At 34.0% G+C, this 288,358-nt stretch overlaps 18 protein-coding genes and 1 long non-coding RNA gene across 30 annotated transcripts; 9 read left to right on the forward strand and 10 right to left on the reverse strand.

The window, feature by feature from the left end:
* Positions 1-3,304: 3,304 nt before the first annotated feature.
* Positions 3,305-5,391, reverse strand: LOC138857338 (uncharacterized). Its single transcript, XM_070109741.1, has 2 exons — positions 5,037-5,391; positions 3,305-3,309 (listed from the first exon to the last, which is right to left on the reverse strand). Exons 1-2 carry the CDS (start codon positions 5,389-5,391, stop codon positions 3,305-3,307), a joined length of 360 nt encoding a protein of 119 aa, XP_069965842.1.
* A 3,349-nt stretch (positions 5,392-8,740) lies between these two features.
* Positions 8,741-14,420, reverse strand: Mlc1 (Myosin light chain alkali). Of its 2 annotated transcripts, XM_014236661.3 has the most exons (6): positions 14,289-14,420; positions 14,081-14,108; positions 11,466-11,771; positions 11,249-11,335; positions 10,557-10,603; positions 8,741-9,248 (listed from the first exon to the last, which is right to left on the reverse strand). In XM_014236661.3, exons 1-5 carry the CDS (start codon positions 14,289-14,291, stop codon positions 10,560-10,562), a joined length of 468 nt encoding a protein of 155 aa, XP_014092136.1. In that variant the 5' UTR covers positions 14,292-14,420; the 3' UTR covers positions 8,741-9,248; positions 10,557-10,559. The 2 variants fall into 2 exon arrangements, with proteins under 2 accessions (XP_014092136.1, XP_036213110.1); XM_036357217.2 differs by lacking the exon at positions 10,557-10,603.
* An 8,242-nt stretch (positions 14,421-22,662) lies between these two features.
* Positions 22,663-47,202, forward strand: unc80 (unc80, NALCN channel complex subunit). Of its 6 annotated transcripts, none has more exons than XM_036357218.2 (37): positions 22,663-22,696; positions 23,828-24,101; positions 25,524-25,550; positions 28,692-28,712; positions 29,479-29,805; positions 29,867-30,077; positions 30,141-30,232; positions 30,310-30,447; positions 30,506-30,816; positions 30,878-31,071; positions 31,144-31,316; positions 31,694-31,806; positions 33,158-33,271; positions 33,879-33,896; positions 35,383-35,524; positions 35,657-36,092; positions 36,147-36,344; positions 37,597-37,939; positions 37,999-38,104; positions 38,157-38,774; positions 38,830-39,054; positions 39,119-39,530; positions 39,592-39,690; positions 39,753-39,890; positions 40,145-40,452; positions 40,519-40,703; positions 40,762-41,124; positions 41,186-41,396; positions 41,452-41,784; positions 41,852-42,371; positions 42,721-43,025; positions 43,089-43,514; positions 43,856-44,074; positions 44,132-45,589; positions 45,686-45,854; positions 45,920-46,581; positions 46,638-47,202. In XM_036357218.2, the coding sequence occupies exons 2-37, from the start codon at positions 23,919-23,921 to the stop codon at positions 46,860-46,862; spliced, it is 10,023 nt and encodes a 3,340-aa protein (XP_036213111.2). In that variant the 5' UTR covers positions 22,663-22,696; positions 23,828-23,918; the 3' UTR covers positions 46,863-47,202. The 6 variants fall into 6 exon arrangements, with proteins under 6 accessions (XP_036213111.2, XP_069962184.1, XP_069962187.1 ...); XM_070106083.1 differs by having other exon boundaries at positions 37,651-37,939; positions 37,999-38,101; XM_070106086.1 differs by having other exon boundaries at positions 31,144-31,265.
* YL-1 (Vacuolar protein sorting-associated protein YL-1) lies at positions 47,133-48,651 on the reverse strand. The gene is made up of 5 exons (XM_036357245.2): positions 48,403-48,651; positions 48,211-48,343; positions 47,870-48,155; positions 47,473-47,746; positions 47,133-47,407 (listed from the first exon to the last, which is right to left on the reverse strand). The coding sequence occupies exons 1-5, from the start codon at positions 48,534-48,536 to the stop codon at positions 47,200-47,202; spliced, it is 1,035 nt and encodes a 344-aa protein (XP_036213138.1). The 5' UTR covers positions 48,537-48,651; the 3' UTR covers positions 47,133-47,199.
* Positions 48,652-49,123: 472 nt separating this feature from the next.
* LOC106618791 (uncharacterized) lies at positions 49,124-50,445 on the forward strand. Its single transcript, XM_014236679.3, has 2 exons — positions 49,124-49,479; positions 49,631-50,445. The coding sequence occupies exons 1-2, from the start codon at positions 49,459-49,461 to the stop codon at positions 50,084-50,086; spliced, it is 477 nt and encodes a 158-aa protein (XP_014092154.2). The 5' UTR covers positions 49,124-49,458; the 3' UTR covers positions 50,087-50,445.
* Positions 50,276-52,153, reverse strand: Sce (E3 ubiquitin-protein ligase Sce). 2 transcript variants are annotated; one of them, XM_014236677.3, is made up of 3 exons: positions 51,008-52,153; positions 50,775-50,947; positions 50,276-50,702 (listed from the first exon to the last, which is right to left on the reverse strand). In XM_014236677.3, exons 1-3 carry the CDS (start codon positions 52,029-52,031, stop codon positions 50,658-50,660), a joined length of 1,242 nt encoding a protein of 413 aa, XP_014092152.2. In that variant the 5' UTR covers positions 52,032-52,153; the 3' UTR covers positions 50,276-50,657. The 2 variants fall into 2 exon arrangements, with proteins under 2 accessions (XP_014092152.2, XP_014092151.2); XM_014236676.3 differs by having other exon boundaries at positions 50,766-50,947.
* Positions 52,154-52,621: 468 nt separating this feature from the next.
* On the forward strand, positions 52,622-83,939 carry LOC106618771 (Suppressor of ER stress-induced death). Of its 2 annotated transcripts, none has more exons than XM_036357239.2 (9): positions 52,622-53,235; positions 78,318-79,273; positions 80,096-80,251; positions 80,313-80,606; positions 80,666-81,088; positions 81,149-81,827; positions 82,529-82,743; positions 82,817-83,125; positions 83,192-83,939. In XM_036357239.2, exons 2-9 carry the CDS (start codon positions 78,504-78,506, stop codon positions 83,451-83,453), a joined length of 3,108 nt encoding a protein of 1,035 aa, XP_036213132.2. In that variant the 5' UTR covers positions 52,622-53,235; positions 78,318-78,503; the 3' UTR covers positions 83,454-83,939. The 2 variants fall into 2 exon arrangements, with proteins under 2 accessions (XP_036213132.2, XP_036213133.2); XM_036357240.2 differs by having other exon boundaries at positions 52,622-53,222.
* Positions 83,940-85,180: 1,241 nt separating this feature from the next.
* On the forward strand, positions 85,181-87,133 carry eIF2D (eukaryotic translation initiation factor 2D). Its single transcript, XM_014236667.3, has one exon. It carries the CDS (start codon positions 85,266-85,268, stop codon positions 87,039-87,041), a length of 1,776 nt encoding a protein of 591 aa, XP_014092142.3. The 5' UTR covers positions 85,181-85,265; the 3' UTR covers positions 87,042-87,133.
* Positions 87,134-87,193: 60 nt separating this feature from the next.
* Pglym78 (phosphoglyceromutase 78) lies at positions 87,194-88,325 on the reverse strand. Its single transcript, XM_014236668.3, has 2 exons — positions 87,619-88,325; positions 87,194-87,559 (listed from the first exon to the last, which is right to left on the reverse strand). Exons 1-2 carry the CDS (start codon positions 88,217-88,219, stop codon positions 87,393-87,395), a joined length of 768 nt encoding a protein of 255 aa, XP_014092143.1. The 5' UTR covers positions 88,220-88,325; the 3' UTR covers positions 87,194-87,392.
* Positions 88,326-88,519: 194 nt separating this feature from the next.
* On the reverse strand, positions 88,520-89,778 carry LOC106618786 (phosphoglycerate mutase 2). The gene is made up of 2 exons (XM_014236672.3): positions 88,920-89,778; positions 88,520-88,865 (listed from the first exon to the last, which is right to left on the reverse strand). The coding sequence occupies exons 1-2, from the start codon at positions 89,677-89,679 to the stop codon at positions 88,699-88,701; spliced, it is 927 nt and encodes a 308-aa protein (XP_014092147.3). The 5' UTR covers positions 89,680-89,778; the 3' UTR covers positions 88,520-88,698.
* On the forward strand, positions 89,767-91,034 carry LOC106618787 (uncharacterized). The gene is made up of 4 exons (XM_014236673.3): positions 89,767-89,902; positions 89,965-90,139; positions 90,193-90,490; positions 90,552-91,034. Exons 2-4 carry the CDS (start codon positions 90,030-90,032, stop codon positions 90,969-90,971), a joined length of 828 nt encoding a protein of 275 aa, XP_014092148.3. The 5' UTR covers positions 89,767-89,902; positions 89,965-90,029; the 3' UTR covers positions 90,972-91,034.
* Positions 91,035-116,972: 25,938 nt separating this feature from the next.
* Positions 116,973-130,505, forward strand: LOC106614791 (acyl-CoA Delta-9 desaturase). Of its 2 annotated transcripts, none has more exons than XM_014230695.3 (5): positions 116,973-117,460; positions 127,632-127,968; positions 128,114-128,450; positions 129,144-129,490; positions 129,573-130,505. In XM_014230695.3, exons 2-5 carry the CDS (start codon positions 127,632-127,634, stop codon positions 129,803-129,805), a joined length of 1,254 nt encoding a protein of 417 aa, XP_014086170.1. In that variant the 5' UTR covers positions 116,973-117,460; the 3' UTR covers positions 129,806-130,505. The 2 variants fall into 2 exon arrangements, with proteins under 2 accessions (XP_014086170.1, XP_036213140.1); XM_036357247.2 differs by having other exon boundaries at positions 116,973-117,198.
* A 10,100-nt stretch (positions 130,506-140,605) lies between these two features.
* LOC106614809 (uncharacterized) lies at positions 140,606-142,161 on the reverse strand. Its single transcript, XM_014230722.3, has 2 exons — positions 141,182-142,161; positions 140,606-141,125 (listed from the first exon to the last, which is right to left on the reverse strand). The coding sequence occupies exons 1-2, from the start codon at positions 141,729-141,731 to the stop codon at positions 140,689-140,691; spliced, it is 987 nt and encodes a 328-aa protein (XP_014086197.3). The 5' UTR covers positions 141,732-142,161; the 3' UTR covers positions 140,606-140,688.
* Positions 142,162-143,750: 1,589 nt separating this feature from the next.
* Positions 143,751-147,329, reverse strand: apn (apnoia). Its single transcript, XM_014230723.3, has 3 exons — positions 145,388-147,329; positions 144,256-144,389; positions 143,751-144,168 (listed from the first exon to the last, which is right to left on the reverse strand). Exons 1-3 carry the CDS (start codon positions 145,491-145,493, stop codon positions 144,019-144,021), a joined length of 390 nt encoding a protein of 129 aa, XP_014086198.1. The 5' UTR covers positions 145,494-147,329; the 3' UTR covers positions 143,751-144,018.
* A 2,821-nt stretch (positions 147,330-150,150) lies between these two features.
* On the forward strand, positions 150,151-151,767 carry Osi22 (Osiris 22). The gene is made up of 2 exons (XM_014230735.3): positions 150,151-151,250; positions 151,369-151,767. The coding sequence occupies exons 1-2, from the start codon at positions 150,293-150,295 to the stop codon at positions 151,689-151,691; spliced, it is 1,281 nt and encodes a 426-aa protein (XP_014086210.3). The 5' UTR covers positions 150,151-150,292; the 3' UTR covers positions 151,692-151,767.
* A 2,035-nt stretch (positions 151,768-153,802) lies between these two features.
* Positions 153,803-188,892, forward strand: LOC106614834 (uncharacterized). Its single transcript, XM_070109985.1, has 37 exons — positions 153,803-153,986; positions 154,060-154,430; positions 155,327-155,474; positions 155,541-155,805; positions 155,903-156,073; positions 156,571-156,668; positions 156,761-157,197; positions 157,989-158,071; positions 158,155-158,282; positions 158,766-159,043; positions 159,115-159,393; positions 159,462-159,827; positions 161,287-161,593; positions 161,670-162,040; positions 162,115-162,262; positions 162,331-162,595; positions 162,680-162,850; positions 162,986-163,083; positions 164,494-164,930; positions 165,020-165,105; positions 165,176-165,303; positions 165,848-166,125; positions 166,195-166,470; positions 166,533-166,937; positions 167,758-167,813; positions 169,092-169,181; positions 169,281-169,717; positions 172,946-173,316; positions 185,537-185,684; positions 185,749-186,187; positions 186,500-186,597; positions 186,670-186,959; positions 187,016-187,159; positions 187,241-187,326; positions 187,396-187,801; positions 187,872-188,150; positions 188,221-188,892. Exons 1-37 carry the CDS (start codon positions 153,888-153,890, stop codon positions 188,609-188,611), a joined length of 8,928 nt encoding a protein of 2,975 aa, XP_069966086.1. The 5' UTR covers positions 153,803-153,887; the 3' UTR covers positions 188,612-188,892.
* LOC118679874 (uncharacterized) lies at positions 174,306-184,487 on the forward strand. Of its 2 annotated transcripts, none has more exons than XR_011394993.1 (2): positions 174,306-174,545; positions 184,404-184,487. It is a non-coding gene; the product is annotated as an uncharacterized lncRNA (long non-coding RNA). The 2 variants fall into 2 exon arrangements; XR_011394992.1 differs by having other exon boundaries at positions 174,306-174,521.
* A 10,142-nt stretch (positions 188,893-199,034) lies between the features above and the next one.
* Positions 199,035-235,076, reverse strand: LOC106614783 (uncharacterized). 2 transcript variants are annotated; one of them, XM_070106088.1, is made up of 9 exons: positions 233,832-235,076; positions 219,941-220,049; positions 206,579-207,158; positions 205,142-205,307; positions 204,508-204,640; positions 204,179-204,377; positions 202,869-203,083; positions 202,319-202,423; positions 199,035-202,231 (listed from the first exon to the last, which is right to left on the reverse strand). In XM_070106088.1, exons 3-9 carry the CDS (start codon positions 207,060-207,062, stop codon positions 201,149-201,151), a joined length of 2,385 nt encoding a protein of 794 aa, XP_069962189.1. In that variant the 5' UTR covers positions 207,063-207,158; positions 219,941-220,049; positions 233,832-235,076; the 3' UTR covers positions 199,035-201,148. The 2 variants fall into 2 exon arrangements, with proteins under 2 accessions (XP_069962189.1, XP_069962188.1); XM_070106087.1 differs by having other exon boundaries at positions 199,035-202,423.
* Positions 235,077-247,974: 12,898 nt separating this feature from the next.
* On the reverse strand, positions 247,975-276,463 carry LOC118679718 (growth hormone secretagogue receptor type 1-like). The gene is made up of 10 exons (XM_070106089.1): positions 276,087-276,463; positions 265,652-265,760; positions 255,318-255,891; positions 253,876-254,041; positions 253,251-253,383; positions 252,922-253,120; positions 251,561-251,781; positions 251,001-251,105; positions 249,733-250,913; positions 247,975-248,341 (listed from the first exon to the last, which is right to left on the reverse strand). Exons 3-9 carry the CDS (start codon positions 255,793-255,795, stop codon positions 250,218-250,220), a joined length of 1,998 nt encoding a protein of 665 aa, XP_069962190.1. The 5' UTR covers positions 255,796-255,891; positions 265,652-265,760; positions 276,087-276,463; the 3' UTR covers positions 247,975-248,341; positions 249,733-250,217.
* Positions 276,464-288,358: the final 11,895 nt, after the last annotated feature.

Raw genomic sequence — 288,358 nt, forward strand, 5'->3', positions numbered from 1 at the left:
ACCTCCAAAATGTCGATAATTTTCAAAAAAGTGTAACAAAAAATAAAACAATAAAAATAATTTTATCACATAAACAAAATTTTTTCGGATTATATAATATATAATTATTAACGGTTTATTTCAGCCAGTTGATGTCAAAATATATGTAACATAAATCGTTTTTTCGATCCGAAAGAAATACGCCCCATAGCTTTATTATAGTACCCCCATTGCAATTGGAAAAGAGACTAACTAAAATAACAACGTCGCCTTATCCCCTCCTAACTAATTTTTTTAGTTAATCACTTCATATGACTTTTCTGCACTCTTAAAAATTCATATTTTTTTGTTTTTAATATGCACGGGGTGGTTCAGAGAGGTGAGGGGACTTAAGTCCCGGTAGTATCACAATTGACCTACTAAAGACCCAGGGGCGTCGTAAGGCAACCACTCTACCTACTTATCGACCTACCTATGTTCTTCATAATCTTTATTGTCGGTCTCGAGAAGCGTTTAAATATGTAAATGATTATTGCAATTTTCCTCAAAATTTGTAAAGGTCTCGGCCGATATTGTTTTAAAGTCTTTCAAACAAATTTTTTTCAGAAAAAGTCGTACGAAGTTCTATCAGATCAAATCCCGAATCTTCAATAAAATTTCATTAAATATTTTTTTAGTTCGTTTCCAAACTCCCTTGCAACCCCTACTTGACTTTTTTGGTAAAGTCTTCTAATACGAATGTATAATATTAACTCTCTAATGGACTACGAGGATTTTTGAAAGCAATCGGTTTCCCTCATTCGAAGGTATCATTCGCTCATACAAGCAAGGGGAATTTTGAAACAATATTTCTACGACCTTAAAGGAATAATACATGGAAATAAACTACTAAACTGTTGAGTTGATTTCGCTGATTTCTTAACTATAGCTTTTACTAAACCAGAAATGTGGTCTTTAAAAGGTTTGCTATTTTTGAAATAGTTGCCATCCTGTTCAAAAAATAATATAATATTAATAATAATACCCTTCACAAATATAAAAGATTCCATACAATAATTGATTTTGATTGTTCAGTTTGTATGGCAGCAGTATGCTATAAAGATCCGATATCGGCGGTTCCAGCAAATGAGCAACTTGGTAAGAAAATTACTTGTGCAAAATTTCAGATCGATATATCAAAAACTGAGAGACTAGTTCGCGTGTATATAGGGCGAACAGACGGTCATGGCTAAATCTACTTAACTCGTAATGCAGATCATTTATATATACATTTGATAGGGTCTCCGACGTTTTCTGCTATGTATTACAAAATACGTGGGAAACTTAATAAACCCTGCTCTGCTTTTTCATTATTTCGATATAAACCAAATTTCGTAAAATATTTTTTGTTTGCATAGAAATGTGTTCGTTTCACTGTAATCGTGCACTTTTCATAACATTTGCTCAACATGCATCCGCATAAATGTACAATTACACCATAAAACATGCAATAAAATAAAATACATTGCTGAAATTACAGCAAACTATGCATAATATATATATATATATTCATCAACAGATCGACTTATAGGCGAATAAACATATTTATATTCATGAGCGCACGCTCATATGTAATTAAAGAACACACACGCATTTTAGTATTCTCAGGTTATCATACATACATACTATATAAAAGGTTTGAAACGCTAAATTATAACTATAGTCATAAGTACACATACTATATATATATTTGCATGTATATATGTACCATATATATTTTGTCGCGATTCGCAGATGCTAGATACGATAATCGTCACATTTTGAGGTCTTTCAACTCGCACTTGTATGCGCGCCGATTTGTAATTGTTCTAACATTGTATGTAATAACTTCATCGCACTGACAAACATACATGCATATAAGTAAGTGTTGAAAAAATCTGAAAAATAATGCTGAATATTGCACCCCACGCCGCATGCGAATTGCACATTTAAGCCGAAGAGGCAGAGGCATGCAGCAAATATGACGACAATGGAGTTGTGAAAGAGAGTCAGAAAACTCTAAGACAAAATGTCAACATACATATTCGCATGTAGACACGCAGCGACTACGGCAGTTAACATGATGCCATTGTTTTCTGCAACTTCTCTTATAGTCTTATTATACAAGTATGTTATGTATGTATGCAAGTAAGTATGTATATTTTTAGTGTGGGTGGTTTATGCCACAAAGTCTTAGATACATGCATACACTTATACCAACATATGTGGCACTTATGAAAATTATGCTTCCATATATGTATTTCTGTACATATGTATATGTGTGTATCCGTTCTGATAAACCTCTACTCCCTCTCTCTTTACAGTTATCACAATGCAATTCTCATGTTACAACCATTGACAACAAAGACTTGTTCGGCTGTTAAGCACTTGTCAGTGGCGTTTCCATTTTAGAAGGACACTTGCACGGTCACAAAGTCTGACTTATCGGTAACCACCGGCAAACGGCTGCGGTGTGACTTTTCTTGGCCGCGGTAGACATTCAGTCTAAAAGACTGCCATTTTTCAAAGGCGTTATGTACTTCAACAAACAGGCATATAAATATATATGTACATACACGTATGTATATGTGATTTAATATATACGAGTAGTTAGAGACACTCTTGTCCGCACTCACTTCACCGTTCTTTAACAACCAAGTGTCATACGTGGTTAATACCTAATTTTCTGGTTGTGTGCATGCGCTTCATTCATAAATATTCTTTATTATATTTTTATTACTTTATATATATATGTGTGTGTGTGTTCTGCGCGGTATACTGTCTGGCATTTGTGGCATTCACTCCATTGCATTTGGCACTGAAAATAGGGAGTTGGCCAAAGTGCTGTCTACAAACCAGCACAAATGTACATGCCATTTCAATTATTAATTCTACGGATTCAAATACCGTTAAAATGTATGTAGGTATGTGGAAGCATTCCACAAATGTTTGGGAGGTGATATACAGTGCGTTCAAAAAATAACGTTTTCCTTTGCGTTCACCAACGCGTACAATTCGGTTAGTTTATTGTCGTGAAACAAGAAAAATTAGTGTTCAGTATAAGAAACGTTTTGAGGCAGCCTTTCCAATGAAACATCCTAAAGGTCCCAATTGGACTATTAAATATTGCAAAGTATTTAAATAGAAGTTGCACATTTGTGCAGAGTTGGTCGGATCATTATTGAGAAACTGGAAACGTAAATGACAAGCCAAGAAGCGCGAAGAATCTCATGACCTCATCTAAGAGTGTCTAAGTGACAAAGAGGAGACAAGCCTATTGTTCTCCTTTTTGAGAAGAAATCACTGCTTAGTCTAAGAGAAGCCAAAAAAATTGTTTTTTTTTTAAAGGAATTAGATATATCTCTAAATACAATACGGGACAGTCTTCAGAAATCTGGCATCAAATATAGCAGTACTGTGAACAAACCCCTACTTTTAGAAACCACACATTAAAACAAATTAAGGGCTATGTATGGGTGTAAGCGAACATTTTATATTCTCCCAATTTGAAAAGGATAAAGGTGGGGAAATAATTTTAGGTGTTGCAAACTTTAAATAAAAAAAATTGCGCAACAATTTAACATGCATTATTCGAAGAAACCAAATGGATTAATATCAAATTTGGTATCTTACCAGTTTATGTAATATAATTCGTAGACTCACCTAGTTTCATTTTTACATTTTGGATGTTCGAAATTTTAATATTAAAATCAACCTTATTAAATCAAATGAAATATATATGTATATGTGATATAACCTCAATAAAAGCTAAATTTCATATATGAGGTATATAAGTAAAATATCAACCAAAGGTTGGGAAATCCTACTTTCATTCGGGACCAATAAAAATCGTTATATGTGGTGGTGTTAATTTTGCTAAGATATCGGTATATCGGTCTATATTAGGTATATGGGGGCTAGGGAAAATTTTGAGGCCGATTATATCCATTCTTGCCACAAAGGCATGCTGTAATCACAAAAATATTCTCGGCAAATTTCAATACTAGACCACACAGATTGACCGATATGTGCGATGAATTATCAACCTCTGAGTTCTAGAAAAATTATAGTCCGATTTCGATTTCGGTGTAAGATGAAATATATTGAGAGCACGGTTGATGGTGTTTGATTTGTGTACTGTAAAGTAAAGGAATCAGATGGAATTTAAAAATTGTTGTCATCCGATTTAGCACATTTTCACAGCGTATAAATGCTAAAAATACTTATATTTTCAGCAAGTTTGGTTGATTTAGAATCAGCGTTTTGGAAGATATGTACAACTAACCATTTACCGGCCGATACCACACCCACACTTAATAAAAATTTTAGCCCACAGTTGTACCTTGCTACTGTGATCTACTGCACCAAATTACGGTTGTATGTATTCATTTGGTGCTTAGTTATGGCATTTAATATGTTTTCGATTATGGGCGTGGCAATGGACCGATTCCGCCCTCTGCAATACCAACTCTCCTTGGGTGCCAGGGAACACGTAAACGAAGTAGGTTCATTAAGATAAGACTAAACAAATGCCACACATGATTTTTAATAGTATATTAATGTACATATGTACAAACATATGTATATATACAGGTACACTTAGCGTCGCTATCAATTATTGCAAGCAATTTGAAAATTCTAACAGCTTTCAATATCAATAATTGCCATACAGCTGTACCTGATAGGAGCAGAACATATTTGCACGGTCAGAAAATTAGCAAATGTAGTCATAAAAATAGAAAGTTTGCAAATTCGAACGTAAAAAATAACATTATCTATAAACCAATTGTTAAATCGAAATAATTGCAATCAATTGGCTGATAAAAAGTGTGTGTTTGTGCTGTTTGCGTTTGTTATTTGCGAAAGATTAAGCAAAAATCGATTTTAAGCGAGCTTATTCAATAACCACTGCTTGCCTCTAGTACACAAATACTTTTTTATACATGTGTGTATGTGCATTGCAATTTTTGCAATTCCTTTTAACACAAATTCCGTTTGGACTTTCATTCTTGTGTGCAAGTATTCATTTGTTTGCTTACCTTTCTGCTCGGGTTGCGCCTGCTTAACATCCAATGCCGCCACTGATGATGGTGCTGCTGCTGCGACGGCGGCGGCGGCTGCTACAGTCACAGTGGCCGACTGCTGTTGCTGTTTTTCCTTCTGTTGTTGGTAGATTTGCTCCTGTTGATGCTGTTGCTCCTTCAACAACAGCGGCAAGTGTGAGTCATTCACTGTTGTTGCTGCAATCGGCTGTGCCGGTATTCCTGTGGTTGACTCTATTCTTGTTGTAGTTGTGCCTGCTACTGCTGTTGCGACCTCTGTCGCTGCTGTGCCGTTACTAACAGCAGCCGCAGCTTCCAGTGGCACGGAGCTTTTCTCCAAAATATCCGCCATATTGACTTGCTGCTCGGCACTCAGCGTTTATTATGTGCGAGCGTTTTTGTGTTAGTGCACTCTTTTACGGTTGCGTATATGTGTGTGTGTGTGTGTTCTACTTCCGTAACGTGCGCTTTAAAGGATGCGGTGGGGTGGATTGCGATACGCAGCGACGATATGGGGCACCCCTTACAGGAGACGAGTTCTGTAATGCGAAGGAATGCGTTGCACTCAGGACAACGAAGCTTCGTCTATGTGTGTTTGTTAAGGTGTGTGTGTTTTAATGATTTTATTTTTACAGTAACAGTACGCTGAGTTGTTGTTGCTTTTGGCTTTGTGCTCACCCTCTGCTGCCGCCTAAGTCGCACTGGCTCTCACTTCGCCTTCGTGGATTGTGTGTGTATCTTTTGTTTGTTGAAAATTTTTCAATTCATAATTTCTTCTTTAAATTTTAAAGCACTTTTCAACGCTACTTATTCACGATTCTGCTTTTTAAATGCACTTTTCTTATGTAACTCTTTCTTTTCTAACAAAACAATATGTTTGTATGTATGTGTGTATGTAAAATTTCGAACCTGTAAAGAAATCATTATTAATCACCCGTTTTTATTACGCGCTTCATGCACCGCTTTCACACCGGAAATTAAATTAACGGTGAGGGCCACACGCGGTTTGCCTGCGTTCTGGTATACCAACTACCGTTACCGTTCTGGAATAGTCTCTTTTCAATTCAAAATTTGCTACCAATGGACTATTTTTCCTCGTAGAAACTTTTCTGTATACACATCTACATATGTATGTATGTATGTAAGTATGTACGTATGTGTGCATCTATTTTCCTAAATTTTATTCACACTTTGCTCTGCTTCGCACTGCGCAGTGCGCTTTCAATAGTAACTATCTCGAAACGTAATTCAAATTTCACAATTCACACAAAGCCATTTATTTGCATATGAAAAAGAAACAATTTATTTAATATGCACAAAAACGCTCAACAAAAAAACCAGCAGCAAACTGAAATGAAATGAAATGAGCAAAAAACACACTGTCACACACCTTAGCGCTGTGTCGCACCGTAAATAGTTGTTACACCGTGGATGAATCTATTTGGTCTGTTATCTCGTCTCGAACTGATTGCGCGCTGCAAAGAAGAATTTATAATTATCGTTCAAATGCGTACAGCTCGCATCGAAAGCCCAAAAGCCGCAGAGAGCCAGTGCAGAGACATTGCATTCAAGTGAGAGCGCGCACACAGTCGCTTTTGTGGTGAGCTTTTAGTACATGAAAGCCGGTTATGTTATTGGCCCAGCGCTGTTGCCATTGTGGGTGTAAACAGTGGTTGGCGTAGAAAGCTCCAGCAGCGCAATCTGAAGGAAAATGCAAGGGTCTAACAAAAACTACTATTTAGAACCGTTTCACCAATAACACTTTTTTGCTTTCCAAATTAACTTAAAGAACAAATCGGCTTAAATAAAAACGTACATTGCATACACAATGAAAAAGTTAAAAAATATTGAACTTCGGAGAGTTCTATAGTATATGGTATGTGGTTATATATTTTCTTCAAAAAACGTTATTCGAAAAATTCTGTTGTTTTTCAAAAATGCTTCAACTGATAATGGCGGAAAACAATCATGATTTTAGTCTGGGCGGCAGCGGCAGCATCATTTGTGATTAATACGTTAGAGCAAGAATCCTCTGACGAAATTTCGTAGCATTGTAAGGCCAACCAACACATTTTGAATTTTGAGATTAGAACATACTATTGTTTTTTCCAAAAGTTTTGTAATTTCGGTCTACTTGAGCTAGTCGAATTCTGATCGATAGTTGGATACAAGTTCATCCGGAGAAATAATATTGTATATCGGGATTGATAAATCTTTACAAAGGAAAGCATAGAATGCAAATTAATATCTGGTAAGAATATTATTTATATATGAATGTGAAAATACGCAACTAAGCACACTCTATATTTAGGTTGTCGTACTAAAACATTCATAAATGCTGAAATAAAAAGTGACATCTCGAGGACCTAAACTTTTCCGATATTCCATTAGAGTTTCAATATAAAAGCTTCGTTTTAAAAATAAATATAGATAACATTTTGGTGTTGAAAAGAGTAACACCTATTATATCTATCTCCCTATACATATTGATATCTATCTATATCGATTCCGGTTGCATCAAGATATGTAAATGAACAAAAACTATGATATTTGTCTCTGATCACAAAATCGCCAAACTCTGACAAAAAATGTCATTACAAGATATACTAAGGTACCAAGTCACTACTTATCTTCAACTTTAAATTTTATTTAAAGAAAATGGCACAAAAGGAAAAAGTAAGCTCAGTGTATCTGGTGAAAACGTCCATCTCATACAAATTCCTGATTTCCATGTACATAATTCTTAACAATTTGAAGTTTCAGGCAAATAAAGTTAAAAAAATAAAAAAAGTTATATTTGAGTTCCATTCCAGAGTCAGTCTTACCAATAAGTTTTGGATTGAGTAAATTAGAAATAAAGATTTACCTTGTCAAATGAAAAATAATACTTCTTCCCTATCCCCACGCTAATGTATGATACGTACGATAACAAAAATGTAAATGCGATTGAAAAAAAAAATTCTGTAGAGGGTATTGTCAAACCCTGAATCCAAGCTAGCTAGTTCACAAGCTCCAATATAAGTGATTAGCTCTGAAAATTCATCGAAGCTCACATAGCCGATTATTTGTTTGCTCAACTTGAGAAACAAGTAAAAAATTGACAAGTTATGATTTCAAGAAAGCTAACTTAAGGATTAGTAGTAAACATAATCGGCTGGTAAGGAATTGTAAGGGATTATGTATGCAACAATTTCAAAAGGCTTAAGGGAACTCTCATAAAATGTTGTTGCAGTGTTTCTCCGCCATCCAAATGATACTTATTCTTGGCGACAGGAAAGTCAAATCGAAATCGTGTTTTTTTACCAAATGTTATTCCAAAATGACCGTCTTTGCCACATTAAATGTTGTTATCGTTCGCAAACTCGCTGTCACACAAAACCAAAAAAAAAAACAATTTTTTGCATATTTATTTACATGTATAATAAAAGAGGTGAATTTCCATACATATCCACATAAATAGCTATATATGCGCATATGCAAGACAGAGACAGAGAGAGAGAGATATTTTTTGAAGTCGACTTTGATTGTTTCGTTGCTGTTGTTGTTAAGTTTTCTTAGCTCATTCCGTTTTCAAGGATCTTTGGCACAGAGTATGACACTGGTTAGAGTTTTCACGTAAAAAAAAGGAAGTGTTTACTTGTATATATTATTAATTTTTTTTTGTTGTTTCCCATTCCTTATTAAATATTATATAATAGGAGTTTATGCTATCCGTTTCCAAGTGATTTTATTATAGGTAACAAGTACATTGCTTTAAGTCCTTTTCGTAACGTTGGCTACTCGTGCTTTGTCGTTTAGGCTACTGCTTCACGACATTCTATATTAATATATTGGTTTACTATATATTAAATTCGTTTTTCATGTAATTAAAATTAAATAAATGAACAACAAAATTATTTTCTAATTTTAGTTTTTTTTTTTTTGGTTTAACTTTTTTTATATACATATTTAAAAATTGTTTTAAGTTCTTCATCATTTGTTTTGAGTTTTGTTTGCTTTGTTTTAATATATGCCTTCTTCAAAAGTAATTGCACCACGTTCGCAATACAATTAAGTGTATTTATAAGCAGAGAAAATTAAAATTTAATTTAAAATAAATATACGAGAGAGAGAGATGAATAAAACATCTATGGAGAATGGTTGTTGCTATAACTGGTTGTTGTTGTTTTTATAGCTGATCTGGTCTTTCACACATTCTGGCAAGAAATGCTGCGTGGGAGGAAAGAAAGAGATATATATAGTTATTTTTATGCATTGAAAATATTTTAATTAAAAAATGTGTAGATTTTATATCTAAAACTTTGACCAAAACACCCACATAAACATTGTGTATACATACAAACAAAAAGTGCAAATTTTGACGTACAAATAACACGGTGCTATATAGTGAAGGACTTATAGTTGATCTGAAAACTATTATGGATGCTTTGAATTAAAAATCGATCAAACTTTTAGAGTCAAAATAAGTATATGCCTTGATTTTGACAGCGAACCTTTTATGTTTTCGAAATTACTTAACTAAGTTTTACAAAGAATAAGAATATGTGTAAAATCAAAATGGAATACAAAACTATATATTTACTTTTTAAACATTAAATTTATTATTAAAAGGTTAAAAATACTAATATATGAACGTATATCAAAAAAAAATAATACCTATTTGATATTTCAAATCATACAGTACTTAAATTTGTAGTATATTGTGTTTTCTAAATAAGTTTGAGTACTCGTGTACTTTACCGAAGCAAAATCCGAATTGAATTCGCGGGTTCTAAGCCCTACTAGAAATCCCAAAAATATGGCAAGACTTTACTTACAAAATCGTCATAGAAAAACTCACATTATATATGTTGAAGGGGTTTTTTTAACGCATAAATAGTAGCGATGGGTAATTCCGAGCTTAAAATTGTTTTTAATTAAAAATTATTTATCTACTGCTTAATATAATAAAATTTGTAAAATTGGAAAATGATTGATTTTTTTTATTTTCTTTTATTCTACATTTTTTATTTAAATTATATTTTATTTTTTTTAATTTTATTTATTTTTTTTTCATTTTATTTTACTGTATTTTATATTAATTTGTTTTATTAAATTTTTTTAATAATCTTACATTTTACTTGGTATTATTATTATACCTTATGTAAATTTCAATTTTCTTTGATTTTAAATTTTTCATGTTTTTTTTTAATTCGCGGAAAGAGTTCAATTGACCCAAAGGTCATAGACTCTTCTATTATTGCATCATTCTGTTACTTCTGCTACTTTTTAATTTAATATATTTAAAATCTTCTCATCGCATCGCATTTTATTTATAATATTTTCAACAATTGTAGTTGTATGCAGTGTGTATATAAAATATTTTTTTTTACCCTAAATTCCCAATTCAAATTCCACAATATCCACGCCTATGCAAATTCCTTTCAAATTTGACCTAATTCTCCCCAAACTTAACCCTTTCATTTAATCACACATACTAGTGTATGTATGTGTGCGTATCATTATTCGGGTACTTACCGTTTAGTCGAAGACAATTGGATTGCTCATCATTCTCTGGATGAACTCTGCGTGGCGCACACGTTGTGTAATCATAATAATGTGTTGTTGTTGTTGCAGGCATTTACATACATCATATGAATATGTGTATATATGTATTTCACGTTAGAATTGTGCAATTGTGTGCGCAAACAATCATTCACATTCGTAGGTGGACGAGCGCATGTGTGTGTGTTTATGTGTATGCGATTGGAAAACAAAGTGAAAGTGCGTCATACACATACATACATATATGGGGAGGTGAGGTGGTGCATTTTTTTTTTGTTTTGTTTTATTTTCCACAGTGCGTTGGGGTTTATTTTTGGATTTTTTGACATTCGACGGGCACATAAAAACGTAGTTACATATACATAAGTCGGCATAGAATAAAAATATATATAGAAAATAAAAACAATTTTAATACAAGTTTATGCACAGACATACATATAAATACATAAATAAATGTAGACATTATGTATTTTGCTGATGAAGATGAGAACTCAATATACATATACATACATATATGGGTATATATGTATATGTTTATATGATATTTTGGTGAGAAACAACAAAAATGAGTTTTTGTATTTTAAAAATATACACTGTACATATATGGTACATGTGCATGTGTATATATGACGGATTTAATTTGAATACTATTTTCTTCTACTTACGGGAGTATGGAATCATGCCTTCATCATCCTCGGGATCCATGCAATCACCGAACAGAGTCTCAACTTGTTCATCATCCAATGCCTCACCTATAAGATGAAGAGAAAATTAGGATTATTAATATATGAGGAAGGTAAATAAAGTTTTAAGCCACTTTCCAAGAAACTCAACTAAATTATTTCATTACTTCTAAGATTGTTTCTCTACAACTTCACTTACCAAGCGACAGGAGGGCGTGTTGCAATTCAGCCAAAAGCATGGTGCCGTCCTCGGCTTTGTCGTACAATTTCAAACATTCAATGAAATCTTCGTAGCAACCTTGGTCCTTTTCCTTCTTAACTTGTGAGTAGATGGGGAGGAATTCGTCGAAGGTGATTTTCTTCTCATTGCGCTTCTTGGTGCCGCCCATTTTCTCGATTAACGCCAAGGTTGGGTTCAAGTTGAGAGCACGGAGGGCATCACCTAGATCGACGGCGTCAATGCCCACACCGGGAGAGCCCATGATTTCGAAAACGAATTCGATATCTAAGATAAAGGATCGAAAAAGATATTAATATTGATTTTATTGAGGCGAAATAAAACTACTTATACAAGTGGCAGTAGAATTATTGGAAAATTTATATTGTTTTGTCAAACCACGACCTCATATATTTTTCTGTAAGCTCTCCTTTTGATTAGAGTGCAATTTCATATCAAGCTTTCGTGGAGCTTACAATTTCGTTGCTTTATTCAGCTAGTGCTATCTTAAGTTGAATAGATACTGCAAGCCAATAGGCTTGAGAAGTCTAGCATGGAGTTCCAGTTTAATGTTTCTTTTATTTTTATAACTTTTTATTATTTCTTATAATTATTTATTTATATTTGTTTTTGTATACATTAGCTCGATTTTCTCAAGCATTGTTAGTCATTCTATCATGAATTAAAATTGTGTAAAAATTAAGCGAACTCTTCAGATTTTTTATTTTTTTTTTAAATTATTTACAGTACCATTACTATAATGATTACATTATTTTAACTTTAAATTGGGAAACAAACTGCTTTATAATATTTTCTTTAACAAACATATACCTCAATAATTTGCCTGGCATATTCCTAACCTGAAAATATTTCAACCAAAAATAAGTAAAAAGTTTTAGATTGAATTCGATAATGGAATTATGCGACTTTTTCTGTGAGTTGAAGGCGAATTTCAACTCAATAGTATAGTAAATAAAAAATAACAATAAAACTAGCTTTATTTGAGAACCAAAAATGACGGAATAACCTCGCTTTTGTACATAATAGATACAGATAGTTTTATTGAATAGCGCTGTATTTCATGAAATAACAGTGTTGAAAAAAATATTATATGTTGCATACCCCAATTTTTGCCAATAAAAAATATAAATAAAATCATTCCCTTTGCCTTGCCAATTCATCCATAATGCATGCATATTTCATATTCACTTCCTCCTTCACGCTAATCAACGAACTTGGTTCTTAGATTCAAGAACAAGTACAAGATATTTATGACACATGCCATATATGCATTGCACCCACAACTAACGTCGCTTCATAGTATAGATTTTGATAGCATATAGCTAGAGGAATTTCGCTCAGTGTATATGTATATGCGTTTCGTGAGAAAGAAATCTGACACCCGAGCGTACAACTAGGTGAGCACACGATCGGTTGAATAGACGAGTGTGCGTACCGTACACGCATGAGATTTTTGCCGAGCATATGTCTTGATTAGTTTTTGTTTGTATGCATACATTATCATACATATAAGCACCTTTGACTATGTGGGGTATGCTGAGGAAAAACTAAAAGCAAAATTTTTTCCCAAAATTAGAAATGCGTTCGGTGTATCGTCGTTCGGCCAGCGCCTATTCGTGATCACGCATTTACCGCTAGCGTGTGCGCTCACATATAGTATTAACTTTTTTAAATTCTTTTATAATACATTTACACTCACTTATACTTGAATTGGTCACTACGATGCCGAGACTTTTTTGATCATATACTATAGCATATATATTTTTACGCTCAGTCCTTCATTACTAATTTTTTAATTTTTTTTTGTGTTTTTGTTTTTTCGTTCACATATTTGCTTTTATTTTTATAACGGCGCCTGCAGTTGCGCAGTTAATTTAAGCACATTCTTTTACAATATGTATTTTTAAATTTTTTATTTCTTTCTCAACGTTTTCTCTTCGAAAACTTTGTTTTTGCATAAATTAGTTTTTTTATGAACACACTAGCGGCATTCAGCCGTCCGTTAAAAATAGCACGCAATCGATTGTAAAATCTTTCATTTCAATTCCATTTCTATTCCGTTTCGCTATCGTTTCGTTTATACTGTTATATAGACTTTTTATGGGCACCTTAGGCAGTCAAATACGTAGGCGTTGCGTTGATATGGCAGTTTTTGCGGGATATCATAGTAGCGGTTCCCGTATGTACAGCTGTATATGCGTATGTGGATTGCGGTCTATCCTAAACGCAACCAAAATTGCTGAGAAGTACACTGGTATTCCAAAACTCAGCGGGTGCGTTGCTTTTTTAGCGAAATTTACGCGAAGTTTATGCAGCCTTTCGATAATAACGTTATCACTTTGTGCCGTTATGTAAGTATAGGGTTCGTGGATATTTGGTTATGGTATGTTTATAGTCTTTTGATGAGTTAACAACAACAATTTTGTGAACAAAATCATTTGGAAAAATTATTTTAATTTTGATTTAATATTAGCTTTTATTATATATTTAATAGTCCTTGGAGACGTTTGTGTAATAATTTTCCAGTAATTTTTAGACCACTTTTTTATAAAATAACAACTTGTATTCGAACTTACTTTCAATATCACGTTTTGGTATATCGGCCTAGAATTAGAAGAAATGAAAATAAGTGGTACATTTTAGTTATTGTATAAAACATTTTTTGATTAAAAACGCTAATTTTACATTTGCTTCAACTTTTAGGGTTATGTATGAACAAACGATTTATTTTTTATTTTTTTCTAATTGTAACAATCCTCAAGCGCTATGGCAGCAGTCACTCACCATTTTGTTTGTTGGATGAGAAAAAATCAACTAACCCGTGGATGAGCTCTGTCTCGACTGAACGTTTCACGTCTACAGCACGCGTGTTAGGTACTTTCCTGTCGCTTGGCCAGCCAAAAAGTTTTTCACAATTTTCCCGTTACACATACGAACGTGTAGAAGCCGAAGCCGAGTGGCCGCACGATCACTTAGTTTTCGATGTGTGCGTGAAATGGCAGGGTAAATCGGGTAACTCGGTTGATGGGCGGGTAATTGGACTGTTAGAGTAGAACACACACACACATATAGGAATACACACTAGTGCAATACACTTATACAAATAGGAGATACAATATATGTATTTGTGTATGCTTAGCATGGCTGAAATGTTTCGAAAGTTTGTTGTTGTTCCGCGTTTAATCATAAAATTACTTTCCTCTGAAAAAAATATATATTTTTTCTGCAAAATATTTTACGTTGCCACGAATCCGTATATACATATTTGCATATACATATAAGCGTATGTATGTGTGTGATTGCCTATATATGTTTTTAAATTAATTTTAAGCAAGACTACACACACACGCAAACTCATTCAGATGCTCACTTTGTGTTTTTGTTGTTGTTGTTATTTGGCAAGGGCGGCATAGCATACAGGTGATTTACTTGCTGAACTAGCCGCCACAAAATACGCCAAACAATAGCACTAGCATCAACGAAAGCTACAAAATAGTCGCCATCAAAACCACCGCCAACACCTCGCTTCGCTGCCGACCATATTTTACGGTATTCTCAGTGGTCGTTGCTATTTTTACTCGGATGCGCATAGGAAACTACAATACATACAATACATACATACATACTATGTATGTATATGTACAACAGTAATAATCGCCAGCCGTTGCGGGCCTTAGTGTTGAATATCATTAGATATTTGTCTTTTCAAATTGGTGCGTGTTGTTTATATGTATGTATATATGAGCAGCTCCTGGTATTTTATTAAAAAAACGCACATAATCCTCACTACTGTTCCAATATTCATTTAAGTATATATTGGTACAATATATAATATAACACGACTCTACAAAAAATTGTTTGTTCTTCATCCTAAAGTTTAATTTATGATTCTCTGTTTAATTACGAACTGAAATGAAATGAAAAGAATATACATTTTTGCGGTATAAAGTTTGTTTTTGTAATAGTTGTAGTAAAATACTCATTTTTTAGTTTTTTCTAAATTTTAAACATATTATATACAACACATTCAAAAATATTATACATCTATTATATAATAATTATATAAAAATTATGTTGAGACAGTGCTCCTAGATGACACTCGAGTCATAAACAACAATTAGGTGTTTTATACAAGTCCAGAATAACTTACAATGTCGTCGCGAAAGTGTAAATATGATGCCGCTGCATTTTGGTATATATGCCAAAATATATATTTTTTCGTCTAATTATGACCAATAAATCGAAATTTAATACTTTAAAGTTAAGGTCAAATTTTGTGTTAAGCCATGTAATCAATAAGCGTATTTCTCCGACCGCATTAACATATATTGTTTGCCTATTGACCCTGATCACTTCGTTGGTTTTAACACTTTTCATTATGCCTATGTATGTGTGTGTGCTGATCTTTCCTAATATTTTCTTGAAGAACGTTGCATAGCGTCATCTTTCGTCATATACATACAGACAGTATTTCGGCAAGCTTTAGATATACATAAATACATACACACATGTTTTAATATACAAGTATGTATCTAGACACATACATACATATGTATATGAAAATGGTCAAATTCACCACCCCTCATGCATACTTATTAAGCATATATTTCGCAATGTGTCGAGTGAAAAATTCCGTTGCTCTCCGTACATACTAACGTCTAACTGTATATGCTACTTGCATTGCGCTTTTGTTTGTTTGTATGTATTTGTGCGCAAGAAAATGTATTGGTTTATGCCGCCACGCAACAAGTTTTTGGCTTCACTATTTTTACCAGCGATGACACAGAAATTCTTTTCATTTATTATCTTACTTTGGGGCTTCGGCGTATTATTTGCAAATAAAATACACGGATATATACAGCATTATGTACAGGCAAGACAGAGTGTGGTTTCTACATAGATTTTTCATATCGATCTGCCGTAATAAATTATATTTTATTGGAAAGGCTCACTTACTGTGTGTGTAAACAGAAAACTTTGAGATAAGGTAGTAAGATGGAACAAATATAGCTAGCACTTTTAATTGTCGAAAATTATAATTAATTTTTTTGTAAATAAACAATGTTTTTTAGACGAATTATATTTGATGAAAATATATTAAAATCCTTTTACTTACTTGAATAGCTTTAAAGCCTATTTAGCACCAAATTAATTAAAAATATACTTCTTCCTCCATATTTATAGTTTTAAATATTTTCATATTTCATACAACTTTAGGGTTCTATCCGCTTATGAATTTCAAAAAGTCGAGTTTTGTTTTTGCAAATATGGTATGGCGAATGTACATACGTATATACCTATGAGAATATTCTCGAAAAATTTAAGTATATATTTTTCTTGAGGGCAGCCGCCATGTTATCAAAAAACAAATTTTTGACTAGTTCTTCGATCATTACCTCTATTCATATATAGTAATAATAATAACTGTTTTTTGTTTTTTGGATTTGAGATAATTTTAGGCAGAAAAATCGCCAGACATCTTTTTTCGGAGGTCCTCTTAAATTTCGGCCACGGGACCAAACCATTTAAAAAATAATTGCCGATTTTTAAATTACTTTGAGTTCGGTAAATGTACATAACTTATATTTATTAAATTAAATGCCTATTCAAAAAATATTGACAAAAATATGTTTTTTACTTGCAAGTGGATATAAGGCTTTAGGTTTTTTGTTAATGTAAATTTGTAAAATAGATATTATATAAGTTATAATAATAATATTAAATCACGTCATTTCAAACAACAATGCATTCGATGAAATATTTAAAGCTTGAGAATGTCAAAGTCCTGAGACAAAAATTTACATACATATTATACAATAATATTGTTGGGCGTATGAGCAACATAATGTAGTCTATTAATATTTTATAATCTTCCATAAACTAAAGTCTTTTTTGAATTAAATCATAACTTCTTTAAAACAATCTAATTTATTCACATATTTTAAATAGTTTTTGTTAGATCAAAACAACTTTTAACTTTGCGTTGCGCCGACGGAGCGTATGAGTAATTTTATAGCGCTCATGTTACTCATACGCCCTCCACATTTGTATTTGCATGAATTTGAAGTTTTCAGTGACCAAACTAATGTCAAGAAATCAATAAAAAAAATTCTTGTAAAATGTGAAAATTAAAATTTTAATAATATTTAATAATCTGTAGTTAATTTGAAAATGTCTGTCATTAATCAAAATATATTACGAATTAAAAATAAATTAACTACTATTATTATATATTTAATCTCAACAAAATTTTGTAAATATTATTTGAGCTATTAAGAAATATTATGGGAAGCAGTGTCGAGGCTGTTTATGGCAGAAAGGAAGGTCACAAAAACTGTTTATATGCTCAGTATCTGTTAATCAGAAATAATACCAAAGGCAATTGTATTTCAGAAATTTAGTTTTATATGAACCACCAAGTAGGTTGTCATTGTCATTGCTTATTATACATTTTAATTTAAATAATACAGAAATATTGATAATAGAAACAATGTAAAAAAGCAGAAAAATTCAATGTTTAATACTCAAATACAATATTATTTTCATAAACTTTCTCCTCCTTAGTAGCGTTACTTAGCCTGCTTAACATGTACATATATATATTATTTTACCATACCAGACAATCCGCCGCTACTCCCACCCCATTATATTTCTCTTCGGCAAAAGTAGCTCATCCACTTGTTGCCTTCTACCAGCATCCCAATTCATCAATGGGCTTGATGGCTTAAAGTACGCAAACTCAGTAATTTCACTTATCTCTCTAGTGCTCTTTTGTTTTGATTTCACTTTTATTATCACTTCTGTTGTTTAAGGCTTTCTAAATAATCAAAACGGCCTCTTTCAAGTGCCGAAGCATCTACTTCCATGTCCTTTTAGAAGTTATTCAACCCAAAGCTGCACAACAACTACGACTTGGTAGTGAGAATCAGCTGTTGTTTGTTTACAATAAGCATCTGAACTGGACTAGAACTGCGCAGGCCTCCCGATGTGCTGAGTGTGTAAACAAAGAGTATTTTTTTTCTTGTTAGATTCACCCCTGAGCTATCTAACTTAAGCCTACTGCCTACTAAAGTTATACAGCTAAATATTTACTGTAATCTGTCGTTACTAATCCAACTAATGTTATTACTTAATCGCTTCTGTGCGCCATTTAACTGATTTTATGCTTTCATATAAAATCACAATAATAACGGTCGTATATTATTTATAAAACCTTTATCTCCCACGCCGCTTACACAAATTTTATCGAAGACAATAAGCCGATAAGGACACAACAACTTTATGCAGTGAGGCTTCATTTTGTATACATACCTACAAACATGTCACTTATACGCAGTGTTTGCCATAATCGCTTAATGAGTGAATTGTTTTCCAGTAGCTTCATTAGGTTATCGGTGAAATGGCGAACAAAGGCAAACAATTAAGAGGGGACGATTCACCCCCTACTCGCCTTGCACTCACCATTGACCCACTTTTCCCAACTGTCCTGCTTGTGGCCTAACGGCAATCAACCCTATCGACCCGCGTTGGTGGAGCCGGTGGGCCTCGGCAGTGAAACGATTTGTATGTTTGTGCACACTTAACAAGCTGACGACGGCGACAATGCGCCGAATGTGTGTGTATATGCTCGTCGAGTTAGAGTATGCGCGTATGTAATGAGTGGTGGTATGCTGCTTGTTATCTCCGATAAAATATGTGTGTCGTTCAAAATACAGCGTGTGAAGTATGTAAAAGATAAAAAAAATTATACAGAAATGTATTCTAGACATTTTCCCAAAATTTCGGAGACATTTAAATAAACTAGTATTTTTATCAAGTTTTTAATTACTTTATTATGAAAATATTTTAACTAAATCATACTCTTAAATAATATTCAATATATAATATAAATATATATAAGGAACAAAAAATAATTTTTGCCATTTTTTAAACATTTAGAAATGAAAAAACAAAATTTAATTTTTGGTAAATTTTATTTATTATTTATTTTCAAAAAAAATTGCTAACATAAACAAATCCAGAATTGTTTTTTTTTTGTTGTGTTTATACAATATAAATCTACATAATTTACTAAAAACGATCTATATATTTTCCGAAATTTTCGGAAACATTTAAGAAAAAAAGTCTTTAAGAAGCTTGTAATTAAACTACATAATTATGTATATGTATATGCAAAGGACAAAATATATCTCTTTTTTGCATTTTAAAAAAAGAAGAAAGAAGTTAAAGAAGTTTTCTAGATCGGACAACTATAGCATAAAGCTGCTATACATTCTGAACGATCACAACCAAATTCTTTATAGAACACTTCTTTATTCGACGTGAAGAATTTTTTCAGATCGGAACGCTATATCATATGTCTATCATATAAACTGAACGATTAAAATCAAGTTCTTGAATGGAAACTTCTTTATTTGTGAAGGGTATAATGACTTTGGTACAAAGTTAAGGTTTTCTTGCTGTATTTCCTGTGGTTGGAAGTGGAGGTCGTAAGGATGAATTGGTGATAAATTTACTTATGACCTGCAATAGTTAGTTTAATACAATATTTATTATTTTTCCGTCGGATTTTATTATTCAAAAATATTAAATTTGCATTATTATAAGATTGGTCTTCAGAAACATGCATCTTTGATACATGTTAACAACAAACGTGGCAATAATTAATAATCATCTCTCTCCATTGCTATTAGTAATAACGCTTGGAAGCAAAAGTAATAACGCTCTAGTTTTCCGAAAAGAGTTTTAATAATGTTTCAAAGCCCTAGCACTAAATCTAATCTAAATCTAAAAAAACATCATATTTCAATATAATGGTTTTAATAATTAAGCGAATTAAAAATCCTTAAATTTAGTATTCAGTAGCCAGCAATCGAAGTGATAATAAATAATTGCAATTCAAATTAGAATTTTTTGTAGAAATCATAATGAAAAAAATCTTATTGCCAAAATTCTCAATCAAATTGCGCAAACGTTTAAACATTTGCATTTTTCAATTGGAATTTATAGTCATTAATTTTCTTCCTCAAAATTAACGCAGAGATTATGAGTTTCCTAAATACATACATATACTACAGATAAAATTATTGTATTATGTTTACAAAAGCGAAAAAATCGAGCAATTGGAAGAAAGCCAAATTCAAGTTCAAAATAAAATTTGAAAAAAAAGAACAGTTTCTTAAGTATTTCATAACACTACTTATATGATTGTTATTATAGGAACTTAGATGTATGTATATTTTGATACTAGTAAATATGTTGATAGCTGACATACAAAAATAAGCAAGTCTTATGAAAATATACATTTTTGAAATATAATATAAGCATATGGTACCTTGTTTTCGATCGGACCAAAAACATTATTTTAACGCCTAATTTAGTCATATTTAGTATAATTAATTTATTTTATTTTAATTTATCTTTTTCAAAATTAATAACAGCATATTTTTGGTGTTCTTGTTATTGTAAGGCAAAAAAAAGTTTTGTTTTAAATCCTTAATAAAAACGTAGCAAATTACTGCCAAGAAATAATTAAGAACTGACTGCTTCGTATTCTCTGCATAAATTAGAGTATTGTATTTCGGTTTTGTAATTTTAATTCAGTGTTCTATATATTTTGAAATGCTCCGAAGGGCTTCGCAAAATTTTGTTAGAACGCTTTTTTAATGTCTAAAAAACTCGAAAATTTTTCATAAACCTTTATAATTCCATCTTGTCTTGAGAAAACAAAATATACTTTTGACCATAAATTACAACGCTATTTTTCAAAGACCGTAAGCGCATCAAACTCATTGTAAATTTCAAAACTAGATTTAACCCATAGTGAAGCAGTTTAGGTTTGAATTACATATTTTTTATGGGAAAACAAAGCCAACAAGATCGGATGAAACCAAATAAAGAAAATTCACATTAAAGTCGACCGGAATACCGGACGGACGAAAATCATTTAATCACTGTTTAGGAGCTACAGCTACAGATATGATTGGATGCCATCTGATTTCAAGACCATAACTCGAATCGTATAATGCACGTTTTGTATTGAAACATATGAAACTCAAGGACATAGAGTCTCGTGCTGTATTTATGCAGGTTAGGGAGATGTGGTATATACCATAAAACAATTATACACATTTTGGAAGCTAATTATCCTTTACAAAATTAATAAAGCTAATAATATTGAAAATTACATTAAAAGCATTTTTGAGGAGTGATCATATTGTCTTGCTAATTTGATTAGAAAATGTCAATTGGCGTGTGAAATATCAAATTAATTAAATAATTATTAGATAATTATTAATTAATTAAATTTTAAACTAATCCATACCTAATATCAATAGAGTTGTAACATTTTTTGGTAGTGTATATAATACCAATACATATGTAGGTTAAGATAATGTAATTTGCACATTACAGCGTAGAAGTTGAAGGACAATGCTTCCACCTACCATAATTTTGCAGAGTTAGATGGTGTAATTGGTTTGTGAAATACGTATACTAAGCCTATTTGGGTATGGGCCACTCATAATTTTCCGCTTTCTGACTCTCTGTACTGAGTTAAAGTTTTTAAGTCTTATTAGTTAATAGGAAATATAGGAAAGTAACAGTAGGTCCAACTTTCATCAAAATAATTCACGCATCATCCTAGTTAACGTTAAAGAGCCGAATAGCTAGTTTTTGTGAAAGCTATTCTTTCATCATTCTGAATATTTTAAAACAAATAGTATAGATTTAGACATTTACTTCGTTAGTCCATCATTATTCGATAAACAATTGAAAGTTAACTTGAAATATAAAGTCGAATATTAATCTAATAATTTTAAAAATTAGGAACAATTTTCAATAGCATTTCTTGATAGGTAATTACTTTTACTATTAGTTCATTAAAATCATAAAAATTAACATAAACTTATTTATTATAGCCCTTTTTATTTTAATTAAAATTGTATTCGCTTTCATCATTTATACTTCGAAAACAAATAAATAAATAAATATCATAAACAGCCACCAAACCCCGCATTATTTAATACAAAAATTTTCAGCCGCGCTCACTTCACTTTTCACATGCGCATCCTGTATTTACCACACAGATGTCCTAAATTCGCGTAAACGCACTCGTCACTTGTCGTGCTCTTCCTGATAGAAATAACAGTTAGTCGCATCCGAACCACCAAACTGTCAACATTTAAATCACGGTAAATACAACGGCAACTCTCTTTCTGCTGTGCAAAAACCAAAAAAACAAAAGTGCAAGTGAAAATGTTTGCCTGCAATTGAGGCATTTAGCGCTGCAATCAACCAGCTTTTCGCTAGAAAATTTACACAATTGAAAGCAGCAATTAAGTTAACGCATTTAACGGAGTGCAAATTGCAGAAGGCGTACAAATTAAGTAGCAAAATTTCAAGTGAGCAAATTGTAGTGAAGCCAAACCCATTTTTCCACGGTGGCGTCTGCCAGCAAGTGCAGGCGTTTTACGGGCTTTGTGGGTGCGCCATGCCACAACACAAGTTCAAATAAATCGACGATAAGCGATAACAGTTTTGTGCGCTTCGCAGCTAGATAAACGCGATAAAGTGCGATTTAATTGGAATTTAGTGAAAATTACTAATGATTATGTAATAAGTGAAAATTTTCACCGAAAATATATGAGAAAAAATTTTCATCTCACCACAGCGACATCTAGGCAGGGATACTGAATTTTGTCTGTATACGCGGAGCAACCGCCGACGAGATGCGGAGTCTGCGTCCAACTTAAAAGTGGAGCAAACGCTGTGCAACAACAAAGCGTACAGCTGATTAACATTAGCACACAGCTGTTCGAGTGGTTTTATCAATGAAAGGCAGGCATACATACCGAAACACATTTAAAACATACATACAATTGCTTGCATTGGGGGTTGCAATTATAGCTGTCTAGCTGTAAACATAAACAAACACAAAGCATTTATTTCAAAGGGGGCGGGGGTGGTAAGCACACCGCCAGACGCTTGCAATTATGAGCGCTTTATTATGAATATTTCTGAGTTGAGTTTGCGCACGCGAACACCTGTTGCCAGCCGGTGATTTACGAGCGCCATTCAAACGAAACCCCTCAACCCCAAAACGGTTACACACTACACAAACACTCGTAACCGCTTTAAAGCATTTTTATGTGTATGTATGTGGCACAGCCGACAATCCAGCAGCAACAGTTGCCACAGGCTTTTGGCCTCTATTTCTAAAGCTCTATGGTGATGGTGGTAGCAAGTGGGGTTTGGATTTTGCTTCATTTGGCAGCAATTATTTCTACTCAAGTGCTTTCAATGCATTTTTTGCTCATTCACAGCTGCCTGTAATATGCCGCTGAGCGCCCCTAACGCTAAACAACCATAAAAGCCATTGCCGCCGGGAAACAGAGCGTAAAGTAATACGACAACATGGTCACCAAAACTACAACAAACAATAATTTGCATATGAATAATAATGAGGAGAATGATATCGATCAGGATGATGGCATGCAGGATCTAGGTTTACCTGTGTCCGTGCAGACCTTCCTCTGGCGTCAGATTGCGCCTTTCATAAGACCGAAATTGGGCAAGCTGCATGAAGCTAGTTGCATGGTAAGTTCAGCTTTAAAAAAGTTCTTATTGACTAAATTACAGAAATAAAAACCACAACAAAAATTGAAAATTAAATTTGTGTTATGTGTAAAAGAAGTGCCAGATATACACGCATATGTAAATGTGACAACGCCAATAAAAAATTTTACTAATTGTTTAAGTAACGGCGCTAACGGTTTTTAAGGAAAAGCTACTAAAAGCACCTGTACATAGAACAGAATAAACAAAAAAAAAATTATAAAAATATATAAATATAAAAAATTGCAAAAAAATAAATAAAACAAAAAAAACTTTAACTTCGGCTGCACCGAAACTATAATACCCTTCACAGGTGCAGTTTTATAGCATAAAAGTGTATAAAAAGATCTTGATTCTGATTGGATCGGTCATTTTAGATGACAGATATAAGCTACAATGGTCCGATATGAACAATTTCTTCGGAGATTGTAGCAATGCCTTGAATAATAATATCTAAAAAAAATTTGTTGAAGATACCTCGTCAAATGAGAAAGTTTTCTACGCAAGCACTTGATTCCGATCATTCAATTTGTATAGTAGCTATATGCTATAGTTGTCCGATATCGGAGGTTCCGACAAATAAATAGAATTTTTTTAAAAAAAGAACGTGCGCAAATGGAAAAAATATTCCAAAAACTCAGAGGCAAGTTCGCGTAAATACAGACGGACATGGCTAAGTCGACTCAGCTCGCCAAGCTCATCTTTTATATATAATATGTATATACTTTATATTTATATGTAAATATTCCGACGTTTATCGTGGCAAACTTAATATACCTTGTTCAGGGTATAAAAGATATAATAAAATATTAAAAATCAAAAATAAAAAATACTAATAAAACATGCAACATAAAATATCGAAAAAAATGTAAAACACTTAAGTATTCAGCTGTAAATAAACGCTATTTATGTTCAACACAACAACAAAATTTACAGCATTTGACAAGAGTATTTATGCAAAATTCTACGTGTCTTTCAATTATTCACGCAATTTGGGCTTCAAACATACATACATACGGTCATTCTTAGACACATATATAAATTTATGTATGTGTTACATATAAATATACATATATGGTTTTTTGCAAATTTTTTCGTATTTTATATAACTTTCTATCTTTCTACCACTTTGCTGTATACTTCACATCTCTATTAATATAATATCAAATTGCCTACACATTATTAATACATACATACATACAAACATATTGTCATTTCTTTAAATTGTGTAAAATAATTGGTCTACACGTTTTTGATTTCTTTTTATTTTTGTTGTTTTTGCTCTTCATTCCATTCACAAATGGTAAAAAAAAATACATTTAATCAACGCCAAATGCAATGCTCTCATAATTGATTGTGATTACTTACTTGTGGTGTACGTACATATACTCGTGTTTGATGTAGTTTTGTCAACATGCACCAGGACATCATGTAAGTCAACATACATACATACAATGTTACAAGAGATATATTAATTGTTTGACGTGTGAACTGACCGAAAATATTTCGATACCTTTTCTCCCTTAAAAGCTATTTTGAATGAAAACTTTATGAAGCATGACTTATTCTAAGTAGATAGCGACAACAGTGTGGCATGCAAGTACATGTGTTGTTATGTATATAATTTAAAAAATGTTATTGTTTCCACTCCTTGAGAATACTAAATTTGTATTCATTTTGAAGAACCTTTCATCAGAGGATATATTTGATCTTCTTTTTTCTTGAACCGAAAATCTTAACCCATGATATACATATTACAAGTATATGTCAACTTGCTTTGAATGACGATATGAATCTCTAGGATTGAAAATCAGGGCACAATCGGTTCACAAATACAATGTTTATAATTTATTTTTAATACTCTTGGTATCTTTCTTTGTTATTATTGCTTTGGTACTAATTACTTATACTATATCCAAATAGACTTTTGATTGAACAATGTAAAACATCTAGGCAATCTCACCCCTAGTTGTTCTAAATTTGGGTTATTATATATAATAAACATATTTTAACTGTCAATAAATTTATTTAAAAGTTTCCACATAACAATACAACATGCATACTAGAAAAAGAAATGATATTGAAAAAAATGACAGAAAACAAATTTTTGTGTTCGCAGTGCAAATTCTGCTATTTTCCTAAACAATATATTTTTCTATGCAACTAAATCAAAAAACGTTTATTAAATTAGTTAAAATACCTTTTAAAAGTTTGTCGAATATTAATTATTTCAGCTAAATTAAGCAGAGTAAGTTCGGGAATTGTGAACTTTTCGTGTTCGGATATTGTGGGCATCATGGTAAAAAGTCTGCACTAGTATGCCTATTGTGTGTTTTTATACTCACATAACCGAAGCTAAACGCTATTCTTATATTGATTTTTACTCTGCGCTTATGAGCAATTGACGAAAATATTTTATTTTCAGTCGTCTAAAGTATCAATATTATTTTTCCTCAAATACCCAACTAGACATAGCTCAGCATGCCAAAAAAAAGGAGAAATAGGTAAATGCGACTCGAAAATGATGAAAAAGCCATTAAGGTTGTTAGAAATGAGGAAATGGGCATACTTTTTGCGTCAAAGACATTTCAAGTGCCGCATTTCACACAGCAAAGAATAGCAAGGGGTAATTCCTTTTTTAACATATTAATATATACGCCACTTGGACATAAGCCAGTGAAAGATGAAATTGGGAAGAGTTAGTAAAATACAGGTATGCATTAGAAATGACATCAAGTCTTTGGGGCCTCATAAGACGCTATGTTAGGTCTTTCTGTTTGTTGAAAAAAACCAGTTGCCAAATAAGTTTTCTATCAAGCAATGTATGGGAAGGATTGGCTCTATAGATTCTTGTTCGGGCACAAAAGTGAGCTTAGTATTCGAGCTGTAACAGAATATGTGAACTCATATTTTGATAAACTTGAGCAAAAGTACAAGAAACAAAAGTTTCCGCATCATCAATTTGGAACGTGGATGAAACATAGCTTTCAGTTGTACAGACTATGCTATCAAAGGTTTTGTCATGCAGAAGAAAACATCAGGTTGGTGTAATAACATCTGCTGAGCGAGGATCATTGGCGGCTGCTTTGTTATACCTTTTTTTATATTCCCACGGAAAAATCAGATTTCACAACTTATGAAGAATATATCCGGATGAGTACAAATTGACATACCTACACCTTGCCAGACAGAATGGAATTTCAATAATTTCTCTTCCACCACTTTTCAATCTTTGGTTAAAACGGTCAGGGAACCACTAAAGTCGAGCTTCAGGGAAACAAACAATAGTTTTAATATATTTATTTATTAATTTTTAACTGAATTTCTTTTTATTCTTTTAGCCACGAAAACCACTTTTTTTATTTACCGTCCATAAAATTAATATATGGACTAACAAATTAGTCTATTATTAGTAGAGTGGTCTACTTTACCTGAATATCGTGATACACCTCACCTGTCCGTTTTTTATTCATCAACATGTAAAGACATCTCATATTATAATATTTTGACATAAATTAAGTTAGAAGTAAAATGACGCCCACAATACCCGAACCTACTCTACATTTTAACACCAAATAACATGACTCAATTTGCAACTAATTGCTCCAGTAATTAGACCTGCTTAAATATGGTATAAGTTGTATAATTTTTTACGGCTGATTCAAGTTTTATATTTACGATTTAAAATCTAGTAATGTAGCCATAAAACTAAATAGTTCATTGCGTGATTTCTACATATATTTTTCGTGTAATATTTACCCTAGAGCTGTTTAGAAAAATTCAGTACGAAGAAGATATTAGACAGCTGCTTCATAATTTCACACAAATGAAAGCGATGAAGTATTTTTGTTCAAGAAAATATCATAAAGGGCCAAGGCATATTTTAGGTTACGAAAAAATGTTTTTAATATCAATTTGTATATGTCGCTCGACAATCCTCCTGAACATCGCCTCCTTTATTAAAATATTGTCGTATGCTAAGCCCCGTCAAGTGTAAATTTCAACATAACCGTTTATATGAGGCACAATATGAAAACTATAATTTAAGATTTATTTATTTTATAGATTAAATTCCGTAAGGTTTTTAACTAATTATAATTTGAGAAAAATTCAAAACCATTCTCGTTGATTCACATCACAATTACATATGTATATATGATTTTCGAAATACAAATCTATAAACTTAATGGACAGCAGTGCGTGTGTGCAATAACAGTTAAATCCTTAAAATGACAAAATATTATTCTTCCTAAAAAATATTGTTTAAAATTATTTGTTACTAAATGCGTAGTTGTTTGAAATTACTAATAATATATTTATAAATTGTTTTGCTTGTATATGTACAACATAGTTTGTGAATATTCTATATACATATTTAATGTTTTACTTTTTGTTTTTGTTGTGCATGCACCAATGAACTACTTAGTATTTTGTGATTGTTTCAAATATCGACGCGTACTTCTTTGATTTGAATTAACCCGTTCCATTTTAGCCTTACTCTACTTATCGCAAATAAAACATGTTTAATAATAATAAATTATATTTTACTTTTAACTGCTACTCGTCCATCAGGAATCAAAAGAAGCTTGCAAGGTAATAATTTGATATTTTTAATAATTAGAAGCGTCATTGCTTCTAAAAAATTTTCGGTGGCAAAAACTAACGAATAGTAATTTATAATCGCAAATCGGTAGAATTTGAATTAAATTTTTTTTTAAAAACTCCTATAAGAAGGCAATTTGAAAGCTTAGTAACAATTTTTAATCTACAACCTCTAAGGCTAACTTCTTTGAATAATATGTGTCCATAAGAAAGCATCACTTAACCAATAAAATTAATCATAATGCTCAATAGTTATAGTCGTAGTCGACAAGTGTTGGCAAAGCTCTTTCCAAAATCATGAAAATATCAATAATATATAATTTATATGTATATATTGCGAAACATAATAATGTGCGAACCCCCTATACTTCAGGTTTGCAAAATTAAAACTGATGCAAATGTTATGATTAGAGAACACTCAGCAATTAAGTCTTAAATTTTATTATATATAAAAAAATATAATCAAAATCAAAAAACGAGAGATTTCAATTTATTGCTCCTTTATGCATTCCTCAGTTAACATACAACTAAGGTACTTTAGAAAACTTAACCTCAACTTCCAACCCATTAAATTTTATATAAGGAACTCTCAATAAATTTGTATACTCTCGTATTTCAAAAAACTTCTCCTAGTTATTAATAAAGTTATTAATGCATATAAGGGCTCTTCTAACTTCGCCACAACATCATTAACCATTTTCCCAATTATTTATACTATAAAAACACTCTTCTCCCCATTCACTGTATCAACCAACAGTCCTTTGAAAAAGTACTCGTACAAAATATACAATTCGGCTTATCACCGCCACTCACTAAAGCGCTAGGCGACATACCACGTTGGCGTCTACTGCAAGCAGCATTGCCACACGTTATGCATTGTGTTGCCGCTTTACTGCACAATCGTGTCAAGGATATGCAGGCGATTGGTCCCGTAGAAACCAAGTTACTCTACACAATGCAATGGATATTGCTCTATGCCGCCGAGGAATGTGCCGACGATGAGGGTGGTCATGAGGTTTTAGGCGATGAGACACCGAAACAAAAGTCGATAGAGCAGTATTTGTTTTCGGTGCCCACAATAACGGTAAAACAATTTAAACTCACTATCAAAGCAAACTTTTTTGAGTATAATTTACACCATTTAGCTCTTTGTCTACTTGTTTGCGCCCATCATACATCACTTGAAAGAGTCCGATTTCCAAAACTTTCGTTTGGAGAACGGTATTAAGTTGTGGCAGGGTATGTGGGACAATCGTGCACCAGGTGCACCGTGTTTTACAGCACCTGTAAAGCCGAAGGCACGTAATTTGCTATGCGCGCCCTCACCAAAAGGTTCCACGGATGTCTTTCCGGGACGTAAGTGTAAAATTGAAATGTGAAGTTATTTAAAGACGTTAACTTATCTCATAAACAAACTAGGGAAGCAATCATCTAATGTTGACGAAGCCACATCGCCGAAACCTGACTCGCCGCAAAGTCAGCAGTCCGAGCACACAAGGCAAGAAGAAGATGTAAGTTCTCAAACCGCTTTCCTATAATAAATAAGTACATGCACTATTATAAGCTTAACTAATCTGACGCTTCGCAGAACTCTTGGGTTTCATCGCCAAAGGAATTCGCCTTTCCAGAGACCATACCTGAGGAGGCGTCGAGCGTGGAGGATGAACGTGTTGTAATTTTTCGTCTACCCTCAGCCCCACATCTTATGGACAACTCATTCTTCACGGTAAGATTTGCTCCACAACTGATTATAGAATTGTAAAGATATTTTATGTCTCTCACAGGCCGACGCGAGTTTATTGCAGCAACAGCAATCGCAAAGTCGTCGCGGCAGTCGTCAGTCGATACACTCACGTGATAAAGATAAGCCTGCAACGAAATTTGAATTCGACCAGCAAGAGTTAATGCGTGGAGCTTCGGTTAAGGAGAAACGCAGTCCTTCGATGGAGAAGGAAACCGAGTCGGACAAATCAGACAGCGTGCACGTCGACGTATCAGCAGCCACCTTTCTAGATGTGGCCGTGCTGCGTTGTCTCTTCATTTCACACTGGCAGGAGGAGGGTATTTTCTGGAGTCTGCAGTACATGTACAATCGGTACGGTATTGAGGCTAACGGTTTAGTGTCAAAGTAACTAAACTTTTTATTTACGATTTAGTCTAAGCGAAATTGGCGAGGAGGCTTCTATTACACTAAACCAACCACGTAAACGCTCTAATTCGCTACCTATACCACAAATCGAGATTTCGTTATACCAAGGACCGGGTAGCAACAGTCGCGATAGCCCTAGCAGTTCGGTAGCCAAAGACTATATTGAGATACCGGAACCATCCATAACAGCGTGCTTAGTTGGTAAGTAAAAAAACAAGAAGTAACTGGCCCATTCGCTGGTCTATTGTTTGGTGATACAATCTCTTTTGGCAGAAGAGTCGAGCCCAACAGTGGAACGTCGCGGTAGTGAGAAGAAGAAACGTGTCAAAATGGCGGACTTGCGCGCATTCGTCGAAACGAAAATGTTCTCGAAATCCGAGAAGAATCTTGAAAAAGTAGGCCTAGATACAAGCTCTGCTAATGGCAAGAGACCACTGCAACATGCAGTAAGATTGAACTTTACTACAGTTTTGGTTTTGTTGTTTTACGTTTTGGTTTAAATGTTTCAATGTTAATTACCCTAGATATCTTTTTTTGTATTCATCAATATTATGGCACAATAATCTATATTAAATAACCCGCTTAAAAAATATGCACAACACTTTTTTTGTAATTAAAAATTCTCCCACTGCCTCTTATCTTAAGCTCTATCTACACTTGTTAAAAATTAATAATAAAATATCTATTTTACTTATAATATTGTTATATAACATCTTCATATACTCTTATATTGAAAGTTCAATTACTTTTGCTAAATACTCATGTAACTGTTTCAATTAAGTTGATGTTTACCTAACTGATTGAACTTTACGCTTCCCGCTAGGAATATCATCGCAGTCTAGATACCGGTGAGAAAAAGCTCTCACGCTCAGCTTCTATGATCACTAGAGAACCGGCGAGTAATCTCATCAAAGGCAAATCGATGCCAAGTTTAAGGTATGTTTGAAGTCACACATAAACCTATCATATCTTGAAATTATGTTTATGCTTAAAAGCGTACATTTAAATAAATTAGTAGCTATAAAACATTATTATCACCGAAAATACAGTAGGAAACTCAAGACATCACAACATAGTATATACTTATACATCTCTTTATTACAAAGCATTATGAATTATATAATTTACGCTTCGATAAAGAAAAGTAGCATTGTAATTCTCGACTTATACTATAGGCTTTAGCTAAGCTTTCACTGGAAATTCCGACATTTCAACAAACACGGAATTTATACTAAAATTTAATCCTTAGAAACATAGAAAGTACATTTTCAAAGCAGTTACTATCTTTGGAGTAAATCTGAAAACTAAAATATCTACTATTAAGAATTGTTTAAGCTTTGCACAAACGTGTTTCAGAAAAATCGTACAATTTTCTTCTATATTTCACCTACATCTGCAAATTTTTAGAAAAATAGTTAATTCTCGTTTAGATATCGAAATTTGTCGAAATAATATCACCACCATAGTTATTAGTTTTTTCAGCAAGGCTTAGTAATCTACATATATGTATATAATGTATTCTACCGATTTTTTAAACATTTCTCAAAGTATGCCTACATAGTTTAATATCGTTTTCGAAATACTTATAATGTTCACTCGCTCGATCTTTACAATAGAAAATATGGTTCTTATTTTATGGTTTTACTACCAGCCGAGCACCACTTGAAACAATATATCGACAAATTATAAATTGTGATAAAAGTAGATCCAACATTAACATTAAATGATTAAATTTCCAGACTTTATACAAATATATTGAATTTTATATTGGGTATTTAATATTTTTTAAATAGAAATGCTTTCAGAAAAATTCTCACACTTTGTTTTAACAATAAATGTCGATAACATTCTTTAGTTTTCTAAGTCAGGTTTACACTTCACTGAAGAAAAGTGTATAGAAATTTGAAACATAATACGGTTCTTTTAGAATGCTTTCATTTCATTGATTTCAATCGTGACTTTCGAAATTTAGAGATGATTTTAAAAAACGTTTATTAAGGGTAAAGAACACAAACTCCAAAGCAAGATAGTAGTTTGTCACACCTAGTTATATAGAATAAGATAATTTTTTAGAAGGTTTATCAATCTAGAAAAAAAATCATCAAGGTTAAATGAATAGATTAAAATAGAAATAACGAAATTTTTCATTGTTCGTTAAATTTGCATTGCATCTCAAAAGCATTTGGCATATTTACCATTCATCTACTAAAATATTTGCTTTTATTATTAAATTGAATTGTTTTCGAACCTAATCGCTGATTACTTTCCTCTAATTGATTAATTGTAGCTATCAAGCGTCTGAAAAACACGTTCATATCTTATGTGAACGCCGTAAGTCAGAAGGCTCCGCGCTTCTAACACGGATGAAAAATACTTGCAATACCACAACTCTACAAAAACTGTTAGTGCTGATAGTTTAAAGTTTTTTTCGATTCAAATTTAAATTTTTTTTAAATAATAAACATTAGCACATTTTTTTTAAACAAATACCTCATAGAATTTTACCCTGTTTTGTCCCTCAATCCTCTTCAAAAAAACAGAATAACGATTAAACAAATATACCCACTTATAAACACCCGTAGATGAGCTTAATCAAACTTATTATGCCTAAAAACTATTTTTATAGAATTTTTACAATTTAAACCTTTTTATATGCAAATATTTTTTAATAAATTTATAACATTATATGAAGAGAGTATTAAAAAACATTTTTGTATTCACATGTAAATATTTACAAACATAAATCAATATAGGTTATGTTCCTTTATATACCGTTATATATGAAACTTTTTGAACACCTTTTACACTGCTCGGACACGAAAATACAATAATTTAAAAAAAATCTAAAATATGTCCGCAATCGACCACCCACTTAACGGCACTTTCTTAACACAAAACTCACCAAACAACAACAAATAAACACGTAGTTCTATATAAATCCAAAACCGTTGTATTACTATTTCTTACTAAAACTTTGCACTCTTCTCTCAACCTTAAAATATACAAAGCTGTCTTCTTGATAGCGGGTGAGTCCTCTCTAAATAGTGAACTTATTTTTCATTAAGTTTGGGTTTGCTTTTTAGAATTTCAAATAATATTACTATTTTCTGAAAATCACCTTAGATTCTTACCGTAAAACAGCATTTCATAAAGTACAAAACGTTCGGAAGATTTCGAATATGTTGTACCCAACACTTGAACTCATTCCGAAGATATTCGACACAGATACTTTTTGGAAAGTATTAGGCTAGGGTCGCATAGACAAATAAGAATTTCATTTGGCTTAGAACTTTTTATATTGATGTAATAGCATTATATACATACATAAAAAGAGCAAAAATTTGTTTTGAGAATTTCAACTTTCACAACCTCTCTACATTGCTACAGATTAAGCTAGGAAAAGGCATCGAAGAAAACTCCAGTTCAATTTGTACTATACCTACATACGACATTGTACCATACTGTAGTTTACCGCTACCTTTAACATTTAAACGATCACCTTATGGCACCCAAAACGAAAATATTTTTAAGTATGTAAATATTGGGGTTTGTGAATGAAATTCTTTTCTGATAGCTGTCGTTCCTTAGCAGGCAATGGCAAATTTTCGAGCGTATATTTTCCATGGAAAGGCGCTCATAAAATTTATTAGCGCTTTGGAGTGCAGTTGAGCCTTTAAATCCCACCATTTGTTGGATAACAGCAATGACCTCATAAATAATAGAAACCCGAGCAGGCATCTTGATACCAAATCTATCATAGGTATTTCAATCAGTTATGCCTTTAACATCGCCAATTGTTTCACTTAATTTTAGATCAGTTATAAAATCTTTACCAAATATAAGAACCTTAATTAGCCTAAAAGTCCCCTATGTGTTATTAAGTTACTTTTAAAGTATAAATTTTGTTCCTCGTGAGAAATCCTTACTTCTCAATTGCTTACTCAGTACAAAATCTAGTTAGTAAGAGTCATCTAAAGTTATGACACGTCGTTTTCGGCGTTAATGTTGGATAAACCTTTCTAAAAGTTTTGCATGGAGCCATATATACATAGTAGGTGCTGATCATTCTTAGCATTTTTCTCTAAGATCTGGAAATAATATTCCGATTAGTGTTGGGTATAAGAACATGATGCTGTCATCTTTCTAAAACTCAATTAACTATCTCATTAAAAAAGTTGCTGAGCACGTCATGTATTACTGCATTTCATATAAATACATATATTCACCGTTATTTTGTCAATATTCTAAAATAGCTTATATTCTCTTAGTTAGCACTTTTGCAAGCGTTTACCCTAATTTGCGCTTTACATCACAGCTTTCTTAGCCCGCTAAAAACTTTTAGTCCATACTTTACTCGTTAACCACTTGTTTTCTCACGCTCACGCCTACATACCCATAGCCATATTTAGTTTCAATTGAATGGGCTTTTAAGCAGCTATCGCCGCCGCACTGCCGCACATCACGTCATCACAACTAATTTCGCCCATTTTTGCATTTGTTCAAAATTACTAGATTTTACAGGTACGTAGAGCCACCGAAAGCTATGCGTCCCTCCCAGTCAACCGGACCACGTACGGCCTTCTATCCGCGCAATCCCATAATCACAGTCACGGAACACACGCCTACACCGTCGCCAGATTATCTTAAACGCCAGGTGAGTTATCGCCGGAAATTTGTGTAGAAGTATGTTTGTCGCAGACCTAATTGCTTAACACACGAGTATATCATTTCCACAATTGCCCACGCAATCAATCACTTTTCATTTTCAACTCTTCCCCTCAAGCAGGGCTCCATCGATTCACAGTTGGATGCACTGAGCAATGGTGGCAGCATTAGTGGTGTGGCGTGCGGTACAAGTGGCAGCGTTGGCGGTGTTGGTGGCGCTGGTATCACAAACGGTCGTTTCCGCGGTCAAATGTTACGTTCGCACACCGACTCGCACATCGATTATACGGGCGTAGAATCAGAAGCACCTGGCAGCTCGTTCTACATAACACGCGATGGCGGCATCGATTATGAAGTTGTTTTGTTGGCCGTTTATAATATCTTCAAACGTGATATGACCATTTGTTCGCAGCGTGTACTGGAAGCGGGTTTGAATATTTGCGAATTATTACTAGAAATGGGCGTGCTGAAGTTGGGCGAGCATGCGCACGAGATATCGATGGGCATTGTAAAGCGTGCGCTACTAATTTTGGGTTGCCATAATGGCTGCAATGATGGTTGGTATGCTCTTTTTTATATTAATCAAATATATATGCTTTTTTTCGTCACAGGGGCACGCGGTCCGCCGGCAGATTTCCTGCGCAGCCAGTGCCAGAAAATACTCTCACGCATACTACGCCAGGCCAGCCAACGCACCAAGCGTTACTTGCAGCAGATGGTAAAAACGTCCGACTTGCATGAATTGGTCGACTTCTTCCATGCCTTTGTGGCATTTTGCGTGGACCCAAGCTCATTGTTGTCGCCGCTTAGTGAGTTTTTCTTGATCTTACTAGCTCCTAAAAATAGCTTTAGACGCACGTTTAAATTACTCTATATTTATTTGCCATATGTAGTGGTCAGAAAAGAGCTGTCTTAGAGAATCATTCACATTTTTCGGATGAAATCAAAGCACTGAAATAGTTCTATGTTTTACCATAAATTATTTTTGAATGAACAAAAAACGCTTTTTATATCAGAAATGTACTCCGGCATATTCTCAACCGTCTTCCATTAATTGATTAATTTTCAAGGAAAGCTTCTCTTTTCAGATATGTAATCGAAAGAAGCTTCTTCGCATCCGACTAGCTCAGTAGTTTTTAAGGAAAAATTTTGATCTCTGAAATGTACTCAGAGGCTTTTCTATTTATTGGCTGAGAAGTAATTAAAGAAACTCTTTTGATGTCAGAAAAGTACTCGTAGGTTTTTGATTCGCCTCTGCTTGTCTGAGAAGCTTTTTAAGGTAAATTTCTGATGTGCGATGTTGTATCGGAAGGTTATTTCATTCGTCTCTGCTGGACTGAGGAGTTTTTTAATCAACTTTATTAATCAACTATGTAGTCAACGGCTTTTTTCGACCTCAATTATTTGAGAAGTTTTTGAGAAAAAATAGTTTTTTATGTAGGAGCTGAGGGTTTTACATTTTATCTACTTGAATGAGTTTTATTATAAATGTACTTAGAAGGTTAATTCAGTACCTTCTGGCAAGCTGATGAGCTTTAAAGAAAACTTTTGATAAAAGAAATTTACTCGAAGATTTGCTTTATAAGAAGACACTGAAAGAGAATACATAAAAGGACGGCTCTTTCTTAAAACCACATTAATGTATCTCGATATTTGAATTTTTCCCCAAATTTACCTTCTGCTTTTGGATGAACTAAAATTTAAATTATTTGAATATTTTATTAACACAAAAATATTTTTTAGAAAAAGAAAATACAAAAAGCTTGCATCGGCAATACATATACTCTTACTACCATAATATTTACTTATACCCTTCGTGCAAACATGCTCGATAGCTCTCACAATAAATTTGCATGGCCAGTAGAATGTTTTTGGTGTTTTTGCTTTTTTCCTTAACATTTTCTTTGACTTTCTTTTTGTTGTGACTTTTTTGGAAAATGCCATCCATTCCCTTGTTGTTGTTGCTGTTTTTTGTTCGTCACGCTCCCTCTGTGAGAAATATGTACACACACCAAATCTCTTCGTTGTATACTCGTATGTATGTATAAATGAATATAATAGCACATAAGCGCACGGGTGGATTTAAAAATGTTAACACCGATACGTCCCCATCAGGCGGCCAAGGTGGCTATTCGACCAATTTCAGTGGCGGATTGAGCGGCGGACCGGAGTCACAGGTGATTGCAGCAGTCTTCAAACCACTCGTAACACGTTTCGTAGAAGCAACTAAGGATCTCAAGTCACCAGAAAGTTCCACACTGTACAGCGATATACGACAGTTGGTAACCTATGTGAAGGGGGCACATGGTGGACCATTCCGGTTGGTGGCACTAAGTGGCATATTAGCTGTGACACCGCGACCACATAAGAAGGGCCCGGTGGCACAAACAACCCGTGTCATAAGGTTGTAGTGTTGTGGCGTTGAGATAGAGGACTAGCTAAACTTATTTTTTATTCTTACAGACACATACCGCAGGCGGAAGTAGCTCAAAGCATACCAAACGATGATAATCGCTCACAGCGTCGTCTCTTACTTAAAAAGCGCAGTACATCATCAGCTTGTGCTGTGGTAAGCTTTATATGGTCTTAAGAATATACATGAATATTGTGTTCACTTACAGAGCCTATTGGAAACGGAGCCCTGTGAAGAACACTACAAGAGCAGTCAATCGCCATTGAGTAATTTTCGTCGTCGCACCACAGGTGTGCGACCGACGCTCACACCGCGTCACAGTGAACGTGCTTTACTCTCTGACTCAACATCGAGCTCGGAACGAAATTCGCTTGGGCGCTTGAGCGGTCTCGTCCGTTGGTTTCGCAGCACTCCAAAGGAGGCTTCATCTATCGATTTGGAAATTGGTTCACTAAATCCGGAAATCACATCAACTTTCATACGCCACGCCTCATTGAAGATACAACGTGGACGCACCAGTGACGGTATTGGACGCTCAATACAGCGCGCTAAACGGCGTGTAGAACGGCGCTTAAATCGGTTTGGTGGTATTGTTAAGGGTAAGAAGAAGGCGGGGGGTATTGAGGAAACCGCCGACTACAGTCGACGTAGCTCTTCGGATATGTGTGATGGGCCGCGTGAGTCGGAAGTGGTAGTATTGAAGGAGAGAAAATTAATACCATTAGAACCAGTACGTATGGGTATGCTGCGTTTATCATTTTTGCTTGAGACCTGTGCGCCTGGTTCGTTTCCCGATCCACAGCTTATTGCAGCCGTTTTGGATTTGGTAAGTATCAACTCAGCAAAATGTATAATCTCATTACACTCATTTATCTTTTTAGCCTCAAGCACCACTTGTTGCACGCGCCACCTTTCTGCTAGAATGCGCGCACTTCGTACATCAATGCAACAAAGGACAATGGCCGCCGTGGATGAAGCACAATCTCAGCGGCTTTCGACCATCTGGCACCAATCTCAATCTGAACCAGGCCAAACATCAGACAACAGCGACTAGCACGCGACGAACGCACATTTTACAGCGCGCAGCAGGCAAAATGTTTCATCAGGTAAGGCGAAATAAGTGGCAGAACCCAGAATTATAACAGAATCAAACAAGCTCCTTTATAAAAGTGGGCCGAGATGCTTGGCGCTCGTCTTGAGGAGATCATCTTCACCGAACGTTTACAATTCGAAGCGGTAAATGCAACGCTGGCCGATCCAGAACGTCAGCGTGAACTACTGCAACAAGACGAAGAAGAGGACTTCCTTGACGAGTCCTCCGTAAATCCACATGGCAATGATTGTCCACATGCATTGAAATTAATAGCTTGTGTTTTACTCTTTGAAATCACTTCTTTCCTACGCGACACTTATGTAACGTTACCGAAAGCTTCAAAGTTGCTACATCGTGAGAAACATGCACCCTGGGAAAAGGTATATCGCGAGGCTAACCGTCGTTGGTCGATGGCATTGAGCTCCATGGGTCACTCGCAAACGTCAGCGCAGAGCTTGCAATCCATTGCCGCCGGTAACGATGCAGCTGGTAAGTGTCAAAGATTTCAAATACAAGTTGATTCTATTTTGTAATTTGCTTTATTTCTCAGGCGGCCAAACGGAGCGCAAGATATCTTTTGTACTGCACGAGCCGGACAATGAGTCCGAAAATAGTAGCAACACCACATTGACAAAAGAAGGTGAAGAAGGTACCAACGTTATGTAGTTCAAGATTTGATATTATATTCACCTTTCAATCTGTTATTTTTAGCTCGACGCCCCGCAGCTTCGGCAGTGCGACCTTTTCTTTTACGTCGTGGCACAGCGACTACAACAGGGGGCTCATTTAAGCGCCGTTCATTGAAGTTGCGGCGTAACACAAAGGATGGCAAGGATTTGGAAACTGATTGTGAGTATTTGCCCTAAAGTATAATAAATTTTACATCTAAGATTCTTCAAATGGTTGATTTAGTTTTGAAATTTGTCGTTTGAGGCATGATTTATGGACAAGGTTTCAGTCGTCGTTATAAAACGGCAGAGCCTTAGGAATATCAAACTTTTTTTTTGTATCAGTCGGACTTAGACCACATAATAAGAAGCTGATTTTATTAATTTATATTGCCCTAGAATTACCTATAATCTCCCATTCCAAAATTTGTTTAGTCAAACGCGTGGACTCCATACAATCTCGTCGCAAAGTTTCATCGCTCTCCGATCGCAGTGACACCTCCGAGCAGGGTATGGTCAGTGGGGAAGAATCACCTGGAATACTGAGCGATGATCAACAACCCGAATCACCAACAGACTCAAACGAGACTGATGATACGGCCAAAAATATGCCTTGGCTGAAGGCAGTCATAGACCTAATCACCAGCTATAACTACTATTGTTCACATAAGGGCTATTGTCATCCATATTGTTATAAGAGGCATATGCGCTCTTGCACGCGGTTGATGAAGGCAACACGCAAGGTAAATCAAAAAGTGAATATCCGTTAATAATACACAAATTCTTTTAACAAACTGTTTTCAATCAAGATCTATGGCGAGGAGTTCGGTTTCATTTTCGACTTCGAACATCCAACTGTGGAACCGACTGCGCCCGTAAGTGCTACTACCAAGTCACATCAAACACGACCGCGCTCAACACGCAAAGTATCGGAGCAGAGTTCAACACACACTTCGCCTTCGAAGCGTAAGGACAGTATCTCCCGACGTGATCGGTAAACAGCAAAAGAAAAATTTGACTGGAAACTTTGTAAGTAATACATTTCCTTGCAGCATAAGCGACGATCCCGATATAGAGATCGCTGAGAAGCTAGCTGACGCCTTTCATCAGGAGAAGGAGAAGAAGGAGCAAGACGAACCGCCCATACTGAAATATCAACGCTTCTATATACGCACATTATTCCATTATCCTTTTGCAACCATGCTCAAAGGTGCTGTCATACTCACCGAAGAAATGGTTATCGAGACAATGCCTGCCGCTTGGGAGCTATTGCTCGATTCAAATCAAGACACCGCTTCAGCGAGCTCTGCAGTCTTTCTAATGGGTTCAGTGAAAGCGCAAAATTTCGCCTTCGACATAATGCAACGTGCTTTGAAGAGCAAGGATCCCGATGTACGCATCGGCGCTGTACAAAGGTAAATACATATTACTCATATACAAATAAAGTTATGTTTATCATCTATTTTTGATTTGTAGATATCTGGTGCTATGGAAGAGTCGCTTTCATGTTTGGCCGCGCATGGAGGAAAATGCCCATGATCTTACCTTCAAAGTACCACCCGGTGGCATTGAGTTCACGCTACCTTCACCAAAAATAGGCATCGAAAGCTTACCAGTTGTCGACCCACCTTGGATGCCGGTCCAGCAAACCAAAGATATGGATGTCACACTCAACCAAGACCGACACGTGAGTAAATAAATTCCTTTTCAGTCACATTACAACATATCAATCTATTCGTTAGCGTTCGCTGGTCACGGCAACGAAGAGTCGCAAAATGCAACAGACGGAAGCTATACGCAACGCTTTGCGCCAACAACGCGACAAGCAGCGCGCCGAGCGTCATAGCTTCCTCATTACCACCATACCGATCAGCCAACAGGCTTCACACGAACCAGGCATGGAGCATGAGGATCACGAGGGTGAAGAGGATTTGGATGGCACGCGCATACATTTGCATCATGCGCATTCGCTATTTCCATCGGTGCTCTGCTCATCGGTTATGCAGATTGTGGGTTGTTTGGATGATGCCGCCATTGGTACAGATGGCAACGCTGTCTATGAAATTGCCTATCAGGTTTGAGTGAAAATCTTATTAATTAGATGAATAATTCAAACATTTGCATTCTCTTATGTCACATTAGGCCATCTGGGTTTGTCTCGTCGAAGAGTCCGCGCTCTTTCTGCGCTATGTATTTGAGCGCCTAACACGCGATCGTCAAGATCAAATGTTTAAATTGCTGCGACATTTAATACGTTTTGTGCCACGCTTGCCGCAACAGGCCGCCTTCGCTTTGTATAACTCAATCATTGGTTATATAATGTTTTATGTACGTTCATCAAATGAACACAAACAGGAGCTGGTCGGTTCAGCCCTCTCCGTACTTTGGATGGTAGTTCACAGTGTGCATGGCATTATGTTTAAGGATCTCAAACAAATTCTACGCAAAGAGCAGTGTGATGCATCCATTTTACTCACCGCAAATGTTCCGGCAGCTAAGAAAATTGTCGTGCATGGACCGACTGATGATGATTGCAACATACCATCCCAATTCCCGGTGCAAGAGGACACATTGTTCTGTCAATTGCTGAAGGAGGCTTTGGACTACTATCCCGTGGATGAAAAGAATCTGAATCATTACTGTCTGGTGGATTACAAAAGTAGTAAGTTCATGATTTATATTTACTTCTGCTGGCTCTATTGTTTCTTACGTTGTCAATCAGGTCAATGGAAAACTCGTATTATATTGTAGAAAATATTTTTACATTTCACATTCGATCGCCTCTTTTCGGACTATTTAGAGCCTCCGTATAGATTTATATATATCTGGTTCAGCCAAATCCTTCTATAGTCCAGAATCGACTATAGCTCAGTCTTGTTGTCTTAATTCCAAGGAAATTGAGAACTCGTACTGAGCTTATGATCTCCGAAGCAAACATGTAGAGCCCAGAAGTATTTCTCTTACGATCACCACATTACCTTTACACAGGTTAAACACTTTTAATTTTTCAGACAAAATCCTCAACCCCAACTGGTACATACGCGATTTGTATTTTTTCAAGCGTTCACAATATCCTGAAGTACGTTTGATACTCATGAAACCGGAGGATTCCTTCTTGGCATTGCAAAGGCAAGAGCTCACTAAGAAATTCGTCGAAATCGGTAAAGTGCATTTGACATGGGCCATTTTAAAGAACGTCGATATGGTGGTACAACGTGTCGTTTTTCTACACGAGGAACTTATGAAACTACCATCATTTCCACGCAAAGCGCTCGAAGTGGATCTGGACTTACATCAGGGTGGTGAATATGGCGAGGTATGTGCAATATATGATACAATAACAATGGGAGTTATTGCTAATGTTTTTTTCGTTTTCAAGGTGCTCCTGGGTCTGGACGTGCTGCACAAATTCATGTGGGTACGATTGATTGCGCGCATGTTCGAAGCGATGGCCGGCAATTTCGCCTACTCCGCCGACATACAACTATTCTTGAATGTACTTTCCGGGGCAGCTATCTTGCATGCGGAAGATTCCTGCATTATGCGTTATGTCATGGCCACCTATATAAATGCCGCTTTCAATTTTAAGAATATATTTTCTACGAATGGTTATTTTATGATTATGCCGACCTTGTTGCAAGTATATTCGTTGCATCAGACCAATAAGTTGATCACCACCACCATCGAGTACGCAGTAAAACAGTTCTATTTGCTTAACCGGAAACCATTCATTTTGCAAATGTTCGGTTCGGTATCAGCTATACTCGACACAGACGAAGATGGTACCTACGGCGAGGCGCACAAGGTAAGTTTATGTTTGAACTCCAAGATATTTGAAGCTTCCTTCCAATTAAGTAGCAAAAAAAGGCTTTCTAAAGCCCGGAAGTGTTTCTGAGTCAAGTTAGTATCCAGATATCAGTGATCATGTCCTAATTCTTTTTTATATTATTTTTTTCAATAACGGTAGGATTAGTAATTTTCCATAGATTTACCAAATGCAGATATTTACATATATAATATATACATATATTACATAAAGATGAGCTTCCAAAACCAGCAAAGGAAAAAACATAATATCTACCTTTTCCCTTCTAAAGATTTGATTTCGCCAAACATACACTTACTTCGTCTTTCTCTCTTTCTCAGGTACAATCGAGTTGCTTGTTTAATTTACTGCTGAGTTTAGAGGATCCTTCACCTGATCCACTAAATATCGCTGAGCTGGTTAAGGAGCCTAAACCATTGAAAGCCATTGACTTTTGCTATCACGATGAGGATGGTGACGTCACCGTACTGGATTGCATCACATTATGCGTCATGGTGGTTTCCTACTCCGCTGAGAGCACACGTGGCTATCAAATGCTGGTTTGAGACCTCTGTTTTACTCTACCACTACAAATTACTTACAAACCATTTTTCCAGATCATTTTGGAGGCTATACTACCATGCTATTTACAACAAATACAATCTCCCAGCTACATTCCACTACAGGGTAAATCGGAACGAGACATTATATTACAACTGGCCGTCGCCATACGAACTATGGTGCATAATTGTGAGGGTTTAGCAAAGAGCTATAATGGTCCGTATCGCAATAGTCCAGAGCACAAAGGCTCATCACAACGCAATTGCAGTCGCGGTCCGCCCTGCTCACCCGGTCTAGATTTTGAGGAAGAATCACATTCGAAATATGTAAATGATCCACGCACAAAGAACGTCGCTGACTCGGGTGAAGACTCTGAAATGATACGCACGGAGTATCGACGTCCACGTGATGTGCTGCTTTCAGTGGTTGGCGATTTCCTTAGCAAGTCCAGCACACGGTTGTTGGAATTGTCCAAAAAGTTGCCAAACGACAACAAAGCGACCGAGGTGCTGGACGCCAAGTGTCATATGCGTTTGGCGGACATTGCGCATTCGCTGTTGAAAGTCTCACCCTACGACCCTGAATCGATGGCGTGCCGTGGTCTACAACGATATATGCAAGCTATACTGCCACGCGCCGAGTGGTCGAATGATGCACTGCGCAACTCATTGATCACGATACTGCGCCGCGTGGATAAGGTATTTTTGAAAATCTCCAAGAAACCTTCGATACGACGTAATACGGATTGGGAGGCGGCAGCCGGTTTGCTTAAGGGTATACACGAGACCATCGTGCGGCATCCGTATGTGCTGCATTGGCAACAAATGAAGACGCTCATTAGCACGGTGCAAAATCTGATCGTAAACGAGGGTACGAGCGCTGGTGAGGGTGTATCAAGCGCAGGTGCTGCTCTTATGTCTCAGAATCCTCCAGCCTTCTTTTGTTCGACAGTGGTGCGCTTGGTAGCACTACAAGTGGTCAGCCCCGTGGATTGTTTCTCATTAGTGCAGATATGTGGTGGCAGTGAATTCGCCACGCAAGAGAAGGCCGAAGGTTTTCTAATGCATTTGATTATGCCACTGTGCTTGAAGGTGTGCTCGGGACGAGGCGTTTCCGATATTGGCGAACTAAAGATGACCGATGTCTCATTTCTGTTAACTGTCGTACTAAATGCTATGAGCCCGCCGGCCGGTCGCACAGGACAAGCAGTTATACAGACCAATCGGGTGGGTGGCGACTTGCGCGCTGGTTCGTTGACATTTACAGGCAGTCGCGATGCCAAGCGACCGGCGCGCATCTCGGGATCGCTATATCAGGCTGCCTTTTTGGCGTTGCGAATTGTATGTATTTGCTTCGAGAATCGCTTATCGAATGAGTGGCCGCGGATAGTGCGTGTAATGCGCGATCTAGGACGGCGAAATGAAGCGGCGCCAGATTTGTGGAGTTTCCTCGAATTCGTGGTCACGCACCGGACACCCTTGTACATCGCGCTGATGTCGTTTATATTGCATAAAGTAAGTAGCGTTAGCATTATGGATCAGTTCTACTAATTAATTCTCGTTACTCTCTTCCCATTACTGCTACTAATCCCACACTTTCCAAAAATATAGATTTCGCAACCACCGATCGGCGACCATGAACGTCATATGCAATTTATAATACGAGAACGCCTACGCGGCACACCACCTTCGGGCGGTATCAAGTCAAAGGGTGCTCTTTTGCTGGAACTTGCCAGAGAGCTGAAGGATCTGAGAGATGAACTCGAGGAAAAACGTTACGGTAAGCATATACAGAAGTACATATATTGGAGCGACCATAACTTGTAATGCCGCTATTTTTTGCAGATCGCGAGTGCTCGGATCAAAAGAAAACGGACACACCCGCCGCAACTAGCGCTGGCGAGACGCACAGAGCTCAACAACGTCCTTCGCTTATATCCATATTCACCGGCACCACCACCGGTCAGGCTACACATTCGCACATTTCAGCCGTGCCCATTGATTCACGCAGTGGCTCCGGTGGCATTTGTACACCGAGTGACACGCTCTCTCAACAAACACTACATCCGCCCAGAGAGTCATTGTCCAGCAGCTCAACAGGACGCGAACATCACACCAGCGAGAGTCAGAGCGGTGAGAATGCCGCCGGTTCTGCGCCAACACTTGTGGGTGCCACGGGCACCGTCACTACTGGCTCGAATCATGGCGCCAGCTCTGCAACCATTGCTTCCGCTCTGCCACCAGCGGTCGTGTCGCAACTCTCACATTCCCAGTCACTGCAACAGGCGCCATTTAAAGCACAACCACCCAAATTGCGTTTCGTATCTTCGGTAGAGTTCAGACATTCCTCTGGTGAAACGTCCACCACACCGCTATCCCCAGAGAGCCCGGCCGAAGATAGTTCCGGTGATCATACGCGTTCACGTTTACAGCGCTCAAAAGCGTCTAGTCGTAAAACGTTTAGGTTGCGGCGTAGTCGTCTAACGCCCATGGAACCGCCAAGTATTGTAAGTAAAGTTCTTTGGAGACAAGTTTTTGCGAGTTTAACTCTTTTAAACGTTAGGTAACGCAAATTTCACAGGAAGAGCACCCAAAAACAATTGGCGAGATATCGTGGGACTCGGTATCGCAAACTTCATCCACATCCGGTTATCGCGATAACAATAGCTTACAGACCGGCTTGTTGTCACCCGATGGTTCGCTTGGTGGCATGACACTGGGACGCTCACCGTCACAGCACTCTTTGCTAATGGTATTTGAAGGTCATGATGAGGACACGCTTATTTAACAATCACAGTCCAGCCCGACGCAGACTGAGGAGTGATGCGTTCGTTTGAGCAGTTACACTGCTAAACTATAAAGTGTATTGTCTTCGCTAGTAAATACGAAATTGTTGCAGTTCTTCGTCGGATGCGTTGATAACGTACTCACAATTACACATAATTTGTTAACAATACTCACAAGTACAATGAAAGCAAACATAATTAATACAAATTGAACTTTTTTAATAGATTTTAGACAGTAAAAATTGTATTATTGTTATTGTAGGGTTGACATAATAACCAATGTAAAATTATTGCCATTAAAATGTGCCAACTGCATGAAGTAAAAATATCATTTTTCAATTACGTGCTCGGATTTAATTTGTTAGCAGCAGCTTTGGCGCGATTTTCTTTCACAATTTTGCGCCATTCCAACCATTTGGCCACATCAGGATTATCTGCATTGCCACGTTCTTCCAGTTGCAAGTAATAGGCTTCACGTAAAATTTTAAAGACTTGCATGCTGTAATACGGCTGTTGAGTGACGGGGTCAAAGTAGCGCGCAGGTAATCTATGTAACATAATAATTATTTGTTTAGTAGAACGAAATATTTTGTAATTATGTATGCTACGCACTTGGTGATTGGGCACAAATAGCCGGAATTATTATTCAAACGCTTCGGTTTGAAAACGGATTGAAACACCTTGTCATTAAGATCGTTTTCGAGTGTTATGAATGTGCGTTCACACTTTGCAGCTGTATCTGGGGCATCGCCAACGCCTGTTGCACCCCTAGAAGGCTTACGTACTACGGGCATGGTCATTGAGTGATAGCGTATCATCGGACCAGTATATACACGTTTTGTGGGGCGTGTCTTTTTCTTTTCCAATTCCATTTTCTGGAACTTCTCTGTAATAATAAGTATGTTGTTTAATAAAGTGCCACTTATACAAATGAAAAATGATCAAAGATATGATATAATTTTTGGCAAAAGTTATGATTTGTATTTAGCTGTTGGCTGGTTATTTTTACCCAGTGATTTTTTATTTTCCTCTTCAGTAATTTTGGCTTCTTCCAGCAATTCTTCTTGCGTTGGCATGTATTCTTCTACCCTTCTCACACGCCGCTTTTTCTTGCGTGCATCATCCATTTCCTTCAAACGTATTTTGGTTGCTTGTGTTTTAATAGCAGTTGAAGCGCGTATAGATTTCCGACCCGAGTCTATAACAGTGAACTTCGGTCGCGGTCTTTTTACTATTTTTCCTGCTTTTCTTTTCGGTGTTGGAGCTACATCTTTTTTAACCATTGGTTTGGGTTCCTACAAATCGAAAACGCTAAAAATTTGCACAAACAAAATCTTTTAATGTATTTACTTTGTAAGCTTTTGTGTTGACACCGCCACGTTTGCGCTTCTTCTCCGGCGCATCTTCCGTATCAGATACAGGTTCATCATTTTCGTCAATACTAAAATCGGAATCCACTACATCTTCTTCCTCGTCTTTTTGACTACAAAGCATATGTTTAATAAATATTTGCTAAAATAATTGAAAGTATATCAACCATACACGTATTCTTTATCTTCCTCTTCCTCCTGAAAGCCACCATAGGATGTCTTATAAAATTCATCTTCCTCCTCCTCATTCAAAAGTTTCGCTATTTTGTTGCCGGCATTGACTCGCCGTGAACGAGTTGCAGCCATGGCAATCAATAAATTGTTTAATTATCTAAAATTTCGCACTAATTTTTAAATTTATTAAAAGAATTTACGATTTGCGAAATTAAGCCAGAAATTTTTGTTTACAAACAGCTGTTTGTGAGTAACGTTGCCACAAGTTGATTTAACGGATTCATTAAAAATTTATCGATGTCGAAGTTTGAACACATACGAGTACTTATCGATATATATCTAGTAAGGTTGAAGTTAACAGAATTAGTTTATATATAAATTATTTTCCTCTGTTTAGTCGATTTCTTATATATTTTTATATTTTATGAAGAAAATAGCAAAGCGGACGAGAAAACATCAGTATAAACATTTAATACACATTAGATAAGCCATAGCAAACAGCATCTGGTTGGGTGGCATCACCATTGTGTAAATAAACAAATATCAAAGCCGGTAGGAAAATATTAATTGTTTGCTTAATTTTAATAAAACTTACATTTTCCGAATTATTAGACTTGAAATTATGTTATATATTTATTAGATATAAAAACAAAATTCATATTAGGACATACTCAGTTTACAAACCTCACTGTTTGTTATGTTTTGTTGTTGTTATATAAACATATAAGGATGTCAAATGTTGTTTACATTTGCAAATAAAAGTAAATGAGTTGTCAAAATATGCAACTATGGTAATTGATGTTCATCAATTGTAATTTAAGGCAAAACACGTTGGAATTGTTTGTTTCTATAAATTGTGATTAGTGAAATTGCGACCGCTTACAAACTGTTTTAATGAAAATACAAATTATAAAATTTATATGGTTCACGATCTAAGGTGCACAAACGCTTGAAGTAGTCGCTAATTTTATATTTGGATCGGTCAGCGCAGCGTGACACAAATTTGATACTGATAAGATCTCTGCGGAAGTAATAATATATATTCCATCTTAACATGGCAACTGGTTCACAGAAGGTTAGTGCACAAATGCATTTTTATAGGCACATACGTGCGCAGAAAGTACTACATCAGCCCTTTAGGCTCACGTCATCGCACTAAAAATATTGCAAAACAAAAATCAAAACAAATAGTTTAATCTATTGTTTATTAAAATATTTTCCCATAGGCTGTACGTCTGTTGAAATGTTTTTGTGGTTGCTCAGAAATGACGGAGGATGAAGTCCGACGTATTTATCGCTTAAGTACACAAGAGACTCTAAATGACCTCCGGGCCGCAAAGATGTTTCGCAAGTTCTTAGAACAGGATCGTTGTGGAGATAAAGGGGAAATCGAATGTTACTTAGATATTTATGAATTGTGCAATAACTATTTAAAAGAGAGTAGTCTAACATATGATCAAATAAATACACTAGTCGAAATGGAATTAAAGTACTATTTAGAGAAAAAATTAAATTTGTACATAATGATGCTGGAAGAAAAACAAAAGCCCGATATACACATACATGAAATAGAGCGTGATATAAAGCGCATTCAAGCGGATTATCGTAGTGAAATCGAAGCCAGTGATCAATTCAAAAATTACAAACAAGCGATATTAAATAAACTGAAGCGAGGGACTTGAAACGCGAGGACGAGGCAAAAGCGAAAACAACGAAAATTTTAGCAAAGCTCAACTGCCTCAAATATTTGCTTTCTTACATATGTATTTATATATATTTATTTGCCTCAAGTAGTGTACCAAAAAAGCATCAAGTTGTATAGTTACGAATCCTATTGAATGTTGTTGATTGAAGAAACATCAAAAAAAAAATTTTGTTTTTTAAAAACGTCCGTTATATAGTGTACTATATAGGTAATATGTGTATTATATTTTTGCACCATTCTGCTTTATTTGTGTGTTATTAGGCAGAATAATATGGTGTTCAATGTGCTTAATTATACACTTAGATATATAAAATAAATTACTTTTTTTGCACACAACTCACGCCGTTTAATTAATTAATTTAGTTTTACAATCATACATATACTATTATATTAGTAAACAAGGCTCATGCTTTAGGCACGCCCTTGTTATAATATTCCTTTTCAAATGTAAACTCAAAATGCTGAAATTAATAAAATCGGATATAATGCCGCTTTTCTTCAGAAGTCGTTGTCCTAGCATAAGTGTAAGCTTTTAAATATACACCAACTTAGGATTTCTTCCACGAGTAATACATCTCCATTGGTTTATTAACCTGAAACAATGTGCAAGAAATAAGTCATTTTGTTAAGATTTAGCGTTGGAATTTAATAACTACTTTTGATACCTTCCAGAACTTGTCATTTACTTGATGTAACGTCTGATTACCATTTAACATGACCAGTTGCTGGGGTTGCGGAGCTATGTAAATACAAAAATTCAGCATACGATAAGCTTCTGGTAGTTCTGCGCCCAAGTCCAGTGTCAGACGCATGGCTAAATACTGACTCAAATGGTCCACTGCAAAATTGAGATAGACCATTTAAAGTAAATAGAAAAACAATAATTTATACTTTTTACCTGTAGCGTTGGCTGTGGTTTTTATATAGCGTATGCAGTTTTCTTTTAAAGCTTTCATTAGCTGATTATCACCAGCCATTTCAGTCGGATGTGGTTTAAATACCAATTCTATTTCATCATTTATGCCCAGTTCGCCGGTACCTTCACCCTCTGTATCAATATTAGAGTCGCCTTCGGTGCGACAATCCATCTGTGAGTCAGATTCTGACTCCTCAGATCTTTCCGATGTCAATACCGACATTGCACGCTTCGGTTTCGAACTGCTCGAGTTCGATGGTACCGGTGATGGTGTACTGCGCATGGACGGTGGATTAGAGCCACCGTCATCATGTTGCATTCGACTAGTACTGGCACTGCTACCCGACGCTGATGCGGCTGCCGCCGAAGTGCTAGAATGTGTTGAAGGTGCAGCAGCTGTAGGTTGTGGTGCATTACCACTTTCCCTGTTATCACTATCATTACCATTTGTAGCACTTTCATTATTAGAGTTGTTCGCATTGGCAGAATTGTGATTTCCGTTACCATTTCCGCCGCCATTACGACCACCACAGCCTTTAGCACGAAAACGTTGTGGTCGATTTTGAGATTGTAACTTAATGCCTTCATTTATCGAGTTAACTAATGCCTGTTGAGATTGAGTTTGGTTAAATTTTGCCATGACCTTCTCTTGTATGGCTTCATACTCTTCACGACTGGGATATATTTTCGATATTAAAAGATCAAAATTTGGGTCAGGCCGTAGTGAACGCTTCGAGACAAGTTTTTTGCGGCAAGTTGGGCATTCTTTGTTGCCCGACCGCAAAGCGGTGATAATACAATCAGAGCAGAAGCGATGTAAACACTCCTTGGTTGTCATCGTCTTTTTTAGCATATCCAAACAAATAGGACACATCAATTCGCTGTGCAGACTTCTAGGTGAGACTGCAATCTCAGTATTGTCAGTGATGATTTCCTGCGGATTACGTTGCAGCTCATACAAAGATAAATCCCATGTTTTATTCTGTGCAGGTTCCATCGATGTCATAACAAAATCTATTTGAGCACTTTCTTAGCATTTATTTCAACGTGAAAATTGTAAAAAATACTCCAAATGCTTTTCGATATTTTCACCAAACACAACAATTCAGGAATAATTAAAATTCGAAGTACAGTGAATAAGGTTGCCATGTGCGACTTCGAATTTTCGAACTTATAAGATTATTTTGCCAAAGTGCTGATTTACCATAAATTAAAAATTTAATAAAAGTACTATTCACATTACACTTTCAAATTGTGTTTCAGCAATTTTTTGGTAATTTTAGTATGAAAAAGTGTTTAAAAGAAAAGTAATTTCAATTTAATTGAGTTGTTGTATTTTTTCATTATGTATTTAATAGTCAAACATTAATATAGTGTTAAAGTTTATTTATTAATGAGTTGAATGAATTGACAAATTGTTTATTTACACAAGCACTTGCATATTTTCCACTCGAATGGCAACCACGAAAACACTGTTCATTGCCGTTGCACTGCCAGGTCCACAGCAGCAACAGTAGCTACCAAAACAACAATACCAGCGCTCCGTCGATAACGTTGTTCACATTCGTTCCGGCCAAGCGAGATCAAAACTGACGGTTATCGCAGGCACTCCGACTCAGTACACATTCTGTTGTTTACGTTTGCATACGATGGTCGGACGCATAGCAGCGTACTAGTATTCTCGCGCGTAATCGCCTATTTGCCGGTGGCTAGTCACAAAGTGTTGTGTTTTGCTTATTGTGTATGGGCACTTGCACCCGCATGCAATTGCAATATAAAATAAAATAAAATCGCTCGTAGTGTAAATGTGCTAAAAATACGCACACAACATTTTACATTTCATGTTTTTCAACGCATTTCCAGTGTGTAAATTTGGAAGCAAATAAAAAAAAAATCTGCTACACATTAATTGCACAAAAATACACAAGTTGCAACAATATAAAAGAAACGAAAAGTAAAATAAAACAAAAAATATAACGTTTTTCTATTACAACTTAATGTTGTTGGTGTAAATGCATAGCCTGATTGCACATGAAATAATATTTTTCATTTTATTTATTGAGCAACGGGTTTTAAGTATCACATGCAATTTGAGTTTGCATTTTGAACTAACGGGTTGCGTGCACATACACATATATTCATCTATGTAAATATATAATCCTTATATACAAACATTTACAAAAAGTGCCGACGACAGGTTTGTATAAATTGTAAGTGGAAAAGTGTTTTGGTAGATAGATTAACTGGCGTGTAATATCGATAAATAAATATTGTGTTACCGGTTATTTTTAATAAAATGTATTTCAAGCTTATTAGCGTCAGTTGTGTTTAACTATACATTTTTATGGCGATTGTGATTTAATGTTCAGGCGTAAAATTATTTATAACACAAATTGTTGTTAATATTTATTGAACCTGTGCGTAGGATTGTGTATAATCTTTATAACATAAATAATTTTTTTTTGTATAGGAGTAGAGTAAGTAGAAAAGGCTATAATTCTTAAAAATATGCAAGCAATTAATTAATTTTTACGTGCAGCTATTAAAAAATACTTTGAGTTACAAATTATGAAACAATAAATTAATTCAATTGTGTTTAAATCAAAAATGGTTTGAAGCTCTGTCTTTATATTTTATAGCTGCTATATTTTTTAAATTAGCTCAATTATTAACAAAAAAAAAAGTTTTTAGAAGATTGATCAGAAAAATTTGGTGTTTGCTATTTACAATTTTTATTGTTTTTTTTTTTTTGTTAATAATTGTAGTTTTATGGAATATTGTTATTACAATATTTTCTAAAAAAATACTGGTCAGAATTAATTCGTGTTTAATGTTTTTTAAATGTTTAAGTTAATATGGCAATATTTTTATACTCTACATTATCAACCGAAAAAACAAAATTGATTGATTCATTGTATTTAATTTTTGGCAATTTTGTGTTATATTCGTATATATTTTAACGGTTACTTTAACTTTATAAAAGTTAGATGCTACCCTAATTTGTTTGTGATAAAATACATCAATTTCATGCTGTTCAAACGCAAATAAATATTTAGTGCCATACATTTGCCTTTTGATTATCTCTGGAAGAACATATTAATAAAAAATATGGTTTTCGAATTTATATTTATTGTAAATGTTTCAAATTTCTATGTTTTTTTTCTTTTCGAATTGTGGTAACTATTAAAATGTCTTAACAATTTTTCACAAAGCTCGAATTACAATTATGTATCGCAGTATCGCAGATTTCAAAATCAAAGTTTAATTTATGTGACGATTATTTAGAATAAATCACGCTCTCCTGACAACAACATCCGTTTATAAATTAAGTTTAACTTTAGGGTTCTTTGAAAAAAATTAATTTAAATATTTTTTATATGTCAAGAAATGTAAATTATGGCTACGGAATGAACTCAAGCAAATTGTAGAGATAAGAATACTTAATTTAGAAAAGTAGGTGTGTGTATTTTTTTTTAAATACGTTTTCAAGTACAATTGTAATTTGATAAACAGAAGCCAAGCATGCTTTCGATTTGAAACGCAGTACGGGTGCTGTTGTTGTTGTAGCAGCAAAAAACTTCCTTAAGTAATTTCTAGGAATGCTGCCGAGTTGACAGTCCTCGGCCGGATAGAAATCCGGGTCCGTTCTGGTTACGTAGACCCGACTGTCACGGGAAATGGCATAGCATATCCATATTATATATGGGGCGTCATTCATAACATTTCTAGTTTTTACATCTACTTTCGTCGAAGCTTAAACTTTTACTTGAAATTTTTATGGACTTCTGGGCCATAGAGATTTCCAACAAGCTATACCTTATTCTCCTAAAAAAGCTCTTATGTACAACCCAAACTTTAATTTTTATTTGAGTATTTCAAAACAGCTTTATTTTAATGAAAATAATCAATTTAAATAAAATACTCCATAGATAATGTCATAATTTCGATTCATAATTTCATGAAAGTTTCAAATCTTCAAAATCGGAATATAGTCTTGTATATATAATATAAACACATAGAAGTGTAAAAATGAACACATTTAAATACATAATGGAATTTTAAATTTAAGTCAATTAGTTTACAGTTTGATGTTGCATTTTCTTAACAGTTTCAAATAAAATATTCCTGCCCATCAATCTTTATGACAAACTAAAATTATCAAATGCGTCATTACGTTTAAGAATGCAAAGAGGAGCGTTAATTTCGTTTTTTTGTTTTTTGTTTGAAACGAACTTGTTTCTGCTGGCTAATTTTAAATAATTTAAAATTAAAGACGTCATATTCAAATTACATGCGAACTTGTAAGGCCACATAACGGTTTCTTAATGAAAAGTGGAGGTAGCGCCTTGAACGGCTCTTCCCAGTATTACGAAAGTCACAACTGGTCCATTATTTTTAGAATGCCATAACTTTCCACAAAGTAAATTTTAACTTTACAACAAAGAGCTATCAAGCTTGTATTAATACATATGTAACATATATAAAGTCCAAAGGTTGTAGCACATGCTTTATTTAAATTAATTGGGGTTTAAGGACAGGAAAAAATCGTTGAGATCCGTATCCGAAGGAAACGATGGGTGCGAAAAGAATTTTAAACAATTTTTACAGTTTTTATTAATGAAAAATGCCTAGTGTCGATTGTGAGCGACGCCCAAGGCTCATTAAAATTAATAATGATTCTAGAACATTCAAAATAGCAACACAAACCCGAATTTATTGTATTAAGTTTGAGCCTAAGTGTCAAGTGTTCTCATACGCTATTTAAGGATTATGAGTTTAATTTAACAACCTTTAGCTTATTGGATAATAACATCAGCATCCAACAGCATAATTTAGGACGAATAAACTAAGATTTTATCAAACAAGAAAAAACATTAACTTCAGCTGCACCGAAGCTATAATACCCTTCACTAATAAACAATTTTCTATACAGGAGCTTAATTTTGATTGTTAAGTTTGTATGGCAGCTATATGCTATAGTGATCCGATATCGGCACATGAACAGCAGAAAAGGACGTGTGCAAAATTTCATGACGGCATCTCCAAAGCCGAGCGACTAGTTCGCGTATATACAAACAGACGAAAAGGCTAAGATCGTCACGCCGATCATGTATATATTTTTATACTTTATAGGGTCTTCGACATTTCTTCTGGAAATTACAAGCGTCATGGCAAATTTAGTATACCCTGTTCAAGGTTATAAAAGTGCATAGGGTGAAAAACAATTTTTGGGTGTGAAAACTGACATACACACATAGCCCAAAGAGTTATTCTGTGTGAGGTCTGAAACTCTCATGCTTTTATTTTATAAACTTGCTACTATATTTATTACTTGCTAATAAGTATAAGGTGTTGGTTTTAGAGTTATAAAACTCAGAGTGGTATAACTGTCAAGCCACCTTTCAAAAAAAACACATTTTTTTTATATTCCTCCTCACAAAGACTTACACCGAAACAAACGTTAAATCTCTTGGAAATGTTTCCAAAAAATTTTGCTGACCGATTATTATTCAGTTGTGAACCTGCCAATTGGCCATTTGTGTCACATATTTGATACCATTAAGCTCCTTTTTTGGAAGTAAAATCTAATATAATAAATTAAATTCTACTGAACAGTCGAATATTACTATTATTGGTAAGAAAAGGCCAGCTAGGGTGAAAGAGGTGTTAAATTCCACTAACATGATCAAAATTCTACATTATATATTTTGCATTTCAATGTGTGTTTCATATTTCTAAAAAAAAACACACCCTTTATATACTATACATGTATTTATAAGAGTGTTAACATCCATGTGGTGTCATTTATTGATGCCAGATGTCCGGAAAGCCTTAAAAAATGTGCTTAGAAATTTAGCAGAAATCCACAATTAATTATTCTTTTTATTGTTGTTTAGCTGAGTTTGAATATTTCGAACTTAATTGCTCGGATGGTAATTATTTATTAGCACAATTAATTATTTGCCACATTTTAAAAAATTTTCAAGTGCTGATAATCAATAAAAAAATAGCGTTTTTTATAATGTGTAAGTATATATGTATGTTATATTAGAAATAGTTAAAAATATAATATATTTACCGTTTGGAAAAGGCTTAAGATCACTACACTAGATGGCAGAAAAGCGTTAATTACATATTGGTTGTTGGCGAAGTTGGGCGAATAATCGAAGTATTCTAATATAAAAGATGATTTAGAAGCCAATGCGCTCCAATGATAGACGCATCACTTATTTTTTTAATTCATATACCCATATATATATATTTTGGTTTATATACGTATGTGTACGAGTATATGTATGTGAGTATTGACTAAGTGCTAGACATAGAATTATTCTTACTTGCCGAAATGCGCGAATCGACTTTTTAGCGCTTTCAACTAGCAATAAATAACGAATTTTACGATTTCTCAGTTGCTGGCTGACATTCGATTTGTTTACAGGGTCGGCCCACCTATAAAGACTTATTAGGCAATTGACTAGGATGCACGAATTTTAGGGAGGATTTTTTGCTAATTTTCTTTACACATTTTATTTATTTATTTAATTTTATTTATATTGTATTAAAATAATGTCATTAACTCACGATTGATTGACGAATATAGATACAGCAGATTTATGCAACAAAGGTTGGTAGACAAATTGATCATAAGAGTACCCTACCGAACGTTTTAATTTTTAAATCCTACTTGTGCTCTACAATGCGTCCAGAAAGACTGGCCGGCTTGGCACCATTATCGATTGAAAATGAAGTAACACAAACTCTTAACTTAACACTTAGCATTAAAACATTTGCATCTAATTTTTCAAAATTAAAGGCACGAAAATATTTAATTCAATAACTCGTTTTTATTGTACTAGACTTAGATTATAATTATCTTCTTAATTATTTATGTTTAACCTTTGGAATATGAGTGCTTTATTTTAACAAAATGTTCTGAATAATTTTCAAAACTTATAAGTTCGGCAGGAGCGGAGAATTTGGCATTTGCCTAGGGCGGTAAATTGTCTCGGGCCGGCAGTATTTGTTAAATATATATTAGTTGTAAATACTATTACTAATTATATTCAAGGCTCGTCGGGAAATTGTTTGGAGAACACACAATGTATTTGACCAGTAAACAATAGCGAGAAAAAAAGCTTTAACAAAATCTCAATATACACATATGTATGGTATATATACATACCTATCGATATATACATATGCATTCGGTTATAAAAAACGTTAATTGCATGCACTATGTGAGCGTCAAATAAGCAGTTAGCGTTAAAACTGTTAATTTACAACACCTTTGCTGTCGCTTGTTTACAGTTTTGTGAATAAATTACAAAAACAAATTTCAATTTGATCATTATATCCTAACAATGGAGCTCCCTAATTGAAGCGACGGTGTTCATTACCTAAACTATTTTCTAGCTAAAAGCTTTTTATTCTCCCATATTGTAATTTAAAAGGTTGTCAAGTAAAGAAAAGTTCTATGACTGAAATGTTGGTCACTTTTAAGCAAGATGATAAGGTTTTCGAGAAAGGGTTCGAGGGTTTTAAATTAGCAAATAAAATAATGACAACCATAAATTGTTGACGATCTTCATATAAGATTTAATAAAAAGAAGTCCAATATATGGTTTTAGTAATTTATATCTGACTTGAGTCGCTTACAACAACGTCAAGCGGAAACGGTGGTCATTGTCGAATCGCGTTAAGCCGGCGCAAACGGTGGTCAAGCTAGTATTGACTGCCATTGCTGGGTGCTTGCTGAGATCAGCTACTATGTGCTGCTCCCTTACAACCAAACTCTTAATTCGGACTTATACTGTCCACAATTGAACTGTCTGAATAAAGCAGTTACTCAAAAGCGACCAGCTTTGGTCAATAGGAGAGGAAATGTGTTCCCTCAGAACAACAGAGAACACACAGCAATAATGACCGGAGCTTGATTGGGAAGTTATTATGTTCGTGTCCGTGCCTGACATCGATTAATTACTACCTGTTCCTGTCTATGGCGACTGACTTTGCTGACGAGAAATTCGCCCCGAGAGAAGCTTTTAAAAATTGACTGTGTAAGGTTTTTGTCAATAGAATCGAGAGTATCAATGAGAGTAGCATTATGGCAACAATTTATCGAACAAAACGGTGCATATTTGACCTAAATTATATTATTATAACTGAGCTAGAAAACATATTTAATTTAATGCAAACATGATGGATTTCTTTTTACTAAACATTATATATTATTACTTTGGTCGAAATTTAAAAAATGTTTGTTTGCTGGGTAATTAAACTATATAATTTATGTCAATCTTAATATTTTACAATTCCAGAAAACCCTTTTTAGCACCAATTGCGCTTTGATAAACAAATCGATGAAGAAAAGATAAAGTAGACTCCTCGAAAATATACAAATAAAACAACAAGAAGTTAAGAAAAACATCGCTTTGATAAATTACTGACCGATTTGGCAATTTATATTCTAACATAGCTTAATAGTCGTACATATGTACATACACATATAGATTTATATTTAGTACGAGTTATGCTCTCAGTCAACACACCAATGTGTCCAAATAACCACCTTCAATTTTATCTAGGCAAGTTTGTATGTATGGTTAGTCGTACCCATTTGCAAGCATGGCTTCTCTGCGGGTCCACCAAAGTAAATGAAACAAAACGCCCCAAACTACAACGAAAACTCAATTAGAGCATATGTGTGAATTAAAATGACAAATTTATGAACAGCAGTGCTCTGTATCTAACCGTCGGCCGCCAACGCGGTGCATTGCGCCAAGGCAAGAAACTCGTCGGAGAAGAAGAAAGAAAAAAAATAATTTAAATACAAAAAAAAAACAAAATTAAATAAAATAAAATCAAAACATTACAGGCGTGGCGGTGTCAACGAATTCGTGGAAGAAAATATCCGCATACATGTGGCGCACATACATCTCTACACAGCTCTCTAGCTACTATGACTGGATATATGTACTGTGCAATATTTTGACTTGCCAGTGTTGTGCCAAATAACATTTTGACAATGCAAATTCGAATAATTTAGACAGAGTTAATATATCTTGCCAGTGTTATTGTTATTGCTGCCGTTAGTTATCATAATTTTAACTGGTTGTACCCCAAAGTATATGCAATGAATTGTTTATGGGATCTAACGTATATAACTTCCTAAATTATAGCAATGGTTTCCTCAATAGCCTTTTCCCTTTTATTTGACAGTTCTGTCTTAAAAAAAAGCGTGCTGTTAGCAGCTGTGTTTTTCATATTCTGACAAGGGCATATTAAGTTTGCGAAGTTTGTACCACCCAGAAGCAAACGTCGGAGACGTTTAAAGCACATTTTCCATCTTTAGATATGAATAAAAAAAAAATTAAGAATATGAATATTTACCTATAAATTTTCTTAATAAACCCAGTTAGGATATCGCCACTTTTGTCTGTGGAGAAGAACAATATGACAGAATTTCGACTATAAAAATTGCATTTAAATCATTTCTTCCTAGTTCAAAGTTAAAAAAGTTAACATAAAAATGCAAAGTCGACTTGGGTTCTTTCTAAAAAATTTCACTTGAACTTCGTGCAAGCAAATCACGAAATCCAAAAAAATTGGCGTTACTCATAACACAAAGATTTCATTATTCCTCTTTTGTCGTCTGCTTATAAATATTGTGTACATATGTGTGTATGTTTATGTGTATACGCACAAATAATTCACACTCTGGTCGTAATAAAACTGATAATTTAATCTTGCAAATCAATGTGTTGACTGCGGGGCGGGGGCAGCTGGGGGTAGCTGTGAATGAAATCGGCAGACAGACAATGCGATAGATAAAAGAAAACACTCTTAATGACACAATTACTTGACCATTTACTTTTACACATGCGGTCCATTCCTCGACCGCACATTTACGGTTAGTGTGGCTTTGCAAAATTAAAGCATTACATACATATATTGTATGTAGTTTGAATTCCAGAAATATTTCGTGCAGCCGTAAAATTGTGTAAACAAGTTTTTTTCATAGTACTGAGATTGGCGCGTAATTTCATAGTGTATTCCTTTAGAGCATATTAAGTAAGTAAGGAAAAATTTAGCAAAAATGTGACATAATAAATTTTAAGTCATGAAGCGTTTTTGGGAACCTTTGGCGATTTACTTGCAATGCACAAGAATTCATTCTCCGGAGCTTTGTTTATAACAACACAAGTTCAGCCTTACCGAATGATCGACCCAGTGAGGAGGGACATATAAAATTGCTGCATGCCAAAGAAAGACTAAACTTCTCACGCACTAACATTCAATATCAGTTATGTGTATGGCGAGACTCGACTCTCAAAGAAGAGGCGAAATATATGTATGGAAAACTGAATTAATGGTAGAATTATAGTCAAGACCTCGATCACATATTTCTGAGCAAATTTCTACCAAGAAAAAACTTCTCGTGAAATTCAATATCTATTTGGAGTAGACTTGAAAATAGAACGATAGATAAATCCAATTGTTTGATAATATCAGGTTAACACCACCTACGAATATATGTAAATATGTACATATGTATACCATATACTTTTCAAGCGGATGCTAAGTTCAGACATGTTGGTATGAAGATAAAACATTTTCTTTGAAAATTAATTTAAACTCTGGTTTTTACCAACATTTGGCATAAAGTGGATCTCTAGTCAATTGCTTTGCTTTTTGTTGATCGGTTTTAATTGTTTACAGAACACGTTCCATAGAATATATTATGTAATACCAGTTTAGACTTGCCGGGTAGTCCAGTGGCTGCAATTAAGGGATTATCAGATGGATATACACCATGATCGTGAGACCGATTGCTACGTATGGAGCGGTTGCTTGGGCTTCGAAAGCATTGAAGTCTTCGTACGTGCCCGACGGCAGCACTGGAGGTCATGCTGGAACTCACACCACTTCACCGAGTAATAATTCAAACAGCTCAATACACAATGCTTTACATGAAAGCCGAAAGGTTTGACAGAGGGGAGGTAATCTCTTCTCAACATGTGAAGGACCTAAGTGATGAAATACCATTGGCTCTTCTTTCAAGGGACAGCAGGACATATTGGTATAGCCGGGAACGAACTGGCTGAAGAGCTTGCTCGTTTTTCAGCTGCCACTTAAATGGTAGGATCGTAACCCTGTATTGCGGTTGGCCGTCATACCATAAAGGAGCTCCGCAAGGAGGAAAGAGTAGAAGTAGACGCAGGTTTAAGGCTCTTAGATCCATGTATTTGAATAGAGATCACACCGCTTCAATAGCACCTATCAGTATATTGCAGTTTATCAATGTGCTGGGTCTATGTGAGTCGTTGTGACAGAGGGAAGGACACAATAGACCTTAGCTCAATGTGCAAACTTCAATTTATATCTATCTATCTAAGTACATATCTAACCACAAATATCGTTAAATAATTGGCAGTTGGGGTCATGTGTGCTATATGAAGTAATTCAAAAAGCTTCTTGTATAATGAAAATCTACTAACAAGCCGACAAAGCATGTGTCCAAAAGTGACAGTACACGAGCACAAACATACAAGTATGTATGTATGGATGTAAATTCCAAAAAGTGTTTTAATTGAAATCATTTCACTATGCCAACTTTAATTGCTTGTTTGCAAACACAGAAGCACATGTTCGTTACAATAAACATATTTACATATACATATGTATTTACGCTGGCATGTACATTTGTATGTATGTACTTTGACTTCTGTTCAATGCACGCTTTTTGAACATTTGTTTCCCCCTCCGTTTTAAGTAGCCTAAGTATGTTAGCTGTCTGCTCGCCGAGTAATCACCGCTCAACCACCGGGAAGCCGGCGCTCGTCAGCTCGTGCTCGTGACGCAAATCGCTACACCAAATACAGCCGCAAAAAACAATAAATTGTCCATATAAATGGATTCAAAAGTATATTATTAATTACGGTACATACAAACATATGATTTCCCATATTTTTTGTGAAGCCGAATGTGCCGGTTGTGATTGCTTATTGAAAAAACACATTTCGATCTTTAATCAACAAAAAAAAAAAAAAAGATTTAAAAAATAAATAAATAAACTCAAAAGCGATTACTTGTATTTGTATATACAAATCTCTGGCGCTGCTTAATAGAAGGATTTAATGTCTATGAATTTGGTTTTTTGCATGTAGTTTAAATACTTGCACAGCTATTAATCGTAAACAAAAAGTGAAATGTATTTGAAGTGGATCGTTTTCACTAATTGATCTCAGAATTAGCTTTCTTAGTGTCAATATTAATTTATTTTGTACAAGTGCACCTACAGATGTACATACTTAGTTTATAAGTATATATGTATGTGTGTATGTAATTTGGAGCCTACCCTACAAAAACAGTGACAGTCATCTGACCAATAATATGACAGTCATAGCTGAAAAAATTTTGTCAGCGCACAGAACAAAGATTCTAACATTTTTTTAAGAGCCTTCTGCAAAAACCGATGTAAACAAAAGTATGTGTGTGAGTTGGCATCTCTCTTTAACACATGGGTATTCGGAATTGATTCATTATATATCTATACTCTCATGTCTTTTTCTGAGTCATTGCTGACCATAAATCCATCATAGCTGCAATTTGTCAGTCATGACTGTAAATCTATCAAGAGTGAAAAATTCTTTTGCTCAGTAGATAATATAATTTTTATTTCTTTAATAAATTTTAATTTTTTATTCAAAATTATTTATAATAATATACATAAATATAAAAACGAATGCAACAAAAAATATAATTAAATGATATAATATAAAAAGAAATTTTTACTTTATGGCATCTCCTCTTCTCAATAGCTCTGCGTACGTCTTTTCCCCAATTATTGGATATTTCTAAATTAAAAAATTCAAATAAAAATTACCTAAAAATATAGTTTTATTTGATACTTATTTAACTTGCATATGTACATATGTATATCATATTTGAAAACTCCTCTCTTTCAAAAAATTGTGTATTTTTAACACCAAACCCAAAAGAATTTTGCAACACTTTTCGTTTGTGGCAAGAAGAACAGGAAATTTGTTTTGCGCAGTTGTTGAGAAACTTATGTTAGTGAAATTTTATGCGTTTCTTTTTGACAGGGTTGCTTTAGCGCAAAGAGATAAGCGTTGAGAAAAAGTATTTTTTGTGAAGAAAATTACACTTAAGTGGCGCTTAAGAAATATTAAAAATTTTAATCAATAATTATATTCCTTCGAGCATAACTGACAAATACATATGTATGTATATTTAAATTCAAGATGGTGGTGTGAAAATTTCAAGCCGATCGAACCAGTCGTTTCGGAGAAATTTGCTCACCGGCGCTGAAAACAGTGTCTCGAAAGAAACGTGTTTATAGTTTTGGGTGCCGATAACACTAAGTTAAAATTTGTTTCACAAATACGATCATATCTATTTTATATTGGAAAAATCATATCCCTAACCCAGTATAATGAATCTTATAATGATTTCAGTTCTCATATAATCTTTCAGAACCTTACTTTAACTAGTGCAAATTTTTGGAAAAAATTCGGTTAATAAATATTTTTGTAAGCTAATTAATCTGAGATTTGTATGTAATCCTATGTTGCATAATATATGTATGAACACGATATTCAATCCGAACTAAGTGAACTATCCTTAGTATTTCAATAATTTTCTATTTATACTCCGAATTCTTCTTTTACTCTTCTTAATTCCACTAATTGACATATGTACATACATACATATGTATGTCACAGTGGTCGAGTGAAAAAGACTTTCGATTTGCAGTGCTTACTCAGGTCCTTCGATAGAGCCCTGTTTACACGATGTTAAGTTATAAGAATTCTTCAATTCACTTATAAAGCTCCAAAGAATGCTCTTAAACACTTCTGCTGGGCACCTTTAGCACCTAGGTTTGTCTACTGATCGCTTCATTTGATCTTAAGCAACTGTGCCAGTCTATAGGCCTCAAAAGCGAACTGGGCGTTCGAAAAAGGAAATTGAATATCTCCCTTAACAGAAGTTATTAAACATGCATTTATAAAAATATAAAAAAATAGTTTTTAATGGCAACTTCCGGGCCTATCTTGTTAATCACTTTATTATTGTTGACTTGTAGAAAAAAGCTTAAATTTTTGATCGAAAAAATTGTCAATAAATTGTTCATAAAAAAGATGAAATATGAAGCTACAATTAAAATTTCAAGCGGATACGTGAGATAACATGAGATATGTGAGGACCCCAAAGTATAGTAATGTAACAGTCTAAAAAAGGCGGTTTTGAGAAACTATTGTATCAATTGCTTTAAAATTTTAAGGGTATGTTTACGCATATTTTAACAATATACACTAAGATTTAGGAAGAAAATAATTTAATATTTTTCGAGTTAGACGCGATTTCTAACGCCGCTTTGAAAAAGGCCCCCGACTGCTGCAGTGATTCCGGCTTTCTTCATGGATGAAACTTAGACACGAGAAATTGTTCCAAAAAATATTGTCCTATGGTAGGGTCGGAAAAAATCACAAACGAAGGGGCGGCGTTTAAAAAAAGTTGAAGTTTACCCCAAATTCATTGTATGGAGAACACAACATGCAGACAAAATTTGATAACGATCGCATTGCAGCCTGTAACTCAAAAGCTATTTGAGATATTGACTTATAGTGTTAGTATATTATTATTAAAGGTATAAAATAAATATCGATTTCAAGACAACAACAAAATACTCGAACTTTTTAAACCTGGAGAATATTTACCAAGTTAGCACACGAATAATTACTTTGTGTTAAAGCCAGAGTGAATCTGTTCAGAATCTGTCTCTGAGGGGCCTTCCCTTCCTCTGATTGAATTTACGGAGGCTTCTATGTTTGAGCACCACAGAAATGTGGACATAAGTAAGTATGCATATAACCGTGCATATATTATATGCACATAAGTATACGAGTATATGCATGGATATATTCATAATTCGAAACGTGCGCCATCCACTTTAACGAGCGTCTCTACTAAATGCGTTGGAATAAATATTTGCAGCGTCAAGCAACCGAACATTCATACATACACACATGCATACATACGGGTGCATACGTTTTAATACAAACTGTCAACGTTGCGAACAAATTGAAGTGATGCGTTGCGTTCATCACAGTGTTTTGATGTGATGCGTGTGCCAATGTCATGAAATTGGTGGGAAACTTCACAATTCAATCGAGGGTGTTGAGGAATTTAGCTGCCCATTAGTCGGATTATACATTGATGTTTTATAACAATAAACGCTAATGGCCACTATGTGATATGAACTAATAATCAGGGACACACACACATACATATACATATATATACTGACATTTTGTGATTTTGAACGTTGATATTGTGTCCATGCGTGTATGTATGCATGTGTGTGATATGAATGGGAGGGGGGAAAGTGTCTTTTGCAAACAGTGTCGTGCAAGTTCAGCATCCAAATGTCGCTAGTATGTATGTGTGGGTGTGTATGTGCGCAGATTTCGTGCCGGAGGTGCTGACCTACGGCTAAAAGTTGTCTAGTGTCCGCTGCAGCAATCGCTATCAAAACAATAACAATTGTCAATATGTTTGTATGCACTCTTTACTATGCAAGCAGCGTTAATCGAGCAAACACACATACACGCACAAGTACTTACATTGGCATTCATGTATTTTGCATTATGTATCAAAGTTCTCAATGAGGCATCAATGAATGAAAATGGAGCAATTCGCTGTTGTTTTCGATCGTTTTTTAAATTGCTTACACACATTCATGTCCCATTTGCTGTTAGGAGGTTAGGTTTCTGCAGTGCGAGATGCATTACAATTAAATATAATATCTTGAGACTTGTACAAATATGGTTTAATTGTATTAATAAGGTTCCGAAATATTACTTTATCTAGGAATGTCACGAATGTACTGACTAGGTAAGAAGGGGTCCAGTACTCTTACATACATATTGATTCTAATTCTTTTAGAGGTTACTTAACCTGCTTAGTTCAATACCCATGGCGTATACGCAGCCTAAAAAACAATAACGTTAAATCGGAGTTTTCTGTATATATAACTGTTTTTATACCCAAACCAAGGTATAGTAAGTTTGCCACGAAGTTTGTAAGACCCAGAAAGATACGTCGGAGACCCTCTAATGTATATACAGAGTCGATTTAGTCATGTTCGTCTGACTCTATATATTCGAACTAGTCCTTCAGTTTTTGGGATATTGATCTCAACGCCACGCTATCCGAACAAGTTGTTCAAATCGGATCACTATATTTACAGTTATCATACAAAATGAGCAGTCAAAATCAATACCCTTTTATGCTATAATAACTACACCTGTGAAGGGTACTATAGTCAAAGTTAACAATTTTTCGTGTTTTATTCTAATAATATGATTACACACGAATTTAATAAACGAATTCCAGGTACCAGTCAGTGACGTATTTTTAACGAATATAAATATTTTTCCCAAAAATATGGGAATTACATCCGCTGAGTCATTGGAGCTGCATTATGTTTCTCTACCAGACACATAGCAAAGGCCTTGATGATAAACACTTAAACTTTAAAGCATTGGAACAAAAAGTTTCTTAAATAGTGATTTTACGGAAAAAAAACAATAAACATAAATAATCTGTCAGACAGATTGACATTCGTGCGTTGTAATGTTCAGTCCACGGAGAACTTACATTACTTCCTATCACTACGGTTCCTGAATTACTATTCTATTGATATAATTATATTAAAGCCATTATTCCATACATACTACATACCTTTATCCCTGCCAGCCAACCATCGGTTAAATCACTAGTTAATTATCTAAGACAGCTGTCAGAGTTTTCCGCGCAAGTTTCTAAGAGTTTCATATATTGTTATTATTTGTACCCTTAGGCTTAAGCTATTTTTTGTATGAGACGAAAGTGGACATATCAATTTTGATCTTATTGTAGAAGACATGAAGAAATTTTGGTGGACGAATTATTAGCTTTTTTATATAATACAGATAAGTTACGCTACAGAGTTTATTGTGTACACATGTAGTTAGTAGAACCAATAGACATTTCTTTGCATCTAAGCTATAATTCGAATGAAGTGACTATCGACAGTTTAACAAGCCTGATTGGAGCTTACTGATCTCTTTTTGGGTAGCCTTAACTGGTGCATTTTCCAACGCCACCTATATTCGCGATATGTCATTATCTTGAAAGGCAAGTTACTTTATATGGTTCTTTCATAAAGAAATTGTGATGAGGGCGGGAGGATTTCCTAGAAATATATATGTACATACAAATATTCCAAAAAAATATCTGTATAAAATATTCTATATTTTGTATACTTTTTTCTATACTTCTACTTCTGCCTTTTGTAATTCACTACAAAACACAAAGCGCTGTCAAGTTTGAAAAAAAAGCTCTGTGAGTGTAGAATGCATAAGTCTCATTGTATGACCATGAGAATTTTTGACAGTTCTCTGACGTACGATGCTTCAATTCAGGGTTAATTATTAGATTAAAATTGTTTGTATATACGAGCAATGAGTGAAACCAGAACACCAGTAGCTGCCGAGGACTTTTCGTATTTATCATGATAGACAGGAAACTTATGGCTGCAAATATCTTAATTCAAAAGCTCTCCACTTGATATATAATTAGTAAGAAGTAAGGAGGATTATACTCGAGCAGAATAGAACATCAAATAGTCTAGTGTATTATAAGCTTCTAAGGAATGTGAAGCAGAATGGTTCGAGTACTCTACAATTTATAGTAGAAAATGTTATTCGGAAATTGCGACCAGTTTCCATTCCTGTCGTGTCTAGATAATCGGAGCGGATCCGAAATTATATTCGGCTAGGATGTGTCAACTCGACAGCATTCCTCAAAATTATTTTATTGTCGTGATTTTAATTACTTTCAGGTGTATACACTTTAAAATATAGCTTGGCAACTTATAAATTAGTTTTTTTTTTCATTTCAGTACCTAGTCTCTGAATAAATGCTGACCCGTATATAATTGGTAAAATAGATTAAATTTGTAACACACACTACTTTGCAAGCATATGATGACCTATTTACATAAAAATTTTAACAAACCCGACCTTGAACACTCGGACTTTTTTGAATGGCAATAAAATTATGCTAATGGAGTGAAATGAAATAACCCCGCCCACTCCCCATATAACGATTTAATTAAAAACTACTAAAAGTGCGATAAGTCTATAACTAAATGTGCCAGAGACATACAATTTTACACTTGAGATGGTACGAAAGGGCTTTATCGGATGATCCGGTGTCAAATTTAGACAATGGGCTTGGCACCACCCCTATATATCTGGACCTAATCAACCGATTTCAAACAAATTCGGTAGATAATACTATCCTGACATTCCTACATTGCTCTGCGGAAATGGTCGAAATCAGTCCAAAACCACACCTACAACAAATCAATCAACGTATCCGGTTAAAACTTTTTACGAATAGTATCTTTGAAGTGTACCACCTTAAGACCAAAAATTGTCCAAGTCGGACCAATAAAATATCAATCAACCTGTCAGATATATGTATATTCTATTGAAATTCGAAATGAATTTTCCCCGGCTTTGATCTTTGCAAATTGCGAGAGTATAAAATGTTCGGTTACACCTGAATTTAATCATTCCTTACTGGTTTTATTGTACTTTTAATTTTTCATCAGAAACTTAAATTTGCTTGTTTTTTACACCAAAATATATTTGGACAATGAATAAATTCAGTTTGCTTGTACATACATACATATGTACATATGATATATTCGTATGTAATATATAGATATGTAACGATGTATGATTATACTTCTGTCGCATAAAACGCTTTTACTTCTCAACTACAAGCAATTTCGCCGTAAGCTCATATGTTACCGAATACTTCCGCTTGCATTGAAAATCTCAAGGATATGTTTATCAATGCAATCAGTGTTTATATGTGCACATAGATGTGTGTGTGTTTGAGTATAGTTTACATTTAACATTGGTGACATTCGATTCATTGCTGCGGGCAGTCTGGTGAATTGTCAAAAGGGTTATGTGAACGATTTACACAAACAAATGTATGTCTGTACATATGTGTACACTATGTATGTTGACAGAGAGGATTTGTTGACACTGTTGACTAAATATTCAAACTATTTTGTAATTTTTTTGGATCATTTCAAAATTTAAATTCAAACTGAGGGTGAAAGTATGAATTTAAAGTTACTAATTACATACATATAATTATAAAATATTGTATACGGTATAAAAACCAATCAATGCCCATTAAAAATATAAAAAATATTATTTTATTTACATATATACTCGATAGTAAACGTATCCGTTTCCACTAATACAATATCAACAGTGCAAAAAAATCCAGTTTGCCACAAATGAAATCGATATTCACTTACAAATACCCTTAGTCCTTCAAAACATTTAGATTTATCCATATGCAACCTCATACGTGAAGAAGAACACTCATGTGATCTACATATATTTACTTGTCGCGCAAGTTCAAGGAAAGTTCCTGCAGGAAGAGCATGATGAAATTCAATACGCCTAAGTAGGTTTGTAAGCAAAGTAATTTAAAATTGAATTTCACATCCTTTCGTTTTGTCACGAACTGCGGTTGAAGCGGTGTGCCAATAAAAATATTTTTCTGCACTTAATTAAAAGAACAAATATGTATGCTTTAGGGTTGCATGAGCGTAATTATTTTTAATATAACAGCACTATACGATGCCAGTATGATGATTCAGCGAGTATTTTTGATTTTATGTTACACTCACTCTTGGCAGTAATCGTCGCTTAAATCAAGGCATAATTTAAAAGTAAACACTACCCTACATACAAATAAAACAGTAAGTAAAATAAATTTAAATTTTTTCTATATCTAAAAAGTACTCTTGACCATTTTCTATAAACACTAAGTAATTATTCTCCCATTTTGATTGATTAATTGATAGAAAAACCTCCTTTCACCTAAACTCGATGAGTATATACGAGTATGTAAATCACTTGCGAAGATGTTCGCGAAACGTCCACCTAGGTTTCAACCGCAAACACCTGCTCAGCGATTACTCGCTAACTGTTAGCGTGAGAGAGTGCACGCACGATCGAATGTTAAGTGAAATTAGTGACTTTAAGTGTGAGCTGTCGTGCGTCAATTTCACATCGTCGAACAAATATTTTATCGATTACATCTATTTATATAGTTAAATTAAATAACAAATATTAACTGTAGCTAATTATACTTTCTCATGAATATTCCTTATTTACTGAAAACAAATTAGAATATCATTTAAAATGCTAAGTGTGACAGAGTGATAACTAGACAAGTAATTTAATGTTTGAACTAAGAGTCAGGCCCGTTAATTGGATCAATTAACCTAGTATAAGGAACATGTTACACATATATAAGTACATATGTACTTGTGCAAGTATATATGTATCTATATGTGTATGCATATATGTACTTATTTGTTTAATTATGACGTCTAAGTTGACATTCAATGGGATATGTCCAATTAAACGTTGGGTCAGAGTCATGCCATTGATGTTCATTAATAAAGCCATAAAATACTAAAATACACATCCGAGTACATACTATGTATGTATATATATTGTACATATGTACATATGTTTATACAATCCATTCTACATGTGACAACGCAGATCGGTCGTTCATTCATAATTTTCGGTAGCAATAAAAATAGACATATGTACTCATATATGTATATATCGGTATTTATATTATATAATGACATGCTGATTAAACTGCATAAACAAGTATTAGTTTATACCTATGTTCACATACAAACATTTAATGTGTTGAAGTACGTGCGTGCGAATAATTTACTTGCAGTATTTACAATTTACACATGTAAATATTTTTGTTTATGGCATAACACAGAGTCAAGTGCAGTGATAAGAAAGTAGGAGCTCTAGGCGTCTTTGAAATTTTATAACATCTGTCATATAAGCTTAACCGAAAACATGTATATACCATTAAAATATAGAGAAAACGTAGATGATATCCATATTATTTATTTTTTAGCAAATATTTTGATCTGGGAAGCTAACTTCAAAGACTGGAAAAATTATTTTTTCCTTATGACTCACTCAAAAAATTGGTTGGGACTAACACCTGATCGTGTGTTGTATAGTGTTATGTATTCAGTAAAGTTTGAAAATCCTATATTACAAAGAAAACTCCAACTCTTGTTAAAAATTAGAGCACTGCTAAAAGCTGCGTCTTCTGTTAATGTAAGCTTGATAGATTGTTGAACAAATGGCTCAAAATTTATCAAAAGAGAGAGAGAGTGATGTCAAAAAAATTTCGTGGTGGAGTTTGACTTTGCAAGTTTGAAGAAATCGTTCTAGAACTTACAACCCCTTATAGAAACTTTTAAACCCAAAACAAATTTATATACAATAAATAAATAAAATTATTCAGAGCTTACTTAATTTATGGGCTACCTAGAAAAATAGAGATAACATTGCGGCACGCTATGTCATAAACGTATTAAACTTTTAAATTTCCATACCTTCCTTTCGTTCATGACGTCACGAACTAATGCATTCTTCTGTCATACGCAGTTCGTAAAAGTAACGAAACGAGATTGTCGTATTCTCTATGTTTACGATTGTTGCTGCTCTAACTTATCTGATAAATGAATCAGACGTAGTGCTAAGGGAGTGCGCAACATTTTCTCTCTCTCTTTACAGATTTTAACATATATGGTATATAGAACGGAGGTTCATAGAGCTTTAAAATTTGATTTTAAGGTTATATAACTATTTTTTTGATTTTTGTTAATTTCTTGAGATCTGTTTAACAAACCACGTTATTTTTAAAATTTCTCGGATAAAAACCACCAAATTTTAAAATATGGTCATAAATTCATAGCTTGCATGGTATTTTTCGTGCTGTTGTACGTGATAAAAAGGATTGGAGGTGAAAAAAATGGATCAATAAAGTGCAGATGAAATTAAGTGACTCGATCTTAACTAAAAAAACTGTTAATAAATGCCATAAGCGTTTCCAAGAAGATCGTGAATATGCAACGGTCAAATTAGATATAACAGGGTCAAACCAACGCTTCTCAACTGGGAAATCGTTGAAGAAGTGAAGTTTGTACTTGTCAAGCAAATTTAGCAGATGTGTTTAGAAAAGGTTGTTCGCAAAGTGCTCAGTTACGATCGGAAGAGCCGTCTCACTCACCGTTATTTATGCATTTTTTTCTTAGCCAAAAATCCTTTATCAGCCGATTCATCGGAATCTCACCTTTTATGTGTTTCAGCAAACTTAAGATATCCATGAAAGAAGGTAAATTTACAACATTGAAGAAACTCTGAACCAGTTAACGAAATGATAGCATACGTATTAGGTGGTTTTATATCTGAAGGGTACAACATTTTCCAATTAACGGTAGACTTAGTCAAAACCGAGGCCAAAACTATTATTATTATTTGTTATTGTGTATATTTCCGAAAATTATATATACATATATACTTAGACGCATATTTACTTGTAAGTAAAACTTTCTTAATTGTAGTGAATAAATTTGAATATTTGACAGCTGTCAAACGACTTGTTTTGACTTTCAATATGCTATTCAACGGGCGTAGCCGCCTAATATTTCACATATTTACGCGAAAATGAGAGGGTACGCACATGAGTCACGATCAAGGTCGCTCAAATGATCAAACACATTTTAAAATACAGCATTCAGAGTTAGAGTTTGAACGCAAATTACACCAGTAGGGGTTTGAAAGCGCTTAACCTAGGTATGTAAATATATTATATTTGAAATTTCGAATACCTTTACACACACGTTAATGTAAATTTGTTGACTGCATGCCATGTGACAAAGACATTATGCACTGTATTAAATAGAAATAAATAGTGTTTGTGACTAACTTTTTTTTAAGTACAATGCTTATTTTATTTTTTTAAATTTCATTGCAAATAATTTACTGCACATTAATGAGTGTAATTACTTGTATACAAGTATGTACATACTCAGATGTAATTAAAATAAAATCCCATATTTCTAATTTTACTATTTTGTTAATATTTTACAACAGAAATGAAGCAAATTGTAATTAAACAATTATTATTTATAGTGATTTTATCACAGCGCCATAACCTGGCGTGGTGATTATATATCTTCAGCATTTTTAATTATTCGAGCTATAAAATTGTGAAATACGAGTAATTTGTTCGAAATTTGAAACACATACGTTGGTGCTATTTTTTGAAATCACCGTTAGATCTTTTGTACTGTCCCTCTTCCTTTATATAGCATTTTTCTCGTTAAACCTCAATTAACTTTCAAAAATCATATCGACAATGATAACAGTTTATTAAGTTGATGAGATCTAGTGAAAACCAGAGAGAGAAAAAAAGTGAAGTATACTTTGCACAAAATGTATAACGTAAATTCCCAAGTCGGGGCTTCACTATCTCTCGAAGACCTCATGAACTCCGCCTTTGGTGTCAGATGTCATTATGTCAATGTAAACTCAGATATAACACGGGTCAACAAAAAAAAATTGTTGTTTGTCTTAAACTTTATACTATGATTTTTCGATTATTTAGACACAAAAACGAAAAGAAAATACTTTTTTTTTGGTATAAAGTTTGCTTTTGCGATAGTTATAGTAATAATAATAATTTATTCAATTTTTTAAAAATTTCAATTAGTTTTAATGCATTCAAAAATACCGCGAGATTGGAGTGGAGTTTTTATATTCAGAGAGTGCCTCCAGATGGCACTCGAGTGATAAATAAGGATCAGGTGTTTCGTACATATCCAGGAAACGTTAAAATGTCATCAGTGTAAATACGTTGCTGATATATTTTGTTATATATGTGGTGAATTTATGAAAGTTAGAGACACTAAATATGAGTTAAAATCATGTCATATTTTGACTGTACTGTTCGAAATCAAGATACATCATGGACTCCACATGTTGCTTGTGGTTATTGTAAAAGATGTTTGGATGGTGAGCGATTTTTAATTGAGCGGCGAATTTACTGTAATAGAAATTGATTTAAATTATATATTTTAGGCTGGTATCGAGGTGAAAAAAGGTCTATGAAGTTTGCGACACCAAGAATTTGGCGTGAACCAAAGACCATGTCCATGATTGCTACTTTTGTATTGTTAACTCGAGTAAACGACGTAGAGGTAAAAATGCAAAACCTGTCGAATATCCTGACTCGACCAGTGCCTGAGCCACCAAAGAATCTATCTCAAAAAAGTAACTCATCTCTGAGTTCATATAAAAGTAATTCCGATAAAGAGTTTTTACCTACCCCAGAACAACCAAATTACCATCTTATTACTACAGAAGATTATGATGACCCAATAAGAGATTTAAATTTACCAAAAAATAAAACAGAGCTTTTAGGCTCTCTGTTAAAATAGTGTAATTTGCTTGATGATGTTAATATAACAGATCAGCGAACTAGGCATGAGACATTTTCAACGTTTTTCACAAAAGAAAATGTTGTTTTTGCAATGACATCAAAGGTATGTTTGAAGAAATTGGCATATCTTGCATTCCTAGCGAATGGCGTTTATTCATCGACAGCTCTACCAAAAGCTTGAAAGCCGTTTTATTACACATCGGAAATAAATTTCCATCCCCACTAATTGCTCACTCGGTACGTATGAAAGAAAATTATAATAGTGTTAAAATCTTGCTTGACACAGTAAAGTATGACGAGTAAAATTGGCAGTTGATTGGTGATTTTAAAATGGTCGGATTTTTAATGGGATTACAGAGCGGCTATACCAAGTTTCCGTGCTATCTGTGCTTATGGGACAGCAGAGCGGATGCTAAGCACTACATTCAACGGTCTTGGCCTGAAAGAACCGAATTTTGTACCGGGAAACAAAACGTAAAATTCTGTTCTATTGTGGAAGCAGAAAAAGTGTTAATGCCACCTTTCCATATTAAGTTGGGATTGATGAAACAATTCGTGAAAAAACTCGACCAAACTTCAGAAGCTTTTGAATACTTAAGAAATTTTTTTCCGAAAATATTTAGAAGCAAAGGTAAAAGCTGGGATTTTTGTTCGTCCACAAATCAGAAAAATTTTAAATTAATAAAAATGATAAATACATTTATCCATGTAGTTCTACCTTAAATTAAACATTAAAACCACACATTTTGAGAAAATTCGTTTAATTAGTTTCCTGACCACAAAAGAAAACTTTTGAAGGTCATATATTTCTTTTTAATGTATTTGTGACCTAAACTAAAGAAATTGTACACTTTCAAGTCGAGGTCAAATTTCGTGTTGACCCCTGTAATATAAACAAACAACAACTGCGAAAAGTTGGCATTGTTTATTAAAGAAATTGTGGGTTCATTCCAAGTTCCAGTGAAGCAACATTTTTCAATTATTTTCAATATTTTAGTGCGAACAAGAAAAAACGTTAACTTCGGCTGCACCGATGCTATATATGGCACATACGTAATAATCTTCACTGGTGCATTTCTTATAGCATAATAGGTTATAAAAAGATTTTTATATTGATTTTGATCGGTAAGTTATATCGCAGCTACATGCTATAGTGGTTCGATATGAATAACTTGTTCGAAGATTATACCGTTGACTAAGACAATAATCTGTGTCGAATTTCATGAAGATATCTTGCCAATTAAAAACGTTTTTCAGGCAAGGATTTGCTTTTGATCGGGCGGACAGTGAGCCGGACACATGAATATCGCTAAATCGACTGAGCTCGTCACGATAATCATTTACCAGTTGTACTGGTATGAAGTGAGCGTTAAGATACAAATGTATTGTTTGGGAACATTTGTTGTGAACGAGCCCTAATTTTGTTTCTGTTTGGTTGGCATGACATCTGTCAAACATATTCAATAACCTTACAGTCATTCAACAAACAACATCATATTTTTTCATGGTGTTGAAAATGTCAAATTTTGTGCCGAAAAGTGACTATTTGCGGAGAGCATTAATTTTTTGTTTCCAACTGAATGCTTGTCGAGGCATATGGTGATCATGCCCTTTCAGAAGCAACATGCAAAAGATGGTTTCAACGGTTCAAAGATAACGATTTTGATGTGAGAAATGTAGAAGGTGGAAAACCACCAAAAGAGTTTGAAGACGCCGAACCGTAAGAAATATTGAATGAAGATGATACTTTGAGTCAAAAGAAAATGGCAGCCATGTTAAATATTAGAAAACAAACAATTTCAGACCGTTTTAAAACTATGGAAAAAATTCAAAAGTGTGGAAAGTGGGTGCCAAGACAAATGAAAAACCGAAAAAATACACAAGTTTTACTTCAAAGACACGAAAGAAAATCAGTTTTGCATTGAATTGTCATTGGCGATAACAAGTGGATATAATTTCAAATCATCGGTTAATCCGGGACAACCATCAACATCGACGGCAAAATCAGATCGCACAGAAGGGTGTGGTATATCATGAGCTTCTAAAACCTGGTGAAGCTGTTAATACTAATCGCTACAGACATCAAATGATCAATTTCAACCATGCATTGATCGAAAAGCGACCAGAATGGGCCAGAAGACACGACAAAGTAATTTTGTTACATGACAATGCACACAAAGCAAATCCGGTTCAGGATATTGAACTTGGCTGGGAGCTGCTACCCCAACCGCTGTATTCACCAGACTTGGCACCTTCCGATTACCATTTTTTTCATCGATGGGGCACGCATCGGCTGAGCAGCACTTCGATTCCTACGAAAAAGTCGAAAATTAGGTTGCTTCAAGACGAAAATTTCTATTGGCATGTTATCCACAAATTGCCAGAAAGGTGGTCAAAATGTGTAAAAAGCAATGGTCAACACTTTACACATTGCCATTCAAAATTAGTATTTCATTTTCAGCAAATTGAATTGAATAAAAGACAAATGGATATATATGTTATATTTGATAGGGTTTCCGACGTTTGCTTCTGTCTTCTTTCAATTAGTCGCAGATGAGTGTCTCGAAAGTACGATTAAAAAATGTTAGTGAGCTCACGTTTCTCTAACAAAAACACAGTGATCAATAATTACAGTAAATTTTAAGGAAAATGCCGAATAAAGTATTATAATAAAGTTATTCAACGAAATTGAGTTTCATATTATTATTAATAATAATTATACTAGATTTAAATTATATAAAATGTCCTCATCCCTTTTCAAACTATGGCAATTTCATAACAAATTTTAAGAAACCTAAATTTACACAGCTTTCAAAGCTTCTTTTCATTCATTATAATTTTTACAACTTTGCAGGTTGACGATTTATCCTCATGGCCAGCACTTTATGATAATATTTAGCTAATTATGGCGAATAGATGAGCAACAAACTAAGTACCGAACATTCGCAACTTTTTACAAACAATACATATAATACATAAATAAATTGTTTGAGAAAAGATCAATCTAAACAATAAATCTCCTCGAAGAGTAGTACAAAGCATGGTACTTAAGGACATACACGTCCGTGAAAATATCAATATGGATAATCATCGTACGAACACAACACTTACCAATACCACGCCGACAACAACATTCACGACGCGTCGTGGTTACACCTTTTCGGGTACAACACTCTTTCTGATCGCCGCCTGTTTTGTATGCACGCTACTTGCGGTCAGTTTCATCATATTCAATGTGGCAACGTGTGAACAACAGCTTACACCATTGCCGGATGAGGAAGTCATTTGTACGACGGTAAAGAAGCATATACTGAAGTCTAGCAGCACAACTGATGAAGCTAAAGAGCAAACACACTACGAACGTGACGTACGCCTGCCGCGTTCGCTGAAGCCGCAGAAATATAATATATCCCTTGTGCCATACCTACTCAATAATAATTTCACATTCGAAGGGGAGGTACACATTCAAGTGATTGTACTGGAGGACTGTCATAACATTACCATGCATGCCATCGATTTGAATATCACCAAAAACGATGTATCCGTGCGACATATTGGCAGGTCAACGGCAACGTCGGCATTGCAGCCGGCTTTGGCAGAGCATGCTCGGTATGTACCGGAAATTGATGGCGTAGAACTGAGGATACGAAAACAATACATGCTCGAGAGCAAGCAGTTCTTCATCATCGAACTGTATGACAAACTAATAAAGGGTGGCGTGTACGAGATAAGTATCCGGTTCAGTGGTCTAATACAGGATTATCTGCAGGGCTTCTATCGCAGTTCGTATCAAGTGGGCAACGGAAAGCGGTAAGTCTACTGTTTTTGCTAATTATGCGCATGGTACAAGTGCGTATGTCAATTAGTGTGACTCAGCTGAGTGACAGGTGAAGCGCAGTTAAAAGTTAGGCATACATACGCTTTTGTAGGTTAAGATGACCGAAATCAAACGAAATTTTCCGAATTTGGGGCATATGGCGTATTAAAAAAGTTTAAAAAGGGTTTTGTCGGCAAAAAAAAAGAGCGCGTTATTAGTCAAGATTTACAAGTAGATATTTTAGGTTATATTGAAATGGTCGATAAATTCGTAATGTTATCAGACCACAAAAATATGGAAGCTAACCGTTCCCAGAAACGGAATCTGCCCTTACCGATAAATGCTGGATTTATATTCTTTAAACTCGTCAGTATTTCACAAAAATGTTTCGAATATTTTTGATGCCGCTACAACAACAAACACGACATCGAATCCAATATGTCAATTGACGCGACCTTTTATTCAATCTGGGAAATATGATCCTAATATGCAATGGTATAGGCTGATATTGCCGATAGGATCACATTATTTCAGCTTTTCCAGACATTTCCATTGTTATAAAAAAAGCTGAAAACTTAAGGTTACATTCCATCTCCCACCCTAACGGAGATCCAAATTCAAAAGAGTCAAACAGTGCTTTCAGATTCTATTCTAAAATTGTTAATTGGCGGTCATACGACACTAGAAAGTATATTCTTCAAACCCTATATTTAACCCTCACTTACTCTCTCTGTCTCTTTGCGTTTCGCGCCCAATTTGGCTATAAATATGTAAAATCATATTTCAACAAAAAATCCAACTTTCCTTTTTTACAGTTGGCTGGTGTCTACGCAGTTTCAAGCCACTGATGCCAGGCGAGCGTTTCCCTGCTTCGATGAGCCGTCGTTGAAAGCAAACTTCTCACTGAAAATAGCTCGACCACGTAACATGACCACGGTGTCTAATATGCCTATCGTTTTTACAAAACCACAGTAAGTATCGTATACCTTGAAGTAACTGAATATTAAAAAAAAGGTTCCATTAAACTTTTAGCGAGTCTCTCTCGAACTATGTATGGGATCAATTCGCTGAAAGTCTACCTATGTCTACATATTTAGTAGCCTACGCCATTTCGGATTTCGATCACATTTCCGACGGCAACTTTTCCGCGTGGGCGCGAAAAGACGCAATTCAATCGGCGAGTTATGCGCTAAGCGTTGGTCCGAAAATTTTAAAATTCCTGGAAGAATATTTCGATTTGCCATTCCCACTGCCAAAGCTCGATATGATAGCGCTACCCGATTTCCAAGCTGGTGGGATGGAGAATTGGGGTTTGATCACCTACAGGTATATTATGGAATATAATAATATTTAAGTTTAAGTCACTCACTGTTACACTATTAAAGGGAGACTACAATGCTTTTCGAAGAAGGCGTCTCCGCTACAACTAACAAACAACGCATTGCCAGTGTTGTTGGACACGAATTGGCTCATCAATGGTTTGGCAATCTGGTAACACCCAGCTGGTGGTCGGATATTTGGCTAAATGAGGGATTCGCTAGTTATATGGAGTACATAACAGTTGATGCCATTCATCCGGATTGGAAAGTTCAGGATCAATTTGTGGTTAGCGAACTGCAAAATGTTTTCCATTTGGATGCGCTGTCATCATCGCACAAAATTTCGGTGGAGGTCTTTAATCCGGATGAAATTTCAGAAATTTTCGATCGTATCTCTTATGGCAAAGGTTCGACCATTATACGCATGATGAGCCACTTTCTAACTTCTAAAGTCTTTCGACGGGGTCTGAGCAAGTACCTAAAGGAAATGTAGGTTGCTGGTAATATATATATACAAATTATAAATTTAACAACTCTCATCTCTCACAGGTCCTATAATGCCGCCGAGCAGGACGACTTATGGCGCTTCCTAACAAATGAAGCAATTTCCGCAGGTTTACTTGATCGCAATACCACCGTTAAAGAAATCATGGATACGTGGACTTTACAAGTGGGTTATCCTGTACTCACCGTTACACGCTCTTCAAATGCACACGCCATACATATGGAACAACAACGTTTCGTATTTTCAAATCAGTCGGATGATGGCGATTCCAACAATGATGATAATCCACTTTGGTGGATACCTATCACATACACCACATCAAGGGAATTGAATTTCGAAAACACACGTCCGATTACGTGGGTGCCGCGCAGTGAAACCTACGAAATTGATGATCGTAATCTTTCGACAGCCGAATGGTTCATTTTCAATATCCAACAAACCGGTTACTATCGCGTCAACTATGATGCCGATAATTGGAAAGCAATTACAACACATCTTATGCAGCCGCAAAAATATAGAAGTATTAGTCCTGCTAATCGCGCACAATTAATAGATGACACTATGAATTTGGCGCGCGGCGCATATCTGAGTTACGAAACGGCATTGAATCTAACGCGTTATCTCAAACATGAAATGGATCATGTGCCCTGGAAGGCGGCCATGACGGCATTTAACTTTATCGACTCGATGTTGGTGAATCAGGGAGACTACGATATATTGAAGGTAAGTTGATCTGATAGATGATTAGAGTCTTCTACTATTTGCAGATTGTATTCGAAAGTTATACAGACAATGGAGGACCTCTTCCGCTATAAATAACCTTCGAGAAATACACTCAAAGGCCTGACATTCAATGTCGACTGCTTTCGTTGCGGTTCGAAATCACTTAATACTTACTTGTTGACACCAAGATCTAATTTTCAAAAAGTCATTCTACTAAGCTTAATAAAACCAAGTCGCATTTATATTAGTTTAACGGCGTAGAAAATTCTCGGAATAGTTAAGAAAATTGTTGTCAAGATAAAAGTTTGTTACCGAATATAGATCTAGATCCATTCTGGCTAAGATATTAGAATATAGATCCAGATCCATTCTCGTAACCCGGACTAGACTTGCGAATTATCCGTTCTCAACTAGTTAGCTCTATGTGACTGGAGAGAACTTGCGTTTAGATCGGATCAAGACTGGGATCAGGGCTAGACCCATTAAAATTTTAAAATAATAATTTTCTACTGGATATTTTTCTAATATTATTATATTGTGCAGAAAACTTAAAACATATCTAGATGTGTTAATATTATTAGATTCAAAAATTAAAAGATTTCGTGTTGTCTCTTTATCGCTATATTTACAATAGTTACGGAATCGCACACATAACCTAACTTCCTCAATTTGTATTAAAATTGCATAAATTTTTATTTCAGAACTATCTTTTGGATCTGCTGGAAAATGTCTACAAAGACGTTTCGCCGAATAATTTCACCGATGATGCCGATAAGGGCGAAGATATGCTCAAACTATTCAAACGTGTGGAAATTTTAAATATGGCCTGCCATTTGGGACATCGTGACTGCATTTTAGAAAGCGCGCGCCACTTCCAAAATTGGATAGAGGTACCCAACCCGGATACCAATAATCCGTAAGTAGCGAGCGATGTGTTTGAAGCAATAGTTTTTATTAATTCACAATTGTTTTTTGTGGAAACTCGTTAGTATACCGCCAAACCTACGCGGCATCGTTTATTGCACGGCAATACAATATGGCAACGAATTTGAGTGGGACTTTGCATTCCAGCGCTATCGCAGCACGTCGGTTTCAACGGAAAAGGAATTGCTGCTCAGCGCATTGGGCTGCTCGCTCGAGCCATGGATCTTGTCGCGCTACCTGCGGCGCTCAATTAGTGGCGAGGACATACGCAAACAGGACGTTTACAGGGTGTTCGCGGCGGTGTCGAGCAATGTGGTGGGCCAGCAGATCGCCTTCGACTTCATGCGCAACAATTGGAATGAAATCAAAACTTAGTAATATTTAATTTTTAAATTAAATTTCTTTTTTTTGTAATTTTCATAACGGTTTCTATTATGCAGCTTGGGTTCAACAATGTCCAATATAAATGCGATACTGAAATACGCCACAAAACGCATGAATTCGAAATTTTTCCTCGCCGAGTTGGAATCGTTCATCAAAACCGATGTCAAGGATAACGGCCGTTCCATACAACAAATTCTCGAACAGGTGCGTGTAAATGTGGACTGGATGGCACGGAACTACCATGACATCATACAGTGGCTGCAACGCGAGGCAACCACAAGACAACAACAAAACGGTGCTACAGCAGCGATTCATTAAGTCTCCAGCGGTGTTTTTTTTTATCGAGATTTTGTGTATTATTTTATTGTTGTAAAATACATGCAAAATGTCATTTCGTGTGCACTTTGTTGTTGCAGGCTGATGATGTCGTACATTTTCAAGTATTCTATGGTATGTATGTTTGTAAAATTTTACAGCGTGTGTGCCCGCCAATTAAACAGAAACAATTTTCTTACACACATATTTATAAGTAAATTGTGCATATATATACCCACATACACACACAAATGTGTGTGTTACGCTAAAATATTTACAAAACAAATATGAAATTTTGTCATAATTACACAAGTCAGTCTGCTAACATGCGTACATACATACACACAGTTGCATATATATTATATGGTTAGTCTTTAAAAATGTTTTAAGCAACAAATTATGAATATTATATTTTAGCTGTATTTTTATTTAACTTATGTTTAATGTGAATGTGTAAAGTGTGTACTTAATATAAATGAGAAACATTTACTTTGTTTGCATTTTGCTTTCAATGGACCAAATGAAAAAAAACATTATTAGAGCGATCCTGATAGGTAACGAAAATATTAAAGATTTAAATTGTTTACACGCAAAGCGATAAATAACAGATAAAAATCGAAAAAAAATTTCACTATTTGAAGGGTTCATACGATTGGATAAGATTCTGTTTCCACAGCAAACGGTACTACATCATGATCTATTTATCTATCTAAAGGACGAAGATCTGTAAAACAAGAAAAAACTTTAACTTTCCATACAAAAATTTAATTTTTATTGGTCAGTCAGCTACATGCTAAAGTGATCCGATCTTAAAAATGTTTCCGTTACTGTTACCGTAATCCATGTTCCAATTCTATGAAAATATATTGTATTGTTTAATAAAAAAGTTTTCCATACAAACGCTTGATTAAGTTCAGTTTGTATGGCAGCTAGCTGAGTGTTACAAACTTCGTGGCAAACTCGATAAATTCTGTTCAGGGTACAGAAATCTGTAAAATCTCCAAATATGAATGATCTATACGATAAGAGTACAGTCGTTACTACGTGAGCGAAAACAGTATCTGAATACTCCGTTAAAAAAGACACATTAGTTAGTGAAAACAGTTACACCAGAGAAATATTATTCCCCTCATTGTTTATATTTTCTTGTCAGAAGTCAATTACTTTCGTTTTTATTATTACAATTTTTGTTCATGCGCATACAAAAGGACATATGTGCATATGTGCATATGTATGTATTTACATTTTGCTTATAGAGTGGTGTAATTGGTTGCGTAAATTGATAGGGTGATGAAATTTTATTTTCGACCTTGCGCGTTTTCGATATTCCCTCATTGCAATTAACATTTTAGCACAGGTAACATTTGCTCCTTCTCTATTCATTAACATTCTCTGATTTAACATTTGCTCCTTCTCTATTCATTGACATATTAGACTTTTAATACTTTCAAAATTTTAACAAAACTGAAAAATATTTAGAAGATTCAAAATTTTTTGCAACGCTGTAAATCGCTCATGAAATAGGGTCTTCGTGATGTCACATAACCAAACTCAAATGTACTTATGTACAGTGAGCTACTTTTGTTATTTCACAATATAAGCCTAAATAGATTTATACAATGTTAAAAACAGTCATAAGTTGAAGTATGAATGTATATGTTGATTTTTATTTGGAATCAAAAAGTATTTAACAAAATTTATTTTTAATAATAAAAACTAGGACCGGATCTATATCGATATTGGTTTTTATTCTACGATATCGATAAATATTTATTGTTATCGCGACTCATCAGGTATTTGTTGACTGTGTAGAAGATGTTTCTTAAACCATATAAATTACGGAGTAATGCTCCATTAAAAGGTTCTGAATCAAAACGTTTGCGTCAACGAGTGGAAAAGGCATTTCCGGATTCAACGACCGAACAACTCAGTTTAGTGATACCAGCAAAGAGCGCCGTAACGCAGCTGAAATTGACAACGCATGGCGGCACGCAAACGAACGTTTTCTGTGTGGATAAGTTGCCCATGTTCTTCGAACTTGAGTCAGGCGAATTGGCACCGACCTTGTACGCTTTATGGCTCGTGCCGTCCTTGCTTCCTTACTTTACAACACACCGTGAAGTTTTGCCGAAACTTTCAAATGGCGCAGAACTAATGTTGCCTGGTGTAGTGCCCAAAGGTACTGGTATGAATATGTATGGGCGATATCGACAGGGACAATTAATGGCAGTCAATTTGGTTTCCAATGAGTCTGCTGTAGCAGTAGGTTATTTACCCAGATCTTCAGATGATTTGTATATGTGCGGTCGTCAAGGTGTAGCAGTGAAGATGCTGCATATATTTGGTGATAAATTGTTCGGACATGAACCCACATTAATACAACAAGTACCATTAAAAAAGGCGGCGACACTAACAAAAGACGATTTTCCAGAACTAGGTGCTAAGCAGGACAAAAAGAAAAAGGAAGGAAATGATAAGTTGTCGTTGGCGGATATTGTAGCGGCCGCTCAAATGCCTGACACACCTAATCGAGATGCAACACTTCCCGAAGTAGAAAAATTGGAAATTTCCAGTAGTGTAATAGACACGGAGACTAATCAGAATATATCCACAGAAAAAAATGGAATCGATGGAGTTGTGGATTCTGAAGCAGAAACAACGCCAGAAATTTTGCTGAAAAATGCTTTCTTGGCCGCACTGAAAAATAATGGCAAAAATCTTCAATTGCCACTCTTGACCAGTAATTTCTACCGTTTATATGTTGTGCCGGAGGCTTCTCAACCTATTGACTTGAAGAAAACCAAATACAAAAAACTTTCGAATTTTCTTAACGAAATGATCGATCAAGGTTTTATTGTTGTACGCGAAGAATCTAAAGGTGTGGATAAAATTACATCCATAGACCTTGAACATCCGGAAGTGGTTAATTTTATAACCGATTTCAAACCTCCGAAACAAGCAGCAGATGGTGAACTACAAGATCAGCCACTATTTCATTCAGAATTGACAGAAACGTGTACTGTTTCGGATGAAACAGCGCCTTTCTTTGCTAAAATGAATTTTAAGCGCGGGGAAGGTATACCACCCGCACAAATCAAAAAGGTTATACGTGAATATATAAGCAAACATAATCTGCCAAAAGCTGATGCAACAGGCGATACTATACAGTTAGACGCAACGCTTGAAAAAATATGTAACAGCAAATCTGCAACGGTCATTCAAATTTGCAGTGCCATCACTAGCAAAATGGATTACGGCTACCAAATGTGTGAGCTCAAGAATGTAGCATCCAAAAAGCCCCTCATAACAATGTCACTTGCAACTCGTTCTAGAAATAAGAAGGTTACGCTGATCAGCAACGTCGAGTGCTACGGCATTATCGTGCCAGAGTTTATTAAACTGTGTAAGCAAGGCGCGGCGGCCAGTACTACAGTTGTCAAATTCCCACATCAAAAGTGCGAACAACTGCAGATTCAAGGTAATCAGGTGCGCTTTGTTTACAACTTGTTGACCGAAACATACAAAGTCTCACCAAAATGTATATTAGGATTAGAACTGGCTAAATATGATAAGAAACACAAGAAAAAATAAATCAAAAGCACAAATTTGATTAAACGCTTAACTATAAATAACGTTGTTCAACCAGTTGAATTGTAACTAAATAAACAAAAATCTAAACCGAACATTTATTAGTTTAAATTTTAATAGTAAAAATATTTTTGATCATTATGAAACACAATAGCTAATGATTAACAATAATTTATTAAAGTTTCATAAATTTAAATATCAATTTTCCACAACAACAATAATATTTGCATTCTTACGGAACTTCTATTTTTAATAGCCGTTGTATTGCCTTGTGCAATAATCGATGCTCGTATTTTTTGTAATCCCAACGGATTAATGTCTTACATATGTTTATATTAATTGGTTTAATATGCTTTACTTGGCTTTGCCTTGAGCTGCAACAGCCTCAATTGCTTTTCGTACGGTTTCTTCGTCACCAAGGAATTTCATGGAAACAACGGGTTTAAAGTTTTCATCCAATTCGTAAACGAATGGAATGCCAGTTGGCAAATTTAATGCCATAATCTCATCCTCAGAAAGATCTACAAGAAAATGTCTAAATAAGTTTAAACCCTTCAACTTTTCATGTTAAATAACTTACTATCCAAATGCTTAACAATACCGCGCAGACTGTTACCATGAGCAGCGATTATAATTTGCTTGCCTTCTTTCAATTGTGGGATGATAACGTCATTCCAGTAAGGCAGTGTACGTTGAATAGTTAATTTAAGTGACTCGAATTTGGGGAATTCTTCTTGAGATGGGCCATTAGCATAACGAGGATCCTTAACAATGACATCATAGTATGGGTGATCGGGTTCCATTGGTGGTGGTGGAGTATCAAAGCTGCGGCGCCAGATTTTGACCTGCTCCTCACCGTACTTTGCGGCAGTTTCAGCCTTGTTCAAGCCAGTTAGTCCACCGTAGTGACGTTCATTTAAACGCCATGACTTGTTAACCGGAATGCCCGCTTGACCGCTTTCTTTCAGAATAGTTTCCAAAGTGATAATTGCACGATTTAAAACCGATGTGTGTGCAACATCAAATTTCAAGCCAGCATCTTTTACAGCTTTTCCGGCAGCTTGCGCTTCAGCTTTTCCCTTATCACTTAAAGCTGAATCAAACCAGCCGCAGAATTGATTCTTTTGGTTCCACTCAGATTCACCATGTCGAACCATAACAATTCTGTATTTTCCAGACATTTTTATTTAAAATATACTACGTTCAAATCTGTCTAACGAGCTTGATGAGTACGGCTTTAGATAACACCAATGGATAAGAATACCCGAAAGGAAAATTTTATTTGACCTATAAATGACAGCCACAAGGTCATTCGTAGAAACTGACAGTAAAAAGCCGATATTCAGCTATTCAGCATGTGGGAATTTGAAGGGTTGCTATTTGACTAAATGAAAATTTAATAAAACACATTTACCAGTAACATGTGTTAATAATGGAAAAGATCATTGTTAATACGAATCTAGAATGGAATAAGGTTTCAATTTCACTTTTCATGTATAATATTTTATTTTATTTAAATTTGGACATGCTTTACAATTTTTTTAAGTTAGAAAATTAGATGAGGTTTGCACCGCGACTTAAAGTATATTTTGCCATTTTTTCCAGTTAATCCGTTTTACTTTTTTTCATATGTACAAATGTAAGTTTCAATGCGTTGAATCTATTTGGCCTTTCCTTGCGCAGCAACAGCCTCCATTGCTTTTCGGACTGTTTCTTCGTCGCCTAAAAATTTCATGGACACAACTGGCTGCAGGCATTCATTCAATTCGTAAATAAACGGTATACCAGTGGGTAAATTTAGAGCCATTATCTGATCTTCAGATAGATCTATTTACATGTATTATTATTAATTGTTCAATTTACGATATAGCAAATACTTACTGTCTAAATGCTTTACAATGCCTCTCAGACTATTTCCATGTGCCGAAATAATTATCAATTTCCCTGCTTTTATTTGCGGTACTATTGTTTCATTCCAATAGGGTAGAGTGCGCTCTATTGTAAGTTTCAGTGATTCAAACATGGGAAATTCCTCTTTTTTAGGGCCATCTTTATAACGTTCATCGTTAACAATATTATCGTAATACGGATGGTCCTTTTCCATTGGTGGAGGTGGCGTAGCAAAACTTCTGCGCCATATTTGTACTTGCTTTTCTCCATATTTTGCAGCTGTTTCGGCTTTATTTAATCCAATCAGGTTACCATAATGTCGTTCATTTAAACGCCATGTTTTACAAATGGGAATATCCGTTTGGCCAATTTCTTTTAATATTATGTCTAGTGTGATTATAGCCCTACAAAGCAGGGATGTGTGAGCAATATCAAATTTATAGCCTGCCTCCTTTAAAGCTCTCGCTGCTGCCTTTGCCTCGGTTAATCCCTTTTCACTAAGCGCACTGTCATACCAACCACAGAACTGATTGCTTTTATTCCATTCTGATTCGCCATGACGAACCATCACAATTTTATACTTTCCACACTTTTTACTAGGTTCATGTGATTGACGCACATTTGTTGGCATCTGTGTGGGATAAGCACGATTCCATGGCTTATAGGCATAGGAAAATCCAACGGCAGTGCTAAATTGCCTGGTCAAAATTATTCCTAATTTACTAAAAACGTTAGGGTGCCGCGATGCCATATTGCAAAACTAATGCCAAATTAATTCAGCAGATCAGCTGATTTGTAGTAAGCAATTTTGTGGTTGCAAGATCTAGTTTATTTATAAGTCAAAATAAATCCGAAGCCAAAAATTATAATGTTGAAATTTCATATTATCTAAATTTTTGTAATTTTCAAAATAATTTAAACAGTATAGACTACTTCTGACAATGTTTATTAACTAGAAATTGACAAATTCGACAGTTCGTATATACATACATATGTAGGGCTTGACAACACTTCGTTGACATTCTTCTGTTTTTAGTTTTGTAAACAAAGAGGAAAACTGAAACCAGTTTGGTGAACCATTGGTGAACAAAGGACTATGCAATGGAATCTTCAATAAGTGCGCTAGCGGAAAGTAATTGGAAAAGGGTTGGAGGCTGTGAACTATCACAAACCCTACAAACTAGAATAACCCATGAGGACATTTTCATAAGGTAAACAATTGTATTACTGTTTTTGAATACTTTTACGTGATGATATTTTATAGACCTTCTTTGGATCAAATTATAAAAAATGAGAATGCAGTTCTCCTTAAAAAAGGAGAATACAAGGATGCATGTGATCTCCTAGTTCGTTTGAAACGACTTTTTTACAAAATTGACTCCTTATCCTTAGTATGTACAGCTCCAAAACTCGAACTCTTTTTGGGACCACTTAAGGAATATGCAGAGACTTTGTACGGTGAAATTGCAGACGATGAGGATGATAATGATGGCGGTGAAGTGTTCTCATATCGCTATGATATTGAGGTGCAGAAATCAGGCATTACTGAGTTACTACTTAAGGTAAAAAGTGATTCCTAATGATAAACCATTATTTTATTATGATTTTATTATACCCACCTAGTTGCTGACACCGACTGATGATATCTGCATATTTGGTATTTTAATACAAATGGCACCCAACCCCAATGGCATAACGACGGGAATAGAAATCAATATGGAAAATGTTCAAAAGATGCTAAACACGGGGCAGAAAATATCACCAAATGCTGAGAAATGCATGTTATTTATGCAAAAAGCCAAACAAATGCAGGGCATGGGAAATGTCCAATCTTCCACAACACTTTTAGAACAAATGAAGCAGGCGCTGGCTAACCGCGAAGCACCTTCATTGGAGCTCGAAGCTACATTAAAGACTCACATAGACAATAAGTTTGAACAATTAGAACGTAAGATTACTACACATTTAAATATGGTGCTGTCAGAACAAAACAAAAAACTTGATAAAATTTTGCAAATTATGGAAAGCGGAAAACTTAATTAACCTTATACAAAATATAATAATTTTAATAAAGTGACAAATGTATGTGTTTTGTGAGCATCGTAATTTAAATCATTCACATATCCATATAATTTATAGAAGAATTTTAAAACCATTGCGACTTTTTCTTACAAAGTATCAGTATCGCTGTCAATTGGGTAGAGTTCTCCCAAGTTATTTTGGAATTATCTTTCGTACTATAAAATAATCTTTCACCAATCTACCAATGACGCTTACATACTTATGTCCCCCATGTCTGAGGCGTTTAGGCGAACATTACCTTCGAAACTTATCGCTATATTTTGTTTCTATGGAAAATTCATTAGCATTCTCCTGTTTTGGGTTTCTCCCGGCAGAGAATGTATTTAATGAGATATTCATTAATATTCTCTGCAATATGCAATTAACAGCTGATTGTCCGAGCCTGGCACCATGTGAAGAGTTTCTGGATGACAGTCAGGGGCAAAAAATTGTAGTGCTTTTGTAAACTCAAACGTATTTTACTCGTAGAAGCTTTAATAATAATTTTTTATTTCTTTCACATATTAAAGTCTATTTTATTTATACAAAGCAAAAAAAATTTTTTTTTTCTTTGTTTAGCTTGTTTTGCTTTAAATATAAGCGTTTGGTACTCGACTCCAAATAGAATCGAACAAGTAATTTCCCTACTGGGTTGTTGCCGAATTCACAATACTACTGTCGTTTGTTATGCAATGAAATATTCAAGTTCTTTGCATCTCATTAGTAACAAAAAGAGTATATTGATCAAAGCTGTTATATACTTGCATTTATATAATTGCCTGACGAAAACGAGTGAAACAATAAATGCTTGTACAGGTCGCGAATTTTGGTTAGCCGTACCCTTAAAATAAAAAAAAGTAACTGTGGATGCGACAGTTTTAATCTTAGGAATATATCCATGTTTCGAAGAATATGTCCACGAGGAGGCTGCTGTAGATATGGATCCTGGCGAAAGCAAATTTGAGTTGTCAAATTCGGCTATTGAGGGTAAACGTGGGGAAAAATATTGTGGTCAGCGAATTAAAGATCAAACTGTATGATGGTTACTGCCAAGCCAAACTGAAAAACGGCGTTCAGAACTGGCATTGGAAATTCATAGAGAATCAACATCAATATGCACGGAAAGTTTTTGATCAAAAAGCGATGACATTTGAATCGCGTTTTCCCAGTGTCTTGTGTTGAAGGTATTGCTCTTGAGACGGAGATGAAAGCTTAAAGAGTAATACAGGCAAATATACATACATCAAAGAGTTCTAAAAAAATTAAGATATTGGCACGACACAAATGCTGACGAACTATATGCTTCTATTGCAATTATTTTATACCCCATTATTCATGGCGAATTTGACGATGACAGTCGTCCAGGTAAATAGTTGACAGTTGATGAGCAGTTACTTTTAAACCGAAACCGTTGCAGTTTAAGTGCCCTTAAAGCCTGGAAAATATGGCATACAAATATTTTGGCTTTTCGCAAAAACTAACTATCCACTTGCAGACGAAGTTTATTTGGGAGCACAGCCTAATAAACAGCGGTCGACTTGAATTGCGCGCAATCTCGTTATGCGACTCCGCAAACGATATTTGTACAGGGGTGTGGATATCACAATGGACAACTTTCTCAAAAGCTATGACTTGGCGGAGAATTCGCTTGTGCAGAATACTACATTGGTGGGCACAATACGAGGCAATAAGCCGCAACTGTCAAAACTCTTTACATCCTCTGAAGAAGCAAAAAAACGAAAGTATGTTTGAATCAGTATTTTGTTTCTCAAAATCAATGCAATAAGTAAGCTTTACAACACATGTGAAGAAAAACGTGCTACTGCTTTCAACTGCCCATGCCAGCGAGGAAGCCGAAATTCTATAACAAAAAACCACAAGTAATACTTTTGAAACGTAAACATAGGCTTTCATAATTCCTTTTATTTCAAAATTAGATAATTTTCAAGTATTATTCAAAATGCGGTGGCGCGTTTTCATTGGGCGACGTTATTTCTCCTTTGCGCGTCACACTTAACACAGTCGTATACGGAAGTACATTTCGTCGCTGTTAGCATGCCTACAAAAAAAAGAGCATAACGGTACTAAAACAACAAAATGTGAATACCGTCAGATAACCGATGAAACTTTGATTATCTGCAGTCTTATCTTCATCGTTTTTGCGGTAATTTTTTGTGAACTTTTGTTAGCCTTTACGCCTTTACGTATTTTCTAGTTTTTTTTTTATTAATAAAGAAGTATTGGAAATATTCTATATTCAGTTACTTTTGATAATAACTCTTATGTTAAACCACAAAAAAGCATTTGCGGCTAACCAAATTTCGCGCACTGTATGTATATGCAAATGCCGAATTTGAAGAAATACAATATTTAGATTATGATTAAGTAAAGTAGTTGCTCACCTTTGATTATAAAAGACGTAGATCGCAAAAAAAAAGCAGAAGAAATGAAAACGAGTCGGTATGCGTAAAACGAAGATCTAAAACGGGATGCTGCATGTAAAATAAGAAATATTTCTTAATTATGAAGAAATTTGTATAAAGAAATTAGTAAATTTAATAACCAGAATCATAATATATAAATAAATTATAATGCAATTAGCTACATGAAACAAATAAAATATATTATATGTGGAAAAAATTAAAAAAAATTGTTGTCTATGACTCCGAGGGTCTCAAGGTTCCTATTAAGACTATTGAATCGAACCATAAACTGGTGTAATGAGATAACAACAGAAGTTCTGCCAATTCAATGAAATATCTATAAGTACATACACACTGTATTCCATTTATTTTAGGTGATTTTTTTGGGCGAGAAATTCCCAATTTCTTTAAGAGAAATAAATCGAACAATCAACTAGTATGAATCGAATAAAGTGTCATAATCAGTCATTGACCATTTCGAGATTAAAGCAAAGATGATATATTATCATATGCAGAACATGGTACTGGACAAATGTTGGTTGCTTATACCGTTGTAAATGCGGTCTATAGCAAAGCTACCAATTTTATTGTTGAATCCTTTGACGTCACAGCCAATGGACGTTAGACGTTAGACAACAAAAGTTATGCAAAAATTGACAAGCAAACGCAGCGAAATAGTTAATTTGTTTATCAATTCGGAACTAAACAACGAGGAAGTGAAGATCAACAAAAAGAAGCATTTGAAACTAAAAATAAACAACTGGTTGAAGAATACATACCTCGCCTGGTGATATCATCGCTTTTACAACAACAACATGTCGGTATATTTATACAAGTACTCTCGCAAAATGTTGCTACAGAGTATAATAGTTTTGTTCCATTAACGGTTGTTTGTATCACCTAAAACTAATCCACATATATTATATATACAGTAATATATATGTATATAAATATATTATATTATATTTTTTATAATAGGTGATATCTAAACCATTTTCAACCATTGTGGTTACCCAATCATTTCTATCATACTGTGAAAATGGGTGCAATCGGTTGATAACCACGCCTACTTCGATTATAAAAAACTTTTCAATTCTATCTGATTCTTTCTCTTTACAGTATACAAATCAAAGATCAATGCCGTTATTAAGGTAAAACATTACACAAATAGTGTCCTCAAAGTATTTAATTTAACGTCCAAAAATTGTCAAAATCGGACTATAACTTTTCAAGGACCCAGACAGCAAATATGTGGACACCAGTGCATATGGCTGGTTTTTTACCGAACATATGGGTTAGTCTATGACTTCTAGTATTAAAATTCGCCCTTTACCAAAAATGGGTAAAATCGATCCCTTAACCCAAATACCTAATACAAATGAACTTTACAGCGCATCAATCGGTTTATATGTGAGAAATCTTAATGAAATTCCGAAAGAATCTCTTTCTCATAATAGTGTATCTTCTTGGCTGAGATTGTAAATAAGGGATGCAATACTTTCTACTTCCAATTAAAATATATACGGAAATCCAGTATATCACTTTACCTTGCGAGAGTATAAAACGGTTCGGTTACACCCGAACTGAGACCCTCCTTACAAGGTTTTAATTTTCTTTTACAAAGAAATAGTGTCTCCGGCGGTGTATGTTATTAAGATTAATCGAAATTATACAGTCTATAATTTTGCATTTCTGAAGGTATTTTTTGAAGACGGTCAATGCCGTTCTTTGATCTAAATCTTTAATCTTGCTCAACGTTTTCGTATGACATTTACTCTTTTACTATTGTTTAAATTATACAATATGTTTTTATCTTTGCAACATTGTCTTTTTATTATTTTGCCAGTAGTTGTCTACCGCTATTCAACCGTTGTGTTTTTGACCCAGTGATGCTTTAAATTGTTATAGTTTTTGGCAAATGTTTTTAGTTTTCATTCGTTGGGGATATTTTCTTTATAAATGTTGAACTTTTCATTGAATATTTTATTTTGGTACGCTTAATGATCTTGATCGAAAATAACACTATGCATCATTGAAAAATGCCATGAACTTTTTAGCCTTATTGTACAGTGCAAGTTATGAGAAAAACAAGTAAACAAAGAGAAATTAAAGCTCATTTTATTTACACCGTGAAAATAGGTGAAATTGATGTAACGGTAAATGTTTAATGAGTCACACGAGGAAAGCGCTGGTAATTGTTTACCAAGAAAACCGTCAAAATTTCGTATTTATTATAAACAAAAGTTTTCCTCCTCTCATTCATGACGTTACTTATCCATGTATTTTTCTGTAAAACACTACCCAAAATATGTAACGTGACAAAATTGTCGCATTGATGATAAAGTTGGACCTCTATTAGCGTTTCGTGCCTTTTCCCTCATTTATCTACCACATAGACGCTTCTGACAAATGATCAGCTTCTTGGGGAAAAAGAACGTGTGTAAAATTTCAGATCGATATCTCAAAAACTGAAGGACTAGTTTGTATACTTGTACATACAGACAGACAAACATCGATAAATAGACTCAGCTCATCACACTGATTATTTATATATACATACATATAATACTTTATAGTTTCTCCGACGTTTCCTTGTTTCTTGTTGATATAAACTTCGTTGAAAATTTAATATACTCTATTGAGGCTATAAATATATAGCACAGTGTTATTAGTCTAGAAAGATTAGCCAAGGTGAAAGTGCTCGTCTTAGGTTCAGCAAATACTTAGTTATATATATTTTTGCAAATTTTGAATAATATTTTGAAACGGGTTTTAATTTTCGGCAATGAAGCAAAATTTGTATAACCATTTGCAATACCGTGCAAAGTTACGCAATAATACTATAAATTGAGAAGCGCTCTAAAGCGGTTGGTTCGGTCCAAGTTTTTTTTTTCATAATTTATTAAATGTATACAATTTATTATAAATAGTTAACAAGCTTTGTTCGGAAATTTTTGGAAATGAGAACCTATGTGTGAATATATATGGTATAATATAAATAATAGAAATAATATATTCGAGCTGTTGGACTGAACTCTGACGTAATTAGTTGCTAACGAATTGTAGCTAATACGAAAATATTTTTTTCAAATCCCATTAGCAGAATTCTGTAGAAAGGAGAACAATATAGATAACCGAGGAGTGCGGCGGGATAGACCAAAATCAATGTACAATAAGATATAGAGCCTGCAAAGCTAAATGTATTATCTTGAAAAATTTAAAGTTTCACATTTTTCAGTTGAAGCAAGAAATGGAAAGGCTCGAAGAAACTTCGCTAGAGATAAGGGTATATACATATTATATACATATATAAATGTGTTGAAGAATTAAAGCATGTATGGTTTTGGCAACTCTAAGCAATGCAAGCCACATTGAAATAGTGGAATGCGCTCAAGGCTATGTAATGTGGTTTGTCTGACCGTGAAGTCATGGCGACAGATTCTTGTCTCAATAAAGTGGTAGCTTCCACGCGCTGTATGGCTTGCATCTTTCTAATGGAACCATTTACCACTTTGATGGCTGCTATTGATGTGAGAAATTAATGTCGTGGATCATTTTCTCAATAGAATTAGATAGAATATAGAATAGATTGAATGGCATTTTCAGCAGTTTTGAAAAAGTCTGAATCAGTGCTGCATGAGGACTTGGAGAGAGTTTGAGATATCGATCACACATCCTTGTCTCACCAAGAAGCTGGCCGTTTGTCGGAACCGCTGAAATCGGACAACTTTTGAATATATAATAGTATGCCAGACTGATCGATCATACTTATATCATTGTATTAAAAACGTTTTTATTTTGAAAGATATCTCAACGAAACTCAGCATGAAATACTTGTATTGTGCAATGCAACAATGTCGGAACAAATTGTGTCCTGTACAGGGAATTCAAGGCCAGATGTGGTCAGATGTCTAGCGAATTTATTATTAAATAAAACTTTATTTTTACTGTTAATATTTTTAATTTCTTTCGTTGTTTGAAATACATTTTGAAAAATTAATTTTTATCGGCAATTTTTTTTATTATTTTCTTCACTTTAAATGCTCACACCTGTTCGCTAATGCGGCTTCCCTAATGTGACAACCGGCCTCTCATCGGCATTTATGTACATAAATTTGTAAGTTATGTAAATTTATGGTTTTACAAGAAATTGCATTTTGTTTTGCTTTCGGCATTCGTTGCCATTGCTAACAGTAGTTGTTGTTGTTGCCTGTGCTTTAGTGTTTTTTATTTACATATTTTTTGTTTTTGTTTTGTATAAATTAATTTCGGCAAGAAGCGCGTTGAAAGGGAGCTGGTAGCTAAACTGCAGGCGGACAGACGAACACTAGCTTGTCAAGTGGTCAGCAATGGAGCGAGTTCAAATATGTTACAGCAACAATGAAGCAAAAACAAAAATTGCACAGTACAGTGCGCACGTTTTGCCGGTTTCATCCATGAATGCAAACAAATTAACATACATTTTCTACACTCATACATATTAATGCCACCAAATATATGTACAGATATTCATTTATATACTATAAATGTGTATGTGTGTATGTAAGTAAATAATTTATTAAATATTGTCGCCTGCATAAGTTGGTTGGCTAAAAGCTGCCACGGCTCAATGGTTGCAAATCCATTTTTTGTTGTTGTTATTATTTCTGCTTTTGTTGTTGTGTTAGAGTTTTCATGATTTTTCGGTTATTGAATTTTCGGTCAAAGTCAATGTCAATGCAACCACAATGAAGGTTCTTCTCCATACCTTCACATTCGGCAAAGCGCTTGCGGACCTAGCTGGTAGATAAGGTTGAAATTTAATAATGCGTAAAATGATAATGATGTATTTGGTGGCAATCGGTTTCCGAAATGGCTAAAGAGTAGCGGCGATAATCACTGAGGGCCAGTGTTTATATTTACATTTAATAAAGAGCCGGCATATTAATTTGTACCAAACGTTTTATTGGTGTCAGTTAGAAACGATGTGCGTAATGGCCCGAAACTAACCGATTTAACTGTTTCTATGTATGCATGTATGTACGAATACAAATTTTGCATAACTGAATATTTCCTGAACTTTAATCAATGAACACCGTAGGAAAGAGCGGAAAACAAGATAACTCCGAAGCCCTCAAAGTGGCCCATGTGTGTGTGTGTGTGTATTTGTGCAGCTGCCTTGCTCGCGTTTTCGCAAGCCAAATTTACATATACTTAAACTTCCGATACACCATACATACATATGTACATACGTACGTATCGACTGTATTGTCTGTTTTTACACGCAAAAAAAAGGTGAGGCCGAACCAGCAATAATCGAAGATCACAATCCAGTTGGTCTAGACTTAGCTGTATTTTGATTTCCGACTTCGCTCTGAACAAGGTCAACGAAACACATGAAAACCATAACAAAACGACATAGTAACATATACATATACGTGTATGTAGACCGTGCTACGTTATTTATTTTATAAAAAGGGTCAAGAAACCTTGTTCGAGTTAGTGAGTCACGTGCCAAGTGATGATTGAATGATGTGAGGCATAAGATATGATATTAAAACCAAATGATGGAAACCGGTTATGGTTCTTGATTTTTACATTTGACCGAATAAACGAAGTTAAGCGTGCCTTGACAAAAAATCATTTTCGGTTAATTGTTCAAGTAATTAAGTAATGTTTAAAGAACATTTAATTATTTATACTTTTTCTTTTGGAATCTGGTCAAACTGGTTGTGATTGTAAGTATTTAGTAATATCTATGTTATAGCTATTCATTAAATAGATTCGAATTAATAACATTTTTTAAGAATTTTTTTGGTTACAACGAAACTCAGTTACTTTACACTAACTTCTATGGCTGAGGTTACCCTATTGGCAAGTTGAATGTATTAAAAACATATATACTGAGCTCTAACACAAAACACTATAGTCAGGCATTTAGTAGCATTCATCGAAACTTACCACGTACCCGAACCAATTGATCATACGATACTTTTTCCTCGGTCATTAAAATGAAGATAATTGAATTAGCATAGCTTGTAAGATCCGAATAAGGTCAAATATGCAAAGTTTTGTGTTCGATAACTTTGTTGTTATTACACGCATAATGCCACTCTCACTGAAACCTTTGTTCCTATTGGCAAATAACTGAGACCGTCGACGGTTGTCACGAACTTCTTTTGAGGCAATTTTCCCTCAGCAAAATCAGTCGCCATAGACGGGAAGAGGTAGTAATCATTTGATGCTAGCTCGCGACTATAAGGTAGATGCATAAGAACTTCTCAACCAAGCACTCTGAGCTGCTGGCAAGTCACTATCGATGTTTGTAGTCTGTCCTGTTCCTGATTGAACCCAATTTCTCTCGTATTGATCAAAGTTGGCCGGTTCTGGGCAGTTGCTTTCTTCAGATGGTCCAATTGTTGACAGTACTGTTCGAATTAAGAGTTTACCCGTAGTGTAGAAAGTCATAGTAGATGATCTGCCAATCCCACCAAACACATAGTAGAATTTTCCTAAACGTTAACCCTGGCTTGGCCACCGTTTGCGCCGGCTCACCATAATTCACCCACTGCTGTTTTTGCTTGCACCGCAACCCGAGCTTCTTTTCGTTTCAAATGTTTAACTCCTACGCAAGCACAACATTGCTTATCTGACGGTCGGACTCGACGATTTCCATTGTTTTATTGATATTTTTGACAATTCTCACTCAAAAGAGTAAAATATATATTGCTTTAACTAGATCCAGTTATTGGAGATACTTGAAGAACACATTGTCAAAAGGAATGAACAAAGTAATTTAGAATAGTGATTGATATAATGCCTTCTACCAAATATTGTAGAATATATAAGAACATATTTACGAAATATTTTCAACTTCATTATTTTTCTGTACTATACTGTGCCTTATAATGAGTTAATGTGTCTAATTATGAATATATTATGTAAAGAATAGAATAAACTGAAAACCAGTTGTTGATCATAAAAATTACTTCCGCAGGGTGGCAGGCTAAAACCCTGCCCCTATGTATGTATATACCATAAGTTAATAATCTATTATTTTATATTTGCTATGTATTTAATTCCAGGTTACTAAGATTTTATATAATTATCTTGATTTTTGCATATTTTACATAACTATAAAATAAATTCATGGTTGAAAATATCGAAATACAAATTTTAATTTAGAAATAAATATCTAAAAAAAAAACATTAGAAGCTGTTTTTAATGATAATGTGGCCTAGTGCCAACATTAATACTACTCTAAGCTCCGTAAAAGAATTCTCCTACTTCCAGTTGACACTACACCGTATATATGGGTCAATACCTTAACAAAATTACGGGAACATGTACTTGTAATTTTAAGTACTACAGTTTGGTCCACGAATTAGCCCAGCTCTTCTCTACTACATATAATGATTTTCTAGTGGACTTAGTGCCGAATATATCGGTCAAATTGTAAGATAAGATAAATTGCGAGAGTATAAAATAAGCGGTTGAACCTAAACTTGGCCCTTCCTTACTTGTTTCATACCAGAATTAATACTTAACTCTTATTATGAGCGCGTATGCTTAGTTCAATTCTGACTTAATTCTACGAGTATTTGAAACCAGTTCTTGATCAGAAAAATACTTCCGAAGGGTTATTGGCTATAACCCATGTACTTTTTACAATAAGTTAATGATCTCTTATTGTAAACGTTTTATGTATTTAATTCCTGATTACCAAGCTAATTTTAATTATTTAACTTCAGCTGACACTACTAGCCCACATACTGAAGCTAATACATCAAATCTCAAGTGTAAAAGATAAACCAGAACAACAACTCTTGCTATGTATTGGTGTTGAGAACTCTGAAACGACTTTACTCTATTGATATAACTTCCGCAATTTAAAATACTTTGGCTAGATTTTAAAAATTAAAGGCAAAAAAAATATGAAAAGTGGCAGAAAATATAATTCTTGTTTATACATACTTGTATATGCATAAGAGTTCTGCTTACAAGTTTTTGTTCTAGAAAAAACTGTAGCAGTGATTTCCAGCTAGTTGTAAAGACGGCCCAATACAAAGATTAGTTTTTTTAAGCTAAAATTAGTGGTTTTAGGAATTTTTTAGCCATAAGAATGTTTCCGCATTTAAACTGGTTGTAAAACAGAACTAGAAATTAAGTTTGATTATAATGGATAGGATTATAAATTTTCAGTAATTAAAATTTAGGAAGTTAATATGTTTATTGCTTTTGCTTTTTGAAATGTTGACCATCAATAACTTTGAGAGATACTAAGCTTATGTGCGCAGAAATATTTGTTGGATTATTTACTAGTTTTTAGCATGGATCTAGCAAAAACTCATTCTAATCCTAAAAAACTAAATTGGTTTAAGGATTTTAAGGGACACTGCTGGTGTAAAGGCCTAAAAAAGATGATTTTTGGGAATTCAAAAAAAATTATTGTGTCAATTGTTTTAATTTTAAGAGTCTATTTATATATAATTTAAGAATATACAGTAATATTTTTGAAAAGAATATTGAATATTGAATATATTTAAGTCTAATATAGTACATTTTTTGTTGTTGACATCAATTTATGAAAAATATTACAAATTAATCTACATTAAAAAGTTAGCCTTACATAAATCCTGAAATAAAATAATCTGTACTACTCTTTGGTGTAAAAAATTTCTGCGAACTAATTTTTAAGGAATATAAATTAGTGCTCGTAAAAATTAAGCATACGCACTGTAGCACTTTTACATTAATGAGTTTCGGTTAGAAAAAGTTTTCACAAAAGTTTGCCCTAAATAATATAAATTGATTTTCACAAAAAACTCCTAAAGTTTCAAAAAAGTTAGTAAAGTCAGCATCTTACCCAAAAACATTTGGTTATTTGCTAGTCTTTCTATATACGTTAATCTATAAACATACTTGCATGTACGCGAAATATGTTGTCTGAGCACATTTTAGAATAAAAAAAGAACACAAGTTTTCTTAAAACAAAATTAAAATATATATATTTTTTTCAAAATCGATAATCGAAGAATACAATTTTCCATTAGCTAAATAAAATAAACGCTTTAAGCCAACTTTTTACACTAACTTCTTTTGTATCCAATATACAACCTATGTTGGAAGCATTCATATGCACATGCAATACATATAATATTTAGAGACACAAATAGCCTACAATTAACCAAGTCAAAACTACATCAAAAGTAAAGCTCCGCTGAGAGCCATTGGGTTTAGTTAAAAAAACACACACGAAATTCGCCTCACTCGAACATGGTCATAAATCTTAAAATGTACGTGTTGTAAACAGCTTAATTGCGAATTGGTGTTAAATGGGCATTCTATTTATTTATTTACTTTTCAGAATTTCAGCATAACCTCTGAGGCGGTTCAAATTATGAGCGTGTAATTGAAGACTCCATTAAATGGGAGATGTTACGAACAGACATTAAAGAGAACATGAGTTAACTTATCTGTCAATAGAATATATATATGTATGTACCTAGAAATGTATATACTCGTATATGTTGTGGCGTGCTTACGTATTATGTGCTGAAAAGATATACTCCAAATAAATATTATTGTAACAGAAGTTGTAAACTTTTTAGGTTAGGAAACATGTACCTCTATGTATTGATGAATATGAAGGGTCTCACAAATCATCATCTATGAAATATATTAAATCCTATAATAGCCAGGTCCACCTGACATATATAGATATTGCACCAAACTTGTTAAAGTACAATAACTCTCTAACTAATACGTATATACGAGTAAATATACAAATATAGGTAATAGACTTTTATACCCTGAACAGAGTATATTAAGTTTGCCACGAAGTTTGTAACACCCAGAAGGAAACGTCGAATACCCTATAAAAAATATATATAAATGATCAGCATGATGAGCTGAGTTGATTTAACCATGTCCGTCTGTCCGTCCGTCCATCTGTATATACTTGTATGCAAACTATTCCCTCAGTTTTTAAGCTATCGATCTGAAATTTTGTACATTTCCTTTTCTCACTAAGAAGCTGCTCATTTGTCGGTACGCCCACTATAGCATATAGCTGCCATACAAACTGAACGGAATCAAGTGCTTGTATGGAAAACTCTTTCATTTGACGAGGTATCTTCATGGAATTTGGCATGAGTTATTTTCTAAGGCAATAATATAATATCCGAGAAAATTTATTAGATCGGATAACTATGTCATATAGCTATCATATAAACTGATCGATCGGAGTAAAGTGCCTGCATGGAAAAAAATTTTATTTTTATTGCCGATTCACAAAATTAGATCTGAATCAAGTTATTGTAAGGAACATTTGTATCTGTGAAGGGTATTATAGCTTCAGTGCAACCGAAGTTCACGTTTTTTCTTGTTTAATATTACAAAATGGGTTATAGTTGGCGCTCATTTCCTGCGAAAAGGAATTTTCAGCTGATTTGATATATTGGTGGATATGTAGCTGATTAAGAGATGCATATGACAAAATTCATCCGAAAGCAGTCTTGAGCTCTATAGAACTACGTACCGAAAATATGTTAATGATATCCGACCCTTCGTTCGATTTGATTCATAAGTCTGGATTTCTAAGGAGTTCAATCAAATGACACTTTGCAATTAACTATAACTTTAAGAAGTAGACACACACTACAAAACAAATCATTGACGCTCCCTATAATGTAGTTCTCAGTAGAAAATTTGGAATGGTTGATATTCATGACAATTCGAACTGTTTGTGAGTAAACAAAAATATTTATAGAATATTCGTATGCGCTTAAAAGCATATATATTTAAATGTGTATTATATGTGTGAATAAGCGTACATAGACAAACAATATATTTTCGGAAGTACTGCCACATTATAAAGAAAAACATTATCGCAAATAATGTCTAAAATATTTTGCTCGTAATTTTTCCAAAAATAGTTGGTTAAACACATTAGGAAAACTAAACATAAATACGAATGGATCGTCATGTGACCTATCGTAAGATTGTGACATCTATAGGCATTAGTGGAACCAGCATAAATACATTCAATGTTGCAAAAAAATTATAATATATTTATGATTGTAAAATAAATTGTCAATCGCTCCAACAATAAGATAGCGGTGCTTACAAATACGTCTATGACATCGTGACAGGTGATAGATCGTGGTTTTATGCGTATTAGCCCAAAAGTAAATAGCAATCGATTGTATGGGTGTATCCAGATGAGACGAATCCAACAAAAGTTGTTCGCGCAAGAAGCACTTCCAAGCAAACGGGTGCCAGTTCTTTTGAAGAACTAGACATCAAAAAAACCAACCGCCGAAGACGGATCTATTTCCAGCACGACAATGTGAGCTCCCACACATCGACGGAAACAACTGCATTTGTAAGCACTCGAAACATCGATTTGATGATTCATCCGCCGTATAGCCCTGACTTGGCACTGAACGACTTTTTTTTTGTTTCCATACTTCTTTTTGTTTCCATACGTAAAAAATAAAGTAAGAGGTCAAAGTTTGTCGACACCTGAAGAGGCGTTTAATGCGTTAAGAAGGCATGCTTTGAACATACCTCAATCAGAGTGGCAAAGGTGCTTGCAAAATTTGTTTAAAAGCATGCAAAAGTGTATAGATCTTAATGGAGAATATTTTAAAAAAAAATAAAGCGATTTTCGATGATTAATATTTGTTGTTGTTCTCTAATCCCGAAATATAAAAGGCGACTTTCGTAATTTCATTACTATGAGTAATTTCGAGGCAGAAGAGTGCTTTTCATAAAGTAATCCAAATGGTCTCCGTTTTTAAAACCTTTTGTTATTCCAAGCAATAAGAGTTTTTTTCTTTGACTAATTGAATGAAAAATCTTAATCGCCGCTTAAACTCGTCTTAATATTTTATATTATAAATATATCGATATACATAAGTACATATCTACATATATACAAGTATAATTACATTAATCAATGTGGAAGTAATTAAGAATGCATTGACATACTTCAATCTATGCTCAAAAATGGTTTGCAATGAATAAAGAAGAAAACAAAGCGTCTGATTTAATAAATAATAAATAAATATAATAAATAATGAAATAAATAGAAAATCATTATATGATAGTATGTGTGCACTTACATTCATACATAATAATTAAAAATATTATATGTTTGTATGTGTGTAAGCCTTTTATGTGTATTACCTTCGGATTGTTCTTAACAATGAACTGTCTCTTTTAGTGTGAATATACGAGTATCTAACTAGCAGGGATGTTTTCATTTCCAAATACGGAAGCTATACTCGTATAAGTCGTTTGAAGGCGTCGCTGTTTCTTTTTACTTAAAATGAAATGCATTTTTTATATAAGCATATTTTTAAGTAAGTAAATAGTAAATATGTATATATGTATACATATATATTTTTAAAACTTTCTAATTCCGGTTTTTTTTCCAAAAACTATTAATCATATAAGTCTCACAAATGAGCGAATTGACATAACTCATGTAAAGGTAATCTGTATTGTTGTGAAATATTTTAGCAAGCAAATTAAAATTAAGCAAAAATGAAAAAATTCAATTATTTTAAGTAGTGATTTAAAAGTTAAACCGATTTAAAAATACTTTTTAATATGGTTTGTTGATTAGTAAAATAATGAAAATTACAAAACCTACGTATTTAAATAGGCTGCTGTGAATACAAATCACCTTTAGAATATTAGTTAAAAGTTGAATAATAGCTTGATGTAGCTCGCTGAAAAAACCTATAAAAAATGTAGAAAACTATTTATTTAGTTTTTGTAAAATAATCTTTGTATTTCTTTGAAGCGTCTGCTTTATTGCCTGAACCTTGGAGCTTCATAGAAATGGAAAAGGGCTTTGGAGCTTACTTAAGCTCACTGTTGGTTATTTTCACTATTAGGAGACTCCATCATAGTTTTACAGAAAATTAAACGTTTTGCTCAGGAAAAATATAGTTGCAACGATATAAAAATGAATTGATATTCGGAAGCTTTGTGAGGAATGAAAACGCTTAACGAACCCTATTTCTGCAACAAATTGGTAAGTTTCAAGTATAGCTCCATATCTAAAACGCTTTATAATAAAAAATACGGCAAAAGTTCGTAAGTTCCATGAGAAGTTTGTATTTTAGAAGTTTGAATTGCCTTTTAAGTATTTGAAACACTTTTTAAGCTTTATTTGAGCTTTTTATATGGTGAAAGTTCTTTCAATGGTTCAATTTTCACACGAAGTTTATATTTGGCTTTTTTTTTATCGATATATACTATATGCACATATAATCGGAAACCCGAATATCCTCTTATTGGGGCTTAGGGGCAGGTAATTTTCGAATGAAAATGATTCTTTTTAAGATTTGTGAAACAACTACTTGTAACTGATTCGATTTGAAATTAATTCGAATTTTCGCTGTTCATGTTTACCTTGTAAAACTTATCCGTGTGGCAGAAAAAAGCAAAATATTTGATTTTAAAATAAGTATCAGACATTTTCAATTCAATTCAGTCATTTTGTTGCAAAACCTGAGAACTTTGTTGTCTTACGCATTTTAATTAAATGCAAGCTTAATAAATTAACTTGATGAACTTGAGAAGAATTAAAGCAATGTTGATAACTTTTAAAATTTTAGCAAATCTGAAGAAATATATATATGAAAAAGAAACTCGCTAACGGTTTGACAACAATGGTCCTTTTTACATTTCACCTTTGCGAAATAAACACAAGATGGCATGTAGCGGTGCAAAGGTCACGGATTTTGCAAAAGCTGCGGTTCATTGTTGTTGTCGCCTGCTCTAGTTTTGTTTTTAAGAAATAATTGCAATTCAAATTTGTAATTTCAGTTGACTTTAGACTTTAATAAGCCTCATAACTACACACTTACACTATATATCTATAAGTAAACAGCTATGTAAGTAAATATGTATATTTTTATGAACGTTTATATATAATATTTATTTATATATGTATGTCGTTACATGTGACATCCGCGATTTGTAAACAATCAAATTAGACCAAAGATAAGTCGGCCCACAAACTTGAACTGTGCAGTCAACGACCTATGAAAGCGAATTTTAACACAAATGCCAACTATTTGTTGTTGTTGTTGGTTTCTTCGCATGCGCTTGCGCTTTGTTGTTATTTGCTTTTTCGGTGTTAGCTAAGTGTGCAAACGAATTTACAGGTCTATTAAGTAATTAATGAGTTAGAGCACATTTTCACAACGACGAGTAATTACAACTAAGGTTAAGAGGGTATCGTGGCAAACGGAGTGTAAAAAATCAACTGAAAATTCAACAACAACAAAGTAAGCCGACTTTAAGCCCGGCCTGGCTGCTTCAGCTCACTCACAATGAGCACACTCAGGATGACATAAAATCTTCATATAATATATATGTATATACATATATACATGGCTTCTAAGTACATGCATATATACCTATGTATATATGTATATACATGAATATTTATGTGCACTGTGTTATTATTCAAATCGTGCTGGAAGTTGGTGTCAAAGCGCTTACTATATTTGACGGTCTGTTAGTCTGTCAAAGTGCCAATCTGTCAGTCAGTTGAATTGATAATTTTGTAAGTGTAAACGGCTCAGCTTCTAAGCTCATACGCACATATATGCGCTTACATACAGGCACACGTACTCGTATACGTATCTTATCCCTGTCGTTTCTTAACGCTTTTCTATGACTAAGTGCCTCCTTTAGACTCGTACTAAGTTATTCGCTTTGCTCATTTTAAATTATTATTTATGTGACTTTTTTTCATTTCGTTTCAGCTTGATCGACATTGTCGTTTTCCTGTAGAGCTGTATCATCTACATTACTTGTACGAATGTTTGTATGTGGTGGTGTGTGGTGTTTATTGGCGTGTCGCCGTCAAAGTCCTCATTTGCATAAATATTTGGCTAAAGCAGTGAAGTCGTAAATAGTGTCGGGCATCCGCGCTAATTTGCATGTAGTTATGTGACTATAGTGGAAGCATTACTTCGCTCCGCTCGAATTTCAAATATAGTTATGCTTAAAGTACGTTCACGAAAGCACGGCGCTGAAATATCGGGGTATTGATTGCACCAGCACTTCATGTAGGAATCGGTAATATTCTTTTCACATTTTATATTTCTCAATGAATTTATTTAACATAATAACATTTTTATATTTGGAAACGACGTTTCTTCGTTTTGTAGGCTCTCTTACTTATCAATTGCTCACTTCTCCTACTTTGCACTTTTGGTACATACGAAAGCGCGAGATTCGCTTTGTACTCGTAACGGTAGTTATACCTAAACTGTACGAGTATTTATTCCAAAATTAATAATAATTCTGCAAAGTTTGAAGTTAGTAACGTTGACAATGAGTCTGCAATTGAGACAAATGTTTGGAAACAGTAGATTTAAATACAGGAGAGTTATTATCTTGTCCGTCTTCACTCCATCACTCCAAAACACATTAATATCATTTTTATACCCAAATTAAGTTTGCCACGAAGTTTGTAACACCCAAAAGGAAATGTTGGAGACCCTATAAAATATATACATAAATGCATGATGAGCTGAGTTGATTTAGCCATGTCTGTCCGTCCGTCTGTATACATATATACGAACTAGTCGTTTCCTCACTAAGAAGCTGCTCATTTGTCGGAATGGCCGATATCGCACCACTATAGCATATAGCTGTTATACAAACTGAACAATCGGAATCAAGTTCTTGTATGGAAAACTCTTTTATTTGACGAGGTATCTTCACAAAATTAGGCACGAGTTATTGTCTAAGACAACAATGTAATATACGAAGAAATTGTGCAGATCAGATCACTATATCATATAGCTGCTATACTAATTGAACGATTGGAGTCAATCTCTTGTAAGGAACCTCTGTATTTGTGAAGGTTATCAAAGCCGAAGCCAACATTTTTTCTTGTTTCCTATGCTGTCGTCGTAATCTCTAAGGTCCCTGAAAGTTGTCTTGTTTGCTTGCTGTAAAAACTTCCATAACAACAAAAACATTGCGGTGAAATTGTTATTGTTTTCTTGTTTGACGCTCTCTTCAATAAATCTATAAAATTTAAAAAATTTAAAATTTCCTACTATGAGACCTATTTAATTTGATTGAATCCATTGTCCTACAAAATTTCATTATTCTAATTAGAGTGTTGTTCGATTCCATGATAACTCTGGAGTACTAAGTATATTATTATATTAGGTTTGAAATAGATAAATAGTTACCTTAGGGTCAAAAATGTATTATTTGGTTTTGTATTCAGTGGATCTGCATTCAATGGAATCAGAAGTCAAATTATATTGTTTTTAGGTTGTGAATTAGTATTTTGACACGCAAACTTGGTAGAAACACTCTAATTAGAAGCATCATCTTATGCCTATGGATGTATCAATTTTTCCAGAGTAATATTTGAAAAATGCTATTTCAACTGAATTGCTATTATATCGGTCAATGTTTTTCAAGGAGACTACAACTCAAATTCAGATTAAGTTTCACCAGACTAGGGTATAAGTTTCCACATATTTTTCTCCAGAAAATCATAATGAGATATAATACCATTTCTATTTTCTTCAAATATAGGTATAATATATGAGGCATTTGAATTCCAACTATTTACACGATGATCGTGGAGATTATGGACACCAGTGGAGAACGATGTTACTGGGTAGAATCACGCACCCGCCGAACTTTAGTTGTTAAAGTAAAGCATTAAGTATATGCAGCAATAAATTTACTTTATCTTGTTCTTATATACTTATATGTACGTACATATTTATGAGCCCAGCAATTGTAATAAATACTTGTAAAAATAAAATATTGCAAACAGAAATGTAATATAATTTAAATGTACCCTCGTGCAGCAACGCTATTGAAGAACTCAAACAATTTGTGTTTAATTAAGCTTACTCAACAACAAATGAAATTTAATTATGAATAAACACAATAACCATTATGTATAAGTATGTATCTACATACATATGTATGTTCACTCAATGCTGTTGATAGAATCTTCAATGTTGGCAGCGGCGGAGATCAGCCAAGCTTAAAATTCTGTCAACGCTTAACAATGGGAAGCGAGTAGGCATGAGCTATTTTCCGTCACATGTAAACATATTATACATACGTATAATATATGTATATATGTAATTACAGCCATATTAATATTAAATACATAGTTATGTTTACAAAATGGCCTTTTATTTAGAAGGACTTCAAAATGTCATAATTTAAGATACTATTAAAAGGTTATCCGAAACACACGCGGGTTTGTTTTAATACACAAAAATTGAAGCATATACATATGTATATATATATATATATATATATATATAGCATGTATATATGTGTGTATTATAAATTTTGGCGTTCACATACTGCAGTAAATGGGCTGGTTGGTTCACCTCAGTAGCTAGTTGACATGTAATTTAAATATAACATTATACTTAAAACAAATATAAACATACATACATATATGAGGTATGTATCTTATGGTATGTAAATATATGATGTTAAGTATTTTTTCACTTTTAAAAGAAAATTGTTATGTTGTTATATTCAATTAAGATTTTTATGACACAATCGCATAGTCGTGGCTGTGGCAACAATTGTCACTCCGGTGTTACTAGTGGTGGTAGTGGTGAAGGTACCATATGGGAATTTAATGACTTTTTGGATACGGTGTCGAACTGCAGTTCTCTGCCACTGTAAGTAATTATTTTATGTATTTATGACCGCTTGCTTGGACCTTGAAGAAAATTGTGGCTCGAATGCATCATTGCAACAGCAACAGCATCAGCGGTGGCAGCATAAGCGTCAATTAAATGTTGTAAAAACAAGAAAAAACGCTAGCTCCGCTTCCACCGAAGCTATAATACCCTTCACTAATACCAAAGGTTTCATACAAAAACTTAATACCGATCGTTCAGTTTGCATGGCAGCTATATGCTATAGTGATTCGATCTGAACAATTTCTTCGGATATTGCATTATTGCCTTGGAAAATAACCCATGCTAAATTTCGTGAAATTATCTCGTAAAATGAAAAAAGGTTCCCATACAAGCACTTGATTCCGATCGTTCAGTTTATATGACAGCTATATGCTACATATTTAAGCAGTTTCTTGCAGAGAAAAGTACGTGTGCAATATTTCGAAACGATATCTCAAAAACTGAGGGACTAGTTCGCGTATATACAGACAGCTGACGGGCATGGCTAAATCGACTCAGCTCTTGGGGTGTTACAAACTTCGTAGTAAACTTATTATACTCTGTTCTGGGTATAATGAAGCGAAACAGCCACAATAACCACAGCGGCAGAGGTGACGCCAACAGTGCGCAAATTTGAAAATGCATTCATAACATTGCAATAAAAATAAAAACAAAAGAGTCTCTGGCCTTCACAGTGCTGCCATCGTGTTTAGTTTCCATGGGAACTTTAACCGAAAGTTAAAAAGATTATTTCTTACTCAAACGATCCGGTCGTTATGCTCCGTTCTTTATTAACTCTCCCTTGTATACTTCTATATATATATGTATATATTATATAATATATAATATATTATATAATATATATATAGGTATAATGGATTATTCGACACAATAATAGGCGGTTACACCTCTTGCAGATGAATATAGCTGCTAATGGTTTGTTTATTGTTTGATATAACGAAAGATGATAAATGTTCGATAGAAAAATATTCGAAAGTGTTGAAAGTCACCAACACTTGAGATTAACATAATCTCAAAACCTACGACTTGTATGAGCACGATGGTCCATCATTGAAATAGTATTGCAGCAGAAGCCTTTTGTCGATGTTGTTTAATTTCTGTCAACAGAAATCGGTTTTGGCGAGTGCTGTTGTTAACGATTCTAAATAGTATCTGCTCTGGTCTAGTTGAATTTAAAGTACTATTTTTGATGTCTCCTCAAACTCAAAATCTATAGCTTAGTGAGAGATTTTCAAATACCATAATATTTTAGCAAAGTTAAACTGAAAAACAAAGACGAACTGTTGTATCTGAAGCACACGAGTTTTTTTATGAGAGTCGAATCTTCGTAATCGAAACAAAATCGTATATACAACCAAGTAAAGACTGGCAGCTCGTCGAAATTTTTTTGAATTTTGTAATATTAACAAAATTTTTTCCATGTTTTTAATTACTGAGGAATTATTGTATTACGTTGAATTTATTAAAGTATTACTACAGAAAAGCTCGCCTATGAGGAAAGGTAAGTTAGGTTAGGCTGATTTTTCTTCAGGTCGGAGAATTTATCAAACGAAGAGCAAATAATTTTTGTGTATTCGTTCAAACCTACAAGTATGATTAACTTTTGAGAGTCTGGCAACTCTTTCTGCGCTTTTTGCGTAATTTATGGCAGAAGTGCAATATGAAGTACAAAATTACTTACATACAAATATGTATGTAATCATGATCGTGCAAGGAGTTCCCAAGGTCCTTTTGATTGTTTTTTACGAGTGTTCGGCACCACACATACGTACGTATGTTTTCCCTACTAAAAATTTTCGCGAAGCTTACGACCTAGTATTTATCAAAATTTGTGACTTGGGAGCTTTTTCCATGCCATTCAAATGTGTAAAAATGTCTGCAATTTTGACAAATTTTCTTTGTCATAAAGTTAATTTTTGTTCATATCACTCTTAGCACTGCAACATAGAGCGTGTTGGCCAGAGACACATACGCGCATACACACATCCGCACATACAAACTGTAAAGCTATTAAACAATTGACCATAGTTAGGGGCCTCACTAGGCAAGTACAACAGCTTAACGACAAGTACTTGATCCATGGAAACAACACTTCGGCAATATTGACATTTTACATACAGGTGTTTGTGCATACATATATTATTTGTGTGTGTGTGTCTGTATGTATGTTGCATGTGACACTTGTGCTCTTGTGGCGTCTTATCAATTGCAACAACTTAGTGTACATAAATATGTATGCATAAAAAGCACACCATTCATCGTCAAACATACACATATATATCTATCTATCTATATACATACATATGTACACTGCAAATAGACAAACAGCCTGTTTAACGCAGCAATTAAATGAGCCGCGAAAGCAATTAAGTGTTAACTTTTAGAACTGTAACAGTTTGAAAATATTTACCAACATATTGGCTATTCCCAGCACCAAGCCAGCGATGCTTTTTCGCAGTGCAAACACAACATAAATGCGCATAAACATACAAACATACAAACATATCTACATATGTACACTCATAGTATTTGGTTTGTTGATACTCGCCGCTTTGGCTTGTGTGCTCACATTTTATCCCTGACATTCTTTCGCACATTTAGACACACACACATACACACATCCAAACACGCATCTCTGCACTTAATTTTTCACCTTCTTGGTTAAATTTGTTTTTTATTTCTCCTTTTTCTAAGTTTTCTGTATTTTTTGTCTCTTTTACGTTTTTTCACCCTCGGTTATAGCAAAAAGATTTGAAAAAAAACAACAAAAAATAACAAATACATTTTATTGTTTCCGAAATGCAAATTAATTAAAGTTTTAGCTGAGAACTTGTTGCGCTTTTTTATGCCAAATATTAGCAGACGTTTTGGTTTGACCAGTTAACCTAAAGCCACAATTAACGAAATATATGTAAATATTTGTTACTTCTTTTATTATTATTCCTTTAACATTTGAACTTCATATTCACAAACAAACACACAACCTTCCATATTATCGTACAACATATAATACGTATACGTAATTATACACTTGCAACATGTTGCTACAGAGTATACTAGTTTTGTTCACCTAATGGTTGTTTGTGTCACCTAAAAATTTACGATCTCGCACTATAACTTGTGCCAAAAATAAGTAAAAGCAGATCAACACTTCTCTTAGCCCCCTTATATATTTTTAACATAAATATTTTCGAACCTCCGATCCATTTTATACCCTATCTATCGGTCAATATGTAAGAAATCTTAATGAAATTCCGAAGGAATCTCTTTCTAATAACAGTGTATCCTCTTTTGCCAAAATGAATGAAATCACGACCATGCCTTCCTTTCAAAACCAGAAGGTCCCGCCTTTGTTTCTTGCAAGTTGCAAGAGTATGAAATGTTTGGTTACACCTGAACTTAGCACTTCCTTGCTTGTTTTTTACGTAACTTTGTATCTCATATACAAATATAGGGGTTTACGGAATGCTAAATGTTACATAACGGTTAAATCCCACTAAGCGATACAAAATCCATCTTTAGACGGCAGACGCTGTTTCATTTCGGGGTAATTGAAATGACTAGAAAGGATTTCATAATTACTATGTTTTCTATACCCCACTAACACCTAATTTTCAATACCGTCAGTTTTTTGAAATACCAAAGTTCAAACCCATCTTTTATTTGGATCAACACAGAAAAAGCTAGATAAATTCTAAGATCTGAACAATTTCTTCGGAGCTTAAATCGTTGATGAATCAGTTTAAGTGCCAATTATATCCTATCCAATATTGGGCTTCCTCAGACTGACAGACGAATTTGGGTATATTATTGAGAGAGGTTTTAATACTATAATATTGTAGCAGATTCGGACTGACCAACCGTTGTATTTGAAGCAGCGGATTTTTTCCATGTGAGTCGAATCTTCGTAATCGGAACGGATACGAAGTTACATCCAAGCAAAGAGTTCGTCGAAATATATTAAAATTCTGTAATATAAACCAGATTTCTTTCATGTCTTTAATTACTAAGGATTTATTACGTTGATTTGGATCAGCTACTGATGCTAAAAGACAATTGATGAATTTTAAACCGCATAATGATTGCAAGGTATATAGCGTAGAGATTTATAGGTTCTTCGTAAAATTAATATGAGTAAAAGTCAAAGGAAGGATATGGAAATAATTGTACTCGAGAGGCCCTTTCAGATTTCAGGTGAGGTTAGTCTAATTGGTCTATTTCAGTAAATGAGGTTGGAAAATTTGGCAAAATAAGAGCTATGAAATATTTTTGTTTTGATTTGTTCAAATCTGCCTTAAATCGATTTAGGTTGTCCCGCTGATTTATCATTATATTTTATAGGGCCTGCGACGCTTCCTTCTGGGTGTTGCCAACTTCGTAGCAAACTTATTAAACCTTGTTCAGGGTATAAATATTCAAATTGAATCCCGTAATTATATACTAACATTCAAACAAATTTTCTAATGATATGAAAAGAATAAATTATTTAGTAAGAGGAGATAATCAATTGTCAAAATTTTCTACAACATAGTTTGACAGTTTAAGTCTAGCGACCAACCATTTATTTTTCAAACCGGTTACAGTTCTATACCAACTTCATCGTCAAAACAATGATGCCACTATTTTCATTAGCATAAGCTATAATATTGTCTTATATCATTTCACTTATATTATAAGAACCAAAAATTTTAAGTTTATAGTTTCTTTTCACAAATTCGCTAGAACTTGGGAAAAACTTCCATCTGGACATAAGAATATATCAACTGTCAGTGTACTTGGAATGTAGAGAGTATTAGTAATAGTCGGCTCTTCATCCTCGGCCGACGCGTAGTCATTAATTGTCTAAGCAAATTTGTAATGGCCTGCGACGTCACCACGGAACACTTTTATTGAATAATATTTCCTTAGTGCAGTTTCTCGATCACAATAACCGAAGACCCTATAGACTAACGATTTGAAAATTGGATTGGATTGGAGGAAGTTTGTATCCTTTTAAAAGATCTGTTTGGAAAGTTCCCTCCGAAAAATTCACTAATGTAGTCTATATTTATGTACATATACGTTTATAAATTTCTTAGAAGTTCCAAACAACATAATTTTCTAAGTAAAGAATATAATTGCTAATTACTGATTGCACCAATTTGTTTTCAGCGCACTATCGCTACTCAAACCACAGAACGTAAATGTTCTAAGTTCTCTGCACAAACTCGGTTTTGGCATAAAATAAGCACTCAAAATATTATCATAATAATTGAAAAAAGAATTAGTAAGCAATCACATAGAATTTTTCGCATCTTAGATTATAACGAGATACATAGAACTGAACGTGATCAACTTGACCGTACAAAGTCTCCCCTTAAGAAGTTGAGCGCACCATTATTCAACGCGATCTTCATCGAACCAATAAAGTCATGCAATTGCTGCACTAATAGCAAAAATAATGCAAGCTGACATAACGAGGCGGCTAACCCTCTAACCTAAGCGATCGGCTGCCGACAGACTAAGCAGCAGCGGCAGCGCCACGAACACTACCGTGAGCACCTGACGAAATGCTAGAGGCGGCGATGACATACATATAGTATAACTACAAGCATAACTCATACACACACACACACACACACATACAAACAAAAGCGTTTGACGAGCAACAATAGCAGAGCGTTTCAAACTAACAATTAGCTATTTTGGAACGCATAGCGGCAAGCAGAAGTACAAATTCTACGCTCCCACACACACATCCGAGCACATACGAGTGTACGTATACGAGAATGCCAATACATTGGCGTTTGGCTGAGGCATGCGAAACATTAAAAGACAGCACATTTGAATTGTCTTTAAAATTCGGTGTAATTATTTCTAGGCAAACTGTTTGTCTACCGACTTCATACAGTCAACAACGAACGCATTGATCATCGGCGGTAACGACAACGACCACGACCATCAATAGTGCGCCCGGGCATATTAGCGGCGTTTAACTTGAGCTTTTTTTTAGTGACGTGTACGTCGCGTTTGATCGCATTATCCTTGCGCGTGCAGCAAGACTTCAGAACAACCAAAAAAAAAAGGTGCGGTGTGTTTAACGAAATACAAGAATACAGAAAAAAATGCAAAATTAAACTTATTGTTTAAAACAAAGCCATTTGAAAATTAGTAAAGAAATAAGGAGATAACAAAATAATAAGAACTTTGTGTGGGCAGAATTGAAGATTTAATTGAATACCTTTTGTAGAATTCTTAAATGAGAATTTTACAAAACAAAAGGACTACGAGAAAATAAAACAAATATTATTTCTAATCAAAAAACTGTAAGGAGCATAAGAAATTAAGGTGAGCGAAAGCGAAAAATAAAGGACTTCTTTCCAAAACATATATATTGATAAACTTTAAGCCTTGTTCATGAACTGTGCAAAATAGTAAAGTTGAAACTGTTAAGTGCCTAAAAAATAAATAATTTCAATTTCAGCAATTGAAAATAATAATTTAGAAAATGTGATATGAAACATGAAAAGTAAAAAGACTTGGAAGACTCTTTAATATAGATTAAATGGAGTTGGAGTGCTCTAAAAATGTACCTTAATGGTTAGGCCACTGCATTATTCGTGAGCTTAAGCATTTCTTAAAAAGTGAAAATGACACAAGTAAAATATATACTGAACTATTACCACCAGTTTTAGTTTTGAATATCCTTCGGGCAGTTTTCCCATGACAGATATTTACTAGAAGTTTCACATTTTTCCATCGAGGGCATTGTCTTTTTGTGAATTTGTGTGGATTATCTTATTATGCGTATTTTTTTTTTTATAAAAAATCCACTCATTCATGAATGGAAAAATCTACTAAATTTTGAATTAATTTTGCTTCTACCTTTTTTTTCTTATGTAAGAAGAATATATATACTTCAAATATCTATTTTCTTATAATACATATTTAACTCAAGTTTGTTTCGAAACGGACATGAGCTCATATAAGTAGTATCATATTTGTTATTATTGTGTAGTTTTTCTTTTAAATATTTTTAAATTGAAATTTTGTAGTTGCACAGACACGATAATTGTAGCTTTTCGATTGTTTTTTTTAAACGAATGAAACATATTGGTTTTCTTAAGTTCCTGCAGAAAATTGGCTCGGTATCATATATATGTTATCATTTCGTCACAAAAGCGCAGATGATACCAAAAATCACTGGTAGAATGGCTTTCCAGAAGCAAGTGTCTTCCAAACTTTTATTCACATAGGGCAATAGGGTGCCAAATAAACATCTACTTAAACTGATGAAAATGTAAAATAAGTATAAATGTGTGTTTCAAAAAACTTTTTTTTAATTTTTAGAATTTTCTTATTATAATAATTAGACAAAAATAAGTGGGTTTGTCGCAAAAAACGTATTAATAGAGAGCTTATAACTTAGCTTTTAATCTGAAACAGTTGTATATGGTATACCTATAATTTACAAATGTTTGGTTTTTAATGATAAAATTCATAATATTAATAATAAGGCTTCGATAATTTATTTATTAAATGACTTACTATACATTTGATAAGTTTTTTCATGCACATTAAAAATAAAAAAAAAAAACTGTTTTGAAATTTCTTTTAATATAAATAACAACAAAAAATTAAAAAGTGCTCGATATTTTTCTGAACTCACAGATTACACTAAAGTTTTCTTTTATATTTATATCCTTAGTCAAAAAAAAAAAAAAAACTATGTTTCAAAGTCAGAGGAAATTCTGCGCGAACTGAGAAATGGCCTATCGAACACAGCAATCATAATTTCCCCTAATTTGTATATATAAAATCTTAAACTCGACTTCGAATTATGAGTTCAGCTTTTATAACTCGTCTTTGCAAAATCAAGATCTTACGTTAGTTTATATGCCTATATTATAAATTTGTATTTTTTATAGTTTCTGTTTTACATACTTAAGTGGTTTAGTAGAATTCGCATGAATTTGAATAAATGGGGCTAAAAACTAAAATATAAATTGAAAAAAAAATCATTAAAATTGTTACTATAATTTGTTATAAAATAAATAGTAATATCAGTGCAATTCACAAATATTTTTCTCTTCTTCTAAATTTTGTCTAGAAATATGTGTTGGTATAAAAATAGAGCATACAAAGCTAGCTAAAAATCACACTAAACTAACAAGAATTATTGTTTTTTTTTTCAATAAAAATGGCAACATGAGATAAGCATTTTATTTAAATTTTTTCAATTATCAAGCAAATGCCAATCAATATTGCCAGCCACCGAACTATTGATTTCGTTCATAACCTGTTTGAAGTATATCATAGCAAGATAGCAGACAAAGAGTTGTTTTCGGAAGTATACACACATATAAATAATAAAAAAACGAGAGCCCAAAAAACATTTTCACTTCCTAGTTGACCACAACTACGCAGTGAGGAAGCAACGTTGCCAGCACGGATGGTGGATACACTCAGTTGAGTGGCTTGTTGTCTCTAGGCTAGACACGGTAGTCAACGACTAATAAGCTATGTAACATACTTCAAGCATTGGCTCCATACATAAGGCCCGCATCTTATAAAATAAGATTTTACTTTATAAGTTTGATTAATATATAAACATGTTTTATTAAAATCTTTTAATTTTTAGTTCACTGTGGTGTACCATAAAAATTTCGGCTCTTATGTTTGATGCCTCTCATCAAACTCTGTACACATGGTTCATTACATATTTTAGCAGCTTCAATCCATTGTTTTGTAAAATAAATCATATCTTTTGCGTGTTCTCCTTTTTTCTTAAGTTATCGCTAAACTATTGCTCAACATCGATCAATTGGTCTTAGCATCGGTGCGTTTGGAGGGTTGGGGATAAACGGAAGTAATCTTTACTCCAAACATTCTTTACCATAAATCTAACTGTTGCTGGTGCCTTTAGTTACAAATGATTCTGTTTTTAACCACATGAGCAAATCGTTTGCCAAACCATACATTTCGATGCATATTTTTGCTGGTAAAAGTACAAAATAAGTGTTAGATTTGATTTTTCTTTAATCGAAATCTTTATTAATAACAACTTTCTTTAAATAAAGTTGCCTCGGTACGAAGAACAATAAAAAAAAGAATGTGTAACGGAAGAATAACGGAAAACTAGTCACAAAAAATAGTGCTGCCATCTTCTAAACATTTCCGAATTTTTTCGCACGCAATCCTTACTTACTTATGGCACGTAGGAGCCACACCGTGACTATTTTTGTTTTTATAATATACTGCCTGTTGTTGCTGTTGTTGTTTTTAGAATTGAGATCACGTATAATTCACAAAAGCAGAAGAATTATAAATTATTCCAAGTTTTGCAGACCATAAGTGGAATAATAATTATATAAATAATAGTCGAAGTGTGGAGGGGGGGGAAGTAGAAAAAATAAAGCGAAAAACATACGCGCGTCAACTGTATGAATCGATCAAATTGATTATTCACAATATGCCAATTGATTTGCCATTTTGAATATTGATATTTTTATATTTTTTTTTCGCGATTTGTATCGTTTTGGGATAAACCGCGCAACCGCACAAGCATATAGACACACATGTCAATAGATGTACCATTCACATGTAAATCTGTGTGTGGAACGCACACACACAAACATATACACATATATATGCAAATTCGCGCTGAAAAGCTGCGTGTCTCTAAGCGAACTTCACACAATTAATATGTGGTGCACGCGCATGCGCAAATGCGTGCGACTCTTCAGCGCCTTGTCGGCGGTTGCTGTGCCCACAAACACGCACACGCACACATATATATGTATGTAACGCATTGGAGTGCCGGCGGCGCATTGACGTTCACAGCATATTAGTAACATGAATAGTCGTTACAAAAATACACGTTGGTCAGCAGTGCATGTTTGTATGTATGTACATATGTGTGTACACAGTGTAATGTCGCTAGTTGGGTTGGTTGGTTGGCTGGTTGGTGGGTGTGCGGGCGTCAATTGTTGGCGATTAGAGTGATTTTTATGACGCTTGCCAATTTAAAAGAATGTTTATGTGCACATACGTATATATATATATGTTAGTATTTATGTGTGTTTGTACGCGTTGAGAAGTGTCTATTATTCTACAATTATTGTAGTCGTACAAATTGATTAAATTTGAAAATGCGTGCGATGAATATTGAAAAAGCAAAGAATTATGCGTGTACGTGCGTTTAAAAATCTTGCATACATAGAACTTAGCTACGAAATGTAACTAAAGAGGTATATATTGTAGAAATCAAAGTTATTATGAGACCTAAACGGAATTTTCCAAAAACCAGTTAAGTAGCTAAATTTTTTATAGCATAAAGGTATATAAAAATATCTGTATCTTGATTTAGAACGATCCCCTTATATGACCTGCATTGTCCAATCTTGACAATTTCCTTGATACCGTTGCCTTGGATATTAATACATGCCAAATTTTGTGAACATGACAAAATCGACTTAGCTTGTCACGCTGATCAGTTTTATATAAATTTACTTTTAAAACCCCTTATCTAATGTGTGACGAGATATTTGATAAGATTAAAAATGGATTGATTTTTGAATAAATCATCAATATGCTCGAAGTTCATGTCAGAAGCATCACTCTTCACTTAGCTGTTCCATGTCATGAATAACATATTTGTGCTCATTACTGTTCCGTTAAATAATTGACATAAATGAATTATCAGTCGATGTTTTGACGTCACTTTAGAAGGATTTACTGACGTGACGAAACAGGAGGCTTAACTACAGTTTGCTTATAAAAACTGATTTTGTTTGTAAAAAAGTATTCCTCAGATCCACTCACGGTAATCATTAAAATACTTTTTTGTCAAAATTTGCATTAATTACTTTTTCCACTACTGAAGCAAAGATAGTTTTCCTGTTAACATTTCAACACTGAGAACATTTAAACACTTCAAATAGTAAATTTATGGAATATTATGTGCAGAGTTACCACATTTTTGAATAAATCAACAAAAAAATTACTTCAAAAATTCACTGCACGGATTTAATGGCTTACATTTGATTTAAAAAATAGTAATTAGTTTTGCAAAGGCAGCCATAAAAATTATTTACAGTTAACTTTGGCATGGCTATTGCATATTATTTCCACTTTACATTTCCCTTTCAATTTTCCATTTTATGCACATGACGATTGGAAAATTGCAAAATATTATGACTATAGTTACAAGAAGTTAAACTTTAAGAATATAAATATATGCTCATATCTACGGATTCTTAAAGTTTGTTGTTGTTATTGGGAAGCTGATCCAATCGAAAATTGAAAGGGAAATTTAAAGTGGAAACTGTAAATAGTTTTTATGGCTGCTTTTATAATTCTTATTGCTATATAAATATATGTATGTTCGTATATAAGTATGTAATGTCGCAATACATATGTGTATGTGGTATACAAAGAGCCAGCATATGAGGCCAACCAGTTGCGCTTCGCCTTTAAAACTAAAGTCGTTATGCAACATTTAGTACCGTATCGAATTAGTTTAAAATTACTTCACTTTGGAAAAAGATTGCGAACATAAAGACCACAAAAAATCCATAGAGAAGTTTTGCAGGTGAAACAAGAATCAGGCTTTAGCCGAAAGCATGTTTCTTCGCCGCATAGAGTGGATTAACCTGCGCTGCATTCGCTGGCTTTAGGGACTACAGGTCGACGGAGGGGTTATAGCGTATGGTTTTTGTGAAACTCGCAAACAGTTTTAATGGTTTTCAAAGCTTACCAAGTCGATTCATTTGTGTGAATGCAGAGAGCGCGTTTTGAGCCTCGTCAAAAATACTTTCAATATAAATATTCTATGCGAGTAAACTTGGCCTACAAAATAGTGCCAATATATTTTTTGTTGTCCGTAAACACACATAAATGGCTGATTAAGACAATTAATAAATATAAGCGATTATATAAAGGGTGTTTTGTCAAAAAAAATTTTAATTTTTAAAAGTATATTAATTAAAATTTTAAATATACGGGAAACTTAAGTGAAGAAACTTAACTATCACTAAATAACACTAGAAATATATATAAATTTTATTAAAAAAAAAAATAATTTATGCTTTTGAAATTTAAAAAAAAAAATTTTTTTTTCAAATTTCCAAAAAGTTAAAAATATCTTCAATAACACTAAAAAATATACACATTTTATCAACAAAACAAGAAATTACAATTAAAAAAAAAGTTTTAATTACAATTTTTTTAATTACATAATTTATAAAACTGTTTTTCAATACTCAATAAATAAAATCACCATTTGTCTTAATTTTATTTTTGAAAATAAATGTTTTAGTTTCGAATTATTTTTATTAAAAATTTTTAAAGTATTTTTCAATATGAAATTAATAAAATTACCAAAGGTCTTCAATAACTTAATAAAATATATATTTTATGAACAAAGAAAAACATTTAATTTTTTCAAAAGTTTTAAAATTATTTTTTATAAATTTCAAAAATTAAATTACGAGAGGTCTTCAATAACATTAAAAAATATGTATCAAGCTCGAAAATGAAATCGTAAATATAAGAGTTCAAATTATATATAAATTATATATCCCAACTCACCCTGTATACAAGTATTTTCGTTTAAATGCTGAAGCATTGTTGCACATTGCCAACAACCAGATTGCTGCCACAGCTCTAAGCGACTATGACCTGCCATATAGCAAGCCAAATAAAGCCTTGCTACTCGGCAAAGGCAAGGCTGGGCGGAGACAGGTGCACAAAATATCAATTGCCGCATTCAATGTCAAGTCCATCAATTCCACAAGTTGCTTGCGGCTGCCAACCGCACAAACTGCAAGTTTTCAAGTTTCACACTGCCAAAGCACGTCTCTGAGCCAGCATCTCTTTAATTTATGCAAATGCCACGAAATTGGCATTCAGTTGGATTGTTGCTAATTTTTCAATAGTTAAGTGTGTGCTTAAAGATTTGCGCTTAATATTTAGTGTTTTATTGTATATTTATGTTTTGAAATTGTTTTTAGAATACAAGCTGTCAAGCTTCTTCGGATTTTTTTAAGAACGGCACAATTTTTTCGTTATTTTTGCTTATGAAAGGTATAAAAATATTTGTAAAAAATATTTCTAAAAGCATTCAGATCTTCTGTGACAAAACATAAACACGGCTTTTTCCAATAGATTTTATAAGTTATATGTCATTATATGAGTATATAAATCTTTAAACCATTTTATAATGAAGAATGTTAAAATAAAGTTGAGTGCCTTTTGTTGTTAATGTTAGCGAAAACCGGCAGTTTTCGATGGGCCTTAAAAAATAGAAACAAATTTTGGTTAACCTCAGCTTTTTTATAAACTCTGAATCTTGGTCAACATAACTAATAAACCTTCAGAAATAAAGCGTTTGACAACGACAAATTTATATAATAAGTTAAGCGGGCTTTATTATATGACTAGTAGAAAGAAAAATAGCTGAAAGATAATTTATAAAAGATCAAAATAACTCCGAAAATACTAATATATACTTGATTAACATTCGCTATTGTGACGTCAGCATAATTGTAGCTGATACTGTCAAACATATGTTACTGACAGCTAATAACTGCTACTTTGCTCAACGCTATATTCGCTAAATAAGATGAGAATACAACTATTTCATAACATTGTAAGAATTTAATGAAATTTATGTTAACGCCAGAATGCAGAGTTCTTACAAAACTTGACTTCATTAGTTAGTAACTATTTAATTGCAGTTTTAATGACCACAGATTGTAAGAATATGTAAAAGAGTTGCAACATTTTTTTTAACTATGCTGTAACAAAACACTTATGGTCAATTAACAAAAAAAAAAAAAACAACAAAAATATTTTCCAAAGTAATAAAATGGTAATCCATCAAAGCACGTTTATTGCTGTGGCATATAAACATTACGTACATTTTGGGTTTAGAATTGTGGCCGGAAATGACTAACTGCCAAAAGTTTATCAAAAAATTCTGACATACGAACATATATACAATGTTTATATATACATATATGTTATATGTATGGATATACATTTTTGAAAATGTAGCTGAATAGTATTTAAATTACTTCTAGTATAAACCTACATACATACATATGTACCAATATTTATTTATATCTATGTGCATATATACACTACATAAATTCAAATCACTGCCGGTCTACGTCTATCACATTTTATTGCTTCCAAATGCGGTGTGGTAATATGCAAACATTGCAATACCCAAATACTTCGAATCGAATCTTAAAATTACTCAATTGAATTGCTAGTTTGAAGTTCTTTTGACATGAATTGCCACAAAGTGTTGTCGGAAGGTGTTGCCAAATTAATTTAAAGATTTCATAAATATCTAATTTGAAGTTATGCGGTTTATGGTGAATAACCAAAGCAACATGCAATGAACCATGCAATTGAAACTAACCGCTAAATACCGTTAATCGATTTTAACAGCACCAATGCCGAATTAGTAGACAACAATTTTATAATTAAAAGAAAATAATTTAAAAAAAAATTTCTAAAAACAATTTTTATTGCATTTTAGAGTTTAACTACTTGCTTGCAATTATTTTATTGTCAGCAAAATTACTCAAACGTTTCAAATTTGTTTTATGCATAATCAATTTGAGATTTCCTAAGACTAAACATATTATAGATACTTTTATTTTCGGAGTTTATTATATACATATGTTTGTGTTACACAATTTAATCATTTAAGGTTAACAACCTAAGGCTAAATGCATAGTAGAGTGAGTGGTGTGAGCAAAACTTAATTCTCGAGCTATAAAAGAGTGTGTCACACTAATTAATTGTTTATTTTATCATAATACTTCTTTATGCCTTTCAAATTTTTTGTAATTTTTTATTTGTACTACGCTTTACTATATTCTTAGCCTTAACTTTAATAAATAGTGTTTTCTATTAAACTCGGCTATATGGCATTTGTTCTATAGCTCTGAAAAGGTAAATACTTATATAGTACGTAGTCTTCTTGAAAGAATTAGAGCTAGATTATTTGGAAACTTCTTTTTTGCCAATTTAAGTCTTTAGATATTTTTACGTAAAATTAATCCCAGAACTTTTAGTCAGTTGTACTACATATCCTTGCTAGAAATTGAATGTACCGCTTCTCATTTGACGATATTTTCAGCAGAGTTTTCGCTTTTATTAAGCATGTCTACATTAGAATGATTGACACTTTATTTATATTGCATTAAGTCACCTTAACCTCAACTAATTTGTTTGAGACATATATATATATATATATATTTATATACATATGAACATTAGCTATGCGGAAATTCGCTTCAATACACATATTTACTTAAATTCTTAAATTATCTGACATCTCTGTTCTTATACAAAGCACGTTTTTGGGAAGACCGTTAAAACTTCGTACTACGAGTACACACTCGTAAGTATTATAAAAGAACATTGACATTAATTGATGCTACAATTAGTTTACTAGATTCCTATCAGCTAGTTAATATTATGTCGGTGTTTATTTTAAAGAATTTAAAATTGAGTCCTACCTTCGTACGAAAGATATTTTATTCAGTTTTAGACAACTTTTATGACCGACCATTAAGGGGCCAAGCCCCTTTTGTGTGACCGTTTGATTGACATGCATTTTACTAAAGTTTTATGATTTTGCAAATAGAAATAGAATTACTATATGAATTTTATTTCAAATCTCTCAGCGAATACGAAATCAGCTAAAAACTCGCCAAAAAAAGTTGCTTTACCAGCAATATTTGATTCAATGTGTTTCACATTTCGCATTATTTAGCTTTGGAATTCGAAACCACAAGTTTCTAAAGCTTAACACGTGTCTTCATCGCCTCTTTAATTAAAAAGCTGATGTCCCTGTTCTCGCGACTTTGAACTCTCGAGCAACTATACACTTTTATCGCACTTTTTTCACAAATCGGTTCTTTGCATTCGTAATTTTTTTAGTCAAACCTGATGGGAATTTTTGATGAGCCATATTTTTTGAGAATTTCATTAACACATTCTATAACTACATTAAGCTTAGTTTAGAACTTATTTGGTAGTCAGTATAAGGAAATCGCAGACACGTAAATCGAATTGGTAACGACTATCTGGCGAAGCGTCTGCTTGACAACGAAATAAGGTATTGTGGGTGGAATATGGAGAATACAAATATTTGTGTATGAAAGCGTTATGAGTACGTGAGAGTCATGACGGGCGAATCGCATAGAGAACAATGAGCATGAAGCTCATTTTACTGAAAACTTATTTAAATCAATCAATCACATGTGCTTATCAATGACGTTGTCAGCGTGTATTATGCAATCATGCATGATTTAAGACTTACCTATATAATAAAAGATGGTTATGAAACAATAATTTATGTAATGAAAAAACATCAAAAATCTGAAATTCTTATTACTTAAAGCACTGCTCTACGCTTTTTGTCAGTGCTAAGAGTTATAATTTTAACATCTCAAATAATTAATTTATACTCTTTTTCTTTTTATGCTTCCTACAGATGGCTCCAAATCTGATCGGCAGCACTTTTCTCATTGCCGAAACGGGAATTACTAATAATGATGCCAACAACAATAAACAGACTACATTGGCTAAGCCCAGTTGTAAGAATAGTAATGATCGTGTACCCAATCAGGGTGAATCGGCTGCGGCAATGCAACAGAATTCGTCCAAAGCGTCGGCACAAACTCAAAGTAAAGCGGACGCTGTCACGAAGAATCCTTATAAAATGGAAATTGTGTGGTTCAATGTGATGTTATTCGTGGTGTTGCATTCGACGGCACTCTATGGTGTGTATCTTATTTGGGCTGAGAACGCATACTTGGAGTTCTTTATTGGTGAGTACTGCACTGATACTATCATGTACTCGCATATAGTATATACATGTACTTGTACATATTATATATATAAAAAGTCGCTTACTTGTTTCTTCATTTATTAAATATCTTTGTTTTCTCTCTCCCTTTCTTCCTACTTCCATAGGCTATTTATACGCCATTCTCGGTGGTTTGGGCATTACAGCCGGTGTACATCGTCTCTGGTCGCATCGTGCCTACAAAGCTAAACTGCCATTGCGTATCTTCCTTATGTTGTGCCAATCGCTCGCCTTCCAGAACAGCATTTACGAGTGGTGTCGTGATCATCGTGTTCATCACAAATTTACCGATACTAATGCAGATCCCCATAATTCGGGTCGTGGTTTCTTCTTTGCCCATATGGGTTGGTTGATGTGCAAGAAACATCCCGATGTGAGAGAGCGTGGAAAGACCATTGATATGAGTGACATTTTGGCCGATCCCGTTGTTAAGTTTCAGAAGAAGTGAGTAGTTTTAAATGAAATTGCAGATTAAGTCTTATCGAGTGGATAATGGAGTTAGGTTTGATTAAAAGGTCGATCTCACATGAACAGTTTAGAGCGCCGGTCCGTTGTGGTACCCAAAAGTTCTAGAAAATTGATCATAAAAACCCTCATAAATTGTTGTGTCATACCATATACCATATACGAAGATATCATAGTGTATAAGATGTTTCAACCTCAGTCTTGCAAAAATTGGACAATGGAGGAGAAAGCGTCTGGATGTTTTCACCTCGCACTTTTCCATAAAACTGTGACAATTTCCGACAAGATTTTTAGCCTTACCGCATGAATACCTATTGGACAACCATACCTATTGGACAACGGAGATCCAATTTGTAATGGAAGTTCTTGAAGACGAATTAAATCGGAGTAAAGTGAAAAATAGAGGGAGAGCTCTGTAAATTGATGTCACGATAGTCGATTTTTTTAGAAACTGTCAAACTGACAATTGCTTGTTTAAAAGCTTTTTTAATTTTACTCTCTTATAAGAGAGTAACTGAGCGAAATATCACTGCTGGAACTACAGCTAAATTTGATTCGTATATGAAAATCGTCACCTTAAACTTGACAATAATCTAGTTTTTTATGGTGTAATACACCATTGACCTTTTAGGAATAAAAATAAAACCATTACTAATTAATTTGAACCCACAGATTATACTTCCTCGTCATGCCGATTTGCTGTTTCGTCATTCCTGCACTCTTCCCCTACTTCGTATTGGGCTCGTCGCTGCAAGTTTGCTTTTTCGTCTGCTCTATGCTGCGTTATACGCTCTCACTGCATGGCACTTGGCTAGTGAACAGCGCGGCTCACTTCTACGGCATGCGACCATACGAAAATAACATCAGCTCGGTAGATAGCAAAATGGTGTCGATAATTGCTTTCGGCGAAGGATGGCACAACTATCATCATGTCTTCCCATGGGATTACAAAGCGGGAGAATTAGGCACCTACCAATACAACTGGACGACCGCTTTCTTGGACTTCATGGCGCGTATAGGTGAGTTTAAGTGACCTAAAGCTTACACATATTTTTAATACTTTTAACGTACCAATGTATTTTTCCTTTTTTATATGCTCAGGCCAAGCATACGATTTGAAATCTGTGTCGAACGAGATGATCTTGAAGCGCGTACAACGTACTGGCGATGGCTCTCACCCATCGGTGCAAGATGTGAACAACAACAACGTGAACGTAAGCGAACTGGTGTCGAAACTCGATCATGAAAATGAAGAGACACTCGTTTGGGGGTGGGACGATCAGGATATCTGCGATGAGGATCGCAAGGGTGCTTTGCATAAGAAAGAGGAATAGAGGCGCTTGCAGTCTATAGCGCTCGTACACAGTTTCATGCGTTTTTATTCTTCTGGTTTGCATATAATGGAAAGAGTACACTATTTAATGAGTAAACTTATACTTGGTGCCTGTTGCAAGCTAACAATTTCCCAGCAACCGCTAGCACTAAAAAACTCATAGAATAATAAAAAAGGAAAAAAGCAACAAAAATAAAACAAACCACCAACCTAAAGTACGAACAAACACACACAAGCACACCCATAAACATAGAATGCGTCTACTTAATGTACTTGCAAATTATCTTATTATCGAGAGGGGGAGGGTAAAGCTGCGTGCTTCACGGCTTTTGGATGATGTGAAGAAAATACTGATTGATAAGTTAATTATGAGGGTGCGTACTTTTTAAAACACACAATGGAGGTTATATGCGGCATACACACTTATTACGTTAAGGGAGGTAGTTCACATACTTACAGCGTTAAGGCTAGTTCTAAGGAGATTGCTTGTATAGAGTTTTAATGTTTTTTTATTTTTAATTTTTTTTAATGATTTTCAACTGAGCGGTTGACTAAATATATATTTTATATACATATTATACAAACATACATGTATGAAATGGAATGCTAGTTTTAGTTTGCTTTAAATTTATTTTGTATATTACAATATGAACAATAACCAAAAATGTTAAGGTAAAGAAATAAAACAGTTTTGAAAAATATGCGGGTATTTTATTTGCACATACATATATAAAAAATATATATATGAACCAACACATAAAAGTTTCTGCGTCATATGTTTAATTAGCGACCAGTTAGCAGCGGATTACCGCACAATGCTTAAATTATTTATAAATTTATTAATTATTTTGCATAAGAATCGACAGACAACAAGAAAAGTCACTCGCTTATATAACAAACAGCAGTGAACGACGATACACAATACATACCAAAAAAAAAAAAAACATAACTACAAATAATAAATTAACAAAAATCACAAAAAAGTTGAGAAGAGTCGCTAAAGTTAGCGCAACGCGCAGGAGATGCGAATATGCGAAAAAGCAAATTGAAATTTGTTTCTAAGCAAACAACGTTCGCTTTGTGCAGCACATTCTGAATCACGCACACTTGAGTATATGTGTTTGTGAGCTTGTCGTAAGCTTGCAGTGTTAGCCTTAACCTCAGCCTTAAAGCTCGGCTTTGGCTCAATCTTTCAGCCTTTGCAGCATTGCGGATGAGCAATTTCGTTGTTTCACTTTCCGATCTTGAATTTCGCATAATTATGCGAGTAACACTTTTGTTTCATTTGCATTTTCATATTTATACCTGTAGTTTGTTGCTTTCAAGCACCAAGGAAGCGTTTATTTCATGGAATATTAATAAGCGGAAGTTTTTTTCGGCTAATGAAAACGAAAATCGATAGCAGCTTGGCAGATGCTCAACCATTGATAATTGTTGCAAAACATGAATTTGGAGGTTAGCAACATAGTATGTGCACTCATGTACACACAAACACACCTTTAACGAATGCGTTGGCTTAATGAACGATGTGGCTTTAGAATTTGTCGACTGATAGTGGTTTAGTGGTTAGTGGATAAAGGCATTAAGCCTTTCGGTGGTGTTGGAAAAGCTACTACAATAAAGTTTTGCTTGCAAAGCCACTTTGTCTCAAAAAATTTAGAAGTTATCGTTAAGGCCTTGGATTTTGCGTTTTGTGAATCAGCAGTATGATTAAATATTGTACGGTTTATTTAGAACAAGAGTGTAATATACTGGCATACTGAAAACAAAGTTTTTATATCATGTTGCCTTGAAAATCAATATGATTTAAGAGGTATTTAGATACCGATTTTTAGTACCCACTTATCTTATTTTATGATCAACATACATAGGTACTTAGTTAAATAACTTTTTCTAACACATCTAAGAAACGTTGAAATGAATTTATTGAAGTTAAGGGAGCTTAGATTGAATAATAAAATATATTTCGCACCAAAAACAGTATTTTTTCATTTCGAGCGCAGAAACATTTCAACCAACCTGTACTAAGCGGAACATTCTTGTTAAATTTTTTGAGGATATATGAAATACATGAGCTACATATATACTATGTATGTATATGAAAAAATTCCACAGGAAGTACCATATTTGGTGTACGGGATCTGCAGGGAGATTTGATCTGATTTCAGTTCTGTTTGGTATCAACTCGCAGTACGGCAGGTTTTAAAAAATATAAACATTATAAAATAAATTTAAGTAATCAAAATTATTTCATTCCGCATATGTAGGCTATGCGAAGATATAGACTCATTTAGTTCATACTCTTGTATAATACTATTCAGCATATATTTTTAGATTAAATTATCTATTGCAAAATCAAAGAAGCTTGTATGAAATTCAGTGTTTTATGGAAAGAAGTATTTTATGGAAGGTTATAATCCGACCTTTTCTAATTTTAAACTGTTTCAAGAAGGTAGTATGAGGACAATCAGAATTTTTTTAAAATTGGTCAAGTATTATATTAGTTGGTATAAAACACTATTCTAAGTTCCATTGGAAATCAGGCAATCGTCAATTCGTTAGCAAAACGATCGCTATGGCATTGAGAAATTTTTTCTGACATAATTGTAGATTTAAAGACGTTTTGCTTAGTTCGGTTTTTTCCTCTTAATAAAAAAAAAAGAAAGTGCAGAAACAAAGGGATCAGAAAAATAAATGGAGTGTCGGTGAATATAATTGATAAGTAAAATCAAAAAAGACGTTAAACGTATTTCCTACCTTTAATGCTACAACCTCGATAAAAATGATGATGGTGATAAACATTTTTTGCTGCTCCAAGTCAGTGACAATGAGTATCAAAATTATGACCTGTTTAAGCGCTATAAATCTATAATATATGTTATACGTATATTTGCTCGTCGCTTGGTAGTCAAAGAAAAATATCCAAACGGATTTTTTGGCATACAAAACGACCAGCTTCCTTATTAATATTATATAAAAAAATCTTAACAAACACAATAATTAATGGAAACAATGCACACTTTATTTTAATGAGTTTAAAAACTTCACAAGTTGTATTGAATATGCATATTTAATACAGATTTTATAAACGCTTGTGACACTATATTATTAAGTGGTTAGAAATGTTGTCTGAGTTTTATTTGTTTTACTCTGCTAACAAGTTGCACAGAATTAAATAGTTTTGATCATATAACGGGGTATAGATTTATATATACATATATATTATCAGGATTCGATTGTTTGTATGTGTGTTCATAAATTTGTTCGAAACATACAATGCACCCTGAGGAAGTTGATATTGTATGATGAAGAAATTGGACCACTGGAAAGTGTACAAATAAGGCGGAGTACGTGTGTCAACTCGGATCCAAAACTGATCGAAATCAGACTATACATTCTCCTTATCTTCGCTTACTTACATTTATAGAATGATATACGTCTTTCATGTAATGTTTATACCCTATTTACATATCACTCAATATATATATATTATGTACATATATCTAGCGAGAGTATCTGGTGTTCTGCTGTGCCCACACTTTACTCTTCCTTACTTGTTTTATTCAGTTATTTTTCTAATATGCATGTGTTTGGTCTGCATTAGATAACTAGACTTTCTGGAAAACTCATATGATTAACATAATCAAATATCAGTAGTTGTGAACAGTGACAAAACTAGTCATTAAAGATGCCACTCTAGAAATGGTAGAGTCTTTTTAAGATTTAAAAACTATTTTAAAATTTTATTATTAATAAATTATTACTTGCATAATACGAATAAAACAAATAATTATTTCGTATTGTCTCATTCGAGATCGAGTTAGAATTTTCCTTAATACAAAAATAAAAATGTACTTCCGGTTAGGAAAGACTAGACTTAGAGACTCGTGTTGAAACCGGTAATAAAGTAGTAAAATTAAAATAAATACTAATTTCTAATATTTCGTAAACGTATAATTGTTAATATAATATATTGAGTCTAGCTATAAGTTCTGTTACAAATTCAAACCGTTCTCAAAACCACAAAACATTTTTTTAAAGGTTAATTTTATTTAATAATGCATATGTTAAATGAGCGATGAACAAAATTTTATTTGAAATGGTCACCTTGTTCTTTCACACAAGCCCTCTAATGACTCGGCCATTGATCAATAACAGCACGCACGGTTTGTACTCGTATTGGTATTACCGACGCTGCTTGAACTTTTGAAAAATTTTTGAGACTCTACAAATTTCTTCTTGTATGCAACAGGAGACTCCTCACCAAACCATTACATCAGCTGAATGGTGACCACGTTGAATCCTTGGTATAACATTTACTGCGTCTTTGGAAGATTTTCTTGTTTTGATTATTAAAAACTGCTTTAAAAGTGAACATTTTTCCATCTGAACACAGTGAAGATGCCGCTTGCATCTGCGGAGCCTGATTTTTTGTTAGAAGAAGATCACATGACCAACGGTAGGCTTTCACATGGAAGTCATCTTGAATAAGTCTTGACATTGACCTGACCTCGATATATTCATTTCTCATGACATATTTTGTTTTTTATTTCCACGAATGCGCTTCGCCAACAGTTTTTTTGACTGAATTGGTTCGAACCACGCGAGAACCACCACTTTTCTTTCTGTCATCAACTGTAGACGTTTGGGGAAAACGATTAATACTGCGGTAAACATATATTCTCGAAATAGTCAGGTCGTGTTAGATGTGGTAAAGTGTCGACAGTCGATAACAGCGATTGTTTATGATAGTTTTTTGTCGATTTTTCAGTATATGGTTTTTGAGTTTATCTGCCAATAATCTGAATCATTTTAAATCTTTTTAGTTTGGCTGTGTTACAAACAACCTTATGTGGGTGTTTAAATGACTATAAACTCCCTTTCCAACTACACCGCTTCTTCAGGGTAAATAATGTCACACCCTAATACAACACACCACACCTTGGAACACAACACGCACTCACAACATAAACGACCACACTGCACACGATGTCAGCACAGAAGTTACCACCATACACGATGACACCCCACACAATCAACAAAAAGAGGGATTGGATCTTCAATTCACCACATTCGAAATAATTCCGATCTCTTTTGCGCAACGTCACCGTATAATCGCTATCTGCGCTATCGCCCTTTTTAAAATCGTGGTATTAACGTTTAGTTCAAAGGTTGTGAAAATAACATTTAATAAAAAAAATAAACATCTTTAATTTAAACATATAAAGAGCGTTTTATTAAAAAAGGGAAATAATATGTCTTTCGTGAGTGCTAACATTGTAGCATAATTATTCATGGTCCTTCGAGCCATAGTGAGCGGCACTATGGAGTAACAAAAAAAAAAAAAAAAAAAAAAAAAAAAGTGAAGTGGCTAAACGTTAATATATACATGCAAACGAACAAAAACTATGTATATATATATATAACAAGTGACTAAAAAGTGCTGTGGAGTGAACTGACATACATATACACATAGTAGAAGAAAAACAGATTGTTAAAAAGTTAATTTAAAAAAAAAAAAAGAAGAAGAAAGTGTGGAGTGACACAAACATATGTACAAGAGGTAAAAACCAACAATTATAAAAAAAAAAACGGGCGCGAAATAACACAAAATTTCATACGAGCGCGAATAGCAACAAAACCACAACAAAAATACATACATAATTAAAAAAAAAAAAAAAAAGAACGGGCGCGAGTCAAAACTAACAAAAAAAACATAATCACCTCAAAATTGACACAACAACAACCACACCAGCCTAAATCAGCACTGCGAAGCAGAAATTGGGAGCCGCAAGCGGAAAAAGCAACACACAAGTATACCATACACACATATGGTATACAATATTGTCCCCAAAACCCCTTGGTGGACCCCAAAGTGAGTCGTATCGTTTCCTATTCCTTTATTTTATCATGCATATATGTATGTAAAGATTACAGTTTTATATATATAGAACCTGTAATAACAAATACGTTCACCAAACTACAACAGTTCGGTAAAATATATATACCAACCTAAAGATGTATTATTAAGAACAACAATAATTCAATGCCTATTTATGCTTAGCTTCGTGTATTCAAATACACCATCAAGAAACAAAAATCAAAAACGAATTCAAGTATATACTTGCAAATTTCTCCAGCAATACCCCTTGTGTTTAATAAAGCAATAAGCAGGATTGCACATAATAAGTAAGCATAGGCAAAATAGAAAATCTAAAACAAGACAGAGAAACAAATAAAAACACAACAAACAAACATACATATATGCATATCGAAATAACGCTTATATATCACATCTCTATATATCGTTAAATATATATTTTTAATAAACATATATACATACAAAAATATATTTACAAAGTGCATACGGTCGAATACCTGCACATTATTTACTTTGCTTTGGCGCTCTCTTCGCTGTGCGAGCCTACATGCATACGTATATATACACATTTATATCCACAAACGGCGATTAATATATAATATCTGTAACTTTATACCCTACTTTTGGACCTAATAAAGTTATTTAATATCCATTTCAAAAAAGAAAAAATTATCATAAATTTCGAATATTATCAAACGGCGATAAAACAAATATATGATAAACGAATTTATAAAAAATTAAAATTATTAAAAACAAAAAAAACATTTTTTCCAACAACATACTTACATTCATATGTTACATATATATTTACAATTTTACATATATTCAAAGTCCTCATAGGCAATTATCCGGCAATGCCCCTTGTAACAAACAAGCAGGATTGCGTACACAAAAGTAAAAGCAAATTGATCTCTACAACGAGCTCTCAATTGCCCTAGAAAATAAAAATATTACATACGCACAAACAATTCGTATTGATCTCTTCAACGAGCTCTCAATTTCACGAGCACATAAATATATATGTACACACAAGTCCGTGTATTAGGGTGTACCTAAATACACCAACATAAGAACATAAGTATTATTAAATTAAAAGTGCCATTCTTAATAACTAAATTAAGAAAATTTGAATTACGCTGACAAATATATATTTAAAATAAAATACAAATTAAAAAATTATTTCGCAAGTAAAAATATATCTAGTCCGCAAAAAAAAAAAAAAAATCGTATATACGTAAAATAGTATTCGGTATTAATTATCATTTATTGCTGCGTTTAAATCAGTTTACACTGAGAAAATTTTAATTAACTTTGACACATATAGTAATAAATAACAAAACAAAATTGGTTAATGACGATAAAAATCAAATTACACCTGCAGAAGCTACACGCGCAAGACAGGTTACCACAAAGCAAATAAAGGGCAAAAATATTTGTGTTGCCAAATTCATTTCCGAGAGTGACAGATTAACACGATACTGCACTCGATTTTCATTTTCACCGATTCAAGACATTTCTGAATCGTTATTGGAAATAAAAAAACAAAATATTGACAATTTTTGGACTCGTCTCCAAACGGCTCATGACGCCATAGTAGATTATGACAATTCAGATCTACCACACGATTTTAAACCATCGGCTTACGCACTATACGAAAACTGCTTAGACCAGTACGAAGCTACAAAAGCTATGATCTCCGATCAATTAAAGCTAATAAAAGCTATTGCACCTACTCCACATCCGAGAGTAGAGCTGCCACAAGTACAAAATCAAGAGGCAAGTTCAGGCATCCATCTCGAGGTGCCCGCATGTGACACAGAAATATTTTATGGAGGTTATGAAGAATGGCCGTCCTTCCGGGACATGTTCACTGCCGTTTACATCAACCATCCAAAATTATCAAAAGCGCAAAAATTGTATCACCTCCGATACAAAACGCAAGGTCAAGCAGGCGTAATAGTCAAACAGTTCGCACTTAATGACGACAATTTCAATTTGGCTTGGGAAGCTCTAAAAGCAAGATATGAAAATGAAAGAATATTGGTCGATAACCAAGTAACGACACTAATAAACTTGCCAAAAATTCAAAAAGAAACCAGTGAAGAGTTTATAAGACTACAATCCACTGTTTCAAACTGTTTGTCGGTTTTATCGACACAAAATATTCCCACAGATAGCTGGGACCCTATACTGGTAAACATATGCACCGCCGCATTACCAAAAAAATCTTTACTTTTATGGGAGCAATCGCTCTCATCACGAAAGAAATGCCCCACGTGGCAACAAATGAAAGACTTTCTTACTACCCAGTACGAAATCGCTGAAAGGGTAGACAAAAAGATAATTAAAACAAAAAATGTACAACACGACCAAAAAAGAAGCTTCAATAGACCCCAAGCTAGTAGCAAAAATAAATTAAACAGAAGCTTTTACAAATCTCAATCGTTCACATCCGAACAAAATAATCATACGTCATGCGAACTATGCACGAGAGGGCATAAACTACAATCTTGCGAGATATTTAAAAAATTAAAAATTCAAGAAAGAAACAATTATATAAGAACAAAAAGATTATGTACAAATTGCTTGTCACATACGCATACTCATAAAAATTGTAAAAGCAAATTCAATTGCATCTACTGTCGAAAAAGACATCACACAATGCTTCACTACAGCACATTGCCCAGCTCACCCCAAAAGAGTGCATATATTAGTATAAAAAGAACCACGGGTTTAGTTTCAACTACAAATCCCGAAAACCACAATACCGAAAATTGCCTAATGACACCATGTTGCTCAAAGGCACAACACACTCAAACGCTACACAGCGAAATACAAAATAGGGTATTACTACCCACAGCAGTCATCTCCATCGAACACCGAGGAGAACTGTTTAAACTTAGGGCCTTAATAGACCAAGGATCACAACGATCTTTCATAGCGTCTAGGGCTCAAAATAGGCTACAACTGCCAACAAAACAAGCTAACTTTGAAATTACAGAAATGGGCGGAAGAGTAGTTCAAAACTCTAATAAAATCTGCCCCATTACCTTAATTTCCCCCCAAGCGGATAAGCACATACAAGCAGAAGCTATAGTCTTACCGCAACTTACAAATATGCTTCCAAGCTATCACATAAATAGCAAGCATTGGCAAAATGTTTCACACTTAAAGCTAGCAGATCCCAACTGCAACACCCCCGCTAACATAGATATTCTAATAGGCAGCGACCTTATACCGCAAATAATGCTTGAAGGTGTTGAAAAAATTTCAACGACCCTTCTAGCCCAAAATACAATATTCGGTTGGATTCTAAGTGGACTAGTTACTGAACCAGTTTCCACATCAACAACTCAAGTTGACGAAAATTCAAAAGAATACCTTAATTCACAATCAAGGAAATTTCGGGAGTTAGAAAAATGCCCCCTCATATCAATTAAAACCCCGGAGATCAGTATTGTAAAGACTTCTACAAAGCCACAACTACTCGATCAAATAATGGTCGGTACGTCATACGACTACCACTAAATTCACAATGTTCCAACACTCCAAGAATTGGCCGAAAAAACAAACTCATAGTCCCTTCTGACAAGATCAGTTTGAAAAAACACAAATATGTAACTTTTCGACCCCGCAGGATGGCTCTTGCCAATAATGATACAAAAATCCTGATTCAAAAAGCTTGAGATATGTTGTGCCCTCCTACTTGCCAAATTAGTGCATACGCACTTTAACATACATATATCCAAATTATCCCAAAAAAGTCGAAAAAATCGACACATAACAAATTATGCTCTAGTAGCTTACTTTTTCAAAATTATAAAACAATTTAAAAATAAAGTTAAGCGATCAGCATGCTCCCAATGCGATACAATGACGCACCAAGCCTTACAACAAGCAAAGGTCGCTCTAATCGCATATATCTAAGCCCCCTTCGTATTGGTGGTTTATGGGAAATACTTGTAATACGTGTACAAATCCACTTAAAAAGTAGCCGTAAATCACAAATCTTACGCTCGCAAGATCCCTCTTCAAAGGTTTCAAAGGAGCACCCATTCTGGCCATATCTGAGCTAGGCGTGGAGTCGCCATCCTATAAGCCGATAATAAAATAATAGTAGATAACCGGCAATAAAATGAATAAACAAAATTATACCATCTAATAATACGTCGTCACAACAACAAATCGAATAAATGCAAAACAACGTTGCTTGCTTAACGCACTAACTTCCAAATCAAAAAACATAATACCAATTTCAAAATCAAGATTCCATCCTACACGTACAGGTAAATATGGATCTACCACTACTGCATTATCATGCATACCGCGCCCTCGGCTACTCCAATTGCAGTACGCCGTGATACCTGGGACATTTACAGCATATCTGTACTACTAGGCAAAATATTCGCCTAGGGGGCCCAGGATGTTTAAATGACTATAAACTCCCTTTCCAACTACACCGCTTCTTCAGGGTAAATAATGTCACACCCTAATACAACACACCACACCTTGGAACACAACACGCACTCACAACATAAACGACCACACTGCACACGATGTCAGCACAGAAGTTACCACCATACACGATGACACCCCACACAATCAACAAAAAGAGGGATTGGATCTTCAATTCACCACATTCGAAATAATTCCGATCTCTTTTGCGCAACGTCACCGTATAATCGCTATCTGCGCTATCGCCCTTTTTAAAATCGTGGTATTAACGTTTAGTTCAAAGGTTGTGAAAATAACATTTAATAAAAAAAATAAACATCTTTAATTTAAACATATAAAGAGCGTTTTATTAAAAAAGGGAAATAATATGTCTTTCGTGAGTGCTAACATTGTAGCATAATTATTCAGTGGGTATGGAAATTTTCCGATAACTTTGATTCTACCCCAAAATACCAACGCAAAAAATGATGGACGTTAGTAACCCAACTACGTACTTCGAATTTTATTAATACAAAAATTTTCAAAACTCATTAATAATACAAATTTCACTAAAAATAACCTTGTGGAGGATAGCTGATTTGCTGCTCGTCCTGCGCGTTCGCGTGTGTGCGCGCGGCATAAATGAGCGCCGCAATAAAAGCACTATTATTCAACATCATCGACATTATCGTGGCCAACTTCAGCATGGGCAATAGGAATGGCAATACCGACCCCAGTAGAATGGCGGGCATGACCATAACAGGCACGGCCATTTGAAGAATTGTGTTCTTGTAAGTAGCAAAGGGGGACCCCTTCTTATTTTTGCGCCGTATTCCACCAACACCACCAAGGCCAGCGCCGCCTAAACCTAAAACGCTTTGCTTTGTTAGCGCCGATTCAACGGAATGTGTTTCTTTTGTTGGTTCGGTTAGGCCCAGCGTTTCATCGATTTCCTCGACAAGTTTGGTGGCGCGTCCACTCGCGTGCACGGCTTGTTTTTTAGTTTCTATAAATTAGAGGGGAATTAAGTTTGTGTACCACTGTTACCATTAGCGCACTCACTTTTGCTCTTTCTCAGTGTGAAGCTCAGCTTGTTGTCGCGACTGGGCACGATCTTCACCATTACTCCCGGCAGGAAATGCAATTTGATGTCGCGATGCTTGAAGAAGCGCTGAAAACGCAGAACCAAATAATGATTCAGCTTCTCATCCGTCATATTCGCATACTTGTTATCAATCAGGCTGCCCACCTCGTCTTCCGTGTCAATAAATTGATCGAGAAAGTCGCGTGTTAAGTTGCCACTGTGATTTATCGTATTGCGCTCCTCCATTTTTTGCAAAATAAACAATTTCGTGCAGCGCAAAATGCTAAAGACGCGCAAGCACTCGTACACGCGCATCGGCAGTGACGCCTGAAAGTATGGTACACTTTTTATCAGCTCGTCAGTGTGGCGTGCGCTTGAAACGGAGTCACTTCTGCTACCACACTTTTCAACACCTTCCGCGTTAATTTGCGTAGGCGCGCTGCTGTCGCTCAAACGCTCTTGATTGGTGCGCGCGACTAGCACAACAACAATAATTGCCCAAATGAATTGAGAGTTGATGAGCGCCATTTTTGAAAGAACCTTTCATGTAAATTTTTTCCTAGTAAAACAAAGATCTCTGAATTTGTGTCGTCGCGTTGCACTTCTGTGCGGTTTTGTGCGCGATCGCCGACTGATGCGGTAAGTTGTGCAGCGCCCCAGCAAAGCTCAACTTTTTGCTTTGGTCATTTGCGATTTCTAGCTGGAAATTCTAGACTTTCTTGTTGATGGCGAAAGAAATAAGAAAATGCTGCCGCGTACCGTTTTAATGGGGTTCTTGGAAAGAATCTAGTTCAGCTCCGCGCTGGTCAGCCTGCCATACGCGCGGCTATCCACCACAGCTTGTTTAGAAATTCAACTTTCAGTTCTTTGATTTCTGCGCTTGCCGTTTTCACTTGATTGCTAATTGATGTAGACATATGTATTTAGTCGTGTAAAGGCTTGTGTATCATCATGTATACATGCAACTTGCCACAAATGTTAACAGCGCAATTGTCTGGCCAATCCATATTTCGATAAAAAGAACGTTCCGTTTATTGTTTCGCATAAAAGTAGTCTTAACTAGCACAAATTTGCTCGAACAGACTATGGCAGACAATGAGTTTTCGATGAATGATTGATAAGTGGAACAGTACATGTGTGTAGAAACAGTAAGAATTTATTGTCACGAAATATATTTCGTGAGAATGGGGATTGTTTTAGAGCGTGAATAAAGTTGTTAAGAAAAATCTTAATTGGCAGGGAATCATATGTGCTGCGCCCCTACGACCAAGCTCTTAATTCGGATATGTACTGTTATTAGTTAGACCGTATGAAAGCAGAAATCGGCCAAAAGCGGGCCAGCTTTGGCCAGTAGAAAAGAATATTTGTTCCATCAGGACAACGCCAGGTCACACACATCCATAATGACTCGTCAGAAGCTCCGGGAGCCTAGTTGCGAATTTTTTATACATCCACCTTATAGTCCAGATTTGGCTTCAGTTAATTACTACCTGTTCCAGTCTATGACGAATGATTTTATTGGTGAAAATTCGGCGCAAGAGATGGTTGTAAGAATCGACTGTCTTTTTTTCAGTTATATTATTCTAAATTGAAAAAGACATAAGAAAACAATGTACGAGGAGTTTAGAATGGAATGATCTGCATAAGGTCTTCATGAATCGATCAAAAGAAGTTTTATAGTATTAATGAAAACTCTCTGACAAATAGAAAAATATCTTGGTCAGTTCCGACTTCTGATTTATGGCTGGGTATATATGGTCGTATATGGGAATTTGGACGACATAAAATTCACCACCTTACCAGAAGCAATATTGAGACTTAGACGTTTTTGAATAATATGAAAAGCAAGGGCCAAGCTCGACTATATTCGCTATCAAAATATTTAGCAAGCTGTTCTTGAGATGATTATCAGTAAAACTGAAAAATAATGATGAAATATGATATATTCCTGCTAAACTTTCGTGAAACAGTTTGACAGCATACTCACTCGTATACTTCGAAATAGTGTTAAAATTTAATAGAAATATTGTTACCATATCAGACGAAACACAAAACAAGAAGCCAATTTTGGCTGACATACCTGACATATGACGTTCAAAGTATAATATATTATATTGTTATACTAACTTTTTACTTGTTGTTTTCGGCATTCTAAGCTTGTAAAAATGCGACTACGCAAGTCTAAACTCAGCAAAAGACATGTCAAGAAATTATAAATACTTATGTTTGTCTCTATGTTCCGCCAATTTTATCGAAATCGAGAAAACGTTTCCCAAACGCAGTGTTTGACCTAATTTCCCCCGAACCGAAAATGTTATCGACACATTTTATGTCGTTCGTGTACACTTTCTTCTTTCTACATGGTTCGTTTCGGCTGATCGCTGGCCATTCATCGCTGAATACGTGCAACATTTAACGGTCACGTTCGTGGCTGGCCATGTTTGTAACGCATTCAAAGTCGAGGAAGTACTAAGAGTAGTTCTGAATACTAAATAACGGTTACATATAATGGAATAAGGGAAATGATTTCACTTTTCTTTGAGCGCATTTTTTCACATAATTTATTTTCGCAAATGTTGTTGCTTTTGTTTTGTTTGTTTTACAAATTTCATTTGCAAATATGCAAATTGGAATATATAAAATTTTTTAAATAAATATATAAATATTACAACTAACTATATTAATTAAAATACTAGTAATTAAGAGTTAATAATATTTTTGGTGTAATTTCAGCATTCGTTGTTCTTTGTGTTTTGGACAAATCTTCATATTCACTGAGGTAACAAGAGTCCTTTAATTTTATGCGCGACGCCTTTTACCATTCCTTTTCGAGCCAGACGGGTTGTTGGGTGTGCGAGTGCGAGTAGACTACCGGCACGGGGGCGGGAGCGGTGTAAGCGGCAGCATGCACTTGAGGAATGGCGCGTGACAGCATTTGACCGATAGCCAGAATCAAGAGGATCACCTGAAAGTGGTTGAAATTGTGGGGGAAAATTATTATTGTTTTTTTTTTGTGTTGATCAATTGAGAGAAAGAAGTTTGGAATACTTACACCAACACCCAGTCCCTTCATGGAGACAACGGTGAGTGCGGCCAACAGTGTGGTGATCACACCAACAATAAATGCACCGGGAATGACAGCAAAGCTTAAACGCTTCAGGAAGTGATGGCTGAATGTGCGACCTTCTGTGTACGGAGAAGGCAAAAACAAAATTTCGATGATAAGAATTCATATCAAATTCGAAAGGATAAAGGAGGAGGGAAAATAAAAATAAAAATAAATTTGGTAAAAATTAAACAAAACGTATATAAAAATTAAAAAATTTAAAAAAACAGAGCAAATTTGAAAAAATGTTTAAAGTGTAAGGAGAAAAATTTAAATTTTAAATAAGTAATCAAAGAAATAAAAATTAAACAAAAAAAATATTAAAAGGGATGAAATTAAAAAAAAAAAAATTTGTTGAAAAATTTATAATAAATCGCAAATAATAAAAATTCGAGATAACCAAATTAAAAAAATATATAAAATATTGAGTTAAAGGTATAAAAAAAAGTAATTTAGTTTTAGTATTCGGAAAAATTTTAATTTTTATATAAATACTTGTATAAATTTTGAAAAAATTAGCTGATAGAATATGTGCTGAAAAATAAGCTTTTGTGGCAAATTATTTGGAAATATTGGTTATAAAAGGATTTAATTGAGAATGTATTGACTTTAAATATTTTAAATTTGCACCACTAAAATAAAAAGTTAAACAAGAGTTTAATAATTAACAAAGGGAAAAACATAGATTAAGAAAATTTTAAGAATTCAAATAAAATAAAAAATCAATAAAAATTAAAAAAAATAGTTGAGGATAAATTATAAAAATAAAAACCAATTAAAGAAAAACATATTTTTGGTAAAAATGTAAAGAGAACTAATGCATATATCCATTTAAGGTTTACACTTTCTATCGATAAATGTCAATTTGATTAATTTGTTAAATTAATTTTTATATATTAACATCCTTATTATTTTTATGTGAAAAGGCAAAATTTCGAATAATTTTAATTTGTTTTTTTAAAAAAAAAATTCTTCCAGATTAAACTCTGCATACTTTTAATAATTTCATATTTCAATTGTTGCAATATTTTCACCACTTTTATTTTTCACCATAAAAAACAAAAACAAAACCACTAACCAGCAACATCAGAAGCATTATCCTCAGCGACTTGCTGGCACAAAACCTCGCTCATCACAGCGGCGACCAGCAGAACGGCGAAAGCGATTTTTTTGTTAGCGACCATATTGCTCCTTTAATTAATTTATTATTATCCTTTAAGTAGAAAATTTCGAGATTACAGGACACACACACACACTAGCAATGCAACGGCGGCAGCGTTGAAAATGTCAGCAGTTGATGTACTGTTGAAGGTTCGTAAAATATTGAGTACCGGCTTGACGTTGACTAGCGCTTTAATAGTCGCTGCTGCAACGCACACAAGAATTTTGACAAATCATGAAAAAAGCGAAATTGAAAACGAAACCTCAAAAGCATTGCGGCAGAGGTAAGAATTAGAAAAATGTGCATAAAAGAAATCAAAATGTCACGACAAACCATTTACAAGCTAACAGCGCACACACACACACTCATGCTCCCGCTCACCTATATTTGTACAACACAACTATTTCACTCCGAAGTATGTGCCTGCGTGTGCCGAAAAAACGTTGGACGCAATGGCACGGCGCATTTCGCTTACCACCTTTTACTGATTTTTGGTCGAGCAGACAACAACAAGCAAGCAGGAAAAAATGTAATATAAATGGTGTGCACCAAGTTCGAGCGGCAAAAAAGAAATTTTCGTTCGCATTGCCATGGCCAAAGTCAGACCAAAGTCAGTCAATACATGTATGTATGTGTGTTTATGTTTGTAAGTCATAAATATGGCTAATTGACGCGATTGAACGCAATTTAAGTGTCTCACAGTGATTGAGTCATCATTGCACTTTTTATGCAAACTGCGCACCCTGCATTCCCCGCTGTATTTTCAAGCATTATACTCTGAAACAGTAGTTTTGTATTATGAAGTTTTTTACCCGACAGATTTTGCTACGCAGATTCTAAATCTGTAGTCAGTTTCTCTCTAGCAGCGCTAGTGCTCGAAATATGAACGTATTAAATTTTTAGCCAAAAATGCTACAAATTTAGAATTAAAAAATATATTTCTAAAAATGAGTTTCGGAAATATTTTACTGATATATTTAATACATTCCCCATACTCCTTTCGAGCTTTTACAAATTGTTTTATCAGATCTAATTTTATATGACGAGGGCGTATACGGGGGGTCTCTAGCTACTAGAGGGGCATTCATCACATTTATACCATCCGGTACTAAATTCACTCTCAAAGGCCAAACATTTTTAGTTCAGTGTTCTATGTTGGCTCGGCTATCCCATTAGCACAAGAAACAGGGATTTTTGGTATATCCTCTTTGTTGACCCAAAAAAAAATTTACAATTTTTAAATCGACGCATATCAGCCAGTTATTGTCTTCCCAAAGTAGTCCAAATATACATGTTTATTGAATCAGATGACGGCATTCTCTAAATATATAGTCCCCACAAACAACAAACTATTTGGATCATATAAACAAGTCCTGCTTAATGTAGATATAGCGGTTTCTTTATGAAGTTTAGTAATTTTTTGCCCTGGAAATTAATTCAAGTAAATCGATTAACGATATTTTAAGAAGTACTTGTATCACTAAAACTAGAGCTGCTAGAAAAAACCGAGAGTGGATTTGAAATCAGTGACGTCAAACACAATTGACACAATTTTATAAACTTCTTTAAACAAAAAAAGGTTAAATTTGTTTACCAGTGTTATGATCGTAAAATACATTATAAGTGGGCGTTTGATAAGTCCTCTTAATTTAGCCAAGTAGCCAAGTTCTTTACAAATTTATATAAAGGAAGAAAGTTATTTGACACATTTAAGTGACCGTATGAAATTGCTATAATGCTATTTCGTTTCCACCTCAGACGAAGCTAAATCCCTACAGTGTTTTTGGAATTCGCAAACTAAGACAATATGATAATCAAATGTGGCAGATATACCTCCTGATCAAATATAACCCGGTGCGCACAGTTTATATTATATGAACTATTAATAAATAAATAGGTATGGATGAGAAAGAGTGAGGAAGGGTAAAGTTTGGGTGTAATTGATCATTATTTTAAAATTAAGTAATTAATTTAGAAAAAAAAGCAAAAATCCGTGATGGGAAAAACAACGCCGCTTTATTATTTTTTAAATATCATTTTTACTTTCATTGTTTTAATTCAGACCACTGAAGCCAAACAAATTAACTCACACGAAAAGTATGAATTAATCGATTTACGTATATATACTCGTACATGTAGAAATATATGGTATATGTATGTATGTATGCTAGTACATATGTTAAACTATGTAGCAGCGAATCGGCGCATGCCATAAATTCATATTTGAATTCACAATTGCATTCAAAATTAGACTTGCACACACACACACATAACACACAAAAATACAGCCGCATGCACACACACACACATGTTGGCATTTGCATACTTTATGTGCACGGACAGACATTTGAGCGTCCATAAACGGCAAACGGATATGTGCTCATCATGTAATGTATTATACATATATACATAAACATTCATGTGGCACGTCAAAATGTATGCAAGCCAATTACTTTATTTATATAGTAAAAACCGCAATTTTTGCAGCGCAATTGAAAGCTTTTACTCTGCATTTTCCGGCAACACTTGTTACTTATCAATGAATTATAGTTGTCCACTATCAATTATTGGCCAACCACTAGCCACTTTGGAGCTTGGTGTTTGCTTATGCAAATTAAATGAAGAAGTTTAAGTCGCAGATAAAATTGGAATTTAATTGCTTTCTAAAAGCTTACTCAAGACTAATAGACATTATGTGAAAAATTGGTAAAAAATTAAAAATGACTGTAAACAATTTTTTTTTAAATACTGATGATATTTGCGCGAAAAGTTTCTTTGGTTAGAATAAGAATGAAACTCTTTAACCTCATTATGTTTATCACACAAAATCATTTGGTAAAAATAATATAATGTAGGATAGATGAAACTTTTGAAGGTTATAGTATAATCCAATTCATTCGATCCTACAACTTGGACCCAGTTCCACTGTAGCACTTTGAAGTAATTAGACAGCTATGATAGAGAGTGACTAAATATCTCCCTGACCCTCAATGACAGCGCCAACTATACCTTTTATATTTTTTGTTCATTCATATACATTCACATACTTTTCTTCAAAGCGAATGAGTTTTGATGTACATATGTATTTATCGATAGCCGAACAAGGGATTTGTGTAATAAATTGTTTATTAGATGCGAAAGCTGTCTAAGAAAAAGTTATTATTTTCATACTCCTTCTTGATCTTGTATTTTCCCATACAAATAAATAATACTACAATTATGAAGATAATAACCGACTTTGGTGATGAAAACAGAAAGCATTAGAGTGGAGTACCTGCAATTATACTTAAAAAATATTTGTTGTTATTATAATTTTTAAAATATATAAAAACGATTGCTCTAATTACTACTTCAAAAAGGACACTTATGGATTAGAAAATATTATCCTTAGTTTTTTTAATTTCAAGTACAGTAATCACACTCTTCCTTTTTAAAATTTTCTTTACATTAGTTCGAATAAAAATATTACAATGGCGAGAATTGGCACTACGAAATTTTAAGTTCTTAGGTAATTATGAAATAATGATTGTGAGTAATTGGAAAAGTTAAATTTTTTAGGATTTAAATGACAAAAATGTATTGAAGAAGTATGCTAAAGTTACAAAAGAATATTATAGGAGATCTTGCGGTGGGATTTTGGTTTTGCGGGATTACAAAATTTAATATAATGACAAACCCTTATCTTTATAATAAAGTTAAATTTCCGGATATTAATTATATGCGTTTTATTGCATTTTTATGACAATTAAATAAATTATATGCGTTTTATTTCTTCTTGAAAACCACATGTCTTAAAATAACACCATCTAGCAAGGCAAGAGCATGCATTCTGTAAACAACACGAGGTAATTCGACGACAATTAATAGCTAATTACTTCAACTTTCTGTGCAGCTTAAGTGGTCACTTATTTCACATTAACGGATGAGCTCAATAGGAATCGATTTTCGATTGTTCATAATAATGAGTAGTATAACAATTCTGTATTATATGTATATAGAAATAATTAATACATACAAGTATTAGATTAAAGACCTACTTTTAAAAAATACTTATATATACATATATGTATATCGCTATATTTATATTGATCGATTGCAGTTATCAGCAAATGTCTAAAGCAGTTCTAAGTCGGCACTTTTTCAACACAAACAATTGACTGCTAGCAACTGGAAAGCGATTCATATTAAATAGAAAATGAAAAAGCAGAAAAGTATGCAGCGTGCAATGCTCACTGCACAATTGCAGTAGCCTGAGAACCTAATTAGAATGAAAGTATGTAAAAATATATATTTACAATATACAATTATATAGAGATTGCAGCTAAAACTAAGTAGATGTGCACGGCTCTGTGGTCAGTGGAATGTTCCGTAAGCGGTTTGGCATCAAGTGACACTCTGCCACAATTTCTCGTCTCGCTATAAATAATTGCTAAGCCAACTTCGCTTCTATTGTAAATATATAATATATGTGGTTACTTTGTTGCTCCTATTGTTGAACTCTTCATTGGCTGAACTAATTGAATTCTCGGTTAGCGTCGACTGGAAATTCTAGAATCAACACAGGCGTGCAGTTTTATTTGGGTGAACATGTTGCCATACCTGCTTTCCCATAACAATTCGCTAGCTCCACGAGCTTACGCCGATGCAGTTGGAGATGCAAGTTAATAAAATGCTTGCCATTATTGCGGCCAGCACATTTCTGCCTTGAAAGCTGTTGCGTGAAGACGTTGAGATAGTTAGTGGGAGCACCTCTTGAGATACAATTCTGCTGTGGAAGCGCGAAACGGCTAAGCGCTGGATATTATTTTCAAATTTAAGAAAATGTATGCGAAATTTCGTATATTGCTGACATTGTTGGTGTTTGTGAATTTGAATCTGAAAGTGTTAAATGCAAACGCCACCGAAGAAGTTAAGGAAACAAACAGTAAACCGAATGCGGCAGTGCCCGCTGCGATGGAAAGTGAAGCCGCGGAAGTTAGAATTGTTGCACAAACGGCGAACTTAACGAATAATGTGGTTGCAACAACAGTGAAATCACCGCAACCCAAAGCAAGAGCACGTAGCATAGTGGACAATAACGACGATAATGACTTTGTTGAGCACAATTTAAACGCAGCGCATAAGATGCATCTAAAAAAAACTTCGCGTCCAGTGAAGAATGTGTTTCGTGGCATTTATAAGAGCTACAAAAGCACTTACATGGGCAATGTCACATCGGCGGAATATAAGAAGCGTTTAATTGAGCGTTTAAATGCAGCCGCGCATGCGCATGTGACCAGCGCAAAGCCGACAATGATGACGAAGCGCGCAAAAGTGAGTGAATTACACGAAAGATTCAAGAACGAAACTTCATTTGTGCCCGACACCGAAGTAGCACCACTCATGCCCCCCGCACTCGACGCCGAAGCACTCAAAGCGAAATTGAAGGAAAAGCTACGTAAACGCAAACGTAAATATCATCGTGCACATATGAGTGCGAAGCGTACAAAAACAAATAATCGGCACGCGAACACAACAACCACAGACGCTGATAACGTGCGCACAAGTCGCAACAATAACAACAATACAGCTAATAACATTGATGCGAGCGATCCGCCACTTGATAGCGCACAGCACACACTTAACGGCACTTTCAGCAATAAGCACTATCGCTACACAATCGGACCCGGCGTCAATATGAGCTTCGATATGGTAAACGACATTGTTAATGTGAATGTGGATAGCGATAATTTGGCGGAAATAATGCGTGGGCGTTGGTTGAACGACAACACCGAGGAGGGTGAGTAGCATAATTGATTAATAGATTTGCAATTAGTGACAGCGCTGCTGATAATGTGTTGATTATGTGCTCTTTACACAAGTGCATTTCTACATTCTAAATATCCTTTCCTCTTCAGGTCGCGGCAAAAAGTACGATATGATCACCAAAGTGTTGCCACTCTTTGTTCTACCATTCCTCATACAATCTGCCATTGTACCATTTTTGGTTACTAAGTTGAAATTGTTGCTGGTGAAGTCTATATTGATTGGCAAATTGGCGATATTCCTGCTTATTTTGTCGGCGATCAAGAATGGCAATAAAACGGTACAATCATATGAGGTGGCACCATCTTATTGGGCTGGGGAGCCGAGTCGGCGTTCTGAGTTGGCAGCGGCTGCTTCATCGTCCGCTTATAATGGCTATCGAGTAGAGGGTAAGCCAGCCGCCTGGATCAATTAACGAAATGATTTGCCTAAGAATAATGTTTATGTTTTTTGTTGTTAATGAAATGGAAATTAAAAGATATTTGTATGTGTTTGGTGTTTTTGATTTGTCAATTAGATATTTCGAAAAGTGCGACATGATCTTCGTAAAATTTCAGTTGAGATATCTCAGTATTATCTACAGTTATACAAGTATGTTAGTTATTTTGTTAGGATAGAGACCACTAATGCAGTCATTACTGGAAACACTCTTCAGGGAGTTTCTGCTATAATTTTTTTTGGTAGGAATCCTCTCTTCAGACTGTTCCTTAACGTGAAACCCTATTTTAAAAATTTTAAGAGTAACAAGAGTATGGAGTGTCCAACCGTAAAATGGCTTATGAATTTCTGAGAACCTTTCTAATTGCCGCAAGTCTGTTTTATGGTAGTTGGAAAATAATAATTCTGAATAGTGGTAGTGCATACCCCTTAAGTTACCTTTCAGCAAAGTGGAAGCTCTTAAGCAAACTATAAATTTACATGATTTTGTACATACATGGTTCACATTTTGATAAAATGGCAATTTATTTCTCAACATAGTCTTTTTTAGCTTGATACGTTTGACGCAGCGATGTTGCAACTTTGTTTCTGTTCGACGAGTGATGTCCATGGGACCAAATCTAAAAAATACAGTGGACAGAGCAGCGGAGGTATTACCGTGATAAGATGTAGCAACCATTTGACTTTTGAAATGTTTATTATCCCAGCTATCTAGCTCACATTCAGTTGGTAGTCTGCCAATACCAGATCGTAGAGTTTTGTCATGTTATCGTCGGTAAAAGCCCTATTACTCGGTACTCGGGCGCAGCTCAGCGTAAACCATGGAGAGACAACGTCGAAACTCGGTAAACTAGTTTTTGACACTCGCCCTTGAAAAGAAGAAAAAAATACAGCATTCAAGCATTATTTTCATTCGAAAACGAATATCGAATCAGTGATCGGTATTGCATTGGCCGTTTTATATTTTTCTAAAATCTGCAAACAATAAATATAGTTTGAAAAACTAAAAAAAAGAATAGAAATATTGACCGAAAAATACTTGTATTATTGTGAAAAAAGTGTAGTATGCTCAATATGCGAAAAATATGGCACAACCCCCCCACACGCTAGTTTCTCAGGTATAGGATGTCACCTAAAAGTTGGTGGTGCCAAGCCCATTTTTTACACCTCCTCCTATAAAGCTCTTTCCTAACATCTTGTTTGTGTAATTTAATGCTTATGTCACATTTACTTGTATTTAGTAAGTTATCGCACTTTTAGTAGTTTTCAACATAATGGGGAGTGGGCGTGGTTACTATCTGATTTTACCCATTTTCACAGGGTATGAAAAAGTGCTAAAAAGACTTCCTCCGTAATCCCCTGTACCAAATTACAGTTCGGTATATTAATTAAGTGCTTAGTTATGGCATTTTATAGGTTCTCTCTTAATGGGGTTTTGTGGAGTGCTAGCAAATTTTATCGAGATACATCAAATTATACCCAAGTTAACGCTTCTTCAAAAAAAGTCACAAACATACAGGTAAAAGCTATTAAAAGCGTTATAAAAATACGAGTCCGATACGGCTGAAACAGTAGACGTCTGCGAGAATGTATGCTCATGAATTGCTCTCAAGATAATGCCGCCATCAGGCAGCGTCGCTAAGTACGCGTACTTAGCGGACTTGAAAATTATTCGCATTATTATAGTTTCATTGAAATTCCAAAACATAATATCACCCCAAACTTCTTTTTTTAAGATAGGATTCACTATATTCTCGCGGGTAACCAAAAAAAATTTATTGAATCTTATCATTATTTATGGTTCATAAAAAATTACATTTAGTTTTACGATTAGTTTTAGTCGAAGTAATTTTGCAAGTTGAAAATGCCATTTACCGTTGAGTGCACCCTATAACACCATATATCTAGATAACGGCCTTCAGCACAATAAACTACTTAGCTGTATATATTTTGTAGAAATAAATGGTTTAATATTTCTATTGTCACAATCGATTTACTATGCATATAAATGAGAGATTAGATTGTTTAATCTGCAGTTTGACCAACGTAAAAATATCTAATGCTCGTTCAAACGATGAGTGCACAGATCTTACACGAACAGTTTGAACTTGAACGTAGGCGACAGCAGATTATGACACGCCGCTAGAACATCTACTAAATGTAAAAACGCAAAATGCTAATAAAAGTTAGCATGAAATATTTCACTTTAGTTCTGTTGGGCTTAACCTTGTCCACGCAGTTTAGCGTGCAGGGAGAGGACGAAAATGAAACCGTGAGCTAACAAGAACAAAACACAATTTTTTTTAGTGTCTAAACTTTTTTCTTGTATGTGTGTGTTTCTATAGATTAACTACAGATTGCCCGACAGCATAAATCCGATCCACTATGATCTTTATCTGCATCCAGATATCGAGACGGGTTACTTCTCGGGTCAAGTGCTCATTCAAGTAAACACGGTGACAACCATCACGGAAATTGTGCTGCATTCAAACAACCTGGTGATCGACAATGTTTATTTGACGAATACGAACAATCCCACTGTATATGTAAAGAGTTATTCATTGGATTCGGTGCGTGAATTTTTGGTGATCGAATTGAGTGAGGAGTTGGCGGCTGGGCTCACCTTTCAGGTTGGCATATTGTTTGGGGGCAGTATGGCTGGTAAAATTGTTGGACTCTATAGTTCATCGTATGTTAAGGCGGATAATACGAGGAAGTAAGTACTTTAAATATGTTTAGGTCAGGTAAAAATATGAACAAGGTGCGACGGTTATTGTCTCGAAAAGACAATTTAATTATCACTTTTGTGGTTTCGAAGAATATTTAAGTGAAACTGAAAAATTAAAAAAGAACTGAGAATAGTGATTTTAAAAGTAATATTTAATATTTTTTCGATAATAAATCAATGAACCTTTTCGAACATTAGTAACAGGACCAAATGCTGTTGTCATGTTATCATATCATGTACAGGGTATCTAAAGTTTGACACGGAATTTTTAACACCTAGAAGCAAACGTCGCTTAGCCTATAAAATATATATATTTATATATAAATGATCGGCATAATGAGCAGAGTCGATTTAACAATGTCCTTCTGTGTGCATATACGGAATACATCCCTCTGTTTTTGAGATATCGTTCTGAAAGTTTGCACATGTCCATTTCTCCTGACCACTATAGCATATAGCTGCCATATAAACTGAAATACTAATATTCAGAAATAAGTTGCATTTCCAGTTTTTCAGTTCCAGTTTTTCAGTTTATAAGACCTTGGAATTCAGCATTCGAAGTTTTCAATAATTCTGAAGAAATAATAAAATCCTTTTTATTAGATAGAGTCGACTCGTCTAAGCACAACTCAGTAGGAAGATAAAATGCTCGATTTATTTATTATTATTAAAATAAACTTTTGTTCGAAAATTAAGTGCGCTAAAAGTCATTATCGTTGAACAATGAAATTTCTAAGTAAGAGATAAGTTTGTGACAACCGAAAGTTGATACTCCGGCAAAGTATTAATATATAAAGGGTGTTAAACTTTGTTCGTAAAAATTTAGAATATACTTAGATTCGCTCTGCAGTATTTATCGATTTTCTTTCCCCTCCTACACGCAGAGTCATAGCCACTTCAAAGTTTGAACCAACATATGCACGTCAAGCTTTCCCTTGTTTTGATGAACCCGCGAAGAAGGCAACTTTTACCGTGACATTGGTCACTCCCTCAGAGGGAGGCTACCATGCGCTCTCAAATATGGATATTTTGGTAAGTATAATTTTTTCTTTTTTTAAGATTACATACGAAATTTGATTCACTTTTCTTACTTGTTAGAATGAGTCTTACCAGGGCAAATATACAGAGGTTTACTTTAATAGGAGCGTACCGATGAGCACATACCTGGCCTGTTTCATTATTTCGGATTTTACATATAAATCGGCGGTTATCGATACTAACAATATTGGCCTGCCTTTTACCTTGCGCGTTTTTACGACACCTGAACAAATTGATAAAGTCGATTTCGCGCTAGAAGTTGGCAAAGGAGTTATGGAATTCTATATACAATATTTCAAAATTGAGTATCCATTGCCAAAAATGGGTAAGCAGCTTAGTTTATGTTGCAGTCACACTATAGCTATAGCTGTTTTATATTTATTTTTTAAATTAATTTCTTATTGTTTTGTCGCTTAATGTAGATATGATCGCTATACCGGACTTTGTATCCGGCGCTATGGAACATTGGGGCCTAGTGACTTATCGGCAGACCGCCTTGTTATACAATGAAAATCACAGCTCGTCGGCGAATAGACAAAGTGTGGCACAAGTTATTGCACACGAGTTCTCTCATATGTGGTTCGGTAATTTGGGTATGTGCGATTGCTTTAACTGATATCGATTTCTAAACCAGTTCACTAGTTACGAATAGAACAGCAAATCGTTAAGCTTTTTACTGTTAATGCACAGCTCGGTCAACTCGACACCTCAGATTTAACTTCGTCTTGATTTAAGAAGTAATTTTTCCTTTATACAAAACTCGAGTTTATTAACTTTTTCTTAAACACTCCACACAAACACGGAGTTTACCACACGAACATTTTTAACTCGCTTTGAACATTATTATTTTTGGTGACTGATCAAAATCAAGCTCTTGTATGGAAAACTTTTGTGACGAATTATTTTCACGATTTTGCATGATTATAATCCAAGTACAAGCTCCGAACAAATTGTTCAGATGGGACTACTTGCATATAGCTGCAATTTCTTTTTTAAAATCTTCTAGTAATCTTACCTAATTATTGAAATTATATTAACTCTAGTAAATCTGTTATTCATTGCGTATTTTCCACATTCTTTCTTTTTACAGTTACAATGCAGTGGTGGAACGATTTATGGCTAAACGAGGGTTTCGCTAGATATATGGAAAACAAAGGCATAAATGCCGTTTATCCCGAGTGGCAAATGGTACAAATGTGTTTTTATGCTTGCATACTCGCCATTTATTATATAATATAATTATTGTAAAATAATAACACTTATCCTTTCTTTCTTCACAGCTTGATCAATTTATTGTGGCACGTCTACATGATGTTCTTATACTGGATGCGACTTTAGGTTCGCATCCAATTGTACAAACTGTTGAGAGTCCCGCTCAGATAACGGAAATATTTGATTTGATCACATATGGCAAAGGTGCTTCGATAATACGCATGTTAGAAGATTTTATTGGCCCTGATAATTTCCAGAAAGCTGTCACAAATTATTTGGACGAATTTAAATTTAAGAATGCTGAGACCGAAGATTTCTTAGATGAAGTTCAAAAATTGATTACCGACCTTGATGTGAAATCAATTTTGAAAACTTGGACGGTGCAAATGGGTTTCCCTGTTGTTGATGTTGAGCAGGTGTCAACAACGCAATATCGCCTGACTCAAAAACGTTTCTTTTCAAATCCCAACGATTACAATTCGCAATACAATGATTCGCCATACAAGTAAGTAATAATATAGTTGAATTTGAACAGACTTATTTTATGTTGAATGGAGATGAAGTCGATATAACTGCTGTAGAGACCAAGTTGAGTTAGTTCACCAAGATGAAAGTATATGGTGTATCACTCTTTGTGATTTAAATAACTGAAATTATTTTTTGTATTTAGCCCTTAGCCAAATATCTATGCATATACATATGTATTTCTGTGACAGGCCGCATCTTCCAAATTGAGCGTCATTTCAGTTCCTAAGAGTTGAACTAAGTTAAAATTTAAAATAATATATTTTTAATGTTAGAAAAATTTTAAGCAAATTCAAGGTGCCGGTTGTAATTAGCGGCAACTGCAGAATGAGGTACGAGTATTAGAAAGAGCTGCCATCTAAGACAGGAACACCAGAAGACTTGCTGCCAAGAAAATAGTATAACAACGCGAAATCAATTCACTACTCTTGAGCACTCGTTTAGAGGCCCTCAATTTCTTTGGTCTCGCTTTAAGTCGATATTAAAATATGTGCTATCTTTCGTAATATTAAATTTTATGCTGTTAAGAACATTGGGTGTAATGTTATATAAATCCATACTACCATAAATTCCAGTGAAGTATAGCAGGTAGTTTTCCAGATTTATGAAAGCTTTAGTTTGTAAGGGAAGTGTCACGCTCCTTTATAAATAAATCGATAAAAATTTGCGCTTGAAACCACGTTTAAATCATAACTGTATGTCAAAGTAAATATATAATAATTATTTTATCCATTTAAATAAAACTTATTTTATTTTTTTTATTCTTCTTAGTTATACTTGGTCAATACCGATCACTATATTAGTAAATGATCTCCCAGTTCGGCGTGAATGGTTTTTACACAATTCCGCATATCGTAAGTTTTTATAACTTTGATTAAATATATACATATATACCTAAAAACATTTATAAATGACTGATTCTAACTTATTTCTTTAGTTGATATAAACCTTAATACGCCGGCGCAATGGATCAAGTTCAATTACGATCAGATGGGCTTGTATCGTGTTAATTATCCAGATGATATGTGGAAAAATTTAGCTAATGAATTGGTATCCGATCCATTGGTAAGTTGAAATATATATATTTTATTGAGATTTTATAGAGGAGGGACGACCAATCTTTGTTTTTTTTTTGATGTTTCTGTTTCTTGAATTGTCTTGAGCTGAAGGATAACCCACAATCGATTCGAAGTGTGCTATAAGGCTGGTAGGGTTATTATTTAACACGAAGAAAGCCACTTTCGAAAAAAATATTTTTAATTTCGGTTTTTGGTGTAAATTTGAAATGAATATACAAAAACCGAGAATCTTGTGTCCCGAAATTGTTACTAAGGTATTCTGTATTTTTTCGGCCATTAACTTTTGATAGTACCCTACACACATCATATAGACACATTTTTTGCCCAGTATCCGAAAATTGTTTTTGGGAGAAATAAATTGCAAACTACCTCCAAAATTTCCAACCTCACCACCCGAAATAATGAAACTTTGAAATAACATTTGCAGTACGAAATGAGAAATTTTTGGTTAACGTTTGCATTTCAATAGACTTTTAGCAGAGGCGATCGTGCTAATCTACTAAATGATGCCTTCTCATTAGCCGATGCCACACAGCTATCTTACGATATAGCGCTTGATTTGACCAAATATTTGGTTAATGAGAAGGATTATGTACCGTGGAGTGTGGTGACGACAAAACTCCAAGTACTCAAGCGTGCGCTTTTGTACACGGAAACCTATATAACTTTCAAAGAGTATGCGCGTCAATTAATAACGCCGATCTATGCAGAACTGGGCTGGGAGATGGGCGACGACCATCTGGAAAAGTAAGCATTCTTTTGTGTAATAATTTTACAAAATATTTATGTTGTTGCCGTTACTTTTTAAACTCTGACAGTCGTTTTCGCTTAATGGTGATCAATACAGCCTGTTCTCTTGGGATCGAAACGTGCTTACAAGAGGCGGGAGTACACTTTAAAGAATGGCTTGCGAGTCCAACCGTACGACCACATCCAGATTTACGTGAAACCATCTACTACTATGGCATGATGACGGTTGGAGATGAGAGTTTATGGGATGCTATGTGTGAGCTTTTCCTCGCCGAAGAGGATGCTACTGAAAAGTTGAAACTAATGAATGGTCTATCGGCGGTGCAGGTGCCTTGGATCTTAAGCGCGTAAGCGATTTGGAAATTTACTTGGTATATTCAGCTATGTATTTATTTCATTCTTTACTTAAATTTAGTTATATTCGTCTCGGTTGGTCCGAAGAAAATGTGCGCGGTCAAGATTATTTTAATTTCTTGACCAATATAGCAGGCAATCCAGTGGGTGAGCCGCTTGTCTGGAGCTTTGTGCGTGAGGAATGGCCCACATTGGTGGAGCGTTTCGGTATCAATGAGCGCACTTTGGGTAATCTAATACCATCAATTACCGCCGGGTTCGATACGCAAACCAAATTGGAAGATATGGCATATTTCTTTGCTAAATACCCAGAGGCGGGTGCAGGCGCTGCGGCGCGTGTGCGTGCCCAGGAGACTGTTAAGAACAATATTGAATGGCTGAAGAATAACGAGAAAGTTATTGCCAATTGGCTGGAGAAGAACTTATCGTAAATGTGCTAACGACGAACGAACGAAATTGTGGTAACGAACGACGAAATGTATTTTAAAACTTTGCGATTGTTAAAGTTGTTTGTTATTAATAGACATTTTCGTATAAAAGTTGTAAAGTTTTTTATTTTAATTTTAAACGTTTTTTATTCGAATGAAAACTTTGTTGTGGCACATTTCATTCAAATCAATAGCCATCAGTTCTCTAACACAACATTAAGGTACGCTTCAGATTAGGATTTCCAATCATAAGATTTGAAAAAGATTTAATGGTCTTCTAATATCTAGGGACTGAATTGATTGAATAAGAGGCTGATAAGATTGACCGCAAGTATCTGCACTTTAGCAAAAGGGTTTATTGTGCTCATATATTTAATGATAAGGCTAATGTGAGTGTGTTAGTGAATCATATTTATACTCTGTAGGTTATAGTCACTACAAATATTTGGGTTGAAATTTATGATTTAAGATTTTATTCTTCTACTACCACGTTAAGTTATCGAAGGTATAAGGCAATAATCGAATTACAAAGCGACATGGTTCTTACTGATTCTCTAAAAATCCGCGGGTATGCTCGCTTCCAGATGCAGTCGGAACAAAAGTACGAGTCCGATACTGCTAAAACCATCTATGGGAAATTATTAGGCGATAGTTTATTTCTCTTGCCATAGTCGCCATTGCGCGAGGAGGCTAACTACTTATCGCAGCGCTCTCGTACTACGTCTTGAAAGGAAGATCGAACTGAATGCCATTGTAAGCGAGAGCTTGAACTGTGCATTTTTTTCGAGTTTATGTGTTTAAAAAGTGGTCACTTTCTCACACAACTGTGTACTAAATGTATGGGAAATCAGCACAAATTTCCACAAGTGGTGTTAGTTTATGTATTACTACTATCTTTAATTGAATATTACACGATAATAGTAACTAAATTATACAGCTTTCTCGATGTTCATAATAACCAGTTATATGCTAATATGTACGCCTACCTACCATTATTCCACAAAAAAACCAAAAAAAAAAAATAGCCGTTATACAACTGGATTATCACATCGACTACTATATAGTACTCATTAATAACTCCATAGAGGGATTACAAATAACGAAAATTAATTGTTATCAGCTATTTAATAATATTTATGACAGATACGCGATATTATGCAGGGTTAAGTTATAAAATACGTTCGATGTATTCATCTTATTTTCGCACATTTTTGTATAGCAGTATATTGCTACTACACATGCAAAAACGTGTAAATATATACGACCCTACTCGTATAAAATTAATGATTAGATTAAGTATGCTGCCTTGATAAAATGCAATTGTTGGTAGATAACGACAGACGTACTTACGGACATGTGTCTAGGCATAAACGCAATTGCTCTCAGAACAAGATACAGTTACGGCTAAGCAGCCGTAAGTGAAGGTTGTGCGAAGTGTAGTTAACAAGTACTTTAACTAGTCGAACCAATAAGGATAGTTCATACCGAGGCCAACATGATTATAACGGCCAAATTGGTGGCGATATGCTTGGGCTTAGCCCTTGTCGCTTTTACGACGTCCACGATCGTTTTGGCTGTGCAAAAGGCGAATTTACAAGATGAATTGGATGCGCTGAAAAGCTCTACCACCACTACAACAACTACAGCGGTTACCCCCACCACAGCGAGTACCAGCACTCGGCCAACAACAACACCGACTACAACTACCGCCGTTGTAACTACAACAACCGCATTACCAGAGACTACAACAACAGCGCCGGAAATTGTAAGTCCAAAATTGTAATGATTACTTTGAGATTGTAATTACTTTATGTGTGTGTGAATGATATATGTTTCTATAGATCGACTATAGACTGCCCGATAGCGTTTTTCCCATCAATTATAATCTTTATCTGCATCCGGATATCGAGACGGGTAACTTTACCGGCCAAATGCTCATTCGGGTGAACACCACAAGAAGTATCGACAAAATTGTATTGCATTCAAGCCAAATAGTGATCAACAATGTGTATTTATCGAGTACAAATAATCCAACTATATATGTAAAGAACTATTACCTGGACTTGGTGCGTGAATTCTTAGTGATCGAATTGAGCGAGGAGTTGCCGGCTGGACGCGCCTTCTTGGTTGGCATATTGTTTGAAGGCAATATGGCTGGTAAAATTGTTGGACTCTATAGTTCATCGTATGTTAAGGCGGATAGTACGAGAAAGTAAGTATGCGCGTGCCGAAATATTGGTGCGTTATTGTAACTAATTTCGTCTAATTTCAAAAATGCTCTCGTAGATATATTGCCACATCGAAATTTGAGCCCACATATGCGCGACTCGCTTTCCCCTGTTTCGATGAACCAGCCATGAAGGCGACTTTCGATGTGACTTTGGTGTATCCCTCAGAAGGTGATTACCATGCGCTCTCGAATATGGATATTGCGGTAAGAGGCTAACATATTTAAGACACAAAATACTTACATACGAATTTGTTACGCTGCGCCCCGTTTAGGGTGAATCTTACCAAGGTAAATATACGGAGGTTTACTTCAACCGCAGCGTACCGATGAGCACCTACCTGACATGCTTCATCGTTTCCGACTTTAAAAATAAATCGGCGGAAATCGATACTAAAGGTATTGGCAACCCATTCACATTGCGTGCCTTCGCAACCCCCGAACAGCTGGATAAAGTTGATTTCGCCTTGGAGGTTGGCAAAGCCGTGATCGAGTATTACATACAGTATTTCCAAGTGGAATATCCACTACCAAAGCTGGGTGAGTATTTCAGCTATTTAGCTAAAAAAAATTTATATGTATTTTTAATATTACTACCACTATTATTTACTTCTTTTCACATAGACATGGCCGCCATACCGGATTTCGTCTCCGGCGCTATGGAACATTGGGGTCTGGTGACATATCGTGAAACCTCATTGCTCTACGATAAAGATGTGAGTTCGACGGTGAATAAACAACGCATTGCGAGCGTTATCGCCCATGAATTCGCTCATATGTGGTTTGGAAATTTAGGTAACTTGCGTTTTTATTGATTACCGTCTTCAGTTAATATTGCATTGATATTGTACTGTTGTTTGGAATTATGACCCAAGAATTTGTTGGCTCGTTAAAATCTTATCAACTTTGAACACAATAATCTATTTACAGTTACTATGGATTGGTGGAACGATTTATGGCTTAATGAGGGTTTTGCGAGCTACATTGAATATATAGGTGTTGAGGCGAAGTTCCCGGAATGGAAAATGGTAAGTGTTAGAAAAATTTAACTAACTGAAATTTTTAATTAGAAATTAAACTAAATTAAGTAACTAATATCAGATTTATTTAGAATGAAATACTAAGATAATGAAAACATGAAGTGAGATTTTATTAATACACACAATTTACTGCCAGGATAACGATAAACAATAATTAATTAATACTGGTATCATAAAAATAATCTAAAATTCTTTAAAAAAAATAGTAACCCAAATATTTAATATCACCCCAACAAATTGTTTCCGTTTAATCAGCTTAACTGAAACGAAATTTCTACGGTACTAATTTACTTTAAAGAAAACATTTTCTAACTATTTTAAAATTGTTATTTATAATGATGGCGTATAAAAAACGATTAAACTTCGCTCTAATGTATTGAGAATATTACATTAGAAGAGCATTTTACATTATTGATTTTTAGAAAATATGTATTAAATAGCGTAAAAACAACTACCGAAAGAACGATTTCAAAGTTTACGGCATTAAAATATATTTACAGGGTGGTAAATATATGTGGTGAGGTCATTTCAAAACCTGTTAAAACAAGTACGGAAGGTCAAGTTCGGGTGTAACCGAAAATTGTATACACTCGCAAGTTGCAAAGCTCAAAGTCGGTGTTATACCATCAGGTGCTGCAAAACTTTGTATTAAACAAATAATGTTGTCGTCACAAAAATATTCTCCCAGAATTTCAATACTAGAACTCACAGATTATCGGTCAACCTATTTGGTAAAAAATTAGCCATAAGATTTGGAGTACACATATTTGGTGACTGTTTCCCTGAAAAGTTATAGTCTGATTTTAATAATTTTTGGGCGTGAGATAAAATACCTTAAGGGCACAATAGGTGCAAAGGTTTACTCTGATAAATTCACTGATGTTTGATTTGTATACTATAAAGTAAAAGAGACAGATAAAATTCAGAAATTTGTTATATCGGAAGCAGGCGTGGTTGTCTTCCGATTTTTTCCATTTTCACAATGTGTGATACAAATGTTTATCAGAGTAAACCACCCTTGCACAAATTGTGCCCTCAAGGTAGTTTACTTAGGCCTTAATATGGTCGAAATAGGGGTATACATTTTCAAGAGCCCAGACCACAAATATGTAAAAAAAACTGTTTTTTTACCGAACATTTCGGTCAATCTGTGAGTTCTAGAATACTCTAGAATACTTCCCCATGGTCCCCAATACCTAATATAAATATTTCGAACCACATACTTAATATATGTAAATATTTCGAACTTCCGGTTTACTTTATACCGCAACTATCGGTCAATATGTAAGAAATCTCAATGAAGAGTATAAAATGTTGATTACACCCGAACTTAACGCTTCCTTTCTTGTTTATAAATATATTTCTTTTTGTCTCAGTAATATATTTTTTAATTTCCAGCGCGATCAATTCATTACTGGCACTCTGCATGGCGTACTCACATTGGATGCCACACTCGGTTCACATCCTATCATACAGACTGTAGCTAATCCCGATCAAATCACAGAAATTTTCGATACCATCACCTACTCGAAGGGTGCATCGATTATACGTATGTTGGAGGACTTCATTGGACCTGATAATTTCCAAAGGGCTGTTACGAATTACTTGAACGAGTACAAATATAAGAATGCAGTGACCGATAACTTTTTAACAGAAATCGCAAAATTGAATTTGGGCATCGATGTAAAATCAATTATGAACACCTGGACAGAGCAAATGGGTTTGCCGGTGATGGAGGTAGTACGAATAAGCGCTACCCAATACAAATTGACCCAGAAACGCTTCTTCTCCAATCCCGACGACTACGAAGGCGTCTATAATGATTCGCCTTTCAAGTATGTACACACCATGCAAATTTTGTTGTGAATCTAAAGTAATTATTATGTAATGCTTTAATTACATTATTGCATTTTTTTTATCACAGTTACACCTGGTCTATTCCAATTACTTATAAAACGAATACTCTTACTAACGTTACCAGAGTATGGTTCTACTACAATCAAACGGAATGTAAGTCGGTTATTGCAAGCAAAATAAAATTTATACTTTATTAATATTCTTGTTAAATGTTCTCTTGCAGTAACCATTGAGTTGAGCACGGCGCCGCAATGGATAAAATTCAATTACGACCAGATTGGTTACTATCGTGTTAACTATCCATCGGATTTGTGGGAAAACTTGGCTAATCAACTATTGGAAGATCCAACTGTATGTTTACTTTTTGGTATAAATATTTTTTTTATTTAAGCTAGGAGCCGTGTTTTATCACTTCTTAGAAGAAAAAACTGGCGAAAAATCCCTTCGAAAGTTATTCGACTGTGAGAGTGAATGAAAACTTTAGGCTATTATATACCATAAAAAATGAAAAAAAAATTTCTATTCGGGAGCTCTATATCGGCTCTGGATTATCTAAAGAAAAGTGATCCCGTAATCGCCAGCTAGATCCCCTAATATACTCAAAACAATATAGTCAGCGGAACGATCCGTCCAAACTGACCGACATTCGGTCGAAAAGCTTAAAACCTCAGAACTCAGAGTATCGCTATACAGATCAAACCAAAAATAATTTTTTATGCACTTTTGTCATAAGAAGGGAATTAAGAAAAAAAAAAATATTTCCACGAATAAACACATTGAATGCAATTAACTGTGACAAATAATGCCATGATAACGCACTCTTTGTCTCTTCTAGCCTATCCTATATGTTTAGATAAGCTTTGGTTAATATGACTATCTCTAATTTTTTTTTTAGAAATTCTCAGTTGGCGATCGTGCTGGTTTGCTCAACGATGCCTTCTCACTGTCCGACGCCACTCAACTCTCCTACGATACAGCTCTTGATATGACAGCATACTTAGCTAAGGAGGGGGATTATGTACCCTGGAGTGTGGCTGCATCGAAGCTTACCTCACTGAAACGCTTGCTGATGTTCACTGAGGTGTATAGAAATTACAAGAAATACGCATACGAATTGATCAAGCCAATTTATCAGAATGTTACGTGGACGGTGGGCGAAGATCACTTGCAGAAGTATGCTTTACAAACCATAACAAAAGTCGATAAAAGAAAAACATTTTTTTTCTGATAATTCTTTACTAGCCGCTTGCGTGTCACAATTCTCTCAGCCGCCTGTTCGCTCGGTCTTGAGGAATGTCTAAATGAAGCTAGTACACGCTTTAATGCATGGCTGGGAAATCCTAACACTCGCCCACATCCGGATATACGTGAAACTATCTACTATTATGGCGCCTTTGGAGCTGACGAAACTTCTTGGCAAACCATGTGGGAACTTTTTGTAAGTGAAACGGATGCCAGTGAGAAATCGAAATTAATGTCCGGTCTGGCAGCTGTACAAGTGCCATGGATACTGGGCAAGTAGGTCAACACACGATCTAAAATTCTTTAAAATATTTGACTAATAAATAATGTACTTACAGCTTCATTAATCTCGCTTGGGATGAAAACAATGTGCGTGGTCAAGATTACTTCACATGTATACAATATATTGCCGCTAATCCAGTAGGTGAACCTATTGTCTGGGATTATGTGCGCGAACATTGGCCCGATCTGGTGAATCGCTTCGGTTTGAATGAACGCTATTTGGGTAGCATGATACCATCGATAACCGCGCGTTTCGATACACAAACGAAGTTGGAGGAAATGCAACAATTCTTCGCTAAATACCCCGAAGCCGGTGCTGGTGCTGCGGCGCGTGTGCGTGCGCTGGAGACTGTTAAGAACAATATTGCATGGCTGGCGAACAACAAAGCCAACATTGCGACGTGGTTGCAGAAAAATTCTGTGGAAAATAGCAGCCAAGAGGCAAAAATTATTTCAATATAGTTTTTATTAAGAAGGCGAAATGTATCAATAAGTAAATAAAGGTTTCATAATTTCCCTTCTTATGGAGAATATTTATTAACTGTAAGAGGCGGAATATTTATAATCATAGAAAACAAGTAAGTAATTATTTTACAAGAATTGTAAATGGTGTAAAAATTATTTATCATGTTGTTTGATTAACTTTTGCTTAAAATTTTGCTAATTAATCGATTAATCGAGCTTATTCATTGATGTATTAAGTTTGACCTTGAAAGTATATATATAGGGGAAATATTATGAGAAGCTAAGTACATATGCTAGGTTTTCTGTTTTTAAGATAAATTTTGCACAAACCCTTTTATACCAAAGAAACTGCTCTACAGCATATAGCTACCATATAAACTGCCTTCATAAAAGATATTTTTGCTTTACTAAATAACTTAAGCTAGAAAACGTATCTTTAAGTAATAAATGTAGTAAACGTGGTGAAAGTCTAAACATAGTTCTTAATAAATCAAAATAGTAATTTTCGAATGGAGGACGAAAACGTATAAAAATATCATAAGAAATTAAACAAAATGGAAAGTCCCTGTAAGCCACCTACCTAAAATAAGTGTCCAAATTATTACAAAATACTTTTCCCAAAGGTGTTTAAGAATATTTTCTATAAAATAATTAATCTGCACATATTCCTAAATAGAGTTGCCATGTCAAAAATAAGAAAAGAGAATTGAGAAATAGTTTATAAAATGTATGACAGACGTAATAAAGGTAATATTCAAAGTTTAATGAATTGGTTATCAACCCGTACTTCTACCAACATAATTCTGCCTTTGCCAGTAGACATTTCAAAGCATCGGTTGATGCAGTAACAGGGGGTGTTGAACATTTAATATGTAAAGTACTGACTACCCATATATGTCAATATATGTTTATCTTAAATCTAAGCATGATCGAGCCCTGGATAAGATTTTTGCTTAAAATTCAGCAAGATGGCACTTTTGGTATTAATGTATATTTGTATATACAATAATAATTAGAAGATATATTGCTTTATGCTGGTTTTTAACTGTCTACCCAAATTACGACCCCCTGTGTTCACTGTGGTCATAGTGTTACGCCTAAAAGTATGTTATGTACTTTGTTATATTCTCAAAACCAGAGATCATCAACTCATCAACATTCTCTGTCAAAACCATGGCCAGAGAATGTTAACAGAGAATGTTAATGCAGACAGAGAATGTTAATGAATATTCATCAACATTCTCTGATAATAATTAATATTCTCTGCTTAAACTATATAAATAGTTTTCATTCAATATGTATAAAAATACAAAAGTAAGAACGTATTGAATTACGGTTTATTTTTACGATTTTTATTTTTTCGTCTGATTTCATTGAGATTATTAGCTATTTAATCGAGTTTTTGCTCGGATAGAGGAACAGAAAAAAAAACTGAAAACCAAACGTTATAACCGTTGCGATTTTTTGAAGCATGTTCTGACAGCACTAAACAGTTATTTTCGAAGCTCTAAGTAAATGAACCGAATGAGCTCGCTGTAACACCTATTCTGAAGAGGCTTTATAAATATAAGACGCTCCTTTGGAGAATCAGATCAAAACTAAAAGCAAGAGGAGGTAAAATATTAACGCTTAAAATATTAAAAGCTTGATGAATTTTTCGGACATAATGGAGCCTTCAATGGAATATTTCCTTTTTCTGTCGTAAAATTATATAAGGTCAAATAGGAAACTCTATCTTGTATAATGGTGCGTGATTCACTAATAAAATAATTTAAAAAAAAAATACATTTTAATTAAAAGCAGAAAGCAGAAATAATTAAGTGGAAGCTCAACCAGAAGTCCAAGCTTCTTGGGTTCTACATACTGTAATATACAATAAAGTGCATACAAAAGTGTTTAAAAGTCAAACGTCCACGTTCTTAGACTATTCAGACGATGAAGACCGATAATATCAGTTATTGGAGTAATAAAAAATTAATGTTAATTTTGTATTGATTGTGAGTAGCAATTAAAATTTTCGTATATTCATATCGCTTAAAATATGTAAAAATATATATGTATGCATGTATGACATTCTAGAAGCGATAAAATTGGATAGTAGATATACAAAATGACCCAACCTCAGAGCCTAAACGAAATTCATTAATTAGTTCGGAAGGACCACTCCGACGAACAAGTTCAAAGTTGCTTAAACCAATCTTTTTTCAATAAAACACAACAACAGCAGCAAAACATGGCGCGTAAGTATTAAAAAGGATAACGAATTCGCCTATACAATCATATAATTAAATTTAAAAAAAGTTGCATACAATAAACTTTATGTAATTGTAATTTTTTAGTGCTCACGGCTAAAGTTATTGCAATAGCCCTTGCCCTTGCCACAACTGCTTTCATGGTCTCCACTATTGTCCTGGCCATACAGAAGGCGGATTTGGAAGATGAATTGCAAGATGCTTTAAATAAATTAGATGCAACTACGCTACCAACCACACTCTCCACATCGTCTACGACCCCTACAACGCCTACAACGCTTACAACGCCCACAACACCAACGACTGCAGCACCAAACAATCCGCCACAAACCACTGATCCGCCTGGTAATCCGACGGATCCCACCAATCCAACGACTGTTACTGTACCAACAATAACGCAATCCACGCGTACTACACAAGGTGTTGTGATTCCGACCATTACATTCCCGAATACGGTGGTGACTCCCGTAACCTCGAATCCCAATTATCCAACATTACCACCTGGACTACCAGATCCGGAAAAGGTACGTAGACATTTTTTTATTATTTCAGTATATCCTTTATAGTGGTGAAATATGTGGTTTTAAGACAATGTGAATGAAGTTTTTCGGATTGCTATTTCAAAAGTTAAATGTTGATTATTTGTTGCGACAATCTAAAAACTGTCTTGATATTAAATTGGAGGTTAACTAAGCATAGTTTTATTGAGCACAAACAGTTGTGGACGGGATTCTAACTATTTCGACTGAATAATTGCTAAAAATTTACTATAGTTTTATTCATTCAACTATCATGATGGACAAACCCATGAACTTAACACTAACTTATCATTTAATAAAACCGTAACTAAAGTCCATACATAAAGTATATTCCAAAAAAAAAAAACAAATAACCATATACGTCAGTGGATATCGACTTGATATTGCATAAAAAAGCTCATATCCTGATTAGTCAAATTGGAAAAAACATCATCGATTTGTTGATAATAGCCGTCATAAAGTAATTTTGATAAGCATTTTTGGTCAAGATCAAAATTATAATAACAATGCTTTAAAGCAAGGTAAGACAATGTGGATATAAAACAAATAAACGGCGGTCGATCGGTGGTATTTATCAAAGTTACCAGTTATTGACGAATGCTATAAAGATAAGCAGTACATATATGTATTGTATATAAAAAGCCTTAGTTATCTATTTGTATGTATATAGTGTGATAGGCATATATTTATCAAATATTTTGATATGAAACTCATAAAATGTCAAAAACTGGTTCGATTTCAAATAATTGATAGACAAGCGGTTCGATAATTAGCGATTTATTTTACTTAGAAATGCTAATCAGTTTAGACAAATCGCTTAAACCGATCGTTTCGCAATCACATTATTTATTTAGAAAGTTGAGATGTTTTCAAAAGTTCTGGGTATGAGATCTTGTAGTTAATTCGATCAGATTGAACTTAATAGAAAACATTTTACAGATAAATTGACTGCTCGCACACTTGCCATTGCATTCGGCCTAACAACAACTGTTCTGATTGTTGTTTTAGTCATGGTAGCGGTTGATGATAGCAATACAACCGTGCAGCTGAAGGAGTGCGAGCAAAAGTTGGAAGTTTTACAATGGTTTATACAATCCTTAAGCAAGGCTACAACTACCATGACACCAACAGTAACAACGACTTCAACTACACTTAGTTAATGATACGAAATTCGACAGACAGATTAATGTGTAATAATTGTCCAAAAGTGTTTAATGAACCTGAAATTACTTAGCCACTTCGAATAAAATACAATATCAATATATCTTGTGATAACTTAATTCTGATACTAATTAAGTAAATATAATTTCACGTATATTTTATTATATTAGATCATAATCATGTTTACTGCCCATATAATGAAATTTGCATTTATTTCTAATATTTAACAAAGTTTTATAAACGGGTAAAACTATAAAAATGTCTGAGGTGGTTCGCAAAATCGGACTGGCTCTTGTCATGTCCACTGGACCGTAATATTATATTTAACAAATGATAATTTCGTGACAGAAGCGAATGTACGAAAAGCAATATGATATTGGTTATGCTGACCATATTGCGTTGGTAGATCTAGATAAATATTTAGATTCACTAGCAGAGAAGTGTATCGACTTACTAGTCGGGATTTAAAAGTTACTTACCAGTATGAAAATGGAACTAGTAGTATAGAAAACTGAGACAATCCTAAATTATAGATTAATGGATTTAAACAGTGGCTCGGGATCGGTTTCTAATAAAATAACTTGAGGTCCTGATTCAGAGCTTTGTGCCATAGGTAACGGTGTACTACCAGCCTATTCCTAATGTTGAATGATAAATGAAGTCGTATCGGGATGGACATTTACTAAAAAAAATTCAACTCTTTCAACTGGCGGAAAATGCATACTGTCCTAACTGCTCTAGCAGAAAAATTTGCTTGAAGTGAACCAAATTGGATATCGACAAACTTCAACTTTTTAGTTTAACGCCAAGAACGACCTCTCGATAAAGTGATTTGATATTTTAATACCTTACACTTAGTGGAAAAGAGGTACGATCGATAAATTAGATTGTAAGCATAATCAAAATGTATCGGCATGATACGCAATAAGTCCGTACAATAGATACAAAGGTCAGCCATTGAGGAAGATTGTAAATTGAAATTAATTATTGATCCTCTCTTTATATTAGGTAAAGAGTAAATAAAGGTAAGGATCACTTGATATCATCGTCGGACCCAGGTGTGTCGTCTTCTTCTTTTTTATTATACCACCAGTGCCATATCTACAGCAGACATATTTATTGTACACCAAATTTATACATTACCCTATCATACATTTCCCCTTTCACCTTTTAAAGGAATTCCCCTTTCACCTTTTAAAGTAATTACTTTTTTTAAGCTCTTATCTTTTTTAGTGGTGAATTTTAAATGTTTTATGACTACTGCGGGTAACTAAACAAATTACCCATAAAATAATTTCCGTCGCTACTTAAGTAGATAAGTTTTAAACGCTTATATCCGAGTACAGCACCAAGATATAGATAAGTATTGGACTTAGACTTCTCAAAAAGAAATAAAGAAATTTTAAAAAATTTCATTGAGTTTTAGAATTTTTTTTTCAAAGCTTCGGCTAGCCAATGTCAGGGTATGCAGTATTTTTTCTTCACCTGCCCTGAATGCTCAACCCAGATATCGATTGAAATTGAAACTGATTGCAATATAAACGAATTTTTGATGTAGATTCTCTTTTTACGAACTAGAAGACCATTAGTTCCAAAGTGAGCATTTACTTTTAAAGTGACATTATAGAAAGAGAAATATATAGAGACTAATGAAAGATTGCGAGAACTGAACCAAAAATACATTACTCAGAAGGTAGTTTACCATGGAATCTATCGTAATGAATTATGATATTTTGTAGAAGTTCTTTCAACTGATACCTGAGTCATTATTAATTGAGAATTCAAATGAGAAAAGAGATTAAGAGATGCTGTTACTATACCATCATAGTAATTGGTCTAAAAGATAGAAGTTTTATTAACCAATTTGGATACAAGCTTTTACCCAAAGGATAAATTTACTATATTTAAAGGTAATTTTTTGATTCTTCTAAGAGATTTCTACCGTCACATATGTTTTCTATGATCCTAACCCATAATTCTGAAACTATCCCTCTATTATTGCTATTAACAAAATACAACAGTGCTGATTGAATACTTATTGCCTTCCTTTAGATTATTTATCGTCTGCCAACCCATATTCGCCCAGTCAAATATCGCCTTTATTGGCATCCGAAATACGAAACGAACACCTGCGAAGGCTCCGTGACCGTACAAATCGAGGTTGATATACCAACAAATTTGATTGTGTTGCACGCGAAGGATATGGAGATCGGCGGTATCTCAATTCTCAATGTGATGGCATATATGCGCATTCGTGTGAAGTCATATAACTTGAGTGCGGAACGTGAATTATTGATAATCGAATTGCAGGAGATGTTACGCATGAGTACACCGTATGTGGTCAATATTGATTTTACCTGTCAATTGAGTGGTTTAAATGGCATGTACTCAAGTACTTACAAGGATATAACAAATGCAGAAAGGTGAGTCATAAATACATAAATACATATATGCAATTTATAACGATTATAATGATAATTTACGTTCACGAGATCAGTGAGAAAAATACTACTTTACTTAGTTGGGTCTTCTCCTCCTATCTTTGTCAAAGTTTTTGAGTTTAAGCGTTTCTCAACCTATAATAAAGCTCGTTCACAAAAGGAAGACTCACTCTGAGTAGAAATAATATATATTAAAACTCACGAAATGCAAATATGGAGTAAACAGTTTTTCACACAGAGATTAATAGGGAGTGAATAATATCTGCGATTTAGAAGAATGAAAGGCCACAACACAACTTGCATACATCCATAGGTCCTCCATAGAATAACTCGAAACACCCCAAAGGACAATTCATGTATATTCTGGTTCGTCGGGCGAATATTAGTTAGACTGATTAAATATACAAACATTTGAACTCTTTGAACGCCTTGGAATGTAACGTAAGTTCTGAAGATAAGTATCAGATAAAAACATCATGCAGAAGACATGGCTACATTTAATACCATACATGAAGGTATTTCAATCTTGAAAATATGTTGGAAATATTAGCGTAGCTTAGATGAAATTCGAATCTCCTAAAAGTGTTTGAAATACTTTTCAAAACAAGGATTTGAAAGAAGAAAATATACTGAAGATAACACTGAGAAGATCTGGAATCGAAGATTACTACTCAGTAATTACAATTCCGACGCTACATACGCACTAAAGTCACTTCGTTATCTGCCTATAACACCAATCCTCTTTCAACTGCAACGCTGAGCGGTAAAAATTGACGCATAACCGCAGCTTTGCTCTGAGCCTGCCAACTGAACCGCTCTCTGCAAATAAATGCAAGTCTATCTTGTTTACCTTCTTTCTTTTTCCAATCTTCCAATCTCCAATAACAATCGACGAACGTAATAGCCAAGCAGCCACCATTCAAGCTTAAAATGTCAAAGACCAGCTTTTTTCCTGCTTTTTGCAATAGCAACTGGCATCGGTAAGTTCAGCTCGACGGCATTGTTTGAGCGCGCACTGCTTTGGAGGGCCGCATAGAATCCGCATCATCAACGGCGGCTTCAACAGTTGAGTATGTGAATTTGAGCGCGCCGGTTGTGTGAGCTGCGCACACGTTGAATGAGAAAACGGAGGATTAACTAGTAAACTAACGGCTCGTATTGGAACCACGACGGCGCATAGTGACTATGTAAATACAAAAACAAAAGAAATTGTAAGCGTGCCCATATGAGGCTCTTATGTGAGGTGTCACTGATCGCAGCTAACAAATTGACAGACTAGATAACACTCAGCGCAGATATTTACGCCTTTTAAAGCATGATTTTTCACGCCGATATTTCAAAAAAAAAGTAGAAATCGTTAATTCATATGCGCGTACTATTATCGGCTTTAAAAAAATATATATTTAAAGGAAACAAAGAACTCGGAGAAAACAATTTAAAAATAATTTAAAAAAAAGAGATTTTAACACCAAATTTGTGCAATTCTTCGAGACAGTCCGAGAAAGTACCAACAAAAACAGTTGGCAAATGTTTTGTTATGATATTTTATTTTTATGACTTTTTTGTGTTGTTGTTGGAGAAAGGTTTTTAGCGCTGCTTGTGTGCCATTAACTTGGAAAACCTGAATTACGAGCTTAAAAGAATACGAGAAAGAAAGCAAAACGGCAATAATAATAATATAATATATAAAAAAAGTTGCCATAGATCATATCACTATTTTGCAACAACAATTGTGCAAAGCAATATATTTCAGCTGATGCTGCAAGAAAACGACAGCATAACAATAACAAAGTGTTAAAAAAACTATTAAACTATAACAAATCAAGCTTAGCAAGCGAAGAATGCGGCGGCGACGCAGCGTGCAACCGCATAAGCGCGAAATTAGTTCATGATTTCAACAATAGTAACAACAACAACATTACTGCCAACAAAAAAACTCGTACCAGCAGCAGTCAAGTTCTATTCATCACTCGTTATTATGTGATTGAATAAATTCTAGTTGCTGCCATTATCTTTTTTTTGTACATTTACATACATATATACATATTTACATACTAACTATACACTATATACATAGTTTTTACGCGAGTTGAATGATATGTGTGCAAATGTCGTGATTGGTGTGCCTGATGAGCTTGTGTGCCAAAAACGCCCACAACTAAACCAAATTACAATTACAATTACAATTTTTTGAGTCATCAGCAGTTGAGGTTACGTACAGAAAAGTACCAGTACAAAGAGTTATGAATAAATTTGTATGTACTATATGTACATATGTGTAATGCACCGTTATGTCGATTATAGTGGAGAGACTCAACAGAAATTGAAAAATACCCAAAGTATAGTCAAAAAGTAAGGCGAAAATTGATAGATATCAACAGACGCATCGACTACCTATTTTTCTCGACTTTACTGGTTTTTCTGACATTTGTTAGAAAGTTATAGAATTGGTTTTCTTACTTTTACTTTTTAGTAACCAGCTCTTTTTTCTGGAATTTTGGATTGATGCTGTTGAGATTTCAATATTCAACGCGTCAAATGGTAAAAGGATACGTAAAAATTGACTGAAACTTAGACACACTTCATTCATTGTGTTCCATAAACACTTTATTTCAACAAGTAATAGAACCGCTTTCAAAGCATTTATTGTATTACAAGAAAAAAAAACCGCCAACATTAATCTAATTGAGTTAAAATATTAACAAGAAAGGAAGACCTAAGTTTCGGTGTAACCGAATATTTCATACTCATGCTACTTGCCACGATCAAATCCGTAGAAACACTTTCAGCTGCATACGGTTTAATAACCGTCGAAATCATTATGTGTAGTACATGGGAGTTTGGGTATTTCGTTGACCATTTTCACATATTTTCGGCATTAAACTATCCAATTTTAAAAGTTCAGTTCATTTTGCTAAGATATCTTACTTATGGACCAAGATATAAAGCCATGTGATATAGAGGTAGTATTGACACGATTTTATCTATTTTTAGCATTACTACGTATTATTAATAGAAAAAGTTGCGCTTTGAGTCTCATTAAGGTACCTCATATACCATCACTAATATATAAGAGTAAAGTCCACTAGATGTTTGAAAATCCTTATATTAGTTTTCACCCGATTTTATCCATTTTAGGCCCTAAGATGCATCGTTATTAGAAAAACGAACTCTCTCTCAATTTTATTAAGATAACTCATATATTATTTGCCGTTATATGCGGTATAAAGTCAGTTCGAAAACCTTACCATTCGGTGTATAGAGGCTCGGGAATTACTGATTCGATTCAACCAATTTTTGACGTACAGGCGTAAAGGATTCGCGTCAGTTTGAGTGGCAGCTATATGCTATAGTAATTTTATTTTAATGATTTACTCGGAGATTGAAGCTTTGAATATACCAACAATTCATGTACAATTTTTTGGGGATATCTTGTCACATACCAGGGCTTTGTTTAGTGTGGTCAGTTTGTATGGCAACTACTATATGTTACAAGGGTTCGATATCGGCGGTTCCGAAATATGAGTGGGTTCTTGGAGAGAAAAGTTTGTGTGTAAAATTTTAGATCGATATCTCGATAACCTGAGGGATTAGTTCGCGTCTATACAGACGGATAGACAGAGGGACAGTTCGTCAAGCTGATCTCAGACGTTTATTTCTGGATAAGCCAAATAAAGCTGAGGTTAAGAAAACTCAGTTTACTTGCAATTGCTATTGCTCTTTCATAAAAGTAAATACGGTATTTAAATATTGAGAAAAGTTTATGATTTTAATTTTAAGATTACGAGCATTTTTATAAAAAATAATAACTGAATTACAAAACTTTACGTGCACCCATCATTCCAAGCAGTGCTGTATTTGTACACGCTATTATTGCGCATTCATCCCACACACTGCACACACCTTCGCCACTATTACCGCCACGCATAACTAAACAAAGCCAACGCATGACTTACCTACACCAACAGCAAATAGACGATCAACAATTCAACAACCGATCAACCCGACAAACGGGATTTATATACAGAGTACATACGCGCATTGTAAGAAAATTTGCATTCAATTATTAAGCGCATAGAAATGAATCAAAAACTTGCGCTGCCAAGTGGAGAATGTAGAAAAAGCTACTTGAGCAACAGCAACAATAGCAATGAAACGAAACTGTTAGCCGCGGCCGTAGTAAAGCGGTCGTACTACGGCTAGCTAACTTATCACTTTCTTTCGGAAAAGTGCGCAGGTGATGGCCGTTGAGGTGATGTTGATATTAATGTTTGCGCCCGGTAAGGCTGGTAAACATGAAAATGTTGAAGTTGGTGAAGCCCGCCGCGTGAGGTGGTGGTCACTTCGAATGTGCGCTACGAAACTGGTTTCCGTCAGATGGCTCGCCGCTTATGAGACGCTTTAATACTCATTTTTCATCGCCACCACACTCACACACGCACACACACATGCAGTGCTTTGCTTTGCTCATATTGCATGCAGCTTGCGTACACGCGTTGCTACAAGAAATTTAGGACGCTTTGGGCTTAACAAAAAAAAAATATATATAAATAAAATAAAAACAACAAAAGTGTATATATTTAACTGCTAATACTCGAAGCTACTTATAATAAATACGAAAAATGCCCGAAAAAATAGAAAATACAAATTTTTAAATGGGAAGACAGTCTTCTGCGTATGTGGGTTAGAGAAAAAGTGACACCAATTCATTGTAGATTGTAACCGTTGTCATTACATTGTTCACATTTGGCTACAACGCAAGCTCTGCATTAGTGCGCTGGAAAAGAAAGCAGTTGACAGCTTAGAACACTTTAATATAAAAAAATATTTCTTTTTACGCTTTAATGGTCTAATATGATTTTGGACTGTGGTTTGGTCACTAAATTTCCCATCCTAAAAATGTAAGAATGGGCTTAAAGCGTAGAGCATTAATGGGATACATTTTTTTAAATGATTCATTTTGAAATTGAATCGTATTGCCTCTTCATTAAGTGCGCAGTGCTCGCGCAAAATTTTGACTCCCGTTAGTTACTTTATGAGCGTAACTAAGCTTTTTAGAACATGGAAAGTTTTTAAGAGTTTTAATTTAGAAAAGAAGGAATTGTTAATTAATAATTTCGACATGATAGCTTATATTATATTAGGGCGATGTTCAGACTTACAAAAGGTTTAACTGAATATTTGTCAGGCTGAATAGGGTATATTAAGTTTTCTACGAAATTTGTAACACCCAGAAAGAAACGTCGGAGACCCTATAAAGTACACATATATTTCAATTTTCAAACCTGACCAGCTGAGTCGATTTAGTTATGTCCGTCTGAAATCGATCTGAAGTTCTGCACACGTGCTTTTCCCCCCATGAAGGTGCTGATTTGTCGGAATCCCTAATATCGGACAACCATTGCGAATAGGTCAAGCTGACCGATCAAAATGACAAGAAAGACCTTGTATGTATATATTATATTATATGCATATATTATTGCACAAGGCAGCAATCTCCGAATGTACTTTTCAGATCGGTCCACTATAGCATATAGCTGGCATACAAACCGCCAACTTTTTTTCTTGCTTTAATTACCGTTAGTTCATCATCAGCAGTTATTTTCCTGAAATTTATATATATACCTATATATACATACATATGTATTATAGCATATTATTAAATTTTAGCTATGAATAATAATTTTTGTGAATATCATTTTTTTTCAATTTTTAAACTATTGGCAACTCTGCTGATGAAATAATGATTATATTTTGGCCTGCTTGGGTTAACAATTTCTTAACGCGTTCTTCAGACTTGCAAATTTTATTGTAATGCATGGCTTTCATATTTCATGTCTGGTTGCAACTCTGTGAATTTATTTATTTCTCTTGTTAGAGTAAATTTTAGAGCCGCTTTTAATGTACATATACATACACAGTTGCTGTAATTAAAAAATGTAAATATTGATTCAAAAGACAAGATGTGATCACAGTAAAGTAATGGTTTCACGCGTTATATGACTTGGTGCCCAACCCAAACCGAACCACTTAGTATTCATACGAGTAATATTTTCACAGGGAACCAAAAGAACGTGAATCTTTTGCTTATTTGCAACAGTAACTGTAACAGTAGAGCCACCTTCAGTTTAAAAAAAGTGTGGACCAATAATACCTTCGTCATGTAAAAAAAACACGGCAATAATTGTTTTTGGTTTTTGATAATCTGCCGAAAAAGAAATTGCTTGCTTTGACAGCTAACTTTCAAGAAAACTTTAAATCTCGAAAAAAACACCCTATATAACCACAATTACATGCATCTATTTGTATGTGCTTATTGCCCATTTCACGTTTATGAACAACCTATTAAACTAAAGTTATTAACCAAGCCAAACTCTGCGCGCTGCTCATTGACTTTCTAATTAACTTCGAGATAAAAAAAGTGAAAAAAGTTATAACGGCATGTTACGCGCACAAAATTTGCTTACACCATTTCCTCACGATTTGGCATTGGCTTTAGCTCTGGATAAAGCTTGGCGGAAATTTCAATAATAACAGACCGATAAATGCTGGTATTTACACAATTTTAAATGCCATACATTTTTGTGAGTGTATTTGAGTGATATGTACATTTATTTTATTATTTTTGGCAGTGCAAAGAAATCAACTTGTTTGTATGTCCGCATTGCCACATATCTCAATCCAGTATTTGCCAATTTAGCGGTTAATAATTGAGGCAAGCGAACAATGCTGTGCATATTAATGAGTTTTTTTGCACAAAAACAAACACAAATTATTCACGCATATAAAAATTTTACAAATATATACATAAAGGTATGGCTGTAAACAAATATTTTTGTGTGAATATTGCATTTAAATTGCAATAAATTGACCCGACGATATTTCTTTCAGCACGAAAAAAATGAACGAGAATTTCTCTGTGCACTGAACCCTGTATTAAAACTGCGTAATTTTTTGTTTAAATTATTATTACTAATTTCATTAAGATCAGACGGTTTTAAGTACCAAAAACCAAAAAATTAATTTAAAAATTTAAGGTTATGTCTTTTTTTTTGCGTTTAATGGAGCGTTAAGAACACGCGTCTATTTATTCACTTTTATTATAATATTTCACACATGTACTCATATTACATTGTCATAAACATACTAATATATGTATATATGTTTGTTAGGTTAAATTTTTTTTTTATATAAAACCAGCTTTTTTCTCGTTTATGACGATTTAGTAAATTCAACTGACTTAAACTAGCAAATTAACTTTGACCCACTTGCTGCCATTTGCTCCATAAAATAGCATATGCACATAAATGTGTACATATGTTTTTAAATGTTTTCAACTCGAATTGCATTATAGAACTGTCAGATTTACAAAACAACCGGTTGCTTCACATTTTCGTGGTCAACTCTTATTGTAGCTCAATTTTCATGTAGTCGGGCTTTCTACTTTCCACTGTTTTTTATGCTGCAATTATCTAAATATAAACAACTGCATATTTAAATATATACGTAACATATGTTTGTATGCATGCGGACAACCGAAAATTGGTAAATCAGTCAATGTTTTTTACAAATTTAATGAGGTATAAAAACTCTAAATGAAGAAACAAGCGTACTGAGCTTTAGTCAAATATAGTTGAAAAGGAGTTTTTTAAATAATATATTGAAAAATAGATTTCTTTATGTAAAAATATGTTTTAGCTGACTGATATGTCTTCAGCATTTATCTCTTGTATCAATGTGTCACATTCCTCTCTCAATATTTGAGTGACGCATCAGTTTTCGAACGCTAACTTTCTAAGCTTTGCAATCACTACTCACAACTTCTACGTCTTAGAATACGCTTATTAATGAAGTATTTAGGTTTAATAATTCTTGTATGGTTATACTGTAAGCCCCTGAACTTCTTTTTATAGGTTTGAAAAATATCGCCTAAAGATGGCGTTGATATCAAATCCGTAAGAGAATTGCAATTCAAAATCAGGAACAGAAGCGAATGTGAAAATATCTTAAAATGCTTAACTAAACTTTCTAAGCCTGCTTGTTAGCGTGAACAATTCTCTGAATTTAGTGCAAGTATAATCTGTTGATCGCCTTAGCCAGAGGCAGCGATACTTCATTGCTTCTAATTTCCAGCAACTCAAGTTGTTTTTGAACACAAATTGTTTGCTGGGTGTCTGTGTAATTTCATATTTCTATATTTCATGGCATGTAAATGTCTCTGCCACATAGTTCGATATACTCGATTGGACTTGCGTGAGCTTGAACTAGGTTAAGATTTCTGCAGAGTTCTTATTGTCTTGTTTCTTATGAAAAGCGAATGTTATTGAGAATGCAATTAGACTAGCAGCAAAAAAGCTTGAGTTTTTATAAATATTTGCGCAAATATGCTCGTACGATAAATGCACTGATTGCAATTGCAATTATACAAAACTGAAATTTGTTTAATTACAGTGCATTTAGCACGCTTGTGTGAGTGTGTGAGTGCGTTGCAATTGTCTATTACTTCACTACGATTTATTGCTCCAATTAATGCTCTTGCCCCATGCAATCACCATACAACAACAATAGGAACTAAATTAATTTTAATTTCATTACGTTATCTCATTGTCATTTCACACGAAGCAACAAAAAGCCATCGCATGTCGATCGCGAGGCGGCAACCGAAGCGCACATTCACTGCCATATAAATTCACTTAATTTTGCAATATGACAAATAGATGCAAATGAAATGGAAGAAAACAGGCTTGCACACATATGTACATGTGTATATGTAAAGTATTAATTGTACATGTATGTATGCGCGTGTGTGTGTGTGTCCTAATGCGCTTTGACTATTGTGAGTTTTATCTGCTTTTAGAGCGTGTATTTGCATTTAAGTTAAACGCTTTTGAATGATTATTTCAGCTAAAGCAATAGCTTTCGTATCGTTTAGCAATCTCTTCGATGCGCATACATATCTATGTATAGTGTATAAATTGTGAAGTACTCGAATTTTATGTTTTTTATAGCCTGAATCTGTACGCTATCTTCAATGTGCTATGAAGTTTGTAGCACCCAGAAGGAAAGATTATATATAAAAGATCAAAAATTGTTTTAAAGTTTTTTTATTAATCTAAAATTTTGCATTAAAACTTTTTGCAAACTTTTTCATTGTAGGGAAAAGTCTGCATTTGAATAATCTTATACTTAGTGTTCAATTAATGAAATGATATTGATAAATTTTATAAAATTATTGATGAATGAGAAGCATCTACTAAAAAACCGCTCATTTTTCCAAATTTAAGTAATCATTTCTGAAAATATGAAAAATAAGGAATCTTAAAAGAAAACAATTAGGTAACTTAGGGACCACAACAAACTCTATAAATTATAATGAATATTAAAGATAAATGAAAGAAAATTCAATATCGTTTGGTGCCCCACTAATTAACCTTTATCAAATAGAGTCCTGATTTGCATGCTAACCTTTAAAGAGTTGTTCAACAGTAGAAGTTATATGTCCGACTCTAAATTATCATTTTGTGGGCGGAAGTGCTAAGTACGTTTTTTCATATCCTCCAAACCTTATATAATCTATCTTTAAATTAGAAAACCGTGTTAGTCCCAATAACATGGATTGGTGGGAATCGCTCGCAGGAAACAGCTCGTTGAATAACTTTGACGATAACAATTAATATCCTTATGTATGTATGCTTTGAGTGTTTGTAAGTTTTTTTTTATGTAGCGTCCGTCTTTTATAACTGTAATAGTGAATATAAGTATATTGTTAGTTTATATACTTTTTTCTTCTATATAACTGAGGTTCAACTGAGTCAATGAAAACTGAAAATTAATAATATTTCCTATGTTTGAACTTGGAAATCGATTTTCAAGTTAAAATTTTCACTTATAGAAAAAAAAAAAAAAAAAACAATATAATTATTGTAATCTTTGGTTAACATAGAACAGTTACGTCGTCGACGCGCTTGTCTATTATCTGAAATTTCTTCTGGACCACTAGAAAAAATCTATTTTTTTCGATTTTTATGATTCGACCTCACAATACGTTAGTGAAAACATTATTTTTCTGCAAAAGTTTTACTACTCGTTCTACTAAGCGGATTAAATGGGTCAGAATAAGTTTGATCCCTGGAATTTGCCTTTGAAAAATAAAGAAAATGATAATCGACTCAGAAACTACAATACATCTTATCTGAAACTTTTCTTCATCTCTATTTATAGGCAAAATATTTATAGAACTTAGTTATAATATTCATTACAAGCAATTTATCTTAAGAACTCCACTACAGTGTCGTCAATAACACAGAACGTTTAGAAAATTTATACCATACTTAAAGCCAGTTTTATGCTAGTCTTAACTTCAATCGTTTTTTGGTTTTCTATTTTATAATGTACATACATTTGTTTAAAAAGTTTTAGGACAATTATCAGAAATATTTTGGGGATTTATATAATCTCGATTAACAATTGATTTATCCTTATGTATACTTTTGTAAAATTAAGAAGTTCTTTACACTTCTGGAAATATAATATATATTGTTGTATGTAAATTATCGCATAGTTCATGGTTAAAGACAATGAATAGACAATTTGCTACTCTTACTTTTCTTAGAGGACGTTCGAGAGAACAGTGCATAGCTTCATGACGTCATGAACATAAGGAAGGTTGGTTTTCTTTGCAATTATTCTATATATATTATATATATAATATTACTTACGCAAATCTGTCAGTTCGTTTTGTTAATGGTGTTACGTCTGGCAATATTGTTTCTATTATTTAATCAATTTTAACATCATCCTTTTCGCCGGAGTGGTTGATTTATATGAGGTTCATAGCCTTGCTGCTTTAGACTTCTTACTTTAGTAAGGAAAAGGTGTAAGAATAGCTGTCATAGAGCAATATAATCAAAAAATAAGAATCTGAGTTGGCAACAAGAAAACAATCGTTTAAAAATATATCACATAAATATTTATCAAAATTTTTAAATATTACACATCTTATTTAAAAATTCTTAAAAGTAAAGAAAAACTAATGGATATAAACGAAAATTGTTCTCTGAATTGGTCAGATTTAAGCCGTGGACATACTTCTTATGAAATTTGTACCAATGCCATGCATAATATTCGTTTTGAAAACCTTACGTCTTTTTAAACTCAATATTTAGCAATAAAATGCTATTAAACTTAATATCAGCCATTTCCAAATAATAAACAAATATAAAAAAAGAATAGTGCAATTATAAAAACAAAGGAAACAAAGTGCAAAATGTACCCGCAATCAAAAGTGCCACCGGTTCGGCCGCGTTCCAGTTTATCAACAGACGATCATCATTACCGCATACGTGACTGTGATGCACGACATGTACGCAAAAAACCGAATAACGCATTCATAACACTTGTCGGTTTTTGTTTGGTACTTTTCGTGCTTTGTACATTCCTGCTGGGTGCGCTCATTTACGTCGGCAGAAATATTGTGAACGCGCCCGCATATATGTCAGCAGCTGTGGCAACACCAACGGCCGGCGAATATTTGACAAATGAACAGCTGATTTCACCAGCAAATTTATCAATTTTGCGAATTAGAACAACAACGGACTATTCTACATCTTCGGCGACTTATTCCACGTCCAATATCAATATGAAATCAGCCAATTTAGCCATTGAACCGGCCATAGCAGCCGCTTCTAAAATATTGCAGAAATTAAGTTTTCGCCTGCCAAAGGAAATTCGACCACACCGGTATAATTTACTTTTACAACCGGATTTGGTGAATAAAACATATCAAGGCACTATTACAATTAAATTGGAAGTGTTGAAACCAATTTCCTATATACCCGTACATGCGAAAACATTGAATGTTACCACAGAAGAAGTAGTGCAGCTAAGTGAGGCAGGTGCCCCACTCGAACAATTGACGCCCAATTTGACCTTTGCTCATCCAGTTTTGGAATATTGGGTTACGGAATTCACAGATCCTTTACAAGTCGGCAACTATTCGTTGCGATTGTCATTTAACGGTTCCCTTACTGACCGCATTGTTGGCTTCTATGCGTCTTCATATTTGGATACCAAAACAAATCAGCGCAGGTGTGGTAAAGCGTTTATGATTTGTTGCAAGAAATGTGCATTTTTTTTTATAATTAGTACTTTTATATACAAATTACCCAAAATCTCTTAAAATATTTACTATTTTTCTTTGCAGATGGATAGCCACCACTAAATTCGAGCCGACTTATGCACGCACTGCCTTCCCTTGCTTCGATGAACCGGCGCTGAAAGCCGAGTTTATCATCACAGTAGTACGTCCTACCAATGGTGGCTACCACGCGCTATCCAACATGCCTGTTCAAGTAAGTTTACAATTCCAAAATCAAACTGTAACTAATAGAAATATTTGTGTTCTTTATAATTTAGAGTGAAGTGGTGAACGGTGATACGACGGAAGTTACATTTGAACAAAGTGTGCCGATGAGCACCTATCTAGCCTGCATGATTGTATCCGATTTTGCTTCACAATCTAAGACCGTTAGCGGTGTCATGCAGGGTGCTGCAGACTTTGAGATGCGTGTTTTTGCAACAGCCAATCAAATTGATAAGGTTTCTTATGCTTTAGATACCGGTGTTGGTATTACGGAATATTACATTGATTATTTCAAAGTCGCATATCCATTACCCAAACTGGATATGGCTGCTATACCAGATTTTGTTTCGGGTGCTATGGAACATTGGGGATTGGTGACATACCGTGAGACTGCTCTGCTATATGATCCCACAATCAGTTCGAGTGCAAATAAACAGCGTGTAGCTACAGTAGTGGCGCACGAATTGGCACATATGTGGTTCGGAAATCTGGGTAAGACTTTACGTTGTTTATATTCGGTATGTGCTAATACCAAAAAGAAAAAGTAATTTATCAACATTAACGCTGAAGTACCAAGCGCAATCACATGATGTGTTTACGCTGCTTGCTTGTATGATTAGTATTCGCTTAAATCTACTGTCTTTTCTGTTGCCAGCAGCAAAAATAGTGCAGTTAGAAACGTGTTTGGAATTTAAATTGTAGTGGCCTTGGTACAATCAAAACCGTTATTGCTCACGGCTTGGAAATTGATTTAGCATTACTAGTTTTTATATCATCATTCCTTTCTCTTAATTTTTTCTATAGTGACCATGAAATGGTGGAATGATTTGTGGCTAAATGAAGGTTTTGCCAGCTATATTGAGTACAAGGGTGTGAATAAAGTGCATCCCGAATGGGCTATGGTGAATTAATTTTAATATACTTATATAAATTTTAGCACTAAATTGATTTTATTTTCTGTTTTCATATGCCAGCTGGATCAATTCATTGTTGCTGATTTGCATGATGTACTCGAACTAGACGCCACGTTGGCGTCACATCCCATTGTGCAAACGGTGGAAAGTCCTGCGCAAATCACAGAGCTTTTCGATAGTATTACATATTCGAAAGGTGCTTCCGTTATACGTATGCTGGAAGATCTGGTGGGTGAGGAGAAATTCCGCAATGCCACCACGAATTACCTTAATAAATTCTACTACATGAATGCTGAGACAGATGATTTCTTAACGGAAATCGAAGCACTGGAATCCGATTTCGATGTGAAGTGAGTGCAAATAATATTTATAAGTCTATTTATTTACGCATTTTATTATTTTACAGATTAATTATGCAAACATGGACTGAACAAATGGGCTTGCCGGTCGTTGAAGTTAAAAAGGATGGCAATACGTATACGCTTACGCAAAAACGCTTCCTAGCAAATCCAGAAGACTACAGTGCCGATTTCGAACAATCCAAGTTCAAGTGAGTTAATTATATTATATATATATAATATAACAAAGAATTAAAAAATAAAAATTAAAAACTTTCAATTTTTTTTTACAGCTACCACTGGTCCATACCGATAACATATTTCACCAACGAGAACGCTCAGGTTGCACGTACAATCTTCAATTACAACGATAATGAAGGTAAATTCACGAAATCACAAGTAATTATATATTCTTTTTTATAATTTTCACATATTCTTATATACGCAGTTAAAATAACGCTGAGCAACGCTGTCGATTGGATTAAGTTTAACAAAAATCAAGTTGGTTATTATCGTGTAAATTATGCGCCCGAACAATGGCAAGAACTGACAAATGCGCTGATTAACGCACGCGGACAGTTTAGCAATGCCGATCGTGCGCATCTCATCAATGATGCCTTCTCCTTAGCCGATGCCGCACAATTGGAATATAGTATTGCATTGAACCTGTCACTCTACCTAGAAAAAGAACTGGATTATGTGCCATGGAGTGTTGCCAGTGCACGCCTTTCAGATATCAGAAGTCTGCTCTACTATACGGATTCATATCGTGACTTTGTCGTTTTCGGACGGAAATTACTTGCGCAGGCTTATGAAAGTGTCACGTGGAATGTTAGCAACGATCATTTGGACAAGTAAATTTTTTGTACAGTAAATTTTTTTAAAACAAATCATTTATATAACACGAAAAAATCATTATTTCAGTTTGGTACGTGTTAAAATACTAAGTCTAGCTGGTCGATTCGAATACCAACCAATGTTGACTGAAGCCGCCACACGCTTTACGGAGTGGTTAAGTAATCCTAGCGTAAGACCCAATCCAGACATACGTTCGGCTGTATATTATTATGGCATGCAAAGTGTGGGCAATGAATATTCATGGAATCAAGTGTGGGCATTGTTTATCAACGAGACGGATGCACAAGAGAAAGTCAAATTAATGGAAGCTTTAGCGGCGGTGAATTCACCATGGATTTTGCAACGGTAAGTATTGCACATACAATATATAATATCATTAGCAATTCTCATATTGACATTGATCACTCATGTTCAGTTACATCAATTTGGCCTGGAATGAGAGCTATGTTCGCGGCCAAGATTACTTCACTTGCCTTAGATATATTTCCAACAATCGCATCGGTCAAAGTTTAGTCTGGGATTATGTACGTGAGAATTGGCCACGTTTAGTTGAACGTTTTGGCATCAACGAACGTTATCTCGGTCGTTTAATACCATCGATTACAGCAAGTTTTGTAACGCAAACAAAATTGGAAGAAATGGAAGCATTCTTTGCGAAATATCCTGAAGCGGGTGCTGGCACAGCTGCGCGCAAGCAAGCGTTGGAAACAGTCAAATTCAATATTAAATGGCTGCAAAAGAATAAGGTGCAAATAGCTCAATGGTTGGCAGAGCAAAAAACGGCAGATGGAAAAGGCGCGCGCTGATTCCTCTACAACAACAACAACGGAAGCTACTCGCATCTAAAGCGCCGCCTCACCATTTGTTATTACTCCACCCAAAGTCATGATAGCGTGAATCTATGAAAGCTTTTGTTTATTATAGAATATATAAATAGAACTAGTATTTTAACATATGTTTGCATTTATGTAAATACTTTAATGAAAGTGTATATATTGTTAACTTTTATTGAAGTCGAAAATTGGAAACGAAGACAATAAAATGGAATTGTTTGTACAATTACAAGAATTTGTTGTGAAATTGAAAAGCTTTTAATGCAATGGCATGCGATTATGTAAGTATTTAAAGCTAAGTACACAATTACTTCAAATGAATTTTTAAGAGTACACTTATTGTATATTTAATTATAAAACAAATAATATTTACCGTATTTACCAGTTCAAATCCTACAAAATCAGTTTCTGTCTTCTAGAATTCTTCGAATTTACCTTTGCATTTGATCGATATTAATATCGCAAAAGTAATATATATTTTTTATATATTTTAATTTATTTATTTCGCTATAAACACTTTTACGTACACTACGCACAAGGCTGCCTTCTTCCGACGCATACTTTGGCAAATATGCCCAATGAGGGTTCTTTTTTCACAAAACTACTTTGTACACTTGCTTTGCGGAGGCACATTTACACTAAATAACTATTTCCGTAAAGAATACTGCATAAAAACACTTGAACATTCTAATTTCTCCCTAAAATATATTAGATTGCCAAATCATGGCGTATGAAGCCATTCGCGCATGAGTCGCCGAAATTACAAACTTATCTCATTTGTATGAAGTATGCATGCTTTGCATATACATATGTACATATATTCCCGATCTGATAGTCACAACACTAGTTATTATATTTTTAAAACATAATTTAAAAATTTTCGATTTTCACTATTACATTGGCGGTACACTCGTTTAAAAACGCGGAAACTAACTAAAACAGCTGGGAAGCGGATACAGAGTGGTAATTATACTGGAAAGGAAGTATTTTAAACAAAAGAGGAAATGTATAAAATTTCTCAAATTAAATTATTAACTAGTACGGAATTAACTTGTAAAAATTATTGTTAGTAAGCTGAATTTAAAAATTTGACAAAATAAAAATACATAGATTTTGAATAAAAAATTGTTTAAATTTTGTTTCTCCAACAATCAAATATATTAAATTTTAGTCAAAAAATATTGTTTTTATCGGTAAAGTAATCGAATTTGATATCGAAATATGATATTAAAGTAAAATTTGAATGTATTAATTTGAATACATAAAATCTACTATTGAGGCCATAAACTAAAAAAATATATAAATGTATTTTTTATAACTCGAATACAACCATGTGTCTCACTTCCAGTTCTTTTAGTTAGTTTCCGTGTTTTGTAACGAGTAAGTGCGCGGTTTAAAAGCAGTTAGTGAAAATATTTTGATTTGTTCTAAAAATGGGGTTTATATTAATCATATTACATGAAAATATATGCTTTTTGGAAAATAAATTGTGTTGTTCAGTTGGCAAATGTGAAATGTTGTTTTTGTGCAGTGTTATTGTGTGCATGAAAGCATTTTGCTTAGTACAGATGCGCAGTCGACGACCAGCGGGCGAGTGAAAAAGGGAAGCGAGACTTCCAACGGCACGTTATTGTCGTGTCTTCCTTCCAAAAGTGTGCTAGTGTAAATTAAGTGTTAGTGTGTATGTGAAAAAATATATAATATAGGTATGTGTGTATATATGTAATAAAAGTGAAGCAATAACAATGAAAGCAGCTAGTGTGCAGTTTTATAAAGAGAAGTTCAAATTTTGCGTTGCGATTTTTTTGCTTTAAAGTAGCGAGTAGCAAGGCCCTTTCCATAATTAGTTGTAAGCGAACATTAAAATTAATAGGCAAATTTTCAAAGACGCTTCAAAACGTTCCTGTCCTAATACGGTGAGTTTGCTTTGGATTTCTACAAGTTTATTAATTTCATAAAAGGGTTAATTTATATATTTACTAAATGCTTAGCTTTCTACGAAAATAAAATGAAAGAAAATATAATTAAAATTAATTAAAATAAAATAAAATTAAATTATATCAAAATAAATGAATTAAAATAGAAAAGTGAAATGAAGTTTTAAATTATCGGCTTAAGTCGAATAAAAGAAATTTATATTTATATTAAATGGTGTTACTACAATATAGCTAAACATTTCGAACTTCCTTTATAAAAATCGAAATTGCATCAGCATTTCGTAGTATTATCTTTATTTGAAGAGTATTATGTGATAAATAGCTAATTATAAGAGGTTTCCAATCTAAGATTTCTTATCGATTTATTTCATACAATTCCTACTGATTTGAAGAAAAAACTTTAAAACCAGTCACTAAATATTAAATAAAAAACCAATAAAAGTTTTGTATACGAGAAATAACATGTAAAGTTTTATATAACACAACTATAAATAGTTTTTTACTATAATTTAAATATTTTTCAGCTGCTAATTGTTATGAAACACTAAATTTTGTAAAACTAAAAACACTTGCGTATTTTTTAATATGTAATAACATTATAATATTGCATCTAATATGTTTACAATGCAAATTAATTTGTTCCGAATAGAAGCATTAACTCGCATAATGTATGCATATACATATGTACATATATACATACATGCCTTCAAACATATTTTGATCCGTTATTTTATTGTTTTCGGACCCACAAAATTTGGCAAACAAAAGCATTAACCGTTCGCTCGTGTAAACAAATCTACATATAACTATTTATGCACTCACATGCTAACCTATTGCCAAATAAAATTTTATAACACAAGCAATTGAATCATAATATATGCAAATGAAACAAAAAGTGTTGATTTGTTGTTGTTGTTATAGGAAAACTAAGTTTTGCCCCAAAGTGTGGCATATTGGCAAAATAATGTCATCAAAGCCACCGCGTGCCACAAAAGCGGTAACTTGTGTATTATAAATATATTTATATTTGTGTATGTATGTATGTGTGTAAAATACTCGTACTCGGCGTTATTTTGCGTTGAAAGTTTCAACTAATTTGCAACGAAATATTATTATTGGACCAACCACTTAAATTTTCAATAACTCTGCACAGCCATTAACTTTTATTCAAAGTTATGTTTATGTTTTCTTAAAAAGTCGTATATTTCCATATAACCTTCGAATGCAAGTTTTGTTTTTTCCGGTTTTATTACGTATAAATAAGTACATACATATGTATGAAAGTATGTATGTTACAAAAATATATTGAATGAACATATTAAATTAAATTTTTAGAAGCTCAGCAGTTTTGAAGTTGTATCACAGAAAAACCGACACATTATTTATAAATAAATTTAAAACCACAATTTTGGCGTAACTTTTCTGGAAAATGCCTAAATAGCAGTGTGTCTAACATTGTATAAAGCTGAAATCACATCACTCTAGATTTCTAAAAATTTTTTGAATGACAAAAATTTATTTAATAATATTTTAATAATTATTCCTCTAGACAAGATATTCCATATGTGTACAAACAATCCGCGGGAAGTCCCAAAGCAGCGTGCCAAATAAGAAAATTTTTGGTTTGTTCCAAAATTTTTTTTTTGTTTAAAGAAGTTAGGTAATCTAGGACTATTTACAAAAGGTTGAATATATCTTTAAGCCTAAAGATATTTTAAGGTCCCAAAATCATTATTCAATTGATAGAAAAGTGTAAAAACTGTCTTAGCGCTTAAATCTTTGAACGAGTTTTTCTCGAAACTGTATTTTCAAATCGGACGACGATATTGCTCGGCGACTATTGCTTAACTACCTTAAATTTAGCTGTAGCTTCCTTGTAACATTATCAAATAAACAACATACAATATTTTTTTTTAAATTCAAGCTTCTCTTTACAAAACCGCCATTTCGAGAAAAAATTATATAAAGACTTACGCACTTCAATATCATCTAGATAAATACTTTTTTTCTGAATCATCGTCGCCCGTTGAGGCGTTCTTGAAAAAGATGAATTCAAAGATTGACCCTGAAGCCGCTATTAAAATAACATTTTCATTCAAATTTTTTTATGCACTCAAATATAATATAAACAAGTAAGGAAAGCCTAAGTTCGGATGTAACCGAACATTTTATACTGTCGCAAAGTCAAATGGTATACTCGTTTGAGATTTCTTTGTGGATTGACTGATATTTTCGGCGTGGTTGTAGTCCGATTTCGCCCACTTTCGCACTATGACATAGAAACATGAAAAGAACGTTATGCACCGAATTTGGTTGAAAACGGTTGAGCAGATCTCAAGATATGGGTTTTCACCTAAAAGTGGGCTGTGCCACGCCCACTGACTAATTTTGAACGCGGTTTCTATAAAGCCAATTTATACCATCTCAGAGATAAAATTTAATGTCTCTGGCGTGTTGAGTGCTTGATTTATCGCGCTTTTAGTAGTTTTTAACAGTACCGTTATATGGGGAGTGGGCGGAGTTGCCACCCGATTTCAACTATTTTCACAAGGTCAAAAGAAGTGCTAAAAATATTTGCTTCCAGTGAATTTTGTTATTATAGCATTAGCTGTTTAGGAGATATGCACATTAAACCTATTAGAGGCGGGACCACGCCTACTTTAAAAAAAAAATTAACTGCAGATGCCCCTCCCTTATGTGATCCTGTGTACCAAATAACAGTCTTGTATCTTATTGCGGAGCTTAGTTATGGCAAGTTATTTGTTTTTGATTAATGGCGTTTTGTGGGCGTGGCAGTGGTCCGATTACGCCCATCTGCAATACCAACCGTCTCACGGTACCAAGAAACATGTCTACCAAGTTTCATAAAGATATCTCAATTTTTACTCAAGTTAGAGCTTGCACGGACGGACGGACGGACGGACAGACAGTCACCCGGATTTCAACTCGTCTCTTCATCCTGATCATTTATATATATATAACCCTATATCTAACTCGATTAGTTTTAGGTGATACAAACAACCGTTAGGTGAACAAAACTATTATACTCTGTAGCAACAGGTTGCGAGAGTATAAAAATGGCTGAAAAAGAAAAATTCGATCCCGTTCCCCTTACTCCTAGAATGTCAAAGTTAAAAAAAATTCTCGAGAACTTCTAACAAATAGTAGAATTTTTTAATACTAATATTAATAAATATATTCTGGGCAGTAGTTTTGGCATATCGATATATTAGGTTTGACAAGAAATTTAAAATAATCAGCGTAACGGGCTGAGTCAATTTAGCCATGCCCGTCTGTTTTTGAGATATCATTGCACCCGTCCTTTTATCCTCAAGAAGCTCTTCATTTATCGATGTGGGAATACTAAAGGGTATAGCTGCCATATTATATCGATCAATGTAATGAAAGTCTGTGTATGGAAAACTTTTGCTATAATATAATCTCTGAAAACATATGCCATACAAGTTGACCGATGCAAAATCTAACCTTGTGTGGAAATTTTCAAACATTTCATATTTTCGCAAGTAAAGTGATATATGGGATTTGCCTATAAGTTTTAATTAAATATAGGAAGTATTGCATTCCTTTTTTACAATCACAGGCAAGAAGATATACCGTTATTAGAAATATATTTTTTCAGAATTTCACTAAAATTTATTACATATTCATCGAATAATAGAAGTCCCCCGCAAGTTCGAAAATATTTATATCAGCACAAAAGTATTCTCCCCGAATTTTAATATAAAGAACTAGAACTCACAGTTTGGCCGATATTTTAGGTAAAAAATCAACCGAATGCATTGGGGTCCATATACTTGGTGTTTGGGTCCTTGAAAAATAATAGCTCGGTTTCGACAATTTTTAGCATAACATTAAATATCTTAGGAGCACTACTTGTGCAAAGTTGTATCCCGATATATTTATTGGTGTTTGCTCCTATAAAATTCTTCCGCACTATATTGGTTGTGACATTTAATGCTTGTGGCGCATTTATTCAGTGAGTTATCGCACTTTTAGTAGTTTTCAACCAAACCGTTATATAAGGGGAGTGGGCGTGTTTAATATATGATTTTACCCATTTTCGTAGCGTATGAATAAGTGCTAAAAATCTGCTGCACACCAAGTTTGGTTAACTTTAGCGATTTGTAAGATACTTGTATGTACATTAAACCATTTAGAGGTTTTGTAAGTTTTTGCCAACAGATGTCCTTTGCAATCTCATCATATATATAATTCTCTATCTATTTCGATTAGTTTTAGATGATAAAAACAACCGTTAGGTCAACAAAACTATTATGTTCTGTAACAACATGTTGGGAAAGTATAAAAACAACATGAACAGCAATATATCAATATACCATTATAGAGCCCATAGTACACATACATATATGATCACCATAATCTACCACCAAGTGCTTATTTCTGATTTTTATCCACAATCTATTGAACCAAAGTTTATCTATTTCGGAGGCAAATGAGTTCAATCAGCAATCATGCATGTGCTCACACACACACACACACATTAACAGTTTGACCATTGTGGCGTTTTTATGGTTTTTATAGTTTTTCTATAAAGACATACCATATAGGTATAATATATAACATATACTTTTTTACACATATGTATACTCTAAGTATAAATGCCTGTGTGTGTGTGTGTGTGAAATCTAAGCCACACACAAAAATCACTTAGGTGGCAATGAACGCTTAGAAATAATTCTAATAATATATATAATATAAAGTGATGGCTGATAATAGATATCTCTATTTGTATGTTTTGGAAAGATGTAATAAAAATTCTAGCAAATCATGTCCAGTCAACCGAAATCCCTGAAATACTATTTCACGCACGCTATGAGTGTTTGCTTATTTGCATTTAAGTATCCTCTAAAAGAACAACAAATAAAAAGAAATATGAAACATACTTAAAGTAAAATAAAAAAAAAATAGTTTGATTTTTACATTTCAATAATCAGGTCAATAATCTGCTATTTGAGTATTGTAAACATGCTAAAAAGTATTAATCCAGTACGTGTGTGTTTTTTTCGAGCTTGTACTTGTATTTGCATATAGTAAACTCTCGTCCACCAGCTTAACAATGCAGAGTCCACCAAAACACAATAATTTTGTGCGGATTAGCAAAACCAAGCAGTCTAGCTGGCCTCTAAGGTTGTTCACCAGCGTTTGGGCAACAAACACACACATACACACATACATATATGCATATATTTTCAAAGAGGCTTATAAGCATGCAAGTAGATTTTATACACTTGCCTTCATTTAGGTATGAACTGTATGAAAATTTCGACGCTTAGCTCATTGCATATTAACGCACAGTGAGTCCAATAACTCTGCGGCACTTTGATATAAAAATATATGTATACTTTTTGTAAGCATGTATTATAATTCGCTCCAGACAAATCAACTAATTTAGTTGAAAATGAGTTGCTTGGAGTTCAAGCAGCGTCTGTGTGTGTTGTTGTTCGCGTTTTCAGCTCATTTTCGGAATGTTGCTACAATTTGTAACACTAACACATACACACATATGTGAATATGCATGTATATGCTAGCTATGTATGTAATGTGGTTGTTTATGAATACGCGCCTAAGTAAATATAACTGCGATATCAGCATTTCTAATATTTTTATGCGTGTCCTAAGTTGGTAAATGTTTGCTGCGAACAGCAAATATTAAGCTATTTTGTGGCAGCGTGTAAGGCCGCTAGGTTCTGTTTACTTTTTTGTTTTTACAATTTTTTTGGTATAATTTGCAGCATGTTCTTGTGGTCTTGCCGCTCGCTCAACACGATTGCATACCATTTTTTATGGGCTTTTCAAAATTTTCAAGACTTTTATTACATTATTTTGCTTTAGAGTGCCAAACACATTTATCACGCACACAAGCAAATACAAAAACACACACATATATATATACATATATATATATAGAAATACAAAAAATAAGCGTTTATGTGTGTTGTTTCCATAAAAGCAGTTACATCCAGCGTGTGTTAACCCTTTGTGCACTCATGCTGTTGATCACTCATACGCCCTGGCATACGCTGTCACGCACATCCTTTTTGCTGTCGTTGTTTGCACTGAATTACTGAATTTTTTCGATATACTCTCGTTTAAATATAATAGATAATGCAAGTGTGCTTGGAAGTTTGTGAAATTCGCAGAGCAAAGTTTTTATAACGTTTTGCACGAGTTTTTCATGAGGCATGTTAGTTTGCAATATTTTGTGCAAATGCTTATTCAATTAGTTGCATCATTGTCTTGTGCGGGTGATTTGTGTTGTTATTTAAATTTTATTTTTGTTTTAAGAGAAATTAATTGCTGAAGAAACTTGAAATTTCTTCTCTAGTGCTTGCAACATCGTTGGTGAGTCTTTATTAAAACTTTAAAGCCTCATTAGGATCTGAAAAGCACGAGAAGTTCATATAGCTATATTTTGTTCGGTATCCTTCAACATTTTACTTACACCTTCCATATTTCGATTTTTTAATAGAATTTCATTTTTAAATATCATTATTTTTTATAAATCATTTCACGAGTTTCTTTTGGTATAATTTACATGTATAGTTAGAACTCCTGTTATCGGTATTACTTTGATACTAAGAGCTGTAAGAAGTTTTAAATTTGTATGAACAATGCCACAATCGCTCGTTAGGAAACGTTTTAGTTTTGTCTAAGACCATCTTTAGCCGGTTTTCAGTAGTTCTGTTTGTATTTGGTTAAGTTCGGCTGAAATTCTGTATTTTTACAATACATACATACCTAGCTATATGCATGTGTATGTAGTATTCAACTACTGGTAGGATCTTCTGATCATATAATAAATTCAAATTAAGTATTGGGTCTATAACTATACGGTATGTTTTTTTTGCAAAATTTAAACGTATATTTAAGAAAAACATGTACAATAGTATTATTCAAAGTATTGAATGGCTGAAGCTGTTATATTTTTCCATCTTTATGGCAATTTGTGAATTTCATCCCTAAAGAACTGCGCCGGATGGCGGTCAATAATTATTGTCTCTTTTATAGTCACGAATTCCGGTCGTTCTTCGGCAATAACTCCCCTCAAATTGATGCGTTGTTGTCTGTAGCGTACCTCATTATTGGTTTGACCTAGTTTAAGAAGCATAATATAGCATAATATAGCAAGCATTTCCGATTCTACCAAATACAAAGCCTTAGTTGGGGTACCCAGTTTCTTTGGTTTTGAATGTATCCGGTTACTATCAAACGTTTTGAAATTCCAGTTCCTCATCTTCAAACGTTTTTGGCCGCCTAGGATGTTTTTCGTCTTCTAAGCCAAAACCATCATTTTTAAATCGGATTTCCACTAGAGCCAAAAAAAAAACGATGACTTTCGGCTGAGGTTTTTTCTTGGTAAAGTAATGAAGAAGAACTCCCCTCAAAAATGCTTTTATTCAGGCAAAAAGTTAGACATATTTGAGTGAAAAAAAATTATTGTTGTGTACGCTTCAAATGAATGACATATAATGAAGAAGACGTGCAAAACGAGAAGCTTTAAATGCGCTCTATTAGAATTTGTATTAAAGGTACATTATTTATTCATTAATATCATTTTATTACCTTAATAATTCAGTTCAGCCTGAATAAGAAATCTGTAAACTGTGTATATATTAAATAAAAACTACATAGTACATACCTAGTTCCGTATAATTTAGACAGAGTTCAGTCTAAGCTAACTGAAACTGAAATTACGATTAAATCCCTAACATTGGCAAATTCCAGAGAATTATCTAATATAGATATTTAAAGTTCAAAGTTAATTCTAAAATATTTAGCCATTGATGTTTACGGACAAACATCACAATTATGTTAAATTTCGAAAACATTCTGCTGGGTTATTACTCATTAAATAACGTCATAAGAAATTTATACTTAATTTTGTAGACTGCCTGGTTGCCGACTAAATTGCAAGAAAGATGCTTAACTGGCTCAAGCAGTTATTTAGATAGGATAGAGTTCATAAGGTGTTAAAAAGCTGAAATTAACTTAAAACAAGAGAAAGAGTTTTTGATCAGTTGCATTTTCTCACATTTGTTTTGAACGTCTTGATTTTATTTAAAAAATTCATTGGAAAACCTTAAAAGTTTAAAGCCACCTTTGAATTTCTGATGGGTCTCATTTTTTATGGCATCATTGAGTTCGAAGCCAAGGGGCGATTGTCTGTCAAGATATTTCTTCTGCCTTTGATCGTGACGGCTAGATCGTAGCCTTTGATCGTGATGGGGTAGGTGTGTCTATTAGCTTTGTTTTCATTTTCTTATTGTACTGCCTATTAAAAGGTTCAATAATTCTTCTCAAGTTTGCCTCAGCTAAGTTATAATATTATACATACTTACCTTTATCAACCAATCAAAGCAACTTTTTTCGTGAATTCAAAACCAATTTAAAATTTTTATTGTAATGTTTTGAATCACATATTCGACTCTTCTTGATGCTTATTGTTAAAAGACAGTTAAAACTTACATAAATATAAATTAATAAAATATACCATATATATGTATGTACGTATAATTTCTTATTCTGCTATAAGCATTTACAACCAGCTAAACTAAACTATAATTTCATTTTGATACATTTTTAATATATACAAACAAGTAATGTATAAGCTGTAGGCATACATTAGTGCTCGGTACAATCGAACTACATCGCTATGCATTTGTGTATGTATGTGTGTAAATAGTGGGACACAGCCATTTTCCGTAATTTTGCAATCACGGGCATAATTAAACTCGCTTCTTCTCGCTACCGTACAATCTCGCTACAATAAATTCAACAGCATTAAAACAACTATTTCCTAATAACATTACGCTTGGCAAAAGTCTCATTTAAGCATATTGCAGTTTTTACAACAACTAAGCCGACAGATAGTTTAACAACAACAACTCGTATAATACAATGCTAATAAGAGTTTATGCACTAAGTTGACAGGCGAACAATAAGTAAAGGCGCCAGCACTTAGAATTAAACTTTTTTTTTTGTCTAGTTTGATTTTCGTTTTAACACTCAAAAGTTTAGTGAGAATACGTAATAGCGAGGTGTGGCGGGAAATAGACTGTGAAATGGCAGAACTATTCTAATTCTTAAATACTAGTTGTCGCTTTTATTGTGCACTTCTTTGTGCTATTTTCGTATGCGTCCGTAATTTGAAAATCGGCAGGCGCTTCACGTTGACAATTTTTATGACAGTTTGAACGCAACTGTGTTAGTTGGAGCAATTCTCAGCAACAAAGATTTGGGAGTGAAAGTTTTTAGCGCCTCGTGGTGTTTTGAAAATGTACATTTTATGTCTCACTTGTGGATTTTGGATGGCGGAGAGTCTTTAGTTCACGTTCGGAAAAGTGTTTCAAAAGTCATACCATAGCAAATATTCTTTAACGGTTTAAATTTAAATGTTACAGATAAGTTTATTTGAAATTTCTGAACGATTTAAATTTACGTGTAACATTTATATAAGCTGCTAAAACGCTGCCAAAATAATCGATAGTACTAGGAAGTTAAAAAGAGCCAAAATTGCGAGTAAAGTACATATATGGACCTGTATACTAAATATCGATTAATAAAATATAAACTCGAGATACCGCTACGTGTTCCCCAAGTCGGAAAAGACATTATAATTATAATGTTTCGCGAATACCTCTGTTACCTCCTTATGCGGTCAGATAAATGTTAAATTAGCTTAAAAATATTATAACTATTGCTTTATTGTTACACTAACTTAGTCACTAACTAAAACACACGTCTTCGGGGCGAAACATTCTCACGTTACTGAGTTAATAGAAACCGAAGAAAAATAAAAAGTAAATAAACCTAACATTAAAATATTATATATACGGTTATAATAAATTGTCTTGTGAGAGCGTTAAATATCTTTTACTTTCACTCTTCGCTCTTGCTGAGGATTGCCATTTACATATGCCGCACTTCAAACGGGGTTTGGGTGTAATTTTGGTTAATGTTATGGCATTTGTAGCGACACGATTGTCTGACTAGGGATTTCTTACAATTTATTTTACTGCTGTATTTAAGCAAATGTGACGCATGGAAGCGACGCGACAAGACACTACAAATCTACAATGGCAAGACATATGTATACTAAATGTACATACATTGCTGAGAAATATATGCGTTTTGTGTGGTTAATGGGTCGGTTAGATGTGACAACAAATTGCGGAGATAAGTGGCCCAACACACTGATGGGACAGATTGCTTAGATGATTTAGACAACTCACACTTTTTATGATGAAATGAAGTTGGGGAATAGATCGTAAATATTGGTGTGAACCTTGTTCGTGCCACTTGGTGCAGCTTTGAGGTTGAAGCCTTGCATGTGAATATGTGAGAAGAAAATATAGAAGCAACTACGTATATATGTACATGTGGATTTGAGTGCATAGAAGAAATGTGTCGCCATCTGGTCTTGGTGACCGGACGAACGCCGTGTTCACTGAACTTCACAAGTAGAACAGAGCGCTGCAGCCTAATGCCTCTATGTGCGTGCGTGGGAGTGTGTGCAGGCTTACTATTCCGTTCACAATTTTTGGCCCATCATTTCGACATTAAGCGTTGATTCCAGCATTGCTGGCGACGCAGAGGATATGCTACGCATTAGTGGCATATGCGGTGTGGGCGTACCGGTTGGCGTACATGTGTGAGTGTGAGTTGTAGCGATGCTCTCCTGGCGCGACCTACTGCTGCCACCTGCACCCGACACGCCACCAGCACCAACATGTCGCCCATTCAGCTCCTTTTTACGAGCACGCCAATGAAAAATGCCAGTGAGTGTTTCAAAGGGTTTATGTGGCCGTCCGCCATATGCGTTACGCGCGTGTGTTTTCTTACCGTTTTCGTAGGTCGTAAACGGTGAGCTAGGCACATTAGGCATATTGGCGGAGCTGCGCATTAGCTCAGCGCGTGGCATCGACTTGGCCAACAATGTGTCCTGGTCACGTCGACTGATTATTCGCGAAAGTTTGAGACGTTTACGTGCCGGTCCATGCACGTCCAATTCCGCTACTGAGTTCACAGGCTGTATGGTCGGCGCTAGTTGAGCGCCAGGCATTCGGGACATTGTCAGACTATTCGGTGTATCGGGCTCAGCTAGTTCCGAATCAAGTTCACCTATACAAAAGGAGTCGTCTTGTTTATACTGACTCGCGCTGCTGTCCCACTCTTGCGAGTTAATCGACATGTGATCGTCGCCGAGTGGTCGCGCATTACGCGCTGCATGTGCCATACTACTGTTAATGACGGAGCGACGCAAATTGTCACTACGGTTGCAATTTATGGCTGAAGGCTGCGGATGACCGAGACAAAAATTATGCGCACTGCCCAATTCTATGTCGAGTAGAATATTGCTATCGGCACCATTGGAACGTTGCGACAGTTGAGATTGCAGCATGCGATGGTGTTGTTTTGTTGCGGTCGCTGCAGTTATACCATTTACTTGATTTTCAACGATTTCCTTTCGTTTGGTGAGAGTTGTTGTCAGCGGGGATTGCGAGCCAATGGAGGTATAACGAGAACGATGTGATGAATGACGACTAACACTGTTGCCACCCATTCCACCGCTGCTGTTGATTGTGGTCGTCGTTGTTGTTGTTCGGATGCTATCCTGAAGAGAGAGATGATGTCTTTGGTCACGACAATGTAAATGCATAACTCGGTAAGAGTGGTAGTGATCGAGAGCATTGTTATTCACCGTTGTATGTAGACGCATGGAACCATTCTGTCGCAGCAGAGCGCTGTAGTTGCGACTTTGACTCTGAGAGCGGCCGGGAAATCCGAATTGACGAGCTAGAGTTACCTACGAAATGATTTATTTTAATACATTAAGTTATAAAGTGAGATTTTTCCATCAATTCTTAAATAAATAGTTGTTTCTCGATCTGAGAGTAGTCGGACTGCGAAGCTGCTACGAATTATGGGGATTAATTTGGTTGGTGAAATAAATGGGATGAGATGTGATGGATAGAGGTTGAAAATAATAAAAATATACGGTATTAAATAACACGAGGTGATATTTAGGAAACAGAATTGATGAAAATATATAAGATGTGATGAAATGAAAGGAGACGCAATGAGATTAGTTGATACAAATAACACGACACGAGATTAAATTGTTAAAATAATATAGAATATATATCTCCCTTATGCCTACAATATAAAAGCGTTTAACTTGGCATATGTATGTAACATTTCTTTCCACTCGTGCTTTTCACCCATCCGACATAACATTTAACTTAGCTCACCTTAAAAGCATCACGGAATTTGTGACTCATGATGTTGTACAGCAACGGATTGATGCAGGTCGATAGGTAATACAACACACCGGATGTGAGGTCGACAGCTTCGAAGACATCTTTGAACAGTTTCGATTCAATGTTCGCGCTGCTGCCATACACAGCCATCAGGCGTTGCGCGTGGAAGGGCGCCCAGCAGAGGAAGAACGCCACTGCAACGGCAACTGTTGTACGCGAAAATGATGAAAACATTTGTAAAGAACGCGTAATGTGAGAAGAGAAAAGCAAAAAGGAAAAACACAAAATGGAAGAAACCAAAAGAAAAAAAAACACATACAAACAAGTAATCATGCAAAAATGTGCATACATACATATAATTAAATTTCATTTGATAAAATTGTTCGATGTTCAAAATATAGCTGTCCCAATAAACAACAAATCTACATAATTTAGAAAACACATTGTGCCATACATATGTACATGCCATTTTTGACTATTTACAAGGCAGCGCTAGATATGAGAATCAAAATGTTAAGGAGAGTGTTAGGTATAAAGTGGGTTAGAATAAAGATGCGTGAATCTTCGGTAATGGCAAGAAGGCCCCTATGTTTCGTACATTAAATACCATACAGGGGTGGATTTTCGAAGAGATTGTTGATACCAATCTGTTCACACATCATTCAGGCATCGCGTGTTTGGGCAACATTAGCAGAAACAAATAATCATCCCCCGTCTTTAACCTCAGTTCTCAGTCTTCTAAAGAAAAATTGTAAATTATTTATGTTACAGGTGCCTTAAAGGGACTGCTTTCTAAAGTTAATAGGTTACGCGCCCACTTGTGGAATACATAACTGCATGATTCCTACTGAGAAAAGGCAAAACGTCTTCGAGTTGATGTGGCAAGCGATTGCGCTACCGATCGCTTGCTGTTTATTAATTGACTTAAGCGGGTTTGTTATTTCGACGCCAACACAAAATTTGTTTAGCCCTACTGAACTCAACATATATTGGCATTTGGATTGGTTTGCTGTGCCAGCTTTTATTTGGAGTGTTTATGTGATGTTTAAAATTTTTAAGCGCAAATTTAATAACTTACAAATTACTACTGAGATATTTTCTATTAAAAGACGTAGTTTCAGTAAACTTATTGAAAAATGTACGTCATAAAAATGTGTATCATAAAAAATTAGGAAATTTTAAGTTTCTGAAATTAATACTTTGTATTTGACGACTAAGATGTGTTCTATTCGCCTTAGACTAAACAAAATTTTTAAATCAAATCTCACTAACCATTTTATTAATCAACACCAATTACTTACCCAACATTCTGATCACACGACTTTGAGCACTGATTCCACGATGCACATCCAGACTACGTCTCGGCACCGCCTGCAGTAAGCGACTTCGTTTCAACTTTATACCAATCAGGACATAGAGGACACAAATTGCCGTCATGGGACCGCCAAAGAAGATAAAACCCGACACAGCGAAAACATGCTCGACGAAATGATTGCCAATCTGTGAATCGGTAAAGATAGCACACACACTTAAATTTTTAAAGTTTAATGAAGAAATCACATGTAAAAGAAAGGTGACGTTAATAGCCACCACACTACCACTCATCCCGGAATGGCCTTTTTGAACTTACCGTGCATGAGGTGCCGCCCTGCTCGGAGACAACAGAGAATTGCATCGCCTGCGGCAGGGCGAGTAGCAGCGCCGCCACCCAAATGGCGAATATGAACTTGATGGCGCGCGATAGCTTCGACATGGTGTGCTGTCTGCAAGTAAGCGACAAAGAGTGGAAAGGAAAAATAGAGTGAAAAGAGTTCAATTGGAGTGTAGGAAATTCAGAACTTAAGGCTACAACAAAATAAATCTATAAATATAATATATAAAAATATTCAAAGTCCAAGTACACGCGTATGTGTGAATCAAAGTGAAAATCGCGAGGGCGCAACATTGTGTGGTGTTCACTAAAGATTGGCAAGCGTATCGCTACAATTAATCAGAAAATTTATCAGTTGAAACTCAAAAAGTAAAGTTAAATAAAATCCAAAAATTACATTGGCTTCAACGGTAAATGCGAGAGAGCTCCACCTTTTATTCTCTTCTTCTTATACTTTTTCTTACTTTCATTTTAACTTATTAAAAAAGGCTTACCTCATTAAGAAAACATAAACTATTTCAATTGTAAAAAATAAAATAGAGGTAAATTATAAGTGTGAGCTGGAAAAGAAAAAAATAAAACCGTTAGTCATTATACATCGACTTTTACTCACCGAAATGGATGACATATCGCTATGTAACGTTCAACGGTAAATGCCGTTATCGTGAGAACGGTTGCATTGGTGGCTGTCTCTGCTAAAACACTACCAAGTATGCAAATTGCATCGCCAAATGGGAAGGCATTCGGGTACCAATAACTGTAAACGTCTTGAGGTGCACCTAAAGAAGAAAGATTATTATTGAAATCGTATTTGCTCTTACTAAGGTTATAGGTCATAAAACGAACAGGAACGAAAAGGGACAGCTATAGAGATTCTCTAAGTTTTAAAGTATAAGCCAGAGGCCAACACTATACAATTACTGTGAAGTGTAACTTCTCTGATCTACATAAAATCATCAAATTTGTTCGTGTATGTTGGAATATATCGGTGTTTTTATAGACGCGTGGTTTTAATACGGCAATACTTTTTTCGGAGTTGATTTTTTTGACAGCTCTTACATAATTTATACTTAGTTTGGTTTACCATTTCATAATAAACGGATTTACTCCGGAACAGCATTTACCAATTGTGCATCTTTGTTAACAAAATACAAACCCTTATGTGTATTTATTATCAAGCTAAATTTTGGCCATAACATTAAATTTTATATATTTGATTTTTTCTTGAAAACCACATGTCGAAGAAGACACCTTCATATTATAATTTTTCAACCAACCCAAAGTTATGAATGAGTCATAAACAGTGACCCGGTTTTACTATGCAGTAAGTGATTTATGAAGTAAACATGAAAATATGTCTGTATGTTTTTAAAAGTGCTGATCAAATTTTTTTCACATTGTTAAGGACTCCTGACACTCTAATTAAATGAAATGCCGTTGTTTATATTTATGCTTAGGTTGCTCTGATATTATGTACTTGCAACTATTTTTTATAGTTTCTCCAAAGGACTTTACATGAGAAAGCAATAACTATGCTATTATCAGATTGCGTCTTTTTTTTCAGTCGTAAAACCTTTCGCTTTCGGCCCCTATATTGTTCTGCCAGTCTACTGCATTTATACCAGATGCTTGTTCTTCAAGTTTCAAACCTCCGAATTCAAATAAGACAAAACAGTTTCGTCGAGAAATATATTCGAAGAGAATCAAATTGTGGGCAACATTTGGTTTAAATTCTGATTTCATCATAAAAAACTCAATTAATCAGAAAAACAAACGTAACGGGATAAACAGTTAATTTAAACTACCTTTGAAAAGCATAATAATCATAAGTAAAGTGACAAAATCGAATGCTTAAATAATTTTATGCTATGTACACCATCAAACTCATAAAGTATCGCCTTTTTTGATCGCAGCAATATACTCTAAAAATCATTAGGCTTATAGCGAATCGGACTTTATTGTGATTCCATTGTTTTGTTTCCCAATTATTTTCTAAATGTTTATATATTTCTAACCTCTTTAAAGGTTATGTGTAACAAATGCAACTCACCTGACAGCAGCAACATCAAATCCGACACAGCCAAGTTGAAGAGATAGAAATTGGTCGCGGTGTGCATAAATTTATTTCGCGAGATAACAATGCAGGTAATGAGATTACCCAATACACCAGCCACGAAAATGATGGCGTAGAAGACGGTAAGCGTTATCAGTGCGGACATGGGGAGCTGCTGCTGCGGCAACTCCCAGGTCTGATTGAGCTGCGCAGTGTTTAGCAGATCCGTTAGGTTCTCCGTCGATATATTCAGAGTCAATGACATATTCTGCTTGAATGCCTCGCTCTGCAACAATTGCTGTAGGTCCACCACGGAGGACGAGTCAAAGGCAAAGAGCGGCGAATTGGAGTAGTACGCTTGACTTATGAGGATATCCTCATCGAGCATTAACACTTCGTCAGATGTTGAGGCGCTTGCCAAAGTGCTGGCGGCAATGGTAGCTGTTGCCAGTTGAGGGCGCCAAAATACGTGGGAAAACATCTTGTTTGACAAAAGGGGATATATGTTGCGCTGGCTGGGGTGGTGCTTAGTTGCTGGTGTGAAATTTCATTTTCGGTAATAGGCGCGTGGCGTTGGCTGTAAGAAAGTAAAAAGTGCTTTATTTAATATTTATGCATTTATGTGTAGAAACTGAGATCGAATTTCGAGCTTCATTGAGGTTGATAGAATATTGAGTCAGTAGGCGGGGCAAACGGAAACATTGTAGATTTTAAGGCTTTGTGAATTCTTTAAATTTATTTTTTCATGCAAATAATGTGCCACAGATATTTAAATTGATAAAAATGTATTTTCTCCTTTGCGGTAATTTAATGCGTCTGACTTTTTGCCTTTTTGTGGTTGGTTTTCTGTGGCAAGCATTCAACAGGAACAAAACATATATTTGGGCTTCGACTTTAATACTGGAGAGTTTTACTTTTTCCAAATTTTTCAACATACTGAACTCATGCATGCTGTAAATTTAGTAGAATGAAAGAAAAGCGAAAGTTAAAAGTTTACAATACTTCGGCATTGCGGAAACTCTCACACACACCAACGATGCAATGGAGCAGAAGTTAAAATTACTTTGCCATGTATTGTAGTGCATTTGCAAAATAACAAAAAAGAAAAAGGCAGAGACAATAATTCACGTGGTATGTATGGTGAAGTGTGCGGATACACCATGGAAAATTCAAAGCTATTCTGGTATTGTGAATCACAGCTAATGTAAAATTGGAGAACGATGGAGTACAAAGCAAAAGAAAAAATTCAAATATTTTATCAGTTCTCCCATCGATTGACTGAACTTTTGCATTAAAACAAATTTAGATATAATTTTTTTAGAGGTATATGAAATAAATATCTTGGTTCATGTATAAATTAAAATAAAATGCACATAAACAATAAAATACATTTACTTATATACATAATTATTCACTAAACAGATTGAATGAATAAAAACTGAGTTTTATTAATAAGGCAATACGATCTCTATAATACACAATAAACAAATTTAAACAGTAAAATCAAGTAGCAAGTTTAACTAATAAAACATTATACACCCATAAATATTTTCTTGGGGACTTAGCTCTAACTCTAACTCTAACTCTAACTCTAACTCTAACTCTAACTCTAACTCTAACTCTAACTCTAACTCTAACTCTAACTCTAACTCTAACTCTAACTCTAACTCTAACTCTAACTCTAACTCTAACTCTAACTCTAACTCTAACTCTAACTCTAACTCTAACTCTAACTCTAACTCTAACTCTAACTTGAACTCTAACTCTAACTCTAACTCTAACTTTAACTCTAACTCTAACTCTAACTCTAGCTCTAGCTCTACTCTAACTCTAAAAGAAATACTCATAAAACCTTTGCCGTTCATTGTCCTTGAAAGGAGCTGAACTTTGAAATTACTATGTGGTTACAAATATTTGTAAACTAGTGAAGGACAAATAAACATTAAACATTACTCACACACTCGAAGTTTAGCATGCTCTGTCATTGCTGATAATGCATACGCGTAGGTATGTGAATACGAGTATGCAGCTCATACATACATACATATCCGAATATATTAAAAATTCACCTTAGAACTTTTCTAACACTTTTTTTCCTCTGACAATTAACGACTTACGGTCGTCTCTCTCCCTTTCTCTCTCTCTCTTTTTATGAGAGTATGAGTTTAATTTCATGCGAAAAACGGATTTTCGTTGGGTGCTCAGGTGTTAAGGCTGCTTTACGAGAGAAAGTCATTCTCTATCTCCTACACTCCCCGCTGTGCTCTGCGGTACATTCGAGTCCTAACACTTAAGGCTAATTGCAATTGTTCGCCGTAATGTGCTGCTCTACGGTCGAAATTAGAACTAAGCTGTTTCGTTTCATTACTTGGAATTTTCGGTCATACGGTACTTTAGAATTTGGCTGGCGTATCACACAAAATGAACAAGGATTATGCAAGGCGCCTGATAATTTCATGGTGTTTTAAACAAATTAATAAATGTAAACCCTCCAGCGCAGCCCTCACGTAATTCAGACTGTCAATTCTAGTTGAGCCGGTGAAGTCACAAAAAGTTCAAACTGTGGTGTGGCCGTAAATGAGTTTGTTACAAGAAGGGGCCTCAGTTTAGCTTCTACGCCACAACTCAACCAATTTTCTTAAATTTCATTACAGGAAATGGCGAATTTATAATTTATTCTAAGAAAAGCATTATCACAAGTGAGTAGTTAGCGAGAGTTTTGCCGTTAAGGAAAAAAAAAATAACAGTTTATCTAATAAATATTAGTATTAGAATATGTGAATGCTTTGAAAAAACTAATCATAAACAGTTCTGGATGAGGTGTAAATAAACATCAATTTAATTCAATGGTTTTTGGGTAAAATTTAAATACATATAAAGTCACGTGACATAAACAATGTTCACGTGTTTGGGACTTAAAATCGATTCTAATAAATATATTGCTTTATATCAATTCCTACGTTATCATATAAAAAATGTGACATAAAATAATAAGATTGAATAGATGTACTATTTTTTTATTATTATTTTTTTATTAGTGGTAAACAATTGATGACTTCCTAAAACTTCAAAATTAATTATATGAAAACGGTTTTAGTTTACCTATGTCCAAATATAAGTAGATATGTATATATATATTATATACTGATTATTTTATTGAAAACTTTTGCGTTATTTAAAATTCATCAATTAATGTGACTTTTCATATGAGAAATCAAACCTTAAGAACAATAAGCCTTAGTATTAATGGTAAATATAGTTCTTTTTATGTGATAACTCTTTTTCTCTCTCTTGTCTGATTTCATAATATTAAAGGCACTAGAGAAGCGTTAAATAAATCGCAATAAAATATTTGAATCATAAATAAATCATTATCTGTAAATTTTTGAAGTTGATTTAAAATAAATGAAAAATAACCATAATTTAGACGGTCATTTACATGCACATATCCGGAGAATTGCTAATTTATTGGTAAACAATTTTATAGCGATTGAACGATAGAAAAATGGCACTTGTGTGCCTGCAATTATGTTTACTTAAGCGAGGGTGTAAATACACATCAATGAACTCTTTTTTTTCCATGTGCTTATATTTATGTGGGTATATACAATACTATATCTCTGTCGCTTTTTCCATTCAGCTTGCAACCGAATTTTATGGGACTGACTATGACCAGAAATGACCTGGCAAAAGCAATAAATTGAAGATGCGGTTCGCGTTGTGAGCATAAATCACTTAACGGTTATTAGGAGGACTGAGAGCAACGATTTAGCAGAATGGATACAGTCTGGGACTTATAAAAAATACACACATACCGCAGTACATATATACAAACATACGTTTTTTTTACTGAGCATCACATTTTAATCAAATAGATTGATTATGCAATTCATTATACAATATTTATAACCTCATGACAGTGTGGAAACTCATTTCCAAAAATACCAAGTTCATAGAAAAGACGCGGACTGGGGTCAATACAATCTCATTGTTTATCGACATGTCTATTTTCTGTTATGAGATGTGATTTTTCTACAAACGCTTTATTCTATCCTATTTATAACACTTTTTATTGAATTTTCTTAGACGAAGCTAGGTGAAAATGCTGAAAATATGGGCAAATAAATAAACATCTGAAAGCATACGCGAAATCAATAATGAACTTTGACCTTTAGCTTGCATGTGAGTAAAACCATACTACAAGGCGTGCCTTAAAAATGGCCGCCAACCGGACTCTTCAAAATAAATTTGCGCCAAATAGGAATATAAAAAATTCTGTTATTCTGTTTTGCCGAATATATAACAATTAAGATTTATTAGCCTATATTTGGTAAAGTGATATATACCTATGAACATATGCTAGACTTAGCTGTCAATTATTTTGAGGCGAGCTTTTCTTGAGGTGAAAAACCACTTTTATTCGCCACTTATAGGAACATAGTTGGAAATTCGGTCCATAAAGTTTTTTTTGCGTTAACTCATGTTGCACCCATACATCGAACCTCTTTTGCTCTAAACGATTTACTATTCAATGGTTTGCTCCTAGGTAATTGAAAGAGTGGTTATGTGGCGAGCGGACTCGATATTTTCGACAATTGATCTTTCAGAGCTTGGTGCATCTTTGTTCAAAATTTGCATCAAATTACAGAAACGGAATCAATGATACCGAAATCGCGTATGACTCCTACAGTAACAGGATCATAAGCACTATTCACATTTCTGGCCGCCTGGCTTGCTTTTTCTTGATTTTCCAAGAAAAACTACAATATAATTCGTATTTTCTCTTTGCCGGCGTCCATCTTTGACGCAGACTCAAACAATACTGTGATAGCTTGATCACAAAACTGTCTGAGAAGTTGTTTAAGTGCGAAGTGTTATCTTTCTATACAACGGGAGGCCCCGATAACTTAACGAAAATAATAGATTTGTTTGTAGTAGACCTTATACATTGTATTTAGTATTTGCTGCAATTAGCTTGAGTTGAAGGACAAACATGAGCATTAGGGTGGAGCGACATTTTTTTTGTTTTGCTTAGCCTGGGGGTAAAATTTGTGGATTATAAAAAAATTAAATTTTTGTTAAAAATTTTTTTTTTTTAACATCTGCCGCTTACTCACTTTTAAAGTAAATTTCGAGTTAAAATTTTTTTAAAAGAAAAAAAATTTTTTTTGGTTTAAACTCTTTACGTTTATATAAAAATTACCGAATTTGACGGTTTCTGACTTAAAATTTATTTTAACGCTTAAGGAAAGATTGTTGTAATTTAAGACTTTTTTTAAAACTCCAATAATGATCACAAAAAATTTTGTAAGTTGACAACTTGTAATTGGCCAGAAAGAGGACTCTCCACTCCTTCTAGAATACTTATCAAAAACTTTTTACGAAATAAAAATTTTAACTCGAAATGTACTTTAAAAGTGATGGGCTAGATGTTAAAATTTTTTTTTCAAAAATACGAAATAAAAATTTTAACTCGAAATGTACTTTAAAAGTGATGGGCTAGATGTTAAAATTTTTTTTTTCAAACATTTTATTTTTTTATAATCTACAAATTCTACACATCAATGAAGTTCAATATCAGCGTTCAATTTTCTGTATCCAGCACATATCCATATAATGTATGCTAAGTAAGTTAATCCGGCTGCAGATGTCAAAGTTTGAGGCAATGGCCTATCGTTAATATCTATAATTTACATACACGTGCGACAAAAAATAAATAAATACAATTTTACACGACATCTATAATATATAACAGAACCTAGTTAGTTTTTTTTAGAGAGTTGAGGTCTTGCTTGTATAGTTGCTGTATTAGTTATAAAAAAATGCTTCTTATGGTATCCAGGTTCGAATAAGATCTAATGTCAACTAACAGTAGTTATGTAACCGTTTGATTTTGCGGTATTTTGTTGCAATTTGTTTTAGTATTAACATAATTTACAAATGTATTCTAAATTTATTTACTAAGCCCATGACAGCCAAGGTGTATGACCCCAAATACTCTGCGTGTGCTTAAATACGAGTGCATAACAAGCAGGCATACCTTGTCTATATGCTAAGCGTGCTCTCTGTTAATATCTATAGCTAGCGTGTTAATATTACGAATATGCATACACATATATATATGCAATTACTACCAGAGTATTTGAGTGTTGTTACCCAGATGTGTGTTTTGCATATCGTTGCCTTTGTTGTTATTTTCGCTTTTCTGGCCTTAAGTACTTGAACTGTACTATTACATGAAAAACCTGAGAAATATCTTGAATAACACAAGAACTTGCCACCCGCACCCACAATGCATTAGAAAAATGCAAATTAATTGGAGATCAAAATACCGACTCATTTTAGCCATCTTGTGGCTTAAATAGCGAAAGTTTAAAGTATTTTCAGCAGACAACTAAATGGTTTGGCATTTTTGTTGAACGCCCAAAGATTATACATACTCGAAAACACTTCTGTTTAGAAAAAATGAGCAAGTGTTGGCCGCCACACTGATATTTGTATGAGTTATGGAGAAGAGATCAGCTCCGGTTGATACTTGAAGGTGTCTGATATTATTTGTATTAACACCAAATTCTATATAGAAATTAAATTTCAGCTATTTCTATCAAAAAGAAGCTTTCTAAATTTACATAACTATTTTATTGTTTGCAGTTAATTTTGCAACAATCTTCTGTAGTAAATACTATTGTAGCTTGTGCTTAGAAAAACTGAAATCCACAAAAACACAAACTGATATACTCATATACATATGAAAGACGAGAATCTTTTTAATTACAAATCACTAGCAGCTGCACGTGCTCACTAACTTATCGCCAACTGTGCTGATTTATCGTTTTAATCGGAAACAGTGAACGTATACAAGTACATATTAACGGCTAATCAACAATAAAAACAACATAATAAAAATAGAAAAAACTTTAGTAAAATCAGAGACTTCAGCTAAGTGGCTGTGAGCTTTGCGTGCATCGAAGACAAAAACATGAATAAATTACCTAGTTCTAATAAGTATTTATTGCATTTGTATATAATACATTTTTATTAATGCGCTACCTGAAAAGAGCACAATAAAATTCTATTGGTGATTGGTTAGAAACAGAAACCGATAGATCCGCATGTTTGTATAACTAATGAATTTATTTTTAGATGATACTTCGGGGTCTGAAATATTTTCTAATACTATCACTATTTTACTTACATCTACTGTGCTATGTACAGGTTGTTTGAAAAGTTTTTGCGCTCGAAATAAAAAAAAATGTTTATGGTACGTAATACATTTTTTTATTCCATATAATTTTCCTTAACTTCAATACATTTATTCTAATGTTTCTCCAATAAATTTATGCCATCCCTATATCGACTTTTCGGGAGATCTGCAAAATACCGGAAGCTCTGCTATTATTTTTTTTTGTGCTGCAAACCAGGTCTTTTCTCACGAACTTTTTCATCCAGCTGATCCAAAAGGCTGCAATAATTTTCAGAGTTGCTTGTTTTATATTTTACTAAACAACCAGTCACTTCAGTCCACTGTAAACGTTCTTGTTTCAATTTAGGATCATGGTGGTAGATCCAAGGCTCACCCATAATTATAAAGCGACGTAAGAAATCGGTTATATTCTGTTTACAACGCTGCAAATTATGCTGAGCAATTTTTTTTCTCTCCAGTTGGCTTGTAAACAAAGAATTAATTGACAGAATGACTTTCAACTTTGCATGTGTTCTCACGACAGATGTACCAACTTGAGAAAAAAGATTTGAAGCTAGTAGAGCTATTTCTTGGCGAGATAAATCAACTTTTCAACCAACCTGTACATATACATGCCTGTACATGCAATACTGTTTCATATCTACTGGAGCTTTTGTGATAATTTATGTCGCTCGTGACATCTGCTTCAACGCTATCAAACATATCGATTGATAGTAATGAGGTTTGAGATCTTGATAATTTTATTTATGTATCTCCCATTCTGTGTATATATACAAGTAGGTACATGTAGTTATGTATGCATATCCAATCCTTCTTCCCCAAGTAGAATTTTACGATAAGTTGAGTTGAAGTTTAACAACTTATTAAAATTAATAATAGAAAGGAAAATATGTGAATTAGTAAAAAACGAAATCTGAAAAAATAAGGAAGTTCTAAGCGCGGTGGAAGCGAACGTTTTACACTTTCGCGATTAGAAAAGATCGAAGGCGGGAAATACATTTAAGTGTTGGGCAAACTATGAAGCAAATAAATCCCTTTAATTTCATAAAGTTACCACATACTATTTTGACCAATCAAAACGTTTTAAAATCAGCTATATAGGGTATATTGGGGGCAGAGGGAGGGGCTTGTTGCATTCACCTTTGATATTGCTCAGGTATACTCCAGAAAATATCTTGAAGCTATTTTATAAAGATAACTTACGCACACTGACGGACATATTCGCCATATAGTTTGTTAAAGTTATAAAAATCATTATATGAAGTATATGTATGCTGCTAAATTTTATAATCCGATTTCACACATTTTCGGCATTAAATTATAGTATATTCAAGATTATATGTTCAGCTAATTTTGCTTAGATATCTTGCTTAAATCTTGATATTAGGTATGTGGGGTAAGGTAAGTACTGATCTGATTTTACCATGTTTGTAATCAAGCTACACCATTATCAGGAACATATTCTCTGCCACGCGCTTAGCATCTGACTTAACCCATTTTACACTTAATAAATAAATGTTAGAAGAACTTTCTTTTAGCAAGTTTGTTTTAAATAGCTTAGTGCTTTGGGAGATATTCCGCGGCGAGTCGAGCATAATTTTTAAACATTTTCAAAGATGTGCCTCTTCACAGTGATATCTTGTACGAAATAACGGGTTTGTACCTTAATTTAGAGCTTAGTTATGGCTCTTTACATGCTTTTGCTTAACCCCTTGCGTGCGAAAGAACACATGTAATAAGTTGCATAAAGATACCTTAATTTTTACTTAAATTATCGCTTGTAAAGATGGACAGATCGAAGAACGGAGGAACAGATACTCGGAATTCAACTCGTCTTGTCATCCTTATCAATTATATATACATAACTATATATATATATTTCGATGTTTTAGCTGTTAAAAACGACCGTTAAATGAACAAAACTATTATACTTTGTAGCAACATGTTGCGAGAGTATAAAAAATACTGATTAAGTTCATGAGCAAAAACAAAGCATTAAGAAAAAAATAATACAATAGTAAATACTAAAATCACTAGAAACTAAAAATCATGAGGATTGGAATATGAGTAGATAATTAACTAGTAGCTTCACTAGCAGCAGGCTGATGGTTTGATTGAAAGGTATTTATATTTACACGTCATGTTTATTACATATGGAGCTTTATTTCATACAAATTTTCGAATAATAAATGTAAAATAAATAATTAACCTTTTTTTAGCTATGGTTACGTATACGCACTGGAGTGCAGCATTGGCTTCGAGGTAGATAAGTACGTGTATGTGTGTTTGTGTGTACTATACAGCCGAATTTAATTATTCTGTTTCCGAAAACAATAAAATTAAATGAGGCATGCAAACAAATTTTGCCGCTCACTTGCACACACACATTCATGAACATGTCAGGTAGTGTGTGTGTGTTCAGATGCACATAGACGCTAATGTAAATAAAATATGCAAATGCAATGCCATAGTGCCATAATGGAGAGAGGTTCTAAATAGAATTGCGCTTAAATATTACCTCGTAGCTACGCGAAAACGAGTGTACGCCTCGAAAAATTTACAAATGCCGAGCAGATGTAATAAGTTTAGCGAAGTACAATTGTATTTAAATTGCAAGCCATTCTTGACCCCGCGTATAATTTGACTCATATGTAGCATCAATCACTTACATACCAGATATACTGCACAAGTTTGCAGATGTGTCTGCTCACAGCGATTATGTATGTGTGGCTCATTGGCTTCAAAATGAGCTAACACCACGCTCAGCTGGCACGGGACAGCATTAGTATTCAACTGCGCGAGCTGTCCAACCAACAACAACAATAAGAACCGGAGACCAACGGTTCACAATTGGTTCACAATTTAGAGAACACAATGGTGATTTGGTACTTTGAAACCACACATGCATAAAACATTAGCGTGGATCTATGTATAAACGAGTCCTTATAAATGTATTATGTATACGAGATGCAATAATTGCGTTAGATTTAACATCTGCACTTACCAATGCATATGAAAATATTTGTATGTATATACCAAAATGTAAATGTAAATATTTAAAATTGCATATCTCGCATTGCTGTTAAGTGTCTTTGCACATTCATGTCAATACTTCTACATTACTTTACAACTCACAATATTCCAGCAAATTAGCATTTATATTGCAGATAGAAACACGCTTGCGATACAAAATGTGAATATATATGTAGTTTATATATGGCTTATATAATAAAAATCGTAGGATATATATATGTATACATACTTGTACATATGTCCTAACCTCAAGTCAAACTTTGCTGCAATTGTTGAACAAAATGTACCTTAAAATATTTGAGAACATGCTATATTAACACATACATCCATTCATGAACACATGAATACACTTCTGCTAGTTTCTTGTTTTATCTTCAGTCTATCTGCAGATCCACTACAAATCGTTACAGATCCCTTTGAGCGTTATCTTTTTACGCAACATGAAATTGCAATTTTTCACTTTTGTCAATGAACATCTACGCATACGGCAGGTTGAAAGGTTTAAGCTTTAACCGTGTGGATGCTGGGATTATTATTGAAATACTAAGATCTTCCATTTTGCTTTGTTATTGAGAATATTTTTGTAAAGTCAAGTATAAGTTTCACTCAGTTATGTGAGTATTTGTGTAATATAATTTTTCGAAGTTGATGGAATGACTGTGTTTTAAAAATTTCTATAAGAACTCTTGCTAGAAAACCTCAATGCAATCTCAATTAATTCGAAATACACATAATCGCATTGATTTACTCATATGTGTAGACCAAATAAATCAGCGTTGTCTGGCAGGAAAAACAACCCTGCCACATAAATAACTTCGTATTTGTATGCGCAACAGAAAAAGTGACTTAATTGTAATTATATAGTATATGTGTGTAATTAGCGATGCTGATTTGATGCTTTTGACAATAATTGGATTTTTATTGTCATCACCTGTTGCTGATTGTATTCACGCTAAAAGATTTGCATACAAAAGCACTCACTGGTATATATGTACATGCATACATAATAAATTTATACATTTGTACCATTTTATGTATATATGATTGACGACGTGGAAAAAGCACAAATGTTATTGTTAATTGCTTATGTTTTCAAGTTTTTGTTTTGTTTGACTTTTTGCTCTCAGGCAATTCGTAAACATTGCGAAATTTATGCCACAACTTTCGACTTGTAGCCGAGTAAATGTGCGAATTGTGGTAGTCGCAGTGGATGTGTTGTGAGAATTCTACACATATACATATTGACATTTATTATTGTGGTGCTGGGGAGTTTATTTTAAAATTTTTTTATATAGGTTTTTTTTAAATAACAAACTCCTCTTCCTCTTCAAAGCTTCCAAAAATATGTGAAAAATTTAAATTTTGAAAAACCCCTTGGGGTTTCCTTCAGAAAACTTTAATCAAACAAGTAAACTTAGGTGTTTTGATTTCGGTTGATTCAGCACTAATTATGAGGGGCATCGCAATTTTTCGAGATCCTTGTTTGGCCATCTTTACTACTTTTTTGTTACCAATGTTTCTATGGCCGGGAAACCAAATTAAGTGCTTTGCTAATTTCACATAGTGGGTCGGAGAAGTATGCAACTGCTACACTGCTTAATTTGAAATTAGTTTTTAATAACTTATTGATTGCATATTGCTTATTTTATAACATATGCAACAGCACTTATGAAAATAAAAAACTAATCGTAGCATAAATAATGGCTTACAATTTTTGCATTAATACTATATAGCTGCTTGTGGGAGGTAGAAGTTTATTGTTATATTTTATTATACTGGTCATAAATCAATTTTTTCAAATTTGTCTCGCTTTTAGAAGTATTTTTACACTAACTTTTAGGTCATCATGCAAAATGGGTTAAGAAACTGCGCGAAAATAACACACACAGATAATATCTTTTACATCTGCACAATTTTTTGAGGTTGTACTTTGCAAGTTGGTCATTAATCAACTCATGGATGTTTAAGTGAAGAAAAAAGCGTTTATTTTCTGCTCACATGAATTTTAAAGATAACGATATAGAGAAAGAATATTACATTTATTCACACTGCAAACTGAACAAAAAATCCGGCATTCCTCTACCTTGAAATACACTAAATTTGCATAATAGATTGAGCTAATCAATTACTTTACAAAACATTTAATTTCTGCGCCTCAACTGACATTTGCCAAACATTTAAAATTTATTCAAATGAACAATAACAAACACTTTGCAAGTTATTAGTTGACCCGCAAATAGTCAACATTTATAGCAACAACTCATTTCCACAAAATATGACAACATCTTGTGCTCCGTGGCAAAAATCAACAACGTAACGGTTAAAACTTTTCGCATTTGTGTAGATAGCACCCAATGGATTATTGAAAAAGTTTGCCGGAATTTTCAGCATTAAATGCAGCAAATACACAAACGTAGGTATTTACATGTATACGCATATATATCTAAGGGAAACACATTTTATATGATAAAAGATATGCAAGGTGCTTTCTGCACAAATAAATATATACAAATAAATTACGAGCGCAAGTTTTTGTGGCGTCAGTGAAAGGCAAATGCAGGAATTGAAAATGATTAAAAATTGGTTTTATGATATTCAAATTCCCTATTAAAATATCGATGTTTACGGAGACTAGTGGTGCCTTATTGTGGTATGCTTTTCGCACCGTTGAATAGTTTTTAAATTTTATGCATGAAAGCTACGGTGAAGAAAATATTTATGTGTAATTAAATTAAATAATTAAAATTTTCGACTCAAAAAAATTGGTTTGAGAATTAAAAATTGTAAATTGAATGCACATTGTTTCACTAATAATATTTCACGCCACATATTACCAAGCGGTTATCACACTTGCTCAACTTCAAACAATGAATTTAATTTCATTTACTAATTCCAATCATTTACTTACGCTTTATTTGTTATTGTTTTGAGTGCATTGCTCTAATTAAATGCTTCAGAAATTACGCGTTGTCTAAAATTACCTAAAAAATATTTAAATAAATATTAAAATACCAGTTCGCGCGTCGCTCAGCAGGTTGAAACAATTGAAATTAACAAATACTTAAAGACCAATGATACAATTTGAAAAAAATATATATTATTAAAAGCATTTGTATACATACGCAAGTACAAATCCCCCGGCTTGTGTGTGTCACTTAGACGTCGCAGAGTAATTAGTTGACTTCACTTCGCATGAAATGAGCAGCTGGAAACATTTCTTCAATTGCGAACCTGAAAATAAATACAAAAGCGAGATGCAAATATTTTGAGATTATAATATTTATGTGCATTTTTTGGAAAACCGCAAGTTCTTAAGAAGTAATCGCTTTTATTTTAACATAAAATACTTTGTGTATAAGTCAATGTACTCAATGAAGTGCTTAAAATAATGTTAATTTAGTATTATTTTTTCAATTTTTGCCATGATTGTCTAGCTATTTGGCATCAAAATAACTTATAGAGACATCAACCTTTTTAAGTATTAGTAGCAAAGCCAAAACTTATTTCAGGTCATACAAAAGGTCAAATCGTTGTTATTTGTGTAAAACAATATTTAAAATCTATGACTAATGAAATCACTAAAAATCATCTAAAACGGTGCTTTAAATTATATACTTATTGTTTTAATACATGTTTTGCTGTCCGCATAAAAAAGTTTGAATCCTCACAAATTTCTCAGTATTACACAAGCCCATACATACTTATACAAGTAGATATTGATATTTGTATCTGTGCGTCTTTGAAGTTGGCAAATGAACAGTCAAGCCACCGTGACAACACAAGTTCCACCATAAACAGTCAAAACATTTTGCTTCTTCCGAAAATAAAAATTAATATGCCTTGCAGTTGCCATTTTATTCATAACTGTAATAATTTATTTTGGTTTTGCCCATATATAATGTTATGAGAAAATATTTTTTCAAATATTGGTGTTTTTACGATTATTTCAATGAAATAAGTGGAGAGTTATGCGAGATTTATATATGCTAGTAACCAGGGTTGCAAATAATGCATTAAAAAAATGATTTAATTAATATTTGACTTAAAATTTGTTTTTGTAATCAAAAACACGGGATTAAAATACAATTGTAATCCCAAACACGAGATTAAAAAAAAATATTGTTTGTCAAGCATTTAACTAAGAATTAAAAAAATAATTTGTTTTAGAATTAATATTGTTTCGCGTTTACGTACTTCATTTAAATCAAAAAATAATATTTTAAATTTTAAATTTTTAATTCGAACATCGTGGGGACTACTGTACGGTTAACTTTCTGTTTGCCGGTTGTTTGTTTTTGTTTGTTTGTGTTTCCGGCACTTATTAGATTCTTTGAAATAAGTTCAAATTTAGCAGGAAGTGTTCAGAAAACAGTACGGGGATAATTTCCTGTAATCTTATTTTCTGTCGATAGCACGTGTTGATTATTTCATTTGGATTCACAGTCGTCGAAAAAAATTGACAAGTAAGTGAAAAGAGCAACAATAACAGAAACCACAAAAAAGCTGAGTCCACGTTTTAGCTAGCAGGCAATCGGAAGATGTAACTAGCCCGTACCGCCTGCATTACCCACTTATGTCTTGCATAAACGAATATCTTTCTGAGTGCACTCCGCGCGCATATGGTGCCCCACCAAAGGCCAACGATATTTGATACGAAGCTGAATTTAGCCCGAGACGTGCAGGCAGCCGCAAATTCATTACGCAGCATTACGGTGTCGACGGTTGTGTGTGTGTAATTGCATGATACACATACATATACCAAATTATAGCGAATTCCAGTTGAATGGGCACATAGAGCGAGACTGTCGCAAAATCTAATTAATTCCATATATTTTGTGCCTGTTGGCAATTTCATATCGCGCCCACTTGACAACAGCTCCAGCCGTTACGACTATACTTACATACATATAAGCTTCGCAAATAGACGAGACGGAAACAGTAGACACTTCCATAATTAAGGAAATTTCCCACACACACACACACAAGATGTCGCGTCGGTTCATAAATAACAATTTTCGAGTTTGCTTGTTGCTTTGTTATTGCTGCCATTGCGAATATTTGTTATGGTTATTTGTTGCTGTTACTTTTGTCCAATAAGTATGATTTCTAATTACAATTTTGTTTTTTGGGAATTTGCAGAATTGCATGTGTTAGTGCTTTAAAGGTGCTCAAAGTTTCTTAGCTAACCACCGCATGACGCTTGAGTAATAATTGATGTGAATATGCTCAGTGAACTAATTATCTTTCACTTTATTCTACTCCCCTTAAGAAAACTGCAGCTTAGCCTTGAAACAACGAATGTAAATGGACAGGCAGATATATTAAACTTCAAGCTTGAAAGTAAAAAAAAGTGAAACTTTCACCCAAAAGCATGCACATACTCAATTACGTGAAGCTCTTCATAGCATACATATGCTCTATTCCGTACTTATATATGTACATATATGCTGATAAATAAGAAACTAAGTGCACGATTCACGTCATGTAGTTTATAAATATATTTCTACAACATTTACAATTATGATCACAGTCAATGTTTGTAATTGAGTAAGCTGCGCCTATTTGCACACTTCGTTTGATTAGAGTAATCCACAACACAACTTTAGCCATAATCATTATTTTCTCACTATTGCCCACACACTCACTTAGTTATCAACATTTGGTGGTCAAAATTAACTACTTTTTTGTTGTGCGTTGATATGTTAATGAGTGTGTATGTACATCCATGTGGAAAATAGTAGGAGGATATTTATATATAAATATATATCAGGGTGGAGCGAATAAATTTTTGTTTTTGCTTAGCCTGAGGGTAAAATTTGTAGATTATAAAATAAGGAAATTTTTGAAAAACAAATCTTTTTTTAAGATCTAGAGGCTCACTCACTTTTTAACTAAATTTCGAGATACAATTTTTTTTGGTTTTAACTCTTCACATTTAAATAAAAAGGACTGAATTTGACGGTTTTTGACTCAAAATTTATTTTAACGCTTAAGTACAGCATGTTGTCGTTTAAGCCCTGTTTTTAAAACTCCAATAATGACCACAAACATTTTTTTAAAGTTGATAGCTTTTAATTGGCAAGAAAGAGCGCATAGCTTCGAGAACACTTATCAAACATTTTTTACGAAATAAAAATTTTAACTCGAAACTTTATTTAAAAGTGAGTGGGATGCCTCTAGATGTTAAAAAAAATTTTCTTTTTTTATAATCTACAAGTTTTACCCTCAGGCTAAGCAAAAAAATGTATATATAAATATACATTGTGACCAGAAAGTTTACGGAAATTGTCAATTAAACTGCCCGCCCTGAATATTTTCCAGCACTGTTTTTATACTCTCGCAACCTGTTGCTACAGAGTATAATAGTTTTGTTCACCTAACGGTTGTTTGTATCACCTAAAACTAATCGAGTTAGATATAGGGTTAAATATATATAAATGATCAGGATGAAGAGACGAGTTGAAATCCGGGTGACTGTCTGTCCGTCCGTCCGTCCGTCCGTCCGTGCAAGCTCTAACTTGAGTAAAAATTGAGATATCTTTATGAAACTTGGTAGGCATGTTTCCTGGTACCGTGAGACGGTTGGTATTGCAGATGGGCGTAATCGGACCACTGCCACGCCCACAAAACGCCATTAATCAAAAACAAATAACTTGCCATAACTAAGCTCCGCAATAAGATACAAGACTGTTATTTGGTACACAGGATCACATTAAGAAGGGGCATCTGAAGTTAAAATTTTTTTTAAAAAGTAGGCGTGGTCCCGCCTCTAATAGGTTTAATGTGCATATCTCCTAAACCGCTAACGCTATAATAACAAAATTCACTAGAAGGAAATGTTTTTAGCACTTCTATTGGCAGTGTGAAAAAAGTTGAAATCGAATGGCAACTCCGCCCACTCCCCATATAACGGTACTGTTAAAAACTACTAAAAGCGCGATAAATCAAGCACTAAACAGGCCAGAGGCATTAAATTTTATCTCTGGGATGGTATGAGATGACTTTATAGGAACCGCGTTCAAAATTAGACAGTGGGCGTGCCACAGCCCACTTTTCGCTGAAAACCCATATCTTGGGATCTGCTTAACCGATTTCAACCAAGTTCGGTGCATAACGTTCTTTTCATATTTCTATGTAATAGTGTGAAAATTGGCGAAATCGGACTACAACCACGCCTACTTCCCATATAATACCATTTTAAATTCCATCTGATTCTTTCACTTTCCACTATGCAAATCAGGCAACAATGACTGTATCGGGATAAAACTTTGCGTGAATAATGCGATTAAAGTATGCCATCTTGTGGCCAAAAATTGTCTAAATCGAACCAAAACTGTTTAAGCCCCTAAGTACTAAATATGTGGACCCCAGTGCCTATAGTTGACCTTCTACCGAAAATATCAGTCAATCCACAACGAAATCTCAAACGAGTATACTATTTGACTTTGCGAGAGTATAAAATGTTCGGTTACATCCGAACTTAGCCCTTCCTTACTTGTTTTTATTAAGTTGGTAGCACTGTCCTTAATTACTATGCCAAAAAAGAGCGCGATCTGTCAACCAGTTTGTTTGCAGCAGCTGTAGAAATCAGTCGACCTCATTAGTGTTGCAAAAAATATTGAATAAAAAATTTGCATCACATTTTGTGTTTCGAATTAAATTTCGTGCGCGAAATCGTTGCGAATATTCGAACAGGCTTATGGTGAATCTATTCTATCGAAAACTTAAGTCTATGACTGGTAGAAAGCTTTTAAGGATGGTCGAGAAACCGTCGAAGACAAGCCTCGTTCTGGTCTTCCTTCGTCGTCTACCACTGACGATAACATCAAAAAAAAGAAGGACATTTTTATTCCATTTGGTTTTTAATTTTTGACGATTTCTTAAAGTTAAAGTTACATCGGATTACATCGATAAAAACAAAACGATTTCTGATTATAATATAAATTCTTTAAATGTTATTGAAAGTGTGAACATTGCGCACTTTCTTTAAATTAAAGTAACGTTTCACATTTTTCTTAGTACCTTCTCGCCTGAAATACTTGTTAGTACTAATTCAAGGTACACAGTAGACACAACAACGAGATAGTTGAAAATTCATTGATCCTTTTAAGAGTATTGAATTGTTTACTGGATTTACGGCACAGAACCGAATTTCGTTCAACGGCTTCAATCGCAATCAATGCGAAGCAATATATCAATGAAATACCGTTACTCTTTACTATGGCACCAACACCGTTATACAGAAAAAAAGGTGTAAAAATGAAAAACAAAAAGTTTTCGCTTTAGTAGGCTGGCATTGCTGACCTCAATTGCGAGTGTGGTCTCGCCTTTCCATGTGTGTGGTACATACATATCATATGTATATTTATCCATAGTGCAGTCTATATGGGTACATGTATTAAACGAGTCATTGCATCGAGAATATATCGACTCAGAAGCAAGCGTTCTTGTATACGAAATTTTTAATATATTAGCCATGCGAAAGTTTGAGTGTCCAGACAATTGTACGACACTTTATTCTTATTGGACACGTTATTCAACAGTTTACCATGTCAGGTATTTGTATTTAGAGAAAGCGACGAGGGAAATTTCTTTTTTTTTTTTTGACCAATGAATTTTTATACATATTCCTTTTAATATTTTTGTTTTTGCTGCTCACTAAAGGCAAGAATGTAATTGTATTAAGTTACACGTATGTGGATATAAGTATGATATTATTCAGATAAATGTGTAGGCATATGGTATATCATTACCGCAAACTCTGCTCGATTTTGTTAGGAGTAACTATGTATATACATACCGAGATATTCGACAAGTCAAGGTCATACACGCATTTTCATAATCACAATGCTCAACAAACCAACTTTGTTGTACTTGAATACATATATATGGCAAACGTTGATAGAATCTTGAAGGCTGGTGTATAGTACATATTGTATATCTATGGCTCTATGTAGATGTGGTACATAGCATGAATCTTTAAGTGAAATCTAATTTGATGTAGCTATTTTGCTTTGGTACAAGAACAAGTTTATTTAGATGTTTGTACATGTATAGAATAATTTGGAATACCAAATGTCAACATATGTTTGCATAGATAATATTTACAAATGTCAGGGCGGCTGTTCAATGAACTTACCAATACCAAAATATGGAAAAATCATATGAAAACTCACAGTATGCATTTAAATGAACACACTGATCAAGACAACCCTTCCATAAACTGTATTATTTTTTTGAAACGATTTTTGCTAAAGTGTTCTAGCTAACAAGCTAAGATTAACGAAAGCTACAGCGATGACAAATACATAACTTCAACATAATTGAGAAATACAACCGTCAGCTTGCAGCCAGATTTCAAATGATTATAACAAGAAGAAGTTTAAAAATTTCGGTTGTTTCTCACACTGACAACATCAAATCTAAACAAAAAAAACTTTATTTTCGGTTACACCGCAGCTATAATACCCTTCACAAATACAAAGGTTCCTTACAAGAACTTGATTCCGATCGTTCAATTTGTATGGCAGCTATATAATATAGTGATTTGATCATGCCAAATTTCTTCTTCCATGCAACAATTTTTTCTTTGAAAAGCTTCGATCATGATTGGTGTTAACACCTTGATAGAAAAGCTAAGAGAGAACATTTCTTAACTGGACTCAGTAATCACTCATTTGTACCCAAGTACAATTGCTTTATTGACCTTCTAAATTCACTATATCTTTCTCCCATTAAGAGCTAATTTGGCAATACAACTTAACTATTATATATAATATATATAGATTATTTCTCCCTTCCACGTGCCACATAGAGCGAATCAAATATTGTGAAAAATGCAATGTAAGCATCGAGATACTGCAGCCGAATGCTTTAATAAACTAAAATTTATTGGTTTTCGTCACACACTGTGAACTAAGTCACCAACCACTTGTGGATTAGCACAGTTTGCTTCGGAAAACCACGAAATTTCTTAATTGAAATTATGCAAGGATGCTCCTTATTCTTGTTCCACAATATCTTTAGAAAGCTCTGTGTTTAATAGGTAAAGTAACTAATTCGCAAGTTTGCGTAAAAATGGTTAGCTAAGTGGAAGCTAAATGCACACACACACAGACATTCATAAAACAGACATTGCTGAAAAATCAACCACGCTGTCTTTCACCATCGAGTAGCTTCCTCATCTTTTTGCTTAAAATATTGGAATAATGTTTGTGTGTATTAATATTGGAGTGTGTGTTTGTGGGTTTTTGAATGCTTGCGGTACTTGCAGCGTTAGCTTAGTTTATAATTTATTTTAAGCACGCAATGACAATAAGCTGTGTGCCACTACACCTCTCCTTTAGCTTGGCAATTTGGTAATTCAATTGAAGCGCAGAACCAAAAGCTGCTTTAATCAAATAAAGAAATTATGCGGAGAAGTAGCTGAAACTAGAGGCGTGACATATTTCTAGTAAATTTATTTAATTATATGTGTGCTCGAGTTTACTTATGTTTATGTTAGAGCTCTTGGTATTCGACTAATGGACTAACCGGATTAGCCGGTTTAACCAGATAGGATTAATATTCGAATAATAATACTCGGTTTGCACACTCCGGATAGTCGTAAGTTGTCGACTCTTCGATTATCCGCTCGTTTTTGACTATTCGGTTAACCGTGCGTTGTCGACTTTTCGAACTTTCATTCATTCAAAAAACAAAAACAAAAACAAAAAAAAAATAAGAAATAAAAAAATTAAGTGAAATCAAAAACCGCTTGTATATCAAACAATTTTCATTTATTCAAATATTCGCAGTTGAAGGGATATTCGAATAGTACTATTCGGTCAATATTCATACGATTGGTTACAAACCGGATATTCGAATAATCGGGTTTCGGGTTATTCGAATAATTTTAAGAGCCCTAGTTTATATGTATGTGTGTATATATACCCTTCAGTAGCACTTTGAAATTTATGTATTATAATATGATTTAAAGTTGTGAACTTTAGGCTGAGGGTTTTTAAAATGTACTCGATCACTCGAAATATGATTTCTGAAAGCTTATTCATAATTCGTTTTACCATTATTTTAATAGGGATGTTATTTAAAGCAATTTTTCCGCAAAAAAAGAAGCTCATATATATATTTGTATTAACTATAATGTTAGAGATATATTTTTCCGTTACTGGTACTAAAAGCACTTAGAAACAAACCATACTTTCTCAGGTGAAAATTTCTTTGAAGATGTTGTGACAATGCCTACCATTAAACAAAAACAAGGTCTAACTGCAAATCTAACAAAATATTTTCATTTTGAGAATAACACCAAGCTATAATTTGGTTGTACTTATAAAATGCTACACACAAACATGTTGATGTAGTTGCTGACATAAAAAATATCGCATGCGAGTAAATTGATGTTTTCTATCATGTTATAAACGACTATAACATATTCAAATTCCATATTTAAAATAAATATTGTAAAATATTATCATTTTTGATTTAACAAAAAAATTTTTTTTATTCATTTGCAAAGTTTTGCAGTAACGTGAAACGCACCCTTTATATTAATGATTAATCGAATACCCAATATGAAAAAAGATTTACATTAGCAATTGCTTCTTCCAGACTATTAATACGACCAGAAATATTAAAACTAATATACGAGCACGTTTATCGCTTTTTTCTATTAATTTTACGCATAAATTATTTCCCACGCACATAGCACACTTATTAAAGTTCACAATAAAAGCGCGTGCAGAATTTGTAATTCGACTCGTAGACATACAGGTTGGTTGAAAAGTGGGTAGTGCTCCCCAAGAAATAGCATTATTAGCTGCAAATTTGTTTTTTTCTCAAGTTGGTCTATCGTGAGAACACATGCAAAGTTACAAGTCAGTCCGTCAATTAATTCTTTCTTTCCAAGCCATTGGACGTTGCCCTGTCAGAGTATTTTTTTAATATGGAAACAAAATTAATAAAAGAGGTAAATAATCGACTCTGAATATTATTGCAGCCTTTTTGGATCAACTGGATGAAAATATTTGTGAGAAACGACCTGGTTTCAACACAAAATAATTATTTATTTATTTAAAGACTTGCTCACAAAGGTGTTTTAACAATGTCAAAATTTAACGAATTAAATTACGAATTGCTTGACCATCCACCGTATTCACCAGATTTGGTTCCCAGTGACTACTACCTCTTCAGAAACCTGAAACAATTCCTTCTCGGAAAGCGTTTTTCGTCGAATGAAGAAGCTATTACAGCCGTAGACGGGTATTTTGCAGAGCTTTCGAAAAGTCGTTATAGGAATGGTATAAAATTATGGGAGAAACATTAGAATAAATGTATTGAAGTTAAGGGAGATTATATTGAATAAAAACACATATATATTTGATACTAAAAACAGATTTTTTTTTATTTCGAGCGTAGAAACTTTCCAACCAATCTGTATAATCACAACAAACATTCACGCCAATTCGTTTGCTGTATTCATAGCTGAAATTTAAGACAAAGTTCGACGAAGTTGTTAACATCTAATAACTTTTCGGCAACAGTTTTAAATTTCTTGGCGCGATTAAACCGGTTTTAATTTGAGTATATGGTAAGAACAAAAAAAAAAAAAACACAAAATTAATAATATCTTAAATTATGCAAAAATGTACAATTTTTGTATTTCTATAGAGCCAAATACTCAAATTCAGTATTCGCACATTGTTGCGCAGAATTCGACATGCAAGCGAATAAACCAACTGATAAATGGATTGACACTACAATATGTTTGTAAAAAAGTATAAAAGTAACAATTAACACACGCATACACACTTGTATTGCTGAATGTTAGTAGGCATGTGAATAATAAAACGCCTAAAAAGCCAAAGGCAAATGGAAACTCTAACTTGAAACAAGTAAAACCGCATTGGTGAATTAATTTGGCGTTTCAAAGGTTCATTTATTTATTTTGTTTGTTTGTTGGTTTTGTGCACCTCACTCAATATGTATGTTCATAAAACCGAAGTTAAAATCATTCGCTGTTATCAACTAGTTGTTGCCTTCCGGTTTGCAACTAAACAGCTTAGTGAATGTGCATCGCTTTTTTTACCGCTAAACGTCGTTGAAAGAGTTTGCTGCAGTCGTTGACTGTCCAAACTCAATTGAAATTGTTAACAAGCTATAAACTTTTGATGATTTGAGTGCGCTTGGAAACAAATCTACTATGGTTTTCAGTTGAAGTATTTCAGTAAGACGATTTAATTGAGCAAGTTATGGCATATATAAGGCGACGATGAATGAGCTGTGAGTTTGTCTTTGTATTTAGCGATTAATAATTGTAGCGCGGAGTTGTTGCTCGTAAATTATATATTTTGTTACACAAGATTTTATTAAATTTTTCTGATGGATTTTTTGAGAATTTAAGGGCATGTTATGTTATGTCTTGCAATATTTTGTTAAGAAAAAACTTGTACATCAAAAATTAATTAATTAATTTCGACGGCGTTATCGTAAGGTTTCTCCATGTCAACACCATTTTTTATCCCAAATTTAAAAAATAACTTCGAAAGAAATATTTCTGAGACCTGCTAATTTTTATACACATAAAGAAGGTAACTTTATACGAAATTTCATCAGTTTTTTTCCCACTGCCAAAAATGCGAAAAAAAAACTTATTTGAATTGCATTTTCAAACCGACCACCTTAGTCGGAATAGTCAATAATTGCTTAGCGTTTCCAAATTTTTGACGCAAAAATCACAAGTAAGGTTGTTCAGCCGGTACTTGCCATTAATAACATTTACTGAAACTAAAAATTTTCCTCTAAATAAGTTGTTTAGATTTAAAAATGACCAACAATAAAATAATAATATCTGCCGTTTCAGTTGTTTTTGTTTTTACTTCCGCTGAAATATTTCTTGTAGTCTTATTATTTCGCATCTCTTATTCAATTAGCTTAGAATGATTGCGGTTTCATTCAGAATTGAGCCAATAAACATATGATATACGTTCTCTGAAATAAATTCGTCAAAATGTTGACGAGCACAAAAGAAGAGAGAGAAAAGTGTTAGTAAACAAACTGGTCACGTATTGTTTTGAATAAAAAAAAAATGACGTGCTGCTGATAGCTGTCAGGTGGAAACATAATCACCACAGTCTGGGCTGAAGGTGTAATAAATAAATATCCTTTAGATTAGAGTTTAGTGTCAAACAAGTAAATCCTTCGCAAACAATTTAACATTTAAAATTACATCAACATTAAGTGAAATCCAAACGACAGTAAAACTTCTGGAATAACAGCAACTTCTGCAGCATTTACACCCAGAATAAAACCCAGAACACTTACACAACAAAAAAGCGTGCCTCGAATACACCAGAACTTAAATAGTGGTATCAAAATTATAATAAATTGTTGGTAAATTAATAAAAGTGATTGCCAAAATTTGTACATCACCCACGCTCATCTCAGCAACACACACACAGCAGCCGCTCGGCAACTTTAATTGAATTGGTGTGATAACCGGCTTGGCAGGCACTTACTTTCTTTCTCACTTTATTAATTTTTGTAAACTCGTATGTATATGTACATGTATACACATACGAGTTCACTATAGATTGCCAAGAATAATAACTTGTTGTGCTGTCGCAGCAAATGACATTTTAATTAAACCATAATGATCCGCAAACACTGTGAAGTATGGTCGGCAAGTGTAATCATTAATTATTCATCGGGCACGCCTACAAAGGAAGAATAGTAGGAATTAAGTGCGGTTAACAACCTGTAGAGTGGCAATTAATATTTTGTGATAATTACTCTTTTTGTTACTAAATGTATACAATTCGATAGTTAATTTATTTTTAACTTCCCGCTAAGAAAATTGAAAATTTTCTAAAAATCGGGAAGATATTGGTTTCACCCCATTTTGCAAAAATCGAGTTCTCAGCAGATCTTGACGTTCTGAGGGTCGAGGAAGCTTCCCCGAACATTTCTACGATGACGTCCGGATGTCTGTATGTATGTGTGGATGTAAGTGTGTGTGTGTGGATGTATGTGAACCTCTTATAACTAAACGGCTCAACCGATTTGAATAAACTAAACGGCATTCCAAAGGGTTTCATTGCACTTGAATTTCGTGTAAGTTTGGACCCAATAGATTTGGACCAGTAGATTTCGAGAAATCTCAAAAATTGTCGAATTTCTTCCAAACGACTTGACCGATCGACACCAAAAACTAATCAGGTCTAAACCTTGAAGAAACACATCGTTTGCCGCAAACCGAGACAAGACATCGTTAACAAAAGAAATCGCCAAAATTGATTAGTCTTTGAGAAATTTGGGAAATAGTGTTATATTAAACTTTTGAGCTCTAAGAGCACATTTCCACATTTTTTTTAAATTTTTTGTTAACACTAATTACACTAGTTTAGCGACATTTTGCAACTGTGATGTTAGATGCTGTTTCTGGCTAATTTTGTTATGGTAAAACCGAAAATGAAAGTAAAAATTTCTTACACGTAGGATTTTTTGTGTTGTAGTCAAGGGACGTAGGTGTCAAACTATTTATTAAAATTACTAAAATAGCTGTACGTGATGGAACATTTTTGAACTCAAATTCGGACACCTAATATACACCCACATACCTCTTAATATCTCAGGCGTAGATTTTCCCTTTAGATTTGTTAAGTAATGTTATCCTTTTTATCCTTCGGTTAAAAATAATTCTTAGAATCACCCAAATGGGTGCTACTGTATAGTATTTCAAGACTTAATAAATTTACTTTTCTTAATAGTTGCTGCATTTTTAGGGCAATTGGGAAACCGTTTCGTATTTTGCATGCATGTAGTGCCTAGGTTGGGCAACTCAATTTTTATAAAAATATTCCTCGAATTGTTCACAGGCAAACATTTATGTCGTTGAATAACCGTGTAAATTTTGATGTCTGGTATCTCTGCTATCCTTCCTTAATTTTTCTTTTAGTCAAGACCTAATTTTGCTAAAACACACTTCGTATTTCATTTTAATTGCATAAATTATGTAAACTATTTTTTTTGGAAATCCTTAAAGAATTATTTAGTGTGATTATAACACTTTGTAATTGCGTTTTACCAAAGACTATAGACGTCTTTAATTTTTTTTTGCAATGAGTTTAATGTTTATTACATTTTTACTAGTTTTTTGTTGTTCTTCGAAACCGAGATGCTGCCTCTCAGTCTTCAGTTTAAGCTCAAATGCGAACAGCTAGCATACTTCACTTGCAATACTTTAAAAACGCCTTTCAATTGTTTTTGTATTTAAAGAGTGATTGTGCCACAAATGAGCCACAGCGTCCTCACCTTACCGTCGTGGCGTATACGTAACTTCTTTATTAAAAACACATACACACATTCATATAGATATTAAAATATACTGTAAATATTTTAAGTCCAGTAAAGAAGCTTCGATAAAGCGTTTATTAAATGTTGAATCGAGTTTAGAACACATATTTTCCCAGCATTCCTAACGATGGCCATTCAGCTCGTCGCATTTGTTAGAGTTAACGAACTTTTATCTTCTAAATTGCAATCTCAAAACTGTCCAAACAAAATGAAAATCTGCACATTGTCTTCCGTCGATGTCTAGCCGAAGACAAAATCAATGCTAATGACTGCGACGTTAGCATGAAAGTGGCTACCAGCACAGACACACATACATATTTTGGTAGTACATATCTACTAGTTAAGAACCGATGAGCCTACAAAAAGGAGACTTTTACATCTTTTTCTGAGCAAAGTTGGCATTATCCTAAAAAATTATCGTCCATTGGCTCTGATTGGATTGAGATTATTAAGCACCTAGATTAAACTACAAGCCTGGTAAGCTGTATGCAAATATACGCACACACAATCAATTAAATTTTTTTTTTTAATTTTTTCTCAAAATGCTTAATTTGCAAATAATATTTGTAAATCGACATGTAAAAAATATTAAAGATGGCACAGAATATAAATCTTTTGTTGGTTGTCTTAGATTAAAATAATTTGATAATTTATACTCACCATTTGCTAATTAATAGTTAACAAGTCACTTTCTTCGGATTTTGAAGTATAATTTCAAATTTATATTCCGCAAAAGGGTGAGTATTTATTTACTTTTTCGAAATCTCTTTTTTTTAGTTTTCAGCACTTATGAATATATTTTTTTGTTTGGTCTGTTATTTCACTGCTCTAAATGTAGTAAATTAGTATAAATAATTAACAATTATATAGCATTCCAATTATGCAACCCAGAGCGTTTTGTTAGGACAATTATTTTTGAATTCCTCACGATCATCTACGTTATTTTATTAAAATTTTCAACTTTTCTTGTTACATTTTCTGAATTACCTAAGCACTTTTCACACAAAGTATTTGCATAAATTTTTAATTTTTTTAAATTGCAATTAATTTGTTACTTAAAAACTTTTTGTTATTACATACACTTTTTCAAAAATTTTTTTTTTTTTTTTGATTACAGTTACGATTACGATTAACTATTTTCTGAATACAAACTTTTATGGCGCACATCACTTTATGTATTGTAAATACGATAATTTGCATAACAACACTTATTAGCTTTCATTCAGAATTTTGAGTATAAAATGCGTTTCGTAATAAGATTTCTGAATTTGTATTGATAAATCTACGTGACAAAATAATTTATTTATATAATCACATGTTCTGACATGGCAAAATCTTATTAATTTAATTTCTCACCATATTTGTTCATCTATTCTTTCAAATTGAATTCATTACCATTTTATTAATATGCTGCATATTTTTTCACTTCGCTGCTTGTACTCAGTCAGTTTTGTTTAATTGTTTTTCTAATGAACACCAAAAATGGCGCGTACACACATAAATAACTCCATATTTTATTCGATTTCGCCAGCAGCTATTAAGCTGTTACCAAATTTAAATATTTAGCGCTTGTATTCTGAGTTGAAGTACAACCATTAAAGCGAAAATTTGTTGTTTAGGCAAATTTACATAATTCCACAGAAGAAGAATGCGGTTAGCCACTGCATTATCGCACTCAATTAACGTGAACAACACTTAAACAAGAAAGATCGCAAATTAAAATTCACGCACAATCCGCGACTAAGGACTAGCGCGTAACGCGTTCAATTTCAAATTGTCGTACGACGCGGCGAATGAGTAACGTCCGACCGAGGTATTCAAATAGAAGTACTCTGCTTGTTCTTCTTATAGCGCATCCGTACTTGCGACAAACGGAATATTTTCCGAACGCAGGTTCTGCACACGTCCGACAACGGAATCAAACTGAAGGCAAACAAATCAAACGCCTGGCGAGTGCTTCCATTCATCCATAGCCAGCCATCGATAGCTGCTGTCACTGCTGCTGGCTTTGCCACTGTTGCTTGCGCTGTCTCTGCTTCTGCCGCTGTAGGTCGTAGGCAACAGCGATGGCGTGGTGGACGGCGACGCAGACGCTTTGGCAGCAGCAAAAATGTAAACAAACCATTTTTTGTAGCAAATTGTGTTTGTCTCTTATTGCCATTGTTGCTAGTTGTGTTACTACCAATTGAGTTCAACTGAGCACCCATAGCGTTGCCATACTGTTAATAATTGCGACTAAACGCTCTCTTTTGCCGCAATTCGCTGCTAACAACAAAACGAGAGAAAAACTGAAAGAAATTCGTGAGGGAACAAAAGAGCGCATATGACGTACCTAAATAACAACACGTTAGTACGCAAACAACAATGCTTAACAGTGATACGAATAAGGCGCGCATTTGCGGCGAATTCGCTACACAGTCGAGTGCGATAGTAAACCCGTGCTGAAGGGCGCTTCTGTTTGAATTTCTATTTCTTTAAAATTGAATTGAAAATCGCGTTATTAATTTCTTAAAGACCGACACTCTCACATACCTCTGGTAATACTGTTTCTTTAATCCCCGTTACTCATCCTTATCCTCATTTTCCTGAATCGCGTTTGCTACTTTCAGTGACTGCCAAATGGCTTGTCAGTAGCTTTTCCTTTATATTTCTCATGCCATTATCTTTTATTTGAAAATAACTTTGAGCAATTTATGCGTTCCACTAAATCACGACCGGTTACAGCTGAGGCATAACTGTTTTATTGTCAATCGGCCATCTGTTGTCCGAAGGGTCTCTATTTTTACGTTAGATATGTCGGTGGGTGTTCCAGTTGCTGTTGACACAATTCCAGGCAGAAGTAAAGAAGTAAAACGTTTATGAAGCGTACAATGTGGCTTTGACTTTGGGTAGGGTGTGTGTTTTAGGGTGGTTACTTCATTCCAATTTATGGTTAATTTTAACTGTTTAACCTAGCAGATACAAACAGAATCACGCATATCACTAAAAACTTTCTCGAAGCAGTCGATTTAGCATAAATATAACATATTATTAAATATATGTAAATACAACCGATTCCATTGAGGTTAACTTGAAGTCTAATGCCTAAACGCGTGAATCTGAAAATGTTACGCTTCGCTAAGGCCCAGCTTGCTAAGTCACATTTTATTTTATAATGTACATTTACATTACGAACATTTCAATATGATTTATGAGTTGTCATAACTGAAAATGTGTGCCAAATGTGGAAATTCCAGTGGCTTTTTCGCTTGCTTTCAAAAGGCAAGCTCTCGCAACAGTAATAGCGTGGTGCGGTGAAGTCTAGATATGACTCACTTATAACAGAATGCAGTTTTGTATGTTATTGTTAGTTTTTTGCTTTGCTCTTGCTCTACTCTTGTTAGTAGCGCTCGTTCTATTTAATTTTGCAACAACATTATGCTCTTGATCTTTACTTTACTTACTACTTAGAATCCGCAATGACTTTAAATTTTTGCTGAACTGTAGCGCTGCTATGCCATTTTTGGTTGGTGATTAGGGTGATGCGCCGGATAATGTGAATATGCGTATGTATGTGTGTGTGGGAGCTAATGGGTTTGAACATCTAACGACAATGGTGGCTTTATACTCCATTTAATTTTATCACTTTGCGCAAGGGCATACGATAATTTCACCTTACCTTCAGCTTTACTAATTCTTCCTTACGATTTCATTCTCAAAATATTGTATTTGTTGTTAGCAGTGTTTTTGTGTTTTGTTGTCATCTTGATTAAAAAAGTCGGTTGACCGCTGATGCGTGCGTGTTGTTGTCCACAACGAGAAAAGCTCAAAATGGTGCGTAGTAAATTGCCTTTTGACCTAAAAATGGTTTCTTAAAAATTCTCAACCAAATTTAAAGAAACCTATAAAACAAAGAACACTAAATATAAAATTAATAACAAATATCTAATAGTTTAGTACTAACAATGGCGCTGGTGGTTTTCTCCAGATTTGTTTAAGTATCGATGGTTGACGAAACGAATGAGACATTTAACCGCCAATACTTCGCTGGTGAGCATCTTAAATTTCACGTTAGACAACAATGCCAGCAAAACAGCAATGAATGAAACATTAATCACAAAATCGTATATAACAACAAAACGTAAACTTTCTAACTGCTTAAATACCTAAATAACTAATCGAGCATTCTACCGTCGCTGAAAGACTCAAGTGGGTTTTGCCTTTTACGAAATTTACTACTTTCCACACTATTAACCACATTATTGGATACAGAGGCGCAGTGTTATATTTGCTTGACAATATGCGTATGTCTAATGTTAGTGTGTAGTAAGATTCTTATATCACATCGTACATACATATATATTGGTAGGTTAAGTATATACAGCAGGCGTATACATAAGTATGTACCATATATGCATGTTGATATGTCTGTGATTTGCTGAATCCATCAAAACAATGCCATCTATTTTGCATATTTGTAACTATTTTGTCATAGCAATGTACGTGCATGACGAAAGGTCTTTTTATCTGGAAATACTGTTTATGATGACACTCAGGACAGGCATGGCTTTTGAACGACAGACTGCTCGAATGAGTGCACGTATTATTTACTCAGGTAATCAGTGTGCTCTGTACGGAGCAAGTAATCAACAAATATTCAGTATGAATTTAGTCATATTCAAAATTGCCTTGAAATAAAATAAATTGCATCTGTAAACAAATATGTTTATTTATATGCAGACAACAATATGTTTCACATATGTTCGCATAAAAATATATAAATTAGCGAAGTACGTGCGAAGTTTTAAAGCCAGTGTATTTCGAATATTTTGAAATTTTATACTTTGATAAAAATAAAACACGATTTTGACATTGGGGTATGTAGGTCAATATTTTTCAGTAACTTAATTTTTTCAACAGAAAAAAAAGGTGGCAATGTTTATCAAATATGTGTTCAACTCAAATTTTTTTTTATCTGTCATTATTATTATAAACATATGACAACTTTACTTAAGCGATATTTTTTAATAAAATTTTTTTTTATTGAAAGCATAGTAAATATCTACGTATATAATAATAGTGTAGTTTTTGGTGGGTACTAATACTGAGAGCTCTCTTTGAATGAATCTTTATCTGATATATTCGAAATCTGATGTATTCGAAATTAGCGATTTTTTTATTTCAAAAACCATTTTTGAGTATAAATTGTAACAGTCTGCGAAATTCAGCTCAGTCAGCTGTTCGTTAGGAGAAACAGTGCTGCATTTCAAGGTAGTCACAGTGCTATCAAACTGCTATATTACAGAGTAAACTAGTTCATTCAGTTTTTCCGTTTTAGTGATTATTTTTTTATTTACTTACTTTTAAATATCTATTATATGTATGTAAGACTGTGTTTTCTGTGAAGGCTATTGCCTTAGGGTAATGCTACAAATAACTTTATCACTGCTTATTGCCACGAAAGAAAATATAGGGCTTACTTTTTCCACGTGACACTTACAATAACAAATTTGATGTATCTAAGACAAAAGCTCAACACGTGGGCGAAAATCAAAAAACGTTTGAGGGCAGCTTAACATATATAAGTGTTAGAATACATCGAAAATCCGATGCCACCTACATAAAAATGCGAGCAAAGCTTTAAAAAGAAAGTGGACAACAACTACTTCTATAATAAATCGAGTGCAAAAGTATCAATGAAGCATACTTCTTAAAATTCAGGATTGAAATTCCAATGCGGCGAGCTGAGCTCACCTATAAGTGTTGCATATAAACATATAAATATATAAATATATATGTAGTAGCAATCGATTGGAAAGTCCATTGCATTTCTATTAAATTTTATGTTTTTTTTAGCAAATCTGTCACACATTAATCACAGAATCGCCTTCCTTGCCAAATACTGAAGGCACAACAACATGTATGTTTAATATACATACTCTTCCATGTCAGACACATGTATGTATGTACGTTGGTACATAACGACCTACAGCTTTATGTGTCAAAAAAACGGCAAATCCACTGCAGATTATTTATTCACTGTAGTAGAAGTTCAACTAGGCAAAAGATGTAGAGTGAGGTGTTCTTTTTTAACTCGGTTTTGACAACATATTTGCTGAATAACAAAATATTTTACGCTTTTTTAATAGTTCCAAAGTCTCTTTCAAAACAGACAGTGCCAGTAGTGCTAAGGTTAAATAACTATGACTACATTTGTATTGCAAACTAACTTAGCTGTTATAGGTGAACATACTAATACTTTCAAGTGTTTTACTCTTCACAACCCTACCGTTGAGTCTCCTAAAATTTTCCTGCCACCCACGCTATCCGCAGAATATCCAACATGCTACAGAACTTCAGTCTCAATAAGGCATTCATCGATGCGATAAACGAAAATTTCGCGGCTATCTCAAATAACAACAACAAGTTATATTCAAATAAAACACTGAACGGCAAAGTGAAAACGCTCACCGAAAAGGTTAAAAAAGACAAGCTAACAAGAACAACAGCACATCTGCCATTGAGTCATGTTAGGTTTGGTGTACGTAGCAAAGTGAACAATTTCATAAATTATGTGGCTAATCGAATGTGTTTCTCGCTGACGCAATTAAACAACCGCGAAATATATCTGCGTCATGTGGCCACACGCTTTCTGCTTGAGTTGTTGTGATTATGTTTTGTTTCCATCTCAGCTATATTTGGCTCTTTTAACACTTACCGTATCATTGGTATTAGAGTAAAAGTTATGTAATGAAAAACGCGTCGCTGAACGACATATTTAAAAAGCAGCAAAAGCAGACGGCGTGTCTACGAAAGTGTCGTCATCTTTGTAAACAGATTGATTAGTGACGCGCTATTCGTCGGCATCATTTATCACAAGCAATCACTGCCAGACCACAGATTTTGTTTGTCATTGACTCTTGATGGCTGACATGAAAGCTGGTTCCTCAGTGCGGTGCGTGTGATTAATTTTGTAGTTGCCCAGCTGTCAACTGTCAAATATATTCACACTCGCACACGACTACTCAGCCGCATTCAGTTAGATGATAGAGGACATATTTCCGCTACGGATTGCAAATCGAATTCGAACGACATGAAAGTTGAGAAAATAACGCAAATGCTAGAGTAAAAATGCTAATCTCTATTTGCTTAAACAGAAATTAAGAACACTGCGAAGGCAGTTAAGAAGGAGATTTTATTGTAATCTTCACTGGTCCTCACTCGTTCGTGTGTAAACAAGAGATTTTAAATTAGATTTATCGATTTTAAGAATGCAAGTAAATAATGAGTTCATAGAAACATGAATAATGATACAAATAATATGAAACTTGTGAAAGAACTCTTGGTATGGAATGGTATGTTGCATAACCACGACAAAAAGGCTAGAGGACTAATCTAATAAGATTGCTAATATTCAAATTAGACAAAATACATTTTTTTACTACTGGCGCAACTATATTTGAACAACTAAAGCAGCCCATACAATGTTTAGTGTAAAAATGAAGGTTAAAGTAACACTTTCTGTGACTACGAATAGTTACCCGGGCGTATGAGTAACTTTTATTTAGTAAAATTAAACAAGAGAACACTCCATAGAAACTTTCCACTTTTTTGTGTGCGTTTTGCGAAACTATACCTAGAACAATTTCTATTTAAGAAACCTATGCTGCTTAACCACTATTATAAACAATTTTCGGTGCACTTTTGTGGTGGTGTTTTAATTTTCTAGGCATAGCTCGAAATGTATCAAGCTTATATGTAAATATATGTGTGAGTTCATCGCAATATGCAAGAGCAGACTTTAGCCATATTCATATGTACACACACACACAAATAACAGGGCCAGTGATCTTGTCAGTTGCAGCTACCAGTCTTGGCTTGCTTTGAAAACAATTATTCACAAGTTTAGTTTGACTAATTAAACCTACTTACACGAAGAGGCCATCAAGCTCATTTGAGTGATAACTATTGATCTGCAGACAAGTCAGTTCCACCAACAGGTCAACTTGTTTTTCCATGAAATATGTGTTTGCGTGTAGCTGTATATATTAGTGAAGTTGCAGCGTCAAATTCTGTTGTGCTCAGATCTCTGTTGCTGCTGTGTGATTAACTCTAAATACTCTTAAGCTGCTAACTTGGCCAGCAGTCTGGACTAAAGCAGAATTTATGACAGTGATGGTCATTTTAATTATTGAAACTTCACAATTAAATAGTTGCTTTAACTTTTACTGTTTCCTTTTATATGGTATACTGAGCTCATGACCTTTTAAACAGTTTGCAGCAGTGAAAGGTATGCACCAAAGCAGGTTTCCAAATTGTAATAAAAAGTAAGCAACAACCGAATGAATCTTAGGAGATAGTGAAGACCCATACAATCGATCAGCCTCCGCTTTTGGCAAAAAAAAACGAACAAAAGTATGCTTGAAAAAGAGATATTTGCATCGGAGAGATTAACGGACTTAGAACCTTAAGATTATGAAGCCTGTCTTTTAGAAACGAAAGTCGGACTAAGAACACTAAAGAGTTGGTTACCAACGTAATTGTTGTCCCTATTTAAATCAGTTGAATCAAAAGTTAAGAAAATATATCAATTTATGAAAATTTTATCAAAGCTATGTAGCAATCTAGCGAATATGGTATTAAAAAGAATTCAAAGCCAAGAAAGCCGCATAAAATCCCATGGAACATTAAGGCGCTGCTCATTATTTTCTTCGGCTATCCGAGTATGACAATATCAAAATGTATATTATTTGGCAATCTTGTGGTCAAACATGATACAAAAGTTAAGCAAAAATATAGCAAAATTTCCGTACCTGAATAGAAGTTACTCATACGCCCCTACTAACTGATTTTTCAAAATTTGGTCCCCCAACCAACAATAAATATAATTTTTGGTTTTATGTTTTTAATTTCTCTTTAAAATATTCCACAGCCTAAGTTTTAAAAATTTGAAACAAATTAATGCAATTCATTGCATATATAAATATATATATATTGTAGTATTATTCAGCTTTTAAATCTATATCATGCTTACAACATCACCAACTAGTTTTGCAAAATAAAAAATGCATTCTCTAAAACTATCTATTACATATCATAGTGGACCTTCTCCCCATAAAGGTGTGATGTAAAATCCCGTTACTTTTTATGATTTTAAATTGTTGCTTTTGCAATTTATTCTTCATTATTAAGTGCATTTGTCGCTTTGATGAAATGAATGAACTAGTGTTTGTGAGAACTTGAGTAGTGCTAATGATATTTACGTCACCATGCTTTCTTTACCACACTTCGTATTGAGTCGTTTCGCAGCGTGATGTGTTCATTTCCACTTGAACTAACGAGCTGCAATTTCTGCCCTATGCGCTGTACTGCTGTTCCGTAGAAAAATTTGTGTTGAAGTATCATTCTGTTTTGCGTCTTTTGCTTTTCCCAGAGTGATGCGCTTAATTAGAAAAATCATTGGCTTGAATGTCAACTTTACTTTGATAGCTATGATTTCATTCCGTACAATATAATGCTCAAGATAAATTTTTGGTATAAAATTCCATGTGTGTAGATTATTTATGTAAAGGGTGGGTCTCATTACCTAAGGAAAATATATATATTGTTTTTGCGTTTTTCCTAATCAAATTTGATAAAAATTTTATTTTCTTGCGCATTTAGGTTTGTGTTTTAATTATAAATATACAGCTATAATGTTACTAAACATTATATCATTTTATGCTTCACTCGATTCTTTTTCTAATAAATTATAATAGACAAAATTATCAATGAAAATATCGAAACAGAATTTAGCGCAGAAAGTTATTTAAGGGTGCATATCTTATCTAAAAATATACTTAAACGGGCTATACCTCTTCAAGCCGCCATATACCGAATATGAAAAGCGTGGAACTTACTAACTTCAATATACTCAATATGTTGATTATCGACAATACCGTTGACTTTTAATAAATATAAGTTTCTGTCAAAAGTTTTAATTGAAAAGCAATGGTCGCATTTTTACGCAATCAATTGCTTTTATTGCTGACCCAGCATTTAGTTTAAGTCCTTAGGTACTTATATATGTAATATGTATGTCTGCTATGGCTTGTTAGTTGGATAGGCCTGCTGTTTGAGGGCGCATTGAAGCGAAGCAATAAATTTAATCGCCTCTCTGCTTTTAACTTTGGTTTAACAGCAACATTTTTGGGTTTTGCAGTGTCACAATGAGTAACAATTTAATTCAGATGTAACGAAAAATTTTCCACGAACTTTACTCAAAAACTTCCACTGCAATAAAAGTTTCTAAATGAATGAATCTATGCGCGTTTGCAATAACAGCGCTTTGTGAATAAAATTGGCGTAAATTTAATCGCTTTAAGGGATCAGGTGTTGCTTTTATTTTGGGTGCCTTTTCTGTTATTTATTTTCTAAAAGTAATTGAAGAGCTTATTTCCGTTTAAGCTGCTATATCAACGGTTGGTTAGGCAATAATATTTATTTTTTTGCAGCAATATTTTTTTACACTCGCTTTATGTTTTCCTCTGTTTGTTGACATAAGCAATGTCAATAATTATTGCGCTTCACGTAGTAGGCCTGTGAACTTCTCATTGACCTAATCTGATGGTTCGCATAGTTTCATGATTTCTATCAATTTACAACCGTATTTGAACGCACACATTCATTTGAGCATTTTAGCTGGGTTTTTATTAGTTGAATAATTCTCTTTTTAACTGCTCTTTCTCTTTTTAACCTGCCTCACAGGTTATGTGGCATAGCGAAGTTTGGCTATTTATAATCACAAATAAAACTGTCTAGAAATTAGAAAAAAAAATTATTTGCATGATTCCGTAAAATAAATATTCATACGCCTTAATATCAAATCTGTCAAAATTCTATTTTTAACGTTAAATTACGAAAAAATTTTAATTTAGAAAATAGAAAAAAATTACATGAGTCTTGTTCTTAGCGTTATGAACCAATGTGGCGTACTTATACAGTTGATTTGAACCTTAGAATTAATAACAATTTGAGATTGTATCATACGTGTATGCACGTTGCCACTTTTCAGCAATTTTTTCCATTTGATAGCATCCAAACTCACATCTTTCAGTACGAGACCGTTATAACATTATATCTTGTTGGTTTTATTGGGGACATAATCCAAGGTTTAATGTTTTTTATTTTCATTGGTTTGGATGTGTATATATGGAATTTTCAATTATTAAGTTGTAAACATAAGAGCTTGGGGCAAGCATTTCCATACCCACAGCTCAAAGCGTAAGCTGTACCCGGTAAATGGTTGCTGTCAGTTATTATACATTGTAAGAAAACGTTCTGCAAAATATTCGATAAAGACGACAAATTATTTTCATATATGGGTGTATATATATATAATATAACGTATATAATCTTACCCCTAAAATAGGAATTTACGCGTGTACGTATGTGAGAATCTTTAATATGACTAAAAGTATACTAACGCTATACCTATCTAAATATTCAACATCTTCTCTTAATATATCGTGCATGGGTATAAAAGTCTTTATAGAGCTTTCTTCAACTTTAATGTTCTTTTTATCGTTTATTATCATTTTATGCTTACGTCATAACTGACGATTTTAATGAAAATATTTTGGATGACCTCACCACGACCGTGTGACGTCAGCACCCTGAACAACTTCTATATATCCCACGCATATTTGTACACGTTCTTCTATTTAAAAGCCTTTAATATGTCGTAATCACAAAGCTTACATAAAAAGGAAAGACAACAAAACCGCACTGTCATTTACGCCGTATCTTTGTTGCAAGAATGACTTCATTGCAACTTTCGTTGCAAAAAAATTTATCAAATGTAACTAAAATATTGAATTTTGTGTAATTATTAAAGGTTTGTCCACTTTAAAACAGTAAATAAAAGATTTCCAGCTAATGAATAGCAAATTTATTGAAAGATTTCATATGCCATGTAAACAAATAAGATAATGAAATAATTTTTTTTAAGTTCACGTGACTCTAGGAAAACTGGGTTAAGCACAGCAGAGTTGAACAGAAATTGATGCGTTGGTGGCGACTGTGAGTCAAATTATAAAAATCAATAAAATTAATTTTACGCATTAATACTGCAATTTTTTTATATGTTTGAAAAGTGTCGCTAAAATGACGTCATTAAAATTTGAATGATCTTTAACTAAAGCTGTACTACGCACATCTTAAAGTAAAAATTAACTGGATTTCTAAATAATATGTGAATATATAATTACAAACTTTTTGTATGCAAATGCAAATTAATATAGTAATTTAGCGTTAGTCATAAGACCATCCATATTATTTTTATTGAAAATAATTATTAATTAAAAAAAAACCAATAATATTGTTTGTTTTGTTCGAAAATCAAAATAGCCTTCAGCAACTTTAGCCTACAATTTTTGTAAGATTGATGTATTTTATTTCCTAAAAGTGTGACTTTTGTAGTAAAGGACTAAGGCCTTCCTTTATCATTTCTGAATAGCTGCTTACCATTTTTCTTCCATTGACTCTGTCAGTCATATAGAAGACTATATAACCAAAAGCGATCTTCTTAGAGTTTAGTGTATATTGCCTCCAGACAATATTCACAAACCCATTTCATTCATGGAGCTTGTGACGGCGCATTTATGCTCGGGCGCATATTATTTTAGCAAACGTTCCGCAAGAAGTACACTCAGCATCCAATATTTTGGCGTGCATGTAAGAGCTATCTGATGTTTTCGCATGTTTTAGTATGTTTTTCTCCTTAGAATCGTAAATTGCTGTTTGGTTGTGTAAGCACCAACCACAAAAACTAACATATTTTGAAAACTTCTGGAAGTAAAAGTGTTTGCTGGTGTGATGGCGTTTTGTTTCAGTGTGCAAGTTAGTTGTACCGCATTTGGAGACTTGCATTTGTGTGTATACGTATTTGTGCGTGTGTGCCCCTCTTCCACGCTCTAAAGCAATTTTCTTACGGTTCACTTCACAGGTGCAGGTGAGGTTGCCAATTTGAGAAACCATTCAAGCAGGAAAGTTCAGAGAGTTTTGGCTTATAGTAACCATTTAAATTACTAAGGTTTTAATTTTCAAATCTGCTAACCAAATCGTATGGTATGTTCACTTGTATGCATATCTGTATACTTACGAGTATATGAAAGCTTAAAATTACACAAAATAAGTAGTAAAATAAAGTTGTGAAATATGTTTATAAGTCGAGAATAAAGTGGTTTGGTTTCAGTATCATCTTTTTCTGCCAATCATATTGGCATTAAATATTATACACACTTAAAAAGAGTGTGCCAATAATACTCAATGACGTAGCTTATTAAGACTGATACATAAAAAATCTGAGTGCAAAATGATTTTTCAATAGCGCATATGCTTTACAGTCGCCTTTACGCTGAGCCTCTGATCAATTGCCACTAACATGTAGATAACGGTAGCTTTAACATCGTAAACAGCTGCTTTTCTATCAAAAGAAGTTCAGAGAATTATTTAGGAAAAATGTTGCTTTTATCAATACTACTGTGCCTGCTTAGTAAATAATATCGACCTCGCATTTCATAACTCTAAGGATCCACTAAAATTTGAACTTTTATTTAAAATATAGACCAGCAATAACTAAAATATATTTTCAAAAAAAAATTTTGCTTGAAATTTTGCACCAAATTACCATTAATGCAACGAAATATCCGAAAAAACAATAAGCTTTTTTTCTCCCGCCGTAGAAGGACTTATTCTCTTCATTCAAATGTCGATCTCTCACGAATTTGCCGCGCTGTGTTTACTATGTGTATGACTTTAAGTGAATAATACGAAGGTTGTCTATCACATTTCGAGCTTAGAGATCAACAACAAATGTTAAGTATCGAAAATCGCTTTATTGTTTTTAAAAATATTTTCCATTCTCTCCATTCTTTCTCGCTTCGTTTGAACCAATTCTCGAAGCACTTTTGCCACTCTGATTGAGGTGTCTCTATAACATGCTTTGTGGACGCTTCAACAGCTAATTCCGGTGTCGAAAAACGTTGACCTCTTAGTTTAATTTTAAACGTACGGAAATGAAAAGAAGTCATTTGGTGCCTAGTCAGCACTTTACGATACGTGGATAACTCAACAAATCGATGTTTTGAGTGCTCAAAAATACAGTTACTTCAGTCGATGTGTGAGAGCTCGCATTGTCGTGGTGAAGAGTGATCCGTCTTCGGCGGTTGGTTTTCTGATTTCTTGAAAGACAACTGCCAAACAAGTGGTTGTGTACCACTCAGAACTTACTCTTCTGCTTTGTTCTAGTGGTATGATTGCGACATATCCCGTTTAAAAAAAGAAAACAGGCCTCCATTTGCTTGACAGTGCTTAGTGCGGGAACAACCTTAGTCTGATTGGGCTCATCTGGAAACACCCATACATCATTTACAGCTTACTTTTGGGTTCATAAGTGTAAACCAAGAATTCAGCACCTGTCACGATGTCATAGACGTGTTTCGAAGTACCGCTATCGTGTTTTTCTAACATTTCTCTAGACCAATCGACACGAGTGATTTTTGAGCGATTGACAAATTGTGTGAGATTCAACGTAAACAAATTTTATTTTCCCACTAATGCCCATAGTTGTCTCAATTTCACGAGATGTCACATGGCGATCTTGCGATATCAGTTTGTGCACAGTATCAATAGTTCCGGAAGAACAACTGATTTTGGATGATGGCAGAGAACAAAATTAAACAAATGAGCTGCTGACTATATTAATAGTGCTAGTATAAGTATTGTGTCTAATACCTACAGTAAGTAAAGTAAAGCTCTCATTTAAATAAACAACTTTTTTCATTATTTGCTGAAATAATTTTTATTATATCAATTGTGTAAATAAAATATATATTTTTAATTAAAAATTTGATTTCTTAACTATTTACAATATATCCTTTGAAACACGCTTTAGTTACTCAAACTTTCAGACCGAATTGTCCAGCGCTAAATATTTATATATTCAACTTTTTGATCATCGACATCTAGATAATCTTCTTGTTGCACTTGTTGCTTTCGGTCAATAGTGTTATGCTATTTCATTGACACCATGTCATATCCGTTGTTGGATCCACACCATTTAGCGTTTCGCAATAAAAATTGAAAAGAAACGCATGCCGACATCGAAGTTATTAGCACTAAAAGCACTCGGTTTTACTGAAGCGAGGATTCTTGGAAAAAAGAAGTAAAATAGCGAAATAAGCAAAAGTGCAGGTATTTTATAATAATCAATGAAAGCAACTATGATTTCTGTAAATTAAAGAATGTTCATTTAAATGCAAAATAATTTAATAATATGATAATAAAGTTTCAGCCAGTCTCTAATGCCAATGCAACCGTGTCCTTATTACCCTAGTTTGATAAAATATAGTGCAGTGCCCGCATTTACCCAGTTGCAACATTCATCAACGCCAGGCACAGATTTCTAATTTATTAAATTCTTTGCAGCGATGGGTCATTTGGTGCACAAATTTCCTGAATGACTGCAGGCGCTCAAAGAGAAATGTGCATCAATTATTTGCAGCTAGAATGTGACCCTAAATGTCATGAAAATTTTGACACTTTTATTTACGGTGAGCTGTAATTAATATTAACAAACACACACATTCAAGTATATACAGGAGTACTATTAAAGTTGTTGCTCACACGATGTGTGAGTAAGAAATAAAAAAAAAATATCTACGAAGTAATTGAAATAGTGAAAAATTATACTATATACATATATGTATATACGAAAAAAAATACAGGGCTCTTAGTGTGAAATTCTCATAACATTTCACTATAAGTGCTAGTGGCAACACAGACTATATGAGCCGTGTTTGGCAGGAAGTTGCCACATATTTTGTCATGTACGATTTGGTTAAAATGGAAAAAGCAGCTATTACATACTTGTAATAATGAAAGGCTCATAATCCATTCTTCGAACTTATGCCTACATATCGCTCTCTCCCTTTAATTGTCTTTTGGTTCTAATAGGTAACAAGAAATAACTCCAAGTTATTTTAGGGTGAAATTCGTCATTGTTTCTAAAAACTTAAATTCAATCCATGCAATAGCAGAGAGGCTCCTCTGTACCAGTCCATATTATTCAGTATTTTTTTATTCCTGATGCTATATTAAGTTAAATTCTGCCATCTTCTGTTGTGTCACGATATGTTGTGTTATGTTATGTAACAAAATGTTTTTTATTCATTATGTTCGCTACAAACGCACTTTTATTATTACTATTACTGATGCTTCCCATTTACATTTATCGTCCTCCAAATGGCAGTTGTTTCTGTTTCCAGTTAATGTGTCTCATTTGTTGCGATATGACCATCTGATTAGGGATTACAATTTAGGTATATACTCCATAACAAATATACCATAAACGCAAACACAAACACGCATATAGAAATGCATTTGTGGGAAACTTTTATATGTTATTATTGTAGTTAGTGGGTCGCATAGATATGTCAACAAATGGAAAAGATAAGTGGTCGAAAGTGCTGATTTTGAGCACACACACGTTTGTTAACTGTGCTTAGTGTATTAATTGATGCTAATCCTAGGAAATACTTACTTTTAGGTTTCAAATATTTTAGAACTCATCTCTTTAAAAGCTGGTTGTGTCAGTTTAAGTGCATGCGGACATATAGGCAGATTGTATCAAGACCTGAACTACCTCAAGTTAAGCACCGTTATTCTTGTGTGTTTTTATAACCATTACACACATTTTGTATTTGTTGCGTTACGAGCGTCGTTTTCAACTTAAATGGCGACAGCGACGACCTGCTAAACATACATAAGTGCCATCCGCGGTGCGGTGGTGCCGATTGAGTTTGCCGGAGTGCGAGTTGTAGCAATGCTGTCTTGTCATGATTTAATACTATCATCCGCACATTCCACATCACCGGCACCAACCTGTCGTCAACTCAGCAGCTTTTTACGAGCACACCAACGAAAATGCCGGCGATTGTGTCAAAAGTTTAATGCACACGCCTGCCGTTCGTGTTACTCGTTTGCCTTGACTTATCACTTTCGTAGGTTGTAGGCACACTAGACATATTAGCGGCGCTGCGCGGTAGTGTTCTGGTCACGTCGACTGATTATTCGTGAAAGTTTGAGCCGCTTACGTGCCGGTGCATGTACGTCAAATTCCGTTATGAAGTTCACCGGTCGTATGGTCGGCGCTAGTTGAGCGCCAGGCTTTCGGGACATTGTCAGACTATTTGGTGTATCGGGCTCAGCTAGTTCCGAATCAAGTTCACCCATACAAAAGGAGTCGTCCTGTTTATACTGACTCGCGCTGTTGTCCCACTCTTGCGAGTTAATCGAGATGTGATCATCGCCGAGGGGTCGCGCATTACGCGCTGCATGTGCCATACTACTGTTAATGACGGAGCGACGCAAATTGTCACTACGGTTGCAATTTATGGCTGAAGGCTGCGGATGACCGAGACAAAAGTTATGCGCACTGCCCAACTCTATGTCGAGTAGAATATTGCTATCGGCACCATTAGAACGTTGCGACAGTTGAGATTGCAGCATGCGATGGTGTTGTTTTGTTGCGGTCGCTGCAGTTATACCATTTACTTGATTTTCAACGATTTCCTTTCGTTTGGTGAGAGTTGTTGTCAGCGGGGATTGCGAGCCAATGGAGGTGTAACGAGAACGATGTGATGAATGACGACTAACGCTGTTGCCACCCATTCCACCGCTGCTGTTGATTGTTGTCGTCGTTGTTGTTGTTCGGATGCTATCCTGAAGAGAGAGATGATGTCTTTGGTCACGACAATGTAAATGCATAACTCGGTAAGAGTGGTAGTGATCGAGAGCATTGTTATTCACCGTTGTATGTAGACGCATGGAACCATTCTGTCGCAGCAGGGCGGTGTAGTTGCGGCTTTGACTCTGAGAACGGCCGGGAAATCCGAATTGACGAGCTAGAGTTACCTGCGAAGGACAACGAAATGATTTATTTTAATACATTAAGTTATAAAGTGAGATTGTGCCATCAAGTCTTAAATAAATAGTTGTTTCTAGATCTGATGGCAGTCGGGCCGCGATGCTGGTACAAATTATCGAGATTAATTGAGTTGGTGAATTGAATAGGATGAGATGTGATGGATAGAGGTTGAAGAGAATAAAAATATACGGTATTAAATAACACGAGGTGATATTTAGGAAACAGGATTGATGAAACTATATAAGATGTGATGAAATGAAAGGAGACGCAATGAGAGTAGTTGATACAAATAACACGACACGAGATTAAATTGTTACAATATTATAGAATATATATCTCCCTTATGCCTACAATATAAAGGCATTTAACTTGGCATATGTATGTAACATTTCTTTCCACTCGTGCTTTTCACCCATCCGACATAACATTCAACTTAGCTCACCTTAAAAGCATCACGGAATTTGTGACTCATGATGTTGTACAGCAACGGATTGATGCAGGTCGATAGGTAATACAACACACCGGATGTGAGGTCGACAGCTTCGAAGACATCTTTAAACAGTTTCGATTCAATGTTCGCGCTGCTGCCATACACAGCCATCAGGCGTTGCGAAGAAAAAAGCAAAAAGGAAAAACACAAAATGGAAGAAACCAAAAGAAAAAAAAAAAAACACATACAAACAAGTAATCATGCAAAAATATACATACATACATATAATTAAATTTCATTTCATAAAATTGTTTGATGTTCAAAATATAGCTGTCCCAATAAACAACAAATCTACATAATTTAGAAAACACATTGTGCCATACATATGTACATGCCATTTTTGACTATTTACAAGGCAGTGTTAGATATGAGAATCAACAATTGTTGTTTCATTTCTACATCTCGAAACTGCCACAACCACCAGAGGGAACCTCGTACGCTGATGACTGCACATACGCTGATGACTTGACGTCGGTCAGTGGAATCAATAGTATGTGTAAGCGGCTATCTCTCCGATCTTTCTCGCTTCTTCTCTGCAATGAGCCTGACACTCTTCCCCACTAAATCCACAGCGACCATTTTTACAAACTGGATGAAGGAGTACAGACTGGATCTAAAAATTTCAGTCGATGGCATTAAAGTTCCAATGGTCAACAACCCTAAGGTTTTAGATTTTGCATTCGACAGCTTGCGCCCCTTCACTCCTCACACGACCGCAATAACTGCCAAAGAACAGAGCCGCAACAAAATCATCAAATCACTTGCCGGCAGCGCTTGTCAAAACAGTGCCACGGGATGCCTCTTGATGTCCCCAATCGAACACCTACATAGTGAGGCCCGCATGCTCCGGTCAAGGAACATAACGAGCTCCTTCCCAAGCATTTCCTGTTGGGATATTTTTGTAGGAACCACCCCTTCAGTCGTCTGCTTGAAGCAGATCCACCTCCTAGGTACATCAAGAGGTCCTTCCTTGATTACGTCGACGACATTGGACAGTACGCCGACCAGACTCCTGTTTATTAATTGACTTGAGCAAGCTTGTTATTTTGACGCCAACACAAAATTCGTTTAGCCAAATTGAAATAAAAAATAGAGATATTGGAATTTCACAAGTTACTACTATTTTCTATTAAAAGACGTTATTTCACTTAACTTATTGAGAAATGTACGTCACAGCGTATAATAAAAAACTTGAAGAAATTAATACTTTCTATTTACGACTAAGATGTGTTCTATTCGCCTTAGACTAAACAAAATTTTTAAATCAAATCAGAACTCACTAACCATTTTATTAATCAACACCAATTACTTACCCAACATTCTGATCACACGACTTTGAGCACTGATTCCACGATGCACATCCAGACTACGTCTCGGCACCGCCTGCAGTAAGCGACTTCGTTTCAACTTTATACCAATCAGGACGTAGAGGACACAAATTGCCGTCATGGGACCGCCAAAGAAGATAAAACCCGACACAGCGAAAACATGCTCGACGAAATGATTGCCAATCTGTGAATCGGTAAAGATAGCACACACACTTGAATTTTTAAAGTTTAATGAAGAAATCACATGTAAAAGAAAGGTAATGTTAGCAGCCACCACACTACCACTTATCCCGGAATGGGCTTTTTGAACTTACCGTGCATGAGGTGCCGCCCTGTTCGGAGACAACAGAGAATTGCATCGCTTGCGGCAGGGCGAGTAGCAGCGCCGCCACCCAAATGGCGAATATGAACTTGATGGCGCGCGATAGCTTCGACATGGTGTGCTGTCTGCAAGTAAGCGACAAAGAGTGGAAAGGAAAAATAGAGTGAAAAGAGTTCAGTTGGAGTGTAGGAAGTTCAGAACTTAAGGCTACAACAAAATAAATCTATAAATATAATATATAAAAATATTCAAAGTCCAAGTGCACGCGTATGTGTGAATCAAAGTGAAAATCGCGAGGGCGCAACATTGTGTGGTGTTCACTAAAGATTGGCAAGCGTATCGCTACAATTAATCACAAAATTTATCAGTTGAAACTGAAAAAGTAAAGTAAAGTAAAATCCAAAAATTACATTGGCTTCAACGTGAAAGCTCCACCTTTTATTATCTTCTTCTAATACTTTTTCTTACTGTCATTTTAACTTATTAAAAAAGGCTTACCTCATTAAGAAAACATAAACTATTTCAATTGTAAAAAATAAAATAGAGGTAAATTATAAGTGTGAGCTGGAAAAGAAAAAAATAAAACCGTTAGTCATTATACATCAACTTTTACTCACCGAAATGGATGACATATCGCTATGTAACGTTCAACGGTAAATGCCGTTATCGTGAGAACGGTTGCATTGGTGGCTGTCTCTGCTAAAACACTACCAAGTATGCAAATTGCATCGCCAAATGGGAAGGCATTCGGGTACCAAAAACTGTAAACGTCTTGAGGTGCACCTAAAGAAGAAAGATTATTATTGAAATCGTATTTGCTCTTACTAAGGTTATAGGTCATAAAACGAACAGGAACGAAAAGGGACAGCTATAGAGATTCTCTAAGTTTTAAAGTATAAGCCAGAGGCCAACACTATACAATTACTGTGAAGTGTAACTTCTCTGATCTACATAAAATCATCAAATTTGTTCGTGTATGTTGGAATATATCGGTGTTTTTATAGGCGCGTGGTTTTAATACGACAGTACTTTTTTCGGAGTTGGTTTTTTTGACAGCTCTTACTTAATTTATACTTAGTTTGGTTTACCATTTCATAATAAATAGATTTCTCCGGAACAGCATTGCCAATTGTGCATCTTTGTTACAAATACAAACCTTTATATTTATTATCAAGCTAAATTTTGGCCATAACATTTAATAATATGTATTTGATTTTTTCCTGAAAACCACACATCGGAATAGACACCCTCGTATTATAATTTTTCTACACCACCAACCCAAAGTTATGAACGAGTCATAAACAGCAGTGACCCGGTTATACTATGCAGTAAGTGCTTAAGTTGATAAAATTTTTTCACATTGTTAAGAACTCCAAATAATTAAATTAAGTGGTTTCCTGCAAAATCTAGGTCATATATGCACATAAGATTTTACTTATAGCTAAGTAGAGTGACGTTGTATATATATAAGCTTAGGTTACTCGGATATCATGTACTTGCAACTATTTTTGGTTTAAGTGGTAAAACCACTCGCTTTCGACCCCTAGTCTATTGAATTTATACCAGTTGCTAGTTCGATTCGCTAGTGTATAAAGTTTTGCGAAACAAGGGCAGCTTTCAGGATCAAGTTCTTCAAGTTTCGAACTTCCGAAATCAAATAAGACAAAGCAGTTTCGTCGAGAAATACACGAAGGGAATCATATAATATTATATGCAACATTTGGTTTAAATTCTGATCTCAAGGGTAAGAATTTCAATTAATCAGACACACGCATTCGGGACTAATCCTCTCTCAGACGTAACTGGATAAGCAGTTAATTTAAACTACCTCTGAAAGGCATAGTAATCATAAGTAAAGTGACAAAATCGAGTGTTTAAAACAATCCTATGTGACCATCAAAATCATAAGGTATCGCCTTTTTTGATCGCCGTAATATACCTTTATAATCATCAGGTTTATATTGAACCGGACTTTATTGTGATTCCATTGTTTTGTTTCCGAATTATTTTCTAAATTTTTATATATCTCTAACGGTTATGTGTAAAAAATGCAACCCACCTGACAGCAGCAACATCAAATCCGACACAGCCAAGTTGAAGAGATAGAAATTGGTCGCGGTGTGCATAAATTTATTTCGCGAGATAACAATGCAAGTAATGAGATTACCCAACACACCAGCCACGAAAATGATGGCGTAGAAGACGGTAAGCGTTATCAGTGCGGACATGGGGAGCTGCTGCTGCGGCAACTCCCAGGTCTGATTGAGCTGCGCAGTGTTTAGCAGATCCGTTAAGTTCTCCGTCGATATGTTCAGAGTCAATGACATATTCTGCTCGAATGCCTCGCTCTGCAACAATTGCTGTAGGTCCACCACGGAGGACGAGTCAAAGGCAAAGAGCGGCGAATTGGAGTAGTACGCTTGACTTATGAGGATATCCTCATCGAGCATTAACACTTCGTCAGATGTTGAGGCGCTTGCCAAAGTGCTGGCGGCAATGGTAGCCAGTTGAGGGCGCCAAAATACGTGGGAAAACATCTTGTTTGACAAAAGGGGATATATGTTGCGCTGGCTGGGGTGGTGCTTAGTTGCTGGTGTGAAATTTCATTTTCTGTAATAGGCGCGTGGCGTTGGCTGTAAGAAAGTAAAAAGTGTTTTATTTAATATTTATGCATTTATGTGTAGAAATTGAGATCGAATTTCGAGCTTTATTGAGGTTGATAGAATATTGAGTCAGTAGGCGGGGCAAACGGAAACATTGTAAATTTTAAGGCTTTGTGAATTCTTTAAATTTATTTTTTCATGCAAATAATGTGCCACAGATATTTAAATTGATAAAAATGTATTTTCTCCTTTGCGGTAATTTAATGCGGCCGACTTTTTGCCTTTTTGTGGTTGGTCTTCTGTGTCAAGCATTCAACAGGAACAAAACATATATTTGGGATTCAACTTTAATACTGGAGAGTTTTTTCGTTTAACAAATTTTTCAACATACTCAACTCATGCATGTTGTAAATTTAGTAGAATGAAAGAAAAGCGAAAGTTAAAAGTTCACAATACTTCGGCATTGCGGAAACTCTCACACGCACCAACAATGCAATGGAGCAGAAACTCAAATAAGTTAAAATTACTTTGCCATGTATTGTAGTGCATTTGCAAAATAACGAAAGAGAATAAAAAGAAAAAGGCAGAGACAATAATTCACGCGGTATGTATGGTGAAGTGTGCGAATACACCATGGAAAATTCAAAGCTATTCTGGTATTGTGAATCACAGCTAATGTAAAATAGGAAAACGATGGAGTACAAAGCAAAGAAGAAGAAAATTAAATATTTTTTTAGTTCTCTCATCGACTGATCGAACTTTTGCATTTAAACAAATTTGGGTATAATTTTTTTAGAGAAATATGAATTTACGCACAACCATTTAGAAGGAGATTCATGATAGTGTTCCATTGAGGGTCTTTAAGAAAAGTTTCAAACTAACACACCAGCTAGGATAAAACTTAAGTCTAACTCTAAATCTAACTCTAACTCTAACTCTAACTCTAACTCTAACTCTAACTCTAACTCTAACTCTAACTCTAACTCTAACTCTAACTCTAACTCTAACTCTAACTCTAACTCTAACTCTAACTCTAACTCTAACTCTAACTCTAACTCTAACTCTAACTCTAACTCTAACTCTAACTCTAACTCTAACTCTAACTCTAACTCTAACTCTAACTCTAACTCTAACTCTAACTCTAACTCTAACTCTAACTCTAACTCTAACTCTAACTCTAACTCTAACAAATAAAACCTTTGCCGTTCGTTGTCCTTGAAAATGGCTGAACTTTGAAATTACTACGGAATGTGTACAAATACTTGTAAACTGGTGAAGGGAAAATAAACAATAAACATTACTCACACACTCGAAGTTTAGCATGTATATATCTTTACTCAACTCATTTAAACTTCAATGGCTTTAACCTTTACTTAAATTTGCACAGCGTTGATTGCATTACATATACATATATTTGAGGCTATGAGCTCAGATAAAGTTGGTGAGGAATACTCATGCATGGTTTCAGAACAAAAAGTTAATTAAACTTGCCAACATTTGAAATTAACACACTTTTTCTACTGCTTTGTACACACATATACATATACATGAATATACTAAAATTTCAGCTAAGAAATTTCCTAACACATTCTAACGAGACGCTTTTCCCTTTCACTTTCTATGTGAGTATGCGTTTAGCTCCATGCGAAAACTCTTGAACGATTTTCGTTGTCAGCAAAATTACTAAACTGTAAAATTTTCAACCAGTGAAAGTACTTATCGTAGTATGTGCGTAGATGCGCGTGGATGCTCAGGTCTTGGGGGCTGTCTTACGAGAGAATGTCAGTCTCTGCCTCTATCTCCTATACTCCTAGTTGAGTTCTGTGTAAAGAAATGACAAAATTTTAATTTCTCCTCCTTTTTAATTACGCTCCCTCCCAATAACCTCAAGTGAGTAGTTAGCGATAATTTTGTTGTGTTGGACAAATTTATAAATAAATTTCAGCACAAAAATTAAGTATAAAAGATAATAACTTATCTACTATTAGCATGGTGCATTTCACACCTAACAGCCAAGGAGAAAGATTTCTGTTGGAATTTGAGACATACCTAACCATAAACAGTTCTAAGTGAGATATGAATATAGCATTGTAAACATAAACTTAATTGAACCATGCTCCGTATGTTCGTGATTCTATTTGTTAAAGCCTATTCATTTCAATTAGTAGCATGTGTCATTGTATTTTGTACACACTTGTAATTCTTTTTTCTGAATTTCATAAATCAGGCTTTCATATATTCGAGACAACATGTATTTTTCCGTATAGCAGCGCAATGTCATTTTCATTGTCTAATTGTTTACTTAAACGTACCTAATAAAATCCAGAAGTTTTAAACGATTATGCCGCAGTATACGAAATATTTTCTTTGACTTCGTTGAATAGCATACTTCTTGACTAACATTTATATGTGTTTCTTTTCTAAAGCCGGTGCCGTCAATATCGCTGTGTCGCACTAATGCCAATGCGCCAAAATGTAGGCAGCAAATATTGCCTCACACACAGAAGTAATAGATATTCGCATTCTTTTCGGAGTAATTGGTAATCAAATCAACAAAAAATAGCAATGCTTTTAAAAATAATGTAAAATATGAGACTTTTTTTTAAATTAAAGCAACTCTTTCTCCCTCTTTTCTCTGGATTCCTTATTATTAGGGACATGAATATAAAAAAATACGTGATTAAATAAATCGCAATAAAATATTTGACTTGTAAATAAATAAATCTTTCTGTAAATTTTTGAAGTAGATTTAAAACAAATGAAAAATAACCAACATTTTAACGGTTATTTACATGCACATATCCGGAGAATTGCTAATTTATTGGTAAACAATTTTATAGCGATTGAACGAAAGAAATAATGACACTTGTGTGCCTGCAACTATGTTTACTTAAGCGAGGGTGTAAATACACATCAATGAACTATTTTTTTTCCATGTGCTTCTATTTATGTGTGTATATACTATATCTCTGTCGCTTTTTCCATTCAGCTTGCAACCGAATTTTATGGGACTTACTGTGACCAGAAATGATCTCGCAAAAGCAATAAATTGAAGAGTGCGGTTCGCGTTGTGAGCATAAATCACTTAACGGTTATTTGGAAGACTGAGAGCAACGATTTAGCAGGATGGATACAGTCTGGGACTTATAAAAAATACACACATACCGCAATACATATATACAAACGTACTTTGTTTTTGCCAAGCATCACATTTTAATCAAATAAACTGATTATTATATTTCTTACCTCATGACAGTGTGGAAACCCATTTCCAAGAATAATAAGTTCACAAAAATGACAATCAGTTCAACAAGACGTAGACTGGGGTCAATACAATGTCATTGCGTATCGACATGTCTATTTTTTGTTATGAAGTTTTACTACTCCTTAGTACTCACCTCGCGCAGAAGACGTAGAAAGGCACACACGCAACTGCTGTAGCTTAGCTGATAGTGTTTGCTTTATTCATATATAATATTATATATAGTTTTACATTATTAAATGCAACAAGCAAATGCCACGCGAGGCAAAAATTCCATATTCAATGTCAACATTTCAGCAGCACGAATGACTATGGGAGGAGTATATAAAACTATGTACAATAAAAATATACATCTGAGTTATTTAAGGTTAAGAATTCGAGTTTTTGCAAATGTGTAGAGGAGAGAGATATTGTAGCATTTAGTCTGGTATCTTTTCTGCAGAGCTTATATGGCGAATTTTCTCTTTCCTGTTGTCATCTTTGACGTGAGGTGGATAAATGACCGTCACACTGATATTTGTGTGAGTTATGGAAAAGACTCAACTCTGGTTGATACTTAAGGGTGTAGGGTATTATTTGTATAAGCAGCACATTTTATGTCTGTTATACATTACATATTTTTCTCCCACGAAGAGCTTCTGCAAAAGCAGAATACGACAGTTCAAAGTATTTTTAGCAGACAAATAAATGGTTTGGCATATTTGTTGAACGCTCAAAGACTATACATACTCGAAAATACTTCTATTTAGAAAAAATTAGCAAGTGTTGGCCGCCACACTAATATTTGTATGAGTTATGGAGAAGAGATCAGCTCCGATTGATACTTAAAGGTGTCTGATATTATTTGTATTAACACCAAATTCTATATATAAATTAAATTTCAGCTATTTCTATCACAAAGAAGCTTTCTAAAGGCAAAAATACGTTACTACAATTATTTCGCAATATTTCATTTGCATAACTATTTTATTGTTTGCTGTTAAATTTGCAACAATCTTCTGTAGTAAATACTATTGTAGCTTGTGCTTAGAAAAACTGAAATCCACAAAAACACAAACTGATATACTCACATACATATGAAAGATGAACATTTTTTTAATTACAAATCACTAGCAGGTGCACGTGTGCTCACTAACTTATCGCCAACTGTGCTGATTTATCGTTTTAATCGGAAAAGTGAACGTATACAAGTACATATTGTATTAACAGCTAATCAACAATAAAAACAACCTAACCAATATTAAAACAACTTTGACAAAACCAGAAACTACAGCAAAGTGGCTGTGAGCTTTGCGTGCATCGAAGACAAAAACATGAATAAATTACCTAGTTCTAATAAGTATTTATTGCATTTGTATATAATACATTTTTATTAATGCGCTACCTGAAAAGAGCACAATAAAATTCTATTGGTGATTGGTTAGAAACCGAAACCGATAGATCCGCATGTTTGTATAACTAATGAGTTTATTTTTAGATTACACCGAAGTGTTTGAAATATTTTCTAATAAAAGCGTTATTTTACATATGTATACTTGTACTTATGTGTATAAATATATGTACATATCCCATAAGTATGATATGTGATTTGGAGTGTTGCTTGTGCTTATGTGATAATTTATGTCACTCGTGACATCTGATTCAATGCTATCAAATATATCGATTGATGATGATTATATTATATAACCATTTGCTTAGTTTTCCATAGCAGTATTTTGCGACCAAACGAGTTAAATTAACAATAGTTGGTCATATTATAGATAAAAATAAAAGGGTGGTCCGGGGTTCCGCATTTTTTAAAGAAAAAAGCACAGAAAATTCAAATTTAATGATTACTGGAAAAAGATTATTATCATTCGATAGAACATTCTTTGGCATTTATTTTTTGCAGATTATCTCTTTCATATGTTAGCCGCGAATAGATCTCAGATGATCCATCCGTTGAGTCCCATTTTCGATGGCTCGTTCGAGCATTTTGACTGATAACTATCGAATGGAAAGCGTGATATAGACTTTAGACTTTACATATCCCTACAGAAAAAAGTCTAACGGTGTGATATCACACGATCTTGGTGGCCAATCGACCGGCCCAAAACCGGCACAAATTGCTGGTTATCTTCTCAACGGCATCATTTTTGAAGAAATATGGACCGATGATTCCATCGGCCCACAAACCTCACCAAACCGTTGGTTTTTCTGAATGAAATGTCAGTTCTTGAATTTCTTCAGGTTGCTTTTCGTCCCAAATGCGACACTTTTTGTTTACATACCCATTGAGCCAGAAATGGGCCTCATCGCTGAACAAAATTTTGCTCGCAAACGTTGGATCTTCTTGGGACTTTGAGTCCATAAAGCGAAGTGATGTCACTTGGAAAGAACGAGCGGTTTTAGTTCTTGCACAAGCTGTTGCAAAATCTCGACGTAAAATGCGCCAAGTCGTTCAATTGGACCGAAATATGTTCAAGTTGCAACGAACGGCGCCAAATCGACTCTCCGGTCTTCGTATACACTCTCAGCTACGGTCGCTATTTTTTCTTCACTGCGTGCTGGACGTGGTCTATTCGGTCGAATTTTATCCAGTAATGAATGCTGGGTCTCTAAATAGGTGATGGTGTTGTGAACAGTACGCTCAATAGGTCGATTATGTTGACCATAAGTTGAGCGAAGCATGCGAAACACAATTTTTGTAATAAAGTTGAACGATTTGTAAACGTTATTCAGGATTTCCATTATGAATTGCCAAAAAATACTGAACAAAACTAACATACCAGCTTGACACGACTCACGCGTGATTTGTCAAAAAAAAGCTTTCGAAAAAAGTACCTATACTTGGAACACCCATTAATTATTAAAAATAAAAAAAGCAAGAAAAAACGTTAACTTTGGTAGTACCGAAGCTAGATTACCCATTTCGCGTATATACAGACGGATATATAGCAAGGCATGGCTAAATCCACTCTGCTGGTCATACTGATCATTTATATTAAAATTATATATGTTGATATGGTATATTTTAAAACTTCTTGGTGTTACAAACTTCGCGGCAAACTTACTAGACCCTGCTCAAGGTATTATAAATGAATAGTTGAATATTAAAAATTAAGAAAATATTTTATCAAAACAAAAGGAATTTAAACACTTAAAAACGATTGCTGAGTTCTTAGGCGAGTTTATCTTATTATTTTCTGTATTCTTTTTTGATTTAAATTTTTTGTTATACAGTACACCAACTTTGTTCCAATTACTTGATTATTCTGACATATAAACACATTGCTATCGAAATAAATGAAGATGCGATAAAATATTGATTACGTGCGGAAGCAGAAACAAATCATCGAAATGAATGATTGAATAACTGAATACAACAAATACCATAAAAATCACCAGAAACCATAAATCATTAAGAACAATAAAAAAATGTCTGTCGCGTCGTTGAAATAGGAGTAGATAAGATTAATAGATGATAGATACATACATTTAAACATCACGTTTATTACATATGGAGCTTCATTTCATACAAATTTTCATATAATAAATGCTTGATAAGATCAATAATTAGACCTTTTTATGCAAGCACCACGATGTTTGTAATAGTATATAGTAGACATATGTACAATCTGAACAATTTTGTATGATGGTAAGCGCGTTTTTGCCTGCAACACATATGAAAATGTGCGGGAATATCGACATTTGTGATATAAAAGGAATGCAGAAGTGTTGACAAGATTTCAATATTACAATACTCATACATATATGCAAAATACAACGCCATATACATAGAAATCAGGGCCAAACACTCACAAGCCACGGTATAATGTGAAATTATATATTTACATATATAAATCTGTGGATTCGTACGTATGAATGAATGTATGCGTGTACTGGAATCGTTGCGTTTTGTACGTACAAAAAGGAGTCATGCAAATGCTTTGTATGAGCATGTTTGCTAGAAAGTACTAAATCACCATTGTGCTCATTAAGCTGTGAACCAACTGTCGCTTTAGCTCCTTCTTCTCTTTCTTCTCTTGCTGTTGTGGTTTTTGTCGTAGTCTTTTGTATGTTATTACTTCGGGCGGTTGAATGCTCATGCGCTTGAATACTAATGCTTTTGCGTGTCAGCTGAAGGCGGTGTTAGCAAATCTAGATCCCGTTAACTAACACATACTAACTTCGGAAAGATATATCTACATACGCGTGTAAGATATCTGTCTGAGTGCGATGTTCGCATAGCCAAGACCGGCTACCAATTTTGAAATAATTGTACTTGGTTAAACACGGCACTAGCGGAATTACGTGGTGATTATTAAATTTTATTCACAATCCCCCCCTCTAGTGCCAAATTGTATTTGCATATTTTATAACATTTGCGTTTGCATTTTGAATTTATGGATGCAGCTCTAAGCAATGTTGATGATATATTATTGTAAGTAATATACATTGTAAGTACATATGTAACATAAAAACTCTTTAAACGGCTACCAGTTTGTGTAAGACTCCTTAAGCCACAAGTAAGGCCAATAGTTGAACAAAATGTGTTTTAAATTGAGAATTTGTTGCACCAACAAGATAAACACACACCGTCTCACAGCTGTAAAAACTATACTGCGCTCAGACTTTTCCATTCAAGTTCACCATACCACTTGCTATGTTGTTGTTTTTAACAATCGCTTTTGTGCAGAACCGTTACAAACCCACCCATTGAAAGTTGACTTTCTCTTCTACATAAATATACAAGAAAACGCAATTTTCCTCTACTGTTTGTAGCCAACTACTAGAATGCATAGCAGAGGTGATTATGCTCTTTATGTATCGGTGTTAGGGTTAGTATTTGTATTGTTGCACACGACATTAAAGTGCAATATCATGTGCTCGAGTACATATATTCTTCCTTTGTTAGAAATACTAAAATTTTTTTTTTTGTTGTCGTTTAACAATAAAGATTTAAAGCGGATTAAATACAACTTCTGTACAAGAATTTTTAGTGAAACCAAAATCTTAACAAAGCAAATGCGATTCGCTGAAATAATTGTTAAGCAAATACCTTTGTTTATAGTGGGTGATCCAAGGAGAGGTACTTTTTTCAATAGCTTCTTTTTTACAGTTATTAAGTTCATACCTTAGTAGTTAGAATTTGAACAAATTAAGTAAAACATTTAACTTTCAATGCGGTTTCAATAATTATTTATTAGTTTATAATTTAATTTAAGTAGAGAAAAAATTGATTATTTTTTCCGATAAGAAAATGCTAGAGTTATAGAGAAAGGATATATGTATATTTTTAGAAACTACGATATTTAAACTATTTTGGCCAAAAAATTTAACGGTTTAATCCTTTCGCATTAATAAAGAAAGCTCGCAACGGGCTGATTATAGGATGATGAGCGAAAAGCGGAGAGAATATATAAATTGATTTTGTGATATTGCACGTGGAAATATTGATAAGCGAGCACAGAAAACATACAAATTAATATATATTTTAATAAATGTATTTTTGGTGCAGTTAAAGTGTTTTTCAAGCGATTTACATACTTTTGTTCAGTTATACGACTTTCAAATTTTTTCGACACTTAAAGGTATCGTTGCTGTAAATTAAGCAGAACCTTGAATTTTTTGCTTTGTTTAGCCAATGCCAGAACTGGTTAAACCTTGAGCAAATTTTCCAAAAGCAAGAAATGTGGGGATAAATGCGAGAAAACATAAATTATGCAATATATAGCTCAACAATAACAACACTCGCCGCCTAGGTATCACTGTGTGTGGGTGTAAATTGTTGTAAATGCAGTACAGTTAGCTGACTTTAAACGTTAATAAAGCATTAATTGTGTCCCTTAACACTCACTTAATTTGCGTGGGCTCAAATTAATCATTACAACAATAACAACAAACACTGAAAAGCAGAGAAGCGTATAAAGGAGCGGAGAAAGCGTCGAGTAATATAGCAAACGGTAAGAGAATGAATAAATTATGAATGAATGGCGAAAGAAACTGAATGAAATCATGCATGGCCAAACGGAAGTGTTAGAGGAAAGGAGATTGGAATATAAATTAATGAAAGTGAGAAACACTTGATGAAGATAAAGGTTAGAACGATAGATATGTTTAAATATGTTGACGGTAACTAATGGCGAGATTTGTGAAAGCTCGTTAACGCACACGAGTGTAAATATTTTGGCGTGAAGTTTGTAATTTTCAAAAGGAAATTTCGGAGACTTCGGAATTTGAAATTTCAAAATTTAAATTTAATGTAGCTTATTGTTTCTTTAATTTATTTCTACAACTTGTTTACAAGAGTTTCATACGATTTACTAATTCCAATTGTTTATTTACGCTATATTTTTTTATTGTTGTGGGTGCAGTGCACTAATTTGACGTTTAACAAATTGAGTGCTGTCTAAAATTTGCAAACAAAATTGAAATAAATAATAAGTACATGGGTTCGGGTAGCTCTCAGTAAGTGGAAATAATTAACACTTGTGAAATTTCAGAAAAAAAACGCGAAACAATTATTTACAGTATTTGTAAACATACGCAAGTACAAATCCCTCGGTTTGTATGTGTCACTTCGACAACGTAGATTAATTAGGTGACTTCGCTTCGCATGAAATGAGCAGCTGGAAACATTTTTTCAATTGCATACCTGAAACAAATGTAGAAAACGATAAGATTATTTTATTTTTTGATTTTTTTTATAATTATTTTTAGCATTTGCTTGAAAATTGCAAAATCTTAAGAGGATATAGATCTATAATAAGCAATTGTTTTGGTTTTGATGATAAATACTTGGTGTATAAGTCAATGTACGCAATGAAGTGCTTAAAATAATGTGAGTTGTTGAATTTATCGTTACTTTTTAAAATTTTTGATAATATAATTTTTTGGTTTTTAAGTTTTTTACTAAGTATTATATATATAATTTTTTATCACACTTAAGTTCCTGTTGTGGATATACACCTTCTTAAAAAAAACATTACTTTAACTCTGAATGGACTAAAAAACAAAAAAAAGAAGAAACGTTAAGCTATAATACTCCTCACAAAATATTTCTCACAAGAACTTTAATCGGTCAGGTTGTATGGCAGCTATATGCTATAGTGTTCCAATAGCCGACAAATGAGCAGCTTCTTGGTAAGAAAAGGACGGGTGCAAAATTGCAGATCTCGGAAACTGAGGGACTAGTTCGTATATATTTATATAGACAGACAGACGGACAGACGGATAAACAAACATAGCTAAATCGACTCAGCTCGTCACGCTGATCATTTATATATAAACGTAGTTCTTTTTAGTGTTACAAACATCGTGGAAAACTTAATATACCCGGTTCAGGCTATAAATAATGACTATTTACGCTAGTACTCATAAGCTCAAAATTAGCCCTTACGAAACCACAAGGATTTAACATCAACAAAAATCCTACCCGAGAATGACTACAACAAAATACGGGAATATAACATCTGTTATCGTTTACTTATTATCGATATATTGCTATGCACTTTAGAGAAGCGCTCGTTGCTATTTTGGATAGACGCAATTAAAAAAACCTCAAACTAAATTTTATTTTCAGAAACTAGATAAAATTACTTGAATTATTGACTCACAAATTTCTACCATATAACGTTTTGTTAAAATAAACACACGTTCGGCGTTATTAATTAGCAAAAGTCTCAATTATTGAAAAAATAAAAACAAATCAGCTAAATTAATTTTACTTGAGTTTACAAAATGCGGTGAAAGCGACAAAAGAACTGATGTCTGATGAAAATGTTTACAAATACAATTTTCACAAGAAACTATAGCAATTTATAAAACATTCATTATATAAGCTCACTTGTGTATACATATAACCATGTCCTATATAATTTGACTCAGAGAGCTAACGTTAAATGTATATGGTAAGCGATGTCCACATAAGAAATGACATTGAAGAAATATGTAGGTTTAAAAGTGAAGTAAGAAAACACTGATATTTTATAACTTAAATGTTTTAAGAAGCATACCAAGTTTGAGTTTTGAGAATTAAAAAAAAATAATAATAACAATAAAATTAAACTGTACTACAAGTAATTGTATATTCAGTACAATTTTTGAAAAAAATTTTTTTTAATATTTTCGAGTTATACTCGCACCCCGACGTCGCTAAAAACAGATCCTCGACTGCTGTAATGAAGCAGACCTTCTCCATGAATGAAATCTTTAAAACTTCATACCAAAAAATATTGTCCGTACAATGACCGACAGTCAAAAAACAATATGAACAAGTAAGGAAGCTCCAAGTTCGAGGGTAACCGAACACCTTATACTCTCGCAAGGTAAAGTGATATATATGATTATATTTTAATTAAAAACAGACTTCAATACTTGTCAAGATCAACTTCTTCCAATTGCGGCCATCGATCAATACCGCGCTCCAATGACAGAAATGGTGTCACCAGCTACATTTCGAAAGAAGTACGGACCGATGATTCCAGCAGACCAAAAACCATGCTAAACTATTAATTTAGGTGAATGTAATGATTGCTCATGAATAATTTGTGATTTTTCTTTGCACCAAAATCGACAGTTTTGTTTATTTACCGCGCCACTCAAACGACCATAAAGTGGCAAAAGCACACGAAAAGTTGCAATTGGGAACGATAACTTTGATAATAAATAAATAATATTGAATAATTTGTAAACGTTGTTTTTGTGTATATCTTTCTTAATGAAATTGTGAACATTAGTGAATACAATGCAAAAAAATTACAGATCATGGCATATTAAAGATGGTCGAAACGATACATGGAAATCATATCATCCCTATCGGGTTTCCCAGATATATAGATCATTAAAGAGAGCCTCAAATGAGGCCTAGTTTTGACAATTTATTCTGTGAGTCTGGAAAAAGTTAGCTAACTTCAATGTTCGTATTATTAGTGAATAAAAACTTTTTTTATAATATTTCATTACAATATGGCGGCTATAAAGCCAATCTTTGGAATCTTCGTGTTTTTGCATGCACTTTCCACAATAGGTGTATAGTTTTTCATTCCAATTTTACTTACTAGGTATATACAAATTTGAAAATTTTTGTTTTGTTTTTTTTTTTCAAATTCTCTAGGACAGACACGGCATGGCGTTAAGTGCGAATTGATTGCTGGTTTAGCAAATTGTCTTCGACCCCAAACTACTCAACACAAGAAATTGGAGGTAAACCTTGTGCAGGCATTGCTATTTCTTATTCAGCATGGAATTTTCTTTTTAACATAAAACACATGTAGACAGACATCAATTATTTATTCCACTTAATTGTTTCGAAGTTTGTATATAAATATAGAAATTATATTCTTCAACTTAAATGCTACACATATTTATGTTATATATGTACGTACATGCGCAATTTTATGAAAAATTTTGTCTAACTGCATCATTGACGTCATTCGGTGTAGAAAAATATTTTCTGAACATTCAGAATTAAGACAGAAATAGAATAATCTGCGCCTATTTACACACTATACTCACAACTTTAACCAAAGCCATTTTTCTCACTCACACATTCACTAGTTATGTCTATGCACAGTTTTTTTTTTATAAACGCCCCCTGAGTTTGCAGTTTTTGCCCTTTAAACCGTGCTTAAATCATATTGCTTTTCCCATGTACAAACATGGTATTTGATGACATTTTGTATTAAGCCCGAAAGTAAGTTTGAAAAAGTAATGTCCTTTTTGTATCCATAAAAAAGAGCCGTCTGATTTTTTTTCATAAAAGCTTTTCTTTAAAAGTTACACATGAAATGCTCTGAGCATTCATACAAGTGATTTATGGTATACAATACATTCGGAGTTGCTCATACGACATGGTGTACATTTGATGCATCACTTTAACTAAGGTCGCTTATTCTTCTATATAAATGAATATGTATAGCTTAATATGTAAATAAGCTTTGGAATTTGTTTCTGGACTTGTCGGTAAACTTTGATTAGAAAAATATATTATGTACACAATCACACATATCTACATACATACATTTCTTCGATACCCAAGACGGTAGAGAAGGGTATGCTATAATCCATAGACAATCTTTTAAGCCTTATTTTTAGCAATACCACTATTTATAACTAAGTAAGTATGTATATATATTTACTATTCTTTTTAAAGCTTTTGCGTAACGCAATTCTTATTTATGCTAAAAACAGTGGTCTTTGAAGGCATATTACCTTCAATTTAGTTAAGTAGCCATTAATGCTAAAAGTAAATTCCATTTGGAGGAAATGAAGAAGATCACATGTGAAAGATTCGATTTGAAAAATCTGTTTTGTGGTTTTACCGACTCCAATAATTATGGAAATATGAAAAATGAGAGAGTAGGCAATATTTATATAACTAGCTTTAAGTGTAACGTAATATCGCAAAAAACAAATTACGTTCAATGGCCACAATTGCAATCAAACTAAATACCTTTACTGCAACACCATTACCGATATACAGCAGAAAAAAGGCTAGAAGACAACAAGTAATTTACCTTTTCGTAGGCGGGAATTGCTGACCTCACTTGCGTGCGTGGGTTCGCCTCTTTTATGTAGTTCGATATGAGGAATCATGTATTTACATATATATCTACATACAAACGAATCTACGTATAGCGAATATATCCACCGTGTACCATACTTGGACATATTGGACATATGTAGATATATATATACACATGGGAAAGCTAAAGTATAAAGACAACTGAAGGACACATTGTCCTTAGTGGATGTGTTATTCAACAGTTTGCTGTCAGGTATTTGCATTTAGTGTCGATGGACAAAAGGATATTTATTTTTGGTGATTGGTTTTGCTACTAAAAAAAGCGGTAGTGCAATGGTATTGAGGGGCATCTACAAATGTGTATATTTGCATGATATGTTGCAGATCGATATATATATATATTTGACATGGCAGTACGTATTTAATAGAAAAATCATATGCGAATAATGCAAAGAAACTCGTTACACATAGTTTATAAATACATACATTTTTGAAAAGCGAAGGTTTTCCCAATCGCAAACATCTAAAGTGTATTTGATTACATTTACATACGCATATCAGAAACGTTTATAGAATATTTTAAGGCTTTGTTTAAAATGCACATATCTACGTGTCTATGTGGATGTGTTATATGCCATGAAGCTTTAAGAGATTGTAGTTTTGTTTAACTTTATTGTATTTGTTCAAGAAAAATTATATTTGTATGTTTGTGTATGTATACAAAACTGTTGAATACCCAAAATCAATTTGTGTTTGCATAAATAAAGTTTACACATATGTATATACACTTTCCCCAGGCATATGTTAGGATTTGCCCCAGTCAATATATTCCAGATGTGTGTCTGAGATTTTGAAGTCAAATATTAACATATATAATGAGTTATATATTTATTTTCCTACAGTTAATTTCGTTCTTCATGTAGCAACTTGATTTGACCATCTGCACAAATGGTGCCAACGAATAAACTCAGAATATAAATAAAAAAATTTACAGATAAACTCATTCTCTTCATAATCTGTATTAGTTAGTTACCTCTTTTAAAATTTCTTTCAATCTTAAGTATTTAAATTTTTCTACAATTGCCCGGCACTGATGCATAGGGGATGGTTGACCTTTGCGACAGAACTTGACCACTTCATCGTGCATTAAATTTACAATTCATGACGAGCGAAGTTTATTTCTCACTTCCACTTTTATCTCAAGGAAATCAAATATTTCAGCACATTGCAATTTAACAATCAAAATATTGCATTTGAATTTCTAAATTAGCTATAATTTATTGCTTTTCGTCACTCACTGGGAACTAACTCACCAATCCCATGTGGATTAACACAATCTGCTTGAGAAGAGAGCAATTCCTTAATTGAAACTATGCATAGACTAACTTCTCAATTTCCGTAGCACCCTTATTTATAATTGTTAAAATATCAAATTTGATAATTTAAGTAAAAATGATTAGAAAAGAGGAAGAGCTGTACACACCCACAAATATTCATGCAACAGATATTCCAGAGGGTGCTGTCCTAAACTGTCGAGTAGCTGCCTCATCTTTTCATTAATTTGTATTAAAATTTTCTTTGGTTTTCAATATTTCTGATGAGCACTTCTCAATATTAGCGAGCTTGCGGTACTTGCAGTGCACAAAGTAGTTAATTTATTATCAGCTCGCTTATTGTCACTGCCATGTGCCATTGCGTTATTTCCACTTTCTTTCTGTAATGGCGAGTTACTAATTCAGTAGAAGTGCAGCGAAGATATCCATTAGGGTCAAATAAAAAGTTCTGTAGAAAATTAATTTAATAATTTGAGCGTATATTTTTAGAATAAAAAAAAGTACGTTGTGCAAGAAAAGCTCGACCTTCAAAAAATAGCAGTCAGTTTGTCTAATTGTTCGCTAATAAAACGTAGTCTACCTGAATGCCGCTCAAATTGTCAAGCAAACAAAAACCAGTTGGTTTCTTAAAAAAACAGCTCTTTAACTAATTTGTTGCAGTATTTAAAATACGTATAAAAATTGCACATATGAAAAATATCGCATGCAAGAAATTTGTGGCATGACAGAAAATTTAAATTTGATAACAAAAAAGCAATAAAACAAGCTTTAGCACTTTTGTTTGAATAAAAAATTTAATTAAATTTTCGTTATAAATTTAAGAAAAATTTTATTATAACTTATTTATGTAATTTATTATGAATTTCTAATAGGTATTTTAGCAAATATTTGGACTCTCTTTCATTACATTTTTATTTTCAACGAGTTTACCCAAATTAACATATTTGTCGACATTTTTCTATTAAATTTACAAATAAATTATTGCTCACACAAAAAACAAAAGCTGCTAGGTCTAGTTCACAAATAAAGAGGTATAAGAATGTGGCACTCTACACGTGTATGATCGCAACAAACATTCGCGCTAAATCGTATTCATTACTCATCGCTGAAATTTAAGCCAAACCACCGAGTTGTTGGACACTAGGACGCCAGTAACTTTTCTGCGGCAAAGTTGAATTGATGTGCGCGCCGTGCGATTAAACCGGTTTTAATCTAGAAACCAAGAAAAACAAGATTAACTACGAAAAAACCAATAACATACAAAAATTTACAAACTGTTTGTTTTTGTAATTCAAACACAAATCAGCTAAATATTTAAATTCATTTATTTCTTTTGTTCATTCATTGTTTTTTGTACTCTTTGGTAAATGAATCGCTTTTGGCATTTAAGGCTTCTAGCAAACGCCAGACATGTACGTGAGTATTATTTTATTAGCGTTGACTATCATTTAAAGAATTTGCTACACGCGCTCACTGGCCAAATTTAAAATGTAATAGTTTTTGTTATTTAAGCGCGTGCTTTTAACCAAATCTTTTATGGCTTTCAAGTTAAGTGCTTCCGTTTGCTTAATTGAACAAATTATAACAAATACGATGCGGCACCAGTGTATGTATGTATGGTATATAGCGAATAATTAATGCAGCGAGGTGACTGCTGCTCATAAATTATAGTATTTGTAGACAAGTTGTCATACAATTTTTCTGTTGGTTTTGTTGTTTATTTTTGTTGTTTACATTCATGGTCAAGTTACCTTATGTTTTGTTGTTGGTTTTTGTTTATATTTATGGTCATATTACCTTATGTTTTGCTATATTCAAAACAAAATATAAAAAAATATAAAAAAATATAAAAAGATATAAAAAAATAAAAAAAAATACGTGTGGCACTCAGGGACTAAGGCGGTAAAACTATTGCATAGCATTTTTTATTAACTTATGTAATTATAATTATTTATTTATTTTTTATGCAGTATTTTTTTTTCTTTAATATTAATTCAAGTTTTTTCTTTCATATTAATTCAAGTTACATTTTTTGGCATGGTGATCGACAAGAAAACAACTTTTTTCTTTTATTAAATAAATGAAATTTAATATTTTTTAAAATATTTTTATTATCTTACAAAACATGTTGGTTATTCAGGAATTTCTATCATTGAAACTATAGATTTATGGTAACTAACATAAAAAACATAAGTTTGAGACTTCTTCTTTTAATTATCTGGAAAATACTGCGTCAAAGGTGGTATATATATATTGTTGTGGATTCTAGTGGAAAATTTTAATAGAATTTTGCGGATCTAGTGAAAAGTTGTCAAACTTCGAACAATTATTGATAAGCTAGCACATCCTATTGGTTTGTAAAATAATTGTGATTCACTGAGAAAATCTAAATATATTCAATCAGAGAGATCAAATTTAAAAAATTGTGTATGTGAGGAAAAAGTGATTGGAGGCGCGGATACCTTCATATTAGGCGTTAGACGAATGTCATTCATATTCAACTAATGATTAAGAAAGCACTCAATTTCTTTATAATATCGCACATATTGACTTACGCAAACTGTTTAAAGTCACTGTAAGGTACAAAATTTGTATATCAAGCATATGGACCCCTGTGAAACTAATAACCCGATTTTACACATATTCGAGGCAGAGCTACTGTATTATCAGGAATTTTCATTCCATCTAATTTTCATTAATAAATGACAAAGATTGACCGATATTTTCCGAATAACGTCAGCCAAAGGCACTGAGATATTCAGAATCCATTGGCTTGAAATTTCGTAATCCGATTCCGACAATTTTTGGTTCCGAAATGGCATATTTTGTACGCGTTATTTATGTAGACCGGTGTCTTAATTGATACTTGATGCATTGTAAATGAAAAGAATCGTATGGAAAGTATGTAGGTGTGATTGCAGTCTAATTTTGCCCATTTCAACAATATAACATCAGCATGTCAGGACATTTTATACACCAATATTGGTTGATATTGCTTAAGTAGTTGCCAACATATGAAGTATTATTGAAAAGTCGTCCGATTCCCACTTTTTAATATATTCTTTTAATATATGCTAATATAGGCTAGAAAGACAACTTTCAAGCTAAACTGATGAGCAGGAGGCCAGCTACAAAGAGAAAAATGGAGAGTATATAAGCATGCATAGTTTACATATTACACTTAATAATGATATTTGGAATAAGCTTAATTGCGAAATACGAGATAATATTTCGATTTGGGAGACTTCGAAAAACAGACGGAAAAATTATTTCTTTACTTATGACTAATTCTCTTCAAAAGAATTAGTTTGCTTTAATATCCTGCCGAGTATTGTAATGTGTAATTTTTGGAATGTCATAAATAACAAAAACTTTATACGTAGCTACTCTCCAATATTTATGGATTTTCGTTTTCCTTACAGACAGGAATGGCTGACTTAATCAGGCGTGAATACCAGCAGTATTTAAGCAGCGTTGTATGTATGTATGTTTATGTGTATGGTGTTGCCTGAATAACTGTGTTCTGAAAATATCAATTTGTTTTTATTAACTTACGAAAATTGCTGAACTTGGCTTTCAGTAAGTACATTACAAGTACAAACAATATGCGAGTTTTATATATATGTGTGTAGGTATGTATGGTAAATCCATACATAATATGTAAAGGCAAACTGTTAAAATGAAGCCTTCTTTATACACAACTTTTCTCTCCTTCCTACTTTTCTAGCGTTTCTTATTACTACCATTACAGACAACACTTTACTTTCGCCGCCACTTTATTGCTTTTCATATTGTCTGCTATTAGCCGCCCTTTTAGTTTATCATAAATTATTTTTAAATCGCAATCTGGCAATGTCCAGTGGCAACAATGCTATGCGTTATTGTTTTCTGATAAATCTGCTAGTGGAACAAATTGCTATTGTAACAGATTTGTATGCCTTGGTTAGGAATTGACTTATGAATACTAATAGAAAGTGCTTTTAGTTTTCAAAAACACCTAAGATAAAAATTAAAAAAAATACATCCTAAGGTGGTTTTATTGAAATTGAAATGTCTATCTTGGTTTTTTATTTGCTATTGTAACACACGTGGTTATATGAATATTTTTATAATTAATAAGCGCTCAGGAATACATTCTAACTGAAGCTTTATTTATTGCAAGGAATAAAAGCTATGCAATTTAAAATCGGAAGAACATTTTTTAACAATTAATTGGAATAAAAACAAAATAAAACGTTAACTTCGGTTGCACCGAAGCTATAATACACTTCACAAATGCAAAAGATTTTTACAAAAACTTGATTTTGATCCGCCAGTTTGTATGACAGCTATATGCTATAGTGATCCGAATAATTTCTTTGGATATTGCATTATTGCCTTATATAATAATCCATGCAAGATTTCTGGAAGATATCTTGTGAAATGAAAAAAATTCCCATACAAGTACTTGCTTCCGATTGTACAGTTTGTATGTCAGTTATATGCTAAGTGGTCCAATATCGGCAGTTTCGACAAATGAGCAGATTCTTGAGAAAGCTTGTTGAGAAATCTCACAAACTGAGGGACTAGTTCGCGTATATACAGACAGACGGAAAGACTGATCATTTCTCATATATGCGAGTACTTTGTAGGGTCTCCGACGTTTCCTTCTAAGTATTACAAACATAGTGGTAAAATTAATGTAAGCTGTTCAGGATATAAATATGTTGTACTGAGTTTGTTTCTTTAAAAAGTCTTTCATCATATATAGTTAGTTCATTAGTCAGTAAACTGAGTTTTATTTATTTCCCTTTTCTATTAATTTGAAGATCACAAAGTTTTTTAAATACATTTATTCTGTATATTTTCTGTAGACAAAAGAAAAACAATTTTTGTTTTGAAATTTACAGCTTCGGCTTAACTTTCAGTTGAAGTGTTTTAAACTAAATTTTTGTATAAATTTCGAAATTGAATTCATTCTTATCGATGTATATGTTCGAAAAAATCTGACTCTTCTCAAAATGTTTATTTTGCAAATAATAACTGTAACCTGACATTTATAAAAAAAATGTGTAAATATTAGCACAAAATAAAGAGCTTTGGTTAATTTTCTGAGAGTGAAGTAATTTTATATTGAACTCACCATCTGCTAATTAATAGTCAAAAGGTTCCTTTCTTCATATCAGGAAGTCGAATTTGTAATTTATTTTCCATAAATGGCGAATGTTCAAAAATGTTAAAATTTTTTTTTGTTGTTTTGAACACTTTTGAACTTTTTTTTCGGTATATAATTTTACAGCTCTAAATTTTACTAACATTAAATATTATATTGTATAATAATTTAATTATCATGTAAATTATGTAACAACTGCAATCTTCAAGCTCAAGATTTTATTCTGATATCCTCAAGATATGCATTTTTCTGGATTATTTTAGCACGTTTAACACGAGGTATTTGCAAGAAACTTGTTTGCGAGCGTTAAGGCCAAAAAACAAGGACAAATAGAACATATGTATATATAATAATATTTAAATTACGATTAATTTGTTTGTTTAAATTTTATTTGAAACTTAATAACACCTTTCAAAAATAGTTTTCATGTATAATTATTAAACCTATTAGCACTATTGACATTTGGTATTACATTTTTTTGTAACCAAACTGCTAAAATAATTTCTTTTTGACAATTCTACACACTATATAGCTCTGAAGCACCGTTTTATGTATTTATTGCAATTTTCCCTTAAATAAGTATTTTTTAAATTAACACAGTTTAATAAAACAATTTTTATGTCGTCATATTTTTTTATGAAATTATTTTATTAAACTGATATATTACTATAGACGACCAGTTAATATTTTGTTGCACCATATTTGTTTATATATCTTTCAAATTCCATTTATCATCATCTTAGCAAATATTTTCACTTCACAGCTTTTTTCTCAGTAACTTTTATTTAAATGCTTCTAAATGAATACCAAAATATGGCGCAAAGAGCACACAATTAATTTGATTACTCATGCACTTTCAGCTGCAGCCACTGACCTGTTTTTAAATATTTAGCGATTTCATTCTGAATTAGGCACAATAATCGAGTCAAATATATTTCGTTTAAGCAAATTTGTAAAATTCCACAAAAGCAGAATTCCATTGAATAAATCTCAATTAAAATTTAATGAACAATTCGCGACTAAGAACCAGCGCTTGTTGCGGTCAATTTGAAATTGTCGTACGACGCATCGAATGAGTAACCTCCAACCGAGGAATTCGAAGTGGAAGCCATCTACTTATTATTTTTTTTTAATACACCTGTACTTGTCACAAACACAGTACTTTTCGATCGAAGTTCCTATACACGGCCGGCGACAAAATCAGACTGAAGCCAAACGGCTGATGAATGCCGCCATTCATGAACAGCTGCGGTCTCTGCCGCTATTGCTGCCGCTGTCTCTGCTTCTGCCGCTGTAGATCGTACGTCGCAGCGAAGTCGAAATAGACAGCGATGCAGATGCTGATACCTACAAATGAGTTTAGCTGAGTAGCTTCGGCAGCAACAAAAACATAAACAAACCATTTTTTGTTTGTTGCTTTTGCTATTTGTGCTGCTACCACTTGAGTTCAACTGGGCACCCACAGCGTTGCCAGACAGTTGAGATTAAACGTCTCTTCTGCCAATTCGCCGCTTACAACAAAACGAGAGAGAAACTGAAAGAAATTCTTGAGTAAACAAAAGAGCGCTTACGACGAACCAAAATAACAACATGTTAGTATGTAAACAACACTGCTCAACAGTGGTATGAACAAAGTGCTTATATGCGGCGAATTCGCTACAAGGTCGATTGCGATACCAGATCCGTAATGAAGGTTTTGCTGTTTGTTTACTTTCTGTTAGCAATAGCCTCCTCGTTCGCCTGCTTGTTGAGTACAGTAATCTTTTGAGAGTATAAGTAGCTTGTCGTGTTGTGAATGCCATACATGCATACACTCCCACATACCTCTGGTAACACTGTTCTTTCAATCGACGTTATTCATTGTTTTCCTTGAGTGTATGTTCTGCTTTTAAATGCTGCCAAATGGTTCTAATTACCATGGTATTATCTTTTATTTGAAAATAACTTTGAGGAATTTAAGCGCCATCAGCCATCTGGTATCCGAAGGGTTTTTATTTTACGACAGACTTCTCCGTGGATGTTTTACAGTGCTGTTCACATAATTTAATGCGGAAGTAAAGGAGTCAAATGTTAATGATACTTAAATTGGGACCCTGACTGAGGGCACAACCACGCATCTTAGTATTTTTGATGGCATGAAAGAAAATCGGGCGGTAATTGCTTAACCAAACATAAAAATATTATCAAGGGTTAGATGGTGACTTACCTATTTCAATTATTTATTACTATTTCGAATGTATTATAAAAACAGCATCCCTATTTAACAAATGTGTATATAAAAGTATGTATACCATATATTATATTACTTTGAAGTCAGTACGACTTCCACAACCGGTTGAATCAGGCACCCCAATCAACGCCACGCTTCCTTAGGCCACGTCACGTGCCATTATTACTCCGTCTATTGAATCACCTATTTTAGGTCAAAAATATCGTACGTGACGGAGCACTTAAATTTCAGTCTAAGTATTTTGTATTTTTTGGAAAGTATAAGCGGAAGAATGTGTATCCTCATTAGCCATAAGTTATCCAAATACATGATCTAAGTACGTGATGAATTTTGGTGTTTTTGCTTTTGGTATTTTCTATGGAAAATTTTACGCTTTACCTCTAATTGATTTTTAAGTTTAAAAAAAAAAGCTTTTATTGGAAGAGAAGCACGGACATTGGAGAATAGTTTTGACACTGAATAACTACTGAGGCGCCTATGAGTTATTTGTGCTTGTATGCCTATAAAATTTGCTATCGATTGCCAACATTTTATAATGATTTATGAGTCGTCAAAGCTGAAAATGTTGCAACACATTTATGGTAACTTTATTAGATGATTTACTTGCCCTCAAAAGGTAAGCACTCGTAATAGTTTCCAAGTAAACGGGATGTGAGGCAAAAAATAACTGCGCTGAAGTCGAGCCATGACTCAGTTATATTAATATGCAGTTTTATAAGAGTATTCCAATGGTTTTTTTTTTACTTTACAACCAGCAGCGCGCTTGTTATATTTAATATTGTAGCATCATTTAGAGTGGCCAATGACTGTTTATGTATCAACTCAGCTGTGAAGAAGTTTTGCCGTTTTTGGTTGATTATTAGGATGACGTGTTCAAATGGTTAAATGCATAAATATTTATGTATGTATGTATGTGCAAGTGCGAGCTAATGTTTGGGTCTTACGAAAATGCTGGTTTTCTAATTCATTTACTTTTATCTATTTGGTTTAATGTTGTGTTGCAACTTCACCTTCACTATTTCTTCTGCTAAATTCAGAAACGAAATATTGTTGTTGTTACGGTTGTCTATGTACTAGACTAGACTAGTTTTATGTAATTTTGTCGTCATGCCGCACAAAAAGGAAAAATTAAATTTAACATAAGTCAATTGAGTTAAAAATAATATGTATATGTTCGGGGATGAGATACATTGCAGTTGTTTTTGCTGTGAACGTTATGTCACTGATGCACGCAGGTCATTGTTCACATCGGAGAAAGGTCAAAACTGCGCGTAGTAAATTTACTATTAACCTTAGAGTATTTTTTTAAAAGTTTCCTCTCGCTTTAATGAACCAAATAGAGAAGGAAAAAGGAGCAAAAAAATACCAACCACAATATATAGAACAAATAGCAACTGTCTAACAGTTTAGTGTAGCAAAAAAAATAATATAAGAAAAATTCTGTTGTAATTTTTTTAAAACTTCGATGCGCGAATGGAAAAATACAATGAAGATATGAATGAGACATGCGACCAATCAATTATTCGTTGATGCATGTTGTAAATTTCAGCAACGTTGCAAGTTGATTAAAGAGTCGTTACAGTAGCGATGCCGTTTTGAGAGAATAAAAGCGTAAAAAATGTTAAAAGAAAGCGGCGGCAAGAAAATTGTATATTTTATAACGCATGTTGTAAAAGAACGCTATAATAAAATCGTTTGTGCGAAAGTCAAGAAATTCTTTGAGGTTATTAAATTAAAAAAAAAAAATGTCTGCTTTTCTTTTTAGTTAAAATCACTGATTAATTAAGTTTCGAAGCGCATTATTAATGTTGCATTTGCTGGTGATGAAGTTGGTTTTTTTTAGACATTTATTCATATTAAAATAAAATTTTATTTTTGTTGCTCATACGCCCCGTCTGACTTTTTAGTAATTTCTTTTTAACTCAATTTAGTTGCTTTCATGTTATCAAAAAAATATTTCGTCAAGATAAAAATTAATAATATTGAAATATTACAATATATTAACTCAAATGATTTCATTTTTGTGATTTTTTTGATTTTGTGATCAAGTGTAAGCTTAAATATATATCTCGCTATATACGATTATATGCTTGTAGATGTGCAAAGCTTGGGTATATATAGAAGCATGTGACTAAGTTGCCAATATATAAATAAATCCTTCACATGACAATTATTGACAGCTCTTGTTTATTGTCTTTAGTAGCGAGTAGCTATACTTAACTGTTTTTATTTAATTTAAAACTGTCAGCGTCACTGCTTTCTTATACAACTTTGTGTTGTAGTATTTTAGAACTAAAGACATTAATATATGTACTTTGTTTAGTTAACATATTCTTTTAAATTTATTTGCATGAGTTAGTAAGAATACTTTTTTTTTTGTTTATTCCATTTAATTTTGAATATTCGAATAAAACTATAATGATAAAGGATTTTGTAGTTCTTTATTCCAATTGTGTTTGGGATGTTCAACACAATCCAAATAGTGGGAGTATATATTTATATTTCAATAAACTTTTTTTTGCCTGTTATAAATCATTACCCGAAATCATTTCACCAAAACAAATATGCTTCGCACGCAGATGGGTTTTAAACCAACACAATGATAAAACTGAGTTTCTACCTTTTGTACTTTTTATGAATTCCGAACGTATTCGGTCTATGGTAATAGAAATCCATATATTTATTTCATTTCCAGTGAACACTAACTAATTAATGATTATTTCCTCTGCTAAAAGCCTTATGTAAAATTGTCTCTTTTCCTATCTCTCGCACTCTACAACATGCACTGAACTACATCACTTTGCAGTCTCTTCAAAATATATAAAAAATCTGTGAAATAATGAATTTATAACTCAACAACAACAAAGTTGTGAGCACTAGATTTCCTTGCGACTGTTCGCTTGCTTATTTTCATTGTTACAGATATAATTACTAGGGTGAAGCGAAAAAGAAATTTTTTTTTTATTTCGAAAAAATTTTTTGACAAGTGTTCTAGAAGCTGTGGACAGTCTTCTTTCTGGCCAATTAAACGTTATCAACTTAAAACAAGTAAGGAAGGGCTAGGTTCGGATGTAACCGAACATTTTATACTCTCGCAAAGTCAAATGGTATACTCGTTTGAGATTTCTTTGTGGATTGACTGATATTTTCGGTAGAAGGTCAACTATAGGCACTGGGGTCCACATATTTAGTACTTAGGGGCTTAAACAGTTTTGGTTCGATTTAGACAATTTTTGGCCACAAGGTGGCATACTTTAATCGCAATATTCACGCAAAGTTTTTTCCCGATACAGTCATTGTTGCCTGATTTGCATAGTGGAAAGTGAAAGAATCAGATGGAATTTAAAATGGTGTTATATGGGAAGTAGGCGTGGTTGCAGTCCGCTTTCGCCCATTTTCGCACTATAACATAGAAACACGAAAAGAACGTTACGCACCGAATTTGGTTGAAATCGGTTAAGCAGATCTCAAGATATGGGTTTTCACCTAAAAGTGGGCTGTGCCACGCCCACTGACTAATTTTGAACGCGGTTCCTATGAAGCCAATTTATACCATCTCAGAGATAAAATTTAATGTCTCTGGCGTGTTTAGTGCTTGGTTTATCGCGCTTTTAGTAGTTTTTAACAGTACCGTTATATGGGGAGTGGGCAGAGTTGCCACTTGATTTCAACTATTTTCACACCGTCAATAGAAGTGCTAAAAACATTTGCTTCCAGTGAATTTTGTTATTATAGCTTTAGCGGTTTAGGAAATATGCACATTAAACCTATTAGAGGCGGGACCACGCTCACTTAAAAAAAAAAAAATTTACTGCAGATGCCCCTCTCTAATGTGATCCTGTGTACCACATAACAGTCTTTTATCTTATTGCGGAGCTTAGTTATGGCAATTTATTTGTTTTTGATTAATGGCGTTTTGTGGGCGTGGTAGTGGTCCGATTACGCCCATCTGCAATACCAACCGTCTCACGGTACCAAGAAACATGTCTACTAAGTTTCATAAAGATATCTCAATTTTTACTCAAGTTAGAGCTTGCACGGACAGACAGTCACCCGGATTTCAACTCGTCTCTTCATCCTGATCATTTATATATATATAACCCTATATCTAACTCGATGATACAAACAACCGTTAGGTGAACAAAACTATTATACTCTGTACCAACAGGTTGCGAGAGTATAAAAAGTGGTCATTATTGGAGTTTTAAAAAAAGTCTTAAACGACAACAAGCTTTCCTTAAGCGTTTAAATGAATTTTGAGTCAAAAATCGTCAAATTCGGTAATTTTTATACAAATGTGAAGAGTTTTAACCAAAAAAAAAAATGTATTTTGTCCAAAATAAATTTTAACTCGAAAATTACTTTAAAAGTGAGTGAGCTAGAAATTTTACCCTCAGGCTAAGCAAACAAAAAAAATTTTTTTCGCTCCACCCTAATATCCAAGTCTTTACATTTTTCTGAATTATATACTGCACTGCCCAGGTTAACAACGACTAAAAAACAACAACAGAAAACGGTGAAATATCGAATTCCTTTAATAACTAATTGGCTTATCAAACATTCTACCGTTTCTATTTGACTCCAGTGGCTTTTGCTTTCTATTAAATTTACCACTTTCCACACGATTACACACAGTAGTCAATACCGAGTCACACTCTATTTGTATATCAGTATGCGTTGGAGTGTGCTTTGGAATGCATGTACATATATACATATTTATAACTTAGATAGAGTGTATGATACTTGTATATAAAGGTACATAAAGGCAGCGGATGCTAGCAAAAATAAAACAAAAGACATTTATGTTTTATTCAAACAATATTGTTGTTGTAATTTATAGCTATTTAGTCACAGAAAAATAAGCAGAATTTATCCTTTCACCTTAGGGAGCTTTTTATTGTATATCTGCTAACGCGACAGATAGACTGAGAGAGTGAATAATGTAGGTAAGTGCAGACATGGCAGGAATTTTACTGCTTGTTGTCAAGTTATAGATTTTTGGCGCTTCCTAATTCCACACGTCAGACAACTAACTCAGTGAATAAATCTAAGATGAAAGCGAGCTACAACTACTTGAAATGAGCAGTGCCACTTACGTAAGAATGCGTGTTTAGTTATGGATAAGTGAACGAGATATACTTCTATAATAAATCAAGTGCAAAAGTATCAAACACTTGTAAGTATACACTTATAATGAATTGTCGTTTGCTTCTGAAAAATCAACACCTTTAAGCTACGGATCAATGATTAATGTTAGTACTCATATGAATGTATGTGTGTGCTTGTAAGTATACAGTGCTAACTGATTGGAAAGTGCACTGAATTTCAAGCGAATTCATCCTCATCGTTTGAGCCATCTTAAGCAATCTTGCAAAGTGTGACGCTCAAGCGTCTAATGGGAGCGCAGTCATCTGTTTACGTCTTGTAAGGTCGTGCTGTGTTCGAGTATTGTTGTTTATATATCTGTCAAATCTGTCACACATAAGTCACATAAATGCTTTCACTTTTGTGTGTCCCATAATCACATTACAACAATAAGTATTTACAGTGAACATACGCTTCTAAATAAGATACATTAATGGGTGTGCATATTCATAGCGACCTACATAATTCTGATTTGCTGTTTATCCACTTGCTCCAGTTAAGAGCTGCAATACTTTATAGTAGATTATTATATTTTTACTCGATTGTAATAAAACTTATATAGTGTGACAAAATATTCTACCCTTTGTTTATCTGTTTCAAAGTCTCTTTCAATGCAAACGGCTCCAGTGGCGCAGGGCATAAGTTACTATGAGATCTTTTGTTAACAACTTTGATTTTTTTCGTCACACCCTAACTTAATTGATAAATGGGCAGAAGCAAACTTATTAACGCCTTACTCTTCGCTCAACCTCAAAACATTTTTGTGTCACGTCACCCACGTTAACCACATAACATCCGTCAATAGCAACCGTGTCTTAATCTCAATAACTCATCGCTGAATATAAACAAAAATTTCGTGGAAATAATAAATAAAAACAACAAATCGCACATACAAATCTGCCATTTACAAACTTTTGCTTTTACCTGTGCACTGAACCGAACGTTTCCCGACACAATTGAAGCACCGCATGACAGCGTCACAACAAACTGCTCACAGAGAGTATGTGGCGATTACAGTTAGCTGCTTTTGCCGGTTTTGTCGCTTTTAGACGTTGAGTTATGGAATGCCGTCATATTAGCGAAATATTTATAAATAACGCGAAATTCATCTGCATAAATTACATACACAATCGCCGAAAAATATAGTTAGTATTAAATGAAATAATGCAATACTTACTTATTATGGAGGCAACTGTACGTTACAGTAAGAATAAAATATGGTTGTATATTTACGTGTGTTTTTTAGTGGAAACAGCCCCGCCTCCTAATTTAGTCAAATAATGCCAAAACATACTCGGAGGACTACAGAGATGAAATAGCTACATATGCGGATATCAGAAACAATAAATCACTCTTGTGGCATTAAGTATTATTTTTTCCTTCGTGTACATTTTAGTATTTGCAATTTCATTAAACTATTGCAAATCCGCAAAAGCATTAGTTTTGCCTTTTCCTGTTACTATTCAAAGTTTAGATTAGTCTTCTATTTACCATGAACCACTCTGGCGCTATTAAGGTTATTTAAAATATTATTTATATCACCTTCGTCATATGCATAATGGGGGTAGGGCGTATGCGTAACTTTTTCATATGAAGCACCAAGTTGAATCTCTACAGGCCCAAAACTGACTAACATGAAGGCGTCCAAAGGAATTTTAAATGTGCATATTCTACTGACAAAGTTTTAATTACAGTTAGTAAAAAACCATATAGATTAAAGAATGTACTCCTATACATATGTACAATATATGCATTTCCGTACAAATTTCGGTTCATGCTAAATTTCTGGCCTTTATTTGTAAATTAATCTAAACTTTAATAAAAAAGTTTAAAACTTTAACGTTGCCAGTATTTTCGAATGTTTACAGAAAACCCAATCTATAAGCAACTGGTACATTTTGTGAAACAAAATCTATCAAAATTTCAATTCAGTTAACTTTTTCTGCCTTATCGCTGCTGTAAGCATTTTTTGCTAGCTTTGATGTGTTGGTGTTTCAATTTTCCGAGCTTAACTAGGCAATACATGACGGTTATATATATTTGTATGAATTCACAAAAGTATGCACACTTCTAAATACATATATTATATATGTGCATAGAAACTTCACAAAGGCAAACTTGAGCCATATTTAAAATGCTACACAGACACATACATGCAAATTATGTGTTAGTAGTAGTCCCGGCAATTGCAGCAGCCAGTTTAACTTATACAATTAGTCAAAATAAACAGCCAGACATGCTGAGGCCAACAAGCCCATTTGAGTGAAGTCATTTAAGCCAGAAGATAGTGTTACGCTTAGATCTTTATTTCCACAAAGTGATTACCTATAAATACTATTAAGCTTTTAACTTCGCCGTTAGTCTAGACTAGAGCAAAACTTATGACAGCTATAGAAATCTTAGTGATTAGAACTTCACAATTAAATATTTGCTTTCAATTTGGCTTTTGATATATTTTTTTTATACAAAAAGTTCATGACCTTTTAGTCAATTTGCGGAGATGGTTCGCAAAGAAGATTTGATCACTAACTTAGGTATGTGCTTATAATATCTTCTCCTAACTTACAATAAAAATTATATTCTCTATAAACCATATTTTTAATTCTTCTTTAAGGTATTTCACAACTAAAGTTTTACACATCTGAAACCACTTAATAAAAATCATTAAATATACAAATAGTATTAGTCAGCTTGCAAATTTCAATTACGGAGATATTGCAATTATTAAAATTGCAAATCTGATTGACAAATCTGCAAGTAATAAATATGCGCCAGTCACCAATTCCTATTTGTACTGTTTTCTTATTTTCCGCTACATTCAATTATTTTCCATTTTCCTCATCATTAAATGCCTTTATCGCTTTCACCAGCGCTTCTCTACTGCGCGGAATCAAGCAATGAATTAGTGTTTGTGAGTACTTCATTACCACACATCACATTGAATCGTGTTGTGTTTGTTTCCACTTGATAAAACCCCACTGCATCTGTATATTCGTTGTTGCATTGCTGCTCTTCCGAAGAATTTGCAATGTGATTTGAAGTGTCGCTCCGATTACTTTGTTTTACTGTATTCGCTTGCTCCAGAGAGTTGTGCTTAATTAGTAAACGTATTTGCTTGAATGTCCATTTTATTTATATTCTCATTTCGTACAATGCCATCAAGATTAATTATCAGAATAGAATTTACAAATATTATTATACTCTTGCACCATGTTGCTACAAAGTATAATAGTTTTGTTCATCTGACGGTTGTTTGTATCACCTAAAACTAATCGAGTTAGATAAAGGGTCATATATATATAAATGATCAGGATGATGAGTTGAGTTGAAATCCCGTTGACTGTCTGTATGTCCGTCCGTCCGTCTGTGCAAGGTATAACTTGAGTAAAAATTAAGATATCTTGAGGAAACTTGGTACACATGTTTCTTAGTATCGGAGAAAAGTTGGTATTACAGACTTCCACTGCCACGCCCATAAAACCTCATTAATCGCAATCGTTTTAAATTCCATAACTAAGCACTAAATTAAGATATACAAATGGAATTTGGTAAATAAAATTGCATTGGAGAGGGGCATCTACGGTTGAAAAATTTTGAAACAGTGGCGTAACCCCACCCTCTCATAAGTTTAATCTATATACCTCCTAAACCATTCCAGATATATGATTCAAATTTGCACTTCCTTTGACAGTGTGAAAATGGATGACTTCGGATGTTTACCCCGCCCACTAGCTATATAATATTTTTGTTAAAAACTACTAAAAGTACGATAAATCAATACTAAACTACTAAAAGTACGATAAATAACTAACGTACCATATTTTGGTTTTTTAATGTCACAATTAAATGTGATTTAATTCACAGTTAACGATTAAAGATTTTACAACGAGCTTTTCTCGTAAGCTTCCAATGCAATAAAATGTATAAATGAATGAATCTAAGCAACCACAACGTATTGTAAATAAATTGTGCTTAAATAAACCACAAATAGATTTTGATTGCTTGTGTTGTTCATTATTTATTGTTCCTTTTCCGTTATTTTTTATGATGCTTAATGATATTGAAGAGCTTATTTTCGTATTAGCTGTCATACAACCGACTAGACCGGCAAGTCATAAATGTGAAGAGATTTATGTTTGAACTTGTTTGCTTGTTTCGTATTTATTTGTTATTATTGTTTTATCGACTATATATTTTTTGTTGTTGTTGTTTTTTCATCTTTTACACACTAAACGGCATTGGATTTATATCAAATTATTTTATTATTACTTTTTAATAATATGCAATGAGATTATTGTCATACTTTTCCAATTGCCAGTTGAAGATCAGAAATTTTTGGAAATTAGTATCAGTTTTCCTTTTCAAATATAATTTGTCTTTAAACGGAAAGTGCTTAATATTATAATATTTATCATTATAATAGTATACTCTAGCCTGTACCTTGAATATATGAGTATCCTTTCTGGTTATAAATTATGACGACATAATAAAGTAGTTCGCTGATTTTTTCGGCCCCCTCTCCATTGTAAACTGTTAGTTGTGTCTTATAACGGCTTAGCGATATCTTTCGTTTATGTTAGCACATTTCATTGGTGATTGATTATATTAGCGTCTATATCTGTGTTTGGTTTTTTGAGTAAATCGCAACTTCCTTTCCTCGCGCTATATTTTTATTTAAATTGATTTCTCTTAGAATCATAATCATCTGTCTTAATAAGTTTATTTAGCCAGATGGTCACAAATTAAACTTGCCCACTTGAACTAAATCTGTTGTCAAAAGTTTATCATCAATCAAAATATTTACATAGAATTAATTTTCTAATTAGACGTGTGTACTCATATCGAATTGATCGATTGAGAAGGTTGT

Source organism: Bactrocera oleae, chromosome 2, assembly GCF_042242935.1.
Source record: "Bactrocera oleae isolate idBacOlea1 chromosome 2, idBacOlea1, whole genome shotgun sequence".
NCBI classification, from domain to species: Eukaryota; Metazoa; Arthropoda; class Insecta; order Diptera; family Tephritidae; genus Bactrocera; species Bactrocera oleae.

Bases quoted from the DNA above. Each gene is read 5' to 3' on its own strand.
- LOC138857338 (XM_070109741.1), bottom strand. From the start codon at position 5,391: ATGGCGGATATTTTGGAGAAAAGCTCCGTGCCACTGGAAGCTGCGGCT.
- Mlc1 (XM_014236661.3), bottom strand. The intron at 11,772-14,080 runs GTAAGTTCGAAT...CCTTTATCTTAG, and splicing joins ACCAAAACGTGATATTGAAA to ATATCGAATTCGTTTTCGAA. The intron at 10,604-11,248 runs GTAAGTAGAAGA...TGCGCCACGCAG, and splicing joins AGGCATGATTCCATACTCCC to AGTTCATCCAGAGAATGATG.
- unc80 (XM_036357218.2), top strand. From the start codon at position 23,919: ATGGTCACCAAAACTACAACAAACAATAATTTGCATATGAATAATAAT. The intron at 31,317-31,693 runs GTAAGATTGAAC...GCTTCCCGCTAG, and splicing joins AGAGACCACTGCAACATGCA to GAATATCATCGCAGTCTAGA. The intron at 38,105-38,156 runs GTAAGCTTTATA...GTTCACTTACAG, and splicing joins CATCATCAGCTTGTGCTGTG to AGCCTATTGGAAACGGAGCC.
- YL-1 (XM_036357245.2), bottom strand. From the start codon at position 48,536: ATGGCTGCAACTCGTTCACGGCGAGTCAATGCCGGCAACAAAATAGCG. The intron at 47,747-47,869 runs GTAAAAATAACC...TTATTATTACAG, and splicing joins GGAAAATAAAAAATCACTGG to AGAAGTTCCAGAAAATGGAA. The intron at 47,408-47,472 runs GTGCGTAGCATA...TATGTTACATAG, and splicing joins TATTTGTGCCCAATCACCAA to ATTACCTGCGCGCTACTTTG.
- LOC106618791 (XM_014236679.3), top strand. From the start codon at position 49,459: ATGGCAACTGGTTCACAGAAG. The intron at 49,480-49,630 runs GTTAGTGCACAA...ATTTTCCCATAG, and splicing joins TGGCAACTGGTTCACAGAAG to GCTGTACGTCTGTTGAAATG.
- Sce (XM_014236676.3), bottom strand. From the start codon at position 52,031: ATGACATCGATGGAACCTGCACAGAATAAAACATGGGATTTATCTTTG. The intron at 50,948-51,007 runs GTAAAAAGTATA...TCAATTTTGCAG, and splicing joins AACCACAGCCAACGCTACAG to TGGACCATTTGAGTCAGTAT. The intron at 50,703-50,765 runs GTAGTTATTAAA...ACATTGTTTCAG, and splicing joins AGTTCTGGAAGGTATCAAAA to GTTAATAAACCAATGGAGAT.
- LOC106618771 (XM_036357239.2), top strand. From the start codon at position 78,504: ATGGTACTTAAGGACATACACGTCCGTGAAAATATCAATATGGATAAT. The intron at 80,252-80,312 runs GTAAGTATCGTA...TTAAACTTTTAG, and splicing joins ATCGTTTTTACAAAACCACA to CGAGTCTCTCTCGAACTATG. The intron at 80,607-80,665 runs GTATATTATGGA...ACACTATTAAAG, and splicing joins TGGGGTTTGATCACCTACAG to GGAGACTACAATGCTTTTCG.
- eIF2D (XM_014236667.3), top strand. From the start codon at position 85,266: ATGTTTCTTAAACCATATAAATTACGGAGTAATGCTCCATTAAAAGGT.
- Pglym78 (XM_014236668.3), bottom strand. From the start codon at position 88,219: ATGTCTGGAAAATACAGAATTGTTATGGTTCGACATGGTGAATCTGAG. The intron at 87,560-87,618 runs GTAAGTTATTTA...ATTTTCTTGTAG, and splicing joins TATTGTTAAGCATTTGGATA to ATCTTTCTGAGGATGAGATT.
- LOC106618786 (XM_014236672.3), bottom strand. From the start codon at position 89,679: ATGGCATCGCGGCACCCTAACGTTTTTAGTAAATTAGGAATAATTTTG. The intron at 88,866-88,919 runs GTAAGTATTTGC...ACATGTAAATAG, and splicing joins CATTGTAAAGCATTTAGACA to ATCTATCTGAAGATCAGATA.
- LOC106618787 (XM_014236673.3), top strand. From the start codon at position 90,030: ATGGAATCTTCAATAAGTGCGCTAGCGGAAAGTAATTGGAAAAGGGTT. The intron at 90,140-90,192 runs GTAAACAATTGT...GATATTTTATAG, and splicing joins CATGAGGACATTTTCATAAG to ACCTTCTTTGGATCAAATTA. The intron at 90,491-90,551 runs GTAAAAAGTGAT...ATACCCACCTAG, and splicing joins TTACTGAGTTACTACTTAAG to TTGCTGACACCGACTGATGA.
- LOC106614791 (XM_014230695.3), top strand. From the start codon at position 127,632: ATGGCTCCAAATCTGATCGGCAGCACTTTTCTCATTGCCGAAACGGGA. The intron at 127,969-128,113 runs GTGAGTACTGCA...CTACTTCCATAG, and splicing joins ATACTTGGAGTTCTTTATTG to GCTATTTATACGCCATTCTC. The intron at 128,451-129,143 runs GTGAGTAGTTTT...TTGAACCCACAG, and splicing joins GTTGTTAAGTTTCAGAAGAA to ATTATACTTCCTCGTCATGC.
- LOC106614809 (XM_014230722.3), bottom strand. From the start codon at position 141,731: ATGGCGCTCATCAACTCTCAATTCATTTGGGCAATTATTGTTGTTGTG. The intron at 141,126-141,181 runs GTGAGTGCGCTA...TCTAATTTATAG, and splicing joins CACACTGAGAAAGAGCAAAA to AAACTAAAAAACAAGCCGTG.
- apn (XM_014230723.3), bottom strand. From the start codon at position 145,493: ATGGTCGCTAACAAAAAAATCGCTTTCGCCGTTCTGCTGGTCGCCGCT. The intron at 144,390-145,387 runs GTTAGTGGTTTT...CTCCGTACACAG, and splicing joins TAATGCTTCTGATGTTGCTG to AAGGTCGCACATTCAGCCAT. The intron at 144,169-144,255 runs GTAAGTATTCCA...AACCACTTTCAG, and splicing joins TGAAGGGACTGGGTGTTGGT to GTGATCCTCTTGATTCTGGC.
- Osi22 (XM_014230735.3), top strand. From the start codon at position 150,293: ATGTATGCGAAATTTCGTATATTGCTGACATTGTTGGTGTTTGTGAAT. The intron at 151,251-151,368 runs GTGAGTAGCATA...TTTCCTCTTCAG, and splicing joins GAACGACAACACCGAGGAGG to GTCGCGGCAAAAAGTACGAT.
- LOC106614834 (XM_070109985.1), top strand. From the start codon at position 153,888: ATGCTAATAAAAGTTAGCATGAAATATTTCACTTTAGTTCTGTTGGGC. The intron at 155,475-155,540 runs GTAAGTATAATT...CTTACTTGTTAG, and splicing joins TCTCAAATATGGATATTTTG to AATGAGTCTTACCAGGGCAA. The intron at 165,106-165,175 runs GTAAGTCGGTTA...GTTCTCTTGCAG, and splicing joins CTACTACAATCAAACGGAAT to TAACCATTGAGTTGAGCACG.
- LOC106614783 (XM_070106087.1), bottom strand. From the start codon at position 207,062: ATGTTTTCCCACGTATTTTGGCGCCCTCAACTGGCAACAGCTACCATT. The intron at 205,308-206,578 runs GTGAGTTGCATT...TTTCTTCTTTAG, and splicing joins TTTGATGTTGCTGCTGTCAG to GTGCACCTCAAGACGTTTAC. The intron at 202,424-202,868 runs GTGAGCTAAGTT...ATCATTTCGTAG, and splicing joins AATTCCGTGATGCTTTTAAG to GTAACTCTAGCTCGTCAATT.
- LOC118679718 (XM_070106089.1), bottom strand. From the start codon at position 255,795: ATGTTTTCCCACGTATTTTGGCGCCCTCAACTGGCTACCATTGCCGCC. The intron at 251,782-252,921 runs GTAAGTAATTGG...TGTGTTTTTTTT, and splicing joins TCGTGTGATCAGAATGTTGG to TTTTTCTTTTGGTTTCTTCC. The intron at 251,106-251,560 runs GTGAGCTAAGTT...TGTCCTTCGCAG, and splicing joins AATTCCGTGATGCTTTTAAG to GTAACTCTAGCTCGTCAATT.